The sequence below is a fragment of the Megalobrama amblycephala genome, linkage group LG19, assembly GCF_018812025.1.
Source record: "Megalobrama amblycephala isolate DHTTF-2021 linkage group LG19, ASM1881202v1, whole genome shotgun sequence".
NCBI classification, from domain to species: domain Eukaryota; kingdom Metazoa; phylum Chordata; class Actinopteri; order Cypriniformes; family Xenocyprididae; genus Megalobrama; species Megalobrama amblycephala.
This window is the reverse complement of record NC_063062.1, coordinates 17386963-17675320: the sequence shown is the minus strand read 5'-3', so window position 1 is coordinate 17675320 and position 288358 is coordinate 17386963. Positions and strand designations below refer to the sequence as shown.

Sequence of the window (288358 nt, the reverse complement as noted above, 5' to 3'; positions counted from 1 at the left end):
TTTCAGAGGAGTCAGTCTGGTTGTTCCCTGCAGGTCATCTGCTTCAGGGCACCAAACTGGCTACTCAAGTTGTGCCAGAGACCAGTCTCAAGAGGTTGGTACTCTTGGGTACAAAGTCTTCTAGAGTAAGATGGATCTTAGGGCCGTGATTACCTCCAAGAAGGCTGCATGAGGGCAGTCCCCTCTGGGGGGAAGTGGTCAACACCTCATTACACGGTGCCCATTTTCCCTTTGGTGCCCTCAGAGGGCCGTTCTGCCAACCCTGCCACCTTGCGTGCTTCAGGGCGCAGCAGTCTCCGGTGAGCACATATCTCAGTGTCCCCCCGGAAATGTAGCAGCGCAGGAGGGTCTCAGAGCTACCGTTTCATTCGTTCCCTGTCGGTGCGTCACTTCAGGGCACCAAAATGGTTACTCAGAAACTCTGGAGGCCAGACTCCAGAGACTGCTTTCCTTAGTAGATATTTGACAGCGTGGATGACTGCTAATATTTCTCAGTCGGTCCTGCACATGGGAGTTCCTGTCCTCAGTGGTAGGCCCTGAGCAGACTCTGGTTATGGAACAGGAGATAAAACTCTGCTGGGGAAGGAGACGATTAAAAACGATTAAGTCCTCCTGACAGAGAGTCTGGGTTTTAGAGCCAGTATTTTATCATTCTGAAAAAAACAGTTGAGGGACTGTTAGGTCTGATTGCAGCTGCATCCAACGGGATGCCTTTTGACCTGCTGTACATAAGACCTTTGCAGTGGTGGTTTAAGACCAAGGGGTTTCCTTGAGGGGCAACCCATTCTGCATGATCAAGGTTATGTGCAGGTGCTGCATACTTTGGTTACGTGAAAGAAGTCTTGGTTCTTGTTGAAGGGATGGATTCTGGAATGCACTGCCGCTTCAATATATATCTTTTAAGTTATTAATCAACATTTATATTTCTGTTAAATTATTTGAATGACTTCTTCAATGTATGTTAAAGCATCTATTTTCCTCTGTACCTCTCACTGAGAGAAAAGAACATGTTATCAGTATGATTTGGGGAAAGTTTCCTGCTCAGAGCATGGAAATGTGCTATGGAAACGCGGAGCAAAACTCAACTCCTACAAACTCCTTGTGAGACTTGAAGCTGTCTTCTGCTGATGAAACTGTAAACTATTCTTCATTAAATGTTTCTTCAATTTATTAATTTTTTTAAACTTTGAAACCAGATATGTTGAATAAAGACCCGGAGTCAAGGGTCCTAAACTGTTTATCCCCAACATTGTCCACGGTCCTGTGCTGGAAAGCTCCTTGTCATTGCATAACGTTTATGACAGATACTTCCCTCACAGGTTGGGGAGCAATCATGGATGGTCACTCAGCATCTGTGGATGGGTCATCATCTCTCCTGGCACCTGCCTGGTCATTATGGCTTAGGCTCTACTTCCTTGGGCACAAGATTCAGGGAGTAGACATCTTGTCGAGACAGGGGCTGAGGCCCGAGGAATGGAGACTCCACACTGAGGTGGTGGAGCTCATATGGAGGCTGTGTCTGTACACGGTTTCCCTGATCGTTCTACTCCCAGGAGTTCTGGAGAGCAGAGTTTTGAAAGTGTGGATTTGGCCTCTGAGAGGTCCAACTCATAGACTCAGGTCACCCAACTGAGGCTGTTGAGACCATGCGATTCTCTGCAGGGTTATCCCCCTCCACTCTAAAGGTTTACGTAGCAGCCTAGCTGCTTACCACGCAACTTGGGTGGTGTCTGGGGAAAAACCCATTGGTGATTCCTTCAAGATGCGTCAGATATGGCGTCACAGCGTCATTCTCGATGCAGCATGAGTTCCCTTGAAAGAGAATGTCTCGGTTATGACTGTAACCATGGTTCCCTGAAAAGGGAATGAGATGCTGCGTATCCCTCCCATACTTCGGGCGTACCTGTAATCGACTTGCTTCGGCCTATCAGAAGCTGACACAAATCTGTAATGGAAACGTGGCTATTGTTTGGTCTGGGTGCGCTTTATAGCTTCCTGGTCATGACATCACCTGTCTATGCCATTGGACTGATTTCACACGTGCTTCACGACACAATCACACAGATCGTTCCCACAGCGCCATTCTCAACACAGTCTCTCGTTCCCTTTTCAGAGAACCAAGGTTACAGTCGTAATCGGGACATATTATTTTAAAAGAAAATTAATATAACCACCATGTCTTTCAATGAGATAAAAAAAAAGATGAATTCTAGCTGTTCAAGCAAGTACAAATAGTATTGGTTTTGTTTTTATTAATGTTTATGCACCAAATATAAGGGCAGAGGGGCTAAGGATTAAAAGTTACATAAGATCTTAAAAAAATTGTGATGAAAATGTTTGCATTTTGGGTTGAGTGGAGGGGGAAAAAATATGATGACATCATTCAATGATAGGATGTGGGAAAGACACAAATTAGAATATTTTGTAAAATGCAAATAGTAGAATAAAAAAAATGTTTCAGAACCTGAAAAAGAAATAAAGCAGATTGAAAGGGAGTTCATTTTTGGAAATTCTGTGACAGTTGGAAAGCTGGAGGAAAAAAGAAGGCTTTAGCCTCGTTATTTCATGAGAAAGCAAAAGGAGCTTTAATCAAAGCTCGTTTTACATCTTTGAGAGAGATAGATGCACCAAGCTCCTTCTTTTTTTAATTTTGGACAGAAAGAATGAGAACATAAAATGATGTTGCATTTAAAATCTGTGGATGGAAATTTGACTTATGATCCTAATGAAATTTTGATAGCTTTTGGTTTTGATACGGACTTATTTGGAGAAGGACAATGCAATGTCAGATGCATGGAGGATTTACATAAAGACTTATCAAAACTTAATAATGAGCAGAGCAAACTGCTTGACTCTGACCTCCAGTTAAAAGAACTGACTGAAGCACACTGACTGAACTTTCAACTGGAAAAGCATCAAATTTTGGCAAAGTGTCTTTCAAACAGATTCAAGCCTTATCTTATACAATATATTGTTATTGAATATCAGATATATTGTATACCTAAAATACAAATAATGGACCATTTATTTCTTGTGAGAGATATAATGGATATTGTAAAGATGAATGGTGAAAATGTTTGATTTTTTTTTTTTTTTTTTTCTTTTTTTAATTGATCAAGAGATAGCATTTGATAGTGGAATTAGGATTAAATCTTTTAGGCTGTAGGTAGCATATTATATTCAACTGGAAATGTGCTGGACACCGCTATAGCCTTGTTATGTTTTGTTGATGTTTTTAAATACAATCTGCATTTGTTTTTTTAATAAATTTAGCAGAAATGGACTTGAAGGACACATCTGCTTTTTATAAATCAATGTTGAGAACATAGAGACTTGTCTTAATCTGGACCTTGGAAAAAAAGTGAACCTATTTTTAACAATCCTCTACTTCAAGCAAAAGTGTTTAATACAAAAAGAATTCAGAAATAAATGTCAAAAGCTGAATGCACAAAGACAATCAATTTAAAAAATGATGACGATGAAAAGTCCAGAGGAAATGTGTCTTTTGACAGGAATGAAGTCAATCAGATTCATGAATAATGGATAATATAACATGTATAATCTTGCTTCTGTTTTTCAACAAAAATCTATAGAAGACCATTTAAATAAAGAGACTGAGATACTTTTTTTTTCTTTTTTTTCTAAATATTGTTTTAGATTGAGAGGTGTATTTTAGATGTTTGAAAGATGGATTGAAGAACATGGTACAGAATTAAAAGAAAATGTTTTTATTTTGAGGTCAAATTATATTGCCTCAGAAAGGCAACTAATTGCCTTAATTATATAATAGGAGAAGCTAAACTGGCAATATAGGCAACAAGAAAAAAAAAAAGTTAAAGGAAGAAGTTTCAGTAGTTTCAAAGATGGCTTTAAGAGCTTTTGGAACTTTAAGGATCAAAGCAGATTTGTTTTTTAACTGACTGAATCTGGCTGGTTTTATGGAAATGTGGTTTGAGATAAGTTTTGTGTAGTATTGACCATGAAGAAAACATTTAAATTATATTGTGGTTGGTAATGTATTTTATTTTTATTATTTTTTTCCTCTTGTTACCCCTTGTTATAATGTCTTTTTTTTTTTTTTTTTTTGTAAAATTATGTTTTGAAAGGAGAAAAATAAATAAAGAGGTATAAATGTCAAATATCTCTCTCTCTCTCTCCCTCTCTCTCTCTCTTTTGATCTAAGAGTCTGTGTTGGCTGGTTATTAAATTTGTTTGCAAATCTCCAACCTATTCTTATCCCCTCTGTTTGTCTCTCTGTCCATTCTCATACCTTCTTTCTTTCATTTTCTCTCCTCATTTCCTCATCAGCATGCTTTCTTAATACACATGGTCTCACAGCGAATAACTCATCAGTGCATGCAATTTTAAAGAAAAAAAAGTGTTTGTTTTTGCAATCATTCATAAAAATGTAATAACTTTCTCTGCCTTAGAAAAGACCTTCATTTTCGGTTGGAGTTACCTAGGTTGTATGCAAGTGTTAAAGTACTGTAGCTCACCCGGAAATTACAATTCTTTATCATTTACTCACACTCATGTCATTTCAAATCTGAATTACTTTCTTTTTGCTGCAAAAGCGAAAACTTTGATGGCTGTTTCCCATGCTCTTCTCCATGCAATTACAGTGAGATCTTCAGAAAGGACATAATAGTGCCATAAAATGCTCCATACCAGCAATGCTTTATATTCTAGAGTTCTAAAGTCATACTTTGTAACAGACTGATATTTAAAGGTAGGGTAGGCATTTTTTTCCAGAAATATTTTTGTAATACTGGTTGAAAGTCTCTTCACAATTAAAGTGGTCTAAATGTCTTTCCATCTATCCATCCATCCATACACACACACACACACACACACATACACATATACATATACATAGAATGGAAGAATGGAAGGCAAACAGCAGCTACCTTACGTTCCCGCTGAACCAACAACACCTGATACAGGAAAAGGAAGTGAGAAAAGAAAGACAGTCTTAGAAACTGCTACAACGAAAAAACGTCTGGATCAAGAAAGAGCTAAAAGCAGAATTAACATTGGTGTTGCTTTTCCACACTGGAGGCAATTGCAGGACTCAAAGGGTCTGAAAAATGATGCCATGGTTGCAGTTTTTTCTTTTGGACAGGTAATTACATAGTTTTGTAGTTTTCATGAGTGAATTTTAGGGCTGTATATTGCCAAGAATCTGGCGATACAATATGTATCACGATACAGGGGTTACGATATGATATATCGTGATATATTGCAATATTGTAGAAAGGTGATATATTTTGCAATGTTTCTTGTTTTTGTTTTTAGGAAAAACATCCATAAAGAACACACAACCTTATGCATAAAATCTGACAAGCAACTTTATTTTATTTAATCAATACAGTATCATTTGCATCTATATCACTAATCTCTATTTTGTGCAATCTAAGTAAAGGGAAAATAGTAAAGTGACTGCAGGATTCTTTGTGTATATGTTTTAAAGGTTCACAGTATAGCAGTTTTTAATTTCTAACAGAAATTTTCAACAGAAAGTGCATAGTCCATTCCATGACTGTTTGTTTTATATTTAATACTGTAAAGCTGTTTGCTTTAAAGCAGTCTATAGTATAAAGTGCTATTTAAAGTACTGAACTGCAGAGCTGGTGCAACCATATTCACATCGCTATAATCAGATGCTTTCTTTCTGCTGCCACCACTGTCAATTTTGATGTGTGTTTATTTTGTTACTGAGAGGAAAACGTGCAGTACATTTCACATATTCTGTCGAAATGCTTCTCAGCAGTGCGGATGACGTCGGGATGTTAAGCGAGCTCTCAGATTCAATGCATTTCCCGAGTATTTGGATATTAACATGGCCTATTTTGCAAACAAAATAACTCTTGTCGATTTCCTTAGTGGCTTCTTTATAGCTGAAGCCAAAATGAGTCCACACTTCAGCTCTGTATACCGAGGGAACGGAATAATTATATCGTCTTGTGAGCTGGGTTTGCTAATGCTAACATTATCAATGCACGCACCTTCACCTTGCGCTTCTCCGGCTCTGCGTCAGTTTATGCTCTGAGATAACACTGCCATCTAGCGGTTGGGTTTTATACAGTCTGTGGTTTAAACCGAACACAAGGCCACAAATCTTGGATTTAAATAGATAAATATATACATATCGATAGTGTTTTTGAGAATCGATACAGTATCGCCAAACATAATATCACGATATTATCACGAGCGTGATCAGACCTCACTAAGCGAGTGCTGAACGCAGTTGGACGTAGTGGTGTATTAGAGGTAAAAAATGATATAAATACTGTTCGGTTTCTCGCACAAACCGATCGTTTCGTGTCTTAGGACATCAATGTGTCGTCACGAACCACAGGGTTTAATTTGGATTTGTCTGTGCATGTTTTTTCGACTCTTATTGATCCAGTTCCCATTCACTCCCATTATTTGACTGACAGACTGCAACGGTTGCAATTAAAAATCATCATTTGTGTTCTACTGAAGAAACAAAGTCACCTACATCTTGGATGCGCTGGGGGTAAGCAGATAAACATCAAATTTTAATTTTTGGGTGAACTATCCCTTTAAACTCTAATTTGTTCAGTTTATGTGAACTTTAAACAGTCTATGAATCATATTTTTCACATTTTAACACTCACACGTCAGATCAGATTTCACAGTCACTCTGCATCTCTCATCTGAACTGCGCAATGCGAGCCATCCGTAGGCAAAGGGGGTGGTGCTAACAATCCAATGCTCCGATTGGTTGTTACTCATTTTTTAACTTAATTCAGATATAAATATTTACATATATTTGTTTATTTATAAAGAATTTCTTACATATGGATATTCTATTCAAGCAATCTTATAATAAATAATAATATCCATAAACAATTATTTAACCAGGGTTACACCTGTCTTGTGTGCTTCATTGCTTAAAACTCCTGACAGATACCACAGATACCATTTTGTTATTGTAATGAAGTATTTAGTTTGTGTACCTTTACGAATTAGCTCAACATTAACAGCTATGATGTAAAATGGCCAATAACCGTAAATAAGTTGTTTACATTTGTTATTATTGTAATGTGTACACAGCAAAATCTCCAGAGTTGAATCAACTCTGCTCAGAGTACATATGGTCCCTCTCTAAATAGTTTTAAAATAACACTGAAGCAGAGTTAAAGTTAATGAGATAATTAAGCAATTAATTAAGTGATGATTGTGCATTAGTGATGAACACCTGCTGTTAACAAGCAGCATCACTGAAGAAAAGAGAAACACAAGAACTACATCTGACTTCAGTCACAGCCTTATTAATTGCTTAATTATCTCATTAACTTTAACTCTACCTTTAACTCTAACCCTACCTTTTTCTATACCACTTACAGTAACAAAGAGGATGGAGGAATAATTTACAAAACTACATAAATATGCTGTAATTTCTGAAAGGAAATAGCATGGAGAATATTATTAATCAAATGCATGGATCTTGTATTAACAATATTTGTTGTGTGGAAGGGAAAAAGGTTTGAACAGGAGCAGTGAGGACAGAAAAACAGTAATGAAGAGCAGCGGTCAAATCACATGAATCTTCAACATCTAATATACTCCAGAACCCAATGAATATTAATGGCACAGAGTGGGCCACTTCCACAGGCTTTGATTCTGCCTACAGCTGAGAATCAAAAAAGACATGTCATGGGGAAAAGGGGTCAAAAATAATAATCATCTATAGTTTAAATTAAAGGTTACTAAGCAAAATTAACTACTGACAGCTCATACAGCACAGCTATCATGCTCATGCCAATAATGTCACCAAAAAAAACTGTTGAAATGAGTTTAAATATATGTATATTATTATTAATATTATTATTTAGACCAGTATGTCACAGGGATGTGTTGATAGACATTAATTAAGGGGTTTTCATCTTTTTTCATCTCTTTTCATCATACCTAAATTGCTACGTTCTAATGAAATCACAAAATTAAATGTTTAAGGATTAAAACAATCATTTAAGGATTAGACTGACTAGGCAGAATAAGACTGAAATCCTAGAATCACCTCTGTCTTATTCTAAATGAAATAACCCAACTAAAATCACATAATTGAAAGAAACTTTAAAATAAATTATAATGTTGATTCTAATAATAATAATAAATTAAAATAAAAATCAAATTAAATTAATAATCATCAAAATCATGGAAATTAGACTGGAAATAAATTAGAGTAGACAAAATACAAAAGGTTTGCTCATGAATATTAATTGTGACATCAAACAGTTAACCCTTTGATGCACAACATGGGTCTAAAGTGACCAGACTGAGTTATTATTTTCTCTATCTTTGAAGAAATTAATTTCATCATTCAGTATTCCAGGTATTCCTCAATTAACTTGTTTTTGATTTTCATTTTTCCTTTCTTACTTTTTGAATAAAAGTCATTTTTGAATCACTACCCTTCTAATGCACAACATGGGTCTAAAAAGACCCGTATTCATTCCCTATGTTGTTTTAATCATGGATTTTCAGTGTTTCTTTGATGAATCTTTGAAAGAAATATATTTTATCATTTATTTATTTCAGGTATTCATTAAATATCTTGTTTTTTTTTAAATTTCTACAAATCATTATTTTTCCTTTCTCTACTTTATAAACAGTTTTTATATTTCTACATCAATTTTGCACACATGGGTTAAAAATGGCCCACATAGAAACCTTTGATATTTGCAAATTTTTTCAAGTAGAAACATATTTACTGCGGAAAACTATTCACCTGCCACACATTTTACAACTCAACATGACTGCTTTTGTATATTTGATGAATGAAAGTCTTATATTTATTTATTTATTTATTTATTATTTTTACCACAGAAAATTTTTGATATATTGTGAAAGATAACTGGACATAATATTTGAATGTTAGGCCAAGGTTACCTTGACCTTGAAATCCACTACTAGTGAGAAAGAGAAACATGTCCAATACTATTAGCTTGCTTGCTGTTGACATATTCTATTCTAGCTAGCTAATAAAATAAAAGTTGAAATATTACATGTTTATATTTATATTACATACAATATTGTATATATCATTGCTGTCAGGTGGAAACCTTGTATCTCCATATTGCCACACATTTCACAACTCAACATGGCTGCTTTTGTATATTTGATGCATTTAAGTCTTATTATATTTCATACAAAAGGCTACATATTATATTTCATCATTTATAGTTTTTGTCATAAATCAATGCTCTTGGTCACCCTTTACATCTGTCAGTGTTCCTGAAAAGTAACAGTTTTGGATATACACAACATTGGTCTAAAGTGACCTGACTGAGATTTTATTTTCTATATCACATATATTGCAATAAATTAATTTCATCATTCACTATTCCAGGTATTCCTCAGTGAATGTTTTTGTATCAGTACCATTCAAATGCACAACATATCCCTGGCATCCCTTGGTGAAATAGCTGTTGAACCAGATGCAGGTCCTGGGCAGCTCCTCGGGATGCTTCTTGTTCTGCCCTGAGTGGGGGAGGGATGCTCGCTCCAGGAAGACCCCTTTTTACTCAATTTATTGGACTGGGTCTGAGTTTCCTCTTCAGAGGATACATCAGACAAGTCTTCAATGTCATCAGAGGAGTTTTCATCTAGTAGAGCTGGATTTTCACCTATAACTCCAGACTGACCCTTTGGCACATAGTCTAGGTCATCAGCACCAGATATTTCAGACTCTAAATCAGGACTAAGAATTGCCTCATCCTGTACTTTATGCAGCATCTCTACACCCATTTCAGCCATTTTAGTATAAACCAGCCATAAAAACACTGTGGATAAAGAAAATCAAACCGTTAATCAAGTATAGACTTATTATATATATCGTCACTGTCGGACAGTAACATTGTATGTCCAAAAATGTTACTTTTCAGGAACACTGACAGATGCAAAGGGTGACCAATAGCATTGATTTATGACAAAAAATATAAATTATGAAATGTATTATTGTAACGTAGGGAGTCGTGACGACAAGGGGTAGATCCACACGCAGGCTTTACTAGAATGAGCGTAGTCGTACAGGCAAGGGTCAAACACCAGCAAACAGAAACATAAGGGCAAGGCAGAAGAGTAATCCAAGTCACAGGCAATGGTCAAGGCAGGCAGCAAACGATCATCAAACAAGGAATAAACAGTCCAGGGTCAAAAACAAGGCAAGGCTAGGAACTAGGAATAAGGAACATGGAACATGGAACATGGAACAAAGGCAAGGCTAGGAACTAGGAACAAAGATTAACACGGAAAACATATGACTAAACAATACTCAGCCCTGTGTGTGTGTCTGGGTGCAGCTTATAAAGGGTCCACTGATGGGAAACAGGTGCGAGTGTGTGACTGGTTCCTAGATGGGGAATTATGGGAAATGTAATCCAGAGTGATGCATGACTGTGTGTGCAATGAAATGATGAACCGGTGACCTCTGGTGGGGAGTAGCAGGAACCAGCAGGCGCCGGATACGTAACAATTATATAGCCTATTGTATGAAATATAATAAGACTTACATGCATCAAAGCCATATTGAGTTTTAAAATGTGTGGCAGGTGAATAGTTTTCTGCAGTAAATATGTTCTCACTTGCAAAAATGTGCAAATATCAAAGGTTTCTATATGGGTCATTTTTGACCCATGTTTGCAAAATGTATGTAGAAATACAAAAACTGTGTTTGTTTATAAATTAAGAAAGGAAAAATAAACAATGGTTTGTGGAAATCAAAAACAAGATATTTAATGAATTCCTGGAATAAATGATAAAATACATGTATTTCAAAGATTCAGCAAAGAAACACTCAGCCATGATTGAAATAAAAGGGAATGAATACGGGTCATTTTAGACCCATGTTGTGCAGTCCATTGTGGATTGAATGATTTTTTAAATTACACCTTTAACAGAGCTATACTATTACTTACTGTTACACACTGTTACATGCCATAAACCCCATGATTCTCTGAAGTCTTCCTCCTTATACTAATGCTCCTGTTCTCACACACAGAGACCCCAGATCCTGTTTGTCACAAATTGCTCTGAGACTTGGGTTGAAAATCCAAATGCAGCTTTATAGGGACCATGTAGAATCGTGATCGATATAACAGGCAAAAGTTCAAATGCACAAGCAAACCATCCAAATGAGCGACCAGGCAGAAATCACAGGCAAAAGGGGTAATCCAGAATACGGAAGCCAGAATAAAGCTCAGAAATGCAGCATAACAACATATGAGACTTTGTAAAGACTGACAGAAAATATAGGGCTTCCGTATTCTGGGCTTCAGTGACTTTGACTGTGGCATGGTTATTGGGGCCCATGCTGATCACCTGGGATTTTCATGCACAACCATCTCTAGGGTCAGAAAAATAGAAAATATCCAGTGAGCGGCAGTCCTATGGGCCTTGTTGATGCCAGAGGTACAGAGGAGAATGGTCAGACTGGTTAGAGCTGATAGAATGGCAACAGTACCTCAATAAGCACTTGTTACAACCGAGGAAATCAGAAGGGCATCTCTGAACACACAACACGTCGAACCTTGAAGTAGATGGGCTACAGCAGCAGAAGACCACACCGGGTGCTACTCCTGTCAGCTAAGAACAGGAAACTGAGGCTACAATTCGCACGGGCTCACCAAAATTTGACAATAGAAGATTGAGAAAATTTGGTCCGATGAGTCTCGATTTCTGCTGGAACATTCAGATGGTATAGGGTCAGAATTTGGCGTAAACAACATGAAAGCATGAATCCATTCTGCCTTGTATCAATGTTCAGACTGGTGCAATCTCGATCTCTGTGTGTGGGTGATGTGTGTGTTTCAGTGAAAGCAGCGCATTAATACACAATGGTGATTGAACTAACTGGAACTACCTGTGCATTAAGGTTTCAATCCTTCCAACTAATCAGAATAGAGTATTCAGACAGACCATGCTAACACTATAAAATAAAGTTCCATTAGTTAACATTAGTTATTGCCTTAAGTAAAGAATAACTGACGACAGGCCATTTAATTCTTAGAAAATAATGCACACCCGAGGTGGTAATGCAGCCACGACATGAAGTAGAGCATTATTTTCTAAGAATCCAACGGCCCGGAGTCAATTATTCCGCTTATATATGGTTACCACACCTCAAGACACTGTTCCGATGTTGTATTTCAAGATATTTGTCAGGTTTTTGTCCTTAAAACACTCTTGTGTGTGGGACTAATTTCTTACGAATCTCATCCCAAGCCTATGTTGCTAATTCCAAAACGTCATTTCAGAACTAGTTATGAAGGCTTGAGCCTTGATAGCAGAATAATACTGTTGATACAGTTATTAACGCAGTTGAGTGAGAGAGAATAAGCAGCATATGTGAATTAGCCTACCTGATCTGTGCATCTCTAACGGCAGCAGTGTCTCAAGTAATAGCGAAACTATAAGTTTACCTGAAGAACCGCAGAGTTATTACCTCGCTGGTGAGTCATGTATCTTAAGTTGCTAAACTATTTTACTCTGACTAATTCGTCAGAGCAGTGCTGACCAAACGTTTCTGTGCAAGTGTGTGTCTTTACGATACAGTACGTGTGTTTGTTTGAAAGAGAGAGAGAGAGAGTGAGAGCTTTCAGGACACAATAAAATGTATTTTGTGGCAAAAACCATGACAATAATTTGTCATTTTCATCCTATTGTTTACTATATTATATATAAGTTATATATTATATAAGTATTTCTCATTGTTAGTTTATGTTAACTAATGTAGTTAGTAATTAGTTGACAAATGGAACCTTATTGTAAAGTGTTACTGTCGCACAACAGGAGACAGACAGGTGAGCAAACTTTAACAGATCTTTATTGAAGCAGAGAACGGAGAGGTTGCGGGAATGAAGCAAGGGTGAGTCAATGGCAGTCGGAATATCAGATGGTGACTTAGCTGAATGGTAATCAATGATCTTGTCTTTGCAGAAGCAGATCGGGAAGTGAAGACTGGTGAACTGGAATCCAGACGGAGGATGAATGAAGACAGATAACAGAAGATGGAAGACAGGACTCTGCTATTCTCAGGTGAGGTTTCTCGGGTGAGTATAGCAGGTAGGTAGTCGGTGCATCTTTGTGGTAAGGATGAGACCAGACAATGAAGTAAAGGTGATGACGGTAGATATAGTGTGCGTTGATGAAGAAAGAAGTGCAGGTGCAGGTAATCAGTATTCAGGTAATTGTGAACGAGTGGGCGGAGTGTGACAATCTGGTGTTGTTTGATGGAAGGATGGTCTGGTTGACTCTGTAACAGTTACTAATACTTCTATTTAGCTTCAACTTTTTTTTAGTTAGTTGACAAGTCAGCATTTCTACTTTTCGATTAAGGTTTAATCTAATATTTACATTTTTTAAAACAATTTCTAATAGTTTTAGTTAATAATAACAACAACACTGGTTTAAATGTCACATGGTTGAATCATATGTATGCACTCCGTCTTGCAGTCAGCTTCAACACAGAGAAGAGTCCAGAAATAACATAATTCACACATATTTCACATACAGTATCTCACAGAAATGAGTACACCCCTCAGATTTTTGTAAATATTTTATTATATCTTTTAATGTGACAACACTGAAGAAATGACACTTTGCTATGATGTAAAGTAGTGAGTGTACAGCTTGTATAACAGTGTAAATTTGCTGTCCCCTCAAAATAACTCAACACACAGCCATTAATGTCTAAACCGCTGGCCACAAAAGTGAGTACACCCCTAAGCGAAAATGTCCAAATTGGGCCCAATTAGCCATTTTCTCTCCCCAGTGTCATGTAACTCATTAGTGTTACAAGGTCTCAGGTGTGAATGGGGAGCAGGTGTGTAAAAATTTGGTGTTATCGCTCTCACTCTCTCATACTGGACACTGGAAGTTCAACATGGCACCTCATGGCAAAGAACTCTCTGAGGATCTGAAAAAAAAGAATTGTTGCTCTAGATAAAGATGCTGTAGGCTATAAGAAGATTGCCAAGACCCTGAAACTGAGCTGCAGCACGGTGGCCAAGACGATACAGCAGTTTAACAGGACAGGTTCCACTCAGAACAGGCCTCGCGATGGTCGACCAAAGCAGTTGTGTGCACATGCTCAGCGTCATATCCAGAGGTTGTGTTTGGGAAATAGACGTATGAGTGATGCCAGAATTGCTGCAGATGTTGAAGGGGTGGGGGGTCAGCCTGTCAGTGCTCAGACCATACGCCGCATACACTGCATCAAATTGGTCTGCATGGCTGTCGTCCCAGAAGGAAGCCTCTTCTAAAGATGATGCACAAGAAAGCCCGCAAACAGTTTGCTGAAGACAAGCAGACTAAGGACATGGATTACTGGAACCTGTCTGATGAGACCAAGATAAACTTATTTGGTTCAGATGGTTTCAAGCGTGTGTGGCGGCAACCAGGTGAGGAGTACAAAGACAAGTGTGTCTTGCCTACAGTCAAGCATGGTGGTGGGAGTGTCATGGTCTGGGGCTGCATGAGTGCTGCCGGCACTGGGGAGCTACAGTTCATTGAGGGAATTATGAATGAGCAGAGCATGATCCCCTCCCTTTGGAGACTCGGCCACAGGGCAGTATTCCAAAATAATAATGACCCCAACCACACCTCCAAGATGACCACTGCCTTGCTAAAGAAGCTGAGGGTAAAGGTGATGGACTGGCCAAGCATGTCTCCAGACCTAAACCCTATTGAGCATCTGTGGAGCATCCTCAAATTGAAGGTGGAGGAGCACAAGGTCTATAACATCCACCAGTTCTGTAATGTCGTCATGGAGGAGTGGAAGAGGACTCCAGTGGCAACCTGTGAAGCTCTGGTGAACTCCATGCCCAAGAGGGTTAAGGCAGTGGTGGAAAATAATGGTGGCCACACAAAATATCGACACTTTGGGCCCAATTTGGACATTTTCACTTAGGGGTGTGCTCACTCTTGTGGCCAGCGGTTTAGACATTAATGGCTGTGTGTTGAGTTATTTTGAGGGAACAGCAAATTTACACTGTTATACAAGCTGTACACTCACTACTTTACATTGTAGCAAAGTGTCATTGCTTCAGTGTTGTCACATGAAAAGATATAATAAAATATTTACAGAAATGTGAGGGGTGTACTCACTTCTGTGAGATACTGTAGTTATAGCTCAAGCTACATTTAGTGTGGTTCATAATGTAGTATTGAGTAATTTATGCATGTATTAAATGTACATACTGTTGGCACAAAACAATTAGATTTGCCCAGTGTTAACCTAGATAAAGGATAGTGTTAATTAATCATTAAAATTCCTTTCCATGATCATGAATATCTTATCAGACAGAATGATTTCTCTCAGTTATTCATTTGCTGTTTCTGAGAATAATGCTGCCTTTTTCTGCAGCTATCTTTGTCTTGTTCTGGTATATGAAGACTAGGACGGGTCTGACCTATGCACGCTTGAGTTATTATTTTATTCATTTTTCTCAATTTATTATAATGGAATTGTATAGTGATATTTGTGCTTTATTATAACTCATTGTGTTCCCTGGCTCTAAAACTCAATTAAATGTGTGAACAAATTAAAACTTATTTAGCGTGAATTATTTTATTGAATTTTAATTAAATGGGATTAAGCTGTTATTTGAGTCTTTCAGAGCTCTGTTTCCCAAAAGGCTGCCGTGTCTCTCCATCTGTCCCACGTCTATTGCTTTTTTTTTCCTTTTCATCCAAAGATGTCAAACCATATTTCAGTTGGATATTAAATGATGGTTCTTGGAAAAAGGCAAACTGGGAATGCTTCAGATTAAAGCCTCATATCCGCACTGATCCCCTCTTTGTCTTGACCTTTCTGACTATTTTGAGAAGCAATAAAAACCAGTTTGCGCAACAGTTCACTCAGATTCATTCATCTACTGTGGCAAGAGTTGACATCATTACAAGCAGCAAAGACTCAAGGTAGTCTTTGCTCTGAGATTCACAGTTTGTCAAAACTGTAAAAGTAAAACTCTATAATAACAGAAGGAGCTAGTTATTGCTTCCAGTAGCACTACCTTTTGAATTATCAGTGAGTGAGTTAGAAGAGAGATTCAGCATCTCGCGTTTCATAAATGATTCAATAAGCCGTGGGAGTGATCTGAACACTTTAAGTGTTGAACCACACTCGATGTCCAGGGTTTTGCGCTTTCTATTATTAATAAAGTGAGTTTATTTCAATACTCTATACAGGAGGATTACTGGCCAAATACAGCACCCCCACTTTCTTTCTTGCTCTCTCTATTTTTATGGTGTTCAAGTCATGTTGGAATTTCAAAGTCATTATAGCACTTACGAAGTGAGCTACCACAATGCCATATATTTATCAGAAAAAAAGAATAGGAAAAAAACAGATAATAGTTGTCATTTTGCTGGTTTATGAACCGACAATGACTGTTTATGTTCAGAATACTAACTACATAATGATTGCATGTAATTCAGTTAAAGAATCATAGCGGAAGTTAATTGCAATTGGTTATTATTAAGTTATAGAGAAGCGTTTGCATGAAAATGCTCATTTAGCTGGTTTATGGGGCAATTTTCCATCATTCTCTGTAGGAGACAAAAAGAGAATAATTTTACACAACTGAATCACATCCTTTGCTTATTTTGTTGCACTAGTGCTGAAAAAGCTTCCTGTTGTTGTCAGGAAATAAAAAATAAAAAAAAAACAAGAAAAAAAACAAGCATGAAATAGCCCCAAACGATTATTTTACTCTGAATAAAATTACTTGAACACCTCAAATCTGATTACTGCTGCATTCAAGTTGTGGAAGTTCATATTTACAAGTTTGGAAGTTATAATTACAATATGGCATTTAGAAGTCAGAATTACAATATGGCATGTGTTTAAGTGATTTTGCTTGAGGGGGAAAGCATTTCTTTCTTTCTTTCTATAGTCACTTAAATGAAAGTTTAGTGCTACTACAACAAGTATGCAGATTAGGTGTTTTATTGATGCTTTAGTTTAGCTGTTAGCTATTTTAGATGCCATGCATGTACACTATCTATTCAAAAGTTTGGTCAGTATGATCTTTCTTTTTAAAGAAATTAATACTCTTATTTAATAAAAAACACATTAAATTGGTCAAAACATGAGAGTAAAGACATTTATACTGTTACAAAATATTTCTATTTCAAATAAATGCTGTTCTTTTGAACTTTCTATTTACAAGGAACCCTGAAAAATATATTAAGCAGCACAAATGTTTTTAGCATTGATAATAATAATAAGAAGAAATGTTTGTTGAGCATCAAATTAGCATATTAGAATGATTTCTGAAGGATCATATGACACAGAAAACTGGAGTAATGATTACATCACAGGAATAAATTACATATTCAAACAGAAAACAGTTCTTTTAAATAGTAATAATATTTCACAATATTACTGTTTTTACTGTATTTTTGATCAAATAAACGCAGCTCTGGGAGCATAAAAGACTTCTTAAAGACAAAAACATCCAAACCCCAAACTTTAGAAGTGTAGTTTTGTCAAGCAAGCCTGCTGCACGCTAAAACAGCTTTCATACAAAATAAGTACAGTACAGTCAACATTTCACTATTAAAACTTAACCATGACTAAAACAATTCACTTCCTCCATTGAAGGCAACACAAGGTCTTAAACCAAGGCATTAACCTGGCTAATGGTGAAAATAGCTCTCGTTTATTAAAAATGTGTTTTACTTTTACATTAAGAGGTGTAATCGCACCGTTTGCTATGTTAGGTGTTAGCATAAGCTCCACTGTAATACCTCATTCTTCACATTTCCGCAGCACTTCTCTCTCCTCAGCAGCAGTTGTAAATGTTCCCCTGATTAAATCTGACCCAGGGAATGCTGTCCTTAATTAGCTTTGCTAAACTTTGCATTACAGTCATAAATCAGCAGCACTGTTTTAGTCTTCCAGGGGGGAAATGTAAATTTCATTCTTTATCATATTCATCATCCCGCTAAAACAACAGCAGAGCTTGACACGTTATTTAAATCCAGGTTGGTCATATAACAATGTGGCTCGATCTGCATAGATGCAGAGGAGTGTTCATGCTATTCTCATTAAAAGGAAAGAAATATGAGCACTCAGGAATGACCTTATTATTCAATATACAGCCAAAATGAAGGTTGGATACAGGCAGAGATGCACAGGTAAAGTGAGTGCAAACAACACACACACAGGCTATATTCCAAATAGTATAAAAGCATTACTTCAGTATATACAGTCTTTAGCATAAATGAGTACAGCCCCTTTGAAAAGTCACATTTTAAACAATATCTCAATTAACACAAAAACTATTTCCAAAATGTTGACAAGACTAAGTTTAATATAACATCTGTTAACTTATAACATGAAAGCAAGGTTAATAATATAACTTAGATTACACATTTTTCAGTTTTACTCAAATTAGGATGATGCAAAAATGAGTACACCCCACAACAAAAACTATAGTACTTTGTATGGCCTCCATGATTTTTAATGACAGCATCAACTCTTCATGGAATGAACAAGTTGGCGACATTTTGCAACATCTATCTTTTTCCATTCTTCAAGAATGACCTCTTTTAGAGACCGGATGCTGGATGGAGAGTGATGCTCAACTTGTCTCTTCACAATTCCCCATAGGTGTTTGATTAGGTTCAGATCAGGAGCCAATGAATCACTTTCACCCTGTTCTTCTTCAGAAATCCAACAGTGGCCTTAGATGTGTGTTTAGGATCATTGCACGACGACCAAGGGCACAGAGTGATGGAAGCATCCTCTCTTTTAGTGTAGAGTAGTACATCTGTGAATTCATGATGCCATCAATGAAATGCAGCTCCCCGACACCAGCAGCACTCATGCAGCCCCACATTAGGACACTGCCACCACCATGTTTCACTGTAGGCACCATGCATTTTTCTTTGTATTCCTCACTTTTGCGACGCCATACAGTTTTGAAGCCATCAGTTCCAAAAACATTTATCTTGGTCTCATCACTCCAGAGTATAGAGTCCCAGTAGTCTTCATCTTTATCAGCATGGGCCCTAGGTGGGCTTTTTTGTCCCTGGGCTTTAGGAATGGCTTCTTTTGTGGATGGCACCCATGTATGCCATTCCTCTGCAGTGTACACCACATTGTGTCACAGGAAATAGTCACCCCAGTTTGGCTTTCTACTTCTTTACATAACTGAAGTGAACTTGTATGGCAATTTTCTTCAACCCCTCTCATCAGCAGACGCTCCTGTCGAGGTGTTAACTTCCATAGATGACCTGGACGACTCTGTGAGTTGGTTGCAGTTCCATTTTTTTACATTTTTGTACCACTTTTGCTACAGTATTCCGACTGATAAGTAAAGCTTTGCTGATCTTCTTGTAGCTTTCACCTTTCTGATGTAAAGAAATTATTTTCTTTCTCAGGCCTTGTGACATTTCTCTTCCATGTGGTGCCATTGCTGACAGCATGAAATGGAAAGGGGTTTTAACACCCTTTTATAGTCAACTGTCTGCTGGACACCTGTGTAATGAATAATTAGACTCACCTGTGGTTGAATTCTTGTTAAATTAGACATTTGTAATCTAAAATTTAGCTTTTTTATCTTTGCATCACACTAATTTGAGTAAAACTGAAATTTTTGTTCTCTAAGTTATATTATTAACCTTACTTTCATGTTATAAGTTAAACAGATGTTATATAAAACGTAGTCTTGCCAACATTTAGGAAATTGTTTTTGTGTTCATTGAGATATTTTTTAAAATGTTACTTTTCAAAGGGGGTGTACTCATTTACACTGAGCACTGTATTACTTCTCTAGTATGAAGAGCTCCTGATAAGAGTAAATGTATTTTTTAAAAAACAAAATTGGATTAAAAATGCAAAATGACCACTTTTATGTTTGAGATGATAACTGGATGCCACTCAATGAATTATGCAACATAATGAGGTAATGTGATGCAGGGCTCCAGAATGCGACTAAATAGGCATTTTGCGACCATTTTTCCTGCCATAGCGATCAAAATTTGTTAAGACTCGTGCTGCACAACCACCACAATGTTTCCCAACATCAAATAGCAAACGTAATGAAAGCAGAACGAAGCTGCACTACATTTGTGCTTCACGGGCCGTTTATCAGCAACTCACAAGCCGCTAATAAATCTTTTTCCAGCACTTCAAATCTCTAATATTATCATATTTAAAATGTTATTTTTAATGCGATGACCAAAACATTATTTGTTCATCCTTCATAGATTACCCCCATTTATAAAACTAAAAGTTTCAACATGTAGGAAAACACACTTAAATTAGCATTGTAACCAGTAGGTGGCTGCCATTTCTACTGGCAAATAAATATTTTCAATTGTTTTGCTTTTGAATTATTATTTAGACATTATGAATGATAATGCTGCCCTTACAAACTTAATAAAACTGCACATTGTAATTTCTGTAAGTTAAGTCTATTTATTACCAGGGCATTTGTAAGTAATACAGTCAAAAAGGGGGAAAATGTGAATAACTGTCTGCGCTGTAGATTGATTTAAGGTGTGCCGCTAAATTTTCTGCTTGTGCTCCTAAAATTTTCAGTAAGGGGCTACAGTGCTCCTAGTAAAAAAAGTTAGTCTGGAGACCTGTGATGTGCTGGTCACTGACTCAAAAAAGTCATATCTAGAGGCTCAGATATTCTGGCCTCTAGATATGACTTCGGGCCCCTCCTTCAGTGTAAGTCTATGGGATTTTTCTGCCCATTTTCTTGTTTGCCGGATCTTTTAACTTAGAACAGTAAAACTACAGATCTCCTTAAAGGGTTAGTTCACCCAAAAATGAAATTTCTGTCATTAAGTACTCAAAATAGCAAATTTATTCAACAATTTCTTCTCTCCCATGTCAGTCTCCTATACAGCTGACATAGTGAAGGCAGTGCAGCGCTTCCGTGTTCTACGTCAGAACGCTGACTCATTATTGGCCGGCTCCTGCGTCAGCATCACATACATGCATCGTGCTGCTCACTGCGTTCAGACATAAACATGGAAGTTGACATAGCGTTCACTATGTCAACTGTGTAGGAGACTGACATAGTAGAGAAGAAATTGTTGAATAAAGTCACTATTTTTGTTTTGTTTTTGCACACAAAAAAGTATTCTCAACGCTTCATAACATTAAGGTTGAACCACTGTAGTCGTATGGACTATTTTAACAATGTTTTTACTACCTTTCTGGACCTCAAGAGGTGCAATGACGTTGCTGCCTATATATGTGGTTCAGAAACCTTTAGATTTCAAATATCTTAATTTGTTTTACTGGTTTGGAACAACATGAGGGTGAGTAATTGATAACAGAAATTTGATTTTTGGGCGAACTAACCCTTTAAAAAGTGATAGCAAGCATCACTAAAAAGACTAGCCAGTACACAGTGTTTAATGCTCAGTATCCAATAAGCAGTAGCCGTGTATTATATTCCAAACACAGTCACACATTAATGGAAAGAAAAATACTTGCAGTTCATAATGTATGTTCAGACAAACACATAGCTGTCTCTATTTCCCCGTCAGTTTATTGATCAGACTAATTGACTTGAAAGTAATAGGGCACAATGCAAATTGAGCTTCAGAATGTAAACAAACACAGACAGGCTGTAATAATGGACTGCAGAGCTCAGGAAACAGACCAATTTATGTGACATTAAAGACAGATATTCACGCCTGTTGGTCACCCCCGTGCAAATGAGCTGTTATTAAGTCTGCAATATTTAGATGTTTGCAAAGTTTCCATGGCAGGTGGTACTAGGGTGAATTATAGAACACTGTAGCTAGGGGTCTGTGTTTTCAAGTGTGTTTCAAATCGTCTAACAACCTATGCATTTTTTTTTTTTTTTTTTCATTCTGACAAAAAAATATATCCAGGTCACATTTAGAAAATATTAAAATAACATTTTACAATAAAATTATTATTATTATTATTATTTAAATCAATATAGTATATTGTGCTATATTTACTTTTATTATCTTTAAACCAGCATAAATGCTGTAAAATAATGCTTCAATTTCTTTACATTAAAATATAACTTCATATTTCTTTCAATATGTGGTGCATATACAGCCTATTTATAGGCAACATGAGTGTATACTTGTGTGCCAACCGCTCCACTGAAACTGTTATTTTATAATTTCCTCAGACTCATGTCGTCATGGCAGAAGCTGTTAATGTAATTATTCAATTCAATTCAATTCAATTCACATTTATTTGTATAGCGCTTTTCACGATACATATCGTTTCAAAGCAGCTTTACAGAGAATGCATGTCAACATTACAATTTAGAGAATCTTGTATCGGAGGTGACTGTTTAATGTATGTGGTTTCAGAAATGTACATATAATCGTGCATTTAGCTAACAATGTAATAATTTAGGCAATTTAATTTACAATCACTGTTAGCAGTTAATTGAAGGTAGAAGCAATGAGCTCCTGGAAATAGTGAATTACATATTAAAGGGTTAGTTCACCCAAAAATGAAAACAATGTCACCCATCATTATTCAAAATTAGTGGACCAAACTATTGGGACATTGACTGCATGTACAGAGCTGCTCCATCTGGGGTGTCATACAAAATTATGAAACATCGGGCATTATACATCAATGCAAACAGCACGCACCTCAATGACCCCTGCTAGTATTTTTCAGCGTCATGGAGAGTGACGTCCTGTCAAAATAAACCACATGGGTGGAGGACGGAGACTTATGAAACTTGACTGGCAGTGACTGATCACGCAGTCTTTTCTGTCTGAGCCATGAGCCCCACTGCTGAAGACCCCTACAAGGTGCTTTAGATATACAGCTCATATTTCAGATATTTCATCTTGAGTGACAGACAGAGAAAAGGAAGCTTAAGGGGTAAACTGAGCCACCCAGACTTTGAATACTGGAATAGAACCTCAAGATTTAACACACAAACCACAATAAGAGTGAAAGATGAGCTCTGAATAATCACCACATGACAAAGAACTGAAGCTGACAAACAAGACGACAGCAGCACAAATAAAAAGCAGCAAACAGCAAAACAATAAATAGTAACACAGTGATCCATTTAATTTATTCATGCCAGCGCTGCATCACTGGAAACTCGAATACCATGTCTATCTTAGTTTTATCCACAGATTAAACTCCTTTCTCATGAATGTGTTTGAGTCTCTGGTGTTCTTACCATTTAATATTTAAAGCATTTTTGTATGACAGAAAGAGCGCCTGTCAAAGATGTGCCATGGTGCCTCAAGAATAATACGTGGTAGGAGCTCTGACACTGCTGACAAAATTAAAAGACATCAAACAGAGTGAAAATATGAGCAGTTAATCTGCAAACTAACCAAAGTAACCTGTCACGGGGGAAAAGAAAAAAATCTGATCATAGGCGGAGGATGAACCAACTCCAGGGTGAGGTTAAGGAGATGTACTTCCCCTTTAAAAACACATTTAAATAGAATTCTTTAAAATAGTTTCAAGTTACGTGTTAGTCCCTTGTGCCTTATGTGTGCACAAGTGCGGGCACAAGCAATAAGTTGTTGGCTGTACTTCCCTTAACGGTCACCGGTGTCACTAAAAACAAGGGTTTCTGAATTCTACATATAACCCCTTTAAATTAATTATGAAGTGTTTCATTATTTTACCTACTGTTTTATGACCTCGTAGTAATTAACCAAATAAATGTAATATTTGTATTTATAAAATTATTTTGTCAAACAGCAGATTAATTAAATGAATTTAAAAGAGGGATTAAAACAATGAAAATTATTCAGTATACACTTTAACCATTATATACACTTTAACCTTTAAAATTTGAATTGAAATGTTCAGTGATACACACAACCAAGCGCAGTGTGTGCTTTCTCATATAAGAAAGAAATCCCTTACATTTGCAGTAGGTCTAAGGATCTTTTTATGCTTATAGGGCCTATAATAATCCCCCATATTTCCAAAGTCAGTCTCTGATCACTACACCTTCAAAAACCTCTGTCAAGTAATGCAAGCCAACTCATAAACACATCACTGACCTATATAACATTACACACTATACTGCCCAAACATCTCAGGTTATGTAACCCAGTTCCCTGAGAGGGAAAGAAATACTGCGTTATGACATTTATGCTATAGAAATGCCTCTGCATGAGCAGGTATTTGAAGCACATGTGGAAAACAAGCCAACCACATTGGTCAAAGAACAGTCAGGTGACGCAACATCAGTGACATAAATAGACGCCTGAAAACATGTCATCAGATTCTAAATGTATGAAGGAAGACATTTCAAGGTTTGCTGAAGTATGGCAAGGCAACTCAGCATCTCGTTCCCTCTCAGGAAACTGGGTTACATGCATAAGAGGACCAACCAGCTGCAGCACAAACATTCTGCAAGGGAGTGCCCTTGGCTAAGGCTTCTAAAGAAGCCACGCTCTAGGTGGAATGGGCTCTAACACCTAGAGATGGAACCAATCCACGTGCCTCACAGGTAAAGGTAATAGCATCCACAATCTGATGGAATAGTCACTGCTTGGAGACAGGGGAACCCCTGCCCCAACCTCCAATGCAGATCAAAAGCCGATTAGATTTAGGACATAATCTTCAGGGCATAAAGTTTTCTGGTAGAGGGAGCTCTATTATTTAAAATGGTTTTAACAACCTCAGTTGAGAGACCATAATCTATTAGCTAGTACCCCTCAGGGGCCAGACGCAAAGTTTTCATATCTCGGGCCGGGGATGAATTTTTGTGCCCCGTGCCTGGGAGAAAAGGTCCCTCCTGGTTGCAATCTCCAGCAGGTCCATCCTTCAGCAGGTCAGCCTGGTATGCCTGAAGAATAACCATTGTGTGCAGGGACGCACCAAACTGACCTGCTGCCACACATGCTTTACCCATGAGGCTAGATGTAATTCTGCAGGGCCTCAAGAGTAATGAAGGCCTTTTCATGGACGATGCCGCTGCCAGGGAGAGATAACTAGCTAGCATCTCTTCAACCCATGGCTTTGCTGCATATCCATGCTATCCAAACCCCACAATAGTTGAGTAATTTGACGTTGAGGGAGTATGGATATGAGTATGGAACAGTATGGTCTGTTCCAGGACCTTGACACCTCTGGAAAGAATGGCAGATTTTTACAGGGCTGATGACCCCGACTAGTGAGAAAGTACTCATCTAGCTTCTTTTCGTTTGCATTTTCTCATCTGGCCATTCAATGCTAAGTTTCTCTACTGCTCGGTAACCACTTCTAAAAGCACCTCAAACGATTTAGATGACTGAGGGGCACTCGCGGCATCAGTGTTACCACCCAGCTCCTCAAAACCAGAGGTAGCAGACAGTGGGTCCTCGTCTGGATCGGAAGAAATCGCCAGGCGAGCTTCCAAATCCAGAAAGAGATCCCAGACAATGCATTCTGGCAATGCAGCAAGAGAAAGGGCAAAGCCCGTCTCAAACTCATCCACCAGATCCATCTGTGAACCCCATGATTCAAGTCCACCTGAAACACGGGGCACAGAGGCCTGACTCCCCGCTGTAACTTCACCTGCGGGTGTCGCTGTTTGACAGTGTTTCTTTAGAAAAACGAGTGACTTTTACCCTTTTTAATGACAAATTTTGTAACATTTGCGTTGTTTTACTTTTGTAATATCGATTATTTTCTCATTCAGTTTTTTTTTTTTTTTTTTTTTTTTTGAGGAGGCACTGCCTCCCTTGCATCCTTGGAGGAAATGCCCCTGACGCAGACCATGTTTGATATCCCTCATAAGAAAGTGAGGGCATGGAAGAAACACACAGCTTATATTGCTTGTCAAATGCCATAACTCATTCTTTCACAGCAAACATAGATTGTAGACAAATTTAGATTTTGTTTTTTGTTTTTTCACTCCTAACACACACAATGGACTTTCCACACACACGCAAACAAACTGCTTCCTGAAGACAAAGAAGCAGATGACATGTTTTTCAGGCATCTGTTTACGTCACCTGACAGTTCTTCAGCCAATGTGGTTGGCTTGTTTTCCACACATGCTTCAGACACCGGCTCATGCAGAGGCATTCCCATAGCATTAACCACCTTCCTTTTTTTCTTATCAGTATGAAAGAGACTCAAAATACTCTGTCAATTTTGCACATACAATTAGGAGTTATACACCATTTTAATCTGTGAAATATCTTCTTTTATTTGTGTACACTCAGAGTAAAAACAAAATGTTGTGTTTTTGGCAAAATAAAGAAAACAAACATGATGCGTGATTTGTCGTCTCCATCTGAACGAAGTCCAATCTGATAGTTCTCAGAAAATGAACTGTAACTTAGTGAATATTAATCACAAAAAAATGAGAACAAAAATTCTGTTTATGTAATCTGTATGAAAAGAGAGACATGTCAGACGTCCGTGAGTCAGCTCATTATCCACTAATGCGGCCACGGCCACAGAGCGAGCGCTATTCAGATGCAAATTCTGAGGCAATACATGTATACATCGCCTAAATTGTGTATTTATTATCTTCAAAAGTGTCCATCTACATGTTATAGCCATGGTTATAACGATCTCTGGAAGCCTCTGTTAGTTCCTGGAATGTCACATGGTATGCATGTCATTTGTGGACTAAATGTGCACAGAGCGCCCTCCGGCTGGAGGTTAGTTTTTCAACTAACCTCCAGCCGGTTAGTTTGTCAACTGCACATTAACATTTAGGCTATATAATATAACAAATATAATAGCCTACATGAAATGCCATAGAGGTAACATGAATGTTCAGATGCTTTGCATCACAGAAATGCATTATATTTTAAATTATATTAAAATAGAAAACCATTATTTGGTTAGAGACTTGAGACTTCTTTTAAAAACATTTTAATAGTAATGTGTCCAATCTTTTGACTGGTACTGTAATTTAAACTGTAATAGGCCTATACAGAATTTTCTTCACATGTGCAATAATACGTGCATGCATGACATCACAAAAATCATGTTTTTTTTTTGTCAAGAGTGGACATTATAATTACATTAATACAGCTGATAAGATCCTGTTATCAGAGGGTTTTTTTACATAGCCTACCTGACTGAAAGGGCTCATTATGCGGGTCATTATGCAGGTCTTTGTCTTCTCAGGTGTGAATCACAACATTATTCATGAAGATTCACGCCTCCACGCATACTGTGTTTCTTGACAAAAAGTGTCTTACAAAATTTAAATCAATATATTGTTTTATATGAACGAGTAGGCAGGATAATTTTTACATAATTTTGAAGCAAAAACTCTAGTCTACAACCTCCAACACCCAGAAGTCTTGTGAACACATATATAATATTAGTTTTGTGGCCTTATTTCAGAGACTTAAGTTTTTTGTTTTTTTCAATAACCACGCTCCTTCAAAAATACAAACATGTACATACATGTTGCTCACATATTATGGTAGCCAAGTTCGAGCTGAATACAGTGTAATGACACTTTTTCCATTAATATGTTTATGAACAACTGAAAAAAGCAAATGTCAGGGCATGTCAAAACTTCTCCAGGGCCCCAAAAATCCTCATACCCCAGAGGGTTAACATCATAGTGCTACATTGAGTTCCACTCGAAAGGAAACCCAGTTTACATGCTACATCACAGAAATCTCAAATTGACCTTATGAAAGGAGCCACGATCACACATTTTCAAAGAAATACACCTCAGCTGCGCCCTTAGACACTGTTTTACTTTAATTAAAAGACTGCGGGAGGAAGCACAGTTTTTTATTAGGGTCACAGAGGTTGCACAGCAGTTTAAAACAAATCCAAGTCATTTCTTAATAGACTCTACAGGGCCACTGCATGTTTACAGTAAATTAAGCTGGTCAGTTGATGGGGTGGTACACAAACAAAAACATCTATAAGTCATTTCCATGTGCTGTCTCTTGAGGATTCACAGAAGTCGGCTCATCAGTGCAGTGTTGTGCATATAATAAGTCACCGCAAATGAACTGCTATCATCTTTCTGACAAACTATAAACATTTAGATATGTGTTTACAGTTCCACTGGAACATATCAGAGGCACTTTGCAGTCTGCATCCAGCGGGCAACATATTAACAATGTTGACTGCGCTATTAACCAAATTTCTCTGTGGACCAATCCGTGATTTACAGTAAGAGAAGCCAATAAACATCAATTCCTACGAGGACCTCAATGCTTCTGTCAAATAGAGTATAATTTTTCCTTCGCCTTCATATGGTGCATAATATTCAAGGGTCTCTTTCTCTGCCTCTCATCTAAAGAGTTATTTTTATTCCCAACTTTTTTTTCTTTCCATGGCCGGTCATCCCTAACTGGGTCATTAAGGATCAGGTGGTTATTTTCTTAATAAAAACCTGTGTTCATTTAAAGTGCTTCATGCCTGCAATGCGGTAGAATTAAAGCTCCCTGGACATGGGATTGACTTTTTTATAGCTCAAGAACATAAAAGGAGAGCTTCATTGAAATGTATTACTTTAAAAAAAAAAGAAAAAAGAAAAAAAGAGTGTTTTAAATTATTCACTGCAGTACTCAATAAAAAAAGGTGGAGAGAACAGACTAATACTCAATAGGACAAAAGAAAAAAAAAAAGAAGTCAATAGGGCAGAACTGCTAAAAGAAACTCCCAAAGACAGTGAAAAACAGTTTTTAAAATGATTATCAATATGTTTCATAATACTTTGGTTCATGCATCATTTTAAACTTCTAAAAAAAACTAAGTACCAACCTGAAAATGTAAATTCTAAGTTGACAAAACTGCATGGATTTGATATTTGAATGAATGAATGAATGAATGAATGAATGAATGAATGAATGAATGAATGAATGAATGAATGAATGAAATGTTTGACAAGCAGTTCCTATACATCAGGTATGACTAAATAAATAAATTATTTTAAAATTAACAGACGTACTAAAGCAACAAAACATTTTTGACTTTGTGGGGTCTTTAAAAGCTGAATTTAAATGTTCTGATGGAAGCATTTAAGGTATTCTTAGCACGCAGCCACAAGCACAGATTGGCAGATTAACAGACCATAGACTGAAAAATCTGGAATGAAAATTGATGAAGAATGAATAATTATTCTGTAAAAGTATGGCATGTCAAGGAATGTCAAGTGCATTCATCTAAACCGCATGGTAAAAACAGTCATTTTGAGAAGAGAAAAAAATAAAATAAAATAAAATAAAAATAAATAAAAAGACAAAGCAAGCTATCTGTCCTCACTTTTGAGAGCAATTCTTCAAACCTCAATAAAATATCTACTTGTATTGGTCTGCTCTTTCAGAGGGCTTAAGACACCGTAGGAGGTCTGGGCCATGACCAGCTTCTTTAGAATAAAGACGTCAGTGTCTAGCTGAACGAGCGCCATCCCTGTTGCTTGGCTCGCTACATCCTGCCCAATCTCATTCTTGTAGAAATTGAGGTTTGTGAAGGTCGTTATTGAGAAGTGCTGTCTTATTACAGTCAGTGACCTTCACCTCAGTCTTTGGCTCTCTCCTCTGTGTTATTTAGTGAGGTCTGACACACGTGTCTGAGTGTGTGTGAGGCCATCTGAGAAGAGGAATAAACCTCATAGTACTTTTCCTTGCCTCTTTATTGCTAGATGGTAGTGTAACTGTCAGTCTTCCTTCCTCCCCATCGCCCAGGGACACACAACAACGAGATTGGCAGAATACTGCTTTTTCACCAGACAATGATACGACTATAAGAAATAGAGAGAATCTCAACAACACTGACTCAAAGCCTTTTACCACATGGAAACTCTAATGTAATATTAACAACACGTTCTCCAACCAATACGGCTATATAGGTCATTTGTCACTTCCCTGAAATACGACCCATAACAGCGTTTTCTAAAGTTGCGCCCCTATCAACAACAGGACACTTTCATTTTAATTCATGAAATACGACCCATAGGAGTGTATGCTAAAGTTGCGCCCCTATTGACAACAGGACACTTTCATTTTAATGCATTGTTCCCTTTTATCTGCGTCATATTTTGGGTTTTGTGTAGCTCAATTGGCAGAGCATTGCAATATATAACAATATGTGATCAGGGAACCCAGGGAACGCAAGTGTTCATAAAGTGTATGCACTATAAATCACCCCCGGGTGTAGTCGTTTAAAAAAAAAAAAAAAAAAAAAAAGTTTTGCTAAATGCAGATAGGACAAACGGTGTAAAAAGTCCACACATTGCATTTAAATGAACACATGACTTTAAAACGTAAATAAAGGTTGTAATAAGGTGCTTGAAAAACTACCTACAGGGTCGTTTTTTTTTTTTTTTTTTTTTTTTTGGAGGACAGTCTGAATATCAACAAATAGTTTGGTTACACTTTATTTTACAGTGCTGTTGTTACATTGTAATTACTTAAGTACTAAGTACTATTAATTAACTACATGTACTTACTATAGAGTTATAGTTAGGGTTTGGTTTAGGGTTTGTTACTTGTTATTACTTACTATAGTAAGTACATGTAGTAACGTGTAACTACGGCACTGTAAAATAAAGTGTTACCAATAGTTCAAATTGTTACACTAGTGTTCAAAAGTTTAAAGGTGCAGTAAGCAATTTCTGAGAAGCACTGCTGATATTTGACACCCAAACAAACACAGAACTCTCTTCATTGCTCCACCCCCAAAATAAAAAAACTCGCTATGCAACAAAGACAATCACCAGCTGGCACATCAGATCAGACAGCTCAGGCAAGTATGGATAAAACAGCTGTGATTCAACAAGAACAACAACAGCGTAACATAAAAAAAACAAAACAAACAAACAAAAAAAACAAGCTGAAGCAAAGTGTTGAAAACAACTGTTTTGCAATATGGAAACTATAAACAGAATAGCGTTACATCTAAACATGCTCATTTCCATTTTAAGCTCCATCCACATCTGATTCTATTCAAATACAGATACAGAAACACACTGGCCCTCATTTATCAAATGATCGTACACCAGAAAACTGTGCGTACGCTTATTTCCACGTAAAATTTGGCAGTTATCAATATGAGCTTGAGCGGTGGCTATGATCAAATTACCCCCAAGGAATAAAAAAAATAGGACTACATGAAATATCACTAAAATAATTAACAGATTAACAAAACAAAAGAGAAAAACTGTGCAGCAAGTATTCGTTTTCTTTATTTTATTAAAATATTTATCTTTTTTTTATTAAATTCAATTGATCGCGCAGGCGCCTCACTCGCAGACGCAACATATTGCTAACTTTACGTTGCTAACTTTACATTTATGCCATTTATCAGCAAACTAAATGCAGAGAAAGTTAACACTACTCAGTTTACATCTAGGAGTACATCTGTACCAGTCGTGCGTGCAACACCCATCTAAACACATTTTTGCGCATGTGAAGGATGATGTTTTACGTGGATATTGAAACAAGAGTGAAACAGAAAGCCTTAGTTTACATAATGAACAGTAGAACAGCAAGCAATAAATGTTACATCGCGAATATGGAAATGTTTGGATTCTTCCCGAATGAGAGAGGTAGGCTATGTCAGCCCAATTCAGTTTTGCTTTAAATAAATTTATTTCTGCTTTATAATGAATGCCACTATAGCCTAATTTGTGTTTCAATATATAGCTACTTATTTTTCATTCTTGTTCTGTTATAAATAAAATAAATTTAAAGGATTTTCTGTGGAGTGAGGTACTAAAATACTAAAATAACCATATATATATATATATATAACTAATAATGTTTGTAAGTATTTAGTTTTATTTACCAGTATTATTATTTAAATTAATTTTATTGTTTGAAATTACGAGGTTGAGGGGTGTTTTTGGAGTAAGATACATTTCTTTTTCATGCGGTTACTTCCTCTTCATGGCCAGGTTACGTTTCTCTGTGTCGTAAACTATAGGGCGAGGCTTCTAAAATTTGGGGCGTGATATTTAAATGACAAGAGTTTACAGCCGACACATTTATCAACACCCATTCTTTTGTGTGACGGAATTGGACGCATACCAAAGTTTAATGAATCACACGTGAGCGTTGTCGTAAGCTGATTTTTTCCATTCGAATGTACGCTGGTTTCTATGTTCGTTTGATAAATGAGGGCCATTATTTTGTCATTACAATAGATAAAGATACATATACAGATATTACGATAATAATTGTTATAATAATTAAAGCAATGCTCTAATAATTAAGTATTAGTGAATTCCCCCGTAAACGTGCAAATGTTTAGCTTTATTGTAGTGCTTTCTTCCTTGATGCTTCAGTAAAGAAACCCTCAAAAATAACACCTTTCTCTCACTCTTAGAACAGGAAACAAGTAAGATTGTTTGGCACAAATGTCAAAAGACTGTGTCTAAGTCGGTTAAGTCTGATTTTCGGTCACCAATGGCCCCTGATGGAGGAAAGGACTGTACTTGCCTTCTCCTACATTCTTTGTCATGTTTTCTTCCACACAGCTGCGGCCCTCCAAACGGTGAAAAGAACCCCTGTAGATTTATCCAGCACCTGAAAATTAGTTTCTGGGATGATGTATTATCCAGGTCTGCTCTTGAACGCCAATATTGGGTGTCTTTATCTTGCTGCCGTCTCTTTTGTAAGGAGAGTGTATGGATTGGTTAAATAACAAGAATGAGACGTCTGCTCTTAAAAGCCCAGCCGTTCTTGCTGAATCAAAAAGTTGCCAGAATTTTGCAGTGTGTTTACGTGTACCTGCTTGTGTGTGCGTGGAGATTTGTTTATCTCAAACACTTAACAGATAGCTAATATACGTGAGCGAGAGGCTTTTTTGTGCAGCTTGTGAGCAGGCCCTGGCCGCCTGTGATTTATCTTGGGTGCGGATACGGGACAGACTTTATCAGGGGAAACAGCCTGTATTTCAGCCACTGTGCCATGGCCTGTCTGCTTAACTCTATCTGCTCATCTTGTGTGGACATTATTGACTAGTTTTGAGACCCAAAATGTGTTTTCAAGCTCTGCTGACAGCTGCTTCTTATAGGTAAAAAGGCAAAAAGTGTCACACCGAAGCAGGGGAGAGAAATGGCAGTGAGATCTGTGAGGTAAACCTCATGTAACACCCGAACTGACCCCATTGACCTTTGATTCGCACCACTGAATGGATTCAATCTTTCAATCTGTCTGTGGCTCTCCCTGAGGAAACCTTGACCAATTCTGCTATCACTGTGGTATTACTGACTGGATCAAACTCGAAAAGTTGCGCGGCCAACACAGACAAACAATTCTTCAAAGGCAACTCTTGAACAGTTTCAAACTCCTCTTTAATTTCCCTCACGATGGCATCTGGCCTCACTCACAGCTGAACGAAACCCACCTAATTCTCTCATAAAGCTCTGAGATGAACCATCAGCCTGTCGACATCTGTTCTGGGCTGAATCTGACAGTACTTGATGCTTCTCTTCAGGCTAAACTCAACACCTGTCTTTTACCGAAGTCAAAGGACGCTGCTAAGTCTCTCTGCTCTCCATCTGTCGTGTGGCAACATCCTCAACAGGTGACCAAATCTGGTCAGATCACATCTCGTTTTGCTCCTTGGCTCCAGAAAACCTAGTCAGGCAGGTACAAGTCAGTCAGAGACCTCTCTCAGGTCAATATTGGAACTGATGCTGCAAGCAGGGTTTTGCACCATTTAAAAATTAATTGAGAATGTCTTTTAATTTGCATTTCAATCACTGGTTTAGAATTTAATTCCAATTGTGGTATCAAATAGGATGTATAATTGCATATAATTTTAAGTTTATTTGAATTAGAAAATAGGGAAATAGAATTCAAATTAATTGAAATTCATTTACATTTTCTTTTTAGCTAAAGTAAAAGACAAACTTCCAAGACAAAGTTTAAATGTTGGCTTACTGATAGACCAAAAGAACAACAGACACAGAACAAGAGAATGAACAAATGACTGATTGATAGATAGATAACACTGTTATTGTTAACAAACTATTAAATTAGTATTAAATTGTTTAAGTTACAGTTTTTCTCCATTGGTTTGGCTCATTTCTTGAAACAGAAATTATATTCTCAAAACAACATGGACAAACCTCCAAACCATTTGGCAGTTGTTCACAACAGAATTGATTTTTTCATTCATTTCATCAAATTGCAAATGTCTAAGTACATCTTTGCAAATGATTAAGTACAGGTAGCCTACAATGAACACAATTTCCAAGTGAACAGATCTTGTTGATCTAAACTGATTGTTGATTCTCAGTCTAATGGTTGTTTGCTCCAAAACGTGTCAGCATCATTTCATTGTATAAGCCATCACATGCACAATAGTCTGTTCAATTGTCAAAATTAGTCAAGAACATAATACCATGAATACCATATATGAATCCTTGGAACATTTGATAAATTTATTACAGCAATTGACAGTCAGGTGAAACTAGAACTTGACTAACGAAGGAGGAGTTTCACACATCTCAGATGATCAATCAAACAGTATGTTTATTTACCTGACAGCTGCAATTAGTGCCTCCCATGTAAATCTATCTAATACTGTGGGTTTTACTGTAATATTTCAGTAAGTCTAGTCATTTATGATTCCCCCCCCTTTGCCTTTCTGTCAAATACCCCCTGCAGTACCTCTGCATAGGGGTACATGTACCCCAGGTTTGGAACCACTGGAGTAGTGGCCAGTAGTTTACTGAACTTGTGGAGAACATAGAACATTCCTATGCAATTGTCTGTAACTGTAGTGTATGACTCTTCTGTAAGACTGATTTGATGTTTTCTTTTTTTACGCTATTGTAGAGAATAATGGCATTGGAAGGAAACGAGACCCCTCACATCCTCGTGTTTGTGGATGAAGCTGGCTTTAACCTGGCCAAGGGCCGAAGACGTGGCCGTAATATTATTGGCCACCGGACCATGGTGGATGTCCCAGGCCAGCGAGGGGGCAATATAACTATGTGTGCTGCCATATCTGAGAATGGTGTGGCCACTCACATCCCCAGTCTTGGCCCATACAATACACAGAAGCTCCTCATCTTCTTGGACCGCCTTCATTTTGATTTGATCCCTGAAAATGAGAGAGGTCTCGTAGGGCCTCACCTACCACAATATGTCATTGTATGGGACAATGTGAATTTCCACCGTGGCCCGCTCATCAGGGCCTGGTTCACTACTCATCCAAGGATGGTCATGGTGTTCCTACCACCTTACTCTCCTATCCTATTGAGGAGTTTTTCTCCACTTGGAGGTGGAGAGAGTATGAGCATCGGGCTCAAGATCAGAGGTCCCTGCTCCATGCAATGGACACTGCATGTGAGGATATTACAGGAGATCATTGTAGGGGATGGTTGCGACATGCACGCCGTTTCTTCCCTCGTTGCATCGCAAGGGAGAATATACGCTGTGATGTGAACTGTTATTTGTGAAACTCCAGCTTTATTTACAGCACTGTAGGCTGCATATAATTTTCATTGTTTTTTGTTTGTGTGTTTATATCACAGCATATTATGCTGTATACATTTTCTTTTTACTCGTATGGAATGTATGGAAGTTACTTTATGTGTGTGAATGATAATGGTTACAATTTCCTTGGCAGTATGAGTGCAATGTGTGATGTCAAACCTTGGAGGCTACTCTTACCCTAAAATCCTATTTCTTTTTTTCAGTATTATACACAATTGTATTCTGTTAGCTAGACAAAAAACAGTACAGTAACCATTGTCAATGAAGGACTGGGCTAAGACTGAAAGGTGGACATGAGGGATATTTCAATGGTCCTCAGCCATAGTGACAAAACATCTAAACATTTTGACTTGCAGTGCTTACACAATGCCAAAGGGACGAAGCATTTTGGGGGCACTGACTGTTTAAATGAGAAGGAAATTTAGTTTTGACACATGAATGAACTGTTTTGGGAGAGGTATGAGCTTTTGCAGGTGAACCATGGTGTTGTGCTGAACCATCCACGTTATTTTGGCAAAAGCACCAAGAGTATTGAGAATATCCGGTCTGTTTCAAGAAATGAGCCAAAGCAATTGAGAAGGATCTTTGCCATTTCCGTGGCACTGACTCTTTATATGGGAAAGGAATTTAGTTTTGAAGCATGAGTGAACAGTTTTGGGAGAGATATGAGCTTTTGCAAGTGAGCTATAGTGTTGTGCTGAACTGTAAGACTGTTTTTTCAAATGATCTTAGAGTTTTGAGAATGAAATTTCTGTTTCAAGAAATGAGCCAAACCAATGGAGAAAAACTGTAATTGAAAAAAAAAAAAAAATGAAATCAAATAAATCTTAGGCAAGAAACTTAAAAACAAACGAAAACTAGAAAGGTTGCTTTAACAACTGAAAAAAAGTACTAAAATTATTACATTAAAACTGAAAAAAAAAATAGCATAGAGCAAAAAACAATCTAAAATTAAAATGAAAACTGAAAATATTAAAAATAATAGCTAATACAAAATATTAAAATCAATAATAGTATAGAAATAATGCTAAAATAACTGATAGAATGATAGAACGATAGATAGAATGAACGATCGATATAGATAGATAGGATGATCGATAGATGGATAGGACAAACGATCAATAGATAGATAGGACAAATGATCAATCGATCGATAGATAGATAGAACAAACACTCGATAGTTAGAACAAACGCTTGATAGATAGAATGAACACTTGATAGATAGAACAAATGAATATAGAACGAATGAACAAACGATCGATAGATAGAATGAATGATAGATAAACAGAACAAATGATAGATAAATAGAACAAACAAATGAACGAACAAACGTATGATCGATAGAATGAACGAACGATCGATTGATCGATAGATAGAGTGAGTTGTGGTCAGAATTATTGGCACCCTTGGTAAACATGATCAAAGATGACTGTAAAAATAAATCTGCTGGCCCTCTTCGGTCATTTTTGACCGAAAAATGTTATATTTTGAAATGTTAAAAATCGTAGCTTCATCAGAATGAGATGACACTTGGTGCCTTTTGTCGCATTGGCGATATGAACACAAAAAAATCAAGGACACAATTTGGACATGTTAAAGGGTTGTAAAAAAATAGTCACACTTACCTTTATGCGGTCAAAGATGACCGACATAGGAAATGAATGGGAAATACGAAAAAATATGAAAACTCAGAGAATCTTTTGTTGGTACAAACTACAAATCTGCCTCTGTGCAGAAAGAAAAGTGCACAGCAATAAAGGGGTGACATTCCTAAATGCCAAGAGTGCAAAATAGACACAACCAACCCCCCACTCCCCTCACACATGTATATGAACTAGCCTGACTATAACATAGAACAAGTTTATACAAATGTGTGAAATAAAATCAATAATTCAGCCACAAAGCAGTAAAAAAAAAATGAACAGCAAGCAAGAGGTTGCACACAAAAACATCGAGAGTACAAAACAGAAACACCCACTCAAACACACACTCACACACACACACACACACACACACACACACACACACACACACACACACACACACACACACAAATGAACCAGTGTGGCTGTAACAATATGGTAAAATTGAGCCAAAACACAAATAAGAGGTTGAAATCAGATCAGACCCAGATTTATGTAATAAAACATACCTGTTCATTTTTTATATACTTTTTTATTGAATTTTGATGTTGTGTGTAACAAAATGCCCTCCTCTGTGTCAGGTTTAAAGGTCCCCTTCTTCGTGATCCCATGTTTCAAAGTTTAGTTAGTGTGTTATGTTGTTGTTAGAATATAAATAAAATCTGTAAAATTTTAAAGCTCAAAGTTCAATGCCAAGCGAGATATTTTATTTAACAGAAGTCGCCTACATCGAACGGCCAGTTTGGACTACATCCCTCTACTTCCTTCTTTAATGACGTCACTAAAACAGTTTTTTGACTAACCTCCGCCCACAGGAATACACAAGAGTTGCGTTTGTAGAGTGTGTTTGTCGCCATGTCGTCGAAACGCTGTTATTTTCATCCCGCAGTCCAATATCCGGGTCTGATTCCGGCTCAAATTGATAGGGTAAAATTAAAGACATGTTTACAATAACACTGAGCGCGTGCATCTCCACGTTATGGTAAGAGGCGTGACCTTTCCGGGCACGGTGCGCTCAGAGCTGTCGAATCACAACACAGGAACCGCTGGCACAATCAGAACTCGTTACGTATTTCTGAAGGAGGGACTTCATAGAACAAGGAAGTCATCAGCCCGTTTTTATGACAGTGGAAACAGCGGTATACAGATAAGTAAATTATGTGAAAAATACTGTGTTTTTTTACACGCGAAACATGAACACATGTTATATTGCATACTATAAACACAATCAAAGCTTCAAAAAACCACGAAAAACGGGACCTTTAAAGCAAAAACAGACACTTCAAATCAACGTAGTCTTTGAGAATGTCTAAGTATAAATCCAAATCCAAAACTTAATAAAAATAAGTATTTGTGTCTAAAAACCACTAGAGAATTTATAAGCCACTTTATATAGAACTATATAGGAATCTAGTGGTTACACCATGGCATTACAAAAGATTTTTTTTTTTTTTACTCCCACCAGATGGCACTAATCTACCTTAAAAAAAAAAGAAAAAGAAAAAAAAAAAAAAAAAAAGAAGGATTTTAAATGCCTTGTCTCTATTTTAACATGGAATACTGCTTTAATTGAAAAATAATTATTGAAAAATATTATTGAACAAAAATACATTACATTGGTTTTTCTGAAAAACAAAAAAAGTTACATTTCAAGGCTTTGGTCGCTTTTGACCTTAAAGAAGACAAGTGTGACTCCTAAACGAAGAGGGCCAGAGGGTTAATTCATAAAATTAGCAAAAATCTAACCTTTCATTCAAGTAAAATAATTGAAAGTGGGGGGAAAATCACATTATGAAATAAATGTTTTTCTCCAAAACACGTTGGTCACAAGTATTGGCACCCCTAGAATATTTTTATTTTTTTTTTTGTGAGTAAAATATCTCTGAAATATATTCCCATTCATATTTACATTTTTAGCACACCAGGGTGATCATGAACATTAAATTGTCCAGCCATGACGGAGTATAAATGAGGAAACACAAAGGCCAAATTCCCTTAGTCATTAAAGATCAAAAAGATAATCAATGCAGATTTATTTTTATAGTCATCTTTGATCTACCAAGAGTGCCAATAATTCTGACCACAATAGATAGATAGATAGATAGATCACTTATTTTAAGTAGCAAAATTACTAAATCTATTATTATGTACTACTATGCAATTACTATGTACTATAACATACAGTACATAGTAATAATAATAGTACATAAGTAATACAAAAATAGCAAAGGATAATAAATTTTTCAACTCTGAATTTTGCACTTTCCTGGCTTGTGGAAGGAGCCGGGACATTGTTCATCATGTTATGGACTGTGAAAAACCGAGCTGCACGTTTCATTTTTCAAGGGATGGCAGTGTGAGTGACATGAATTCTTCAGCACATTCCTCGTTGACAGAGACCATGAATCAGCTTCGACATGCAGGACCTGTGAGGAATATTTGTCAAGTTTCCAATACCTGGTGCACTCGGTGACAATGTTAATGGGACACGGTGAGCAAGCTGAGGCCACGGGCATTTCATCTCCTCAAAATGTCCTCGTGAGAGAACAGAGGGTGACACAAGTCAGCCGTATCAGGAAAAAGTGCCAATGTATCTCAACTGAAACGAAGGTTTGCCAATTTTAATAATACATGTGCATTGATCACCTAATGATCCATTATGAGGAGAAACAAGTTATTAATGATTTTAATAGCCCATTAGCGAGAATTCGATGAAGGACGGTAATTATAATGTCGATATTAGTGCAATGCTGGTAGTGCAGAGATAACATTGCTTGTTTTGAATGTTCTTTTTTTTCTTCCTCTCTGACCTGAGAAATAAATGACTAGCGCTTCAGTAAACACTGGCACAGTGCAAAGGGAAATGATGGCTTCCATGGGTAAATAGCACTGTCTCCTGTGTTTGTGTAGCATGATGACCTTATGAAAACATTACGCTAAATTGTGCTATGTCTCTATTAGTACCATAGGGACTCAGTTCATGAATTCCCTGTCTGAATCACCTCATGTGAGCTGAACTAAAATGTTGACATTTCTTGTGCTGACATAATCATATAAATTGAAATTTATGACATTTATTTTTTGGTCACTCATATGATACTTATGATACGGGTGGGAACCTTGTTACAAGACTTTTGACCAGCGAATATCAGACATATGTGTTTTGTCCATCATTAGAACAGTTGCATCTGTGGTAGTAAGTGTATCACATTACGTTTTCATCAACTTACAGGTGATAAGTGGGCGCTCAGTTTTTTCTTTCATTTAGACAAAATCTCATGTTATAAAATATTAAGTGCTAGTCACAGGCCATTTAATACAGTATTGGCTATAACTGGAGGACAAATGCTAGACTAAGATACTCTTCTCTGCTCCTCAAATACATAAAACATTAGCCTTTATATATGAGTCTGCCACGAAACCGGTACGATTTGAGTCCCTCTGACCTTTTTCAGTGTATTTTATCTATTGGGTCACCAAAATATGTTTTTAAAAGCTTTTTGTATTCATTAAATTGTCTCCTTTAATAATGTTTAAAAACATGACATACATTTTATCTTCATATTAGAAATTATTTTGTTTTTTCAGTTGACACCACCTATTTTGTCATGTCCCTCAAGGCCTTCTATGAAAGTATACTTGGGATATGAATAATAACATGAGAAAAAAGTCCATTCATTTTGCCATTCCCATATCTGTGCTTTTTTGCTGGTAATGTTTTTTTTTTTCCTAAGTAAATTCATGATTATTCATTAAAATCACATCATTTAGTTGCGAACCTCAGTAAACCCTCAACCCCGTTACACAAACCATTCTCCCCCATAAAAATAATGAACTGATACTTATATGACATCTTTAATAGGAAGTGACATCACATAGAAGTCTTCTGAACAACATTGTGAGCAGACACAGGCAAGTTACCACCTTCTTTAATTATTCTTTAATAATTAAATTTTGTGAAATTGTGTTTGCTAAGCTTAATGACTCAACCCTGTTACATCAATTAAAGTTAGAAAATTATTACTTGTGAAAATTATCTTTATTTCAACATTATTCATGATTTCTTAATATTATGTATGCCATGCGCTCTCCATTTATTCAAGATTTAGAGCAGTGGCCAATTTCCATCACACCTACATTTTTATTATTATTATTTTATTATTATTATTATTATTATTATTTTGTTAAGTTTATGAAAAAGTAATTTAAAGTTAGTTGAATTATGTCTGAAATGTTCAAAGCAATCATAATACTGATTTTAGTTCAAATTCTAAAGTTAAGTCTTTGATAAAAAATGATGAGGTTGCTGTCACAAAAAGTGCCCATTTCAGACTTTAGTATAGCAAAAGTGTGAGAATGTATGTAACTTTTATATTTGCAATTACTGAATTAGTGTGAGGGACATCTGATTAATAGGAAAATGTTGATTTTATCACAAATACATTTTATAATAATATTTAGAGAGCTCCCATAGTGTCCATAACTTAGAATAATGACCAATAATAATAGGCATTTGATGCGAAAATATGTTTTTCTGGAAGTTAAATATGTCATGAATGTTGTGGGGTGTTCAGAAAAGTAATACATTTTGGTAAAAAAATCTAAAAATATTTAAGTCCAAATTGTACCGGTTTCGTGGAATGACTCATAGTGTTTCTTGAGTAAAGAAAACACTGTACTTAAACTTTTTCCCTGGCATTGCAAACAAGCAGAGAAGGTCCAAAATGTGTGTGGCACTTCATTGACGATTGAGGCAGGGTGCAGTTTGAGGATCCAATGGAGTTATGAAGTTCACTAGATCACTATAAATAAATAAATAAATAAATAAAGTCATTGTTAACTCATTCTCATGTTGTTCTAAAAGCATGTGAGCTTCTATGGATTTCCCCTTTTTGGAGTTCAAAAGGAGCAACTTGAAGATCCTAAAAAGATTTTTCACATTTTTGCTGTTTCACAGATTAGTCATAGATTTGGAATAACGTGGCACTAGAGTAAATGACAAAATCATTTTATTTTATTATATATTTTTAGAAAAACTATTCATCTAACACCATTGTAAATGTTTAGTGTGAATAAAAATTCACGTCTCACGTTACGCATGTAACCATGGTTCCCTGAGAACAGGGAACGAGACTCTGCGCTTGACGCTATGGGGAACCGTCACTCGTGACAGGTATTAGAAATGCCAAGAATCACAACACTTCAATCTTATTGGCCGGCGACAACCTATGACGTCGAATGGCGCGAACCGTGACATATAAAGGGAGCACCTGAGGAAGCAGTCAACACCTTCTCGTCTTTGAGGGACTGTTCAGCAGGCATCCCGAAGCATGGCAGGGAAGCGCAGAGTCTCGTTCCCTGTTCTCAGGGAACCATGGTTACAAGCGTAACCTGAGACGTTCCCTTTCGAAAGGGAACTTCAACTCTGCGCTTGACGCTATGGGGAACGAAATACCCACACCGCCATGCTAGAGGAGAGTGCATGCCCAAATGTCTGGACAAACATCCGGCAGTTTCAGGGAAAAACCGGGAGCAACTTCTCCAAGGCTGTCAGTGACAGCATTCCCTATGGCCAGCAGCCCAAGCTGAGCCTAAAAGAGGCCTTCTGTGAAAGGCCTGCCAAGGCTGCTCAAGGCATCTGGGACCAACAACCCGTAGAAAGCGGTCCCTTAAAGGGAATGTGGCCAGGAGACCAGAAGGAATCCCGGCCAGTCACTAGAGGGTACAAAATCTCCCCTGACGCCACCAAGGAGGCCATACTAATCTAGCGAAAGCCAAACATAGCCTGGGCCAACCCTGTCTGTTACACAGAATCTCCAAGCTCAAATTCCAAAAGAGGAGAGCAGGTAAGAGTGACTGTGAAAAGGCAGTAAGCAACTCAAACCCACACGCAGAGATGGACATCCTTGAGAGTGGAACTCAGCTGAGCGTTATAAACCCTCGTACTGAGGGGAGTAAGACCACTCATCCTAGGATCTACTCAGCTTCTGATTAAAGCGCTGAGGAGGCTGTGCGCTAGAAAAACCCTGGTACAGGGGAGCACAAACCACCCTGGGGCCAGTCTGAACGGGAGACTTCACAGAAGTCTACAACCAATGACCAGCTTAGGGAGCTAAGCACAATTACGCAGTCAACCCAAAGGGAAGTACGAAGCTCAACCTAATGGATAGACCATACTGCAGGCACATAGCCATGGAGGCCGACCAGAAGGGGCCTACAACATAACTAAGAGTTCTTAAAATGAACTAATATCACAACATGAACCCAACACACAGGGTGACATTCAGGATGGCCCATAAGGCCATTCGACTGAAAACATAGCATGCTGAGCGCATAACCAACCAAGTAATTAGGTAGCTGCCCACAAAACAGCCCATCCAACACAATCCGATGAGCAGTGTACTCGGTAAAAGCACCCTTCTACTCTTTAAGCAAGAGGAGTACAACGTACGCCATCATGTGCTAAAGAAGGCCCCATGGGCCTATAACCTCAGCAGACACGTGGCATCAGCTTGTGGCAGTGTTATCGAGGTTCAGGCTAGACAGACAGACTACAACAAAGGGAGGTCATTAGCCAGCCCGAGCCCCAGCCAGCCAGTGACACAAGACCCTTTTATTGTTACAGTAAAATATAACTCAAAGGGAAAAAGCCAGCATGCTCCCAAAGGAGGCCCTTAAAGCCTACCCATCGCACGCGGTGTCAGCTAGCGGCCACTAAAGTTCTAGGAGCAAAATAGAACTGAGTAACAGACAGGGTAGCTATTTAGCTCGACTAGAGCTAAAGGAAACCAAGCTCAAGGAAGCAAATGCATAAAACCAGACAAGCAGTTGGTTTTAGTACAAGAACTCACCTCGTGAGGCAAGCCACTTCAGTACTCAGTAAAAGCACCTTTTACTCTCTAAGCAAGAGGAGTACGAAGCCAAATTCCAGCATGATACCTAGGAGGCCTATGGAAGCCTACAACTTATAAACACGCGGCATAAGCCAGTGGCAATCACGACTCATTCATGGTGATGAGTCACATAGAAGCTCACACAAAGCTGTGCCAACACGCAGACTGAAAGGAGGCCCTAATGGGGCCTACAACCTCCATGAATACATGGCAGCTTCATGACTAAAGCCAGCCAGCAGGCCAAATACTCGGGAAACCCCCGTAGGAGAAGAACGAGAGGCCTGACAGGGCCTAAAACACGGAGGTGGGCGTGGCCGATGGCAGCGTGAGTCATAAGACATGACTCAACCATGGAATGAGTCCAGATATGACCAACCCAGCTGGGCCAACACAGAGGCTACAAAGGAGGCCTAGCAAGGCCTACTACTTTTAGCACCATGTGGCGCCAGCCCGTGGTCATAACAGGGCCCAAGTTCAAAGGGGACCAGCTCTAGACCCTACACGATAACTGTGGGTAACTAGCTACACAACCTGAGCGTAAGCCTACACATTCCAACACGCAATGTACCTAGTACACAAAAATATGCTATCACAGTCTAAGGAAGGCCTACAAGGCCTACCACCTCAAACAACGTGAGCATAAGCATGAGGCAGTGCTAAAATACGTGAGCAAACTTGTGACCGTAAACCAACAGCGCCCAAAAAACAAGCTGCATTAAGAAAGAGGCTACAATAAAAAGCCAATAATCTAACAGCAAATGCTCACAGCCTGCTATCACAGAAACAGGTGTTAACCTGTGGAAGCACTAGAGTAAGCTCACATATGTATGTAGGGCTAAAGCTTAGAACCCCAAAGCAAAAGCAAATGCTTTGTAATACATGCCATCCAAACAGGATAAATGTTTCACAGAACAGATCTGAGATCTGTAATGAACCCTAGAGAACGAAAACTGAAATATTTAGCATCGTAATCTCAAACTTGAATAGAATTCAAGGGGCTCATGTGAAGACATTATAAGCATGACAAAGTTCTAAAAAGTGGGGCCTATATATATATATATATATATATATATATTTTTATATATGTTTATATATATATATATAGGAGGTGAAAGAAGAAGAGGAGAGGGTAGATATGAATCGCCCTTAAACTAGCTGGAGGATTGATTACAAACGCAACGGTGTTTACAATCGGTCATCCATTAATCTTGTTTCTTCCTCCTCCCGTCTGTCTAGCTCAGATCCAAATCTGAACGGCCAGGGGGAATTTCCATGCCCTCTTGATCTCAAACGCGGAGATCAGGAGAGAATGGAAAGTCTATGGGAGCTGCAACATTCATGGACAGAAAGGAATCGTTCGTCGAGCTGTCCGCGTGCGGCCCCTTTCTTAACGCGCTCTCACGGCAGCTGCAGCCCGCCGAAAAGCGTGTCCCAAAAACACAGCAGCTCCACATACCCCAGCAGCCAGAGGAGCGCTCGCTATCGGATGCGGTGACATCAAACACAGACGTCACCGTCATCTACTCATCCTCATAAGCCCCGGAGAAGTCGAGAGAGAATATAATTCTCTCAGACTTCCCAAAGAGCTCACCTGCGAGCCCTATGATTGCAGCCGACCGTACTGCCTCAGCACACACGGGGCTACAAACACCAGGCACAGATGCAGACACCTCCTCCCTCAGAAAGAGTGTCAAACGAGAACGGAGCGTCCCGACAGGAGAGACGCTCACAGTGAACAATAGGCAAACACACATAGACGGCGCCCTCAAGCACTGTCTATGCGTTCGCCCCTCTCCAGACAGAAAAACGCCAGAAACGTGTAAATCAAGTGTCAAACCCCATGGGACATGGATGAACACATTCTCCTTAACGTTTGCAGACATAAAAGGAGTAATTTCCTACCGGAGTTTGTGAAACAATGACACGAACAAGACAGTCCCGAAAAGATGAGAAGATGTTGACTGCTTCCTCAGGCACTCCCTTTATACGTCACGGTTCGCGCCATTCGACGTCATAGGCTGTCGCCGGCCAATAGGATTGGAGTGTTGTGATTCTTGGCATTTCGAACACCTGTCACGAGTGACAGTTCCCCATAGCGTCAAGCGCAGAGTTGAAGTTCCCTTTCGAAAGGGAACTGAGCATTTCTGGGAAAGACTTCATGTGCACTTCTATTAAAAGGTATAAATTAAGAAAAAAGGTGAAATGATTTTGACATTTAAAAAGGGAAAGGAAACTCACAGTGTGAGCGCATGGGCATCTTGAAGCACTTAAATTGATTTTTTATTTTTTTTTATTAAGCCTGTGACAATGTTAAACAGTCTAATGACACTCAAAGTCTGGATCTATAGAGAGAAGAAAAGTGGCGTGGAGGTATGTGGCCTCCTGGATTCTTTAGATGAATGTATAATCCAATTAAAAAGATACATCCAAGGCAGAATGTATTTAGGTTGTATGTATTTAGGTTGTATGTTTTGTAAATGTATGTTTAGGTTCAGTAATTTCACTTTAATGTCAATTAATAGTCCATTTTCATTGCCATTAAAGTGAATTAACTGAACATAAACATACAAGCTTGATAAAAATGCTAATTTAAGAAGAAAATTTCAGATGGCACTTAAAGGATTTTGCATCTGAACTTTTCATATATATATCGAGTGCAGCGTTAGTTCAGTCAGGCCACGTAGGCATAGTGCCGCGACCAGCTGACGCGGTCAGCTGTCAAATCGCTCCAATCATTACCATTCTCTTATTAGACACAGGACATATATACATGGCATCGCTGCTCGGTAAGTATGCTCAAACTGCTCGCAACCCTCCCTCCCTCCCCATTATAAGCATGAGCATATTACAGTGCACCTTCTGGTTGTCATCTTCTTTTGTTCAGATCACTACCTTTAAAGTCAGTAAGGCTTCAAGTCCCGGCCGGCATGGACCTCACTGCTGAGCGACACTCATCCTCATAACCAAGCTACAGTATAGACGTCCTACTGCCATATCTACATGATACCACGTTCGCTCTTAAAGACATTACTATTGTCTTAATTGTCTGTGTATTTCCAAGCTGATGGTTCCGGGGGTTAATGTTAAAGCTCTTGTATGTCCAATTAATTTTGGAGCAAGAACCCCCATAAGGAACCATACCGCCAAAGATAATTGTGTTCAATAAACTCAAGTAAAGTGGTCCTGTCTGAAATATACAGTATATATAAAAAATTTTGGCCACTAGTGAACAAAGGCTCACAGAACCTGTGGACCTGTATCTCTTCTTCTGGTGAGAGTTTCTAATGAGATGCCTGTCTGTCGCTGAAACTCTTTAAAGCGCCACACATTTTTTTCAGAATTCACTGGCATTTCCTCTATAGTGTCAAGAGTCCCGGGAGCCGTTCCTGAAGCCTGTGCTGTCCCTGGACACCACCGCTAACACATCAAGAGCAGCTCCAAGTGCCAGACAACACGCTTATATATAGATACAGGTAGAAGTACCTTTGGAAAAAAAAAAAAAAAAGCCTGCATGTGCAGTTTATTTTATGGTTGCAATCAAGGCTGCTGCACTTGCAGACGTGTAATTATTTCAGTGAACTTTACAGAGATGAACACACATTCCTAACTCACAAATCAGAGATCTGATGTCACATGGTTACATAATCTGTGATGGTGGTATAGCACATCATGTTCCATACATGATTTGAGCATTCTTGAGGGTTTTTTTTTTTTTTGTAAGGTGCATTCAAGGAGGTCTATAAAGTCTGAGCAATAAAAAAAGGCCACTAGAGCAACCCATTAGTATTCCTAATCATTCCATTCAACCTAGACTTGTTATGCAGCATCACACAAAAAAACAAAAAATTCTGTTACCAATGGCATTGTACAAATATCAGCAATCACACTGAATTTTTGCTAAGTTTGGGACATGAAATAATGAAAGAAAGAAAAAAAAATCATGAAAACTTTTATATTTTGTCTAAACCGTCATGGAACATGGATGTCCGAAGAATACTTTGGGCTTAATACTCCAATGTCTGGTAGTTGACATGTAGTTGCAAAGTTACTTATAGTTGGTAGAATGCTTAAAGTGGAACATCAAAATAAAGTGTTATCATCATAACTACCATTATTTGTACAAAATATCAATAATCTCCTTCAGTAAAGTACTGTCATCTCATGGATGGTGATTTAAAAAGTGTCAGGCAAGTTCATTTAATGAACTTTTGGGGATATTGACATTGAGGTGTCAGCAAAAAATCTTAATCACTTAATGAGCAAAAAAGGCAGGTGCCCCTTATGAGCCGTGGTCCCCTACAGCCCCTTGGCAGGGTGCTAAGACCTGTTTAAGGGTCTCTATGACTGCTGACACTTATACAGTCCTGAACTCAAGCCTGCTGATTCCCACAGCTGCTCTGCCATGCCCTGTATAATTACTGAACTAAAACTAGTTATGGTTGTACTTATAAATTGAATGTGTACGAAATGGAAAAGCATAAAACAAGAGCTGTTTTTTTTTTTTTTTTTTTTTTTTTTTTTTTATTGGAATTGGACAGTACACATTATTGCTTTAAAACTCCCATCAGTGTAAAGCATGTATGTGTCAACTAAAAAAGGTTTAGAGTTATGGAGAAATTATTTATAAAGAGAAAAAAAAAGGTGAAGCTCATGTTTGAGCGTTCAAGTGTGAAAAGAAGGAGAGAAAATCACAGTTTAAATATGACTAGATGCATACCTCTGGGAGACATGTTCAATTTTTCATGGCTTCAGTCCATGTCATAACACATCCACATCAAGAATAGGTTACATGCATCTTTACAGATCTGTTTAGCAGAGCTGTAAGTGGGTATGGAAATGCATTTATCCAAGGATAAATTAAAAAACGGGGCTATATATAGTATATTAAAAACTTTGACTATTTACTTTAATGCATGTTTCATACTGTATCTTTATTGCATGATTCATTACTATATGTTATTCTCGAAAAATCCCCATAATTCATTAATTTGCTCAGACAAACCTTTCCTCACCAAACTCACCAAGGCTACTTAAATTTCAACCAAAATCTTGGCTGTGTTTCAGAAGGACTGCAAAATCTCATGAGAAATGCCAAAGACTGTTTTCACGACACTGTTTTCCAAAAAAAAAAAAATTGTTTTTATGCATTTTGGCCGTTCATTTACATGACAACAGTGTTTTGGGGCCTGAAAACACAAACATTTGAAAACGGGTGTCAAAGTGCAAGTTTTTGAAAACGATATCATTATCATCTCTGTTTAAACAATAAAAATGCACATTTGTGAAAATGGTGATGTCATGCGTATACATATTACGTGTTCAGTTTGTAGTGACATCGGCAACTACTGACCTAGCACGCATAATACAGCATTTTTAATCATTTTTGCATATCCGTGTGAACAGGGATTTTGACAACATTGTCATCTATATGCGAAAAACACAAAGGGAAGACCTGTTTTCTGTTTTTAGTACATTGTTTTTGTGTAAACATACCTTAAATGAGTGAGAATAACAAGGGGCATGGGGGCACAATAGGTTGCTATGGTAACAAATAGACATACACTAAAGCTGTGTCTGAAATCGCCCCCTATACTATTAACTATCTGAGTCGAAAAAAAAGTGGACGTTATTCAGTGTACTCATTCAATCCCACAATGCACCGCAATAATGAGTGTCCAACAGATGTACGCTCAACAGCTAGAGAATACCCATCATTTATTGTGAGATATAAGCACCAAATGAATTCCCATGTCTGACCAAAAGATGGCGCACACAGCGGAATCATCCATCCATTTTCTAAATCACTGGTCCAATGTTGCTACCGTGCAATACCACGGTATAAATTACATACAAACAGGTATAAATTCCTTTTTAATTGATTATTAAATTGTTTAATTATGGTATAAACATCGTTTCCACACAGAGTTCAAGATAAATCTTTTCATTACTACAGGAGCTGCAAGTTTGCTAAGTTTCAAATAATGATTAAACAACAAGCACAAACTATGTAAAAGCGGCAGCGCTTCCGGCACACTCAGTGTCCAAATTCACTCACTCGTTTTCATTCACTCCCTCAAGTCAACTCTAATGTTACTCTATTAGTGTTACTGGATCTTAGTGCTGCATTTGACACTATCGATCACAACATTCTTTTAAACAGACTCAAAAATTATGTTGGCATTAGTGGAATTGCATTGTCATAGTTCAAATCATACTTATCTGACCGTTATCAGTTTGTAGTAGTAAACAAAGAGATGTCATATCGATCACAAGTTCAACATGGAGTACCGCAAGGCTCAGTACTAGGACCGTTGCTTTTCACTCTGTACATGCTACCCTTGGGAGATATCATGAGAAAGCATGGCGTTAGTTTTCACTGTTACGCTGATGATACTCAGCTCTATATTTCTTCGCGCCTTGACGAAACTTACCAATTCACAAAATTAACGGAATGCATAGCTGATATAAAAAATTGGATGACCAGTAATTTCCTACTACTAAATTCAGAAAAAACAGAGATTCTAATTTTTGGACCAAAAACTTCTTCACGTAACCTAGAATACTGTCTAACACTTGATGGCTGCTCTGTTAAGTCTTCGTAGTCAGTTAGGAACCTGGGTGTGCTCTTTGACACCAATCTTTCATTTGAAAGCCATGTTTCTAGCATCTGTAAAACCACATTCTTCCATCTTCAAAATATATCTGAACTACAACATATGCTCTCAATGATGCATGCAGAACAGTTAGTTCATGTGTTCATGACCTCAAGGCTAGATTATTGTAACGCTCTACTTGGTGGTTGTTCTGCTCGCTTGATAAATAAACTACAGCTTGTACAAAATGCAGCAGCTAGAGTTCTTACTAGAACTAGGAAGTATGACTATATTAGCCCAGTTCTGTCAACACTGCATTGGCTTCCTGTTAAACATTATATAGATTTTAAAATCTTGCTAATTACTTACAAAGCACTAAATGGTTTAGCTCCCCAGTATCTGAGCAAGCTCTTAGTGATTATAATCCTTCACGTCTATTGCGATCTCGGAATTCAGGCCAGCTAATACCTAGAATATCAAAATCAACTGCAGGCGGTAGATCCTTCTCCTATTTGGCACCTAAACTCTGGAACAATCTTCCTAGCATTGTTCAGGAAGCAGATACACTCTGTCAGTTTAAGTCTAGACTAAAAATGCATCTCTTTAACATGGCATACACATAACACATCATCAATTTATATTTTTATATTAGGTCAGCCGGAACCGGGAACACTTCCTATAACGCCAGATGTACTCGTTACATCAGAAGAAGAATGGCATCTACGCTAATATTAGTCTCTCTGTTTATCCCGAGGTTTACCGTAGTCAGCCAGATCCGGGCCGTATCCAGGTGAGATCGAGGACCTGCGCCTTGATAGACCATAACGCAGCCCTGAAGTATCAGCAGAGACTGAGTCAACTAGATCATCCACTGTGAAGGCCTCATCGACACGACAGCCAGTTGCACAGTTCCTCAACAAAGCGTCCTTACCGGCGTGATGAATACGATCCTCAACTGGATGGAACTGGAATAAATACTTTGACTGTTGCGATCCCATCAGACTTATGATAGGTGCCTGAATCATAATAAAGCACTGTTTCCCAGAGGAGAACTGGCCCCCCGACTAAGCCTGACTAACACCTGTTTGCCATCTGATGTCACCTATTGGAGTTTGGGTTCCTTACCGCTGTCGCCTTTGGCTTGCTTAGTTGGGGACACTTGACATTTGATATTCAACAGTGTTCTGATCTGCCTGCATTGACACCATTGTATGCAAACAGAACTGAGCTGGATGATGACATCACTGTTTACTCCAGTGCTGATATAGATAAATTAACTAAATTAATAATTATTGATTCTTACATCGGAATTAATCAATACTGAATTTACTTAAGATGGATACTGACACCATTTTCTTTAAGAGCTGCTGTGCAGCCAAAATTATATACCAGTTATCACTGTAAAGCTGCTTTGACACAATCTGCATTGTAAAAAGTGCTATATAAATAAAGGTGACTTGACTTAATGTAGTGAATAGTGAATAAGGGTATATGGGGGAAATTTTGGACACAGCCTAGGAAACTATAGCTGTGCCCGAAAGTTTAAAAATGCTGTTGTCGGAGGATGTAAGATGACCAAATCCAAAGTCAGCTTCACTTTCTGTCTCCTGAGATACCTTCATCTGATCAATTTTTGAAGGCAGCATAGATGTATCCTTAGTAATTAAAAATAGTAATTAAATATTTGCTTAGTTTCACCAAAGCTCTCTCTTTTGCTGTAGATCATTAAACAGTCACGCTGCCTCAGAAGTCTGTCAAAAATCAGTTTTATGAGGTATCTTTGTGCACTAACGCTGCCTACAAAGTCATTGCCTGTTAAGGCAACAAGTCAGCTGGCTAAGGTTTTGGATGCAGCCTAGGTCAACTAAGACAGGAAATAAACACTGGCAGAGGTTGTGTCCGAAATTGCCCCCTATACTCTCATTCACTATTCCCTACACTAGTCCACTAAAATATTTCATTTGAGGGAGTGAATGAAAACGACTGAGCGAATTCAGACATTGCATGCACCTGAAGGTCTGCCGCTTTTGTATAGTTTGTGCTTCCTATTTAATAATTATTTGAAACTAAGCAAACTGGCAGCTCCAGTAGTAATACAAAGATTTTTCTTGAACTCTGTCATGGAAACTATGTATAAACCTTAATTAAGCAATTTAATAATCAATTAAAAAGGAATCCATACCTGCACGAAATTACACTGTAGCCACAGCGGTTTGGAAAATGGATGGATGGATGATTCAGCTGTGGACGCCATCTTCTGGAATTCATTCGGCGCGCTATTCTCACAGTGCATTATGGGTATTCTCTAGCCACTGAGGGTACATCGGTTGTACACTTATTATTGCAGTGCATTCGTGGGATTGAACGAGTCCACTTGATAATGTCCACTATGGTTTCGGAAACCACTACAAATGGCTGTCCCCTTAAATAGTCCCCTATTTAGTGGTATAGGGGGTGATTTCGGACACAACAAGAGAACATAGAACTAAGCTAGAATCAAGAGTAGCGAAACAGAATATGTGACCCGCTCTGGTGAAATGAGTCGGAAGTCGCAACGTTCTATTTTAAGATATGGGCCGATAATGTGGAAAAACAATGAAAAAATTGTTTTTTTTTTTTAAAGCTAATTTCAAAGAACAGACTTTCAAAAATAATCTCCCAAAGTTTCGTAGTCCAGACAATTGAGTAAAGGTATTTAAATGGCTATTAAATTTGACATGGAACTCCTCTCGTCACGTTGTATAGAACCAATCAAAAAGCTTAGAAATGTAAACACACTGACATAAACGCTGATTTTTTATCAATGGGAAGCCCCGTTTCGACTGACAGGCACGCGATTGGTCCAGCCATCCTCCTGTCAGACTAGCGCTTCAGACTGAAGTTTTCGTGAGGATTTATTGTTTATGGACTGTTTTGATTTCGGTAATTACATCTAGAAAGGTAAATGCATTGATGGCATCTATAAAAGAGATACATGAAAACGAAACGAAAGTCCAGTGAGGAGGACGCACGAGAGGAGAACTGCGCGTTTAATTGGTATGTGTATACTGTAATACTGCATTTACAATGCTTATCAGTGGCATGCACTTTGATTGTGAAAGTGAAAGTGCCCTTTGCGGTCGCATCGCAGTGCCCCCGTGTTCCCATTTCTCCCGATGTGAGCTCCAGTCCATTACAATTTAGAGCGGTTAAGGCCCGGGTATACTTCATTTCCCGCGAGCCTTTTAAAGAAACTCCTTTGGCCATGAGCGCGGAAAGACGCGTTCGGCTCATGCACACGTGCATTGCCTGTGGTCATAACAATTCACCCCCAGCCTGGTTTAATAGCATTATATATATATATATATATATATATATATATATATATATATATATATATATATATATATATATATATATATATATATATGTAACGGGATAAATATCATAGTTCAAGGGTTCTTTAAATAAATCCTGCTGTAATGTGTTCACGCTTCCTATTGGTTGCGCTGGTGGCGCTATAGCCCACCGAGTTCGAACAATCTGCAGCAGAGTTAGAGAGAACTGCTGTGGGTGAGTCGTTTCTGCTGCAGCTCCGTAATAAAAGTTAAAAATATAAGTTTCATGTTGAATGTTAGACTATGTATGAAGGGGATTGCACACATTGAACACTAGTTGACTTATAGAGTGTGTTTTCTGTTCATATTTTTGTGTATTTGATAGTTTTATTTCCGTTTTTTAATGAACCGAATCTTTCCATGTGCGTCATTCCATGTGCTCCCGAACTAGTGAAATGTCTCGTACAGATGGAGCTGAAGCAACTTTACTCACTTGTTTCTCTTTCTTCTACCGCTCTGTGCAGGACAAATAAATACTGTGATCATCCGTATTCTGAGTTGCGTGTTAATGAAGGGTGAGACAAGACGGGCCAGAGAAAAAACCAAAGAGGGTCACATATATATATATATATATATATATATATATATATATATATATATATATATATATATATATATATAAATGTCTTTGGTCAAATTAAGCTGTAAAATAAATAGTTTATCCCTTTAAATGCAATGGATTTTGAAAGATATCAACAAAAAAACGGGCAAAAAACTTTAAAAGCGATTTTCTCAGGTTTTTAATTGGAAAAAGAGGGCAGACAACCATAATTCAAAAGGGTATATCTTTAAAACCATTCAAGGTATGACTTTGACTTTGATATCAATTTAAAGCTTACTGTCTCATCTTTCCATTGATACCAAAATCTCAATTTTGAAATTTGGGTCACTGTGACTCATTTTGCTGGATCTGGTCACATATAAACAAACATTGACATCTAATCTAATAATCCTTTGGTATTTGGGTAGGACAAAATGACAAAAACATGCTCATTGTACTGGACAGTATGAGGGAATATTTTTATTTGTTTTCTAAGTGCATGCATTCCAAGAATATGGTTGTTTCAACTTGTGTTACTTGCACCAGGTGTTACTTACAACTTCCAAAAGAGAAGCTTCCTGTACTCAAGGGAAGTCTAGCGAATCAATATCTTAAGCAGCACTGAAACAGCAGGATTGATGACAAGCAGATAAGAATGAATTTGGCACGTCTATGCGCATCCTCGTGATCCTTCTCTTACGTCACCCTCCAGAGGCCCAAATCTCATAGCAAACAGAACAAAACTGAATACAAAAGCAGCTATTTTGCTGGAAAGGCTGCTTTGCATACCAGTTGTGTCTTTCAATATCATGCTGAAATTAATCCATGTCAAGTGGCCCACAAAAGGCCGTCTCATATTTCAAAAGATTATCTTTCTCAAAAACTCCTTTTGTTTTCCACAGAAGGAAGAAAGTGATACAGGTTTGAAACAACTTAACAAGGGTAAGTAAATGATAACAAAATTCACATTTTGGTGGGAACTGGCAGAATGTTCATGAGCCACAGTACCTAACCTCCATATTTCATTGGCAGATATAACAGATTGCATTACATCCAGTGTAATTAGCTAATCCAGACCGCTGATTTCAGCAAAATGAAGCCATCTCATCACCTCTGTTCACGGCCCACAGCAGATAAGACAGAATGAGGCCGTTTTACAGGAGAATGACAAAGAGATCTTGTGCGGATTCATGCCACACTCTTAAAAATGAAGGCTCCATTTAGAACCAAAAGGGGTTTTACACTCTGATGTCATAGGAGAACCATGTTAAATCCACTAAGAACATTCTATGGGTTGAGTTTTTTTATAAATCCACTAAGAACATAAAAATATCTAAAAATTCTTAAAGATACATTTACAAGAGATGCATTTTGCTTAAAGGGGTGGTTGATTATGATTTAACTTTTTAACTTCAATTAGTGTGTAATGTTGCTGTTTGAGCATAAACAATGTCTGCATAGTTATGACGCTCAAAGTTCAATGCAAAGAGTTCAATGCAATTTAAAGAATTCTCTGTTTAAGGACTACAACAAATGGCTGGTAGGGACTACAACAAGCTTCTTCCCGGGTTATTGACATCACTAACCTTAAATTTTACATAAATCCTGCCTCCGAGAACACGCAACAAAGGGGGCAAGGCCATGTTGGGCTGCTTTAGAGAAGAGGAAAAGTTGTTGTAGTAGAGTGTTGATACCATGCCATCATTTTACGCCAAAAAAGGATTAATTCAACGCTGGATTTGCACAAAAGATTAACATGACGGCACATGCTAGTCGATGAGTTGAATTCCCTGTTCTGGAAAGTTGGCCGGGAGCAGAAGCTCATGTGCCTTTAAAGGGACACACAAAAACAGCATGTTTTTGCTCACACCCAAATAGGTGCAAATTTGACAAGCTATAATAAAGTATCTGTGGGGTGTTTTGAGCTGAAACTTCACAGACACATTCTGGGGGCACCAGAGACTTATATTACATCTTGTAAAAGGGGCATTATAGGTCCCCTTTAAAGGTGCCCTAGTCTGATGATTTGGTTGTGCACATCCAGACGTTAATACTGGCTGCCCTTGTCTAATGCCTTTTATAATGTTGGAAACGTGGGCTGGCATATGCAAATATTGGGGGCATACACCCCAACAGTTACGTAACAGTCGGTGTTATGTTGAGATTTGCCTGTTCTTCGGAGGTCTTTTAAACAAATGAGATTTATACAAGATGGAGGAAACAATGGAGTTTGAGACTCACTGTATGTCATTTCCATGTACTGAACTCTTGTTATTTAACAAGATAAAGATAAATTCAATTTTTCATTCGAGGGCACCTTTAAGATATTATGTCTTGTTTGCTGAAAAAAGGTAACCAAATTAAGTGAGTTTATGCTTAAAACAAGAAAAGATATCTGCAAACGGGGTCAGAAAAATTAACTTAATTCGAATGGCAAGCCAGTTAAACCATTGGAACAGATTTTTTCTTGTTAAACATAAAATCACTTTATTTTAATACATTTTTCACTAAACACAACTTATTGTCTTCAGTCATTTTGCTTCTCAAGTAAATGTATCTTGCTTTAAGAATGTTTCGATATTTGTACTATGTGGGGAAAAAGACAAAAATACTAAGAAAGAATATTTTCTGTGATCTTGCTAAGTGAATAAACATAAAAATTAAAAATGTATTCTTTTACAGGTCACCATGAAAAACCCTGCTTTTACTAGCAGCATATTACCATCTACACAAAATCTGACCTGAGTCACAAACAGCAGCTATCTTCAAAGTTAAGGTGGCAGTAATAGCCACAGGCTGTCTGTCTTTAGCCCTGGTTCATGCTCTCCTCTCTTCCTGTTCCTCACCCTATACACAAGACAACAGATCAGATGTGTCAGGAGCATGGCCCTGCTGCCCACACATCAATGAAAGAACACTGAATCAATGCCCAGGGGAAACAAATCCAACCCACTTTACCACTATTACATGTGAAGACAACAATATATATCTGTAATGCGAAGATGAAAGGCGATGAGTCACTTCTGTGTGTCTAGGCAGTGTAACGCAAATACCCAGTTACGATTTTCTGCTCAACTCTGTTATTTCTGTGAGGTTGTTCATATAACCTTTTTAAATGTGGCCCATATCAGACACTAGAAAATTGAGTCAGTGCTTTAACTAGAAGGTGATGTGCACCAAAGGATGACATCAAACACTGCACAAAAAATTAGCGGGCACAAAATCACTCTCACGGACCTTCTCAGGGTCTGTCCCTGGCTGGTGGAATGACCTGCCACGCTCTATCCGAGCAGCTGAGTCTCTAGCCATCTTCAAAAAAATGCTAAAGACGTATCTCTTTCGTCAGCACTTGACCCAGTAATAGTAGCACTTACCTTGATTTCTTTTCTTCTTCCATCTATTTGTGTGTTTATAAAAAAAAAAAAAAAAAAAAAAAAAATTCCTTGCTACAAGCATTTTACTAACATAACTGTGACGTCACACAGCACTTACATACTGTTGTTCTCATGTTGATTTGATTGATTCTACTATTCTCATTTGCAAGTCGCTTTGGATAAAAGCGTCTGCTAAATGACTAAATGTAAATGTAAATGAAAAGATCACAATGACATTGATGTTGGTTACAATGCACACTATGTAAAGTTTTTGAAATAAGTCTTTTATTCTCACCATGGCTGCATTAATTTGATCAAAAATATAGTAAAAGCACTAATATTATGAAATATGATCATTTTAAATAGTTGTTTCCTATTTCAATATATTTTAAAATGTAATTTATTCCTGTGATCAAAGCTGAATTTTCAGCATCATTACTCCAGTCTTTAGTTCCTTTTAAGAAACCATTCTAAAATGCTGATTTTCTGCACAAGCAATATTTCTTATAGCTGCACTTTATTTTACAGTATGTGCACTTATGTGTACTAACAGTGTAGTTACCTAAGAATGTACTGGTTAATAAAAGATAACTACATAGATTAAAGGGTTAGTTCACCCAAAAATGAAAATAATGTAATTTATTACTCACCCTCATGCCGTTCCACACCCGTAACACCTTTGTTCATCTTCGGAACGCAAATTAAGATATTTTTTATGAAATCCGATGGCTCAGTGAGGCCTGCATAGCCAGCAATGACATTTCCTCTCTCAAGTTCCATTAATGTACTAAAAACATATTTAAATCAGTTCATGTAAGTACAGTGGTTCAATATTAATATTATAAAGCAACGAGAATATTTTTGGTGCGCCAAAAAAACAAAATAACGACTTATATAGAGATGGCCGATTTCAAAACACGGCTTCATAAAGCATCGGAGCGTTATGAATCAGTTTTATTTATATCTTTTGCTGTAGTGTGTCAATAGGAAATATCCATTCACATTTCCAAACATTCATTTTGTAATATTTTTGAATACACAATAAGGGGCCGTTCACACAGAACGCGTTTTTCTATTCCAATGCGCTACTTTCCCATTGTTTTTCTATGTAAACACGCGCTTGACGGACGTGCATGACCGTTACGCTCGCGTCTCGTGTCTTTTGCAGCACCTCACACATGAGCGCCGCGTTTTTAAGACGCTGTGTCAACTTAAAAGAATTTCAACTTTTACACGCAGCGCCGCTCATCAATGTCAGTTTCAAAACAGTGGACCAATCAGAAGAACTTGGAGGCGGGGCAAGCGTTGCGAGTTGGCATGACAACTGTATTATATAATGGCAACATGGCGAAGGAGGCGCTCATTATTTTCTTTTTTTCTTTTTTTCATGTCAAAACTTCTATCTGTAAATTCTGCAGTTTGCCTATTTCTATTATTTCCGTTATTGTCGTTATTGCATCACATCTCAAAGGCGCGTCTCGAGACTCTCGTGTTCTATACTGCGCTTGCTGCGTCTCGCGTTTTTAGACGCAAAGACGCGTTCTGTGTGAACGGCTCCTAAGACTGATAACAGCCGGTGCTCCACATGGAGATCAGAGCTCACCATCATCAAATCCGTTTACATGAAGAAACATATGAAACTGAGACAAACCAAATCCAGAAGAACTGTGGCCGTGTCTCCAAGAGATTTTAAGAAACCTGCCTCCAAAGCTACCTGAAAAATTATGCCCAAGTGTACCTGAACAAGAGCTGTTTTCAATGCAAAGGGTGGTCACACAAAATATTGTTTTGATTTAGTTAATAAGTTAATTGATCAATAAAATCTATTTATAACAGTATTTTTTTTAAAAAAAACATCCTCACTTTACAGCATTTTTACACAAGTGCCTAAAACTCTTCACAGTACTGTATCTTTGCAGGCAGGTTTCTTCAAGCATCTTAGAGACACGGCCATAGTTCTCCTTGATTTAGTTTGTCTCAGTTTCATCTGTTTCTTCATGTAATCACAGACAGATTCAATGATGGTGAGATCACATCACTGTGTGGAGCACCGGCTGTTGTCAGACTCCTTGTGTATTCAAAAATCTCACTGGATTATTACAATTAATGGCAAAATGAATGTTTGGAAATGTGAACGGATATTTCCTATTGACACACTACAGCAAAAGATGTAAATAACTGGCTTAAAACCTTTTTTGGGGGGGTGAAAATTGTCACGATTCCTGTCAGTTCCTGGACTTCAACTCCCATAATCCTCCCTGCCAGTCACATGCACACATTCCACACCAATCATCAATTGCCTGATACAGCTGAATCACATTATCTGGACTATTTAAGACTCACTCACACACCACCTCATTGCGAATTCTTGATTCATTTCTGAGCATTTCCCTGTGTTGATTACCTGCCTGTTTCTGATCCTGTTTGCCTTTCATTTACGACGCTCTGCTGCCTGCCTTAGGACTGTGTATTGTTTCCTGACCTGTGAGTGATATCTGCCTGTCCTGACTCCTGCCTGTACTATGACCACGATTCTGCCTATCCCTTGCTATTCCTGTTTGCCCCTGCTTTGACCCTGCCTGTACGACCACGCTTATTTAATAAAGCTTGCAAATTTGCAAATGGAGTCCTGCCTCCTTACAAAAATACTGACGTGCCTAAGACTTTTGCACAGTACTGTATATATATATATATATATGTACACACAAGTATCTGATCTATTTCCACATATAAAGCCATATCAGAATAATAATAATAAAAAAATAAGTTAGATTAATTAAGCCGAGTAATTTTTCCTGTTCATGCCATCAACCAAAAAACATCTAGGCCGCATTACACTGCTGTCTGAATGCAACCTATGAGAGCTGTTGTAAACAAAAACATAAATGCATTAGACAAACTTGTCAAAAATTTAAACAGGCATATCTGAAATATCAAAATATCAGTGCACATCTCTATTGTTTGAATGAAGGAAAGAGATCAGCATAGCTAAACTAGAGGTGTAAATGAATCCAGCAGATGTCTAAATAACAAGATTTAACAAACAAAGACCTGAGAGGTACAGCAGCTGCGGTAACAAGATTAGAATAACTGACTGCCTCATCAGAAAGACACCCGCTCTAATCCTCTAATTACTTGTAGAGGAACATATGACACACCACCTACACAAACCCAGGTAGATTCATGAGGAATCATCTCGAAAGCGTGGGCATTTCCTTCACTATACAGTTGCCATTTCAAATATTGATTAAAACACAAACAGGATGTGATGACTTTAATTAGAATTTGTTTCATCTTCATCAATGCAAGGACTCTCAGAGTGAAATTTCACAAAGATAAATTAGCTTTTGCAGGACTAATATGCCTTATTTGTATTTGGCATTTTATATTCAGCTAATCAAGCAAACATGTCTTTGTTTGAAATATTTCTTGTTTGCATTCTTGTTGACCTTTTCCCCGTCTTTATGAGATTCACTACGAGTTCTCTCCTTGGGAAAATTTCCCTTTTTCTCCTCTCTCATGTTGGTATTCAGAAGAAGAATAGCGCCTGCTTCTAATCACCATTGCTGAGATTAACGCCTCTCAATCCATCCAAACAATGGCTGGGAGATTTCCGAAGGGCCCGATTCCACTGCACCGACCAAGTGGGACCGGGAAAACAAAGGCGAAAAGGATTTTTTTGTCAGCGTTTTGGGAAGCGTGTAAAGCTCCATCTATATGCTGGCAGACACATATTTCAAGCCTCAAATTTAATTGCAGAAAACACAAAGTGTTTGCATGTTCACGCAGTGAACCGGGAGGAACTGTGACTCTAGATAAACTGCTCAGTTTGTGGAGATGCCCATCTGTGTGGACAACAATGACAGCAGCTTGGCTTTGGACCCAGATTCGGTCCGATTCCCTTTCCATCACCCTGATTTATCAATCAACACAAACACATCACGCAGCAAAGAGCAGCAAACGGCACCTGTATGCAAAATAAAAAATAAACGTGCCTTTTAGACTGCGTACAAGTACAAGACAAAATGAGATCAGTGGAGGAAAAGATGAACATTCATCTTTATGACAGGGTCATCTAGTGTGTTTGAAGGAAATGAATCCGGCTGACAAAGACATATTGGAACATCGGGTTCACCACTTTGATTTCTCTAATGACTTTCTCTCCATATTGTGCACTGCATGTTGTTATCATGTTTCTGACTACATCACAGGAAACCTTGCCACCACGTTGAGGTGTTCATTTTTACACCATGTCATAGTTTTTTTTTTTCTTCTAATCCACCAGCAGACTTTCTACAGACTATAAGTAACTTTAAAGGTGCCCTCGAATGAAAAATTGAATTTATCTTGGCATAGTTAAATAACAAGAGTTCAGTACATGGAAATGACATACAGTGAGTCTCAAACTCCATTGTTTCCTCCTTCTTATATAAATCTCATTTGTTTAAAAGACCTCCGGAAAACAGGCGAATCTCAACATAACACTGACTGTTACGTAACAGTCGGGGTGTACGCCCCCAATATTTGCATATGCCAGCCCACGTTCCCAACATTATCATTATGAAAGGCATTAGACAAGGGCAGAATGTCTGGATGTGCATAGCTGAATCAACAAACTAGGTAAACAAGCAAGAACAATAGCGAAAAATGGCAGATGGAGCAATAATAACTGACATGATCCATGATATCATGATATTTTTAGTGATATTTGTAAATTGTCTTTCTAAATGTTTCGTTAACATGTTGCTAATGTACTGTTAAATGTGGTTAAAGTTACCATCGTTTCTTACTATTCACGGAGACAAGAGAGCCATCGCTATTTTCATTTTTAAACACTTGCAATCTGTATAATGCATAAACACAACTTCATTCTTTATAAATCTCTCCAACAGTGTGTAATGTTAGCTTTAGCCACGGAGCACAGCCTCAAACTCATTCAGAATCATTGTAAACAATATAACAGTATACAATACTCACATAATCCGACGCATGCATGCCACATGCATGACGAACACTTTGTAAAGATCCATTTTGAGGGTTATATTAGCTGTGTAAACTTTGTTAAAGCACTGTTTAAGGCAAGCGCGAGCTCTGTGGGCGGAGAGCACGCGATTTAAAGGGGCCACAGCATAAATCAGCGCGTTTATAATGATGCCTAAAAATAGGCAGTTAAAAAAATTAATAACAAAAAATATATGGGGTATTTTGAGCTGAAACTTCACAGACACATTCAGGGGACACCTTAGACTTAAATTACATCTTTTAAAAACATAATCTAGGGCACCTTTAACAAGTATGTCAACGGTAGCACTTTATTTTTGTACATAACTATGTACTTATTATAGTAATTGCAATAACTGGGTAATAACTAGGTACTAACCCTGAACCTACCCCTAAACCTAACCTTAACCCATTTAGTTGCTTTATATTACCCAGTACTTTCTTAGGTAAGTACACGGTAAGTACATATAAGTGCACGTACTGTAAAATAAAGCCACATCAACTTATTCTACTATCCGAACCCCAACACCTAACCCTAATCTATCAGTCTACTAATACTCTAATGTGAAATAAAAATAATAATTACGTATGTACATATGTACATATGATAAAAATTCGAAAACTTTTTTTGCACAATGAAAAGAACAATACAGAAACAAAACGGTCTATTAAATTTACACAGAACACCCACTGGAGAAAAAAATAAACAACCACAAAACGTCCAACAATTCCGAATAAAGGAACAGAATGAAACTCAGGACTTAAATATATGGGGAAAGGAATCAAGGTGGTCAGAAGCAACAGAAGCAGGTGTGTGGAAACTAATTAACAGCCAGGGAAACTAACTAGGAACTCAGGCAGGCAAAACAGAAACAGAACACAGCGAAATCTTGAAACCACAGCTACAGTGATAAGTAAACTGAAGCTTAAAGCTGCTGTCCATAACTGTTTTTGGTTAAAAATTAGCCCAAATCAATTTTTGAACAAGTACATAGCCAGCCAGTGTTCAAAACTATCTCCTTACCTTATTCACAACGTTAAGCTTGTAATAATAAGTAGATTTGAGCATGCAAGCCGTTCGTCTTTGCGTCATTACGTCACGTCTGTAAACAGAAAGAACGAGTCGCAGCTAGTTGGCTATATGTGAGGACGCTACTGGTAGCGGATCATTTATAGCATTTTCTCACAGCAGCTGGAATAATTAAACTTATCATTTTGATAGTGGATTGTAATCCAGAAAGGTCCAAATGACAATCATCAGTGACAACTGGAGATTCACCCGTAGTCAAAAGTAAAAGACTTCGGACTGCGGAGCGGCTACAGAAATTGAAATCTACAGGTAACGCAAATACACACTAAATACACATATTCACACAATACTGATGTTATTAACATTAACAATTTGAGAACAATGTAAAACAATAGCCTAATATTAATTTGCACAGTTTGACGTGATATGAGCTATGCGATCGTTAGATTTAATCACCATTGGCAGCGCGATTTATGCTTTTTTCTCAGTTGGTCAGAACAAAAGTGGCAGACATGTTACTTGTTTAGATGACATTTTCTGGTGAAAATTCTTATTTTGGTCATACTTCCAAGATGTAGAATCTGTGCTTCTGAAGTACATTATCACGGATGTGGTGACTGACAGCAAACATTAGGTTCATCCGCGCTGAGGAGCCGTGCCGATCTACAACCCATGTAAAAATGAAAATTCTGCAAATAACTGCAATTGCAGGTTTCAAACAGAGATGGTGCCAAAGAGGCAAAACTTACAGACTGCAGCTGCAGGATGTTCCAACCGAGGATGAAAATGTAAATTTACTCAATACACTGCCATGTCATTTTCATTCATTTTACCATTGTAGTTTTACAGAAATGGCATATTTTAATTGACAAAAAATAACTAAATAAATACAATATACATCTTATATACATACTACATGAATCTTTTTTTTTCTAGATTAAAAAAAAAAAAAAAGGATATATCATGCAGCACTTTTCTGTGTTTCTTAACATTTACAACAGTATGATTTAATTAAAATTGTTGGTAACACTTTAAAATAAGGTTCATCTGTTAACATTTGTTAATTTATTAACATGAAATAACCATGAGCAATTCATTTGTTACTGTATTTGTTAATCTTTGTTAAAGTTAGTCAATAAAAATACAACAGTTCACAGTGCATTAACTATGTTAAATGTTAAATACAACTCTTGATTTTAATAATGTATTAGTAAATGTTAAAATTAACATTAACACAGACTAATAAATACCGTAGAAGTACAGTTCACTATTAGTTCATATTAACTAATGTAGTTAACTAATGAACCTTACCAAATTTTTTAATTATCAACATGGTGCATCTTTTTTTAAACTAGATTCAGATTTACGCATTTGACAGATTGCATTCTAGGTATGTTTTTTATCAGTTCATGAATTCCCTGGTAATCAAACCCTTTCTCTACTGTTTGAGCTTCAGAAAAGGATTGCTTAGTCTTCTTCATCACTGATGATGAAAAAAAACCTTTTAAACCCACTTTGGGTATCAATTTAGTTTACATGATTAACACCGCTTCTAAAATACAAGGTATTTTCTACAAAATGCAGCTTACAAAATAACACCACTAAAGCAGACAATGAAAGAATCAATGGCAAATAGCAGAAAAAAAGCTAGTGAGCACATTTCCGAGTCAAAAATGACAACAATTGGACACCACCATTTTTCTGATATTGATTTGTGTTTATTAAGTCAAACTTCTCAATGATCCTGACAAAGACAAGTAATTCACGTTATCTTCCAGCTGAGGAATTCAAAACCTATGGCTCAAATAACACCTTAAATTGAAAAAAGTTAATTTATGTAACTCTCTTGTGTTGAGCTTGCATGTGTACTGGCTCTGCACTAGAACGTCAGGTTTGCCTGTAGATGCTGGTTCTGGTTGCATGGATGGATGAGGTAATTACACATCCTCCCTTATAACAAGATTGACAGTGACCTTAAACAGGCTGCCTGAGAGTGGAAGTGGGAATCGGGGAGGGAGAGCAAGAGGGAGACAAGGAAAAATGAAGGCTTAAAGGACGATGGACAGTTACAAAAGATGGATGGCATGAGAGAGGAAAGATGGATGGTTTAGTAGATGCTTAAATGGAAGCAGTAATGGAGTGGGTGTATGAATCCCAGTGCTGGTACCATTATAATATAATAATAAAAAAAATAAAAAAAGTCAAGTCAAACATAAATGCAAAAAGCAACAATGGAATATTTTAATATTGTGATATTGTTAGTAACAAAACCATAGATTTTATGTACAGTACTAGTAATTTGGAGCATGATTTTGGTAAAGTGAGATTTATGGGTGGAAACACAATTACTATAGGTAATTACTATAAAATTACACAATACTATAAAATACTATTAGTAACGTTGCAATTCAATGTCAACTATCAGTCATTAGAGTAGTAGACCACTTAATATCTGCTAACACTTTATTTTAATGGTCCCCAACAGACATTCTCCTGAATATAACTTATACATGTCCATCAATTTATTCTACTAACCCGAACCCTAACACCTGACCCTAACCTAACAGTCTACTAACAGTCTACTAATACTTTAATGAGAGTTAGTTGACATGTAGTTGCAAAGTTACTTTCAGTTGTTACAATGTCTAAAGTGAACAAAATAATCAAAATAAAGACAGTAAAGACAACAAAATGTTTGGTTTCCATGTTTTATGGGGAATTTCAATAGACTTATTTATTTTTATACTGTTCAAACTATACTATTATATGTCCTAACCCTTCTTCTAAGCCTTCCCATTACAGAAAACATTCTGCATTTTTACATTTTCAAAACATCAATGTTTTATAAGCTGTTTTCCTCATGGGGACCAAAAATTGTTCCCACAAGGACAAGGATTTTGGATATTGCCATCTTTATGGGGACATTTTGTTCCTGTAATGTAGGGTTTACTAGGACCACACACACACACATACACACACACACACACATACTTGTATATATGGTTTACATGGACTCTCTGTAGACGTAATGGTTTTTATACGGTATATTCTATCCCCCTACACTACCCCTACCCCTAAATCTACCCATCACAGGAAACTGTCTGCATTTTTTTGAATTTAAAAAAAAAACACAGTTTTGTATGTTTTTTAAGCCATTTGGTTTATGTTGTAATACCCATGTTATTATACACATTTGTGTCCTCATAAACCATATATACAAGAACACACACACACCAAAAAGAACCAAGCAATTGACAAAATGTATCATTTTGGGTCACTAGTGGTAGTTGTCGATGGACAAACAATAACACACCAAACATGAAATACCTATCACTTTGTTATTTCACAGCTGGATAGGAAACAGTGTAAAGCAACATTTTTCCATCATACTCCAGCTGTCATATTCCACAGAAGTCCTCAGATCCGTCCTTTTGATCAGAGGATGAGTCAGGAGCCAGCAGGACACTTGCAGGCTGGAGAGGCCATATGTGTGCGTTGATATAAAGTACCACTTTGCTCAAACCCAGACCACTGCAGGAGCTCTGATTTGAGCAGTGCACTTGAAATGGCTACAGGTGATGTTCCATTCGTGATGTAACATCCATACCTATTTCCCAACACTCTCGCCATTCTCCAGTAGAATGTCTACATCTTTCCATTCTATCTATTTCTTGTTGCCTGTCACCAAAATCTCCCTGCATTCTCAAATAAAAAAACAGGATATTAATGCTATGTATAATATTTGCACTGATCATTACATAACTGTCTCATTACAAACTATTTTGCTCCCTCACAATGATTTGAATTAAATTACGGTTCTCATTAAAGCAGACCAAACTCTCTTCAGATGGCACAGGCTTTTTTTACGCTTGGCATCCTCTATTGCCCTGTTGTTTTATGGGTCATTTGTTTAATTGAAGCAGCAGGGAACTGTAGTAGAATGGGTGGTTCTTGGGGGAAATAACTATCCATTAGGTTGGTTAATTTTGGACGCCACCCCAGTCAGGAGCAAAAGCACATATAGTGTTTTCTCATGAATGGACTTAACAGCCTTCTACATTAATATATAAACAGAGACTCACTGCAGTAAATGTAATACTAATACCAATACTGTAATCATATAAAAACTATAAAAGTATATCAACTTTAAAAGTTGTCTTAAAGCCTTGTTTGAATTTTTTAAAGACATTAAGTTTGAAAGACAGAACAATAGAATGATAAATAGATGTAAGCAAAATTCTCCATTTTCTTCTCCATTTAATCTCATTTCTTTGTAAGATAAACAACAGATATTTTGGTAAATTTCTAACAGTACATGCAAATTCAGTTTGGAAGAAAAAAGCTAAAAGAAAAAGCTAAAAGGGAGATCACTTGTGTCTTTTGAAATGTGCTAATTATCATTAGACAATATTGTAGAAACTGTAATCTCATTGAAAGCTCAGTGTATGCTATAAATCTAGAACTGAGCCTTGGGGAACATCATAAATAATATGTGCTCTCTTAAAGTGGCTGTCACCCAAAGGAGTGAAAAAACTAATTACATAAACTAATTTCATAAACAATAGATAACAATACCAAGAAGGACAAATCAGAACTAAATACTGTACATTAATCAGTTTAGATGTTACTGTGCTGTGTATCACTGGTGGACGAAGAACACAAATCAAGAACTTCAGTGAAAGATAAAATAAAATATTACTCCAGTATAAGTATCAAAGTACTCTGGGCCTTTTCAAATACCCAGATTTGTGATCTTTGCCACTTGAAAGCATGTGCATGCAGCAGGAAGTAAGTGTCCCAGGTCTTTAAAACACCAAAGTAAACCCACACTATTTCAAATACTGCTTCAGAGTGGTATTCTGACAACTAACCTATGCCACTCCCACACCATACACACATCAAAGTGGCTAGAGCAACTTTTCTCTATTTACAGATATGACAAGACACGCACGGGCGAGTGATGTATGTATGAACACCATACCGACAGGTCTAAAATTTAAACACTCATCATCAGTCTTGGGTAAAGTTACATTTAAAAGTTCTATTTTTGGCAAATGTAAAGACACTTTCACACCAAAAGTGAAATGAATCCAAGGAGGCAGACGTTCTTAGCATCAAAGCAGGGGATTTAGAGGACTCGCCACCTCTTTCCCACGCATATGAGGAGTTCCTGGAGGTTGTGACTCATGCTGTGGCCAAATTAAATATCGATTGACCATCAGAGAAGCAGGAAGCGCATAAGAAAAGTAAACTCGATGAGCGCTTCCTGAACAGCCGAGCACAGCCTCCATGTTGGGGCCTTACCTTCTTCCTGATCTCCACACTAAGATCTCGAGATCATGGAAAAGACCATTCTACTCATGTTTAACGAGCCCCACAGTACACAATAATTCCCAGAGGGGAAACACATGTATGATCAAGGTTACGCGCAGATGCCTTCGTTACCTTGTCATATGGAAGAAACCATGTTTCCCAAGGCCCAGTGTTGGGGGTGCCATGTCACTGGAAGATAGTGACAACAGATGCATCCCTCACGGGCTGGGCAGTGGTCATGGATGCCCGCTTCACAAGGGATCTGTGGAAAGAGCATCAAATGAGTGGGGGACTTACAGGCCCTTTCTGTCTCTCCCTCATGTATGGAGTTTGCACCTGGGAGGGTTAAAGCCATTCTCCACACTAGACTGGGCTATGTGCCTAAGGTGCCAACTAACGTGGCTCAGTCTACAGTCCTGCAGGCCTTCCACCTCATGTGTTGGTGAACCAAGAGAAGCTGCATCTGTTTTGCCCTGTTAGGGCTCTAGAGCAGTGTTTCCCAACCCTGTTCCTGGAGGCACACCAACACTGCACATTTTGCTTGTCTCCTTTGTCTGACACACCCATTTCAGGTCTTGGAGTCTCTACTACTGAGCTGATGACTTAAATCAGGTGTGTTTGATTAGAGAGACATGCAAAATGTGCAGTGTTGGTGTGCCTCCAGGAACAGGGTTGGGAAACACTGCTCTAGAGGTCTATGTGCATAGGTCCTCTCATTGGAGCAAGTCGGACTAGCTACTAGTGTGTTTTAGGTCACCTAGAAGGAGATCCCCAGCCTCAAAGCAAACAATTAGTAAATGAATTGTTGAGGCAATCTCTATGGCTTCCGATCACTCAAACCACTTCAGGAGGTGGTCTGGGATGCATTCCAGTCAAAACTGAAACTAAATGCATCTGGTTGTTGAAACCACATTTGTGAATTTTACTCCTTCCATAAATGCTAAAAAAAAATAAATGTGTGAGAGCATGTTATATGCTGAATAACACAGATACGACAGTGCTACTGCACCTCGTATCACCGCAAATTAGCAGCTGAGTATCTCTTCAGGAAGCCAACGGGCAAACTGCCGCAAATGAAACTGAAAGTAGCAGATGTTCAAAACACAATTATCTTCATTAAAAGTAATGAGAATAAATGATCTTCACAGTGCTGTTGCCACGCTCTCTACTATTGTGGTCTTTGATTTTGAAAGCTGATGATCAATAAAAATGCATCTCATATTTGTTGCTTTTGGTGATGGGAACTCCATTAAATCTGCATATAGTGCGGGAATTTAAGATTTATATCCATTTTGCAGAGACACAATTATGTGACCAAGTGTAAATGGAATCGTTTTGATGAATCAGATGTGACAGGCCCTGTCACATGCTACATCACGACACAGCACCAATCAAGAATGATCTAGTTTCACATGTGCTTCAGACGCTATCACGCAGAGGTGTTCCCCATAGAGTCGTCTTTGACGCAGTGTCTCATTTCCTTCTCAGGGAACAAGAGTTACAGTCATAACCCGAGATGTTTTATTTTGCTAGCAAAACTTGTCATACACTGATAACTAGCCTACTACTGATAATTCCTGATAATTCAAGAGTGCAAACAAACATGCCATATAGTATATAAAAAATGAGGAAAAACAAAATGTGTTGAAGAATATAAACATACAATATAATTTTTTTTTTTTTTTTAGGAAGAACACTATGCAAACATACTAGTTTTACATCATTTGAAACTGCTGTGACAGCAGGGAAGATGCATGAGCTTTAATTTGCATTATTTTTACGTTATGTTTTTTTGTTACCTAAAACCTACTCCGTTCAAACGGTAATACACAAATATGAACATGTCCACATTCAAGCATTTTATACAATGGGCTTAAACAGCTTGCCCTTTTACAGCAAATTTAGTTCACAGGTTGCTAACAGTCGTGACCTAAATATGATTTTCATTTACAATAAATCCTAAAATTAGAATTAGAATTGCATTAGAACTGCATTAGAAACTTACTTTTTGCGCCATCAGTTTCACGCAGTCATGCTCTGAGGATCTCCCGTTCTATAGGCTCACTGTGAGTCAGACTTTTTAACTGAAGACTGGCTCTGACCGGATCATTTAAATCAGTGAGTTGTTGACTTGAGAAAAGATACAATCGATCTAATTCACAATTTAATCATTCAGTGTGATTTGCCAACAAATGTATCAGGTTAGCTGAAAAGAATCAGCTCATTTGCAAATCAGACACTATTGCGTCTCAGAGCAGGTGACGATTTCTTCAGTTAAAAAAAAAAAAAAAAAAAAAAAGGTGGAATGGCATATGTTTTTATGAAATGTAGTAGAGTAAAAAGTACATTAAGCTTTGAAATGTAGTGAAGTAAAAGAAAAGATTTCCCAAAATAAAAATACTCCAATAAAGTACTTATTTGAAAAGTGTACTGAAGTACAGTAACAAAGTGAAAAAATACTTTGTTTGTACAGTGACTGATATATAAGCGTGGCAGCGGTTAGGACTGCTTCATAGTATTTAAAAGAGTACATTAATGCATATGTCTGCACATCAAAAGAACAAATGTACAGATTGTACAGAAATGTACGAACAGATTCTGAATCATAGCAGCACACAGTGGCATTCAAGCAAAAGACAGTCTTGCGTATTCCTCCTTCCTATTAACATCTCATTAACTTCACTAGGCTGTTTGTTATTAGTGAATATAATAGAGAGCACAGTACCGGCACTACTGATTGACTCGTAATTCAGGATCTTGCAAAGACATGGTTATATTATTATGACCAATACAAATTATTCATTAATCGTGTCCCTGGATGACTTCATCTTCAGGGTCTAAATTTATTCTACAAGTGTTAAATTACATCCTGACAACAACCACTAGAATGGGTCAATATAAAAGAACAGAATGATTAAGAGAATAACAATGTGCATTACCTGATAAATATATTTAGTTTGATCATGACTCTTAACTCTTAGAATAGTCTCAGCATGGTAACAGATATTAAATGATTTCTGAAGAGTCATGTGACTGGAGTAAGCATGTTTAATATTTCACTTTTTTTTTTTTTTTTTTTTTTTTTTTTAACTGTACTTTATTTGATCAAATAAATGCAGCCTTGAGCATAAAATACTTCCAAAAATGCATCTTCAAAAATTTTAATGTTCCCTTTCAGTCCGTCACTCTCGACATCTCGTCGAAGATGAACCGACAAACTGGGATCTCGCTAGAGAAGCCAATCTACTGGCATGCGATTATTGCATTCAGCTGCTCTGCCTTGCAGCACCGGGATAAATGAGCAGCAGGTGCAAGCGCATATCAGCTTTTCACTTTGGAGCCGAGCTGTTCGTTTCTTTGAATGCTCTGCAATCTACAGAATTGTGTATTCTTCAAGCCAGTTCTTCAGGAGGAAACATCTTTCTGCGTGTTGGTGAGACAGCACTTCTGTGGACTTTCCAGCTGATTCTAAACAAACAGCTGTTTTTACAGCTACAGAGAGTGAGCGCCTTCAATGAGCTGCTGATCATTCAGCTGTGAGTGAGCACACTGAACAGGCTGCACTTTTTCCCTGTCCCCTGTCAGTGTCATTTTGGCCGGCTCCCCTGTGTGCACTAAAAGAGAGCGTTTTTCCCTAAAAGAGCTTGCACAGGTCTGAGCTTGCGTCTTTTTAAAGATGACATTCAACACGTGTGTTTCTGGATGTGGTCACTTCCTGTACTCATTGACGGCCATGGTCACTGTCTCACATGCCCTGGTATAAGCATGCTGAGACGGTGTTCGGGTGGTTTATGTTTATGTAACCATGTCGGCATGCCAGTCGACGCTTCTTTCTCCGGAAAGCTTGACTCCCCTCTGCTGTTGGCCAGGCTCCGCGCTCGCACAGTGCTCTTTGTGCGTGGTCTAGACTCAAGTGCCTCAAATGAGGCGGAGTCCCCCTGCCTATTTTCCATTGTAGCACCCTCCCTGGTGACCACCAGGAGAGGTCTACTTCGGTGAAATAGCTTGGGTGACCTGAGGAGTATGGAGGGCTTCTCCTTCTGGGAACCAACACCCTAGCGCATCGCAAGCTGTGCAGCTTCCAGATGGGATTGATGGTCCTTCTCATGGGGCAACCTAGCATTTCATTTGGGGCTCCAGCTGAGGATCATGTCGATCGTTGCATCGGAGAGAGGACTGGTATGCTCTGGAAATGAGAATGATACTGAGCTTCCCACTGTAATGGTGTGTGCTTATGCTGACTCAGATTGAGAGTTGACAGCCATGCACAGTCTGCTCTACTGTGTCTGTCGCAGGAAGACAACGCCACCCATCTCAGCGGCTGTTAAATGGTCGGTAAAACATCACCCTTGAGACAGGTGACCTGGAGATGGGCGGGGCTGCTCTCCCTGGGGAAGGGCCGGGCAGAGAATCTTTGAAACTGTTCTGCACTGGTCCCACAGCCAGCGGCACCCAAATTCTTAACAAAAGAGCAGTTTCTCTATCTCTGGGTCCCAAGAGGGCAAAATCTCACCACTTTCATCCTCCTCTTCTGTCGCCAGTGGGCAGCAGTGAGCATAAACAAGTTTACTCATGCACCCTCTGCCCAACCTTGGAACCAGGTAGTGTTGCACCACACATGCAGACCCCGCTATGGGGCGCCTCTGAAAGTGAGTCCCCGGAGCTGGGTCCCTGTGTTCCACCTCGCTGCCCCACTGCGGGTATGTCTGTGGTTCCCTTGGTCCTGCTTGCATGGTCTCTGAAAGCCTGGTTAGCACTACCCAGTCCGTCTCGTTGGCCCCTTCAAACCATCAGACTTGGCTATGTGACTCAGTTTGTCCGGTGTCCCCCCAAGTTCAGAGACATCGAGTTCACATCAGTGAAGACTGACGATGCCCCTGTCTTGCGAGCAGAGATCGCAGTCCTACTGTCGAAGGATGCCACAGAGCCGGTCCCTCAAGATGATATGAAGGCAGGGTTTTACAGCCCCTACTTCATTGTACCCAAGAAAAGCGGTGGGTTACGACCCATCTTGGACCTGCAAGTTTTGAACCAAGCCTTACATAAGCTACCGTTCAAAGTGTTGATGCAGAAGCACATTTTCGAATGCATCCACCCCCGAGATTAAAGGACACGTGCTTTCATGTCTTGATTCTCCCTTGACACAGGCCGTTCCTGTGCTTTGCGTCCCTGTCACCCCATGTCTTCATGGAAGTCATGGAGGGGGGTCCTTGTTCCCATGAAAGAACGTGGTGTTCACACCCTCAACTATCTCAATGACTGGCTCATACTAGCACAGTCCCAAGATCAGTTATGCGAACACAGGGACTTGGTGCTCAGTCACCTCAGCCAGTTGGGTCCTTGGGTCAACTTGGGAAAGAGCTAACTCTTGCCAGTGCAGAGGATCTCTTTTGTCAGTATGGAGTTGGATTCAGTCAACTGGACAACACACCTCACAGAGGAACGTGCACAGTTGGTGCTGAACTGCTTGAACATGTTCAAAGGCAGGACGGCGGTCCCACTGAAATTTTTTCAGAGGCTCCTGGGGCATATGGGAGCCACAGCGGCAGTAACACCGTTCAGTTTGCTTCATATGAGTCCACACTGGCTTCACGGCTAAGTCCTGAGATGGCCGTGGCAATACAGAACTCACCGGGTGAAAGTCACACTGTCGCCAAACCTTCAGCCTGTTGTCGGACCCCTTGTTTCTGCAGGCAGGAGTACCCCTTGAACAGGTGTCCAGGCATGCTGTGGTTCATGGATGTGGTTCACGGATGCCTCTGCCAAAGGCTGGGGTGCCACATACAATGGGCATGCAGTCTCAGGGCTTTGGATGGGACCCCATCTGCAGTTGCTGGCAATAATCTTGCACTGAACCGCCTAAAAAAGTGCCTACAGTGCAAAGACGTGCTGGTCCATACAGACAATACTGCAGCTGTTGTGTACATCAACCATCAGGGTAGTCTACTCTCCCATCACATGTCGCAACTCTCCCGCCATCTCTTCCTCTGGAGTCAGAAGCATCTGAGGTCACTTCGTGCCATTCACATTCCTGGCACGCTCAACCGTGTGGCCGACAAGCTATCACGAGCTGCACTCCCAGGAGAACGGAGACTCCATCCTCAGGCAGTCCAGCTGATTTGGCGTCGTTTCGGAGCTGCACAGGTAATAATAATAAATTTATTTTATATAGCTTTCTCAGGGCGCTTTCCATAAAAGCTTACATAGAGGAAAAACAACAATATAAGACAATATATTACATACTCAACAAGAAATAAATCACAAAAAAAAAAAAAAAAAATTCAAATAAAAGCATTCCTGAAAAAGAATGTTTTGAGCAAAGTTTTAAAAACAGCTAAAGAATAAGCATCCCTAATATCAATTAGGAGAGAATTCCACAGTTTTGGAGCATACGTTGAAAAGGCCCTGTCCCCCCTGGATCGTAACCGTGTTTTGGGAACAACTACTGAAAGAGACCGTGCTGAGAAGATCGTAAAGTGCGAATTGGCGTGTAAGGTGTTAAAAGATCTACCAGATACTGTGGAGCGAGACCATGCAGAGCCTTGTATGTAAGCATTAGGATTTTAAAATCTATACGGTCTTTAACAGGGAGCCAGTGTAACATCTTCAAAACAGAACTTATATGCTCGCCAGCCATAGCCCCAGTTAAGATTCTAGCTGCTGAATTCTGCAGGTATTGCAAAATAATCCATTTGTGAGAAAACAAAAGAATGAATCAATTTGTCATCAACAGAAAAGGCCACAACATAGGCTGAATACATGCAATATTTATAAGATGAAAAAAGGAGGTCTTTACCATGTTCTGTACAAAATGCTCGAATGACAGGGTGGCGTCAAAGATGACACCAATATTTTTTAGTTTACTGTGTAGCTCTAGGGCAACACCATCAACTGATAGATCTATAGAAGCAGCATTTCACAGTTGGTGGGGAGAGCCAAGAAGCATAACTTCAGTTTTAGAGCTATTCAGACACAGAACATTTTTACATCCGCAACTTAATCTCAGAAATAGAGTTGGAAAGACGAGAGACATCCACAAATTGACCAGGTTGAGAATGTATATAAATCTGAGTATCATCAGCATAGAAGTGGTATCTGAGGTTAAGGGATCTTAACAGCTGTCCAAGAGGATAAATATAAATGCTGAAAAGCAGGGGACAGAGAACTGAGCCCTGTGGGACACCTGTACAAACATGATCCACATCAGATCTGAAACCATTGTAAGGACTTAGCCTATTTATTAGCTCAATTTAATTGTTACAGGGAATAAGAATTGAATCAACTGTAAATGATTCACTGTAAATGATTCAGAATTAATATTTAACACTTCATCAATTATTCGTCCAGCGAAAATTGAGGTTAGAGTATTTTACCAATTCTGGATAAAATATTATTCTGCGGCCAACAGTAACAATATTTTATTATGATTATTGTTATTATTGTAATTATTATATTATAAGCAAGAGGTAACTTGATCTTTTACGTTTAAGGCAGTAATTTGACACACAGCACAAGAAACTCGTATATGTGAAAATCAAAACAAGGTTTATTGACTACTTCTAATGATTACAAGAAACTAAGGCTAAACACACACACACATACATACATACATGCACACACATTCGCGGAGTTGATATGAGTCATGAAAAGTCCCAAGTTCAGTGCTAACTTAACTCATAACCTGAGGAAAATCACAAAAGCAGAGCTTTGGCTTGATTCTTTAGGTTTAAAGGAGTTTCACCAGTTTCCAGCAAGAGAGAGAGAAGTTTGCTTGTACCTGCGTTTGCTCTGACAGCGGAGGTAATCGGGTTGTTCCGTGACTCGTGTACAGCGGAATCCCGTTCTGGATTGGCTGTCTTTCAGGTGACGTCTTCTCGGGAAAGCCCTGTGGGTTGCGCGGAAGCTTTGAAGGATGTTGCTGGCTGGTGCAACTGTTCTGAGCGTCTGGCTTGAGCGGCTCTCTTCTTGGGAGACTTTGGTCAGATATTTCACGAAGTGTTTTGGAGTCTGGATGTGACGGCTGTTGAATGATCAGCGGCGCGGCTCGTGGTTGAGGAAATGGATGGAAAATCATCCCCGGTCAATCAGTTCTCAATGACCCATGCGACTTTTCCGCTGTGGTCAAAGTAGCGGTGCTTCGGCTACCGGGCTTCCACGACTGTGCTTCAGTCCGACTTCTGACCGATTTCTGACCGATTTCGAGCGCTTTCTGACCTATTTCCCACTTTAGCTTGTTCGGACAGCATAGTTTTAAAGGAGCAATTTTGGCTCCATCCTTCAGATGCGATCCTCCAATGAGACGTTGCTACGGAGATTAGACACGCCTCGTCTATTGTCTATTGATCACATCGCGTGATATCTGCAGAACATTCTCCTGTTTTATTAACAACTTTATAAAGTTTCTTAATATTTTCCTGATACTGAATTTCAATGTTTCATTCACACAGAATTACAGAGAATTATAAACTCTGTATTTAGAGCTCAAACATGACACACTTCTTCCACACATATTACTAGACTGACCTAATTAAAAACAATGATTACAAGAGAAAGAAAATGCATACGGGAATACAAACATATAATGCATTGACTCCAACATGTTAGTAATCCCATCATATCATGCGTTATTCTAGATATAGTTAATATTTTAACAAATAAACAATTGTCCCTTTTTGAGATTCAAGATTGAGTCCTTAAGCATAGTTTACACTTTGACCGGAGTCACGAGTGACTGGGTCAGGATGGATTGCTCAATACAAGGGAGGTATTGATAGGACAGATTCGTCTTTAAATCCGTTGATGGGTGTTTTCCTGTTCCGTCCGATAATACAAGAGGGTTTTGTGATAGAATCAATAGATTTAATGTGATTAGATCCACGTGATGGGTTCTGATTAGTTTATTGCTGATGAGCTAAGAAGTCCTTTAGACAGAGTCCTTTGTTAAAAGAAGTCACGTCATCACTTCTGTTAAGGCTAGGTGTTTCCTGTCAGGAAATGGATCTTTTGGACCAAATGAAGCTTTGTTCAATCATGTTGTTCATTGATAAAGTCATTGGTAAGTTCTGTCGAGCGATGCCCTACACCATCCATGAAAACAAATTGACTACAACCTGTAAAATATGACCTAAACCAATCTATGGTAGTCCTAGATACACCAAAGACAGTCGATTTAGTAAAAGCATGTGGTCAACAGTGTCGAAGGCTGAACTAAGATTGAGTGAGATGAGAATCGAGAGAGCACCAGAATCAGAAGCTAACATTAAGTTAACAACTTTAACCAGGGCTGTTTCAGTGCTGTGCAGTTTCCTAAACCCAGACTGAAGAGGCTCAAACAGATTATTGACCGTTAAATGATTGTGCAATTGAGACGAAACAACACCCTTTAAAATTTTAGCAATAAATAGAAGATGAGAAATCGGATGAAAGTTGAATGAGATTGTTCAATCACTATTGTAGGGACTCGTTCGACAGACGTTACCAAATGGCTTTATCAGCCAGAGGCATGATTGAACAAAGCTTCATTTGGTCCAAAAGATCCATTTCCTGACAGGAAAAACCTAGCCTTAACAGAAGTGATGACACGACTTCTTTTAACAAAGGACTCTGTCTAAAGGACTTCTTAGCTCATCAGCAATAAACTAATCAGAACCCATCACGTGGATTTGATCACATTAAATCTATTGATTCTCTCACAAAACCCTCTTGTATTATCGGACGGAACAGGAAAATACCCATCAACGGATTTAAAGACGAATCTGTCCTATCAATACCTCCCTTGTGTTGACCGTCCATCGTGACCCGGTCACTCGTGACTCCGGTCAAAGTTTAAACTATGCTTAAGGACTCAATCTTGAATCTCAAAAGGGACAATTGTCGATTACTTAAAGTATTAACTATATACAGAATAATACATGCCATGATGTAATTACTAACATGTCTATTCAATGTATTCAATATGTGGGTTTTCTTCAAATGCATTATTGTAATCATTGTTTTAATTAGGTCAGTCTAGTAATATGTGTGTAAGAAGTGTGTCATGTTTGAGTTCTAAATGCAGAATTTATAATTCTGTGTAATTCTGTGTGAATGAAACATTGAAATTCAGTATCAGGAAAATATTAAGAAACTTTATAAAGTTGTTAATAAAACAGGAGAATGTTCTGCAGATATCACGCGATGTGATCAATAGACAATAGACGAGGCGTGTCTAATCTCCGTAGCAACGTCTCATTGGAGGATCGCTCCCTTAAAACTATGCTGTCCGAACAAGCTAATGTCAGAAGCTGGAAGCCAGAAGTCGGTCAGAAATCGCTCGAAATCGGTCAGAAGCCGGTAGCCGAAACACCGCTACTTTGACCACGGCGGAAAAGTCGCATGGGTCATTGATAACTGATTGACCGGGGCTGATTTTCCATCTAACACCCGATTTCAACCACGAGCTGCGCCGCTGATCATTCGACAGCCGTCACATCCAGACTCCGCAACCCTCTGTGAAATATCTGACCAAAGTCTCCCAAGAAGAGAGCCGCTCAAGCCAGACGCTCAGAACAGCGCACCACACCAGCCAGCAGCATCCTTCAAAGCTTCCGCGCAACCCACAGGGCTTTCCCGAGAAGACGTCACCTGAAAGACAGCCAATCCAGAACGGGATTCCGCTGTACACGAGTCACGGAACAACCCGATTACCTCAGCTGTCACAGCAAACGCAGGTACAAGCAAACTTCTCTCTCTCTTGCTGGAAACTGGTGAAACTTTTGTGATTTTCCTCAGGTTATGAGTTAAGTTAGCACTGAACTTGGGACTTTTCATAACTCATCAACTCCACGAATGTGTGTGCATGTATGTATGTGTGTGTGTGTGTGTGTGTGTGTGTGTTTAGCCTTAGTTTCCTGTAATCATTAGAAGTAGTCAATAAATCTTGTTTTGATTTTCACATATACGAGTTTCTTGTGCTGTGTATCAAATTACTGTCTTAAACTCAAAGATCAAGTTACCTCTTGCTTATAATATAATAATTACAATAATAACAATAATCATAATAAAATATTGTTACTGTTGGCCGCAGAATAATATTTTATCCAGAATTGGTAAAATACTCTAACCTCAATTTTCGCTGGACGAATAATTGATGGAGTGTTAAATATTAATTCTGAATCATTTACAGTGAATCATTTACAGTTGATTCAATTCTTATTCCCTGTAACAATTAAATTGAGCTAATAAATAGGCTAAGTCCTTACACTATTTTGCTTTTTTTTTAATATGGGAGTGACAGCAGCAGTTTTAATTGATGTTGGCAAAATGCCAGTGGCCAAGGAGTCATTTATTATTGTAAGAACAACAGGGCACAAGTAACCAAAACAGGATGAAGGCAGGCAGGCAGGGGATCAAGAATGCAAGTAGAAGCTTTCATACGAGATACCTGTGCACAAAGAGACTCGGAGGTGACTAAGGAAAAATGAGAGAAGGGTGTACCAGAAAAACTTGATAGATTAAACATGAGGCCTAATAGAACTAAGAATATCTTTGCGAATGTTATCAATTTTTAAACTAAATAATTTAAGAATTAATCATTGTATGTCTGAACTGATGCATTTTGGGTATTCGCACCATCTACTTTCAATAGACTGTTAATAATGTGAAAAAAAGCTGCCTAGTGTTATTATGATTATTGTCAATGATCTGAGAAAAATATGAAGACCTTGCAGTGTCAATATCTGCTTTATATTGGCCCAAACAGGTTTTCCAAGCTTGATAAAAAACTGACAAGACAGAACCACGCCATTTATGCTCCAGTTTGAAACGTTCCACCTTCTTTGAATGCAAATTGTCATTATACCAGGGAGCGGTATGTACGAAAGAGACATTGCGTGTTTTAATAGGTGCAAACATGTCCAAATTGGCAGCAAGAGCATTATCAAGTAAAATAATTTTATGCTTAGAAGGGTCAGAAGACAAATCATCCAGGCATGCATTGATCGAATTAGCAAAAAACGGGGTCAATTGATTGCCATTTACGGAAAGAGATAGTTTGTGCAACAGGCCTTAAAGAATAGGTAGACCCATTTGCCTCTCCAGAAACCACCCACTGCCAGTTGTTTTATTCCCTGACCGGTGGAACACTCAGCACGGATGTACTAGCACACAGCTGATGCCTACGCAAATATGTGTTTTCCCCAGTGAGCCTTCTCACACAGACACTGTGCAGGGTCAGGGAGGACGAGGAGCAGGTCTTGCTAGTTGTGCCCTATTGGCCCAACCGGACATGGTTCCAGAACTGATGCTCCTCACAACAGCCCCTGCTTGGCCGGGAAGGATCTGCTTTCTCAGAGACGAGGCACCCTGTGGCACCTGTGCCCAGACCTCTGAAAACTCCATGTCTGGCCCCTGGATGGGATGCAGAGGTTCTAGGTGACTTACCCCAAGAAGTGCTAAACATCATCACTTCAGCACAAGCACCGTCTATGAGACAAGTTTATCCTCTGAAGTGGAACCCGTTCATCGAGTGGTGTTCTTCTCACCAAGAAGACCCCCAAAAATGTTTGATCAGTGTTGTGCTTTCCTTCCTGCAGCATGGGTTGGAGCAAAGGCTGTCTCCCTCCACCCTCAAAGTATATGCTGCTGCAAAATCTGCTTATTATGACCCCATAGGAGGCAAGTCAGTTGGGAAGCACGACCTGGTCACCTGGTTCACAGCAGATTGTCACATTTGAGCCCTTGCCGTCAGTTGATCTAAAGACTGTAACCATGAAGACTTTGCTTCTGGTGGTATTGGCCTCCATCAAGAGGCTAGGGGACCTGCAGGCATTTTCAGTCGGCGAATCGTGCCTATAGTTCGGGCCAGGTGACATTCATGTGATACTGAGACCCTGGCCTGGCAGGTAGTGAACCTGCAAGCACTGCCCCTGGAGGAGGCAGACCCAGCCCTAGCTTTGCTTTGTCCCGCCCGTGCATTACAAATGTATGTGGCCCAGACGCAAAGCTTTAGGACCTCAGACCAGCTCTCTGTCTGTTACAGAGGCCAGCAGAAGGGAAATGCTATCTTCAAGCAGAGGATGGCCCACTGCATAGTGGATGCCATCGCCTTGGCTTACTAAGCACAAGGTGTGCCCTGCCTGATCAGGCTGCGAGCTCACTCTAGGCTGGGCGACACCTAACATGTTAACTAGATTCTATAGCCGATGTGTGGAGCCGGTCTCCTCCTGTGTTCTCACCTTAACCAGTCAGAGGCCCGGAGAGGCCCCAGCTTAGTGTCAGCTTGCTGCTCTAATACTTGCGCTTAATTCTCCAGAAATTCTCTACGAGTCAGACCCTGATGAGTCCCCCAGTCACCCTCCGGCTGATGGACGTGGTAGCGTCTGGCGCCAGGCCTACGTCTGATGTATCCATGTCTTTCCCTTGGCAAAGTCCACTCTGCCGTCTCTGCCATGTGTTGTATCCTCCCAATCCAGGTGAAGTATGAAGTACGGCCCTACCGGGTTAGTCCATATGTGTATACTCTACTAGACCTCCTGCAGGATGTGGCCTCTGCAGAGTGCCTTTTCCTTCGAAAGGGTATGCTTTCCCAGGGTTATCCAAGTTCACTGAGTGGGCAGTGTTCATCTCTCTGAATAAGCTCTGTCCCATCTACAAGTGGGCCCAGCTGTCTTACGCAGGGCACTGGAAGGCAGCAGCACCTATGGTGCTTTAGTAGGGATCCCAATTCGTTGGTTCATCTCCAACGAGACATCAAGAGTGACCGACTGAAAGGGAACGTCTCCCTGAAGAAGATGTCTTGTTCCATTGCCACAGCTGCTGTACAGCTGCTGGGGTGCTGGGTCACCAACTTCGGCTTAGCTCCTCAGCAAAAGCTGATATGCGCTTGAACCTGCTGCTCATTTATACCTGAGCTGCGAGGCAGAGCAGCTGAATGCAATAATCGCATGCCAATGTGCATTGGCTCAAAGTAGATTGGCCTCTCTAGCGAGATCCCAATTCGTAAGTTCATCTCCAATGAGTTGTGTCCATTCCCTCCTTCAGGGAAAAGGATTATATATGTAACCGAGATGATTCCAAACTTATGAACAGTAGTATATGTACAAAATGATGATGATGCATCATCCAATATATTATTAGTAGAAAAAATGCTTATTTTTTTTACTTTAATTAAAATGTATCAATTAAACAGCCTGTGAACATACTTTATGAATGAATGAATGAATGAATGAATGAATAAATTAATTAAGTAATTAAATAAATAACACTTCAAAATTAACAGCATTATGCAATTATTTAAGACATTTCTCCTTATATAGAACCTTTTTGGAATAAAGGGTTCTTTAAAATTGGGTCAAGAACCCTAGAGATTCTATGTAGAAAGAGTGTAAAGAGTAAGGCCAATGTATTGACTAAAGGAAGAACAACTAAATTAGCTCCATAGGGCTCGTGTTCTAATCAGATTTGTCATTAGAGTTCCCAAAACTGCAGCATGTGATCAGTATCACCCTGTGACACCCAACGAAACAAACCAGCCCAAAGGCTCGAGAAATATCAACACATATCTTAAAATAAGCAATCTCATGCAATCTGACTTTATAATTATGATAAATGAGGCCAAAAATAAAACACAGTTAGGGCTCATTCTTTCTATCCCCTGCATACTGTTCATTCTTTCCCATAATTTATTTAATTTCAGTATGAAAATTAAAGGTGCCCAAGAATGCTTTTTCACAAGATGTAATATAAATCTAAGGTGTCTCATGAATGTGTCTGTGAAGTTTCAGCTCAAAATACCCCATAGATTTTTTTAAATTAATTTTTTTAACTGCCTATTTTGGGGCATCATTAACTATGCACTGATTTACACTCGACGCCGCCCCTTTAAATGCTCACGCTCCCTGCCAAACGAGCTGTCGACTATATTACAGTGCATTTACAAAGTTCACACAGCTAATATAACCCTCAAATGGATCTTTACAAGATGTTCGTCATGCATGCTGTATGCATGCTTCGAATTATGTGAGTAAAGTATTTTTTTGGATGTTAACGTTTTATTCTGAGTGAATTTGAGGCTATATGCTCCGTGGCTAACGGCTAATGCTACATTGTTGGAGAGATTTATAAAGAATGAAGTTGTGTTTATGTATTATACAGACTGCAGGTGTTTAAAAATGAAAATAGCGACGGCTCTTGTCTCCATGAATACAGTAATAAACGATGGTGACTTTAACCACATTTAACAGTACATTAGCAACATGCTAACGAAACATTTAGAAAGACAATTTACACATATCACTAAAAATATCATGTTATCATGGATCATGTCAGTTATTATTGCTCCATCTGCCATTTTTCTCTATTGTTCTTGCTTGCTTACCTAGTCTGATGCTTCATCTGTGCACAGATCCAGACGTTACTGGCTTGTGTAATCCCTTAAACATGGGCTGGCATTATGCAAATATTGGGGCGTACACCCCGACTGTTACATAACAGTCTGTGTTATGTTGAGATTCGCCTGTTTTTCGGAGGTCGTTTAAACAAATGAGATTTATATAAGAAGGAGGAAACAATGGAGTTTGAGACTCACTGTATGTCATTTCCATGTACTGAACTCTTGTTATTTAACTATGCCGAGGTAAATTCAATTTTTGAATCTAGGGCACCTTTAAAAGTTCTGATGCCTGACATCATACTCAGGACAAAGCAGTCTTTCTTCCCCTTACTTTTATTGAAAGATGATTCTCAACTATGCTATGAAAGATATAACAGAATGAATATATACCATTTTGCTTTATGCAATATGTGTAAAATGGCCATGAGTAGGTTTTCCCATTATATAAAATGTACCTGTACAAATGTATCTAATTTTCATATTAATGTGTTCTTGGGGCAACATATAATGAAAAAAGAAGTGTATTAATGGGAGTAATAATTGCCAAGATTTTCATAATAATATTTCATATTTCATTGGAATATTGAGATATAATTGCTTTACCTATTCACTTCCTGTGTCTCCCAAAAATACTTAATAAACACGCTTTAAGTCCTGGTGTCCTCTACAGTGGACATGTATGAAATCGATGTCCTGTTTTGTAACAGACCAATTTGATAAAAATTTAAATGATAATTACAAAATATTATCATATATTTCCATAAGAGTGTTAAACTCGGTCACTAAATTAAGCTCAGTCATATTTAAAGATCAAGGAGAGGCAGCTGTCACTGTGAAACTTCCAAACATTTGGTATCTCTGAAAAGCCCTGAATCTGCTCTTTACAGGACAGACTTAAATCTGTGACATCTAAGGTCTCAGAGAAATTCACTAAAATATAATTTCGACTACAGAGGGAAAAAAAAAAGTCTATTCCTGGGTTCCAGGAGAATATACATGTTTTATGCAAGTTTTCAAATTGTTTTCCCACATAATAAAATTATTTTATGCCAATTTATTCACATATTTGACAAGTAGTCATATAATACTCTGGATAATATGCAGTCAGCAGGTCATTATTGTAAAATAAACTCCTTTAGGGTGACACAAGACCCCTTCACCTTAAAGGTCCTGATCACCCTGACAGGGTTTATTTTACGATAATGACCGGCTGATTGTATATTATCTAATTCTTATTATAATTCAGCTGTCTAATTTGGATATGTGTTCCACAAAGAGAGCTGTCATGGGGAATCTGGTCATGTTAAATAACAAGTAAACATCGCAATTTATTCCTAACAATACTCGTGGTATTCAAGACGTCCAATTTGCTTTGCTAATTTGCCACCATAACCAGTTTGGAACTCCACTGTGGACAGTCGGACCGGCGGTTTAGCTCCGCTGTTCATTCCCAAAGTAGCAGGTCTGTTTTATGAAATGCATGGCGTCCTTCTCCATCTTTCTGCCTCTTTAATTGATATGACTTATTCATGAACACACTCACTCATTAGAGCATGGCAGATGCTTGTTGTATGTAAACTCTTTCTCTCTGGAGTTGTGGCCAATGACAGCAGTGCATCAAAATCCTACATCCGTTGTAAAAAATTAAACACAGACTTATAATTCTTTAATTGTTAACCGTTATGCTCTTCAAGACACTATGTTTAATAAGTGTTTCTTCTATAATAGACTATAGTCACTTTCACTATTTATGTTCCTAACTAAAAGGAATAGTTTACCAACAATTAATAACCTGAAAACCTAAAAAATTAAGATAGTAGCTGGACATTTCTAGCTGATCATTAGCTGGTTGACCAGTCACCATGGTCTAAAAAATACAGCTTTAAGCCAGTGTTATTTTGGTATTTTCTATATATGATTATAGCATTTATTAATATTTTGAATCAGATCTTAATTTTATATTTTTAGTTTCCATTTAAATTTCACTTTAAAATGTATGTGTTTTTCTCAGTTTTATTAGATTATGTTTTGTTTATTGTCAAAATCAAAGTTTTTGCTGAAAAAAAAAAAAAAAAAAAAAAACTGCCACTGAGGTAAGAAATCTCACTTAATTTTCCAGCATGGATTTTTTTCTTTACTAACTCTTTACTAACTTCAGAAGATTTAAACTATGTGTGTTTTGTCCTGTTTGGAGTTTGACAAACTTCTTTGTACAGAAAAATGCCTCAAAATTCAACTTTTGTTTTTTTTTTTGTGGAACAAAGAAAGTCATACTGGTTTGGAACAACAAAGGTGAGTAAAAAGAAATTTTTGGGTGAACTGCTCCTGCAGTCTGTTCATAGCACACCAAGTTTAATGCAAATCATCAATTTATAGGTAGTGCATATAAAATGGAGTCAGCAATTAATTTAAGATCTGCTCTCAGAATGAAACTCCACACAGACTGAAGTCATTCATATACAGTACAATACATGCATCAGACACCTGAAGAGTTAAACCCCTGTAGATGTCATTAGTCAGTGAGGAGGCATTGTGCCAATACCCAGAAGCATTTACTATAGCGCTGCAAGTTATTCCCCTCATTAAAATGGGCATTATTCAGTTTGGAGTTCTCTGAATAGGAGAGTTCAGTAGAATACCTCAGTCCTAGTTTAACATAATGAGCCAACAATTAGACACAAGGGTGATGAATCTCATTAATGCAAATTATATTGTTTTTATTTTTTAAACACCCATAATCTTTAATAGTTAACCACTAGTTCAAAAGTAGCTGCTGACTATCATGAGTTAGAAAGAAAATATCCTTCTAAAAATGCATCCCTGTAGCTCAAACAGTAGAGCATGGCACTAGCAACGCCAAGGTCAGGTTTTGATTCCCAGGAAATGCATGACTTGATAAAATATATACTGTATCATGAATGCATTAATGCAGTGTAAGTCATTTTGGATAAAAGTGTCTGAATGCATAAAATGTGATTTTGTATGTATTAATTTAAAAACAATAATAATAATGTGGTCATCAGTTAAGAAATAAATAGTGCATGCAAGAATATAATGCTCAAACCCATCATTTGTAATGGTAAAAACTTCAATTCAGTCAAATATACTAGCAAGCAATCAAAAAAGTCACCAGTGTACACCTCTGTACACTAGTGTGGAAGATGCTACAGGAGTGTACAATGTTGCATCAACGGACTCGGAAACTGGTTTTTCCCTTCAGGTGTCAATTTACTGAACTCAGACACTGAACTCAAGCCCCCCATCCTGACCCCCATGTTACTGTTTGCACTGTTGATTCCCTGCTATACTTGCATCTAGCACATTCCCCGTTACCATGGTAATTTGCAAATTACACCGCATCCTCAATCTTGCCTCTTTGCACATTTTTGACTGTTCATACTTGAATGAATTTGTTCTGTAATGGTCAACAGATATTCATTTATTTATACCACATCTTTGTACAATGCACTATCCTTAATTATACTCCTTGCCAGTGTTGGGAAAAGTTACTTTTAAAAGTAATGCATTACAATATTGCATTACTCCCTGAAAAAGTAACTAATTGTGTTTGCTTGGTTACTTTTTATGGAAAGTAATGTTACATTACTTTTGCATTACTTTTTCTCACCTGGGCTGGGCTTGCTTTTTTGTTTTGTTTTTTAATAACAACAAAAAAAGTTATATTTTTGGCAAATGTAAAGGCCCTTTCACATCAAAAGTGAAATGAATAATAAGCCTCAGGCTGAAGGAAATGCATATTTACACCTGTACAGTGAGGTCGCAGTTCAAACAAACCTTTCAGCTGTGCTGACATTCTGGATCAAAGAAGAATAGGATACAGGAGAAGGAAGTTCAACACCCTTATTTCTAAATCTAAAGTAATTTTTGCTTATAAGTATGCTTGAATTAGATCATTGAAGGTCAGCAGCAAAGACAATTTGTGCAATTTAATGTAGTTAATTATTACAGGTTTGCATACAATTCTGAGATTGTATTTCACTGTTTTTATTCAGTTTTCGTGCAAGTAAAAAGAGTAAATGCATGTTCACATATAGTGTAGAATTACAATAATCATCATGTTTACACAGCGCAGACAACACTTCTGGGACAGAAGAGCTGTCAGTCAATAAATGTGAAAAAGTAATTTGCATTACTTATTTGAAAAAGTAACTTTTGTAAGATATTTTGTTCTTTACTAGTTACTTGAAAAGTAATCTAATTACCAAACTCAAGAGACTTGTATTGAGTTACCCCCAACACTGCTCCTTGTTATTAGCAATAAACTGGTCTCCACGTACTATACCTCATAACTATGAAATAATAATACACTTTATAATAATAATAATAATAATAAAATAATAATTATTATTATTAGTAGTAGTAGTAATAGTATTAGTAACATCACATTCTTTTAAGTGTGGGGGTAAGTTTTTTTTTTGTTTTTTTGTTTTTAATTCTCTGATCAAAAATACAGTAAAACAGTAAAAATTGTGACATTTTTACAAATTAACTGATTTGTAAAATCAGAAATTCTTCATGATCCTTCAGAAATTATGATTTCTGCTGATTTGCTGCTCAAGAAACTTTTATCAATGTTGAAAACAGTTGTGCTGCTTAATATTGTTGTGATAAACCATGAACTTTTTTTTTTTTTCAGGATTCTTTGATTAATGGAAAGTTCAAAAGAACAACATTTATTTGAAACATAAATCTTTTGTTACAAGTCTTTACTGTCACTTTTAATCAATTTGATGCATCCATGCTTAATACAAGTATTAGTTTCTTTAAAAAAAAACATAGAGTGAAATCTTACTGACCCCCAGCTTTTGAATGGTATGTGTATATTGCTATTAGCACTTCTAGTTAGAATTTCATATTGTCATGGTCTCACAGAAGAGGTTCTATTTTCCCCACATCTGTGACCGAACTCAACATGTCTTCTACTGAGCAGTTCTAAAGAATATTTCACACAAATTATTCATTGTTAAACTTTCAGTCCAACTTTACAGACTTTTTTTTTCACTCACAAAACCTCCAAAAGGTCTTGTCTCCAACTTTTGTGTTTTTCAATGTAGTACTGAAACAGAAGGTTAAAAAAAGAAAATTTCTCGAGTCATTATTAAATGTTAAATTTAGATACTAAAACTCACTTTTCATTTCTTGTACATAGTGCTAAGCAACCTTGCAAAGACTTATGCATAAGTCTAAAAATTCCAAAACAAGTCTGGATTTTTACAAGCTACTGCATGTCTGTCTATATATTGCATGTAATTTGGACATACATGCAATATATATATAAAAAAAATTACATACAGTACATAATTTTATAATATCACATATACAGTTTATTTAAGTTTGTGACACATGCATTGAAGCCACGTGACCTTCTGTCATCCCAAAATACACTCCCAGATTAGTGAGATGATTTCAATCCCATTCGAATCAGTGAATGGAATGCTAGATTTCCTAATAATTCTAATTTAAAGGAAATACAAAATACTAATCCTGTTGGTTATACCGTACAAGTTAAAGCGTATGGATGTCTGCTGTACAAACTTGTGTTCTGCTTCTTTTTTTCCTTTTCTGTTTGCTCTCAGACACATGGGTCCAGCCAGCAAGTCTGTGCTTTAGGGGGGCTGGTACCACAGAGACATCAAGACAAACTACACAATCCTGCATTAAAGGCGATATAACATCAGTGAGCATCACGTCCTGGGACAAGTCGACTAGATAATATATGCACCTCAGAGGCTCATAAAAGTTATCACTTCATCAAAAAGTGAAAGAAAACTTTCTTACATGATCTTTAAGTTTTCTGTTTATATGCAACAGCATTGGAAGGTGAAACAGCATTGCCTTCAAAATTAATGCACTGACAAAGTCTCACTTTGTATTTCAACTTCTACCTCTCCTTTCCCTCATGGATCAAGAATCCCAGATCACATACCAACAAGTTTCTGTCGGACCACGACACAGAGTGAGATGAGCATTCTTGAAGGAGAGCTGAGAGAATTCAGATTTGTGGAGACAGAAATTATGATTATCATGAGGGGGGGAGAATTTACTGAATTATGGCAGTCTGTATGTGCATAAGATGTGCATCTTGCTGTGTTTTATAATTTCATTTTTTTTTTTTTTTTTTTTAAATCACTTACTCCAGTGGCTATGTGAAAAGAAAGTCAAAAAGAGCAGAAGGCTTCAGCAGTTTTATCAGAAAAACCTGTCTCGCTTTACAATTGGATTGGTATGTGCTAAATCTAAAGCTAAGATGCTTGTATTGCAGACATCTTACGTCATTCTTTTAACACTCTCTATCCTAGGAATTTTTCAGCTGTGGTTATGAATCAGATTCTTAAACAAATCCATTAACAATTATTTTTACTTTTTAAGGAAATACTATTTAAGTCAGGGATCTCAAACTCAAATTGTCGGGGGGACGTTTCTGTGATTGACACCTCATAGGAGGGCCATATTAACATTCAAGTGCAAGAAAGCGCAACATTTCAGAAAATTTACTTTCCTTTGCATTATTTCTCATTTACATCAAATTTGCTAACTAAAATATCTTTAGGCCTATACCTATACTATAAATATTTTATTTACCATACTAAATGTAAACAGCATTGTCTCTCTCATTGTTACAGAGTGTAATATAATTATATAATACTATTACTAATATAATACTACTAATATACTAATATAATACTACTAATACTACTATTAATTGCAATAGTCTGGTGCAACTTCTCACATCCAACAAGGTGCATGGAATAAAAAAAATTAGTAATTTAGGAACAAAACCAGCAACACTTGTGGCGTGGAGGGGTCAGAAATAAACAAAAAACTGGAGATATATATATATATATATATATATATATATATATATATATATATATATATATATATATATATCTCAATATTATTTTGCCAAAAAATAAAAATCTCTCATTGTTACATACATTATTAGCATTTAATATTTAGTGGAAGTCTTTTCCCTTACTTTATGTTAGCTTAAATAACATTAAAATTTTGCACTGACCAACACTGTACTGAACAAATACGTTACAGTCCCTGAATACATTTGTACACTCTTTTGTTTCTTGACAGACCCCTGGCAGCGCATTTGTCCAAGATGCCGTTTGAGCATCGGTAACGTTTAATGGTTGCATCCGACGCGTTTCGGTGGTTTAAATCGACGCTCGTGACTTAAAGTCAAGTGCTTTTACTGTAGGCTAATTTAGGCAAGCGCGGTCATAATAGAAGCGACGCGGTTGAGAGCGCGGCTCATGGTTGCATAGCAACGACAGACGCCACCGGAGCGAACGCGCATTGGAAAGAAGGAGAATGCGGCGCGGCCGCTTATGTGACGCGATATGTGAATGCCCCATAGAACGGCGACTTTTTCTTTGCATATCAGACAGGTAGCAACTAGAGAATAATCATAATAATAATTTAGCGGGCCGGATTATGTTTTATTTTTGAGATCAGTTGCGGGCCGGGTAGAGTGGGAGGGCGGGCCGTAAATGGCCCACGGGCCAGCAGTTTGAGACTGCTGATTTAAGTGTTAGGGTTAATGTTGACTATAACTATGATATTTCATAATACTATAAAGACATCATCTGACTGTTAGAAAACATGCTTGTTTGTTATGAAGATATAATTTAGAGATATTAAGAGATATCTGATGCAATGATATTAAAGTAATCAAAGCATCAAAGTTATCAAGGTATTAGCTGTTTTATAGCTTTATTATAGCCATCGTTATACAATTTGTCAGTTACAGAACATTAATTCGCAGAATCCTAAGAACATGTTGCTAACTCAACTTTGAAAATGAAATTTAAGTCATGCATAGTCTGTATGTATTTCTCCTTTTTTTCTTCGTTTTCAGATCTTGCATGACTGTTTTCAATTATATATATTATGTGAAAAGTTTGGTTCCAAAATGCGATAAACTGCATTTTAAAAAAAATTGAGTTTCCACCAAAATCACTATTGTATCTGGTCAGTATTGAAAAGTCATTTATTAATTTTGTTATTCTGTCATGTTTTCTCCCTTTCTTTCTGAAACGCGACAAACGCCAGTCTCCTTTTTTCTGCAGAACGCGATATATCCGCTCAAGCAATCACAGCGCACCATTCCATGCACTGTAAACATTGAAGGCTTTTTTAAAAAGCTGTTTTTAATAACAATGTATTCGGCAAATGTGTTTATTTAATCGTGCGGTGGTGCCAGATACTCTTTAATCGGTAATGACAAATAATTTATAACATTAACAAGATGACCCGTTGAATTCATTTTGGGAGCGACGGCTGAATGTATTTTTAGTAAAATGCCTGTATATAAGATAAATATTGGCAAAGTTTAGACTCTGTCATATATGTGAATCGACTTACTTTGTTGTGTATTATTATTGTGTATTGATGGATTAATTGCATTTTGAAAAAAAAAAGTGTCATGGATTTATTGCATTTGGGGGGAAAAATAATACGTTTTTATAATAAACTTTTTAAAATCAAAATGTAGAGTTTAATTTTTAATGTTTTTATAACCAAAAGATGCTATGTGAAAGTTTGAAACAGAAAATAGTGGTTTTCATCTTGCCACTTTCTTGGTAAAGAAAACACATTTTTACTCAAATTAATCAAAATGGAGTTATTGTGTTTTGGAAACAAACATTTCATATATACTTACCCCCAAACCAATCTCATATGAAACTAATGCAATCTCATCATGCGGTCTCTTTGCACTTCACAATGTTAACTGGTTTAGTTCAGTCTTTTGCATAGGCTGTACATTTTTGTTGACGGACATTGCAGCCCTGACCCTCACAGTCAGTAAAACGCATGAATCAGCACTTCAGCCAAGATAAGATTTTGAGTGAGCGCTTCAGTTCACAATAAGATCCATTTCCGAGAGAAAAATATCTCCACACCATTAGCCTTGCAGTCAAGCCTGAAAAGACTAGATATCATTGCGTTCGAAAGGGAAACGCGAGGCACCAAGATAGAGTGCGCCATCACGATCCTTTAAGCTAACGTCAAGGTATTTATAGCCGCCTGAAGCACTAATTCCACCCGCATCAGTGTCTCTGCATGTCTTTGTGAAACATGATGTATTGAAGTCTGAAGAGCAAGTGCTAGGTGTTCTTTCTGACTGTCTTTGTGCCTGTCACTGCACTTTCAAGACTTTGCATGAGGAAGGAAGTGAAAAGATTAGTTGTGGGGGAGGGCTCTCCCCTTCCTGCTTTTAAGACTAGATATAGCAGGCGGAAAACGTCTATTGACTCCCTGCAGTTTTCCTGAGCTCTTAGCATGATTACCTGAAGAAGTAGAAGGAGGAATGGCTCATTAGTCAGCTGGAGGATTTCAACCCAAAGACAAATCACTTCTCATGCATCCTCCACACTAGCAACACTTTGAACATCAGGGATCTCAACGCTCACGAGTCGCATGCCTAGCGGTCATTCATTTAAACTGAAAACTTACAAAAATAGCATTGATTCAAGTATTTTTCAATGCTTTTAACCTCAAGAGGCTTTCTTCAAGTTATCTTTTAAACTTTTAAATCTCCTTTAAAGGATACTTCCCGGTGTCATTTTACTGGAATGAAAAAGTAATGATTTCAATCCATTACTACGATGTAGTATCCTACTGTAATATTCAGATGGTCATGTGATCTCAAGACAATCTGATACATCTTAAAGCAGCTTGTATTGCTTATGTTTCTCAGCATCTGCTAAATGAATTAATGTGCATGTAAATTATTAAGCTATTCATATGACCACTGCGTCTTCATCACATGTGGGAATACATTAGTGATGCCCTAATATTAAAATTATATTAACTCAATTATTTTATGTCAAGGAGTGGTCCAGGACACGCCTGCCCCTGGATGGTCTTCGGGGAGATTTCACCGTATATGTGGAGCGGCTGCTGGTGAACAACAGATCAACGTTCACAATCTGTCCTGCTGAGGAGGACATGACCAGCCCACTCCGGACCCAGAGCCCAGCCAGCCGCCTCCTACACACTGCGTGGAACAAATGCTAGAGTCCATTTCAGACAGAGAGCCTGAGCCTGCGACGCAAGAGCCAGAGATGAAGACTAAGCCAACCATCGCTTCGGACCCCGAGCCCAAGGTCTGACCAGGTGCATGAGCCGGCAACACAATGCGTTCCAGTAGGTGTGTTCATGGAGTTTGAAGGCATTGAAACTAGCCATGCCTAACTTCTGTCACTGAAGGTGAGCTGCAGCAGGTCTCTGCAGAATAAAATGAGGAATTGGAGGAGGATATTTCCTTATGTCTCCTGTCACTGCTGGTCCCACCCAGCTCCAAGTCTCCTGTGTCTCTGCTGGTCCCACCCAGCTCCAAGTCTCCTGTGTCTCTGCTGGTCCCTCCCAGATCCAAGTCTCCTGTGTCTCCACTGGTCCTGTCCAGCTCCAAGTCTCCTGTGTCTCCAGTGTTTCCATCTGGCCTCCCTCTCCCAACTCCTCCCACCGTTATCACCACCTTGGTTTTGTCCACCACCATCTCCCCTTGTCTCCTGCCCTCTGCCGGCCCCTCATCTTCCTCCAGAGCCCCCACCTCCCTCATCAGTTTAGACTATCATTGGAGCAAGGATGCGCCTTCTAGGGGGGAGAGATACTGCAACAGTTATGTTCTGTTTAGTTCTGTTTTATTATCATGGGTTTTGGTCATTGGATGGGAGTTCTGCACTGCGTCAAAAGCAAAAAGAACCCATTATAATTAATGACACTGTCTACACTGGATACAGTATACAGATGCATGTTCAGTTGCTGACATACTCCATGCACTTGAGTCTGACGACAACAGGACAAATGGAAAAGTGAAAGAACATTCGCTTTGATGCGTCCAGTTTAAACTGCTTGTTTGCGTCTCTGCATATACAGTATCTCACAGAAGTGAGTACACCCCTCATATTTTTGTAAATATTTTATTATATCTTTTCACGTGACAAATCTGAAGAAATGACACTTTGCTGCAATGTAAAGTAGTGAGTGTACAGCTTGTATAACAGTGTAAATTTGCTGTCCCCTCAAAATAACTCAACACACAGCCATTAATGTCATAACCGCTGGCCACAAAAGTGAGTACACCCCTAAGTGAAAATGTCCAAATTGAGCCCAAAGTGTCAATATTTTGTGTGGCCACCATTATTTTCCAGCACTGCGTTAACCCTCTTAGGCATGGAGTTCACCAGAGCTTCACAGGTTGCCACTGGAGTCCTCTTCCACTCCTCCATGACAACATCACCGAGCTGGTGGATGTTAGAGACCTTGCGCTCCTCCACCTTCCATTTGAGGATGCCCCACAGATGCTCAATAGGGTTTAGATCTGGAAACATGCTTGGCCAGTCCATCGCCTTTACTCTCAGCTTCTTTAGCAAGGCAGTGGTCGTCTTGGAGGTGTGTTTGTGGTTGTCATCATGTTGGAATACTTGGTTATAATACTTGGTAATAATGTTGGCATTCATGGTTCCATCAATAAACTGTAGCTTCCCAGTGCCGGCAGCACTCATGATGCCCCAGACCATGACACTCCCACCACAATGCTTGACTGTAGGCAAGACACACTTGTCTTTGTACTCCTCACCTGGTTGCCGCCACACATGCTTGACACCATCTGAACCAAATAAGTTTATTTTGGACTCATCAGACCACAGGACATGGTTCCAGTAATCCATGTCCTTAGTCTCTTTGTCTTCAGCTAACTATTTGCAGGCTTTCTTGTGCATCATCTTTAAAAGAGGCTTCCTTCTGGGATGACAGCCATGCAGACCAATTTGATGCAGTGTGCAGCGTATGGTCTGAGCACTGACAGGCTGACTCCCAACCCCTTCAACCTCTGCAGCAATGCTGGCAGCACTCATACGTCTATTTCCCAAACACAACCTCTGGAAATGACGCTGAGCACGTGCACTCAACTTCTTTGGTCGACCATGGCAAGACCTGGTCTGAGTGGAACCTGTCCTGTTAAACCACTGTATGGTCTTGGCCACCGTGCTGCAGCTCAGTTTCAGGGTCTTGGCAATCTTCTAATAGCCTACGCCATCTTTATGTAGAGCAACAATTCTTTTTTCAGATCCTCAGAGAGTTCTTTGCCATGAGGTGCCATGTTGAAATTCCGGTGAAAAGTATGAGAGAATGAGAGCGATAACACCAAATTTAACACACTTGCTCCCCATTCACACCTGAGACCTTGTAACACTAACGAGTCACATGGCATCGGGGAGAGAAAATGGCTAATTGGGCCCAATTTGGACATTTTCACTTAGGGGTGTACTCACTTTTGTGGTCAGCAGTTTAGACATTAACAGCTGTGTGTTGAGTTATTTTGAGGGGACAGCAAATTTACACTGTAATACAAGCTGTACACTCACTACTTTACATTGTAGCAAAGTGTCATTTCTTCAGTGTTGTCACAAAAGATATAATAAAATATTTACAAAAATGTGAGGGGTGTACTCACTTCTGTGAGATACTGTACTTCAGAAGGATCCTAGCATCGAAAACAAGTGGATGTTTTTTTTTAATGGCTTCCCGGATCGTGTCAGTGGATTATATGTTTGTTCGGAGCATTTTGTTTTCTCAGCGAGGCACTTTGTAATGGAGAGTTCACAAAAAAAAAAAAAAAAAAAAAAAAACCTTTTGTTGAGAGATAAAGCAGCCAACTGTTTTGGATCTGACAGCAGCTGCATCACAAACCATAAGAAAATTATTTCATAATGCTTTGAATGACATTCATATTTGTGCAACAACAAAAAAAAAAACTAATTAACATTATAAGTAAGACTCAGGGAACATTAAAATAATAAATAATAAAACAATCTATGACCCCTTTAAAATAAAAAAAATAAAAATTCTTTGTCTAATCTCTCCCATTTTTTTTTCTCTTCATTGTGTTCCACCATCACGACACTTCTCCACAGCCCTACGTTGATGAAAGCTCACCATGGCTGGTCCTCTAACTCAATATGCATTTGCTCATGTTAGTCTTTCATCAGTGAGGCTCTGAGGCTCAGAGATGGAGAGGTAGAGTGGGTTTGGTTTGGGGCGGATTTGAGCAAACAGTCAAGGGAGGGCTGCTTTGGTCTTCAGTTTGGAGGAAGAGGAGGGATCTCTTTTTCTTTGAAGCAAACTTCATCCCCTTGATCAGCCTCGGCTCTATGATCAGAAGGTTTTTTTGTCATTGTTTTTTTGTTTTTTTCCCCTCCCAAATGTCTTTAATTATACTGCATCTTCTCTCCATCTCCTAGACACGTCCCCAATCTACAACTATGATTCAGAGGAACTCATTTTAGAAACTCATTTTAAACCAAACAAGCTAACAAATGTTTCCGTTACAAAGCAGAGCAGTACGTAATATGAGCTTCTAAGTGAACTTGCTAGAACATATTAGTGCTCTTGATATCATACATAATAATTTTAAATGTTTAATTATATGTGAGTGACTGCGTTAATAATTTCAGAAAATTTGCAATTTTCTTTGTAATTATTAAATTCAACATCACCTTCATGACTCTAACAGGAACATATTTAATGCTCTATTTCAAGTTTATACCCCGCAAATCACTTTTTTTTTTTCTTAGAAAAAAAGGCAGCTCAATTCTGACTATTTTCTCACTATTGTAAGTTAATATATCTCAGTTCTGAGAAAAAAGTCAGAATTGTCAGAGATAAACTTGCAATTCTGGCTTTTTTTCTTGCTATTGAGAGTTTATATTTAGCAATTCTGACTTTGTAGCTCATAATTGTGAGTTTACGTCTCACAACTGGCTTTATAACTCACTAATGCAACTTTATATCCTAGTATTTTTAATTTTTATTTTTTTATTCTGTGAAAGAAACAAACTTTGCATACAATTCATTCCCTTTCATGCTTCTATACTTTGATTGTGATGCAAAGATAAACACACTTAAACAAGGATAAAGACACTAAAACCTCATCTGCATCAGTTGTGTGTGCTTGCTGTCTGAAAAAAAGAAAAAAAAAAGAGCGAAAAGTCCTGGCAGCTAATAAGACTGACCTTTAACTGAACAGAAGCAAAGGCAAAGAGAGATATGAGGCCATGCTTACTGCCTTATTTGAGTTCTCAAAAGCAACAGAGAGTTGCAGCCATGGTTACGTTTATTATCAGCACCATATTCACTAAAGTAATTAGGCAAATAAAGTAACAGGGCAACCCCCCCGAAAATAAATAAATAAATAAAATTTGGAATGAAAAATAGCTTTGAGAATAAAGTGCAATCTACAATTAAATTAATTTACACAAAAAGAGTTGTGCTTGCACTGAAAAGAATGAAATTAGCTTATTTCAGTGGAGACCTAAGCCATATTTAGAGACCAGAATTTGAGAGCTGGCTCTTTTGATTGGGCCAGTAAGCAACCACCTAAAATACCTTTAAAAAACATTATAATTATAATTATGTAAATAAACACAATATATACTGATCACCATCAACAATGGTCATTTTACGCAGCTTTGTCTGTCTTAAACTGTGGCACTGGTGTTTCTGAATGATTTAGGCATCTGATCCAGTAATCAGCCATGAAAACTGAATATTAATGTCCATTCAGACCACAGTCTGGGGTGAATAAACATATTAGTTACTGCTCAGCACCAGCGTTCTATTTTTAATGCATTTACCCAAATGTCACAAACACCTGAGTATCAGCATGCAACTGAATCGTATCTGTGATAGACATCAAGCCTTCAAAAAAAGATGCCACAGTGGAACCTCATTGTAAACATGTAAACCCTTTAGTTCAAACATTAAAGCAATTAATTGCAAATGTCCTAAATGAATGCAACACAAAGAGAAAATGAGAAAGAAAGATACATTTTATCACCTAATCAATACAGACATGGTTCCTAAATGATATTCATAACTTAAACATCTGCTATAGTGGCTCACTCAATATGTTTTAATGCTTTTTGCAATTGCATCTCAAGTAATTTACTGGGTAATTAACAATATGAAATATTAATGGAAGCTTTCTGAAGCCTCTAGGCGTTCTTTGTCATTGGTTCTACGAAAATGACTTTACCGTTACTTCTGACTTATGTAAATACTTCAATAACAGGCAGAGCTCAAAGTGGAAAAGAAAATAAGCATCTGGTTAACACATTTATCTAATGGACATTAATTAAAAAACAACAACTCAATAAATATGAATAATCATCATAGTGAACAAAATATATATTAGTAACCAAATGTAAAGAATTGCAGAAAATATATTATTTTATACAGAATAATTATATTATATTATATTATATTATATTATATTATATTATATTATTATATTATATTATATTATATTATATTATATTATATTATATTATATTATATTATATTATTGTCACACTGCATGGTTTAGGGAAACACACGTAGGTGACAGAGATTCCAAGACAAGGCCTTTAATGACAAAAGCAGATGAATACATATAGCACAACACTGACGTAATACAATGACGAGATACATTGACGACAACCGACCCTGAGGGAGAACACAGGGAATATATCCATCTCAGACAAAGGGGCAAACAAGGCTAACTAACAAGAGACAGCTGGGACTAATAAACTCAAATCAGGGTAACCAAGGAAACAAGTGGCGGGAAAACTGAACAAAAATGTGACAGGGAAACATAAACACAGAACATTGACAATTATATTATATTATATTATATTATATTATATTATATTATATTATATTATATTATATTATATTATATTATATTATATTATATTATATTATATTATATTATATTATTATTCAGGGCTCTAAGCTGGTTCAAGGGATGATGAATGACAGGAACAAACAAATGAAAACAAAATCAGGCTTAATTGTTCTGAACAGAAATGCTTATTTTAACCAGTTAATAACATTATTTTATCGTTCTGTTTAATATTTTAATTTGGCAGTCAACCAATCATGAATTCAAATAGTACAGCCTATGCAAATGTGACACTGACGCATCCAACATGAGTGAAATGCCTCTGATCAGTTGTCAAGTCATCATAGGTAAGTCGCAGTTTCAATGCACTGGCATTAGCTTTTAGTTCTCAAGAGTTTCTGAGGATAAGTCACCAACTGCTAAAGTATTATATTTAAGTGAAAATGAATGCCAGATATCATCCAGAAACACACACCATGTGTGTTTTGAAATCAGACAAAATTGCAGGTTTGTGTGTAAAACCACTACTATTCAGGAAATTAATTACAAAAAACATTGGATTGATGCTACAGGGAATGTCATCAGCATGACTAGTGTCTGAAACACACATGTAAACACGACAATTTTATTGGCCGACGACAGTCCACGATGTCATTGTACGTCATCAACTTCTTTGTCTGGAGACGTGCTGGCAGGCCCAAGGCATGGCAATGAGACACAGTGTCTCGTTCCCCTTCTCATGGAACCATGGTTGCAGTCGTAACATGAGGCATTCACTTTCGAAGTGAAACTCAACACTGCAGCTTGGATTGATCTGATAATATTCCCTCAACCATTACCTAAGCTTCTATGCTCTGTGAAAAGAAAAGTCCTGGCCTTTACAACCTTCCTCCCTTCCTTGTGGGCCAGGCTTTAGCCATATGCAGCCCATTAGTAAAGCACTAATACTTAGCTATGGCAATCTCTTTTGTTTGACATAGCCCATAGGGAATAGTGGTACAGGAAGATCATTTTAGACTGCGACCTTGGCCCACCACTACCTCTAGGGGAAGCAAAACTGGGGAACTGCAAGAATAATTATCCACTATCTTAGTCATAAAATCTCAAACCCCTAGGGAGCCGCAAAGGAGCTTCAGCTCTACTAAACGAAAGAAATCGGGGAAAAGCATTCACGTCGTGCCTGGAATCGTCCAGGATCCAAAGACTCCAGCCCTCCCAAAGGTGCCCAATAACAAGAAGGAATGATATAAGACAAATTATCTACAAAATTATTAATGTAACAAAGTTCGTATATACGGAGGAGGAGGCAGGAACCGGCAAATGTTCAACACACTTTAATATATCAAAATAAACAACAAAACAGAAGTGAAATGGCACACAAACATAATAAAAACATAAGTCCTGGGCTGGTCCTCTCTTGTCCTTCACTGTTGTCGCTCCTCCCTTTATGCTTCTGGAGCTCCTCTGTGAGAGATACGAGACCGGTGCAGTCCGCAGGTGATGCTCCTTAGCGATCACGCCACCGCCCTTGCGCCGCTCTCTCACAGCTCTCGCCCCGCCTTACTTATCACAGTTAGGTTGTACATGGATCGTTAATGGACCCTACTTAAAAAAAAAACAACAGTGAGGGAGGGTTCCACTCTACATTCAACCCTGACTAACAGCTTACCAAAGGAAGCCTACTAAACACTAGCTACAGCCTTCAATGCTGCTGCCCTTCTATCAGGTTTTTTTCTTACCAGTGTGAAAGAGACTAAAAATACTCTGTATTTTGCTCATACAATTAAGAGTTATACACCATTTTAATCTGTGGAATATCTTCTTTTATTTGTGTACACTCAGAGTAAAAACAAAATGATGCGTGTTCTGTCGTCTCCCTCTGAACGAAGTCCAATCTGATAGTTTTCAGAAAATTAAGTGTAACTTAGTGAATACTAATCACAAAAAAATAGACTTATGTCTAAAGAAACGCTGAAAAGTCAGGTTTGAAATCATGTAAGTCAAATTGAAAACAAAAATTATCTGTTTATGTAATCTGTATGAAAAGAGAGCCATGTCAGACGCCCGTGATTCAGCTCATTATCCTCTAATGCGGCCACGCCCACGGAGCAAGCGCTATTCAGACACAAATTCTGAGGCAATACATGTATACATCATCGCAATCGTGTATTTATTATCTTCAAAAGTGTTTATCTGCATGTTATAGCCATGGTTAGCGATCTCTGGAAGCCTCTGTTAGTTCCTGGAATGTCACATGGTATGCCTGTTCTTCACTGAGACATATGTGGACTAAAGGCCCTTCGGCTGCAAGTATGAACTGAAAACACAGTTTCCAGCGCTCATAGTTATGACAATAAATATAGAATAAATATTACTCCTCTGTATAGAAAATTGACAAACATATGGGAATCCATCAATATTTCTCCAAATGTGCATGCTTTTAAGCATATTAAGAAATTACGGTCAATATAAGATTTTAAGAGTAAAACAGAGGTCAAAATGTGAAGCTTGAGTCTTAGATCTTTTTAATGATGTATAGTTTGTCAACTGCACATTAACATTTAGGCTACATAATATAACAAATATAGTAGCCTATATGAAATGCCATAGAGGTAGAGATAGAGATCACAGAAATACATTATATTTTAAAGTATATTAAAATAGAAAAACATTATTTGGTTAAAGACTTAAGACTTCTTTTAAAAACATTAGTACTGCGTCCAATCTTTTGACTGATACTGTAATTTAACATAGGCCTATACAAAATGTTCTTCACATGATGTGCAATAATACATGCATGAGATCACAAAAATCATGTTTTTTTGTTGTTGTTTTTTTTTTGTCAAGAGTGGACATTAATCCTGTTATCAGCATGATCACAGAGGGTTTTTCACATAGCCTACCTGACTGAAAGGGCTCATTATGCGGGTCATTATGCAGTTCATTATGCGGACCTTTTGTCTTCTCAGGTGTGAATCACAGCATTTTTCATGAAGATTCACGCCTCCACGCATACTGTGTTTCTTGAAAAAAAGTGTCTTACAAAATTTGAATTAATATATTGTTTTATATGAACGAGTAGGCAGGATCATTTTTACATAATTTTGAAGCAAAAACTCTAGTCTACAACCTCCAATACCCAGAAGTCTTGTTAATATGTTTATGATCAACTGAAAAAAGCACAAATGTCAGGGCATGTCAAAACTTCTCCAGGGCCCCAAAACAGCCTCAGACTCCAGAGGGTTAAAGGCCCCAGAGTCATGGGGAAGGCAGCTCAACCCTCTTAACACAATAATCTAGGACCAGCTACAGCCTAGCCTGTACTTGATTAAATTAGCACTAGCCATAGTCGGTGACAGAAAATAAAGAGGGGTGCGAGATTAAATGCAAATGAGCTGCTGCTCCCAAGAAGAGGGCGGAGTTTCAAGAGCTCATGTTAGCAGTTCCGATTACCTTAGGCAGACTCATTGAAAAAGTCAGAAACTGTTCAGCCTTTTATGTTCAAACCGAAGTCGGACAATGATGGAGAGACTCAAGAGGAAGTGACAATATGTAGAATGCAACAGGATGTTTCTGAAAGGTTAGTTAATGAATTTATGTAGCTGATGGGAGTTAACTATCTTAAAGCCATTGATTAGCATATTCTGTCATGATAATCTATAAATCGCTCATGTGGGAACTGTTGTAAGATGTCTACAGAGCTAGAGAATATATGCTGCATGAAGATAGAACAGGTATAGTTTAATTAGTAATATAGTATTTAAATATTAAATTAATTTAAGTAAGTTTAAATTAAGTATTTAAATTAAATATTTAATATAGTAATTAATTACAGTTATAACTTATATTGTCATCTTGCTTTTATGACATATTATTGCATTTGAGTTATGTACTGTATTGCAATAACATGGTTGCGTATTCTTGGGGGCAGGGTTCATGTAAATTTAAGTTTAGTGATGTCACTAACCCAGGGAGAAGCTTGTTGTAGTCCCTACCAACCATTTTTTGTAGTCCTTAAAAAAACAATTTGTTAAAAAGAAAATATCTCCCTTTGCTTTGAACTTTGAGCGTCCTAACTTTGCAGATGTTGTTTATGCTGAAACAGCAACATTACACACTAACTAAAGTTAAAAAAGTGAAATCATAATCAACCACTTCTTTAAGAAAATAAATATGCTTTCCATTGAGGCGAATGAAGTCTAGTTTCATGTTTAATGTCACGCGAATTGATAATGAGTCACTCCAGTCCAGAGACACGATAGCACAGAGCGGATCATATCCGTGAGTCGGCACAGACCACAAAATGTATTGGACCCATTTGAATTCTGCACAGAATGCTATATTTTAAAGCGATATGGAGGAGATGCCGTGTGTTCCAAGGCACTTCAGTGAGCCTTTAAGGATACAAGCTTATGGTCGCTTCCAGGAAATATTGAGAAATACATACTAGAGACAACAGAGAGTATAATAGAGAGTAATGGAGCAACAAAAACTCAGCCCAGATTCGTATTACCTGGTTCCCAACCCTAGGTGTTTCCTTACTTAAACACCCAATTCTAACTGGGAAGAAACTTAGCAGCTTTACCCTCAAAGCCCTGTCCCAGTCGGAGTGCAGATGTGTTTATCCATGATGATCACCTTTAACACATTCTAATACAAACAAACAACAAACATTGTCGTGTTTACACGTGCTTCAGACACCGGTCATGCTGATGACGTTCCCCATAGCATCAATCCAAGAAGCAGTGTTGAGTTCCACTTCAAAAAGCAACCCTGTATTTTATGTAGGGTCAGACACTTGCATGTGTCATTATATTATTAACATTTTAACAAAAATCAAGCTCCAAAAATCAAGCATGGAGTTACGAGGTTTTTCACCAGCAAATGTCTGAGATTTGTGTTTTGTCCATCATTAACAGCCGCATCTGAGGCAGTAACTTGCATTGTGGTTACAAAGTTTTTCCTGTCGTTTAACACATTTGGCAAAAATCTTGGATTATAAAAGATCAAGTGCCATGCACAGGCTGTATTGGCTATGACTAGACGCAAATACCAGACTCTTCTCTGCTCCTCAAATACATAAAACATTAACCTTTACAAACATTGTGTTTTTTGAGTAAAGAAAAAACTGAACTTATGCAAAGAACCAGTTCTTTATTTACCCTTGCACTTCAAAACAAGCAGAGACAGTCCAAAATGTGTGCAGCACTTCATTCACGATTGAGGCGGGTATGAGGTTTTGCCAACAGTTTGAGGATACACTGGAGTTACGAGATTTATTCAAGCTGTTGTATAAAGTTATAGGCAAAAAAAGGTAATGTGACAGACTTCAACTTCAAAGTCTTGAAATCTCCCCACATCAATTATAATGGGAGGTTTACAGAGTTCACTGATAACCTGGAGCATTTGCCACTGCAAACATGAGTGTTCAAAAAAACATGCCAATTAGCCTGTGGAACATGGACATGTTACTGCACTGTCGGTCACGTCCCTCTTTGTGTGTCTCTCATTATCTGTGTGATCTGTCTCCAGGTCTGTAATTGCAGGACATGCTACAGCACCATCCTGTTACAGTTATTTGAAGAAAGCTCAGAAAATATGCTGCAGGACCAATTTGAAACGTGCAAGTGCAACTATGGTTTCTGTTCAAGGCATTCACAAACACATGTACCACAGGGTGATCTTGAATGAAATATCTCTGGAGCATATCTGAAGGCTTCCATCCTGGCATGCATCATCATTATAGCTCTGTCATTGTACCTTTACTCTGTGGGAAGACTAAAGTCAAACCTCAGAAATTATTGTTTTACGCAACACTTCACTCAATCTGTATAAAACTGCTGTGATGCTTTCTGGGAAGTTGTCTTTTAGGTCACAAGTGCAATGACAATTTACAATCTGAAACAAATGCTATTGAGAGAAGCACAGTAGGGAATTTAATTCTCAAGTAAGGACCTGCTGAAAAAGAGTAAGTTAAAGAAAGAGGGAGAATAAAAAACTATTTATATGTAAATATAACTTATTCTAAAACAATTGGCTATGTGCTTTATAGAGCCTTTAAACTCAAGCATCACCTTGTTTTAAAAAGTGGTGACAGTTTGGGGGTTCTGGGTTCTATTCCAACCTAATATTATTTTTTTTCCATGCTAATTTTAGGTTTGATAAACTGAAAGTGCAGCTGTACTTTAATGGATGTACATTATAACACACAGTGATGAAATTAAACTTTCCATTCTAGAATTAGATGCTTCCTCTATACGTATTAGATGCACCCCTGTTGTAAGCGACATTTACATTACATTTAATCATTTGGCAGATGCTTTTACCCAAAGTGATTTACAAATGAGGAACATCACAATCAATTTACCAAAAAGAAACTAACAATATCCAGTATCGCAATGCCAGGTTTCACGCTAAAATTCAACAGTTAGAGAAGAAATAAAAATGCATTTTTGAAATGAATAGGAAGTGCTTTTTTGTGGATTAGGGTTATGTTAGTCTCTGCAGATTAGGGGAAGGTTATAAACTTGTTCACTTGTTGTGTCTGTGTTAATCACTTTTGACCTAGGTCATTCACAGCTTAATGGTCATGGGAAAATGTTGATCCCATGGCCAAACCAGTTAAGAACCACTACCATAGAGGACAGGAAAGAGCTTTGTTAAAATGTGGTATAGGAGCAAAAGTGGTGGGGAACGTACCCAGTCATGCTTATCTTAAATGGTGTCTATGTCTGGTCAGCTACAACATGATGCGTTCATGTGTTAGACTTGGTTCTTGCCCCCTGTATAGATGGTTCCACCATTTTTTTGGAGGCATATCATAATAACTATGTATTTATAGAGCTGATTCTGGTGGAGTATTGTGCTACAGGCCACCGCAGAGAAGCAATCAGACCCAGACAGCATGTCTGAACTTCCGGCTGCTTCAGAAATGGCAATACAATTGAGATTGGTTCATAGACAGAGCAAAGTTTGGAAACAGCGAAAGAGGCACCAAACAAATTAAGAAAATTATGTGATAAGTCAAATACAAAAATAAAATAATAAAATAAAACAAAGTAAAATAATATACAGGATCTATCATTGTTCTGCTTTTCCTCAATACATTCCATACACAATGAAAGGGGCGTTTCTAGAGCTTTATCACTACTGGGGGGCCTACTTGTAAATTTCTAGGGGCGTCCGGGGACATTTTATTTGATACTTGACCATACCAAATTTAAATCAAAATGTATTTAAATAAACAAAAAAATGAAAAACAGTTTGTTTTTTACAGACTTGTGCTCCGGAGTGGAGCACAGCAGAAACCCGCTAGTAAGTGGCAGCAATTTACGTCTTATTGAGTCATTGAATGGGCCAATCAGCACTCTTGCTCATGTGATGTTGCTTAACTATCATTATAAATATAAAAATCAGGATCTGATTATTTTTTGTCTTCATAACTTGAATTTTGGGGACATTTTTGTTCATTTTGATGGCATTTTTCCCACAAGCCCTCATTAATTTCAAAACCTGGTGTGCGTCAATTAAGAGTTTATAGACATAATATAATAATCCCATTTTGAGAAAGAAAACATTGTAAAATCACAACAATTTAATAAGAACAGTGGTTTGTAACACACAATTTAGAGTTAAATTAATGTAGCAAATTAGCTAAAAAGAAATATGAATAATTAATCCTAACTTGTTATAATTAATTATACATATTTGAATTAGTTAATCAAATTAACTTAATGTAGCTGAATTAATAGTACAATCAATAAATCTGTTCGGCCAGCGAACACTCAGTACTGATCGTCTATCAGCTTTTCCATGGCCACAGAAAAATATCACTTTTTTAGCACCTAGCTGTGATCGAATCATTATCAGGGACATTGGTTTATAAGCAGATCAGAATCAACTCGCAAGAATGTGCACACAAATTTTATCAAACTAAATCAAGAACACATAACTAAACTAACAAACACACACATACATAGGAAATGAGAGTGGAAATGAATTTGAACCGTATCATAACAGTGGAATGAAACAATGGAAAGAGTAAATTAACAATTGCTGGATGAACCATCAGTTTCAATACTATAAAGCACCTTTGTGAACAAAGGGGTTCAAAATCTTAATACTAAATCGCCGTTTTAGTGTTCAAACGATACTTGCAAATGCCTTTGCTGTCCGGATCTGCAGGCTCAGGAGAAATCCTTGATGGTTCGGTCTGCTGGCATGGAAGTTGTAATCAATATCTTCTGCGTTGAATGAAGAAAATGACGACAAACTTTGCGCTGTGAATTTAACTCTTTTGTGGTCGAGGCAGTTGTTCATGGCTTGAAAGGAAAAGAGGCCTACCAGTAGTAATCCGTAGTATCATCAGGAACAAACAGAAGAACCAGAAGGGAAAAACTGATCTGAGGTATTGAACTTCTACAGAAAGTTCACGCCCCTTCGTCTTGGCTTGACCAATGAGAAAGGTGCAATTCTCTGGCGGGAGATTCCTTTATTTGAAAGTGAGTTCATTTGCATGGGGGGGAGGTTAACTGGTAGGTTTGCATCCATTTATACTCTGATAAATATAACAAACATACAATGCATTCTATGATATTGTGATGTCCAACAAAATGTAAGTCATTAAACAAGGAGTAATTTGATATTAAACCACCTAGATGGACTACAATATCAAGAAGTATCATCACATGCATTTATAACACTTTACAATATACAAAAGAACAATATACAAACAGATATAATGCACAAAATGTACTGGGGAGATGCATGTTCAGACATTACGGAGCCTGCATGGGTGAAGGGTTGGAAGAGTAACTGCTTTGTTGAGCAATTGTGTGTTTGATCTATTCAGATGCTACATTAATTACTGAAGGTTTACTGATTTAAAAATTACTGATTTCTTATTAAAAACGTCTTGTGTTTATAAACCCGTGAAAATAGTTTCCGTGCCCCTGCCAAATTAGAAGAGAACAAATTCACATACTATTCATTTACACCAAGGATTCCGCGGCGAAAAGTGAAGGGAGGAGGAGGAGCACATCGAGGGGGCGGGCGTGAGAGGATGCCCAGGATTCAAATAATGTAAATAATGTTAAATGGATCAGAAAGACTATTTTCATATGAATCTACTGTAATCTACCTCATCGGGAAAACATTTATTAGGAAATGTTTACTGGGGCACAGTAATAAAAAGGGTCTAATGGTAAAAAATGCCAATGATAAAAAATTAAGTATCTAATGCACATGCTTTATTATTACACAGCTTCAAATAAGTTTGTGGCAAAACCTTTTACAGTTTCTATAGTTCTGTCTATTAAATGATAATTCATACTCAGAAAGTAGAACTGAAGTGCACATTCATTACTAGATGAACAGTACATTTTAAAATGCACCTGCATTGTTCTGCATTTTGTGACTTTCGAATAAAAGACTACTTTTCAAGTCATATATTTCGCCATTGAAGATTTCTTAAAAATAGTGTTAAATAAAATATCATATAATAAAATTATATAATTGTTAAATAAAATATCAAAATAAAAAGTGTTAAATAAAATCGTCTCATTCTTGTGAACCCAATATTGTGCATTGTCTTCTTCTCGTGAGCTAAGTGTATCGTCACACCCCTAGCTTTTACCCAACCCATTCATACAAAATGAAGGGCACTATAAGGCCGGTTTTATTTTTTTATGCAACCAGGAAGTCATCCCTGTTGACTCCTGTACAACATATAAATTAAACATGAGGTGGAAATCTAATTCTTTCCATTAGGACACTGCTATCGATGCCTGTCTAGACAATGTCAATATGTACTCCAAGATTCCAGGTGTTCTCAAATCTTGGCATGGCCCTTGTTTTCTGTGCCCTGATACTATAGTGCATAATAAAACTGTTTGTACTGAATCAAACAAAGGTGACTCCCTTTATATGCAGTCACTTAGTATTTTACTGCAGTACAAGAAAGTCAAAGAGAATATCAATTAATAATGTAAACAAATTCCTTCATTAGCACTTCTTTTTCATAATGATGCTAATTTAGCATGGATCATTAACTATCATTAATAAAACAGCCACCGTCATCTACATATTTATGGAACTTTTGCAGTTTTTTTTTTTAAAAAAAAAGTTTTTTTTGAGTACTTGAATATGAAGTGACCTGTCTGTCATACAGAGAAAGAAATATTCTGTCCAAATAATCTGACATGCATTTACATAGTGTTACATGTTTTTTTTATTATTTATTGTCATTTGAAGTAACTACATTTAAAGGGTTAGTTCACCCAAAAATGAAAATTCTGTCATTAATTACATTAATTACCATGTCGTTCCACACCCATAAGACATTTGTTCATAGTCGGAACACAAATTAAGATATTTTTGATTAAATCAGAGAGGTATATGACTCAACACTATCAAGGTCCAAAAAGGTGCATTAAAACGGTCAACGTGACTGCAGCGGTTCAACCTTAATTTTATGAAGTGACAAGAATACTTTTTGTGCGCAAAAACAAAACAAAAATAATGACTTTATTCAACAATCTCTTCTCTTCCCTGTCATTTTCCTTATGCAGGTGATGCAGTACGCACAGTGAAGGCTCCCTTGTTTATGTCCGAATGCCGCATCAGTACTGGTCAAAGCTGATCACGTGAGCAGCATGACGCATGCGTGTGATCCTGACTCCGGAGCTGGCCAATAATGAGTCGATGTTCTGACATAGAACGCTGGACACAAACGACGTATAAGAATGACACAGAAGAGAAGATATTGTTGAATAAAGTCGTTATTTTTGTTTTGTTTTTGCACAGAAAAATTATTCTCGTCGCTTCATAACATTAAGGTTGAACCACTGTAGACTGTTTTAACAATGTCTTTAGTACCTCTCTGGACCTTGAAAATGGTGATTATATTGCTGTCTGGACGAGTCATACTTCTTAATATATCTTAATTTGTGTTCTGAAGATGAACAAAGTTCTTACAGGTGTGGAATGACATGAGGGTGAGTAATTAATGGCAGAATTTTCATTTTTGTGTGAATTAACTTTTTAAAGCGTCATATTTGCCCCTAGATGGGGCTGTTTCAAATAGTAGTAAATTAGCATTACACTGCCTTCCTAAACACCTCATGTTTGCTATTTCTAAACCAGTACTGCAAGTATCTTTTACCAATAATGCAATCCCAGAATGCATTACAATACGCTCTGTAAATTGAATATAAAATGTCTGCAAAGATCAAAGTGCAGGAAAAATTTAATTATTGTCTCCCAAAAGAAAGAACCGATTCTAAACTGCCTGAAACAAGTCGTTAGTAATTACTTCCTGCACGAACCTACGTAGGTTTGTAACAGTTTTACATAATACTAGCCCATGGTCTTTACTGGCTGCCCCTGAACCACATCCACTTTTACCCACCCTCAAACACTGTAGTTGTAGCTGAGGCCTGGAAGAGTTTGTTTGGAGTTGTCGACATGTCGAGAAAATGCTGTTTTGTGCACCGCAAAATCAAATTGACTTTGCATGCACTTCAAAGGTTTAGGATTCGGGCTCAATTTGATACGGTAAAACTGACGCGATCATTATTGCTTGTATCACTGTGTATACAAGCGCTGAGGATGCCTCCGGAGCTGAAATTCAGGTATGGTAATGTATGTAAGCAATAGATTACGGGTGTCCAATCCTGTTCCTAGAGGGCCACCTTCCAGCAGTGTTTAGCTTCAGCCCTAATTACACACCCGGATCAATCAAGGATCACTAGAAACTTCCAAGCAAGCCAAACTCGGCAGGAAGGTGGCCCTCCAGGAGCAGAATTGGACACCCCTGCAGTAGACAAATCGCAACAGACTGGGCCATCTGGCCAATCAGAGCAGAGCAGGCTCTCGGAACGAGGGGTTTAGAGAGAGCGAATACTTGATAAAACATTTTCAGACACTGTGAAAAAAGAGGTGATGCTGCAATGTATATTATGAGAAAATATATATATATATATATTTTTTTTTTTGGACATTGGATGCATGTAAACCTATTGAAGAATACCTCCGAAAATTTAAATTAGGAACATTTAAGCATTTATTTCGTCGTCCAAATACCGTGAAATTATCAGACCTGCCACTGCTCTTCGAGATGCTCATAAAAAAATTAAAAACTAGTCAACCAGCATCACTAGACATTGCTGAATGCAATTTTCAGACCACAATTCTTCATTTTGCAGACACCATCGTTCTAAAATTCATACACTAGATGGCAAAGTACATAATGTATAGCACATAATTTGGCATGCAACTAATGACTATTTCAACACATTTTGCCAGTGGTTAGTAAATAAGATGCAGGTGGCACAGCTGTTTAGTAAACGGTTTCACCTCACAGTATTTACTGTAGCACATATGTGGCAGGTACTATAATGCACAAAGTGTGCCGTTTAGTCATCAAAACATAAACATCATGAAGCATGATGTCTCTCAAATGCCTGTCTGCTGATCTGAAAGAGCAAGACACCACTGCCATCTTCTGTCTTACTGTTTATTTAGCTCTATTGTCTTGTCTCTCTCTCAGGCTGCTCTCCTCATCTAACGATAGATCATACAGCCAAGAAGAGCAGCAGACTGAAACTTCAGCTCTGGAGACTCTGGGGAGAGAGAGAGGCTGCTTTATTGAGCAACATCTCTCTCTCTCTCAAACAATAGCCGTAAACAGAAGCCGTATTCACTGCTGCAGGGTCAGCCTGGCCCATTAAAACAAACATCTGGGGAAAAGCTGATCGCACAGCCTTCCAGTCAGCAAAGAGGAAAACTATGTTAGTTTACCTGTGCAACACAAAAGCATTTGTGTGCATCTCCGCTTCTAATCAGACTTTAAGCAAGCAACTTAGCCAGCAATGGCCTACATACTGATCTAAATGCTTTTGAAAAAGTGTGTTTGTTTTGTATGCATACTTTATATATTCCAACATTTACACTCACCGGCCTAGGGCTGCAAGAGTAATCGAAATCGAACTGAAATCGAATTTGGCTTAGTGTGATTATGATATCGCAAAGGCTGAGATTTTTTTTTCTATTTTTAATTATATAAATATGTACACAGCATGTTAGTGAAGAGCAACTTTGCGATCAGTAGTAATGCTCCATCTGAAAGCACTGTATTTGAAAAAGCAACACGCGTATGTGAAACAAACTTTACATGCATGAGAAGTGTTTATGAACCTCAACAAAAGACAACATTTAATAGCATGTTTTTACTTCAAACTCACTTCATAACGTCAGTCGAGTAATTAAAATAGCATTTTGATTATCATTGATTATATTAGTTTGATTAGCATTGCACTTTAATATACTGTATTAGGCCTATTATGAAAATAAACAAGAAGGCTTGAAAAACACAGATAAACCCTGTATTATAGTCGTGTGTTTGTTATATACATGTTTAATCAATCAAAGCGTTTCTATCTTCTTTTTATTCGGTTACAGCATAGTATGATGCCCACAGGGGATTTCCTGGAACAACATGCGTTATATTACTTCTGCGAGGCAAATTTGGAGTTTCTGCTCAAGGGCGCCCTCCGGTGTCCAGTATGAAACAGACGTGTTTGGCGCCAATGCTCACTCTATCCTATTCTAGGTAAAAATAGGAAAAATGATACTTCTCTCAAAAGAACTTTGAGGGAAACATGAAAAGTTTGGTTCCAAAACGCAATAAACGCCATTTAAAAAAAAAAAAATTAGTTCTTGCCAAAATCAATATTGTAACTGGTCGGTATTGAAAAGTGAAATTTTAATTTTACTCAAAATGTGATATCCGCCATGATATTCTGTCATGTTTTCTCCCTATTTTTCCAAACCGCGACAAACTCCAGTCTCCCTTCTCTGCAGAATGCGATATATCCGCTCAACCAATCACAGCGCACCATTCCACGCACTGTAAACAGTAATGGCGGAGCTCTGAATACACCCGGCATCCTAGTTTTCATTATCTACTTTGTATTATGTGATCAACAAAAACAGAAAAATGAATCATTTCGACGGCATTGACGAACATGTGGTGGTTTCTGCGGTGGGGAAGAAACGTAAGCCATCGAAATGTAATCATTTACATGAGGAGATTAAAAAGATGAGGCACTTGAGTCGGAAGGAGGAAAAATGCCGACTGTTGCTTGTTCCACGACAGCATCAAACGTCTGTCACGGTCCCCAAAACAGTATTTAAACGCCGTTTGACCAAGAATGATTCATTCTCGAATCGGGCATTGCTAGTTTTGATTCTAAACATCTGATAGAAAAAAAAAGTACAAAAAAATTAATAAATAACATGATTGGTATTTGAATGTTTGCAGTTTAGTGACGCCCCTGGGTAGTTGCAGTAAATTCCAATGTACTTGGCAAATGTGTTGTTTTTATTTTAACCGTGCGGTAGCGCCAGATACTCTTTAATCGGTAAATGACAAACAAAGACATATTAATTTATAGCATTAGCAAGATGACCCGTTGAATTCATTTTGGGAGTGATGACTGAATGAATTTTTTGTCCAGTGCCTGTATATAAGATTCGTATTGACCAAGTTCAGAAGCTGTCATATATGTGGATCAAGTTACTTTGTTGTGTATTTTCAACAGTTTCAATATGAAAAATGACTTTTATATTGATTCAATGGATTAATGTCACGGGTGTTTTGGTTTTGTTCACGTTTATGATTTCATGTCTCTTATTTTGTAGTTTGATTTATGTTGCTTGTTGTGTCATGCTTCCCTTGATCCTCATGTTCTCCCTTAGTCCATAGGCTTGTTCGACTTGATGCAGCGCCACAAAGACCGATCGGCGGTTGACTTGAAGCAGTGCATGCCGTCATGTGACTGTGACGTATGGCTTTAAAGTACCGTGAGAGCGATTCGAGATCAGCCGCCTGAGGCAGACAGCGCAGTTTCTCAAGAGCTGCACGAGCGCTGATGACGACACAGCTGTTTCATGATTGGCCGGATTCACTGCATGACAACGATCACGTGTGTTTCGTGTTTATTGTCATGCCTTCAGCTCCACTAATGCTCAAAAATCTGTGTTTTTATAACAGTTAAAGCTCTTTTCATGTAGTCGCGATGTTGTATTGTGTCATGTTTATCAAAATAAAACGGATAAAAAACAAAGACCCCACTACATTGTTATTTAAATAACATATGCTTATGTTGAACTTTATTCTTGTAAAAACAGACGCTGTAAGCAGTACATAAAGTCTTGAATGAAAAGGTCTCTGAAACATCAGTGTATTAGTCATATATTGCATTTATTTCACTTCAGCTGTGATAAAGTATGCAAACCGATGCAAACGCAGCGCGAGCGTCACTACGGGAAGCAGAAAGTGTCCGACTTCACGTCTCCGTTTTCAGCTCCTCCCCGCCTGCATGTGGCTAATCTCGCCGATCGGTCACATCCAGCCGCTGCCGATGTCGAACACACCTAATGTGTCATGTTCTGATTGGGTGTTTATGGTCATGTGGTTTCAGTCCTGTTCTTTCATTGGTTCTCTTGTTCCTTGTGTCACTTCCCCATTGGTTGTCCTAGTCATGTGTTCATTCAGTTCTTGTATTTATAGCCCTCATGTTCCATTGTTATCTTGTCTACCTTTTTGAATGTAACCCGTTGTTGAATGTAACCCGTTGTTGGTGAGCGTCAGGATCTTTAGTCAAGTCAAGTCTGTGTTCATGTTCCTGTTTGTATTTTGGATTTATGTTATTAAAAGCTGCACATGGGTTCTACCTACGCTCGCCTCCAGTGGACTCCCTCTTACATTACAATTAAATGCATTTTAATTGCATTTTGGAGAAAAAAAAACAAAAACAACAACAACAAAAAAAAAAAAAAAAAAAACGTATCATGGATTTATAGCTTTTTTGGGGGGGAAATAATTAGTTCTTTTAATAAATCTTTGAAAATCAAAATCTGGATTTGAATTTTTTATGTTATTATAACCTAAAGATGCTATGTGAAAGTTTGAAACAGATAGTGGTTTTCATCTTGCCACTTTCTTGGTAAAGAAAACACATTTTTACTCAAAATACTCAAAATGGATTTATAGCATTTTGGAACCAAACTCTTAATATAATCAATATGTTTTTCTCCGGTGTACAGAAGTGTACAGGAGTACACTATTATTATAAATATTATGTTATTCATAATAATTGTGTATAATATAATATGAATATTATTATTTTCTAATTATAGTTACACCGCCACTTTATTAGGTACATCTTGCTAGTACCAAGTTGGACAAAACTGCCTTAATTCATTTCATGTTGTTTACGCCAAATTCTGACCCTACCATCTGAACGTCAGAGCAGAAATCGAGACTCATCAGACAAGGCAAAGTTTTTTTTAAGTCTTTTATTGTCCAATTTTGGTGATCCAGTGCAAATTGCAGCCTCAGCTTCTTGTTCTTAGCTGACAGGAGTAGCACCCGGTGTGTTCTTCTGCTGCTGTAGCCCATCTGCTTCAAGGTTCGACGTGTTGTGCATTCAGAGATGCTCTTCTGATTACCTGTAACAAGTGGTTATTTGAGTTACTGTTGCCTTTTTATCAGCAGTCTGGCCATTTTCCTTTTATCTCTGGCACCAACAAGGCATTTTCATTCACAGACCTGCTGCTCATTGGGCATTTTATTTTTATTTTTATTTTTCGGACCATTCTACCCTAGTGATTGTTGTGTGAAAATCCCAGTAGATCAACAGTTTCTGAAATACTCAGACCAGTCCATCTGGCACCAACAACCACGCCACATTCAGTCACATAAATCACCTTTCTTCCCCATTCTGATGCTCAGTTTGAACTTCAACAGTTTGTCTTGACCATGTCTACATGCCTAAATGCATTAAGTTGCTACTATGTGATTGGCTGATTAGATATTTGCATTACCGAGAAGTTGAACTGGTTTACCTAATAAAATGGCCGGTGACTGTATGTGTGTGTGACAAAAGCCTGGCAGTGAATCTAGGTGGAATGGACTTGACGCTGTGTATTCTGGGTCAGTTGAAGATGCCCAGACGGGAACACAGTGAATGTTCCTCAGATGTCCTGAGAGAATGTTGCGCTCACATATAAATGAGTCTGACTGCTGAGTCCTGCACTCCAGGCGTCCCCATCTATGCCACGGTACTCACAGATGAGGAGAATAAAAATAAGGAAAAGGAAAAAAAAAGGATTGATGAGATGAGACGAGAAAACAAGCAAAACAAGATGACAAGAAGAGAAACAAAACTTGACAAAAAAGAGAAAAAAACTAGAGGAGAGGAGAGGAGAGGAGAGGAGAGGAGAGAGAGAGAAGAGAAGAGAAGAGAAGAGAAGAGAAGAGAAGAGAAGAGAAGAGAAGAGAAGAGAAGAGAAGAGAAGAGAAGAGAAGAGAAGAGAAGAGAAGAGACATTAAGGGGGAGAGGTGAGCAATTACAGTAGATGTGTAAAACGAGTGGTGGGGGAGGTTGGGGTGCAGACACTGTGTCAATTAAGGACCCTTGTGGGACCACTAAGAAATATCTCTCAGTTTCCTCCCTGATAATAACTCTGTCTAAAGCACAAATTAAAAGATCCATCAGACAGATAACTCTATTAAAACTGTTATTAAATCATCAAAACTATTTTTCAACATCCCTGCTTCATTCACTAGCAAAGCATGTTTAATTGAACCAACTAACAGAGGGCGGAGCGGGGGATTTACATGAGTGACAGCTAAATTACTCTCCTCTTCATGTTGTAGTATGAATCACTTTAGACATGCCAGTTATTATGCTGTAGTCCCATTTACAGCAAAATCGTGAAGAAGTGTTGGTAATTTATTATGGAAGCAGTTACTACAATGTTTCTGGAAACTTATACAAGAATAAAACAGATGGTCTATTTTGAAGACACAATCTCTGCTCAAATGTCAGGGCTCAAGATTAACATTTGAGAGTAGATTTTTTTTTAAATTATAATAAAGGTAATTTAAAGCTGCAGTCCGTAAGTTTTGCCTCTTTGTCGCCATCTCTGTTTGAAACCTGCAATTGCAGTTGCTTGCGGAATTATCATTTTGCGTGCGTTGCGCCTCGGCACGGCTCCTCAGTGCAAATGAATCTAATGTTTACTGTCAGTCACCACATCTGTGGAGAAAGTTTGGTAATGTACTTGCTAAAAAAATTTATTTCGGATCATTTTTAACCAAACAAAGTTACGGACTGCAGCTTTAATCATTTATTACTGTTCTACATTAATAAGTGCAGTTACTAATAATATTACATTTATTCATTGGAAATTTGACAGTAAAGCACTGAGCTTGAATTGAGATGCAGATTAACTTATTAACAGTAACATGCAAAAAAAAAAAAAAAATTATAGCAATGTACCATACTGAACTGACCAACTTCAGTGATTATAAAATTAGTGCTCTTTACTTTCTTTCTGTGTAATTCAGTCACAATTTGAAGAAGTTTTTGTTTTTCATGAGACTTTGTGACTTTTCCATATATTAGGGAGTCAATAACTGCTCCTCTGCCACCATCTAGTGGTAATTTCATGTCTTTTTTAAAAAGGATTTGCCTAGAAGAAATGTTAGTTTTCTTTCATCTTTAAACTTTTAGTTTTACAAATCATCACATTAAAAATAGCATTAAAATTTGATAATATTTAGAGCTTTGATGTGTAGGAAAAAGTGTGAAGCACTTTAAAAAAGTCCTTGAAAAGTTCTAAAATTTCACTTTCAAAAGTTTGCATGAACCCTGAAATGAATAATGTAAAAGCATTCGACTATTTCTGCCAAAAAAATTGTTTCAGTAAGCATTACTACATTAATTCCATGGTGATTTGTGGACTGAAGAGCCTTAACTTGTTCGTTCATGGCACAATGTTTCTCCTGGTTTCCACATCAGTGCTATTTGATCTGATATCTGTGGTTTAAAGCAGAGAATTCTGTGCTGAATTTGAAAGCTTCCCACTAGATCTTGCAGCAATGTTATTAATTCTGCGGCAAATTCAAATGCTTTCTCAATGGATCTCCCAGTGCTGTGAAGTAACGGTGTTACGTGCTTGAGAACGGCGCATGAGTAAGCCTGTTCTGAGCTCACAATGGGCTGTCTATTATTGCTGCGAACTGATAAACGATCTGCACTGCACAGCTCAAACGAGTAGCGCTGTTTTGTTTTACTTTCCGTTTGATGTATCTCATATGAAACAGAAATGGCAGCTCTTATCAGTTGTGCAATGTGGTGGTCGCACAAAATTTAGTCGCACAGGCCAGATAAACAGTGGGAAAATGTGACCATTTGGTCACAGTCTGGAGCCCTGAATGTGGTCCATTATCTTCTCTGGTAATGATGCCCTTTTATTGATCAGCATGGAAAAGCATAAGATAAGATTGTCATCTCAATATTCTAGGGTGCAGGTCCCTATGACCCATAATGAAGTATTAAACAACTTAACATGCTTTACATGCTTAACAGCTTTACATGTGCCATTATTTCCCATGCATTGTGTGTGATAGCTTACTATTACTGTATTACTGAGCGCACACATCAAGATTGTTTCTAATGTTTACTTCAATAACTTCTAATAACACCAATAATGTTTCTTAAAGGTGCCCTGTAATATAAGTCTAAGGTGTCCCCTGAATGTGTCTGTGAAGTTTCAGCTCAAAATACCCCATAGATTTTTTTTTAATTCATTTTTTTAACTGCCTATTTTGGGGCATAATTAGAAATGAGCTGATTCAGGGTGTGTGGCCCTTTAAATCTGGTGCTCCACGCCCCAAGAGCTCACGCTTGCCTTAAACAACATAAAAAAAAGTTCAAACAGCTAATATAACCCTCAAAATGGATCTTTACAAAGTGTTCGTCTTGCAGCATGTCTAATTGCGTAAGTACAGTGTTTATTTTGATGTTTACATTGATTCTGAATGAGTTTGAGGCTGTGCTCCGTGGCTAACGGCTAATGCTACACTGTTGGAGAGATTTATAAAGAATGAAGTTGTGTTTATGAATTATACAGACTGCAAGTGTTTAAAAATGAAAATAGCGACGGCTCTTGTCTCCGTGAATACAGTAAGAAACGATGGTAACTTTAACCACATTTAACAGTACGTTAGCAACATGCGAAACATTAGAAAGACAATTTACAAATATGGTTAGGTCTTTTAAACAAATGAGATTTATATAAGAAGGAGGAAACAATGGAGTTTGAGACTCATTGTATGTCATTTCCATGTACTGAACTCTTGTTATTTAACTATGCCGAGGTACATTCAATTTTTGAATCTAGGGCACCTTTAAATGTCAGAAGCATGTCATTATAGTGCATTGAATGTTTTTTTTAGTTATTAATAAGTTCTCTCTCTCTCTCTCTCTCTCTCTCTCTCTCTCTATTATATATTATATATATGTTTGTGTGTATGTGTGTAATTTAAATTATATATCTGCAACAAGTTTGAAAGATCTTTTAGACAAAAAAAATTGCATCCAGCTATTACATGTGCTGCCCCAGCGACACCAGTAAATATCTGAAGTTAAAAGACGGGAGGTTAGAGGTCAGTGCATTAGCATTGTTATTGGCTTGAAGTGTTAATTGCTCCAGTGTTGTTAGAGTGCTGGTCACGTTGAAACAGAGAAGCACCTCAGCAACACAGAGACTCCAAAAGAGCGCATGATTAGACATTTTTCTAATATTGCATGTTATTCACATAGCAATTAAAATTAGCATCAGAGCGTTGAGACGCATACCAAGAAAGCATTCATCAGTTGTCATTGTCAGTTGTAGCCTACAGAAAAATAAATAAAATAAATATTCAATTAAAAAAATAAAATAAACACTAAAAAATGCTTTTATTTTGCTACTTCTATTGAAAGAGGACTGGAAATAATGGGGTATACCATATGTTTAATATGATTAGGCTACAGCTTCAGCTCACAGCGCAGAAATAGTTTTTTTTTCTTTTTTTTTCTTTTTTTCTTTTTTTCTTGGAGGTAAAGTAGTAAGAGACTGCTGGGTTGAAGGGTGCTATTCTAAGTATCTGATAAATGTTGTAGTTCTCTGATCTATGGTGCATGTTCTCGTCACACCCATCTTTTATTCCTTACAATCACAATGCAGGTATTGATCTAGGTACTTCGGCATCATGTGAACATCTATTTAATATTCCACCTTCCTGTAGACATTCTCTCACATAACACAATGTCTAGGAAAGGCAGTTATCTCTTAGTTTCACATAGCGTTCAACTCATATTCACGCTTCTTAATATTCAGACTTTGCACGTTGCATTTGGTTACGAGATACACAAGAATGAATGGTGTTTGGCATCTTAAATGAGCAACTGCCAATGAGATTTAAAAAGTTTTTTGCAGACTTTACTTTAGCTTTTCAGTGAATAATGACATATTTCAGACTGCTCCTCACACAAAGCGTATAACTTCAGAAGACTTGGATCGTAGTGCAGGAATCATATGGACTACTTTTATGGTGTTTTTTTTTTTTTTTTTTTCATCTTTTAGGTAGCTTGACATGTTTGAAATGATATACGGGTGAGTAAATTATGTTAGTTTTAGACAGCTTGTACCACCATGGACTTGATTTTCAAGTCATTTTACGGGACCTAGTGGATACAACTAAAACAGGGTTAGATCAAAATTATTCCATGACCTCTTGAAAAGCCAGATCAAAACATTTACATCTCACCTTAACTGAAATATTTGAGTCCCGATTAGATCTCCACCTACGTCATTCCTCACAGAACTATAGGCCTTTCTTCTTGAAAACAAAAAGTTACAAAGAGTTCAGCAGTATGACAGCATTCCCTGAAGAACTGAAACTGTTTTGAAGGTGAAGTCTGACTTCTACTTGTAAGTGGCTTTAAAGAAATAAATAGTTCAACCCAAAACTGAACATTCAATTATTATTTACTCACCCTCATGTCATTCTAAACCTGTATAGCTTTCTTTTGTTTTGTTTTTTGTTTTTGACAAAGTTGGCTGCTCTTTTCCATGCAATTATAACGAATAGAGACTGATGCTTTCATGTTTAAAAAAAAGGATGCTAAAGAACCATGAAAGTAGTCAATTCAACTTGTGCACTTTGTGTGAGGAACAGATCGAAATAAGTAATGCAACTTGAAGCCCATATTAAAAGCTCCAGCATCCATTAGATAAAGTTGTGAGCAAAACTTCTGTGGAAGATGAAGGCGATGGGGAAAGAGCATCTCTTTAGGTCTGAAATGTCACGCAGTCACGCATGCATTTTAATCAGGAAGACCTGCGGGAAACTCTGTGTCTCTTTTGATCACTAAGACTGCTGGGGCGAAACCAGTGTTAACATTCAGAGATGAAGCCCATTTTTGACATTTCACAATCCCCAAAATACTATGAACATATGAAAGCCTAAACATTAATCCACACTGTATAAATGCTGAAAGACAGAAATGAAAATAATACCTCAATCCATATCCTCTATCCACTGATTTATGCTAGCAAAGGCCAACTTGAAGTCAGCATGAAGTCAAAATAGCACTTACTGGCTTTCTTAACACATGTTCCCAATATTGCTGTCCATGAATCATTGGTGCACATTTTTTCAAAGTACTGTAAAAAATTGTGCTGTAAAATAACAGTAATCTACTGGCAGTTGTGGTTGCCAGTAATGTACTGTTAATTTACAGCTCTCTACCGTAAATTTACAGCGCTCCTGTTTTTTACAGTATGTTACAGTAATACTACCATGGAAATTAACTTATTTCATTTGGAAAACCGATTACTTCAAACAGTTCACGTTTAAAAACTAGGTATTATATGGTGTTAGTACTGTGAACATTTCATTTGAGTCAACCGAAAAAGAATATTCATTAACATAAAACTGCAAACACGTAAAGTTTAATAACGAAATAATTAAAAACATGACTCTTACTCAAATCTTTGCAGCTCGTCATTAGCTAGCAATAGCACACATATGTGTGCTAAAGTACTTAGCAAACAGCTTATCACTGCATCAGCAACCAGTTACTGCCTTTAAATAAAGCAACATGCAGCATAACATCAGTGTTTCTCGGCTCATCATTGACTGAAGCGCAGGCTCTACTCTTCAACACAACGGTAACCCCCAAAATGAATCAATTAAACTAACAGATCTCTGCTATATTATCTTGTGCAAAAATACATAAAAAAAAAAAACAGTTACAGTTAATTTACTCATTATCAGTTATTGACTTCGCATAACTTCTTTCTATTAACTTTCACTAATATTTCAGTGAAATTAACTTGTTTCATTTAAAAAATCTGACTTTTACATTTTACAATATATTACTGTTTTTTCCTTGATTTTACAGTAATTTACTGGCAGCTGTGGTTGCCAGTGAATTGCTTTTTTTACAGTATGTTGCCGTAAATTAATTTACAGTTGATTACTGTTAAATTATGTTTCACTATGTTTTTTGTTTCATCTTACACTTTTAACCCTTTTAACCCCACAGAAAAATCTTCAGTTTTAAATGAACGCTTGTATGTGTCCACACTACAGCATGTACAGCATGAGTAACGCTGAAGCTGTGTTGAAGTTATTGAGACAATTCAGTGATTAATTAAGTGAAGATTGAGCATTAGTGATGAACACCTGCTGTTAACAAGCAGAATCAATGAAGGAAAAGAAACAACAAGAACAGAAAAAAAGACAAGCAGAAGCACAAGAACCACAACAGTCTCCCAGCTACAGCCTTAGATGAAATCAACTGAGGATAAAAGACATTAACCCTCTGGAGTCTAAGGCTGATTTGGGGCTTGGAGAAGTTTTGACATGCCCTGACATTTGTGCTTTTTTCAGTTGTTCATAAACATATAAATGACAAAAGTGTCATTACACTGTATTCAGCACAAACTAGGCTACAATAATATGTGAGGAACATGTATGTACATGTTTGTATTTTTGAAGGATTAATGTTTATGCGTGGTTACTGAAAAAACAAAAAACTTAAGTCACTGAAATAAGGCCAAAAAAAGTATATTAAATCTGTGTTCAAAAGACTTTTGGTATTGGAGGTTGTAGACTAGAGTTTTTGCTTCAGAATTATGTAAAAATTATGCTGCCTACTCCTTCATATAAAACAATATATTGATTTAGTTTTTGTAAGACACTTTTTGTCAAGAAACACAGTATGCGTGACGGCGTGAATCTGAGAAGACAAAAGAATCACATAATAATGACCTGAAATGACTTGCATATTAATGAGGCCTTTCAGTCAGGTAGGCTGTGAAAAAAACCCCTCTATAATAATGTCTCAGCTCATCATAAACAGCAATACTGTGAAATATTATTACAATTTAAAATAATGGTATTCTATTATATTCTTTAAAATAAAATGTATTTCTGTGATGCAAAGTGTCTGAACAATTATGTTACCTCTATGGCATTTCATATAGGCCATTATTTTTTAGAAATATTGATGGATTCTTATATATTTATGTCAATTTTCTATACTGAGAAGTAATATTTATTGTCATTTATTGTCATTTATTGAGTGCTGGATACTGTGTTTTCAATTCATACTTGCAGCCGGAGGGCGCTCTCTGTACACCTTTAGGCCACAAATTCATATAAAGAAGAAAAGGAACTAGGAACTAACGACATGTCTTCCAGAGATTGCTAACCATGGCTTTAACATCCAAATAAACACTTTTCAAGACAATAAATACACGATTGAGACGATGAATGCATGTATTGCCTCTGAATTTGCGTCTGAATAGCGCTCCCTCCGTGGGCGTGGCTGCATTAGCGGATAATGAGCTGAATCACAGACTTCTGACATGGCTCTCTTTTCATACAGATTACATAAACACAGAATGTTTGTTTTCGATTTGACTTGCACAGTTTAAAACCTGACATTTCAACGTTTCTTTAGACGTAAGTGTCATTTTTTTTGTCATTAGTATTTATAAGTTACAGTTCATTTTCTGAGAACTATCAGATTGGACTTCGTTCAGAGGGAGAGGAGAGATCACGCATCATGTTAGTTTTCTTTATTTTACAAAAAGCACAACATTGTGTTTTTACTCTGAGTGTACACAAATAAAAGAAGACATTCTATAGTTTCAATTGATATATTACTTATGTCTCTATGACAAGAAATGACAGAGTATTTTAAGTCTGTTTTGCTGCAATGTGAAAAAAAAATCCTGCAAAATGCTTTTAAGAAAAACTTTTAAGCTGGCTATTATTAAACCTCTTATTAAAAAAACCACAACTTGATCCTAGAGAATTAGTCAATTACAGGCCGATCTCAAATCTCACTTTTCTGTCAAAAATACTAGAAAAGGCAGTTTCATCACAACTATGTTCCTTTTTAGAAATAAATAGTATCTGTGAGGATTTCCAGTCAGGATTTAGGCCGTACCATAGTACTGAGACTGCTCTCATTAGAGTTACTAATGATTTGCTCTTATCATCAGATTGTGGTTGTATCTCTCTATTAGTGTTACTGGATCTTAGTGCTGCATTTGACACTATCAATCACAATATTCTTTTAAATAGACTTGAAAATTATGTTGGCATTAGTGGAATTGCATTGTCATGGTTCAAATCATACTTATCTGACCGTTATCAGTTTGCAGTAGTAAACGATGAGATGTCATAGTGATCACAAGTTCAATATGGAGTACCGCAAGGCTCATTACTAGGACTAGGACTGCTTTTCACTCTGTACATGCTACCCTTGGGAGATATCATTAGGAAGCATGGTGTTAGTTTTCACTGTTATGCTGATGATACTCAGCTCTATATTTCTTCGCGCCCTGACGAAACTTACCAATTCACAAAATTAACGGAATGCTTAGCTGTTATGAAAAACTGGATGACCAGTAATTTCCTTCTAGTAAATTCAGAAAAAAAGAAAAAAAAACAGAGATTCTAAATTTTGGACCAAAAACTTCCTCACGTAATAACCTAGAATACTGTCTAACACTTGATGGCTGCTCTGTTAAGTCTTCGTCATCAGTTAGGAACCTGGGTGTGCTCTTTGACACCAATCTTTCATTTGAAGGCCATGTTTCTAGCTTCTGTAAAACCGCATTCTTTCATCTTAAAAATATATCTGAACTACGACATATGATCTCAATGAAAAATGCAGAACAGTTAGTTCATGTGTTCATGACCTCAAGGCTAGATTACTGTAACGCTTTACTGGGTGGTTGTTCCGCTCACCTGATAAATAAACTACAGCTCGTACAAAATGCAGCAGCTAGAGTTCTTAATAGAACTAGGAAGTATGACCATATTAGCCCAGTTCAGTCAACACTGCATTGGCTTCCTGTTAAACATCGTATACATTTTAAAATCTTGCTAATTACTTACAAAGCACTAAATGGTTTAGCTCCCCAGTACCTGAGCGAGCTCTTAAAGCATTATAGTCCTTCACGTCTATTGCGATCTCAGAATTCAGGCCAGCTGATAATACCTAGAATACCAAAATCAACCGCAGGCGGTAGATCCTTCTCCTATTTGCCACCCAAACTCTGGAACAATCTTCCTAGCATTGTTCAGGAAGCAGACACACTCTGTCAGTTTAAATCTAGACTAAAAACGCATCTCTTTAACCTGGCATACACATAACACATTATCAATTTATATTTTCAAATCCGTTAAAGGATTATTAGGCTGCATAAATTAGGTCAGCCGGAACCGGGAACACTTCCTATAACACCAGATGTACTCGTTACATCAGAAGAAGAATGGCATCCACGCTAATATTAGTCTTTCTGTTTATCCCGAGGTGTACCGTAGTCAACCGGATCCAGGCCGTATCCAAGTGAGACCAAGGACCTGCACCTTGACACGACCACAACGCAGCCCTGAAGTGTCAGCAGAGATTGAGTCAACTAGATCATTCATCGTGAAGGCCTCATCAACACGACAACCAGTGGCACAGTTCCTCAACAACCATCCATACCGACGTGATGAATACGATCCTCAACTGGATTGAACTGAAATAAATACTTTGAATGTTGCGATCCTATTGATATGATAGCAACCTGAATCGTAACAAAACACTGTTTGCCAGAGGAGAACTGGCCCCCCGACTAAGCCTGGTTTCTCCCAAGGTTTTTATCTCCATTTTAACACCTATTTGCCACTTGTTTGCCACCTGATGTCACCTGTTGGAGTTTGGGTTCCTTGCCGCTGTCCCCTTTGGCTTGCTTAGTTGGGGACACTTGACATTTGACTGGACATTTGATAATCAACAGTGCTTTAATCTGCCTGCATTGACACTATTCTTTAAGAGCTGCTGGTACAAATTATGTACCAGTTATCAATGTAAAGCTGCTTTGACACAATCTACATTATAAAAAGTGCTATATAAATAAAGGTGAAAAGAGTATTACCAGATTCACTTTAAAGGTGAAAAGAGTATTACCAGATTCACTTATTACTAACCAGATTGACTATTTCTGTCAGACATCTACAGAAGTTCTTATTGATAATTAACATAGCTTCAGATGTTGTTTTATTGCTTCATTTGACGTTACCATGCAGTGTTTGCTTTAGTTAGCCTCTTAACCCTTGACTTTTTAACATTAGTTTTTCTCTGGCTCCTATAATTTATGACACATTTGTTGTAGCAAAAAAGCCAAGAAACGTTGTGCTCAGGTGTTGGTTGTGTTTTGATTATCATCATCATGTAATGCATGCTGGGAGTCATGGACGATTTTTGTACTATACTGGTATCCAGCATGCACTGCAGCATGAAGTTTTTGATTTTGACTATTGTTGAGATTCATATGCCAATTCTTGATGTCTGTGTGACTCTGAATGATATAGTGGTTTAAAATGTTTTACGCACAAACTGTTTTCAAAATCATATTTTCTGGTTGTCACAACACTGATGGATCTCATGTAGAATCACAGAGATACCATAATCAAGAACATAAAACAATCTAGATTAGACTCTGATGAGATCAATGAATTAGACCATTAGATGATGATTGTGACCATTAATAATTAGTTAACCTCATCTGATCACATTTTCTTTCAGTTTTTTGCCACAACAAATATGTTTTAAAAACAAAGTTATAGCAGCCAAAGAAAAAAAAAACTAATATTTACCAATCAAGGGTCAAGGGCCCAACTACAGTAAACACTGATCTCCATCATGGTAACGAAACGAAACAATAAAACAACATCTAAACCTCTGTTAATTCTCAATAAGAACTTCTGTAGACATATGACAGAAATAAAAACAATCTGGTTAGTAATAAGTGAAGCTGGTAATGCTGTTTGTGGAGTTGTTTAATCAGATCTTGAGAGATTTAATGTCTTTTATCTTCAGGTGATTTCATCTTTTTCTCTTCTTGTCGTTTCTCTTTCCTTCAGTGATTCTGCTTGTTAACAGCAGGTGTTAATCAGTGTCTGAATTAATGCACGTGTTTTCATTCACTATCCAGCAGACTTTAATAAACTAAGGGAATAGTGAATGAGGGTACAGGGTGTAATTTGGAACACAGCCTCTGAGTGCCGACTTTGAGCGCTGTTAATTCATGGTATATTGCTATAGACTACTTTCTCGAAAACGTCAAAAATTACAAATTATTTTTACAGCTTTTTTTTTTTTTTTTTTTTAAGGGAAGGAATGCTGATTTTCATAATCTTTATTCTGAAAATATAATAACTTGCCCCAACTCCGAAACACCTTTCCATTTTAGCTTCAGCAAGCCTTTCCCCCCAACCACAGAGTTCCATTTTGGTGCAAAACATCCACATCAACAATCCAATCAATTCTCTACACATAATCTCAAGTCCCACCCAACCTATCCCTTGCCTCCTTTATGGAAGCAAAACAGGTTGTATATCCCTTATCACGTTGACTAACTACAAGAAACTCTTATTTTATTTTAATTACGACAAGCTTCAAAGGGTGGCACAGGGTTGACCCTCAGGACAGGGCTTACCTGAGGGATGAGTCAGAAGCCTTTATATCCTCTTCCAGCTCAGAGAGACTTGCACCACTGAGGGAAGACAGACAGAGGATGTACAACACAATACCCTGGAGGGGAAAAGCTCACCACAATGAAAGACAACCTTGGGAATCTTTTGTTTCCCTTTGTTCCCTTATTTCAGTCTACTTTGCTTTAGTGCAAGTAGCCGAACTGCGTAGGAAATGTGCATGAACAGAAGTGAGGACTTTTTGTCAGGTCTACAGACTTAACGAGAGGAGGGAAATAGGAGGTACATTAAAGAGGAAAAGAAAACTAAAGTGTCCTTTGATCAGGAAATAGAAAGTGCAAGGAGACTTGTCATAAAGAGTTAAAAGCCGGAAGGCTGGTTGCCAAAGGCGTGAGAAGGGTCAAAGGTAGTGTGGGATTCAAAAGGGATAGCCTTATATCAAAAGACACTTGCTCACCCTCTAATGAGGGCCAGAAGCCCCAAAGTCCTTTGCAGAAGAGAGCAGAGTTGGCAGTCTCAGGACCGCAGGGTGCCACACACTGGGACGCCGGGCAGAGGCGCCGCAGCACAGCCTGAATCGCCCGCAGTGCGGCATGTTCTCAGCACGCCGTTGAACGCATGGCACAGCCTGTACAGTGCTGAGCACTGGTGCTGCCTCATTACTGAGCCACAGTTAAAGAGATGAGCAGCGCACACCTCCAGTCCTGCTCTTTCCTTTCTCACTCTGGCTCTCTGTCACATCCCTCCTTCAGCCTGCATGCAGAGGCCTGATCCCTGTTGAGAGGCAGTGCAGTCCTCTCCTTAACCACACACAAAATAGACCTACCACCTTTTTCATGGTTTCTTTTGTTTTCTTCCCTCTTTCTTTTCTGAGTTTAATTTATTTTCTTGCTTTTTTTCTTCCTTTTTTATACTGTAATGCCTACCTTTCAGTTCTCATTCTTCCTTCTTCTTCCCTTGTTCTTTTTACCTTCTCTTTTTTGATTTTCTCCCTCCTTCCTGCCCTTAATTTCCTTCCTTTGTTCTTTTATTCAGGTTTTCCTTCAATCTTCCCCTCATTTTGTCCTTCCCACTTTCTCCTTTCTTCATTCCATGCTTTCTTTCCTACTCTGTTTCTTTCCTTCCTCCTCTTTTTTCTTCATGCTTCCTTTCATGCCCTTCATTTCCTTTTCTTCCTCCCTTAACTTTGTTTCCTTCCTTTCGTCTTCTGCCCTTTGCTCCTACTTTTCTGCTTTCATTTGTGCCCTCCATTTCCTTCCTTTCATCCTGCCCTGTTTTCATTATCCTTTTTTGCCTTCCTTCTTTCCTTCTTTTTATGGTTTCCCTCCTTATTTTTCTTTCCTTCATTCCTTCCTTCTATGGTTTCCCTCCTTTTCTTCCTTCCTTCCTTCCTTCCTTCCTTCTCTGGTTTCCCTCCTTATTTTCCTTCCTTCCTTCTATGGTTTCCCTCCTTATTTTTCTTTCTTTCTTTCTTTCTTTCTTTCTTTCTTTCTTTCTTTCTTAATGCCTTGTCTCTTTCTGTCTACCTCTTTCCTTCCTGACTTCCTTCACTCTCTTTTCCCCAACACCTCAGATTTACTTTGTGGAAGTTTACAGCCCATAAGAATCACTAATAATCCAATTAAGGCCAGCAAGTTCTGCATTCACTGCAGAATTCTAGCTCCTCATGTCCCTCTATAACTCTTCAAACATACACCATCAGGGAGGAACAGGTGAGTAATATATGATTTTATGCTGTATACACGTGTACCCTGTGGCAAGACACTGACTGTGCAGTTTTTATCACAAAATGAGCCCTGCTGTCACATATCAAACCCTGACAAAATCCCCAAGCTCAGTCTATGTCTTTTCAGCATACAGTATAACATTAGATTTACTGAGCACAATCTTTCTGAGCAAAACCTGCTCATGACATTACAAAATAGATAGACGTTTAATAAGATTACAGTAGATTTATCTTCTCCCTAAATGGATGCATTTTAGTCACTGTCATTTATTACTGGAAAGCAAAATTAAGTACTCAAATGTTGTTGCTTTTTGAAAAATGACCTGACATGATCCAAAAAGCAGCATTTTGTTAATGGATCGTGTGTGAAAATGCCTGCTCTGAACTTTTTAGAAGGTCTTCATATCTGAAGAATGTTTGAAGTCTTTTCGGAACTGAAATTAACATGAAATTAACTATGTTAAGATTATTAATTTGTTAAGATTTAGTATTTCTCTGTCTCAAGGATAAACGAAACATTACTGAAGAAAAGTTCATGAAGTTACAAGTAGATTTTAACAAGTTTATTTTTTTTAACAATGCAGTGCATTCAGTATTCTCAAAAGAATTTTAAAGATATGCTTCATTTACATCTGCTTTTAACATGGTCTTGTATTAACATATGAAGCTGGACAGCATTTGCCTTAATTCCAATGCATGTCTAATGTGAAAGTACTGAGAATCCATCCTTGACCACCTAACATGGTTGAGTGTTATCCGATCAATTCACTGAAAATGCATGTTAATGCAAGTTGGAAATCTAATGTTTGAGCTCCAGAGAAGCCCTGATACAAGCATTCCATTCATATGGTAATACCAACTGTGATAGAATATATCTTCGGTTGTTAAAACACAAGTCATTAATTACACAGATCATATACATACCCAATAATGGTAGATGTTCATTACACTACTGGGCATCATTAAACTATGCCTTCTGTTGCCGAAACGTTGATTCAATGAGCTATACAATGACTAGCGCAGTTCAATAATCACGGCTTAAAAAAAAAAAAAATGGGAATGACTAACTCTTTTATTGCTGCGACAGCACATTATAGTAGAGCCAAATTGTACTCAAAAAAATATGACAGAGCAAAATGCCTGGTTCAGTTTGCATATACCACAAAGGGTGAATTCTGCTTGTGAATATATAGTTTATGTGTTATAAAGTGCCTCAAACAAAACAGAGTATCTTTGATGTCACTAACCTGGAAAACCAGTTACTAGTTCTCTCTCAAGGGCGCTTACTGCATCGAATGGTACTTTGTAAAAGTAATGCAATGTTGTTTGTGCTGGTTATAGAGTCAGTGTAATGTAGTGTAATGTAATAAGTCAGGTCCTAGTGTCCTCTATTGCATCCTATTGTGCTGTGCACAGAAACAATGTAAGAAAAAAAGCACTTAGATGCATAGATGTGAATGCTAGAGGGGAATTTTTGTTTCAGTGTTTAATTCCCTGAGAATTTTCTCTTCTAAAGTACTGGAACTAGATGTCATTGCCACACATGCAAAACTTACAAACACTTACCTTTGTGGAATTTGATATGATTTTCATGGTAACAGCAACTTCTCTGATGGTTGATCTCACTACTTTGATGGTTGATCTCTCTTTAGGCTGGTGTAGATCCTTTAAAAAAAAAGTTGAAATTATACTTCTATGGAAGCACAAACCATCATTTAACAATCTTAAAGGTGCTAAAGAGGTTCTTTTTGTCGACTGAGTTTTTGAAATGAGCGGATGGGTAAGAACCCCCCTCCTTCACAGCTCATTTAGAGGGAACGCCTCCCAAAACTCGTGCACGAGAATCGGAACACGAGTGTTTACCACCGGCATTCGCTGTGTTATTAAGCCGGGCACACATTTAACGACTAGCTAAAACATTCTAACTATGCTCAACATACAGCGATTGTTTCCTGTTCCTGAAGCAGATTTATATACTTTCACATGGAATTTGAACACCGACTGTAATCGCAGACTGAAAGTAACTGGCTCTGACTGGACGCTTTTGAGCGCGATCAGTCATAAGTATCAATTTACATTCATACTCGACCTTACAATCGTTAAGTGTGTGCGCGACTTAAAGCCGTGGATTCATTATGGATTCATCGGACTCACCGCAGGTGACTCATAATCTGCAGTTGTTACTCCTGTCTCCTGACAAAAACATTGCATGCAGCGCCTGTGGAGTGTGGAAAGTTACTGGAGCGCGCAGCCGCGCGTATCTCACATGGATCGTCATGGCAGTGATTGACAAGCCAGAGGGCCAATCGTTTACGCGATGATCGCGTAAACGATTGGCTGATGTTTTTAAGGCCCTACCTCGTGCACAGATGATGTATATTAATATTATTACTTTCAGTGCACCTAATAAATAGTCTTTTATCAGTTAGTAAAGACAGTTTCAAGTAATATTGCAAAAATGTATAAAACAAAACATCCTCTTTAGCACCTTTAAGAGTTCATCACAGGTCTGTCTTAAATGGTTTATGTGTTATAACTAAAATTAAATTATACTATGGAGATTTTAGATTTTCTGAGCCCTACTGTTACTGAAAAAGAATAATGATTTATCATTTATGTTTTGTTTTACCTCAACCACAAATTCAAAAAGAATACTATTAAAGCTCAGCAGATGTTTAATGAAGGGTGTAAGGAACATTATTGAGCACCAAACATACAAACTCTTGCGCACACACAAGACTGCACAGCACGAAGAAGAGTCTGTAGAATAAGAATTAATGGAAGTCATTTAGAGGGGTTGCTCTGTGTCTTTCCCCCCTCTTGCCCAGGGATGTTATTCATTATTTTAATATATCTCCATGACATTCCAGTACATCCCCTCTCTGCTTCCAAACCGGAACCACAGACAGACCACTGAGGCATATATTACTCTCATTTACAACAAACACAGGCTACACAGATAAACAAGTATATAAATTCAAAGGAGCTTTTATTGTGAACTGCACATTTTAAAAGATGTCATTTTGAATTGCAAATTTATTCATTTTTATAGTTAAAATAGCCCATTGGCAAAGTTATATGGACAGCAGTACATAAAATGAATTATTTTTTTTAAAAATTAATTATAAAAATGAATTAAAAATGTTGTTGCCATAGTCAAAAACATTATTGTCCTAGCCCACATGATCTCAATGACATCAGCTTGAGGGTTAGTTCACCCAAAAATGAAAATAATGTCATCAATTACTCACCCTCATGTCGTTCTACACCTGTAAGACCTTTGTTCATCTTCAGATCACAAATTAAGATATTTTTGATAAAATCCGATGGCTCAGTGAGGCCTTTATTGCCAGCAAGTTAATTTACACTTTCAGTGCCCAGAAAGATACTAAAGACATATTTAAAACAGTTCATGTGAGTGAATAGAGGCCTTACTGAGCCATTGGATTTCATCAAAAATATCTTAATTTGTGTTCCGAAGATGAACAAAGGTCTTACGCGTGTAGAACGGCATGAGGGTGAGTAATAAATGACATAATTTTCATTTTTGGGTGAACTAACCCTTTAAAAAGGAGAGTAATTTACATTTTAATGAAAGATTACAAATAAATGATTGAATTTTATTTTATAAATAAATAAATTCACAATAACACCAGAAATATGCATTAGGCAAGTATATAGGCCTAGAGTTAATTTTGATTTTATGTTATGTTAGCCATGGTAAAATCACCATGATGTAATGCTTTATTAAATTGATCTCCTAGAAAATCAAAAATATATTCAGTTTTGTTTCATTCAAACACATGTATAAGGATAAAAATAGTTGCGAACTGCCTGTCATTAAATGACACAAAAAAACATGTCATTCCAGTTATCAGGCAGATCTAGGCTCGCATTTTCACACCTCTTTGCAAACATTCAAGGAAAGGGTATAATCTATTTTGAAAAAAGGCAAAATAAAAGAAATAGTGAGAAGCGTAGGTAAATAACTCGTTTAGCGCGTCCAGGCTGGGCGAGTTCTGCGCGTCAGAGGTGCAAGATGATGAATGGCCAGTGTGAATGAGTTCTAACACAGTTCTAACGAAGCCATTCAGTCTCAGAGACAGGTGTGAAGTGAGGGGTGGGACCTGAGCCAAGCGGAGCGTTTGTCGAGAGCAAAGCCCATTTTTGGCTGAGCCTCCCTAGTCCATCAAGCCATTAAGATCAAAAGAGTGTCAGCTGAATGAACATGATTTGGTTGCTTTATAAGATGAGATGCTGATAGCTGAATGTAGAAATGCCATTAACACCCTCCCGGCCCCCTTTTTGGCGCCGTGTGCTGGGTTTGTGAGTGTGTTTTCGCTGTCTATCAAGCTGATAGGATCAACAGAGTGCTGCCGGCATCCTTGATTCACCTCCTCTGGCTTGTCAAGTCTCTGAGGTGTGTGTGCATGTGTGTGACTCGGGACACGACCTGAACAAGTTTAAGGCCATAAACAAACACTTGCAACCTGGACATTCCCAGTAAATGCTGACAAACACTGAAAAAAAGAAAACCTTTAGGTTTCAGACACATCAGAAAGTCGGGTCATTTTTAGCATGCTTATTTTTTGAGGATGTCTGCATTGGTCCAAGTAAGACTGGACAAGACTTTTAGTTCAGCTACTATTCCTGAGTGGCATGAGGATATAATGCACACCTTAAAATAAGCTCTCATGATATCATCTGTCATGACTAATGGGTTCTGGGACCATTAGAAATCCCGGGATGAGTCTACAACCTGGGTTTCATGGGGTGGATACAATGGAGGGAGATAATGAGGGCATGTATCTCCATGTTCTATCATACTCTCCCCAGAATATTTCTACTGGACACCTAGGAAGAATGCTTCCTTATAAAGTTTCTGATCAGGTTGGATATGAAAACATAACGTTTACAAACTTTGAAACCAACCACTTTCCAAGAACAACAACTTGTAATTGTTTTACAATATGCTGGTTCTGTGTGTACAGTATAATGTTTCACTTCAGTGCTGCTGGACCTGTAATATACCATGTTTTTATGTTCTCAACTCAAAGTGATGCTATATTGAGAAATTATTATGCTTCATGTTGTCCCTTTCACTGTTCTACAAATATTTCAGACAGACTTTCAAAATTAAAGACATTAAACACTCCATTAACTCTGCTTCCCAATGCGTTCACTTCAAATGGCTTGAGGAAGAGGGGGGAAAATCATTACAACATTTGCACTTTTCTGCAACAATACTTCCTTCCATGAGAACTGCACTCAAGCCAAGTTTATTATCAACATGAAAACATGTCCAGGTCACATATAGCTTCCAAATCGCAAAATTAAAAAAAAATCTATTATATATTTTATATTTATAAGAATATAGAATATAAGAATATAGAATATAAGAATATTATATTATAAGAATTAAATATATATATATATATATATATATATATTAGAGCCCGACCGATATGGATTTTTGGGGGCCGATGCCGATGCCGATATTAACTCGAAAAGAGCCGATTTATAAGCCGATATTTTGATTTTGAAAATAAACTGGATATTAGACCCATTTCCTATAAACTACACTTACACAACATTCAATAGCAAAATATCTGCCTGTTCTATGTATGTGGGCTGTATAAACCATTTTCCAGAAGGGATTATGTTAAAAAAAGCCTTAGATTACAGTTTCAATGACTAAACAATTGCACATCAAAAGTATATATTTTTTAATGATCAAAAAACAGTCTGGTTTTAAACATTTAACAGTTTTACTTATTTCCAGTTGAAGCTGGTTTTAACAGTCTGTGTGTGTACTGTAAATAAATTATAATACTAAAGTTAAAGTAAAAGAGCTATACCAAACAAATTCAATATTCCACAAAACCATGTCAATGAACTGAAAATAAAATTAAAATAAGTTAAATGGGAAACACTGCAGATATATTTAGAATAAGTTAAACGCTAACGTTATAGTTTGACCTCTTATTAACGTTCGCGCTCTTCCACTGATAAACATGGTATTAGCTTTGTGGCTAATCTAATATAGCAATGCATTAGCGGCTGTAAGTGATGTTACAGAATATTTAGACGTGATAATGATAGGACCGTTTGCTAGAACTACCACACTCTTTTTATATACAGTGTACGAACTAAATCTACAATCATTTCACATGACGAACGACAGACTCACCGTCAAAAGAGTACAACAATACTTTCTTCTGTAGTGGATTTCTGGCGCTGTTGTCAACTGGGGAGTTGCAGAGCTCCCTCTGGTGGGCAAACTATGCAACACTCATAACATGAGTGAAGCATGAGACTCTGTTTCTCATGTTTCATCGGCCGTTATAAACGCCGATGCCGATTTAAATGCAATTAGCTCATATCGGCCGATAATATCGGCCGGCCGATATATCGGTCGGGCTCTAATATATATATATATATATATATATATATATATATAAAATTCTATATTTGCATAAAGAAAACGAAGTACATTTTAAGGACCATTAAAGGGTTAGTTCACCCAAAAATGAAAATTCTGTCATTTATTACTTACCCACACCCGTAAAACCTTCGTTAATCTTCGGAACACAAATTAAGATATTTTAGTAGAAATAATGTCCCACCGACACTACACCTAAACCTAACCGATGGCGTTAACAAAAGCAAACGTGACATAAGAAGTGTCCGCGATCGTACCCTTTTACTGCTCGTTTAGATCTCTTTTTTTGCCGTCAGTCGCCTTTCACGGGATTCGTACCCAGGTGGGGGTGGGGGTAATCGACTCCTCGTCATAAGTCCAACTCCGTATTGGCTGAGCTACCGGGCAAGCTTGGTTATGGCCAAAAAAAGCGAAACGTATAGAGCCGGAAAGTCTAAAGTACGTTCGTTTACAAATTGGGCACTCCAGTAAGAAGTGTTTTGAAGTCGTAACATCATATTGCACGAAGAGATGCGAAAACGAGTCTTTATGAATCCATAATCCGACCCTGGCCGTCATCGAAACCATGTGTGAAAATGAGCCAAAGCACCTATTGACGTTTTACCGGCCTCTAGCGTTCGTTTCTGTCGGAAACTGCTGCGAGACGTACGCGCCGGTATGTAATTTTGTGTCTCGCCAAAACGTGCCCACGGGTACGTCTCTCCCATGAGACCAGGTTGGAATCTGCTGTTCGAAGCGCCAAAGTCATGTGATTTCAGCCGTTGGCAGTTTGACACGCGATCTGAATCATGATTCGATACACTGATTCATAACGCTCCGAATCTTCCTGAAGCAGTGTTTTGAAATCGGTCATCACTAAATAAGTCGTTATTTTGGGGGGTTTTTTGGTGCACCAAAAATATTCTCGTCTTTTTGTAATATTAATATTGAGCCACTGTACTCACATGAACTGATTTAAAGGTCCCGTTTTTCGTGGTTTTTTGAAGCTTTGATTGTGTTTATAGTGTGCAATATAACATGTGTTCATGTTTCGCTTTTAAAAAAAACACTGTATTTTTCACATAATTTACTTATCTGTATACCGCTGTTTCCACTGTCATAAAAACGGGCTGATGACTTCCTTGTTCTATGAAGTCCCTCCTTCAGAAATACGTAACAAGTTCTGATTGTGCCAGCGGTTCCTGTGTTGTGATTCGACAGCAGCTTAGCGCTCCTTGCCCGGAAAGGTCACGCCTCTTACCATAACGTGGAGATGCACGCGCTCAGTGTTATTGTAAACATGTCTTTAATTTTACCCTATCAATTTGAGCCGGAATCAGACCCGGTGATTGGACTGCGGGATGAAAATAACAGCGTTTCGACGACATGGCGACAAACACACTCTACAAACGCAACTCTTGTGTATTCCTGTGGGCGGAGGTTAGTCAAAAGTGACGTCATTAAAGAAGGAAGTAGAGGGATGTAGTCCAAACTGGCCGTTCGATGTAGGCGACTTCTGTTAAATAAAATATCTCGCTTGGCATTGAACTTTGAGCTTTAAAATTTTACAGATTTTATTTATACTCTAACAACAACATTACACACTAACTAAAGTTTGAAACATGGGATCACAAAGAACAGGACCTTTAAATATGTTTTTAGTACCTTATCAGTTCAAATAGGTGAAAATGAGTATGGTTGTAAATTGTAATCAGATGAGTATGGTTGTCGTAATGAGTATGGCCGTATATTGTAATCAGCATGACTTTAGGCCAAGTTATTCCAAAGTTAAAATGATTTTGCCTGTGTTTTATGCAGCTTGACCGAAAGGGATAAACAAATTAATATACTAAACACAGGGCAATAGCACTGACACACATCAAGTTTTATGTCAATAAGTCAAAGCGTTGTTGTAAAGATACAGCCTCACATCCTGTGTTGAAATAGTCAACACAGGATGTTGGTGGACTAGTGACTATTAGTTCACTTTCAAATAAAAATTACCCTAAGCTTTACTCACCCTTAAGCCATCTTAGGTGTATATGACTTTCTTTTTTCTTATGAACTCAATCTGAGATATATTAATAAATATCCTGATGCATCCAAGCCTTTTAATGACAGTGAGCGATACAAATGAGTATGAGCTGAAGAAAGTGCCTCCATCCACATCCATCCATCATAAATGTACTCCACACGGCTCTGGGGAGTTAACAAGGGTCTTCTGAAGCGAATTCGATGCAGTTGTGTAGAACAAAACAAGTTATGAAGTAAAATAGCTTCTGGCAGACCACCTTCTGTATTCAAGTTAGGAAAAAAAACGGAACTGGCATGTCAGTTAAGCTTCTTCCGTAAGTTGAATAGGGAAGGCGTAGGGCGTAGCGTAAGCTTTCTGAACTGCGAGAGGCATTGCGATTTCTTCCTAAGTTGAATACGGAAGGCTGTCTGGCAGAAGCTAGGTATTTTACTTAACTTCTTAAATATGGATATTTTATATACACAAATGCATCGCTTTGCTTCAGAAGACCTTTAGTAACCCCCAGAGCCATGTGGTGTACACGTTTATGATGGATGGATGTGGTTGGAGGCACTTTCTTCAGCTCATACTCGTTGGATATATATTAATATATCTCTGATTGTGTTCATCAGAAAAAGAACAACGCCATATACACCAAGGATGGCTTGAGGGTGAGTAAAGCTTGGGGAAACTTTCATTTGAAAGTGAACTTAAGATCATCTGCACCAAATCTGATGATGATTTGAAGAAAACTAAATGTATGTATGTATCCAAAATGTATGTTTTTGACAAAATACAAAGTAGCATAAAATTTAGTTTGGTGGTATACAACAGGTGAATATGCTAAGATAAGTTCATTTCAAAATAGACTAAAATTACGAGAAAATGACTAAAATGAATAAAAAAAACATGATCTAGAACTTTTTAATCACCCTTTCGTAACACTTTACTTAAAGCCTTTATGTATAATGTATTATAAAGGTTTTCATAATGTATGCTAGAATGCACTATATCCTCTTATAAATAATTGTAACCAACGTTAAAATGATTTATAATATTTGCAGATGCCTTGATACATCTGTAATTGGTTGTTTGTGTGTTTTAATGCATTATACTGTCTAAAGGTGTATTAAAACTGTGGTTACAATCTTTTATAATGCATTATGTATAAAGGCTTTAAGTAAAGTGTTACCAAACTTTCTACTGGGTAAGAAGACAGACTTTCTTTAGCGTCTAAACCACTTTTTATAGGTAATTAAAAAAAAAAAAAAAAAAAATCCATGGTCCATGGAGTGCACATCACATGTTAGCATGTCAGAATCTCTTTTTCCCCCAGTGACGCAGTTTGAAAATGGTGCATCTGTATCTGCGAGTCTGTAGTGTAACTCGCTGCATTGCTAAAAGCCTCCATCTGCACTCGCCTCGAGGAAGAGCACATTGCTCGGTGGTCTCATCTATAAAATATCGTCAGAAGGTCAGGAGAGTCGATCGGTGTTGCCTGACCATTTTTCTCTAGCTGGAAGATTAGCTGCAGGTACAGCTATTAGCACAGGATCTGCATTATAAACCAACAAAATCCTTCAGGAATCCTAACCTAAAATCTGACAGCTCTGAAGTGACTCCTGGAGAAAAAAAAAAAAAGACAACATGCAATGGGAGATTTGCTCCGATTATGTGTCCAGATCTGAGAGGTTCATCTCAAATTGTGTCGATCTTATACCGCGGAGTTCTCGTGTTTTATTCAGGGTTGTATCTCAGTGTTCAGTGGGTAATTATGGGACGCCGCTGAGGTTTACACATGGAGCTGTGCTAGAATAAGAAAATCAAAGAGCAAGTCATTGACCTTTCATCCCTGGTGGCGTCACACGATGGGAGAACTACTGTGATGTTCAAATGGAGTCAAACCATTCAAGTCTAAGCTAAATATATGCATACAGAAGCAGTGTTCACATTCTCAATGCCACTGACCAAAACGACATCTTCAGGAACAACTAATTGCGAATAGCTAATTATAAGGGGGGACTAGTGGTAGTTGAGGTGAGATAATAGATGCACACACACACACACACACAAAACTAATGCACCGTACCCATTAGGAAATATGGTTTATGCATCTCCAAATGCCTTATTTTCAGTGATTTGGGTCACTAAACAAAACTAAACTCTAAACAGAATATTTATAATTTAAAAGGGGATGTAAAAGGGTGATTTATTAATATTATTGAAATAATTTATGTAATGTCTATACATTTTTAAAACATTTTGTTAAATAAATGAAGGCAGTGAAAAAATATAGGCCTACAGTATCTCACAGAAGTGAGCACAACCCTCACATTTTTGTAAATACTGTATTATATCTTTTCATGTGACAACAAATGTACACTGTTATACAAGCTGTACACTCACTACTTTACATTGTAGCAAAGTGTCATTTTTTCAGTGTTGTCACATGAAAAGATATAATAAAATATTTACAAAAATGTTGGGGCTGTGCTCACTTTTGTGAGATACTGTATATACTTTTTTAAAATTCCATCCACATTTCATCACAACTGCTTCTTCTCAAAGTATTAAGTTCAAAAGTTTAATGGCAACTTTTGTTCTTTCAAACTTTTTATCAAAAAAAAAAAAAAAAAAATGGATCACAGATTCCACAAAAATATTAAGCAGCACAACAGTTTTCATGATGGATAATAATAATAAGAAATGTTTCAGCATGATTTCTGAAGGATCATGTGACTCGCTTTGCCAACACAGAAATAAATTACAATTTAAAATATATCAAATAAAATGGCTACAAATCATCATTAAATGTAAAATAAATAAATAAATAAATAAAATGAATGTATTCCAATGTCTCCTCATACTCTACTCTAGTAAGCTAGTCACATCAGTTGGCCTACTATTTGTATACCAGAAGTGCTTAGGTGCTGTTGTCTAAACTCATTACATCTTCACTTCAACTACTATAGCACCCTCACTAATTTGAGAAGCACAATCATTGATTTTTTTTTCTGGAATGGATGCATTGCTCTTATTCGCATCTCTGGTGAGTGTGATGATGAACCCTCATGATGTTTACTAGTTACCAGTGTGTCTTAATGATCTTTGACGGTGACAACAGAACTGTTCATATCTGCTGTGACATTCCACAAAATACAAATCTAATTGTGCACCCCTAATAGCGGCGTACAAATTATTTACTGAACCAAAACCGTGATGCAAACCAAACTGTGAGAAATGTGAACTGCTGCACCCTGACTAATTATTCACTTCAACTCCACACAACAGCTTCACCAAGGGGACTAATATCCTCATTCCCAACACCATCTATCAAAGCACCACCACAGCCCTCTGATTCAGTAAAAGCTTGACTGCAGGTGGGTTAGACAGGTCAGATCCCCTCTGTCCAGCATTATAGCTGATCCCCTTCAATGCACGGTCACCTTGATCTGGATGTCAACAGAGGGAAATTTTTCTTCATCATTCCATGTGTGCAGCTGATGTTATTTGGGCATCTGGCCATGAAGAGAGCAGGTATCCGCCTGCCCATCACTTCTATGAAAACGATGTGTCATTCATTCACTCAAACTCCCAGAGAACGTTCTGTGTCTCAGACCACTTAGCGGTAGATTGTCGAAGCGCTCATCAGTCAAGACACAGGACTGACCTTCTTTATTACTCACATTAACCCATGCAGGTGAGGAATAGGTTAGACGATATCCCTTATTTAGGCTTCAGTCTGATACTAAATACTATCAAGGCCAAAATCACCAATGTAAATACCAATACATGCAAATAAAACAATTTGGCCTATAGCCATTTAACATATGTTTTGTTTTTTGTTTTCTTAATGGAAGTTTATTGAAACTTTTGACAAAAAGATGCAATTCTGATCACTTGTAATGTAAATCAATAAGATCTTTATAACAGTATAGCACTACTTATATAAAATGTATATAATTATCAGTTGTCAATCTATATCTCCAAAAAATATGTATTAGGCCCCGTCCACACGGAGATGCATTTTTGTGAATACGTACAAATTTTGTATCGGATAGGCATTTCGTCCACACGGATCCAGTGTTTTCGGAAGGTGAAACCGCTTTTTTTTTTTTAAAGGTGCCCTTGATTCAAAAATGTAATTTACCTTGGCATAGGTAAATAACAAGAGTTCAGTACATGGAAAAGACATACAGTGAGTCTCAAACCCCATTGTTTCCTCCTTCTTATATAAATCTCATTTGTTTAAAAGACCTCCGAAGAACAGGCGAATCTCAACATAACACCGACTGTTACGTAACAGTCAGGGTGTACGCCACAATATTTGCATAATGCCAGCCCATGATGTTCCCAACATTATAAAAGGCATTAGACAAGGGCAGCCAGTTAACGTCTGGAGCTGTGCACAGCCGAATCATCAGACTAGGTAAGCAAGAACAACAGCGAAAAATGGCAGATGGAGCAATAACAACTGACATAATCCATGATAGCATGATATTTTTACTGATATTTGTAAATTGTCTTTCTAAAAGTTTTGTTAGCATGTTGCTAATGTACTGTTAAATGAGGTTAAAGTTACCATCGTTTCTTACTGTATTCACGGAGACAAGAGCCGTCGCTATTTTCATTTTTTAAACACTTGCAGTCTGTATAATGCATAAACACAACTTCATTCTTTATAAATCTCTCCAACAGTGTAGCATTAGCCGTTAGCCACGGAGGACAGCCTCAAATTCACTCAGAATAAAACTTTAACATCCAAATAAATACTTTACTCACATAATTCGAAGCATGCATGCAGCATGCATGACGAACATCTTGTAAAGATCCATTTGAGGGTTATATTAGCTGTGTGAACTTTGTAAATGCGCTGTAATATAGTCGACAGCTGGTGTGGCAGGGAGCACGCGATTTAAGGGGGCGGCGCCGAGTGTAAATCAGTGCATTGTTAATGATGCCCCAAAATAGGCAGTTAAAAAATTTATTTAAAAAAATCTATGGGGTATTTTGAGCTGAAACTTCACAGACACATTCAGGAGACACCTTAGACTTATATTACATCTTGTGAAAGAATGTTCTTAGGCACCTTTAAACCGGGTCCCAGAGTGGATAAATGTGAAAACGCCGCCTTTGCATTTTCGTGTGGACAGCCTATCCGTATATATTTTGTGAAACGATGATGACATCGCCCCACGTGTCGACCCTAGTCAGACGCCGCTAACAGCACAAAACAGCAACAACAACAATAATAGCAGACTTTAGATGCTTGTGTTTGTGCTGCAGAAGCTACTGAGCCGAAAGAAAGCGTTATTTCTAAGCTTTACTATAGTTTGTATATGGCGCGCAAGGTTTATGCGCATGCTCCAAGTCTTATTCGCTGTTTTAAGTTATCTCTGTGGCAGAATTACAGCGCCACATACTGGTCTGGCATGTATACTACATCATTTTGAGTCATTTCAGTGGTTTCGTGTGGACGCAGATATTTCTTGAGATAAGGAAAAAAAAAAAAAAAAGATTGGATAGGGTAAGCTCCGGCTTCATGTGGACGTAGCCTTAGTAAGACAATATTTGAATTCTTAGTTTTAAGATCAAGGCTATCTTAGGGAGTAGGAAGCTACGGGCAAACAAATGAATTATGGATATTCACCTATCTTCATTGTCTTAGCCTGGAGTTAACCCTCATTTATAATACCACCATGACTTATGCCTGCCTGATTAGCTTCTCTAAGTGTATCTCTTAATCAAATAATCAATGGGGAGACCCTGAAGACTCCAGCTAGATTAATTCTTAATAGACTGCACACTTATGTTTGTTCTACAAAATGTCTTTAGGATATACCGCTTTCCAATGACCTCTTTCGTGTGCAATTACTCCAAAAAAAAAAAAAAAAAAAAAAAAAAAAAAAAAAAAAAAACTACTGACCCCAAATTTTTGAACAGTAGTTTAGACATTTTCTCTTTTTTTGAGCCAGATGGTGTGCTGACAGCATCTACCAGCAGGGGCAGCCAAACCTTGACTGTTTGGTGGTGTTGTTATTAGGGGTGTAAATCGGACAGTTCATCACGATTCGATACAATATCGATTCTCATAGCCAGCGATTCGATATTTTCCGATACATCAAAAAGTTCTGCGATACGATTACGATACGATACGATTCGATTCGATTAATATTTCGATATTTTGAGCCTATTTTACACAACCAGTTAAATTTATATTAACTCAACCAAAATATATAACAAACATTTATTTCAAAATTTCACATCCTGAACCCTGATTGGGACATCCACAAATAAAAATTCACACAGTAACTTAATGACACCTTATGACATGACAACAGTCAAGAAAGTATTTTAGTTCTGTGCTAAAATGTGTAATGTCAAAAAACTGATAAACAAGGAATACACACACACACACACACACACACACACACACACACACGCGCATAATTAAAAGACATTTCTTTTAAATGTATAGTGCAGGTTTTTAATGAAGCAACAACATATTATAGGTAGGACAAAACAAGATAGGCTATTAATATTCTTTCATTGTGCAAATTTATTATAAAGGCTCCAATACAGAGCGGCACAAAGCACTTATGCCCATCCCGTGTGCAGAATGATGTGCTTGAAGCAACACAGAGTAACAGCGCTCTTATGCGGCAGTTTATTGACCATATTCTTTGAACAGTTTTCAATTTAAGTTACTGTGTCTGTGAAGAATGATTCATAGCACTCTATTCTCCAGTGTTGTGATGTAACGGACACTGTTTGAGATGTGTGCGCACTGCTTGCAAGGCTTTAAACACAAGCAAATTATAAACTTTCGTGAAGATTCAGCACTGGCCCGATCGGCCAGTGACAGTTCCATCTACTGTCCCGAGTGTCTTTCACAAGTTCTGAAAGTTAGTTTAAACGAGAATGCACGCGTTAATGCATAGACTGATATTGTGTGAAAATGTGGAGAATGTTAAAACAAAGGTGCCTCTATAAATAGCCCACAGGTATCGATTTTTTACGCATTGCATCGTTGCATCGGATCGTTAGACATTAGATCGATGTATCGATATATATCGATGTATTGTTACACCCCTAGTTGTTATGCAGTTGCTAGTCTCAGCCTCAGAAGTCATGCCTATAGCTGCATCTGAAAACCTAGGCAGCTGACTTGCTGCCTCGCTGCTCTTTCAGGCAATGACTTTTAAGGTAGCGTTTGTGCTTGAAGGCACCTCACGAAACTGATTTCAGACAGACTTTTGAGGCAGCGTAACAGTTTAATGATCTACCGCAAATTAGCGCAAGCTTTGGTGAGAACTAAACAAATATTTAATTACTACAATACTAATTTCTTGCTGGAAATGACATAAAAAGTGGAAAATGTTGGTCAAAAACATACATTTACTCACAAACTGACCAGCAAATGCAACTTTCGGACGCCATCTTTATTTTTCTAGCTGAACTGTCACAGAATGGAAAGCACAGGATTGTGGGATATCAAAGGCAGCAAAGGATTCATCTACTGTATGCTGCCTTCAAAAAAATCGATCAGATGAAGGTATCTCAGGAAACAGGAAGTGAAGCTAACATTGGATTTGGACGTTCCTTGATCCCTTCCTACCTTGAAATGCGTCCTCTGAAGGCAGCATTTTCCAGTTTTCAGATGCAGCCCATGAACCGTGGGCTGAACATCTGGGGCCGTATTCACAAAACATTTTATCTTACCACTAAGAGTTCTTCTAAATAGCAGTAAAAGTTTTTAGCTAAGAGTTTTCTCTTAAAACCTATTCACAAAGCTGCTGAGACCAACTTTTACTAAGGAAAAGACTGAAGTCTTAAGCTAAGAGTAAGGGCGGGGTTGACCTCGTTGCCATGCAGTATGCACACAGTGATTGGCTGTTGGGGGAGGAGTCAGCGATTTAATCATAGAAATATTGTAGAATGTTGCCATATGCAAATAAAGGTTTTAAAATACAAATGTTGCCCTATTCAAATAAATATTTTTAATAAAAATGTTGCCATATTCAAATAAAGGTTTTAAAATGTAGGCTAAGTGTCACTAATTAAACTAGTATATACAGTGAATTGTGGACCGCCTCTTGGATGTCTGCATCTTGGAGCCCTCGATCCCCTTGGACAGCACACCAAATACGCTTATTTTTTATTTTGTTTTACTCTATTCAATCATTTGTAAGTGTGAACTCATGAAAACCACTGGCACAGGTAATCGGACAATATTTATTTATTTGTTAAAGATTTATTTTTGGCATCTCATTGTAGATTTAAATCTATAAATCAAAATGTAATGCATTTACGAAGAAAAGGTTCAGCACCCAAGGCTCTATCGCTACTGCCTCAATGGTGTAGGCTACAGTGTCTCTGGGATTAGGACTGTTTGTGATTTCGTCTTAGTGACTTAGGAGCTAGTTTTAGTGCTAAAATGCTTTGTGAAATACTCTTAGAGCAAAAATTTAGGACTCCTAAAATTAGGACTGATACGCCCATTATTTTTAAGAATTTCTCCTAAATGGGCAATTTAGGGGCTACTTTTAGCCTTAGACTTTTAGTTTAGCCTGTTTTGTGAATACGGCCCCTGATGCATAAGGCACATGAAATGGGAACACTTCGGGAATTTCAAAGTCGTCATCTGATTGGTTGAATTTCCGGGAGATGTGTGTGTTGTAGTTCTTTATTGGTCCAGCTGGAAATAGAGCGGTCATGATGCCAAACCCCCTCAAAGAAGAAAGCCTTCGTGTTTACAACTGTGTAAAAAATGAGTGCTTATCAGGATCAACTAAACAATGGATTTTCAAAATGTGAAGTGCCCAACACCATTGTTGCAGAAAACTTGTACAACATTCTTACATTGAATAATTTATTTGATGCACGCTGGTCTGATATCATAGAGACATCGACTTTACATTTTCATACCCCTAAACATGACGTGGAACAAAACCGTGATTGGTTGCTTTACATGTCAGTCAGTCATTGGTCCTTGGCTAATGAAATCTGTAATGGAGTCCAGACCTTCTGCAGTCAGTCTAAAAGTTTGGCTGCGTGAGACTTTGCATTTGCTAATATATTTTCAATGGTTTTAGCGCATTGCTATGCAATTTCTAAGGTTTTCTGGTTTCTAGGGCAGTGTTTCCCAAACTTTTTTCAGTCACAGCACCCTTTGAAAATTTTCAAAAATTTGTGGCACCCCACACTAGTGTTGTTACGATACTTTAATACAATACCTTGAAAATTTTTGATTTTCAATACCATAGGGAAGAACCACCATATATAGGCCTACTGTCATATAGATATTTTTAATATTATCACATTTTTTTGTTCATCCATTTGTAACCCCTCACCCAGGTCCTACTCGCCCGCTCTGCGCAGGCCTCGAACCTGGGTCTCCGGCGTGGGTGACGGACACTAACGAGGAATCTAAAGGCTGCAACCTCTAGCGTCAGTTGCTAGAGCGTCTCTTGAGATCAGAGGAGTGAGGTTTACTCGCACAGCTGACCTCCGTTACACATTGAAAGTCTAGGAAATCAGTAATTTCTTCTGAAGAGATCACTTTGATGACAGATTTTAAATAAGGCTTTTATTCATGTTTAAACATTGCTCAATTAACATTACAACTATCTCCTGTTTTTATAATTCTGTTGCAATAGCACAAGACAGCTTGTTTTTAATTTAAGTTAATATATTTTATAATGTAATAATTTCACATTTAATCTCCAAATTAATGTAGAAACAACATAAAGGCATTTAATTTTTTTTAATGGCATCTTTTTATGAACGCAGGCCAGTATCACTGATACTGATGTCTTTATGAAATAGATTTTTTTTTAATTGTTAACAATTGTAATTTGATTAACATTAAAGACAGACAGCATTAGTGTCTGCTGACAATTTAAGATCTGACGCTGCTGCACATGACTCGTATTTGACACGCGTCCCATTTTCTCAAAACTCTTTACATTAATTTAATGCTTATGAGGATGCTAGACAAAATGGACATTTTCTGCATAATTTTGCGTGTTACTCGTTCAAGCGAGAAAGAAAACTCAATTCTGGCACACGTATTTCTGTGTGTCGTGTGTCTGTCAGCGCTTTCTCCTTTGTCTTGACACGCTTGAATGGTTTAAAAGCATTTGCATGAAGAAGAGTGTGATCATATAGTAATGTAACGCTAGCCAAAGTATGACACCAAAAACGCGGATGCTGCGTTAAATATTTTTAATGCGTTAAACAGGAAAAAAATCAATCACATTAACATTGAAAGCACTACTTAGGTTAAAACTGATGTGTTTATGTGAATACGAGGCAAGACGGACATCGTGATAATATTTTAGTGTGTATTTGACTGTAAGCACAACAAGCCATGAAGAGGAGGCGGCTTTATGTGGGAATGAATCTTTCTTACAATTCGCATTTTTATTATAAATTCGTGTGGGTTATTTGTTATTGGAGACATCAGAGATTGATAGTACATAAATTATTTTTTACACATTTTAGCAATTTAAAAATGTTTGAAGGAGTTTTTACACAGCACCCATGCTCTCGCCAGATGGCAAACTCTGTTCTAGGGCATTGCTTACTGGCCAAGTCAAAAGAGCCCATCCATAAATTTCTATGATATTGTGGTCAAATGATATGTCCCTCCATAAGTGCAAGTCTACAGCAGTTTTTCCACTACTTTATCATGTGCATCTTTATAACACTTAAAAAAAAGTAGTACGACATCACAACAATTTGGAGGTTTGTGCTTTGGACAATGAAAGATACCTCAGAGTACACACTGACATCTGTTTGAACAAAAAATTCAGTTATACAACTGGTTGTCAACACTGGGTTTTCAATGTTTTGTGCAATCAATAAACAGTCTAGAGCGTCTCATGCCTCTCTGTATTCTTTTGGCTCTAAGCTAAAGCCTATTCATCAGTTCCATGAACCAATTCAAATTTCATTTTACAATATTAATGCATGAAAAGTGTGTGACGTTGTCGTCAGAGGTCAGGGCCATCATAGTCAAGAGTGTGCATACTCCAGTCAAAGCTAATTGACAACATCAACCCAAAAATCAGTGATTTGAATCACAGTGGAAAAATACTGATGCATTTTGTTGCAAATTTTTGATGTATTGTTAGGATAGAGTGGTGAGCACTACTACACTGAATTGCTCAGCGATCAAGGTGCATTATTGTCAAGGCCAGTTTTAATACAGTTACAATAAAATAAAGCAAAGCTATTCTGAAGATGGTTCTGCAATTGTACAACAACGGCCTTAGTTGTTGCACAACAAGACAAACAAGTAGGCATGCTCGTAGGCCTGCATCATAAATAGAGGCTTGTTGGGAACTACAAGAAACTAATTATTTGACATTAAGTATTGCTATAGGATAACTACTGTATCAGAACTTTGTAAAAGTTGGAACAAATGCTAATACACTCACAGTCCTGAGGATGGATGTGTGTAGGATGTGGCATCTGACCTGAGTGCAGTGACCTCTCCTTCTGCCCCTGGGTTGTGCGGTGAAAGTCACTGTCTATTAAACAACTTGCACTTTTTGGCTCTTCAACAATGTTTTACGTTTTGGGAACTGAACTCGAGTTCAGACCTGCCTACCACAGTGCTTTTACGGTCCATAAGTGCAGCTCTGAGGTCTACAGTGCACTTTCTCCATCTCTAAATGACTGTAGGGGACATACTGCTAACCTGTGAAAATATTCCAGAGAGGAAGGTAAACCTGAGGAAATTATACAGCTCTCAAATATTACCATCGTAATTCTCTACACTCCTTATACTTACATAAACGTCTTTTTACATGCCCAAGAACACACTATTTTTTCTGTAATTGGTAACGCTATAGAATACTGTTCCATCATTTAAGGGTTAGTTCACCCAAAAATGAAAATTCTATCATTAATTACTCACCATCATGTCGTTCCAAACCCATAAGACTTTCGTTCATCTTTGGAACACAAATGAAGATCTTTTTGATGAAATCTCAGAGCTTCTGTCCCTCTACAGGTGCTGGTCATATAATTAGAATATCATCAAAAAGTTGCTTTATTTCACTAATTCCATTCAAAAAGTGAAACTTGTATACAGGGAGTGCAGAATTATTAGGCAAGTTGATTTTCTGATCATATTTTTTTTCCCAAGCACATTTTACCAATTCCAATCCACATCAATCTTAATAACTACTATTAATATTGTTTTTAATCATTTATAAGTGATATATAATTGTTCATGAAGGCTGGAAATGAAAAATGCCTTATATTCAGGTGTGCAGAATTATTAGGCAAGTTTTCTTTTACAGGCAAAATGAGCCAAAAAAGAGATTTAACTCAGACTGAAAAGTCAAAAATTATTAAATACTCATGAGAAGGACGCAATACTAATGCACAGTGTTGGGGGTAACGCATTACAAGTAACTTGAGTTACGTAATCAGATTACTTTTTCAAGTAACTAGTAAAGTAACGCATTACTTTTTCAATTTACAACAAAATATCTAAGTTACTTTTTCAAATGAGTAACGCAAGTTACTTTTTCACATTTATTGACTGACATGTTGTCCCCATGTTGTGAGAAATAAAGTGCAGAGATATTGTGTACGCTGTGTAAGCATGATGGTTATTGTAGTTCTAGACTAAATGTGAACATGCATTTACTCATCTCACTTGCACAAAAACATTCAGTATTCCTCAAAATGAATAAAAACAGTGAAATGCAATCTCAGAATTTTTGCAAACCTGTAATAATTCACTATATTAAATTACACAAATATACCTTTTGTATTTAATCTCAATTATTAACCAATGTCTCTGCTGCTGACCTTCAATATATCTAATTCAGCCATACTAATAAGCAGAAATACTTTAGATTAGATTTAGAAATAAGAACTAGAACTTCCTTCTCCTGTATCCTATTCTTCTTAAATCCAGAACGGCAGCACATCTGAAAGGTTTGTTTGAGCTGCGCCCTCTACTGTACAGGTGTAAATATGCTTTTCCTTCAGCCTGAGGCTTATTGATTTCACTTTTGGTGTGAAAGGGCCTTTTTTGCCAAAAATAGAACTTTTTTGTTGTTATTAAAAAACAAACAAACAAGCAAGCCCAGCCCCGGTGAGAAAAAGTAACGCAAAAGTAAAGTAACGCATTACTTTTCATAAAAAGTAACGAAGTAACGTAATTAGTTACTTTTTTAGGGAGTAACGCAATATTGTAATGCATTACTTTTAAAAGTAACTTTCCCCAACACTGCTAATGCAATACTAGAAATTGCAAAGTTAAAGCATGACCAAGGGACAGCAAAATGCTCATTGGGTCAGCGGGGTCAGACAAAAACAAGTGGAAAAGAAAAGACACGTTAACTGCAAAATAATTAAGAATTATGTGTGAAACCATCAGGAACCCTTTAGTCTCCAGCGCCACCATTTTAAAAAAGAACTGCAACCTACCTGGAGTCTCCAGAAGTGCAAGGTCTCAGGATCTCAGAGACTTAGGTTAGCTAAAGAATCCTAAAAAATGACCCGCACTTGATAAGAATCACAAGCTGAAGTGTTATAAAATACATGAAGACTGGGTTTTAATAGGGCTTATAGACAGACAGCTTGAGAATGACTCCTGATGGACCAGCACCACATCCTCTTGTACCACTGTTTGAAGAATTTATCCAGAATCTGGCAGTAAGGTGTTTGAGTTCACTTTTAGTCCATCTCTTATCCTGAAATGTCTGTCTTGCAGAGATGGACTAAAAATGATCTTCCAAAACTTACTGCCAGATTCTGGAAGATAAATTCTTCAAACAGTGATACAAGAGGATGTGGTGCTGGTCCTTCAGGAGTCACTCTCAAGCTGTCTGTTTATAAGGCCTATAAAAACCCAGTCTTCATGTATTTTATAACACTTCAGCTTGTGATTCTTATCAAGTGCGGGTCATTTTTTAGGATTCTTTAGCTAACCTAAGTCTCTGAGATCCTGAGACCTTGCACTTCTGGAGACTCCAGGTAGGTTGCAGTTCTTTTTTAAAATGGTGGCGCTGGAGACTAAAGGGTTCCTGATGGTTTCACACATAATTCTTAATTATTTTGCAGTTAACGTGTCTTTTCTTTTCCACTTGTTTTTGTCTGACCCCGCTGACCCAATGAGCATTTTGCTGTCCCTTGGTCATGCTTTAACTTTGCAATTTCTAGTATTGCATTAGTATTGCGTCCTTCTCATGAGTATTTAATAATTTTTGACTTTTCAGTCTGAGTTAAATCTCTTTTTTGGCTCATTTTGCCTGTAAAAGAAAACTTGCCTAATAATTCTGCACACCTGAATATAAGGCATTTTTCATTTCCAGCCTTCATGAACAATTATATATCACTTATAAATGATTAAAAACAATATTAATAGTAGTTATTAAGATTGATGTGGATTGGAACTGGTAAAATGTGCTTGGGAAAAAAATATGATCAGAAAATCAACTTGCCTAATAATTCTGCACTCCCTGTATTATATTCATTCATTACACACAGACTGATATATTTCAAATGTTTATTTCTTTTAATTTTGATGATTATAACTGACAACTAAGGAAAATCCCAAATTCAGTATCTCAGAAAATTAGAATATTACTTAAGACCAATACAAAGAAAGGATTTTTTAGAAATCTTGGCCAACTGAAAAGTATGAACATGAAAAGTATGAGCATGTACAGCACTCAATACTTAGTTGGGGCTCCTTTTGCATGAATTACTGCAGCAATGCGGCATGGCATGGAGTCGATCAGTCTGTGACACTGCTCAGGTGTTATGAGAGCCCAGGTTGCTCTGATAGTGGCCTTCAGCTCTTCTGCATTGTTGGGTCTGGCATATCGCATCTTCCTCTTCACAATACCCCATAGATTTTCTATGGGGTTAAGGTCAGGTGAGTTTGCTGGCCAATTAAGAACAGGGATACCATGGTCCTTAAACCAGGTACTGGTGGCTTTGGCACTGTGTGCAGGTGCCAAGTCCTGTTGGAAAATGAAATCTGCATCTCCATAAAGTCAGCAGCAGGAAGCATGAAGTGCTCTAAAACTTCCTGGTATACAGCTGCGTTGACCTTGGACCTCAGAAAACACAGTGGACCAACACCAGCAGATGACATGGCACCCCAAACCATCACTGACTGTGGAAACTTTACACTAGACCTCAAGCAATGCAAAATTGACTTTCATCAGAGAACATAACTTTGGACCACTCAGCAACAGTCCAGTCCTTTTTGTCTTTAGCCCAGGCGAGACGCTTCTGACGCTGTCTGTTGTTCAAGAGTGGCTTGACACAAGGAATGTGACAGCTGAAACCCATGTCTTGCATACGTCTGTGTGTAGTGGTTCTTGAAGCACTGACTCCAGCTGCAGTCCACTCTTTGTGAATCTCCCCCACATTTTTGAATGGGTTTTGTTTCACAATCCTCTCCAGTGTGCGGTTATCCCTATTGCTTGGACACTTTTTTCTACCACATCTTTTCCTTCCCTTTGCCTCTCTATTAATGTGCTTGGACACAGAGCTCTGTGAACAGCCAGCCTCTTTTGCAATGATCTTTTGTGTCTTGCCCTCCCTGTGCAAGGTGTCAATGGTCATCTTTTGGACAACTGTCAAGCCAGCAGTCTTCCCCATGATTGTGTAGCCTACAGAACTAGACTGAGAGACCATTTAAAGGCCTTTGCAGGTATTTTGAGTTAATTAGCTGATTAGAGTGTGGCACCAGGTGTCTTCAATATTGAACCTTTTCACAATATTCTAATTGTCTGAGATACTGAATTTGGGATTTTCCTTAGTTGTCAGTTATCATCAAAATTAAAATAAATAAACATTTGAAATATATCAGTCTGTGTGGAATGAATGAATATAATATACAAGTTTCACTTTTTGAATGGAATTCGTGAAATAAATCAACTTTTTGATGATATTCTAATTATATGACCAGCACCTGTATAGACAGCTATGCAATGACCATTTTGACACTTCAAAAAGTTCATAAATATATAGGAAAACTAATCCATATGAATCGAGTGGTTTAGTAAATTTTCTGAAGAGACACGGTCACTTTATATGATGAACAGATTGAATTTAGGCTTTTATTCACATATAAACATTCATCAACTCACACATCAGTTGTGGTAAACGGAAGCTCAAGAGTTTTGTTCTCGCGCATCAAGCAGGTTCGGTTGAGCTTCTGTTTATGTTCCTTGATCAATGTTTATATGTGAATAAAAGCCTAAATTAAATCTGGTTTTGCATCAGATGCTTGTCACCGCGGCTCCATCTTCAGCGCCGGTTCCATCTCCAGTGCCAGCGGTGTCACTCTGTTCCAGCGGCTCTCTGTTTGCAACCTGGCATCCCCTAACAATGGTTTCATCTCTGTCAGTCGTCCCCCGGATGTCACCTGCCAAGTTTACATCGTGGTTCCTCCCTCCTTCGGCTCCGCCGTGGGCTGTCGTCTTTGCTGCGCTCTGGGTCTTGCCTATCTGGCCACTCCTCCCGTCATCTCCTACATGGATGCTACCACCATCTGCTCCTTCCTGGTCTTCTCTGCCTGTCTGTCTGCCTGCTCTCACCATCCCTTTGCCATCTCTATTATATCTATTAAGTTACTGTTTTTGTAAAGCGTCCTTGAGCTTGGGAAAAGCGCTATATAAATGAAACATATTATTATTATTATTTATCTCCTAGTCCACCTCCAAAGCTCTCACCTTCCCTTCCTCATCTCGTCTTTTACTGCACAAAGTTGCATCATCCGGGAGGTGGCGTAATGTCACAGTTCTGCTCAATTACTTTCATTTTCATGGACTCTTAGATTGTATTCATTAGTTCCAGTTTTCTTTTGTTTAGTTTCCCGCCACTTATGAGTTACTATGGAGATTCATTAATCAGCACAGGTGTTTGTCATTATTTTCCTCGTTTAGCCTATATTTAAGTTTCTCTGTGTTCACCTCTCGTTTTCCCAGTATTGTTTGTGTTTCAGTTGCGCACTGTCTCAAGTGTTAGCTTCTTGTTTAAATAAACCCTGTTATTGTTTTTATTAACCTGCCTTCATCTTCATCTGTGGACTGTTCGTGACAGTATGCATTTCTTCTGTGGAACAAAAAAGAAGACATTGCTGAGACTCAAACAACTTTGGACCCCATGGACTTTCATTATTTGAACAGACACAACATCACAACATCTTGTTTTGTGTTCCATAGAAGAAAGTAAGTCATACTGGTTTGGAACAACAAGCCCCTTAATGACATTGAAAACTATCTTTAAAAAAAAGAAAAATGATACAGAATGTTTTAATAAGGTCTGTGTACTTTTGCATCCATTTCTTTTTCGTTTTTTAACCACGTCAAAAAAAACAAAAAAACGAACGGCTGTCGTATTTTTAAATGCTATGGTGAATTTAAAACCAAATACACAAATTTCATGTGCACAAAATAAATATTGACTTATTTTCAGGTTTGTTTATTACTTTTTGCATCTTTATAAACCAAAATTAAAAAAGGACAGATGAAAGTTGAAAAAAATGTCAATTTACAAGTTTTCTTTTGTAAAATTGCCGTTTCTCCCACACTATCGAGATCCATGTCTCTGAAACATGATAATAATTGACTTTTCCACCCCATTCTCACTCACGAGGGGTCCGAAATGGCCGCATGTCCAAGAGAATGCTATACTGGTGGCAAACCAGTATGTTCTGCTTCGTCCAGCAATAGTGATATTGGAGGAGCAAATTCACTACTTATAAGCAGCCCACTATGAACACAATTAACACATTAAGCTTTTTCCTTGAAAATAAAACACAGTTATGAAGAAAACGCTTAATGCATTAAGACACTGATATTAAATGACCGATGAAGGTCAGGCCGAATATGAAGGCAACGTGCTTTCAACGTTTAGCGTTATAGAAAACCGTTATAAACACTTAACATAAAAAATATTGTCCTTCTAATTTGTTTACGTTGCCATTGTTTTAGCCGTAGATGCTGTTGATGACAAGAAAATGTGCGAGAAAATAGTTTCTCCCTGGTTGTTGTTGTTTGAGTAGCATTAAGCCAAGTAAAGCATTAATGTCCACTGAGGTAAAGGGCATGGGAATTTTGTCTTCATGAAAATCACATATTCAGGTATAATTTTGTCATCATAAATGTTAGTATATTTTCAATTTGAACAGCATGCTATAAAATGACTCCTAACCCTAAACAATTTCTCAATATAAAACTATATAAAACACCTAACAAGAGCCAGATGAAAAAGTCACAGTAATTTAGATGTGGTTTTGGCCTTTATTCATAAAAAAAAAAAAAAAAAAAAAAAAAAAAAAAAAAAAAAAAAGAGTAAAAAGCAAAATGACGGGATTGAGATCACAAGCGTGAACTCGATAATGTTAGAGCGCTAAACAAGAGGCTATAAGATTTAGAAATGTAATGTTTAGGTTAAAATATAAATGTAAAAATAATAAGAATAGTAATTTAATGAATGAAAATTAATCAATGTCATTTAGGCTGGCTCTTGAAGCAAGTCATTGACGCCAGAGGAAAAGGCACTAGAGGACGCTTTAGCGCCTGTGTGTATGACGCAAAACACTGGAATTTTTTTTTACATATTAAAAAACAAGTTGTATATCATTTATATTATTTTTAACAAAAGAATAATCTTGCATAAGGAAAATTAGCTTGTATCTGCTAATTCTATTTATCATTGTTAAAATAAATAAAGAAACCACATTTTCCATATTTCATTTCTGGTTTAAAAAAGGAAAAATGAATGGACGCAAAAGTACACAGACCTAATAATTAGGGTATCTTCTGTTCATTAGTTTTTTGGTTTGATATTTGATAGATTTTATGTTGGTCTCAGCATTGAAAGTATGTGGACTGAGGCTCCTTTTTTTTTTCCTCTGTCAAAGTTGTATACTATGTTTCAAACATATGGTTTTCTATGTACCAGAACCATTTCCATATAAGGCTCTACTAGGAGTAAATGTGAAACAGGGAATGGTCCCTGCTTAGGAGAAGGTCCTTGGGATGCTAAGGGACCTCATGGGTACCTGACCAATAGATGACCATATTTAGACTTGTTTTTCTATATGTATCACATTCCTATAACATGATCTATATGATGTATTCTCTTTCTCATTGGCTGAAACTATACTACACCCCTTGTACTCTTTCTATATATTCTCTCTTTTCTTATCAATAAAATGAGACTATATTCTCCCTCAGCGCTGAGTGATTGCTCATTCAATTGCCAAATAAGAGGTCTGGGATGAGGCACGAATTAGGAGCAAAAACCTAACAATTTGGGGGCTCGTCCGGGATTTCTCCAGACAGGTAAGAAATAAAATGCTTAAGTGCATCTTACTGTCTGTTGAGAAATTGATCCTTGTATTTTTGTGCCGCACTTTTTTCATATTTGTTAAAAGTGGATATCCTCGTATTTAGATAAATGCGGGAAGAGTGAAAGAGGATTGATCACCCTTTCATTTTTTGGTGTTATCCTCACGGATTATATACGTGGGAAGGGAATAGATGAGTTTGAGTTGAAAATTTTTCTCTCTCTCTTAGTCCATTTCATGATGATATCCTCAGGTCCTTGTTGGCAGTTGAATGAATAATACTGAATTTAAAATTTTTCTTTTTGCTAAAAATACTAAAAAGTTAATATAAAGCTGCAGACTTTAATTTGTATTTTGTCTGAAATTGTAAGGCTTTTCTTTAAGCAAAGGAGAGATCTTTGTTGGCTGTTTTAAATGGGTGAAACGATTAGTCGACCGTTGATGGGGGAAACCCCGAGGGATTTCATGAATCGCAATAATAAAGCGTTTTTTACAGAACCCTATCTCTCTAATCTCGCGGGATGGTCAGAAGGGAAAATACAATTAGATCCGTTTCCCCGCGATGGTTCTTTTAAAGATGAAGATATGCGTGCTGCAAAAGATATGATCTTTGGTTCTTGGGGTGACCCAGGATGGCCAATTGATTATATGAAAGATGCGTATAAAGTTTGGATGAAGATGAAAACTTATTGGGATAAGGGTCCAGAGTTGAAAAAACAAGACAGCTCTCTCTCTCAGTCTCAGTTGAAACCTGATACGTCTCTTCCCCCATATGAATGTGTTGTTTCTGCTGAAATTCCAAAGCCCTTGACCAATCGATTGTATCCGCAGTTGCCGTCCACAACTGAAGTTTTTCCGTTTGTACAGCTTCCAGATGGTTACAAAATTACTCCTCTGAGTGTTACGGAGGCAGTGGCTATTTGCAAAGATCTTCCTGATCCGGCTAAGTCACCACATCAATTTGTGGCAGTGCTGCAACGGTTAACTGCCTACAGTCAATTGACGGGACGAGATTATCGTTTTATTTTGACTAAAACACTGCCTGCGGAAATCACAGAGGAGGAAATGATTGAAGAAGTTTATTATTTAAACCCCATCTACGATACACCGCCTGTTCGTCGTGTTGTATCTCAGAAAGCGGGAGATTCGAAGCCCCTTGATTTGTCTAAACCTTCACGAGTGCTTCTAATTACTGATTCGGAGGATGAAGAAGAGGAATGTGATTGGATTTGGGCCAGCTCAGGTAAACTTAAAGATTTTTTCAAACAATTGACTGCCTTTTTGTTAAAAGTGTCTTCTGCTAAACAAGACATCTCGCATGCAGCCAATACCAAACAGAGAACTGGTGAAAGCCCTGTTGCATTCTTTAACAGATTTAAACATGCATGGGTTGAGGAATCTGCGATTCCTATTGAACAAAATTGTCCATTGTTCTTAAATACGTTCCTAAATAATATGAACAAAGACACTGCGCAGTTAATTCGTATAACAACTCCGAATATTACTACCATTTCTGTTGATGAATTAGGACGACGCTTGCGTGAGCTTTCCTCTGCTGGAGCTTTTGATGTCTCCAGGGGCAAAACTCCTGCAATGCTTCAAGTGAATGCTGCTGTGAATCCTCGTCCACAACAATTTGGAAATGTGAGACGCTGTTTTTATTGTGGCAAGCCAGGACATCTGGAACGTGACTGTAGGAAAAAGGCTTGGGATTTGAGGCAGAGGTCAGAAAAGCAGAAGAAGAAGGGCTCTGGTGGTGGCTTGAAGCAAAAGCCCCCACTTGCGCTCCCTTCTGCAAAGACTGACAGACAAAATCCAGTGTATCCCATTTCCTGGCAACAATGACTGAGTTCGACTGAGCCCTCTTCTGATAATTTTTCATTGATTTCTTTGAGTTATCCGAATGTGTCAACTGTTTTGCCATTTATTGAATTAAATGTTGACCATAAACCCTATGTTTTTCTCATAGATACGGGGGCGTCGATGTCATCGTTATCCTCTCTTGTCTATGAGGGCTCGATTACAGGAAAACATGTAAACTCTGTGGGAATCAATGGTGTACCTGTGAGATGTGAAATGACACCAACATTTCCAGTTACTTCTAATGATATCCCATCACTGTTTAAAATGCATGCTTTTGCGATAATACCGAGTTCACCATTTTCTCTTCTGGGACGCGATCTCTTACATAAATTAGGTATTCAACTTAATTTTAATGCTGACTCTCTACAACTTATTTTTCCTGCAGCCTTTTCTCTCACTGTTGATACAGGAAATGCTCTCCTTGAGGATGATTCTGCAACTGAGCTCAAACAGGAAATTGAGGGCGTCAACCCCAAGTTGTGGGCGGCCCATAAGGATGACGCAGGATTCATTGATGTCCAGCCCTATGTTGCTAAACTAATAACAGACAAGCCTGTGTATCAGAAACAGTACCCCCTCTCAAAAGAAAAGGTGGAGGGTATTCTTCCTGTTATTGATAAATTACTGGCTCAAGGCATCCTGGTGCACACTCATTCACCTTATAATACACCAATTAATCCAATTAAGAAAGCAAATGGTTCTTGGCGTTTAACTCAAGATTTGAGAAAAGTTAATGAGTTGGTAACACCATTGTCTCCTATTGTACCTGATGTGCAAACTATAATTAATTCTATTCCTTCTGAACATTCATTTTTTACAGTTCTGGATATTTCCAGTGCCTTCTTCAGCATTCCTGTTGATCGCCAAACACAGCCATTGTTTGCTTTTACCTTGGAAAATTCACAATTAACGTGGACAAGACTCCCACAAGGGTTCAGGGATTCTCCGGCTGTTTTCTCTGCTGTAGTGCACGCAACGCTGAAAAATGCCAAACTTCCTCCAAACACCTGTCTGCTTCAATATGCAGATGACATCCTCATCACTGGTGCAACTGAGGACATGTGTGCTGCTGCCTCTAAAATTGTCTGCAATATTTTGGCAGAGGCTGGTTTCAAAGCATCAAGAGAGAAACTACAGTGGGTACAGAGGAGGGTCGAGTACCTTGGACATGAACTGTCACAGGGCAAAGTGCAATTGTCTGCTGACAGAGTGAAAGCTATTGCTACTTTCAAGCACCCATCGACACGGAAGCAGATGCAAAGCTTCCTGGGACTGGTTAATTATTGCCGAATATGGGTGCCCAACTGTTCCATGTATGATAAAATCCTACGAACTGCTACTCTGGGGGACACAGAGGACATTACATGGACAGCTGAGATGGATCAAGCATTCAGACATTTGAAATCCTCCCTCATGAAACCTCCTGCACTCGGCCTCCCAAATTACTCTCAAGACTTTCACTTATACGTGCATGAAAGTGGGGGTACAGCCGCCGCAATCCTGGCCCAGGAACATGGGGGTACTTTTCGTCCCATAGCTTATTTGTCTAAAACTCTTGATTCAGTAGCCAGGGGACTTCCTGCTTGTTTGCGTGCAGTGGCTGCCACGGCGATCATGGTGCAAGATGCTGAAAAAATTGTGTTATCACATAAATTGATAGTGCATACCTCTCATCAGGTAGGAGTCATTATGAGTAATATTTCTACTCAACATATGACTGCTCAACGCCGCTCTGGCTATGAGGCTATATTATTAGCTACTGCTAATTTGATTTTGAAGCCAACTTCTGTTATTCATGGCCCTACTGTACATTTGCACAGGTTGCTGACGCAAGGTGAATTTGAGAGTGATGACCACGAGTGCCTGGACAGAATCCAGATTTCGACTGCCTGCAGGCCAGATGTTTCTGCATCTGTCCTGGAGGAGGGGAAGAATTGGTATATTGATGGATCCTGTTTCAAGCCAAATGATAATGTATACTTGTGTGGGTATGCTATTGTTGAATTACCTGATCGTGTAATTGAGGCATACTCTTTGCCATATAAGTCAGCGCAAGTTGCAGAATTAATTGCTTTAACGAGAGCTTGTCAATTGGCAAAAGATCAGTGTGTTAATATATACACTGACTCTAAATATGCGTATAGCATAGTACATGATTTTGCTAAATTGTGGGAAGAAAGAAATTTTAAAACCTCAGATGGAAAGCCAATTGCTCACCATAGTATTGTAGCGGAGCTCATTAATGCAGCACAACAACCATCAAAACTCGCTGTTATTAAAGTAGCAGGACATACGTCAGGAGAAACAGATGAAGCCAAAGGAAACAGATTTGTAGATGAAGTAGCGAAATGGGCTGCTAAAGAAGTAATGTTAAGTCCACATGTAAGCGAAAGGGGCACAGATGTGCCTATGATGAATTCATTATTGACTAATGATTTGGACATTAAAATATTACAAGCTAACCCTACGCAAGCTGATTTGACTTACTGGTCAGTTGGAATCTTGAGAGACAAACAGGGTAGACTTGCATTACCTGCATCTGCGATTGTTATGCTATGTAGACATTATCATGGTGTATCACATGTGTCAAAAAAGAAAGTGATACAAATGTTGAATCGATCTTATTGCATAGCAAATATTCAAAGAAATACTCTGTTGATATTGGATGCTTGTCTGGTGTGTGCTCAAACTAACAAGCACAAGGCAACTAAACATGACGCTTTACCACATCCTGAGCTACCATTCCAACACTTGCAAATTGATTTTACGCATATGCCTCCTTGCGGAAATAATAAATATTTGCTTGTGATTGTTGACAGATTTTCTAAATGGCCTGAAGCTTTTCCGTGTGGAAAAGAAAATGCACAGACGGTAGTTAAAGTTCTGGCTAAGGACATTATACCGCGTTTTGGTATACCAATGGTTATCGATAGTGATAATGGAACACCGTTCACTTCCAAAGTCACACAATTGTTAGCCAAGGAGCTTAATATTACCTGGAGTTTACATATCCCATTTCATGCTCCATCTAGTGGACAAGTTGAGAACATGAATAGGGTTATCAAAGATCGTCTTAATAAAGCGTGTCTTGATACAGGCAGAAATTGGGTTGATCTGCTGCCTGCCGTATTGACAGAAATTAGAATGTCACCATCAGCAACAACAAAGATGTCTCCGTTTGAAATCCTTATGGGTAGACCTTTCCCGACCCCATGGGTCAGAGGTCACGCTGGCAATTTTTCCACAGGTGACACGGAGGTGATCATCACGGATTATGTGGATTCCCTAATTAAAACTTTGAATAGCATCAATGGTGATGTGTCTCTCTCTCTCCCTCTTCCTGCAGAAAAACCCACTCATCCTTTCGTTCCAGGACAACAGGTGCTGATAAAGTGTCTGAAGCCCACAAAACTGGGTGAGCCGAAATATCTGGGGCCCGCCACGGTGATTGCTGTGACGAGAACAGGAGTGCTGACTGACTTCCAGCCGCAGTGGATCCATGCCAGTCGACTGAAAGCAGCTCCATCCCAGGGGAACGTTCTGGTCAATGAGGAGAAGGAAGCCAGTGAGCCAAGGAAAGATCCGAAGGAAGGTGAACCAAGACGTTCAACGAGGAGAAGAAGAAAGAGATTGCTAGAGATCTAAAACCAGCAATAATTATCATTGAAGCTCTCTAGCCATGATTGCTAAATTGACATTTTACCTGGTTGTGCTGACAAATGTGTTTATTCACATACAAGCTGCTGTTAGCACTGGTAATGAAACTTGGGTACATTATGAAGAAGAACCACATGCCTTCGCAGCTAACATGTGGTGGAGATTAGCCAACTACACTGCCAAATCTGAAGGAAAAACAGGTGACTGTTATGTTTGCACCAAAATGCCACATAGTGCTTCTGGACCACATGTAGAGGTTAAATCACCAAGGACAGAAGAAGAATTAGAATGCCCTATTTTTGTTAGCATTACTGGAATGATGGCTCCAAATAGAAGTGCAATATGGAGTTGTGGAAAAAGTAGAATAATGATGCTTGCAACGCAAGTACATGCTAAAGTGACAACCATTGGCTCTATTCCAGACTCACTGTTATGTATGGAAAGAGAAACTGGAACAGTGAGACTGGGGGTAATTCCTAAAAGTAAATGTAATCGAACATACCATCATTGTGAGATAGAAAATATGTCTTGTTGTATGAGGTGTATTTTGCATTATCCAAAAGCTAATATGACTGAGTGTTCTAAAGGAACACCACATCCTATATCTACTATGATTGCTTATGGATGGGCTAATCCTTTTATTCAAGATGTGTGTTCTAAATATTGTGCGCTTGTGCCAGGTCAAAATTGCTACAGATATGCTCCTGCTTCACGGGGAACTAGAGCTGTAAAAGATTGGTTTTGGCTGTGTGGACATAGAGTCTACACTACTCTTCCAGAAGATTGGAGTGGAAGATGTGCTCTAGTAACTTTGGAAGAATATTCCATGGTTATTAGACCACACAAACCTCACGTTATGACAAAACAAAAACAGAAAAAGAAACGCTCCCTCTCTAGTCGCGGTTCAACTAGTAGTTTGAGTAGAGATAATCCAGTACCAAAGCAACATCGACTCTGGACTGGTACTGAAAGATTCTTTGAAGCAGTGTTTCCAGGAATAGGTGTCTCTAGTCTTCAAATTGAAGTTGAGGTTACAAGATATGAGCTAATTTCATTTATCAATACTACAAGAGACACATTGGCTGGTGTTCAACAGGAACTCCGAGGGCTCCGTTTAACTGCCCTGCAAAACAGGCTAGTTTTAGATCAATTAACCGCGGCAGGAGGAGGAGTTTGTGTTATTGTTGGTACCTCTTGTTGTACTTATATCCCTGAGAATGATGCAGATGGTCATTTAATTTCAGAGGGTTTAAAAAATATGACTAGAATTGCTCAAGAATTACAAGAACGAGAAGTTACTGATAATCAAAGTGGGTTCTTAGCATGGCTCACAGGATGGCAACAAATGCTTGTATCTGCTTTAATTCCTATAGGTGTGATCCTATTAATTATGGCATTTATTATCTGTTGTATCATTCCATTTATTAGAGCTTTGATTAATCGTGCCATGAACAACTTTGTATCCTCTCAATATGCTTTGATGAATAGACCTGTTAAATGTTAATAATTTTGAAGGAAAATGAAGGAAATGTTTGCTGAAGAATGTTATGATTTTGAAAGTAAAGAAAGTGATTATATTTGGATATGAAAAAAGTAATGCTGAGACTTGGGTGTGGCAATTTTATTGCCAAAAGGGGCAATTGATAGATTTTATGTTGGTCTCAGCATTGAAAGTATGTGGACTGAGGCTCCTTTTTTTTTTTCCTCTGTCAAAGTTGTATACTATGTTTCAAACATATGGTTTTCTATGTACCAGAACCATTTCCATATAAGGCTCTACTAGGAGTAAATGTGAAACAGGGAATGGTCCCTGCTTAGGAGAAGGTCCTTGGGATGCTAAGGGACCTCATGGGTACCTGACCAATAGATGACCATATTTAGACTTGTTTTTCTATATGTATCACATTCCTATAACATGATCTATATGATGTATTCTCTTTCTCATTGGCTGAAACTATACTACACCCCTTGTACTCTTTCTATATATTCTCTCTTTTCTTATCAATAAAATGAGACTATATTCTCCCTCAGCGCTGAGTGATTGCTCATTCAATTGCCAAATAAGAGGTCTGGGATGAGGCACGAATTAGGAGCAAAAACCTAACAATATTGAAATCAGAAAAATGGGAATATGGCACTTTTTTCGTTTTTCATTTTTAAAAAGAAAACGAAAAAAACAAAAAAATGGCTTGATTTTGCGTTTTTTTTGTTCTGGGGTTGGAAACGAATTATCAGCTTAAATATTTGATCTTTACATGTGGGAGGGACTGAAACGACTCTTTCTGCTGATTGGTTAACCAGACGTCAAACCATGTCGTCATCAGTTGTTCATCGGTTCCGTTCAACAGAATAAAAGTCCCTCGCTCTACTGTACGGATTCTTAACGTTTATTCTACATTTCATCTCTTTCTCATAAATATTAATTTACTTTGCAGCTGCACACAATTACCACTAGACTAGAACTTTGGCACACTGCCTGTATTATTTACCTGACCAACTCTTTGTGGCAAAGCTGAATGTACAATACATTGAAGTAAAGCGCAAATCAGTACCCTATAGAATTAAGTGTAAATATGCAGCAGTCATAACTTGTGTTTTAGACAACACCCTGAGTTTTGGACATGGGATGGATATGAAATATGACAGATATGAAAAGATATTACATGTTACTAGTTTCTTAAAGCGGTGCAAATAGTTCAGAGATGGACTTTATTGTAATGGGAATTGAACGTCATGATTTGATGACAGAGGTGAACCCGTTTGAGATGCCAATTTTAAATGGGCTATCACACATATATATATATATATATATATATATATATATATATATATATATATATATATATATATATATATATATATATATATATATATATATATACACACACACATATACATATATATACTGTATATATATATATATATATATATATATATATATATATATATATATATATATATATATATATATATATATACACACACACACACACAGAGGTGTCAAAGAAACAGCATATGAAGCTGCTTTTAGATCTATTTAATGAGATGTTAGATAGTGTTGCTCAGAGAGGGCAGTAAATGTGTATAGCAAATACAATTGCATAATGTAATGAGATTAATGTTTAAACAACATTTTGAATACAGAAATATTAAATGAATGACAAAATGAAACGATATTTGGATTATGAAATAAATGTCGCCAGAGAATCTTATTTCTCACCATCTTGGAGTCCTTCAGGTGTTTTTTAGCAAACTCCATGCGGGCTTTCATGTGTCTTGCACTGAGGAGAGGCTTCCGTCGGGCCACTCTGCCATAAAGCCCTGACTGGTGGAGGGCTGCGGTGATGGTTGACTTTCTACAACTTTCTCCCATCTCCCAGCTGCATCTCTGGAGCTCAGCCACAGTGATCTTTGGGTTCTTCTTTACCTCCCTCACCAAGGCTCTTCTCCCCCGATAGCTCAGTTTGGCCAGACGGACAGCTCTAGGAAGGGTTCTGGTCATCCCAAACGTCTTCCATTTAAGGATTATGGAGGCCACTGTGCTCTTAGGAACCTTAAGTGCAGCAGAAATTTTTTTGTCTCTGAGCTCTTCAGGCAGTTCCTTTGACCTCATGATTCTCATTTGCTCTGACATGCACTGTGAGCTGTAAGGTCTTATATAGACAGGTGTGTGGCTTTCCTAATCAAGTCCAATCAGTATAATCAAACACAGCTGGACTCAAATGATGGTGTAGAACCATCTCAAGGATGATCAGAAGAAATGGACAGCACATGAGTTAAATATATGAGTGTCACCGCAAAGGATCTGAATACTTAGGACCATGTGATATTTCAGTTTTCTTTTTTAATAAATCTGCAAAAATGTCAACAATTCTGTGTGTTTCTGTCAATATGGGGTGCTGTGTGTACATTAATGAGGGAAAAAAAATGAACTTAAATGATTTTAGCAAATGGCTGCAATATAACAAAGAGTGAAAAATTTAAGGGGGTCTGAATACTTTCCGTACCCACTGTGTGTGTGTGTGTGTGTGTGTGTGTGTGTGTGTGTGTGTGTGTGTGTGTGTGTGTGTGTGTGTGTGTGTGTGTGTGTGTGTGTGTGTGTGTGTGTGTGTGTGTGTGTGTGTGTGTATATATATATATATATATATATATATATATATATATATATATATATATATATATATATATATATATATATATATATATAACCCTGGCTCAACTTCGCATTTATGCAAGTTCTCCTCAACAAATGTAAACTGAAAAGCTTGTGCTCATGTCTGTGAATATTTACTTTATAAAATAAGAAGGGTGCAATATTTGTGTTGAAAATACAAACAAACCGATTTGCTTCCTCTTGCTTCTTTTTCTTTACATTGCATCTGCATGCATTGTTGGTTATTGGGGTCGTTTCCACATATTGTGCAGATTCAGTTCCCCCCAGGCATTTTGTACTTCCAAGAAAAGAATGGCATTGCTGTGTTTAGCAATGTACTTTGGCAACATACTGCAAAAGTAGGTTAACAACAACAGGAACTCAAAAGTTGCACCAAAGGGACTTCTCATTTAGGATTTAGAGGAAATGGAAAAACAAATCAAAATGAAAATAGAAAAAACAAATGTAATGATGTGCTCCAATGATTCCAATACATTGTAAATCATAAACATCACAAATCCTTCTGCTAAATGTCATTGTAATATCCAACAGGGACCTTTTAGAGAGTACTGCATATAAACAAATACTCTAATAACTGCATCCTCCTGATAAAAAACACACATCAAACAGGCGTATCTGCAATGTACACTGCCGTTCAAAATTGAAAAGAATGAAATGAATACTTTAACTCAGCAAGGATGTATTAAATTGATCAAAACTGACAGTAAAGACATTTAGAATGTTACAAAATATTACTTTCAAATAAATGCTGTTCTTTTGAACTTTCTATTCATCAAAGAATCAAAAAGCATACGCTGTATGTCCTACGCCTTCCCTATTCTACTTACGGAATGAATGCAGCGCCAGTTCCATTTTTTCCGTAAGTAGAATAAGGAAGGCGTAGGACATACAGCGCAAGCTTTTTGAAGAATACGAAAGTGCGGTTTTGGCAGAACCACTTGAAAGGTGATCATTTGTTTATATAAAGCATATACATTTACATTTTTTTTTCGTCCAAAATGGCCGATCATTTCGCTAGATAAGACCCTTATTCCTCGTCTGGTATCGTTTAAGGCCCTTTGAAGCTGCACTGAAAATTAAGCGTCAGCGTTAGTTCAGACAGGCCTCGTAGTCAAGCTCCGCTATCAGCTGATTCACAAATTCCAACCCCACCCATATCAGCTGATCCAATTTCTATGGACTCCATTGGCAACTCTAAAATAAGGCGCATTACTTAAACGCAGCTTCCGTCTCTCTGCCTGCTTGGCTGCTTCCACTGCACGCTGCTTGCAACCCACCTACTCCCCAGCTCCTCCTCAAACTTGTGTTCAACTTAATCAGTGTCATTCTGTTGTCATTGATGCATGCTCTGTTCTCACTAGGGGGATTTTCTGCTGCTCTCCCAGTTAAGAAATGGGAGGTTGTCCCCAGAAGCTGCTGCTGTTCCCGGTCTTGGCTTTCATGGAGCTCATGAAAGGACGGGGAATTTAGAACAGAGCCATACCGCCAAATTGTAACTTTAGCAAAATATGCCAATAAAAAATTGACTAAATTTTGTCTCTTGTAATTTTTGACTTAAGTGGTCCTGACTGAACTGTAATTTTGACCTTCAACCGTTTATTTAAGTCCACTATAAGGAGAATAATCCTGGAATGTTTTCATCAAAAACCTTAATTTCTTTTCGACTGAAGAAAGAAGGACATGGACATCTTGGATGACATGGTGGTGAGTAAATTATCAGAAAAAATTTTATTTGAAAGTGAACTAATCCTTTAAGCAGCAAATTAAGAATAATAGAACCATGTATTATTACAATAATTTCCGAAAGATCAGGTGACACTGAAGAGAGTAATGATGCTGAATATCCAGCTTTGCATCACAGGAATAAATTACATTTTAAAATATATTCAATTAGAAAACAGTTACACAATATCTCACAATATTACAATATTTTTACTGTATTTTTGGCCAAATAAATGCAGCCTTGGTGAGCATAAGAGACGTCTTTCAAAAACATTTAAAAGATCTTACTGAACACATATCCACTCACAAAAATACATTTTTGATATATTTACTGTATGAAATTTACAAAATATCTTCATGGAACATAAATCTTTACTTAATATCCTAAAGACTTTTGGCATAAAAGAAAAATCGATAATCTTGACCCATACAATGTATTGTTGGCTATTGCTACAAATACACCTGTGTGACTTATGACTGGTTTTGTGGTCCAGGGTCACAATTTGCATGCTGTTATTGTTTGCAAACTAAAATTCTGCAAACTAAAATTAGCATTCTGGATGCATTTGTCAAATCAGACTGAAAATTTTACTTGCTGTTGAAAACAAGATAAATATTCATAAATGAATATAAAAGGCATGTCTACAGAACATTTGTGAAAAGGCTGATAAATAAAAACATCACTGTGGTGCCACGGGTCTCGTCATGGCTCAAGAAAGCCGACCGATTTCACCAGAAACCCTGAAAAGACGACTAATGGGGCATCCTTGGTTTGCCAAGGTTTTGAGCGTTGGTTTCTCTCTTTTCAAGGCTTTCGCTCGTGCTGTTCTTTACCTGAGTGCATTCAAGCCTCAGGGTCTCCAGCGTGTTGTGTCAGCCTCCATTATTAACTACCCTACCGGCTTCATGTTTTATCACTAACACAGTTACCACACTTTTTCTGTGCATCATATTTATTGTTCCCTCTTGAATTTCATAACCCTAAAATATTTGCCCTCGCTCTCCGCACAAGCTCCAGTTTGTACGTCTTCTAACAAGCTGTAGGCGGTGGTGAGCACGGTGCCATGGGACTGCTCTCTCTGATAGCCTGGAGTGAGCGCAAGAGAGTTTGTGTGTGTTCCCTCTGCCCGGCCGATGTTGCTGTCAGCTTGTATTGTGCACTGCGGTGACTAATTGACTCCCAGGCCACTGCTGGCTACCCTGTATTACCCCACCGCGTCCTCCTCCACAAAGAGGTTACAAATCCCAACAGCTTGAAGAATTATCATCCCTCTGGACTTCACACCTCGCAGAATGAGAGAGTCTGACCTGAGTTTCAAATGCTGTCTGAGAGATATCAGATTAAAGTATTCGCTTTGAATGAATCACAAAGGAGGCACACAGTCACTCCTCTTGCACTTCTCACCTCTGTGAACCACATTTGTGTAGAATTCGTAACACATTTGCACTCCACTGTGCAATAATGTGTTTGTGTCAAAACACCAAGTTACAAGGGTTGCAATCCACATCTATTGTATTTTCTATGTAAGATAGAAGAACAAGACAGCATAATAGTTCAATTCCACTGCCTTTGCAGGTTTCTTTCTCTTTCTCACTGTATTATCTGGCTGTGAACCGCAGTACAATTACATCCTCAACAAGTGCTGAGGTGAATACTAGTGGCAGTGTGACATGGAGAAGATGCCATTTTATAGTATTGTGCATGTATTGCAATGTGAGCTGCTGGATGAAGGGATTTTTTGCACAGGCAAGAATAAATTAAAAATGCATTATACTTTCATTGGCAAATTATATGTCATCAATAGCAGTTGACTTTTACAAATTGCTTTCAGACCTGTACAGTCTACATGAATTGTACGTCTGTCCACTGTTTAAAGGTGCCCTCGAATGAAAAATTGAATTTATCTTGGCATAGTTAAATAACAAGAGTTCAGTACATGGAAATGACATACAGTGAGTCTCAAACTCCATTGTTTCCTCCTTCTTATATAAATCTCATTTGTTTAAAAGACCTCTGAAGAACAGGCGAATCTCAACATAACACTGACTGTTACGTAACAGTCGGAGTGTACGCCCCCAATATTTGCATATGCCAGCCCACGTTCCCAACATTATGAAAGGCATTAGACAAGGGTAGCCAGTAACGTCTGGATCTGCACAGGTGAATCAACAGACTAGGTAAGCAAGCAAGAACAATAGTGAAAAATGGCAGATGGAGCAATAATAACTGACATGATTCATGATAACATGATATTTTTTGTGATATTTGTAAATTGTCTTTCTAAATGTTTTGTTACTAATGTACTGTTAAATGTGGTTAAAGTTACCATCGTTTCTTACTGTATTCACGGAGACAAGAGCCGTCACTTGCACTCTGTATAATGCACAAACACAACTTCATTCTTTATAAATCTCTCCAACAGTGTAGCATTAGCCGTTAGCCACGGAGCACAGCCTCAAATTCATTCAGAATCAGAAGTAAACAATATAACAGTATACAATACTCACATAATCCGACGCATGCATGCCGCATAAATGACGAACACTTTGTAAAGATCCATTTGAGGGTTATATTAGCTGTGTAAACTTTGTTTATGCACTGTTCAAGGCAAGTGCGAGCTCTGTGGGCGTGGAGCACGAGAATTAAAGGGCCCGTAGCCCTGAATCGGCTCATTTATAATGATGCCCCAAAATAGGCAGTTAAAAAAATGAATAAAAAAAAATCTATGGGGTATTTTGAGCTGAAACTTCACAGACACATTCAGGGGACACCTTAGACTTATATTACATCTTTTTAAAAAAAGTTCTAGTGCACCTTTAACAGTTTATATGCCAGCCAACCAACCAAACAACATGCATTTTTTTCTGCACCAAAACCTATGTGACAAAATCATAAATTTGATCAAGTAACAACTGATCAAAACAAAAATACAGTAAAAACAGAAATATTATAAATACATTAATACGTTTTAAAATATATTAAAATATAAAAGTTAAAGATTTCACTTTTTTTTCAAACTTTAGTTAGTGTGTAATGTTGCTGTTTGAGCATAAACAACATCTGCAAAGTTACAATGCTCAAATTTGCTCAAAGGGAGATACAGTGCTCAGCGTAAATGAGTACACCCCCTTTGAAAAGTAACATTTTAAACAATATCTCAATGAACACAAACACAATTTCCAAAAAGCTGACAAGACTAAGTTTGATATAACATCTGTTTAACTTATAACATGAAAGTATGGTTAATAATAATATAACTTGGAGAACAAAATTCTCAGTTTTACTCAAATTAGGGTGAAGCAAAAATGAGTACACCCCACTGAAAGTCTCTGGAGCAAAGCTAAATTGTAGACTACAAATGTCTAATTTAACAAGAATTCAACCACAGGTGAGTCTAATTATTCATTACACAGGTGTCCAGCAGATAGATCATAACAGGGTATTAAAACCCCTTCCCATTTCATGCTGTCAGCAATGGCACCACATGCAAGAGAAATGTCACAAGACCTGAGAAAGAAAATAATTTCTTTACACCAGAAAGGTGAAGGCAAACGAGGGTCAATTCAACAATGGCTTTGCACAAAAGATTAACATGATGGCACATGCTAGTAAATGAGTTGAATCAACTCCAGAACAACTACATAAATTTATCCACTAACCATTCAGAAACGTCCAGATGCATTCTAAAAATAACTTCTTCCTGAGTCTCTCCATCAGTGTCCGACTCCGGTTTGAACAACGTAAGGCTGAACACCATTGCTGACAATGGTCATTTTGGCTGTGTGAGACTCCCCAGCTTTGTTGTTGTTGAGCAACCGAAGCGCAGGCTGCTAAAGCTCCACCCTCTTCTGGAAAGGGTGCCGGGAGCAGCAGCTCATTTGCATTTAAAGCGACACAAAAAAATGATACGTTTTTGCTCACACCAAAATAGGGGCAAAATTGATAAGCTATAATAAAGTATCTGTGGGGTATTTTGAGCTGAAAATTCACAGACACATTCTGGGGACACTAGAGACTTAAATTATATCTTGTAAAAGGAGCATTATAGGTCCCCTTTAATGTATTTGTGTGATGGCAAAATTTTCAGCATCAGTCTTCAGTGTCACATGATCCTTCAGAAATAACTAATATGCTGAAAGGTGTTGTAAATACAGTATATACACTGACATTGAAAGATTACATTTAACAATGCTATGAAATCATCAGCATTTTTAATGATATATGTAAGCATAGATGAAGACAATCTAAATGGAAAAAATAAACAGAAACACGCATGAACAAATAAATATTCAATATTGACAGATACCAATATATTAAAATTGTACATCCCAAAAAAGGCCAAAATTCACCTCAACTTAAATTTCAGTTTGTTCTTCACATTATGCACTCATATTACTTCAGAAGACCTGAAATATTATATACAAGCCAGGTGGACTAATGTTATGTTCTTTTATGTTTTGTATTTGAAGCGTAACAGCCTCAGTCTCCATTCATTGTAACTGCATGGAAAACAGTGACCAGCACAGTCTTCAAAACATCTCCTTTACACAGAGTTAAGATAATAACTTTAATTCAATCTCAAATGGATAGTTATTACTCCACCACCTGTGTGACATCATTAACCAACGTAGTTGAAAGACAAATTTGCGACAATACGGTTTCGGGAAACAGTCGTGACAAGCTAGTTGATTTCTTCAACAATGCATCATACTATGGCAGTTAAGCAGCGAGCTGTTGTACGGGAAACGCACCCTATGTTTGGAACAACACGAGGATGAGTAAATTATGACAAATATTCATTTTAGGGAGAACTATTGCTTTAATGAACAAGTGAGAGTGTGTTCACCACTGATGAAGAAACATCAATACTATGAATAGCAACAAGCCTTGAAAATGCATTGCCCAATTAAAATGTTTTCCTTGGTTAAACTTGTGTTCATTTAGACTTGCGTTCATGTTATTCAAATTATTAAACAGAAACTGTTTTAAAAGTGTGTTAACATGCACATTGTTCTAAATGTCTTGCTCTTATATAATAGTTACGTAATGTTTCATGGTGCAAGCAAAGCATAGAATCACTATACTATCTGAAAATGAACTTTATATTTCTTAAAGTCTGCATTGTTATACAAGCAGCAGTCACTTCACATGCAAAACCATGTGTCATAATTTGTACATCAGCTATCAATTTTCATTTACGTATTTCCAGCCTGGTGTAATTTAGTGCACACATTATGTTAAGTACACACTCACATACACACAAGCGCTCTCACACACAAATCGGTTTTCAGTCACCCTAAAGAATCTCGATAGGCACATGATTAATGTCCTGTCGGGCTGAATTAGCCCCGCAGCCATCAGCGGGCGCTTGGAGCCGGGCCCAAAGAGACTCACCCCCGCACAGAACACAGCACAAAAGGGCCAGAGGAAGAAAGGAGAGAACAAGGAAATGAGAGAGGTGAGGAGAGAACAACTGATGCAGGAGGAATATGAAGGAAGCCAGCAAAATAACTTATGATGGCTGCCGTGGAGAGAATGTGGGAAAGGCTGAGAGATGAGCTCGAAAAACTAATTTACAATGGGTTTAAAACCTAAAATTAATGGCAGAGAAAAGGGAGCTGTGCCTGCTGATGACAGCCGTACCTTTCCTGTAATCCAGTCCCAAAAATGGCTCATTCCATCTGTTTCGCAATTGCTTTTGGTCCTTCTGAAAAAGACAACCAGTTTTCATGAAGTGTAGCTGATTTGGCACGCTATTTGTGGTTAACTCCTTCCTGTGACAATCAATACACATTTTTGCCTGACGGACCGGACGAAAATTCCTACAGACATTGAAGGAAGGGCCCAAGCCATAGAGTTCTGAATATTTACACCTGAAATAAACATGCATTTAATGAAGGTGCAAATGCATTTTTGTTATTTACATTCAGCTATGTATATTCAGTAATATATAATATGCTTCAAATCATCATATACATCACTGTGCTGTGGAATATTGTGTTTTTCTTTCCTGCTTTTGTTAAAGCATTTGAAAGCATTTTTTGAATTTCGTAAATAATATAAATGTTTCTGTTAAAAGTAACAGTTGGTTGTTTTTTGTTGTTTTTTTTTATCCGATCACATTAGAGAAACATTGGAATGAAGGTGTAAGTGCAGTTTGGCTTTAAAAAAAACAACAACACCTAGCAACTACCCATATAGCATAGCAACAACCTTGCAAACTCCCATAACCATCAAGCAACCCCTAGAACACCACAGCAATGTCCCGGAAACCTTATATAACCATCCTAGCAACCACTCAAAACACCCCAGCAACTGCAAAAAAAATTAAATAAAATAAAATAAAATAAATAGTTCTGGCTAACACACAGCAACCCCCCAGAACAGCTTAGCAACCCATAACAGCATAGCAACGTCCTGGAAACCACCTTTAACCATCCTAGCAACCACTCAAAACACACCGGCAACTGCAAAGAAATGTTCTGGAAAACACATAGCAACCCCCCATATCACCTTAGTAACCCAACCTTAGTAACCCATAACAGCACAGCAACATCATGAAAACCATCGATAACCATCCTATCAACCAATCAAAACACCCCAGCAACTGCAAAATAAAAATAAAAAAAAATAAATAAATTTTATGGCAAACACACATCAACCCCCAAGAACAGCCTAGTAACCCATTACAGCTTAGCAACATCCTGGCAACCAGCCATAACCACCTGGCAACCAGCCATAACCACCCAGCAACCCCCCAGAACACCCTACCAACCCATAACAGCATAGCAATGTCCTGGAGACCACCTATAACCATTCTAGCAACCACTCAAAACACACCGGCAACTGCAAAGAAATGTTCTGGCAAACACATAGCAACCCCCCATATCACCTTAGTAACCCATAACAGCACAACATCATCCTGGAAACCTCCTATAACCATCCTAGTAACCACTCAAAACACCCCAGTAACTGCAAAAAAAAAAAAAAAAAGTTCTGGCTAACACACAGCAACCCCCCAGAACAGCCTAGTAACCCATTACAGCTTAGCAATATCCTGTTAACTAGCCATAACCACCTAGCATCCACCCAGAACACCCAAACATCCAACCATAACACTCTAGCAACGTCCTGGCAACCCTCCCAGAAAACCCTAGAAACCAATTACAGCATAGCAACATCCTGGCAACCCCCCTTAACCATCTAGCATCCACCCAGAACACCCAGAACATTCTAGCAATGGCCTGGCAACTGCCTATAACCATCCTAGCAACCACTCAAAACACACCGGCAATTCCAAAGAAATGTTCTGACAAACACATAGCAACCCCCCGATCACCTTAGTAACCAATTACAGCATAGCAACATCCCGGAAACCACCTAGCATCCACCCAGAACACCCATACCCAGCCATATCACTCTAGAAATGACCTGGCAACCAAACATAAACCACCTAGCAACCCCCCAGAAAACCCTAGTAACCCATAACAGCATAGCAACATCCTGGCAACCACCAATACCCACCTAGCAACTATTCATAACATCCTAGAAACAGCATAGCAATGACCTGGCAAGCACCCAAAACATTGTGGCAGTGGGTTTTGTATATTTTCTTCAAATAACATAAAAATATAGTTTTAAATAAAGGCTTTTGTTTGGAGACCCCAACACGAATCACATTATCTATATAAAAATGGAAGTTTTGTTAGTAGGACATCAGTCAGTCTGCAGTGATATGTAACCAGTAAATCTGTGTCTCCGGCTGTTTCCTCCGAATGAGAGTAAATATTTCACTTCCCGTTTCCTATCATTAATTTCCATATCTTATTTATTTATTTTCAACTCATTTATTCATTCAGTTTGCTTTTCCACTCCTGTCTTTGCATCTCTGTGGTCTGTTTCTAACAGTCCCTGCTCCATTAATCTATCTGTGGGACCATATGGGCGTCATTAGTGTTTATTCTCTGCTGTCCTCGTCTCTACCCAAACCAGGCTGGCACTCTCCTGGCATAGGACGGCACTGCCAGGGAGGCCCACTGCTCACGCTCGGTTTAAAGCCACGCAACACGAAAGGGATGGAAAGGCGGAGTTTGCTGTCTACTTGGCTCCTGCACTGTTGTTTTTTAACCAACAGCAACCACCTGTGTTCAGATAAATGCTATTTTGGTGTTTGCCATTTTGCTGCCCCATCAGAGACACGCTCATACACACACACACACACACACACACACAAACTCAGCCCACCCATCTTCAAAAACACCCTCGAAATCACAGCATGCTGCTGGTAATTGCCTTCACTTTTAAGTTTGTTTGTGGGAGTGGAGACGCTAATGACTCCAGCCACAACTTAATTGCTTGAGCGGAAGAGACTGAAAAGCGAAATCTTTCTTCTAAATGCTTTTATATTCTAAGGAGTATTTATAGAGACAGATTACACAGATAAACTTTCCAACATTTTACACCTGCTCTGGGAATGTCTTGCTCTTTTATCGTCCCTTTACACACCTGCCCGGCTTGCCAAGCCGCGTGTAGGTGTGTTGGCAGGATGGGAGGTAATTAAAATATATGCAGGTAGCGTCTGTATAATGAGGTTAGCTGAGTGTTGTTTATTGCAGTCTGTCTGTGCAGATCTGAACGGTTGTGAACTGCACTGACTTGTTCTATCAAGGCGATTTTTCACATTATTAAAACTCGTTTATGAATACAACCGATCACAGTATTGCTTGTGAGAACATTAATATAGGTGTCTAATGAAAAATGGCCTGTTAATGAAAAAAGCAAGATGTTGACCTTGAATGTAAAAAGTAAAATTAAAAAAAATGTAATTAAAATAAAATAAAAGTTGAAAAGTTTGGGGTCGGTAAGATTAAGATTTTTTTTTTTTTTTTTTTTTGATGTCTCTTTTTTTCTTAAAATACAGTAAAAACAGAAATATTGTAAAACATTACAATTTCAAATAATTATTTTCTAAATTAATATATTTTAAAATGTAATTTATTCCTGTGATGCAAAGCTGAATTTCCAGCATCATTACTCCAGTTTTCAGTGTCACATGACATTCAGAAATCATTCTAATATGCTGATTTGTTGCTCAAGAAACATTTCTTATTATTATCAATGTTAAAAACAGTTGAGCTGCTAATATTTTTGTGTAAACCATAATACATTTTTTTTTTTTTTTTTTTTTTTTTTTTTTTTAACAAAGTCCTGGTTCAACGGGTAACAGTCTTCTAATCTAATCGCTTTTCTGTGCCATACACTCTTAAAAATATAGGTTCTTCATTGGTATCTATCGGTTCCACAGAATTATTAACATCCATGAAAACTATTCAATGAACAAACAGTTCTTTATACTGTAAAAGTGTTCTTTAGATTATAAAATGTTCTTCATGAAGAAAAAAGTTATTTTAAGGAGTGTTCACTGAAAGATACTTTGGGGAACCAAAAATGGCTTTTCTATGGCATCACTGTAAAAACATCCTTTTGGAACCTTTATTTTTAAGAGTATAGGTTGTTACCAACCCTCTCCTTTTTCTGGCTATTTCTCTTAATATTATTGCAATTTTCTTTATTGTTTTTTTTTTTTTAATTTATTTACCTGTCTGGCTGTCTATTTATTAGGGGTGTAACGGTACAGGTATTTGTCCCGAACCGTACAGTACGGATGACATGGTTCGGTTCATGCAGTTACACGACGAATACAGTCAGTCACAGGCGATACACACTACAATCCAGAAGGGGGGCGCACACGGTAATGCATCATAGCCTAACCATGTTTTAACCAACATTAACCAGCAATAATCCCAAATGGGCTCTGTGTTTTGTTACTTTCGATAAGAAACTAAGACATTTTTTCAAATTCTGTCGATTTTTTCACAAAATTCAAACAATAAATGCCGTTTTGACGCTTTTTGATGTGGCGTAACAGACACTGTATAGCTCAGTTCAAACTGTGAATGAACGCAATCATCTCTTCCTCTTCACTACTAGTTACAGAATGAACTTGAATGAACATCTGTACACAGGTATGTTGAAAGATACAGTACAACTTACCGAAAGTGTCAAGTCAGTATTTCAACCGCGGAAAACGTCAATAAAACAGCTTGTAAACAATGTCACACATTTACCTAGGAAAAGCCAAGTGTCCACAGCTTGTTAGTTCGCTAGAGAAATTAACTCTTTCGCTAAATATATGCACTATATTAGCCTATATTATATATATATTAGGGCTGGGTAAAAAATATTGATTTCTCGATTTTAATCGATTCTCATTTTTACGAACCGATATCGATTCTTAAATCCCAGGAATCGATTAGTCTGTTCTGTTTTCAGTTGATGAATGAACAGAATGTAGCTTTTAAATGGTTATATTTAAATAAAAAACGAATTGGAGTAGAAATATGATTATGTAATTCTAAACTTTGTTTATAATAAAAAAATCAATGAGTGTTATTTAAGTGTTTGTATATAAATAAGTTAATTTAACCTTATATTTAAATACCAAAAAAACGAATTGGAGTAGAAATATGATTATGTAATTCTAAACTTTGCCCTATATATATATATATATATATATATATATATATATATATATATATATATATATATATATATATATATATATATATATATATATATATATTTATAATCTCGTGTCACGAGATCTCGCGAACTAAAGTGTGACAATTTCTCGTCGAGGCGAAAAGTGTCGTATGTTACCATGACAAGTGTAGGTGATTAGGAAAGAATATGCCACCGCTACGTTTAATACGCCTCCACTGTCCTTTTGCTTTGTGTTAAAAAAAATTTAACAGTTGGATAACTCGCCGCCGCTCAATATTACGCGCGATCGCTGAAAGTATACGCGCGCGCGCATTAGATTTCAATACCATTTTGAAAGCGGCTCCTTGATTAATGCAAATATCTCTCTCTATTTTAGGCTGGGCAGTGTGTGTAACCATCTCTTAGCTCTGTATCAAAGAAAAAGTTGGTCTTATTTGCACTTTGAATATTGAGAGAGTGTGATTATGGTTTCAACTTGTAAAGTGTTACAATAAAAATGAATAACAGTTTTCTCTTAATCTTATTAGCACAAACAATAAGGTTTCATTTGTTAACATTAGTTAATGCACTGTGAACTTTCATCAACTAACAACGAATGACTATTTTTATTAACTAACATACCGGTAAACAAAGATTAATAAATACTGTAGCAAATATATTGCTCATTGTTAGTTGATGTTGGTTAATACATTAATGTTAATAAATGAGACCTTATTGTAAAGTGTTACCATTTTTATTTATACTGTTTTTATTTCTATGATCAGTTTGTGGAAAGGAGTTCAGTTAGGAGGTCAAAGGTTGTAGAAGCTCATTAATCATGTACAGTAAATCTGAAGAGACTGAAATCATACAGAAGAGACGAAATCATCAGAAGAGAAGTCAGTCAGTTGAGTTAGTGGCAAAACCTTTTACAGTGCTTGAGTATTGTTGTCTTTTACTGCATATGATAATTCATACTCAGAAAGTAGAACTGAATGACATTCATTATAAGATGATTAGTTAAAACATTTCAAATACACCTGCAGAATATTTTTTCTAGTCATGTATTTCGCCATTGAGGATTTCGTAAAATAGTGTGTAAAAATCTTGTCTCGTCTCGTGAACTCAATCTCGAGTCTCGTCTCGTCTCGTGAGATACCCGTCTCGTCACACCCCTATATATATATATATATATATATATATATATATATATATATATATATATAGTTATATATATTTTTTTTTAATATGTTTAAATAAATCCGTCATGAAAACAAGTTATGAAAACAAGTCTATATCTGTCTCTCTATCTATCCATTTATGTTGTAATGAGCTATAATGAAGATTCAAAGTTGCCATCTTCCTTCATTTCTAGCTCATTCTCTCTCTCCTCCTTTATGACAGCATGAGGCTGCATCGTGTGCAGTTTGACTCTAATAACCAATTACAGGACCTGAGCACAAACACTCATCTCATCTGTGGATGCCCGGGCTTCCAGCGGGTCAGACAACCATCTGCACCACCGGCTCATTGTCTCCACTGTTTTTCTCTCTTTCTCTTCTCCATAATAAGTCTGACACTCATAAGGATGAAGCAGTACAGAACAAGTGTTCAAACCGAGCTAATCAGTTTAGATGCAGCCAAGTTATCAAGTGCCACAGTCAAGGAAAAGGAACAGCTGGTGCACTACCTAGGAGACAAATTTATCACACATCCCTGTTTCCCACCCTCCAATGTTTTCATTTTCTGCTGAAAAAGACAGGAAAAAAAAAAAAAAAAAACCTGTAACTGCTTGTTCATTTACCTCAAATGTCAAAAAAAAAACCTGGAGCCTGATACGTCACCATCCAGTGACTCAAATGTGCAAACAAGTGGTCATTTCCTTTGCCATAGGAAGTATGAACAATCACTTGACTCATTCTTTTCAAATCTTTTGACTGACAACACCTGGACTCAATACTAGGTATACTAACTTCTATATTCTTGGGTACAGAACTGTAATCAAGGAGATTTTTTTTTTTTTTCAAGAGCCAAAACAATAATGGTAATGCAGCAAATAAATAAATAAATAAGCCCTTCAGGATTTAATTTACAGATGTTTTCAGACAGACGTTTTGAAAAGAATAATGGGCCAAGTCATTGTTTATACTGTGTTCACAAGATAATGTGATCATAGATAGCTGAGCTAAATTTGAATCTACAGTACAGTACATGAGTGCAATATAGTTGGATATTGTTAGCATCAAGGCAGGAGATGTTGAGGACTCGCCACTTCACACTCCTCCTTATGAGGAGCTTAAGAGAACCTCAGGCTGTGCCACAGATTTATCTCTTTGGGCAATCAAGGAGATGGCCAAATCAATCGTCCGGTCTATGGCAGCCCTGGTGGCCTCAGAGAGGCATTTATGGTTGAATTTGTCCAGTATTAAAGAGAAGCAAGCTTTCCCCTTATGGCCTCTTCGGGGACATTGTCACCTCAGTCGTTGAAAGGTTTCAGGAGGCAAAAAAGCAGGCAGTGGTGTTCCAGCAACATCTCTTTAGCCGGACTCAGGTCTCGTGGACTACCAGACAAACAGAGTGTCACTTCTCGAGCAACTTCACACAAAGAATGGGGTTCGGGCAACGCGCTCAGCCGAAGACTTCTAGGAGTAAGACGGATCTGAGGACCGTCTCGAGGAAGGCTTTGGCGAAGAGGGCCTGACACCAGAAGGTTCAGGCCTTTGAGGGCAGACCCCTCTGGGGGGAAATGGATAACATCATCAATGCCCATCTCCCTACCTCGGTTGCTTCGGCGCACAGTGGTCTCCATTGTCCTAGAAGGCATGTCTACGGCTCCCTTTAGGCCTACTGAATCTGTTCCAGAGAAATTTCTCACATTGAAAACTGTGTTTCTTCTGGCTATAATGTCTCTTAAGAGAATAGGATATCTTCAGGCCCTGTCGGTTACCCCTTTGTGTTTAGAGTTTGCACCAGATATGATGAAAGCTTTTCTACACCCTAGACCGGGGTATGATCCTAAGGTCCCCACCAATGTGGCATGATCTATAGTGTTGCAAGCATTCAATCCTGCAACACTATAGATGGGGGAGGGGGGTCAAAACCATCGGCACAGGCAATCTTTGCGAGTATTCAGATAAACAGTCAATTTTGAATCGTTAAATAGCTAAGAAAGTGAACCCATGTTGTGTGTAACAATATTGGGTCCGTTGAACACTGTTCATAAACTCTTAAAGGGACAGCAGTCCAGTATTCCTGCTGCTGTCTGTCATGTTAATCAAAGAATAAAAGACAAAGAAAATCAATTTCAGCTCTTGACTGTAAGAATTGATCTGTATTAATATTTACAATAAAGACTACAGAAATTAAGGTAACCAATGTAAAATAACACTGAATGTGTCATTTTACATTTGATTACTTTAATTTCTGTAGTATTTCTTACCTGAATAGAAACCCAGTTAACCCAAAAATCTTTATTCTATTGCATTTAACTGTTTATATTTTATTATTGACTTTTACTAGTTTTTTATGAAAATAAAACTTTGCATTGAAGAAAAATAGATTTTTGTTTGTATATGTTGTCAATTATAGTTCTTACAAAGAAAATCGGAATTGGCAAAAATTGGTATCGGCTGATCTCACTAACAAAAAAAAAAATCGGAAATCGGCCAAGAAAATTACAATCAGTGCATCTCTACATAAGATGTGCAATATGTCTGGAGAAATGGAGTGGGTCAGACATGATTTTGTCCACTTCATTAAGTTTTCATTTTGTAGAAAGCCTTTCTTTAAAGTGAATTAAATTGTATTTATACAAATGCCTGGATTTAATAAATAAGAAGAAAACCAAGAATGTTAGATGTGGAATGGATTGAAATGCATATAACAAATTAATACTAGTTAATACTAATACGTTTTTCTGCTTTTAATAAATTTCTTGAATACATGTCGTAATAACAGTAGGCCTATATATAGTTCTGATATGTATGGCTTTGAAGCAATAGGCTATGCTATATTGTATAAAGTGGTATAAAGAAATGTAACGTGACTTCACTGGAGTGCTGAATCGTAGAGCTGGCGCAAACATATCCATATCGATATGATCATATCAGACGCTTTCTTACTATTTTTTCACCGCTGTCATATTTGTTTATTTTGTTACTGAGAGAAAAGCATGCAGCACATATTCATCTTAACGTCACTTTTAGCAGTGTGGACTGCATCAAGACACATCAACAGTACAACGCTGCAAAGGTATTTCAAAGTTCTTTTTACCCCAAAGCAAAATACGAACAAGAACTTAACAGCGTGTGTGAGTGTGTGTTGGAGAGAGACGCACACAAAGAGAACTGTTCAATTTAAACTGATTTTAGTTGGTCTAAATTAAGTAAGTTGGGTACACAACTTTGCTTATATAGGGTTCCCTTCTATTATTCTTACTATTCATACTTATCTTTCAATAACTTTACAACAACCAGCTCTTATATCTCAGAAGATCAAAGAAAACTGATTGAGAAATGACTCTAAGTTATTAACCAACAACCTATAAATATTTTTACATTCAGCCCACTTGAGGTAAATTGTATTAATGACTTGTTTTTGGCCTGTGAAAGAGAACATTTTGTATGGAATATCTACACAGGATGTCTTTTGAAAGTAGATATTATACAGTATATTCAATCAATTCTGTACAGTTCATTCTTCAGTTGCGCCCTAACAGGCCGATACATCATTAAACTGGTGACTCTGTGCTCCCCGTAATGAGAAAAGATCAAATATAGACAACCAGGCAGGATCAAAGGAAACGATAACCCATGAAATTACCAGCCTTAGCAAGGTGCGATTGGTGCAGCCAGTGTAGATGCTTTCTCAGACACTGTCTACTTCTGAATTTCAGTTCATCAGGAATCTATTAAGAGTGGCAATTCAAACGACAGTCTACCAAAAAAAAGTCCACAGAAAAATACAGATAGTTGCATAGCTCTCTGCTTCCCTTCCAATTCCTGCTTATAAAGTACAAGCTGCAAAGGGATAAATGCTCTGATTATGCGGTTCTTTATAGACAGCCACATTCTCACTAACCCTTTTGCAATGTCTTTATTTGAATTAATGCAATTAGGGAGATGATGTTGAGTGCTGGGATATTCATGCATCTTTTTTTTTTTCTTTCTTGTGGCTATTCAGCAAGAGAATTTCACCAAGACAATGCAAACTATTCTTTGTGGTAATGGAACTTTCTAAATGCAATGATTTATACAATGCAATTATCAGACAAAAGTCCAAACACAAACTTGAGCTTGTTGTTCTTTTGTATCCCAGTGACTCTCTCCTCTTTTGCCTTCAGCTCTGTTGATAGATTTTCTCTCTGCTGTCTAGAAATGATCCTTAAAGTCTCTCTGATGTAGAATGAAGACTTTATGATTGTGTTTATCTTTTGAATAAAGATTGCACAAGCTAGTCCAGATCCTTTAGACCTGTTACCACTGATGCTGCTTTTAAGTTCATCAAAAACGGAATAAATAGGCCACTGTATATTTTTTAACAAGTTTTGCTATTCTTTATCAACCCCAGCAAACATTGGTCCGACGGCAACGTCGTGTCCCTGGCCAAAAATAGTTGTGGTAGGACGGCATAAACCGCTAAAAATATGTGTAACAGAACATTTCCTAAAAATGCATTCAGACATGTTTGTACATGTCTACAATTCTCTGGGGTTGCATGTATACTTGTTACTTTGACTTTTAGCCATGTGTAGTTCAATATATAATAATTAATTGAATAATTAATTAATAACCTAACGTCAAAGACGTCCGTTCAAATTTCATGTTGGAACTATTTTTCAATCATGATGGGAGGGACATGTTGGAGGGACGTCTTTTCAATGGTCATTAAACATTCAAATGTTTGCTGGGACACAAACTTTTCATACAAACTTTGTACAGTAAACAATCACAAATAAAACTTAAATAGAGTGGTTTGTTGAGTGAGCATGTTCTGTTTGCAGTTGGACTAACGATTTTTGTCTAGTTGAAAAAAACAAGTGACAAAATCAAAGACATACATTCAAGAAGGGACCTAATACCTAAGAGTAAACTTTTGTGACTTGAGCTGTAAGCAATCATCTAGCAACCACCCAGAACACCATAGCAACCACCTAGCAAAAAACTAGCAAACACTGATGAATATAAAATTTCAAAAGAACAGCATTTATTTGACATAGAAATCTTTTGTAACATTATTATAAATGTCTTCACTGTCACTTTTGATCAACTTAATGCATGATGCATAATAAATAAATAAATCAAAATGTACCCCAAACTTTTTTAACAGTATAGTGTAGGGCTGGGCGATATATCGCATGCAATTGTCACGCGCATTTCGTCAGTAAAGCCGGTTCCCTGATTACCGCTAAATCGCCATCACCTGCTTTCAAATGGAGCGGCATTTAATAGACAGAGCCGTAGATCACTGATAAGCTACGCAATATCGCGTTCATTATCGAAGGCGATTCATCTGCGATAATGAAGGCGATATTGCGTAGCTTATCAGTGATCTACGGCTCTGTCTATTAAATGCCGCTCCATTTGAAAGCAGGTGATGGCGATTTAGCGGTAATCAGGGAACCGGCTTTACTGACGAAATGCGCGTGACAATCGCATGCGATATATCGCCCAGCCCTAGTATAGTGCAGAAAAAAAAACTAGTTCTTTCGTGTTATTTTTCTCTCTCCTCTTTTTGCATGTGACTACAATGCATTTTGGAGCCAGCTATTTTTCCTCCAATTAGCGCTGTGAAACTTTTATCCAGCATGTTCACACTTCTCTCAGGCCTGTATAAAAGGTTTGAATTACAAACCTGTGAAACTCTGGTCATCTGGTCCGAAAGGTCACAATTTCTCTACCCCATCACGGTCCAGCAGAGTTTCTGATCACTTTGCATACACCAATTAATACAGATGCAAAAAGGTTCTTCCACACATTTCCCTTGCAGCACCTCACATTAAAACGGAGAAAACATGTTAAACTAACAACTTTGCATTACAGCCAAGTGTGTTGACTCATGTGCTGGCAATATAGAAAGGTGGGACCAGATTAGGTTGGTCTAAAATGGAACGAATACTTTGAAAAATGATTGCTGAAGAACACAGTAGCAAGTAGAAGCCATTGTCTTGTGGTTGCCAACCAACATATTTTGCCTGTGTGGTCATTTTCTGATTTGTTTTCCCCCGTTTTATTTTAAAGGTCCCATTTTTCGTGGTTTTTTGAAGCTTTGATTGTGTTTATAGTGTGCAATATAACGTGTTCATGTTTCGCGTGTAAAAAAACACAGTATTTTTCACATAATTTACTTATCTGTATACCGCTGTTTCCACTGTCATAAAAACGGGCTGATGACTTCCTTGTTCTATGAAGTCCCTCCTTCAGAAAAACGTAATGAGTTCTGATTGTGCCAGCGGTTCCTGTGTTGTGATTCGACAGCAGCTTAGCGAACCTTGCCCGGAAAGGTCACGCCTCTTACCATAACGTGGAGATGCATGCGCTCAGTGTTATTGTAAACATGTCTTTAATTTTACCCTATCAATTTGAGCCGGAATCAGACCCGGTGATTGGACTGCGGGATGAAAATAACAGCGTTTCGACGACATGGCGACAAACACACTCTACAAACACAACTCTTGTGTATTCCTGTGGGCGGAGGTTAGTCAAAAAACTGTTTTAGTGACGTCATTAAAGAAGGAAGTAGAGGGATGTAGTCCAAACTGGCCATTCGATGTAGGCGACTTCTGTTAAATAAAATATCTCGCTTGGCATTGAACTTTGAGCTTTAAAATTTTACAGATTTTATTTATACTCTAACAACAACATATTACACACTAACTAAAGTTTGAAACATGGGATCACGAAGAACGGGACCTTTAAGAAACATTTGCTTAGGGTTGCCACCTTCAGTGTGGCAAAATAAGGAGCACCCGTTCCAGTGGTGTAAAGAGTACCTGAAAACCAAACTTAAGTAAAAGTACAGATACTTTACAGCTAAAATGACTCAATGTGAACAGCTAATATGAACAAGTTACCAATTCCAATACAACTTGAGTAAAAGTCTTAGACTGCATTTACATTACATGGTTCAAGTGACCCAACGCCAATTTTTTCCTCCCATTTGGCACAGATTGGATATGACTCACGAACATGTAAGCAGAAAAAGGCACATGGATTCCAATATTCTCTGATAGGTTTCAGGCCTCATTCATATGTGGAAATAAATCTTATATGAATCTGGATACGTGCATTTGCATGTAAGGGGTGTAGATCGGATATTCCTGTCAATGCGAGTGGTACGTTAATGAAAAAGCAATGATGGCGAATGATGACAGCTCAGGTTGACACCAACCGTAATCACATGACTCTTTTCAGTGGAGCAATGGTGGATGAGTCTCAACCCAATGTTTTGCTGACCTTTAAAGATGGTGTGGAAAGCAAAAGCTTTTTGCCTGCATCAATTGCAAATCATGCCGTTGTTTCTTCCTTTTTAGCCTAAGCTTTTCCGGGTCACGTCTACCTTGGGTTGTTTCGCCAAGTGTATAAGAGTAAATGCAGCATATAGTCAACAAATCGGAATTGGGCATCAAGACCTGCAGTGTAAATGCAGTCTTTGAGTAACTGATTTTAACAGTACTTATACTGAATGTAGTCTCAAAGATGCACTAGTCCTCAACACCTAAGAGACATGCCAGTGAAAAACAAGAAACAGTTGATTTATGAGGAGAGCATGATAATCACATGATTATTTTCTAAGATCAAAATAAAACTAAACACCTCAAAATTGCAAGGTTGACACAACCTCTTAAATGTCTTCAAGCACTCAAGTCTTAAGCTCAAGTGCTCAAGAATGCACAAGTAAACAAATATCTCTCAAAAAGTACACTTCAGTATAACAGATAAATACAATAATGCAAGTAAAATTAAACATTCAAAGCCTACTTGCACTTAGTCTCAGCCTCAGACGTCATGCCCACGGACCTTAGGCTGAATGTCTGATGCACATGGCAGGAATATCAGGAGTTTCGAAGTCGTCATTTGATTGGTTGAATACTACAGTCTACCGTCAGTCTGAAGGTTTGGCCACGTGAGATTAGCTTGCACTGGATGTGCTGGCTTCGGCCTCATCACCAGCTGCAATAATGTCTTTAATCTTATATATGAAACGCTTGTGATTCAGCAACTACCTGCTAATGCACTCACATTCATGTCAAGTAGCCTTGTTGACAAGTTTGATTGAGTAAGGGCAAAGCGCACAAGATATAGTACCGTCGGTAGCACTTTATTTTACAGTCCTGTTTCCCATGTACATACAGTATATGTATGTATTTATAATAGTAATTACAATTGCTGGGTAATAACTAGGTACTAACACTGAATCTACTCCTAAACCTAACCTTAACCCATGTAGTTACCTTATATTACCCAGGACTTTCTTAGGTATGTACACTGTAAGTACACGTAAGTGCACATACTGTAAAATAAAGTGCAACCGTACAGTCAATGTCGATGTTGTTTCTTTAGAAATAAGAAAAAGTTAGTATCCATGCAATATAATACAATATAACGAGTAATTGCATTACTCATCACAAATGCATTGGAGTAAAGAGTGCATATACTTATTAAAAAATGTAGTCAAGTAGACAGTAAAAGTTTCTAAAATCTTTGATAGTCAAAGTACAAAGTAACCAAAAAGATACTTAAGTGCAGTAACTAATTAAAATTACACCAATTTTTACTGATGGTTTTTAAAAAAAGTGCAAGTTAATTGAAATAAAACCTTAAAAATGTAAATTATAAATGTTGGCTTGGACAATAATTGAAATAAAATAAGCTGAAGTTGAAGTACTAAAATAACAAAAACTGCAATAATATGCATATAACATTAAATTAAACTTTAAATTAAAATAGAATTAAAATAAATAAAAGCTGAATTAAAATATTAATAAACACTGTCCATAATAGTATATAAATATTACTACCCCAGCATTCCCCTTACTATGGGTTCAAGACACTAAATAATGATTTCTAAAATAATGTTTTCATCTTCTCTATGGAATAATACATCTTATTTTTGATGGACTGAACGGCACATTCACTAAAGGACTTTAGTCTTTCAAATCTCCTTGTTCAATGATGCATTGTGCAACATTTTGATTGGTAAAACATCATTCACATCACCTCTGTCTGAAGCAATGGTTAATCACCTTCTCTGATTCATACAAAATGTGCCTGTGGTGCTGCTTTAATGAATGTTATTCACATGCCTGCAAGTGAAGAGTCTTTGATGAGGAGCAGCTGTAAAGCAGCAGGAGATCCTCACGTGAGCTGCAGAAGTCTATAGCTTCTGTCATTCCTCTAGTGGCCATTTGTGTCCTAGGTCTTCATCTATCCACCACAACATCCAGATGTGAAATGTGTGTGCAGAGGTGAGAGCACTTCAGTTTACTTTCAGAGAAGCTCAAAGCTATTGCATTGCTTCAGTGAAGTGCACCAGAAAGAACTTCATCCAAATAAGATGATGTTCTGTTTGTTGTTGTTATTTACATGTTTTCTCAGATCTCTCGCTCTCTCAAGGTTGAAATGGGCATCATTTAGATTCTGCTTCTTCTTGCAGGCATGTAAACGCAGCCTCCAGGCATCTAATTCCTGGCAGTTTTTTCCATTAATGTGTAAGGTGAAAAAGCCTATTAGGATCTCATTAGAAGAAACATGGCAAGAAGTTACTCTGAGTAAGTACGTATACTGAATCTTCGGGTGTTATCGGAGAAGAAAATCTCCTTGAAAATGTTTCAGATCTCTGCATTCATCAAAGCTCAATTTGTCATCTCAACTTTTCAACTCTGAAACAAAGAGCCAACTTTTCAACATCTTTGGTTGTAGTTACTTTACAGAACGGTTTTCCCCCCAAAAAGGATCAATCCAAAATCTAAATTTAAAAAAAAAATTCTAAGGGTCACAAGACTGTAACGGCAGCGGCCCATCCAAATAATCTCTTCAAATTTTTTGTTTTTAACCAAATAAAATTCAGGCGCCAGGTATAAAATATACTACCAATTACATGGAATAAAAAAAATAAATAAATAAAAAAACACTTTAAATCATGAGACATAAACTGGAATGCAGTTCAGTTGAATATATTTTTCCCAGTCAAGCAATCAGAAACTGCAAAGCAATTTTACCAACAAAGATCACGTTCAACCAAAAACAACAACAAAAATAGTATGAGAAAAAAAATTTATATATTCACGTCAGTCCTGGAATGCCTGGTAATAACGGCAGTTTCACTGTTTCAAGTGTCTATTTCACATTATCATACCAAAAGGAACCACAAAAAAAAAAAAAGAGAGAAAAAAAAAAAAAAAGAGCGAAGCAAACAATTGATTAAATAAACTCAACAGTTCCCAAGTTCATCAAAAATAAAACAATATGCCAATAGGCGATAACGAAAGCAAGGACGTGAATGCGTGACTTGGTATTGTATGTGTGTGTGTGTGTGTGTTGTTGTGGTGAGTGTGTGCGTGTGGGTTGTTTTTGGTGAGGCCTTCAAGAGAGTTGGAGAGTTTCAGAGGACTTGCATGGAAATGGAATACCTGAGCACTTTCTTCTGCAGGGAAACAGCTCTTCAGCTACTGTTAAGAGTAAGGCTTTGCTTTGTTCGCACTCGGCTCGTTAGCCACGGCAGATGCGAGTCGTGTCGCACGGAAGAGCTGGAACTGAATTTTATTCACTCTTCTGCAGGAAAACTGCACGATCTTGCTCTGTAGCCAGTAGTAGCAATACACCGGACTTCCGCACTGTCACAAGACACAAAAATATTTGAACCCTTTCAAAAAATGTCAATATCTATAAAAATAAATAAATTATCCTATTTGGCTTAAATGAGAGGTTGAAAAAATGAATATGCCCTTGATTAAATTCATGTGTAATATTCTAGTACATAAAACGTCTTCCATAACTTTAAGTATACTACTGACCCTGAGTGTACTGTCATATTTATTCTGCTTAACTCTTGGATGATGACCTCCTGGAGCACCCTGATGTTTGATAAGGAGTGTTGACCAACTTGTCTCTACAAAACCCCCCAAAGGTGCCCAGTTGTGTTAAGATCAACTGAAATATTTGTTCACTGAAAGATTTTTACCCTGGGAGAATGTATAGAGTCATTAGATATGTTTCCATCCACCTATTTTAAGCACATTTTGGGATATTGCATAAAAAACAGATGGAAGCGCCAAGATAAGGATAAATTCTAAAAATGTGCATAAAAAAATTTATGAGCTCAATTGAAATGTGTGCATAAACTACAATGGAAACACATTTACCAAATAAATCCCTTGATGCAAAAAAAAAAAAAAAACTCACGTTACTTTGCCTCAACCAGGGCCGTGCACAGACCTTTTAAGGGGCATGTACTGAAACTGAAAAAGGGCAAAACGACGGTATCACATTAGGCTACGTCATCATCAGAGGTTAACTTATGAGCACTCAGTTTTTCCGTTTGTAAAATACGTTTGGCCAAAATCTCAATTTATAAAAGATGTAGTACTACTGTATGCACAGTCTATTTAAGGCTATTTGTAGGCTATTGGCTATGACTAACTTAGATGGCAAATGCTAGCCCCCTCCCTCTCTTTCCGCCGCCAGTCTCAGGCCTCAAAATTATAGACATACTAGTGTTTCTTTCGTAAAGACAACGTTGCACTTATTCAAAAAAAAAGATATTTATTTACCATTGGAAGACGTTCAGCTGCTCTGCTGTGGAAGTTCAGTTCGCTGCATTCAGGGGGTGGAGTTAAGAGGTTTGACTGACAGTTTGAGGGGAACCAAAACGATTTTGTCACAAGCTCTTTTTAATACCTTTATTAGGCTAAATATATTTATAAATCAAACAGACGGACGTAAAGGGTGACCGACAGCATTGATTTATTGAAGAAAATAAAAAATAAAATAAAACGCCTCCAAAAAAGGGCACTTCAGAGTGTAAGGACAAAAAGTGCATGTGCTCTGCACAGGTTGAGCCCTACCTGTGCACGTGCCTGGCCTCAACGGTGAATGTGATTGGATGACTAACCAGTGGACCAATTTCATTGCACAGCATCTCAAATATTGGTTCATTCTGAAATGCCTGAGCCAAAGTCTGTCATCAGAATGATTTGATTTAATTCCCTCCTAGAACCGTCTCAAATGATTGTGAAACACCAGGCATCTGAACACAAGATAACATGACTGCGTTTATTGCATTTCGTCTGCATGCTCTGAGACGCAAGTCATTTATGATGTATGGAAAAAAAGAGCCACAATGGCTTCCCTACTTGCAGCAACTTCCATTTTTATTACAGATATTTGTGCCAATTTTGATTTTGTGGCAATTTTGTTCTCTTGAAAAAGTTACTTCATTCACAAATGTTTTATGCGGCATTACAATTTTGAGCACAAGTTAAATTTACAACTCTGGATGGAAACATAGCTAGTGTCATGTTGAAAAAGTGCCCAACAATGCAGGAGAAGGTAACATCAAGATTTCAAGATTTTGTATTACATCAGACAATGGTGTATGAATTCATGACAGATTGATAAAGCACAAATCCCTCACTTCTTCAGCACTCATTCATCCATATATAAGAACTTTACTATCACCAAACTTCACTGTAGGACCAGACACTTCAACACTGTTCTCCTCCCCCTTGCAATGCCATACATTTTGGATACAAATGAAAATAAAAGCTTAAATTGAAGGCCTTATTGTCACAAGTCAATTCCTTTTGAGTTTCTGTATTACTTTTGCTATATTTTTACATTTAAAACATTGCTTTGGTGATCCTCTTGTACCATTGTCCTCTTTTGTTCAAAGAAATAAGTCTTCTGGCAATTCTCTCCTATGTAAGCATTACATCAGAGAATGATTCAATAGGCTACAGAAATTACTCTTATTTAAATGTTTTGGTTCGATATACTTCTTTAAAAAAAAAAGCCTTTAACTGGCACTAGAAAATGTAATTAGTTTTATTTTGTAGCTTTCAGGAGCATGTCCTTTTTTTTTTGCAACACAACATTTTATCACTTTGATAAGAAAATCTTATTTTCCTGATTAATATTGACATTCATTTTCTACAATATTTACTAAAAATAACAACTTGAAGGAATTTTAAAATAGGACATTAGACTATGAAGTTATTAACTTCTGTTATCAGATGATGCTGATAATCTCAAATTGATCTTACATATTGAACACTCTCATATCTACAGAGCCCAGGACATGACATGCAGGAAAAAAAAAATAGGCTAAATTGTGTGCACGATTTACTAATTAGTTCACTCGATTTACTAAAACATGCGCACGATTTACTTTTTTGTTCCCTCGATTTACTAAAATGTGCATACGATTTGCTATTTAGTTCCTTCAAATTATAAATCATGTGCATGATTTATAAATCAAGGGAATGAAATAGTTAATTGTGCACACGTTTTAGTAAATCGAGGGAACCAAATAGTAAATCGTGCGCACAATTTAATTTTTTTTCTTGCATGTCATGTGCGGGGTTCCGTACATATCTACTGTATCTACAACTTAAAATATATCCAGCTTCAGGTAGATGTACAGTTGGATCCATAGGCAGAAGGTGAATCAATTCTAGGCTAGATGCCATTCCTCCATAAAAACACATTTAAACAGAATGTCATGAAATAGTCACGTGTCTCCTATCAGCAACCTACACATCCCAGCATAAACGCTCTTGTTATTGAAGTGGTTATGTTCAAAAACCACTATAATTTGAACAGGCAAGCATACTGTATGCGTGATTTGGCATGACAGCCAGTTCGAAAAATAAATATACTAACCATTGCCTTACCTAATGCAGCAAAAAATAGGTTATCTTCTAAGTCTGAATGAATTATATATTGCCTAGAAAGCGTGCATAAAAGTGCTCCGTTTATAATCACTAAGCTGTTACTCTTAATTCATCACGATCTCACAAAGTTCTGCTAATGGATTAAGCTGACTGTACAATGATTTAGCCTACATAATACACTGTAAAAAATGACCGTGATTTTAACAGTAAAAGACTGTAAAAATGCTGCGGTGAAAAACTGTCAATTGGTTTACAGAAAGTTTCCGTACTATATACGGTGAATAACTGTAATAGATCTAACGGTACATTTAATGTAATTTTACGGTAAAATACCGTTAAATTCAGTTTTTGGAAGTGAAAAATAACAATTCATTGTAAAATTTAGAGTGAAAAACTGTAAATTGACATTCCCACAATTCCCTGTGTGACACTTCACATTTGATATATTTTCGTTGAAATAACCCTGTTTCTTCTTAGTTTTTCTCATTTTTTTCTAATCAGTTATGTACATTAGGGTTTTATGTTACATCTAATGTTGTTAAATTAATGTTTATTGCATTTTTAAAATTTCATGCATGTGACCACGATGGTGTTTAGTGTGTGTGTGAATGACACTGTGTGCACCTTCTATATATTTGTATTGTCCTTCTCAGCTTGTGGAAAATCTGCTTGTGATGAACTTTGATTCATCATGTGACTCGCATCACTACTGTGTTTGGTGACTGTCAGTGTATTATAAAGGTACAAAACAGATATTAGTACTTCATTAGGTTGGTAAATTAACATTATATCAGTTAATGAAATACGTTATTTTACCGTAAATTTAACAGATTTTTTTTTACGTTGCTACTGTATTTTTTACGGTAAATTTTACTGGGATTTTTTTACAGTGTATGTATACTTTTTTGTTAAAAGTTCAATTATAACGAGAGGATTTGAGTGTGCAGATCTCAGCACTGGACAAAAGTGTTTCAATGCGTTCAAGAAATCCTCAGATATGTTTGTGATTGGCTACATTGCTCAACGGTGCAAAAATACGTTGCAAATAGAAAAACCTGTTTATATTAGTTTTGACGCTCTCAAGAGCAAAAACACCAAATCTGTTTATATTTATCAGTTTATGATGAGACAGTGAATTCAGTCAGAATTCCGAGTTCAATTCGCGCACTGAACAAAACTTTGGCGTTTCAGCGATGACTATGCAATTATAAGCTCAACAGAATCATGTGTGATTGGTTATAGTGCGCAACGCTGTAAAATGCTTAAAAAGTATAACGCAACATTAGCAGATCTATATTTAATGCCACAATCTACATTTTATTACTAGATTTACGATTATGATTTATTTGTGAAAAATGTCACATCAATGTCACAAATACATTTGACTCTCAATAGTGACATAGAAATAGTGTAAAAGCATCATCTTATTCATTACATCATAACTTTGTTTTAAAAATGTTAAAAAATCTTAGTTTATTTCAAGGTTTAAATCTATTTGTCATGAGACTTTTGGCCCCCACTGTATATGTACATTTTGGGAACTGAAAACATGCTTCATTTTGTCTCAAAACAATGGCATCCTCAGTGTCAGAATGAACTGAGAACTAACCAAAGACCACTCACAGTATTATAATGTTCTGAACCGAGAAACTACAGTCGGCGTTCCCCACAGGACGAGGCGTCCTGATGCCAATCACAAAGTAAACTCAAAGCCTCTTTAAAGTGAGTGCAGAGAGTCTCTCCTCTTCTCTCTCATCTCTCCATCCTTAGCACTTCTCCTTCCTCATTAACACGTTTATTTCATCTCTCTGTATCTGCTCGAGTCTAAGAGGCATTTTTCTAATCAGCAGAAGCTGTACACGGGCACACCAGCTGGTCATGCATCACTCTGCATTAGGAAGTGGAGCTAAGAGAGGCCGGAGAAAGAGGATCTGCTCCCTGCCTCATTAGGATGACCTCAGACACAGGCAGAGTGAGAGAGGCAAGGACTTCGGCCAATAAGAGGACTGATGAGGAGCCAGCCAATTAGCTGGAGGGATCCAGGAAAGAAAGTAAACGTGAAGGGCAAACATTTGTCTGAATCGTAAGTTGTGTATTATGAGTTTCAAAACAGATATATTATCCAGGAAAGGGTTTCCTCAACCAGTGGACGATGATGGAACTGCAGGGGATTTATGAGACTATAATAAATTCCAAATAAAAATTTGAGAAAAAAAAAAAAATCATAAAAGAAAAATACTTTAATATATGTGGCATGTGATATATTGATAGACCGGTAGCAGTGTTTTTCATTTCCAAGTTCTAAGAAATAATGATTAGATACCTGGAAAAATCTTTTAAATAGGCACTTCAGCAGCACATAAGAAACTCCAAAGCTGCTCATTACAAAACACTCAAAATGAAAACTACACTGTAATTTTAATTAACATACAATTAAGCTTTCTTTAGCACACGTCTTTATCATGGCTAATTGCATTTAATTACTCTTTTTAACATCAAGCACATCCCATGTTTTATTTTCTTATTCGTGAACGTTTCTTTGTTGCTCTAACGAATAAATAACTTACGGTACTGTGCTGAGTAGATATTTTACCGCGACAATAGACACTTTGTCGTAATATTTCATTATATTGCCCAGCCCATGAGTAAAAACTTAAAGGGTTAGTTCACCCAAAAATGAAAATTATGCCATTAATTACTCACCCTCATGTCTTTCCACACCCATAAGACCTTTGTTCATCTTCAGAACACAAATTAAGATATTTTTGATAAAATCTGATGGCTCAGTGAGGCCTGCATCGCCAGCAATAACACTACCTTTTTCAATAAAGCTACTAAAAACACATTTAAAACAGTTCATGTGACTGCAGTGATTCATGCTTAATATTATAAAGTGACGAGAATACTTTTTGTGTGCCAAAAATAACAAAATAGTGACTTTATTCCACAATATCTAGTGATGGGCGATTTCAAAACACTGCTTCATGAAGCTTCGAAGCTTTACGAATCATTTGTTTCGAATCAGTGGTTCAGAGCGCCAAAATCCCTTGATTTCAGTAAACGAGGCTTCGTTACGTCATAAGTGTTTTGAAACTTCAATAGTTCACATGACTCTAGCAGTTTGATACGCGCTTCGAATCACTGATTCGAAACAAATGATTCGTTAACCCTCTGGAGTCTGAGGCTGATTTGGGGCCTGGAGAAGTTTTGACATGCCCTGACATTTGTGCTTTTTTCAGTTGTTCATAAACATATTAATGGAAAAAGTGTCATTACACTGTATTCAGCACAAACTAGGCTACCATAATATGTGAGGAACATGTATGTACATGTTTGTGTTTTTGAAGGAATAACGTTTATGCGTGGTTATTGAAAAAACAAAAAACTTAAGTCACTGAAATAAGGCCAAAAAAATAATATTATATATGTGTTCATAAGACTTCTGGGTATTGGAGATTGTAGACTAGAGTTTTTGCTTCAAAATGAGGTAAAAAATTATGTGGCCTGCTTGTTCATATAAAACAATAGAGAGATTTAAATTTTCTAAAACATCTTTGGTCAAGAAACACAGTATGCGTGGAGGCGTGAATCATCATGAATAATGGGTCATTCTCACCTGTGAAGGCAAAAGAATCGCATAAAGAGCTCTAATGACCTGCATAAATAATGAGCTCTTTCACACAGGTAGGCTGTGGAAAAAACCCTCTGTGATCATGATTCAAAGCTCATCATGGTGTAAATCAAACATACAGAAAAAACAGCAATACTGTGAAATATTATTACAATTTAAAATAATGGTATTCTATTATATACTTTAAAATATAATGTATTTCTGTGATGCAAAGTGTCTGAACAATTATGTTACCTCTATGGCATTTCATATAGGCTTTTAGCTTAAAAGCATGCACATTTGGAGAAATATTGATTCTCATATGTTTGTCAATTTTCTATACAGAGGAGTAATAGCTATTTATTCAGGATTTATTGTCATTACTATGAGTGCTGGATACTGTGTTTTAAATTCAAACTTGCAGCCGGAGGGCGCTCTGTACACCTTTAGTCCACAAATGCCTGCTAAAGAAGAATAGGCAATCCAGGAACTAACTGAACTAACAGAGGCCAGAGATCGCTAACTATGGCTATTCAAAACACTTTTCAAGACAATAAATACACGATTGAGACAATGTATGCATTTATTGCCTCAGTATTTGCGTCTGAATAGCGCTCGCTCCGTGGGTGTGGCCGCATTAGCAGATAATGAGCTGAATCAAGGACTTCTGACATGGCTCTCTTTTCATACAGATTACATAAACAGAGAATGTTTGTTTTCGAATTGATTTACACGATTTAAAACCTGACATTTCAACGTGTTTTTAGACAGAAGTCTCATTTTTTTGTGATTAGTATTCACTAAGTTACAGTTAATTTTCTGAGAACTATCAGATTGGACTTCGTTCAGAAGGAGACGAGAGATCACGCATCATGTTAGTTTTCTTTATTTTACAAAAAGCACAACATTTTGTTTTTACTCTGAGTGTACACAAATAAAAGAAGATATTCCACAGATTAAAAATGGTGTATAACTCTTAATTGTATGTGCAACATTGACAGAGTATTTTGAGTCTCTTTCACACTTGTAAGAAAAAAAACCGCGGTGGTATCGCCGGCGATACCTCAGACCTCAGAGTGTTAAGCTTTTAAGCTTCATGAAGCAGTGTTTTGAAATCGCCCATCACTAGATATTGTTGAATATATTTTTTGTTATTATTTTGTTATTTTTGGCACACAAAAAGTATTCTAGTCGCTTTATAATATGAAGGTCGAACCACTGTAGTCACATGAACTGTTTTAAATTTTTTAGCAGCTTTCTGGGCATTGAAAAAGGGAGTGTTATTTCTGGCGATGCAGGCCTTACTGAGCCACTGGATTTTATCAAAAATGTCTTAATTTGTGTTCCGAAGATGAACGAAGGTCTTACGGGTGTGGAACAACATGAGGGTGAGTAATTAATGACAGAATTTTAATTTTTGGGTGAACTAACCATTTAAGCTTCTAACACAAAGCAACATGCATCCAACAAAGATCAGAAATGTAATGATAATTATAACAAACATTAAAAACAGAAAATTACATTAAAAGAGACTGCTTTGAATTTGCAGAAGGAGAATCTGCATTCAACGTCTCTGAATTCTCCTTAGCTCATGTTTTTTTTTTTTTTTTGTCTCTTATGCTCACCAAGGTTGCCTTTATTTGTTCAATAAATACAGTAACGTTGTGAAATATTATTATAAAAAAACATCTATTTTAGTATATTTTTAAAATGTATTCCTGTGATGCAAAGCTAAATTTTCATCATCATTACTCCAGTCATCAGTGTCACATGATCATTCAGAAATCATTCTATGTTAATTTGCTGCCTAAGTAACATTTTATAATTATTATTATCAATATTGAAAACAACTGTGCTGCTTCATATTTTGTGTAAACCGTGAAAAAAATTACTCACGCCTTAAAATAGCTTGAATGTAACTCTTCACCCTTGCCTCATTTAGTATACGGGATATATGAATATGCTAATTAGCAATGCCTCCACTCACTCGCACGAGCTCAGAGATCCACTTGGTCAACTTACTGAGGTAAATGCTGCACAATGGTATCGCTCTTCACAACGTCGGACACATAACGGTAATTAACCCTCTGGAGTCTGAGGCTGATTTGGGGCCTGGAGAAGTTTTGACATGCCCTGACATTTGTGCTTTTTTCAGTTGTTCATAAACATATTAATGACACAAGTGTCATTACACTGTATTCAGCACAAACTAGGCTACCATAATATGTGAGGAACATGTGTGTACATGTTTGTGTTTTTGAAGGAATAACGTTTATGCGTGGTTACTGAAAAAACAAAAAACTTAAGTCACTGATATAAGGCCAATAAAAGTATATTAAATCTGTGTTCACAAGACTTTTGGGTATTGAAGGTTGTAGACTAGAGTTTTTGCTTCAAAATTATGTAAAAATTATGCTGACTACTCTTTCATTTATAACAATATACTGATTTAGTTTTTGTAAGACACTTTTTGCCAAGAAACACGGTATGCGAGGAGGCGTGAATCTCCATGAATAATGGCTCATTCTCACCTGTGAAGACAAAAGAATTGAATAGTAATGACCTGAAAAGACTTGCATATTAATGAGGCATTTCAGTCAGGTAGGCTGTGAAAAAAAACTTCTGTGATGTCTCAAGCTCATCATGGTATATGAAACATACAGAAAAATTTTATTACAATATAAAATAATGGTTTTATATTATACTTTAAAATATAATGTATTTCTGTGATGCAAAGAGTCTGAATATAGGCTTTTAGTTTAAAAGCATGCACATTTGGAGAAATATAGAATTCTCATATGTTTATGTCAATTTTCTATACAGAGGAGTTATTTTTTATTTAATATTCATTGTTATCTCTATGAGCGCTGGTGTTTGCAATTCATACTGCAGCCGGAGGGCGCTCTGTGCATTTTAGTCCACAAATTCACCTAAGAAGAAGACGATATTCCATGAATGGTGTTTACCAATTCATACTACAGCCGGAGGGCGCTAAAGAAACAAAAACTCACTTAAAACTTATCAATAGAAGAAAACAAACAGGAATTTACTGCATGTCTTCCAGAGATCGCTAACCATGGCTTTTTCATCCAGATAAACAATTTTCAAGGCAATAAATACACGATTGAGATGATGAATGCATGTGTTGTCTCTGAATTTGCCTGTGAATAGCGCTGGCTCCGTGGGCGTGGCCGCATTAGTGGGTAATGAGCTGAATCACGGACTTCTGACATGGCTCTCTTTTCATACAGATTACATAAACACAGAATGTTTGTTTTCGATTTGACTTGCACGATTTAAAACCTGACATTTCAACGTTTTGTTAGACATAAGTATGAATTTTTTGTGATTAGTATTCACTAAGTTACACTTCATTTTCTGAGAACTATCAGATTGGACTTCGTTCAGAGGGAGACGAGAGATCACGCATCATGTTAGTTTTCTTTATTTTACAAAAAGCACAACATTTTGTTTTTACTCTGAGTGTATACAAATAAAAGGAGATATTCTATAGTTTCAATTGATGTATTACTTATGTTTCTATGACAAAAAATGACGGAGTATTTTAAGTCTGTTTTGCTGCAATGTGAAAAAAAACCTGCAAAACGCGCCGGCGCGTTTTTAGACCTCAGAGTGTTAATATGATTAGCCTTTTGCTTGACTGTTATCAAACAGCTAATAGTGTGTTGCTAATGTTACACAAACCATGTTCCCGTTCGCCATGTCAGAGTCAGAGAGCTGCCTTCTAACAATCAGTATCCTTACAAACACTTTGAACAACTCAGAACGTCGGTGGAGAAAGGAATATAGTTCATCATAACATCGTAATATACATCATACACTCGCCATATTGCTAAATCTACACAATTTTTCATGTCAACAGAAAAATATACCGGGATAACCTGGCTTCTCTCGAGACTCCCCTGCTAGTTTACTGTTAATGATATGCTAAAGTCCGACAGCAGGTTGAAGAGATTGGCTGCAAGGTAGTTTGTGATGTCACAGAAACCAGTGATTTCAAACCGCGGGTTTGAGACTGTCTTTTTTTCTCTGCAGTTTTAAGGAGAAAATACTCAGCAATGGTGTTGACAGCAGTTTGCACATAGTTTGTCATATTAAAACCACCACATAGACATATAAATAAAATTAAAAACTTGATTTTCACCACAGGGGGTCTTTTAAAAGTTTAACTGTTTTAGTTAACTAAATTTAAAAAAAAAAAGTGTTTGCCGCAATCTGTCTCTATATGCCTGCAAACTTTACCTCAGTGTTTCACATTCAATAACCCTGAGGAACAAGAGCAGTGAATTTATTAGATTGCTACTATAACATCCAAAACTTGCCATGTGGTCACCGTTTGAGTTAATAAACGTGTACAGAGCCACTTTATAACCGACAGGGTCATTGCAACCGAAGGTCATTGCAACGGTACCACCATTACCCTCATCTTTCACAAAACAGCAGGATGGCAAATGTCATAGCAAGTTTTAATTGCTCACGCTCAGCTGCAGGACTCGGGTTGGGTGAGCACACAGAGGCTTATCTTTAATGGAAAAATAATTTAGTTTCATTAATGGCCTACATTGTTAGAGTGGCAAAGCCAAAACCACCACAAGCAAAACCCTCCCCATAAGTCTGCGCTTTTGAGTCCTGCAGTTGGTTACCATTCATTTCCTCTGAAATCTTTAAATACTTTAAACTGCTCATCATAGGGTAGTTCGAGGAATTGCAGGGAAAGAGGTGAAGTATGCTGTTAAAATGTGGCAAGGAGAGGAGGAGGGTGTTTTTAAAATGTTGAAAATCTTCAAGGTTATGCAGGTTTAATGCTAATGTCCTCATTTCATACTGCCAGCACAAATGAATGAAGTTACATAACTTAAATAAGATCTAACCCTGACATTCAGGAGGAAAGTTTTTTTTTGTGCTCTGAAAGTTTTTTTTTTTTTTTTCCAAATTCAAAATCCTTTATCCTTCTGCTTCCACTTACTCCGTTTATTTTTGTCTCTAGTTTGTTAGTTAAAATATTATCATGATTAATGAGTGATTATTTTACCACACTAAGATTTTACCAAGGCTGTGAGGTCAGAAGCAATTGTAAGATATATAAATCTTAAAAAAAAAAAAAAAAAAGTAAAAAAATCCATGGATTTTTAATCTCTTTAAAACTAACAAGCTAAAGGATGTACATGACTCATCAGTTGATTAGTATATTTGTATAACACTTTACAATAAGGTCCCATTAGTTAATGCATTAAAGGCTTAGTTTACCCAAAAATGAAAATTCTGTCATTAATTACTCATTCTCAAGTCATTCCACACCTGTAAGACCTTTGTTCATCTTCGGAACACAAATTAAAGGGTTAGTTCACCCAAAAATGAAAATTCTGTCATTAATTACTCACCCTCATGCCGTTCCACACCCATAAGACCTTCATTGATCTTCGGAACGCAAATTAAGATATTTTGGTTGAAATCCGATGACTCAGTGAGGCCTTCATAGCCAGCAATGACATTTCATCTCTCAAGATCCATTAATGTACTGAAAACATATTTAAATCAGTTCATGTGAGTACAGTGGCTCAATATTAATATTATAAAGCGATGAGAATACTTTTGGTGCACCAAAAAAACAAAATAACGAATTATTTGGCTCTTTCACTCTCTCTCCTCTCCACCTTCAGCTGGTGTGTGGTGAGCGCACTGGCGCCGTTGTACTGTGGCTGCCGTCGCATCATCCAAGTGGATGTTGCACACTGGTGGTGGATGAGGAGAGACCCCTGATATGATTGTAAAGCGCTTTGGGTGTACAGTAGTACATATGAAAGCGCTATATAAATGCCTCATTCATTCATTCATTCATTCATAGTGATGGCCGATTTCAAAAACACTGCTTCTGGAAGCTTCGAAGCGTTATGAATCAGTGTGTTCCGAAGATGAACAAAGGTCTTACAGGTGTGGAACGGCATGAGGGTGAGTAATAAATGACATTATTTTCATTTTGGGGTAAACTACCACTTTAAGATATTTTTGATAAAAAAAAAAAAAAAAATCAGATGGCTCAGTGACGCCTGAATGTTAATTTACACTTTCAAACGCCCAGAAAGGTACTAAAAACATATTTAAAACAGTTCATGTGACTACAGTGGTTCAACCACTGTATGAAGTGTATGTTATGAAGTGACGGGAAAACTTTTTGTGTGCCAAAAAAAAAACAAAATAACAAAATAAAACTATATTCAACAATATCTAGTGATGGGCGATTTCAAAACACTGCTTCACAAAGCTTTACGAAACTTTTGTTTCGAATCAGCAAGTACGAAGCACTTATCAAACTGCCTACGTCACGTGAACAATTGAAATTTTGAAACACTTATGACGTAACGAAGCCTCGTTTACTGAAATCAAGTGACTTTGGCGCTCTGAACCACTGATTCGAAACAAAAGATTTGTAAAGCTCATAACATTAAGGTTGAACCACTGTAGTCACATGAATTGTTTTAAATATAATGTAATAACTGGCAGTTATTCTGAAGAACGTGGGGGCTGACCGGAGCTAAGCTAAGCTATTAAACTTTTACTAAGCTAATTGCTAGCGGAAAATACAAGCACTCGTGTCCCATACACCCCACAACCATGAGTGTCTCTGAGAGAAGAAGCACAGGCAGAACAGACCAACAGGAGGCAGTACCATCTTCTTTCTCCTTTTTTTCTGAACACAGAATAAGAATTACTCAGGCAAGGCCATATCGCCAAGTCCCTCCCCTACACATCTCTCTGCATGATGGCGAGAGCCACACTTTTTTAAATAACAAGTCAGTAAATTAACATAAACACATATAACTTTGCTAATGCTGCTAGTGCTGATTCCAGGATCATTACAATAACTTTAATACCTTTCTGTGAGTTTGAAAGTGTAAATTAACTCACTTTCAATGCAGGCCTCAATGAGCCATTGGATTTCATCAACAATATCTTAATTTGTGCTCGAATGAAGGTCTTACGGGTGTGAAACGACATGAGGGCGATAAATCACATTTAGCTTCAGTAAACATACAGCCACATATCAAACCAAGTTGCTCATGTTAGTAAGCTGTGTTTCTTCTCAAACACAACCTTGACCATGACACAGTGACAAATCTTAGTTTGCCATTTTCCAATTTCTGAAATAAACAAAGCCTTTGCCCTTCACAGCAAACACACGCATGGTAAACACAGAGTGATAAATAACTGCAAACACAAACCACAGGTAACAGTGTGTGTGTGTGTGTGTGTGTGTGTTGGGGGTGTTCCCCTCAAAACTCTCTCACTCCATCTGTGAAAAAAATATATATATATCATATTAAAACATATCTGAAATAGCCATGTTAAATCAATCAATCATTTAAAATTAATTAAATACGATCCCTTGAAGTTTTCATGATGTCTCATCATAAATTAGACAAATGCTTGTTTTTTTTAGTGATTTTTTTTTTTGTTTTTCAAAAATTTAAATATTAACATTTTTGTATTATCTGTTAGATAACAAAAAAAAAAAAAAAAAACCACAATAAAATGATCCTGACATACATTTTTATTGGGGTAAGTTGTCATATGCATTTTAGATTTTATTAATTTATTCAGTTTACTAAATTGTAGTATTTGTTGACCAAAACAATAGTTTGATATTTTTATATTTTAATTTTTAGTATTTTTTTTTTATTTTTTTTGTTTCATGATTTGTTTTGTTTCATATTTGTTTTACAATTTAAAAGGAACACTCCTCTTTTTTGAAAATAGGCTCATTTTCCAACTCCCCTAGAGTTAAAGAGTTGAGTTTTACCGTTTTCGAATCCATCGACCCGATCTCCGGGTCTGGCGGTACCACTTTTAGCATAGCTTAGCATAGTTCGTTGAATCTGATGAGACCAATAGCATCTCGCTCAAAAAAATTACCAAAGAGTTTCGATATGTTTCCTATTTAAAACTTGACTCTTCTGTAGTTACATTGTGTACTAAGACCGACAGAAAAGTTGCGATTTTCTAGGCTGATATGGCTTGAAACTATACTCTCATTCCAACGTAATAATCAAGGAACTTTGCTGCCGTACTATGGGTGCAGCAGGCGCAATGATATTACGCAGCGCCTCTCACAAATGTCTCCATGGTTGCAAGGCACGCTCCCTGTGCAAACAGGGGGTCACAGCCGCTGCATAATATCATTGCGCCTGCTGCACCCATGGTAAGGCAACAAAGTTCCTTGATTATGAATGAGAGTATAGTTCCTAGCCATATCGGCCTAGAAAATCGCAACTTTTCATTTTCCGTCGGTCTTAGAACACGATCTAACTACAGAAGAGTCAAGTTACATAGAGCACCTTTAAATTTAGCTGATACACCTATAATTGGCTGTTTAACAGTGAATTCCATTTGTGACAACTTCAGTGTTGTTAAAAAACTAAAACTATTAAAAATGTTTTATTAATTGAAATAAAGTAGAACAACGAACAGAGGAAACTAAAGGTTTAAATACAAAAGACAGAGTAATCAACAAAACTAAGAACAGGTGACAAACTAATAAGTAACTATGGAAACTAATATTGACCAGGAACGAAACGGAAATGTGAAAAACGAAACAAAAACACAATGAAACTAAACAGACTTAAGCATATCCCTGATACCCCCATCTGTTTTGCCCCAAATTGGCAAACTATAAAAAGGTTAACAAAGAATGAACTGTACCCTGTTTTTTTCTTTAACAATAACAATGTAAATGTTCATTAGCTTTTTGTAGCCAAGATTTTAATATACGTAGAATTTGAGAAATATTTCCTGGAGTAAATAGTGTGATAATTAGACATTTCTCCCATGTCCTCACAACAGCATAAGCTGGATAATGCCTTGGTTGCACAAAATATGCATTGCACCATGGGAGCAGAAACTGATTATAGCAAAGCATTCTTCATACTCCTGTGGCAGAATGATCCTATTCATAGCTGTAGCCCCTCCACAGTGGCAGTCACCCTCATCTCACAGCCTTACTTTATCTCCTCATGAATGAGTGTAGCTCAGTGACCTCTTAGCAAAGCTCCCCGTTCCTCACCCCAGAGAGTGTTCGGCCACAACGAGCCTCAGAAATCATCCCTGGAACAAGATCCTGACTATGAGCGATAGACGATCAGCACATTATTGGCTGAAAAACTGCTGTTAACATTTTCAAACGTCATGCCTCACAGATCACATACGGTTTTGGCGTTCTCATAATCTTCGGTGTCAAGGTCTCTGAGAAGTTCAGAGTTGGTGATTCATTTCACAAATCAATACACAGCAGTCAAGCAGAATGCAAAATAATTAATATCATGCAAGCTATCTAGCTGCTATCTTCTACAGTCACCTCTCCATTCATTTCTTAGCCTGGACACATTTTGACACTTTCTCACCATTCAGTTCATGTCTGCACCAAAGCGTAAACCATGCCTGAGGACTGAGATTTGTTTTTCAGAATAAGCTAAGCCACTTGGGTGTTTCGGAAAAGAGAATCAAACCGGGTCACGCTGAAAATAGAGTGAGAATACGCTATTGCAAACTGCTGTCCATGAGACACAAATGGCTGCATTCTTGACAGTTTCAGTCACAGTGTATTTCGAGTACCATATGACATCTAATTTATTGCATTTTGTGAGCAAAGTCAGACAGAATTTTTTTTCTTGATCCAGAGAGATTTGCAAATGTAGGCCTGACTCTGGATCCTGATGGTTGGTTTACAGGCCTCCAGACACGCAATAAACCCTGTCCTACATTAAATTACACTATAATTGATGATTCTGCCCTAAAAATCATTTTTAGGCTTAGGCCTGGGCTTAAACTGGTGTTATCTATTATCCAAGCAGATTTGCAATGTGTGAATAATACATTTGCTCACTGAGGATTTTCTGCTGAACAACCCAAAGTGGAACAGGGAACGAAGGACTTTCTTATGAAAAGCACATGCAAGAACACAAGTGGCAGACATATGAAGCAAAAGAACTCTTATTATTAATATAAAAAAGTTCAGTCATTGCAATTTGTAATAAAATACAAACCAAAAGATGACAGTTTATATGTACGTGTGTTTTTGTAATGTTTATATACAAGGGTGAATCACATGAAAATATGTCCAGGTCATAATTTCAACCCAAAAACTAACGACAATTTTAAAAAGATTTTTTTGAATTTACAAATGTTCTCCATTAAAATAAAATTTAAAAGATGTACAACAAATAATACCGATTGATTTATACTTGCAAATAACCAATATAAACAACATTCTTAGGCTTCATTTTTTTAATGAAAAAAAAAATTATATATTTTATATTATATATATATATATATATATATATATATATATATATATATATAGAGAGAGAGAGAGAGAGAGAGAGAGAGAGAGAGAGAGAGAGAGAGAGAGAGAGAGATGACATATCAAATGTTTAAACTGAGAAAATGCATAATTTTAAGGGAAAAATAAGTTGATTTTAAATTTCATGGCATCAACAAATCTCAAAAAAGTTGGGACAAGGCCATGTTTACCACTGTGTGGCATCCCCTCTTCTTTTTATAACAGTCTGCAAATGAAGACAAGTTGCTCAAGTTTAGGAATAGGAATGTTGTCCCATTCTTGTCTAATACAGGCTTCTAGTTGTTCAACTGTCTTAGGTCTTCTTTGTCGCATCTTCATCTTTATGATGCGGCAAATGTTTTCTATGGGTGAAAGATCTAGACTGCAGGCTAGCCATTTCAGTACCCAGATCCTCCTTCTACGCAGCCATGATGTTGTAATTGATGCAGTATGTGGTCTGGCATTGTCATGTTGGAAAATGCAAAGTCTTCCCTGAAAGAGACGACGTCTGGATGGAAGCATATGTTGTTCTAGAACTTGGATATACCTTTCAGCATTGATGGTGCCTTTCCAGATGTGTAAACTGCCCATGCCACATGCACTCATGCAACCCCATACCATCAGAGATGCAGACTTCTGAACTGAGCGCTGATAACAACTTGGGTTGTCCTTGTCCTCTTTAGTCCGGATGACATGGCGTCCCAGTTTTCCAAAAAGAACTTCAAATTGTGAATCGCCTGACCACAGAACAGTTTTCCACTTTGCCACAGTCCATTTTAAATGAGCCTTGGCCCAGAGAAAACGCCTGCGCTTCTGGATCATATATATAGATATGGCTTCTTTTTTGCCCTATAGAGTTTTAGCTGGCAACGGCAAATGGCAATGTGTTTTCTGGAAGTATTCCTGAGCCCATGTTGTGATTTCCATTACAGTAGCATTCCTGTATGTGATGCAGTGCCGTATAAGGGCCCAAAGATCACGGGCATCCAGTATGGTTTTCCGGCCTTGACCCTTACGCACAGAGATTGTTCCAGATTCTCTGAATCTTTGGATGATATTATGCACTGTAGATGATGATAACTTGTTACAGTAGTTCTCTAGGGAAGACGAGGAAGGCAGGTTCAAGGAAGATAACGTAGTTTAATCTCACAGAATAAGTAGGTAACATAAAACACAGGTAACATGCAACAATACCGGACGCTAGACTGAAGACAGGGAGGAACTTAAATACTTAATACTAATGACAAACAGCTGTGAGTGTGTGTGTGTGTTTAATATTATATATATATATATATATATATATATATATATATATATATATATATATATATATATATATATATATATATATATTACACACAAACCCGATTCCAAAAAAGTTGGGACACATTGTACAAGTTGTGAATAAGAAAAGGAATGCAATAATTTACAAATCGCATAAACTTAAATTTTATTCACAGTAGAATATAGATAACATATCAAATGTTGAAAGTGAGACATTTTGAAATGTCATGCCAAATATTGGCTCATTTTGGATTTCATGAGAGCTACACATTCCAAAAAAGTTGGGACAGGTAGCAATAAGAGGCCGGAAAAGTTAAAATGTACATATAAGGAACAGCTGGAGGACTAATTTGCAACTTATTAGGTCAATTGGCAACATAATTGGGTATAAAGAAAGAGCCTCTCAGAGTGGCAGTGTCTCTCAGAAGTCAAGATGGGCAGAGGATCACCAATTCCCCCAATGCTGCGGCGAAAAATAGTGGAGCAATATCAGTATCCATATCTAAACATGATCCAGAAGCGCAGGCGTTTTCTCTGGGCCAAATTTGAAACTTCCACATCATTGTATTCTGTTTTTATTCACAATTTGTACAGTGTCCCAACTTTTTTGGAATCGGGTTTGTATATATATATATATATATATATATATATATATATATATATATATATATATATATATATATATATATATATATATATATATATATTTTTTTTTTTTTTTTTTTTTTTTTTCCCTCTTGATTTTGGTGTAAAATATGACACAGACATGTTCAACCAAGAGATTCACCCTTACATATAATCCTGTTTTCTTTGTATGAGAATAATTGTCATGTAATTGTCATGTATAACTGTCAGTAGTGTTGTCAAAAGTACCGACCACGATACCAAGTCGGTACTGAAATTTAAAAAATGTGATGCTTTGAGCGCTCTTGAGCGGATTCGTAAACACCTCTGACTGGCCTTTGTGTTCACGCACTTATCAGATATGTCTGTGATTGGCTACAATAATCAACGTGTGGGAGCGTTTGAAAGCACACGGAAGTGTTTGAATTTTAGAAAGTTTTGAAAGCAGGAGTAGGAGCAATTTAAAACCAGGTGTCTAACAGCAGACTGGTGCACTGATAGACGCCTGCTTTCAATAGCTCCCGTGCATATCTGTGTAAGCATTGATCGTTGTAGCCAATCACAGGCATATTTGATGGGTGCGTCAACATAATTGCCAATCAGAGGTGTTTACAAATCCGCTCAACAATGCTCAAAGCGTCACATTTTCAAAATTTCAGTACCGACTTGGTATCGCGGTCAGCACTTTTGAAAACACTAATTGTCAGGTATAATTTTAAATATCATTGTAATCAAAAATTATTCAAATAATAATTTCAAATAAAAAAAAAAATTGGGAACAAATACAATTTTTTTATATATATATATATATATGTTACAATAATATATGTTCAAGTATTAAGAAAATCAGTTAATCCAAAATTATCTTGAGAAAATGTAACTATTTACATTTCGTAGGAATTTGTATAATGTGATTTGTATAGTTATGATTTTTAGAAGAAAAACAAAAGTAACAGTATGTCCATCCCTAACCCTACCTCTAAACCTAACAGTCAGTAGGATGTAAACAGATCCAGGGCTCCAGACAAAAAATAAAATAAAAATTAATAAATTAAGAAGCCATTGGCTCCTATAAAGGAAAAAAAAAAATAGGCACCAAACTATTATTTTTTAAGTGCCACAAAAGAATAAATGTGTTTTAATTTTGTCATGCGTTATCACATGTGCCCTCCTTTTACAGCATCAGCATTTTATCCATCTTGTGGATGTCCTGGGAATTAAGACTCACTTAAAGCAGGAACTGAATTGCTTTTCCAACTTGCATTCAGTCACAAAGAACTGTTCTTTACACAGAATCTGAACCAGTGTCACAGACCATAATCATGTCAGCAAGCATCACTCGGCAAATGAGAATAGTTTGGCCTCCTCCTAATGCATCCTATAAACATATAAACACTAGGGGTGGGAAGGTTCAGATTTCTCATGGTTCGGTTTGTACCACGGTTTTAGTCTCACGGTTTCAGTACAGTTCAGTATGTGCTATATTCAGTAAAAAAAAAAAAAAAAAAAAAAAAAAAAAAATAGGACAATTGTCAAGTAAAGATAAAGAAAATAAAAAATAATCCAAATACAACAAACAGCAAAAAATAAATACATGAGAGCTAAGATACAAATAAAATAAACAATGCCGAATCCGTCTGTCTGTTTTGCACATTTTTTTCAACAAACCATATTATAGATGCGTCGTCAGATTTGGGATGAACCACGGTCCAAGCACGTGCTGAACCGTGGGTGGAGAACCGAATGGTTCGATTTTTTACAGCTAACCGTCCCACCCCTAATACACATCCAATCTATTTTTCACACCACAAATCGTATACACACCCAATCTATTTTTCTTCATTAGTAATATCTGAGAGGTAAATTTGATGAAAGGCAGCTCTTCACATGCAATTATATGGGCGATGTTGAATTTAATTTTTAGCTCCTTCCATTCTTTCTCATGTAGACAAAAATATAAGAATCAAGTAATATATACAGGGTAGCACATATATTTAGCAAAATGCCCCTTTCCTATAATTATTTTTCTAGCTGATTAAAGAGTTGATGAGCATCGAACGGATTTTCTTAAATTAGACGGTACGTGACATTATTGTTCTTAAGCTGTTTTATACAAGCTTCTTCCAAGGTCAAAAAGCTGATTGAGTGATCTGTCAGACCACATTAAAGAGCATCAAAACGACACTTAAGTACAAGTACAAATCTTACTGCGATTATGGATGGCTGCTCTACAAATAATGTGAAGTTCAGGCATTAGCCTAATAGAAAACGGCAAAGATGAAAAGATATTAAAAATAAGAATCTTTATAAGTATCAATTAAAAATGAGAATTGATAAAGATTAGTTCATGTCCACACAGCTGACCTTTTTCTGTTGACTGTTGTAGTTCATCCACATTGTGTGCACGAAATAGACACTGCCTTGCTGCACTTTTACAGTACATGGATGTTCATTCATTGACAGGTCTCCGTTGTTTTCCATCTCTCTCATGCTGGCACAGCCGTCGGCGTTGTTGCTTGATAGAGATAAGGGCTTTGAAAAACCCTGATATTTTTCGTTTTGACATGCATTTCTGACGCGGAAAGCTGATCCTCACTGTTCCCGTGCGTATTTTGCCGCTCAAACTCCGTGAGCTGCCTTTCCCAGAGTGTCTATTTACTAGGGATGCACCGACACCAATACTAGTATCGTTATCGGGCCCGATACCAAGCTCATGTGCTTGTATTCGTACTCGTAAAAATACCCCCGATACCAAAGACCGATACCTCACGTGACGTTACTGACAAAATTTCCCATGCAAAGAGACACTGACAGCAACAGCAGAAACAATGTCAGCCTCAGAGGTGTGGAAATACTTCCAAATTAATGATGACAACACAGACATTGTGAACTGCATGCTTTCAATCACTATTCGTTATCGATTAGTAAAGGCGGGATAGGCAGAATCGCGCTGAATGACAGAGACCAGAAGCGCACTCTCTCTCACGCTCTGTCTCTTTCTCTCTTTCTTCTTGCGCGATCCCAATTCTCTCAGGCAGCGCGCGATCAGTTCTACTTGCACCTGAATGGACAAATGCACACGTAGTTGTCAAAATGTCCATCGTGTGGAGTATCTCGCGTAAATACAGTCAGTTATGGCTTAAGGACGTAAACATTTGTGTGAAAACAGGATGTGTGTCAGTATCCATGGATTCGGTCTTAAAGGGTCCGTAGCCTATATTTATCATTAATGTTAATAAAACAACAAAATATGTTAAATAAATGTATACATGGTAAATAAACCTACTGTATCTGAAAAACAAGTTTATTTAATTTTTATCTCTATGGTATTTGTTGTATTGTTTGTAATTTGTAAATTTCTTTTTTATATAACAACAATTACATATATTGTTAATTATGCCCTTTGAAGGTTATTGTACACTGTGAAATTTTTGTTCAACACTCTGGAGACTTATGCACCATTTTAATCTGTTGAATATCTTTTATTTGTGTACACTCGGAGTAAAAGCAAAATGTTGTGCTTTTTGTTGTCACGATCACCAGTGAGAGTGCCCTATCAGCCACTAGAGGGCACTCCATCCCGGACTCTCATTTCCACCCATTGCATTCACTACATTACCCATAACGCACTCCCCGGACTCATTATCACCATGTCATTGCACCCAGCTGTTTTGAGTTCTCTCATCAGTGTCTGTCTATTTATACCCTGTTTGTTTCTGCTTTTGTCATGGAGTTTTCAGTTCTGGTCACCCGTTTCTTTGTTTGTTGTCTGGTTTTCTGTTTTTGACTGCTTTGTGGATTTTGACCCCTGCCTGTTTCTGGATACGACTTTGGATTACCCATTAAACTCTACTGCACTTGGATCTGTCTGTTGTCTCCGTGATTCGAACGTGACATTTGTAAAATAAAGAAAACTAACATGATGTGTGATCTCTCGTCTCCCTCTGAACGAAGTCCAATCTGATAGTTCTCAGAAAATGAACTAACTTAGTGAATACGAATCACAAAAAAATTAGACTTATGTCTAAAGAAACGTTGAAATGTCAGGTTTCAAATCGCTTAAGTCAAATCAAAAACAAATATTCTGTGTTTATGTAATCTGTATGAAAATAGACGCCCGTGATTCAGCTCATTATCCGCTAATGCGGCCACGCCCACAGAGCAAGCACTATTTAGGCACAAATTCTGAGGCAATACATGTATACATCGTCTCAATCGTGTATTTATTGTCTTAAAAAGTGTTTATCTGCATATTATAGCGATCTCTGGAAGCCTCTGTTAGTTCCTGGAATGTCACATGGCCTGTTCTTCTTTAGGAGGCATTTGTGGACTAAAGGTGTACAGAGCGCCCTCCAGCTGCAAGTATATGGAATAAATATTACTCCTCTGTATAGAAAATCGACAAACATATGAGAATCCATCAATATTTCTCCAAATGTGCATGCTTTTAAGCATATTAAGAAATTACGGTCAACATAAGATTTTAAGATTCAAAATGTGAAGCTTGAGTCTTAGATCTTTTTAATGATGTATAGTTTGTCAACTGCACATTAACATTTAGACTATATAATATAACAAATATATTAGCCTACATGAAATGCCATAGAGGTAGGAATGTTCAGACGTTATCATACATTATATACATTATATTTTAAAGTATATTAAAATAGAAAACCATTATTTGGTTGGAGACTTGAGACTTCTTTTAAAAAAATGAGTCCAATCTTTTGACTGTAATTGGTACCGTTTTTGGTACTGTAATTTAACATAGGCCTATACAAAATGTTCTTCACATGATGTGCAATAATACGTGCATGCATGAGATCACAAAAATCATGTTTTTTTTTTTTTTTTGTCAAGAGTGGACATTAATCCTCTAATCAGCATGATCACAGAAGGCTTTTTCACAGCCTACCTGACTGAAAGAGCTCATTAATATGCAGGTCATTAGAGGTCATTATGCAAATCTTTTGTCTTCTCAGGTGTGAATCACAGGATTATTCATGATGATTCACACCTCCACGCATACTGTGTTTCTTGACAAAAAGTGTCTTAGAAAATTTAAATCTCTCTATTGTTTTATATGAACGAGTAGGCAGGATAATTTTTACATACTTTTGAAGCAAAAACTCTAGTCTACAACCTCTAATACCCAGAAGTCTTGTGAACACAGATTTAATTTAATTATTTTTTTTTTGGCCGTATTTCAGTGACTTAAGTTTTTTTGTTTTTTCAATAACAACGCATAAAAGTTATTCCTTCAAAAACACAAACATGTACATACATGTTCCTCACATATTATTGTAGCCTAGTTTGTGCTGAATACAGTGTAATGACACTTTTGTCATTTATATGTTTATGAACAACTGAAAAAAGCACAAATGTCAGGACATGTCAAAACTTCTCCAGGCCCCAAATCAGCCTCAGACTCCAGAGGGTTAATAATATTAAAAGTGTTTATTAGGGAGGGTTTGGGGAAGGTGTAGGGAGGGTTTTTATTCTCCCAGTAAGACAGCATCCATTTAATAATTGTAATAAATATAATAATTTACACTCTATGATAATATTGAATCATGCTAATGTACAAAAATACTGAGGTGCAAATAGTATCTGCCAATATAAAGTATAGATAGCATCTAATTACTATTTACTCATATTGCACAGAACTGATACTGGTGTAAATAGAATCTATCCCTATTTTCACCTAGTGTAAATAGCATATTGCTAAGAAAATGCTGCTATTGTCACTTAGTGTAAATAGCATCTAATTGCTATTTACACAGTGCAAATAGCCGCTGCCTTTTTTTCCCCCAGTGTAACCACTGCTTGTCGTCTCATTTTATTACATCAACATTAAAGCAGAACATGCAGGTAAAAAAGCATTCAATTTTTAATCTTAACATAAATTTATATTGTCGCCATGGCAGTGGCAATTTTAGCAAAAATATCACTTGCAAATTTATATTTTAGGTACAAAAATGTATACAAATCAGATTGTACAAATTCAAAAGAATCAGCCACCAATTTATATGTAACATTGTTATGAATTGCCATGAGAGTGTATTGATAGTTCAGAAGGGACAAAGTGCAAATGAAGGGTTGAACTTCAACAAAGTCTGAGCTTTGAAACATATACAAAATGAAATTATTCAATAAACCCTGAACATTTTTATCATCACTTCATCTCTTGCTGTCTGATCTTTCATGGCCTCTCAGGCTGACAGAAGACTTTTAGTTAATAGGGTCTAGACAAAATAGACCTACTGATTTTGGGTATCAGACAAAACTGGATATGCTGAAACAAAACGGATATCTTCTGATGGAATCTGGTAAAGAGACTTGATCCAACATCACAGCATGTGTAGCTTTTATTCCTTCACAATGCAAACACCAGCTACAGTATAATTCAATCATTTCCATCCATCTTTCTACATACATTTGACTTGTGCATGCCACTCAAAAGAAGCATTATGGATTCCTGCAGGACTACATAATGTAAATACAACCCAAACCATTTGTCACCTTACAGTTGTTTCTGGATTTGTTTTTGTCACCTTGCACCTGTCAGTTTCCATTTGCTTTGTAGAAACATGTAGTTTTTGGAGCATTTGCACCGACATTCCCATGCGTGTTGTCATGTCCCAATACTCATAGCGCTCTATAATAGTCTATTAATAGCCTTTCACTGTGCCATTGTTGTTTGCCATATCGCATTAACCAACAGCAATTACTGGATTCAGTAATCTGTGCATCCTCATTTGACATGCCCTCCTTGATGCTTTTAAACTGACATTGGCTCCTGATCAGTGACATCGGTATGGTAATTTGCACACATGCTGCGTTTGTGCAAACGTTTGCCCTTTCTCACATGTGCCTCTAAACATGGCTTCAAACCGAGCACAGTCAATTATGACCATATCACACGCAGCATGAGCAAATTTAAGAAAAAAACCTAGCTTCAAAAGTCACATGTATATGATTTGAAATACACCTCTGAAAAGCACCATGAACTTCTCATGTGTGGTTTAAACATAAACACTATTATTTCCAACAATCCTGTTAACAGCTATCTCGCATTCTGATGGGAAAGTGTTGTCTATATTCTTCTTTATGAGTGGCATTTAATAACTCCTTGTTTAAAGAGAAGTGCGTTATTACTTTTCTAACTGATCAGTATTGTGCTTTTTAACTTGTGGACAATAAAATAGAAGGGGAAAAAAAATCCCAGACATATCAAGAAACCACATCCTAACAACCACTTAGCAACCGCCCAGAACACCCTAGCAACCACATAGCACCCTGTAGTGAACAGCACATTCCAGGGCCCAGTTTATGGCCGGGCCCCTCTCTGTCCGTAACAGCGGACAAAGGTTTGCTACATTTTGATTGGATCTTGGTGGATTAACACAAACAAACTGTCCAACGCCATCAGATAAAGATGTAAGGACAACATCCAGACACCTCTTAGAGGGCAAGAAGAAAACCTCTTGTACCAAGCCTGACAAGGACAGGACTTCTCATTGGTCCACAGGCAGTTTCTGCCCTTCACCCATCTAGAGACTACTTCCTATGGTTGACTACAGAACCGCCATAAAAAATCCTCGGGACCTTAGCAGCAATTGGTGAAACAAAGAGAGATCACAAAGATCCATCCAAATCCATTCAAAACTATGTTTGAAAACCTTAGAACTGATGCAAACTACACATCCATTTCATACTTATTCACAGAAATAAGTATTCTCAGTGACAGCCATTTGTAGTGCAACATCTGATACAAATGCAGCTGTTAATGTACAATTGAATGACAGTTCAATCTTTTTCCATCATGTTTAGTCTCTATTTGTTTAGAATATTGCCAAAGGTATTCTGGTGGTGGTTTGGAAAGTGAGAAATGCATTGGTAAACTTTAAAGACACTGTAAAGACTTCCAACTTTGTGCTTTATGCAAATGAGTTCCACCGGCGAAAGAAGGGTGGGCCACACTGTGTGTGTCCCCTCTGATGCCAGCAGCCAATCACAGCACTCGAATGGAGAAGCGCCAAAATGCAATATCCTCCTCATCGGAAAGGGATAAAGGTACCCTTTCAACAGACATTCCTTGTTCTGAGTCTGCCCTTCAAAGGGGGAAGACATAACAGATATTGTTCCGAGTCCCAGCTTGCGAAGCTGAGACACAACAGATACACCGTTCTGAGTCTCCCATCGGGTGAGACACAACAGATATACCGTTCTGAGTCTGTCCTGTAGAGGGATAGACATTAACAGATACAACACCGTTCTGAGCCTCTGGTCCATCCAGAGAGACAACAACATATCCCATGATCTGACTCTACAGCTTGTGAGGCAGCAACAGAGACGACCAAGCCACCAGCTTGTGAGGAAAGAGATATCAACAAACACTACATTCAGAGTCAGCGAGACAGTGACGACATCTGCAACAAGGTTAAGCTCAGGAGCGCAAACCTTCACTCCAAGGTACCTTCGTCTGCGTGTTCCAGATTGTTAAGGACCTTCTGCACCTACGCCAGGGCCTCATCTGCGTGTTCCAGATTTTAGGACCCTTTGGTGCTCCAGGAGATCAGCATCCCACAGAGCTTCGTCTTCAAGACTGTTGAAACAGATTCTGGCTCCTCTCCCCACTGCACTGTCACCCAGCACAACCAGTGGAAGACGTCACAGTCATCGGACTCAACCACGTGGAAAGTAAATATCACTTAACCAAACCTCTTTCCAGAGACCTTGGCATTGTTGTATATTATCAGTATATAATTTTCCCATTAGATGTCATATAGCTGATGTTAGTTAACAACAAATAATCTCTCGTTTATTTGTTTGGTGCATAATAAGGTTCTCCACCTTATTATTTTCAGAGAAACAGTTTATCTTTCCATAAGATAACAAAACTCTTTCATAGCCACACTCAACTTAATCACTTGTATTCTATGTATCTTATGCACTTTATTCCTTTATCATTCATGGTATTCATTTAGTAGTTGTGTTAGTTATTCTTGTTTATCTTTTTGTTAATAAAATTTATTTTATTACACTTGTGTCTTCCTTGTGCTGATAATACAGAAGAGGCTCTACAAGTTAGCAATCTCACCAATCTTTCAAATAAATCAGCTGACCACTTTACATTAATTCTAAATGAATGAAAAGCCCCTGTTGAGAGTGTTCTCATACTGCCAAGGTAAAAGACCTTGACTGGTGCCCTGAACTAGGGAAAAAGGGGAAAGTGGTCATCTGATGTACTCATAACCACACCCTAAGAGACGTGTGATCCTAAAATCACAACGTCAGCAGTGACTTGAGTACCAATCCCTATTTTATTTCACGTCCTTGGATGGACAAAGTAAAAATCACTACAACCCAGAGCCTTTGAAAAACAGTTGCGACATGCCATGCTGCCACGTGGTCTTGTGGTTCATGGAGCACTCAATAGTTCCAAACATGCAGTCAATCTGTTTAAATGGGTTTAAACAGGATAGACAGCAGTTTTACTATAATTGCAGCAATTTCTCGTAAATATTAACACATAATGTGCATTGATTACTACAACATTTACAATAGCATTTTATTCTGGAGGGTGAGACAACATTAGGCTAATATGTTTTTCTTGAGTTTAACCTTCAGGTATTCCTTAGTGGATCACACTCATACTCCTTGGCGAAAGAACATTGTAAACTCTTATTATAAATATAGAAAGTTCAGTCTTTGTAATTAGTACTAAAATATTAACCAAATAATGACATGGATTTGTATGGGAGTGTTTTTCTTTTTTTTCTTTCTTTCTTTTTTTGTGAACTATTTTCAAGTCATAATTTCACACTTTAAACTAAATTGAAAAATATAAAATTATTTTTCTTCAATGATTTGTTTTTGTAAAAAAAAAAAAAAAAAAAAATATCAATTAAAAAAATTAAATAAAAAAATTTAATAAATTAATAATTAACTTAATAATAGTTATATTATAATGGTAATGGTCCTAAAATAAATCATAAATTATCTTAGTGGAAAATAGAATTTCAGATTTTTTTTTTCCTCTTAATTTTGGGAAAAAATAGAGATCACCAAGATATTAGTCCTCATATATAATAATTTTTATTTGAGATAATTGTATTAAAGGTGCCCTCGAATGAAAAATTGAATTTATCTTGGCATAGTTAAATAACAAGAGTTCAGTACATGGCAAAGACATACAGTGAGTCTCAAACTCCATTGTTTCCTCCTTCTTATATAAATCTCATTTGTTTAAAAGACCTCAGAAGAACAGGCGAATCTCAACATAACACAGACTGTTACGTAACAGTCGGGGTGTACGCCCCCAATATTTGCATATGCCAGCCCACGTTTCCAACATTATAAAAGGCATTAGACAAGGGCAGCCAGTATTAACATCTGGATGTGCACAACCAAATCATCAGACTAGGTAAGCAAGCAAGAACAATAGCGAAAAATGGCAGATGGAGCAATAATAACAGACATGATCCATGATAACATGATATTTTTAGTGATATTTGTAAACTGTCTTTCTAAATGTTTCGTTAGCATGTTGCTAATGTACTGTTAAATGTGGTTAAAGTTACCATCGGTTATTACTGTATTCATGGAGACAAGAGAGCCGTTGCTATTTTCATTTTTAAACACTTGCAGTCTGTATAATGCATAAACACAACTTCATTCTTTATAAATCTCTCCAACAGAGTAGCATTAGCCGTTAGCCACGGAGCACTATCAAACTCATTCAAAATCAGAAGTAAACAATATAACAGTATACAATACTCACATAATCCGACGCATGCATGCCGCATGCATGACGAACACTTTGTAAAGATCCATTTTGAGGGTTATATTAGCTGTGTAAACTTTGTTAAGGCACTGTTCAAGGCAAGCGCAAGCTCTGTGGGCGTGGACCACTGGATTTAAAGGGGCCGCAGCATAAAATCGGCGCATTTATAATGATGCCCCAAAATAGGCAGTTAAAAAAATTAATAAAAAAAAAAATCTATGGGGTATTTTGATCTGAAACTTCACAGACACATTCAGGGGACACCTTAGACTTATATTACATCTTTTAAAAACATAATCTAGGGCACCTTTAAGATAATTGTGATGTTTTGTTATTAATTTAAAAATCATTATAGAGACTTGCCAAGCATGATATTTGCTTGGTTAAACAAACAAACCAACATACAAACACACCTATCATTCAAAGATATAAACATTATATCATTGTACTATAAAACAATTATCCTATTATACTCACTATAAAATGTAATACACTATATCTACTCCACAAAATTTTGGCAATGGATTACAAGCAATATTATTAATTAAACTCAACAAATAGAATTGAGTTAGAATTAATCCAATTAATTCCTTAAATGTCAACCATTTAAAACTAGTAAAATTTAAGTAAAATCTAAACAAAAAAATATCTGAATAACAGACGTCAGAGATGAATTAAAGTGATAGTTCACCCAAAAATGAAAATTTGATGTTTATCTGCTTACCCCCACGGCATCCACGGCATTTTTTGACTCTTATAGATTGTGTAGCCATTGACATGCATTATGCGACTAACTGACGGCAACAGTTGGAGTTAAAAATCATCATGTGTTCTACTGAAAAAACAAAGTCACCTACATCTTGAATGCCCTGGGGGTAAGCAGATAAACATCAAATTTTCATGTTTGGGTGAACTATTCCTTTAAGAACTCTTTATTTTTTATTGCCAACATTGAAGACACCTGATGATAGCAAGCAGAATCACTGAAGGAGAGAGAAACAAGAATTAACAGAGGTTTAGATATTGATGTTTATTTTATTGAAAATGTTTGGTCACCATTATGGTGATCAGTTTCTCATTTAGTTTGTGGTTTTTGTAATGGCGTTTGCTAATTTTACACATTTTAAATGGTTGACTAAAGGAATTAATTTGGTTAATTGTAACTCAATTCTTATATGATGAATTTAATTAATAATATTGCTTGTAATCTATTGCCGCAATTTTATTATGTAGATAGAGCGTATTACTTTTTACAGTATATATATTATACTAAACATTATACTATAAACATTCTAGATCTAGTAACACTACTACCTTAATGTGATCAAGTAATAAGGAAATCATTTAATCAGTATGTATAATTTATACATACTGATTAATATATATTTTTTAATTATCCTCAATAAATTATTCAGATTTACAGGAACTTTTTGGATAATATCTATGAACAAGCAGTGGCGGAACTAGAGCGTTATCCTTGAATTAGTGTGTAACCCTAACCTGGCAGCAAAAAGGCATGAATAAATCCTGTGATTGCTGATTACTTAACATTACCCCACATTAGCTGAACATTTCTATACTGTACTACCTTATGACACTGTGTCTGCTGCACTGCGTGTATTACTACACTGCACAGATGTAAACATAATGTGGAACTCTCTTATCACGTAAATAACTGCCTGGTAACAGGGCAAAATGTTTAATGTTAACCTACACAGTGACTTTCATAAAAGCTGTTCAAGAAACCCAAACCGATGATAAACCTTAAACAAGCTATGATGCACACTGGACGTGAAGTGCCATGCCACACACCAGATGTGTTGCGTTCTCAAATTCAAGATGGCAGTCCAAAACAGTGACTCTAATCACCATACAGGAAAAAAAAAAATTATGTGTTTTGCTGTAAAAACAGCAAAAATGTAAAGACAGTCTATATTACATTTCTCAGCGTACTTTATTCAGTTCACTCAGAGAAATACAAATACTGAAAAAAGTCTATACACACTCTTCCAGCCTAGAGTAAAGTCATACATAATGTAATTTAATAGAAAACAATGTAAGTGGCATGGCATGATTTCGAACATATCTTCACTTTATTGTATAGTGTGCGATCACCTTTATTCCTAATCTTCTGCAACTAATGGTAATGTTCTACTAATAAATATTTAATGTTAATGTACATTAAAGATGTGCCGCACATCAAAATAAATGTTTCTTTCAACAAGAGGTGAAATGAAATTTCGATCAGCATCAAACTGATTGCGTATTGCAACAAGTAACACCCCTCTGGCTCCGTCACAGTGAACAAGGAGGCTAAACACAAACCTTAATAACAGACTGAGTCAGTAGTCAAATAGCTTAATGAATTTTAAAAGGCAGCTTCAAAACATCAGGTTATAAATTTTCATTTAGCCTTGAACAAGGTAACCTTAGGAAAACAGCTCGCCATACGCTCAAGTAAATCAGACCCATTTAGCAACACACAATAACTTGAAGAGAAACCCATTAAAAGTCTCAACGTGAAAAGTTGGAAATGGTTTCCGATGGCGGCGTACCAAACATCTGCTACAAATATCACACATGGGATGGCAGGAAAATAATACAAACGGCGCCAACCATAATCATTTCATTTGCATAATTTAAAAGCATTCACAATGGAAGACTAATCGCTTGTTTGTGTGTTTTGTCTAATCACTCTCACAGTCTGTCTCACTGATGCACAGCAAATGCGACGTTGAGTTTGAGGTGACAACTTTCATGACTTGATGGATGCCATCTTATTCTCAGCCAATATGGACGTTAAATTGTTCTCAGGAAGTCCATAATGAATTAGTACTTTTCTGCCCTTAATTCTGTGATCATAAGCAAAAGAACTGTGAAACGCATTCAATAAAATGCATGTACAGTATGTGAACACGGTATGTGAATTGCAGCTACAGTAAATGCGGATCTCTCCATTGTGCCGCCATGAAATGGAGATGGATTCTGCTAGGAAGTGTCATCGAACAGTAGCATCGACCCCGAGCGCTCTCCGTCACCATCAGGCCTCAAATAGGTCACTTCCAATTATTCAGGTGACATGTCCATTGTGGAGGAGAGAGCAGGTCGGTTTTCAGAGTGTAAGCTTATGTGGGCATTATGTTTTCACTTCAAGCAGATATAGCAAAAATTGATTTTCGGCATCATCAGCGAGTAAGAATGTGTGCACACACCGTGAGCCAAAATATCAGAGTTAAAGGCATATGTGGGGTCTGTAAGATTGTTTTATTGTTTTTTTGTAAGTTATAAATAATCTTTGCATATTATTTAGAATTAAACACCTTCCCAAATATCTTGTATAAACCAAAATGAAGACAAAAAAGCATTAAAAACAAGAGAGGATTACAGATTTGAAAGCTGCACAAATCTGGGAAGGACACAAGACCATTTCAAGGGTCATATGAACAAACCTTGGAGCTCATTGTAGTCCATCATACAGAAGCGGAAGAAATATGGAACTACAGCCACACTGCCGATGGCAGGCCATCCCCCTAAATTTAGTTGTCCAACAACAACAACAACAACAACTCTGGTCAGACAGACGACTGTGATGCTAACTGTCACTGAGCGACCCAAGTCAGCGTCTGCCACTGAAAATGACGTCCATGGGTCAAAAACCTTCAAGCTACTGTGCACAAAAAACCCCTTTATGGAGTTTGGCCAACAAGAACTGATTTAAGACTCTTTTTTTTAAACTGCTGACATTTCAGTTCTTTTGTTTTTTCTTTTTCTTTTATGGTTTATAGTTTTATTTATTTTTGAGCTGCACACACAAATAAAACTGCACTGTCCACCTGTATTCTGGATACATGCTGGTTATGACTAGAGAAACACCAATTATCAATTTGACCAATATTCTTTTACCGATTTTTGCACTTTTCTAATTAATCATATCGCTGCTTCTATACTGGGACTACTAATAAATGGCATCTAGTAGGTGTCTAAAGAACATCTCTATTATAACACTGCATTACACAGGAAAGTGCACACATACACACACACACACACACACACACACACAATATTCAATTATAGTTTGTAAATATGAGCATGCAGCTCTTTGTGATGGCCTGAGTTAACCTCCTTTAGCAGCTCTGTTCTGCACAGTCTTCATAAATCAGCTTCTTCATTTTAGGAGGCCTTCTGCCTTTACAACTTTACTGCATTCCATAAAGTTTAACCCCACAACTCCAAATTCCTTTGTAAAAATATTTTGTTTTGTTAGTTCACCCAAAAATGAAAATTCTGTCATTAATTACTCACCCTTGTGTCGTTCCACACCCGTAAGACCTTTGTTCATCTTCAGAACACAAATGAAAATATTTTTGATGAAATCCGATGGCTCAGTGAGGCCTGCATTGCCAGCAAGATAATTAACACTTTCAATGCCCAAAAAGCAACTAAAGACATATTTAAAACAGTTCATGTGACAGCAGTGGTTCAACCTTAATGTTAAGAAGCGACAAGAATACTTTTGTGCGGCCAAAAAAAAAAAAAAAAACGACTTTATTCAACATTTCATGAAGCTTTTGAATCTTTTGTTTCAAATCAGTGGTTCGAAGCACTAACAAACTGCCAAAGTCACGTGATATCAGTAAACGAGGCTTCGTTAAGTCGTAAGCGTTTCGAAATTTCAATGGTTCACCACTGGAGGGCGTGACTTTGGCAGTTTGATACGCGCTCCGAACCACTGATTTGAAACAAAAGATTCATAAAGCTTTTAAGGTTCATAAAGCGGCGTGACAAGCAATGACACATCACCATGGAAACAATAAAGTTATACGTTCCAAATAATGGTCACTTTGAAAACCTCAGGCTGGGGGCTCAGCCATAATAGTTCAAACTTCTGTGTGAAAGGGTTCAGGTTGAACCACTGTAGTCACATGAACTGTTTTAAATATGTCTTTAGTACCTTTCTGGGCATTGAAAGTGTCAACTGTCTTGCTGGCAATGCAGGCCTCACTAAACCATCGGATTTTATGAAAAAATACCTTAATTTGTGTTCCGAAGATGAACGAAGGTCTTACGGGTCTGAAACAACATGAGGGTGAGTAATTAATGACAGAATTTTCATTTTTGGGTGAACTAATCCTTTAAAGGTAATGTGTGTCATTCCTACTCCACTAAATGGTAAAGCAAAAACAATGACTGTTTTCCAACAGGTTTCTGGCTGAGTGAAACCATCGGACAAACAATCAGACAAAATTTGTCATTGGACAAATAATGTTTCCTCAACCTTGCCTTACAGGAAAATTGACCTACAAAAAAAAAAAAAAAAAAAAAAATCAATCTACAAAAAGCTAATTACTCATATTAAAATGAGACAGAAAATATTTAACATATTATCTAAACTGATTTGTAAGAATGACAGTCTGATTCTCTCTGAGATCAATGAAAAATGACTCAAAAGATATATGTGTGACCAGTGCTGGCAAAATGTAGCCTGACTACGTCAGACTTCCTACTTCCGCTCAATTTCATTTCGCTTCTGTACTCAGTCTGATACAGCGTCAGAGCTTTCTGTTTGCCACCGGTCTGGAAACAGCCGGGCCAATCAACGAACAGAGGGCGGGCTGAGAGCCGTGACGGAGATGCTAAGCGCCGAGTTTTACATTGTAGGTTAGAGAAATCGAAAACCGAAACGACCGCGGAAATGGGAAACGAGACACGGGATGCAATTCGCTCTGTTATGGAGAACATTCAACTCTTTTTCAAACGGTATTTCGCTCACATCATCATGTGTTTACAACAGGTTTACAGTGGAAGTTCTATCATAGATTTGAGTTCGATGCATGATGTCTGTGCTTCGATGCGGCATAACATACGTCATAACTAAACGTATCTGATTGGCTTACGGGTAACCAATGATTTTAAACTTCAGACAAGCGCGACCTAGCGAGAGAGAAAACACTTCTCTATTATGCCATTCCAGACTCTGTCTACGAAGCAAAGTGAAGTAGCAGAGTCTGGTATTACCAGGCTAGGCAAAATGAGTAGCAATGAGCAAATTTTCACAAATGAGTTATTGAAAATTTGCTATGAATATTCACAAAGTTGTAATGCTGCACTTTACAATGATATCAAACTTGCTGAGTGGAAGCATCATTCGTCGAGAAGCGAGCAGAGAAAAAAAATACATTTTTCATGGACAAAGGAAAAGTACTCCTGTCAAATAAACATACTTTTAGATGTTTTGTTGCCATTTGGAACATTGGGATCATTAGACGAGGGCTTATTTTTTGTCAAAACCTCAATTTCGACCAAAATTGACATTTTTCACTTGTTTTGCTTGTAGCTCGTAATTAGCCTGTACGCATTCCGAGTCGACTTATTTTGCCAGCACGGGTCACACACATCAGACCTCAAACCACAGAGAGGAAAAAGGAAAGCACAGAACATATTCGTCTAAACATTCAACTCCCTTGATTACCATAATGCCCGGAAAAACGTATCCCTCCCATATTTCCCACAAATCCGGCACAGCATGCCTCGCACTCTACTTCCATGGCAACAACAGGTGAGCATGAGCCAGACTTGGTTACTTGTTATGTAAAAGAAGCCTTTATCCAAAGTGATGCATTGTATTCTAAACAGGTGAGCAGGCCCCACAGGATCAACCAGAGGTTACGGGCTTCGCTCATGATGGCGACATCTCAGTAATGTTTCAGTTCACAGCTTACACATCACGGGATCGAACCTGTGACCTCAGCGTCACTGGCTCTGATCCACCACACTACCTCCTCTATCATGCTAATAAAGACAAACGCATTCCCCTGTCACCATTAAGATATGATGCACAGACTCCGCTGCACAGCTTTTTAATTTGATGAACAGCTCATTTGCGTATTAATAAAGAATAACGCATTAGCCACTCAACAGTCTGAGTGTTCAAGTTTTAGTGCTAAGGTTTTAATTGTTCCGTGATGCACGACATCATCTATTCTAAGTGCTTAGCTAAAGTACTGATACTCTTAAATGGTTAATGTGCTTGATTATGAAAAAGCACAAATGGATTCCTAAAAGTACTGTAAAAGCTGTCAGGAGGTTTGTGTTTTTTTTTTAACAGCAGCAGCAGCAGCAAATGAGATCTTGAAGAATTTTTCTTCTGAAAATGTGAGTGGCGCTTGCCTCTTAAAGTCTCCTCCACGATGCTAATTTGTTGTGGGTAGTTGCCAGGGTGTTGCTATGCATTTGCTAAGATGTTCTAAGTCAGTGATTCTCATGCTGCGGCCCAATTCGCATACTATCCATCCTAAATAGTAGGGCTGGGCGATATACTGACAAGCCACGCAATATCGCGTTCATTATCGAAGGCGATTCATCTGCGATAATGAACGCGATATTGCGTAGCTTGTCAGTGAACTACGGCTCTGTCTATTAAATGCCGCTCCATTTGAAAGCAGGTGATGGCGATTTAGCGGTAATCAGGGAACCAGCTTTACTGACGAAATGCGCGTGACAGTCGCATGCGATATATCGCCCAGCCCTACTAAATAGTATATAAAAAATTAAATTTGTATGTCCTAAATCGTAGTATATTGAAATGAGTATTCCCAAAATTCCCGTCTACTTTTTCCAGTTAGAATCCGAAGTGCAGATCCATGCACACTTTTAATGGCTAATATTGCCCACAACCCATTGCGCTGTGGACAAGGTTTTGATTAGAACTACAAACATGAATAAAAAAAAATGTTAAAAAACTACAAACATGACCGAGACTGACGGTTAAGGTCTTTGCACAGTGAGTCCGAAATTCGTGTCCGAAACTTTCGCAAGTTAAAAAATAAATACGACCTCACGTTGTGTCAATCACATTTAAACACTGCCTCGGAAACTTTCGTCCGTCATAAAGATATTCGGATCAGGTTCGATTTTCTGCCTTTTTTCGCATTTGTGGCATGCATTTTGAGAGACATTTTGACAATTCAGAGCCACCGTACAAGCGAACGGCAAAATTCCAAATGCCATCTGACAAGTTGATCCACCGTTGTCTACAGCACAAAGCAATAGCACTGAATGACAAACAAAGTGCGGTATACAAAGAGACAGAATATAAAGACAGATTGTGCCAGTATCGCTAGCAAAGCATCAAACTGAGCCACTGACATCCTGAAGTAAACTTTGAAACGCTCAGGATCACACAGCTCCTTGATGAGGTGGACCTCTCCTTCCACTCTACGCAATCTCAGGATTGGATGGACCCAATATTTCCTCTTTCTTTTTCTCTTTTTCAGAAGAGGACTCCGTGTGCAAGGTCTCTGTGAATGACGAATTTCTAGGATCACGAATACGAAAAAACACATACGAAAATTTCGGACTGTTTGAGTGATTAATAATCAGCAGCTAACCTGACGGAAAAAAATTATGAAATGTTATCTATATTATATTTCATGCAACAGCATTGTGAACTTTTTTAATGATGCGTTTGGTCATTAACTTTTAAATGCATCATTATGCAAACATGAGGAGAGTTCTCCATATGAAAGACCCGTTTCTCCGAAACGGTAGAAAATTAAATTTAATTGAATGTGGAGAATTTTAACTGTGACAAGATGACTGACAGGGAAGTTTAAACGGTTACTGGTTGCATGTAACTAAGCGACAGAGAGTCTGTTATAGGGATAGTTCACCCAAAAATTAAAGTTATCCCATGATTTACTCACCCTCAAGCCATCCTAGGCGTATGTGACGATCTTCATTCAGACAAACACAATCAGAGATATATTCAAAAATATCCTTAGTCCTCCAAAGTTTATAATGGTTGTAAACGGCTGCCCACATTTTGAAGACCAAAAAAAAAAAATGCATCCATCCATAAAAAAAATGAATCCATATGACTCCAGGGGGTTAATAAAGGCCTTCTGAAGCAAATTGATGCGTTTGTGTTAGACAAATATCCTTATTTAAAACTTTATGAAGTAAAATAACGAGCTTCCGGCACGACAGCCATGCGCATTCAACGTACGTCCAAAAAAACGTTAACTTCTTCAATGTAGTACACAATGACATGACATATTACGTGTTATAGTGTAGGATATAGTAGAACATCATGGCATTGTGTACTAGAAGGCCTTTATTAACCCCCTGGAGTCGTATGGATTCATTTTTTTATGAATGGATGCATTTGTTTTGTCTTCAAAATCTGGGAAGCGATTCACAACCATTATAAACCTTGGAGGACTAAGGATGTTTTTAAATATATCTCCGATTGTGTTCCGAAAGAAGATAGTCATATACACCTAGGATGGTTTGAGGGTGGGTAAATCATTGAATAATTTTCATTTTTGGGTGAACTATCCCTTTAAAAGATGCAATTACAATGAAGTAGTATGTTCCAAAATTTGCATACTCTTCTGCTACACACTCAAAAGTATGTACTTTTTCTTCACAAAAACAGTACATACTTTTAAAGGATTAGTCCACTTTTAAATGAAATTTTCCTGATAATTTCCTCACCCCCATGTCATCCAAGATGTTCATGTCTTTCTTTCGTCAGTCGAAAAGAAATTAAGTTTTTTGATGAAAATATTCCAGGATTATTCTCCTTATAGTGGACTTCAATGGCCTCCAGACGGTTGATGGTCAAAATTTCAGTTTCAGTGCAGCTTCAAAGGGCTTTAAACGATACCAGATGAGGAATAAGGGTCTTATCTAGCGAAACGAACTGTACATGATTTGTAAACACAAAATATCACCTTGCATGTACTTCCGCTTTCCGCATTCTTCAAAACACTTACGCTGTATGTCCTACGCCTTTCCTATTCTACTTACGGAACGAACACGGCGCCAGTTTCGTTTTTTTCCGTAAGTTGAATAGGGAAGGCGTAGGACATACAGTGTAAGCGTTTTGAAGAATGCAGAAAGCGAAAGTACGTGCAAGGTGATATTTTGTGTTTATAAAGCATATACACATGTATTTTTTTTGAAAATGGCCGATCGTTTTGCTAGATAAGACCCTTATTCCTCATCTGGTATTGTTTAAAGCCCTTTGAAGCTGCACTGAAACTGTAATTTTGACCTTTAACAGTTTGGAGGCCACTGAAGTCCACTATAAGGAGAATAATCCTGGAATGTTTTCATCAAAAACCTTAATTTCTTTTCGACTGATGAAAGAAAGGCATGAACATCTTGGATGACATGAGGGTGAGTAAATTATCAGGAAAATTGTATTTAAAAGTGGACTAATCTTTTAAGACAAATAAGTAGGCGAACTGGGAAGCAGCATCTTTTTAACTCTAGGGATCCTCATTAAAATGGAAATAAGAAAAATTTAAATGGAATTCAGCAAAATTAAAACAGAAAAATTAAAACAGATTTCATAGGGCCATGTTTTGTTTTGTTTTGTTTTTTCAATACAGTGGGAACCTTCTTCAAAGAAAAACATTTTGATTTTTAGTGAGTTTTAACATATTTTAATGTCTGTTTTGTCATATTTTAATCTCGAGGCCTCCGTAGAAGTTTACAGAAGCTGATTGATAACCATTGATCTAAGTGATTGACCCTCAAATTCTAAGGACATTCTGGTCTATGAATTTTTTTCTAGCTAAACTACAGCATTGTGCTAGCAACAGCAATGTCATGGGTTCAATTCCATTTTGACATAACACCAAACACCTTCGATTCCCTGTAAGTCACTTTATTTAAAACTGTCTGCCAAATTAATAAATGTAAAACCCTATTTTAATTAACTGCAACAAGCAAATCTTAAGTCTAACTGCTTAGAAAGTAGCACATCTCTCTTTAACAAGCCACATGATTTGAGGAATCATCTTTAGCCTAGACAGTGCAGAATGAGTTATGCACCTCAATTTAATAAGGGCCTTGTTTAAATCCCAAATCTCTAACCCTAAATATGAGCAATAGCAATAGAGATGCTTACCTTAGCAAACAGCGCTAATAATGCAATGACATTAACTTCGATTTCCCCTCTCAACCGAAGTACAGATTGCCACTTAGCTCACGGTTGTCGCTGTCAAAACAGCTGCCACACTGAAGTATACAGTACATATTTCATTTCATAACGTTAATGCATAAGAATGCCTGGTGCCTGGACTTGTTTCAAGGCACAAAATAACTGCATATGAGAGACTTGGTGTTGTTATCGTTAACTAAAACTATTGAAAATATGTTTTCGTTAATTGAAATAAAGCTGAAATAAAATAAAATTTTAATTAATATTAGACGAAAAATTGAACCTTAATTTTAAAAGAAAATTATATGGCTATGTGGCTCGAGCCCCTTCTTCAATGTAAACTGATCACTAAGAAAAGCAACAGCACATCTCTCCTTAACAAGCCACATGATTTGAGATATCATTCATGTCTGTAGCTCAAACAATGAAGGAATTACTCGCCATAAAATTTAAACTTTACTGTAATGGGTTTGTTATAATCAATACTAGTACTGATGCCTGCATTAGCAAACAGCTTTAAATAGATTTCACAGCAGCTTGTTTTATGTTTCTTCTCAAGCAAAAGATCTACAGTATCATCCAACTTTTAAGCTCCCAGCATGCAATGCAACCACAATGAGTTGAACATCACAACACACAATGACAAGTGCCTTAGGACATTTAAAAATCTCTCTCACACATATACTTTCACACTCTCTTTGACACACACACACACACACAAACACATGCTGCAGACCTTGGTCGTTTCCAGTAGTTGTATGTTGTTGGCAGCACACTTTGGAAGAAAGCTGTTAATTATTCACATGACTGAAGGTTTACATTGGCTGTATAGAGGCACGCCGAGAATGGATTTTACACCCATGACCAGCAAGAAATATGTTTCAGTCATGGGCTGACGCATTTGGGAAGGTCTTATATGTGTGTGTGTTTGTGTGTTTCTGTTTATATACAGTTCAATCCTCAAAACTCTTTTCAGCATCTCCTTGTTTCTTTCTCCCTTCATCCTACATTCAAAACGTTCAAGGTACAGACACCAGAGATGCAAACCATATCAATGCAAGCCATTTTCTGCCATGCTGTACTGTTCACAAACACTGGTTTTCTTCTATTTATGAGTGAACAGCGCTCTATACTACTGACTCAGTGGTACTGAATACCAAACTACTCCAGGGTTTTGAACTTCTGGTTAATATCACATCTTGTGTTGGTATTTCTAGATACATGCTTCTTTCAGCTCCCTGATTCTTATGAATTTTAATATTTGTATTATTGACAAATGAGGGGGTTGACAACAGAAGGAATGAGGGAAAGATACCTCGCAGTGCAGCATTGTAATATGCAAAGTTGCTCCTTCTACAGAGTCAAAGCAAGAGCAGAAATCAAAAGCTCTTGATCCTCGTGGAGCAACATCACCCCCCTCAGGCGTTCAGTGCAATTGCAGGAGGAATTGTCCCTCTTTCAGATGATGTAACCCACTGTGATGAATTATGAAATATGTCACACTCAATCAAACTTTCTTCTCTGTCTTTCTTTCTCCTTCAACTCTTTTCTCTGTACCTATATTGAACTGAGTTGAAGAGAGAAGAGAGAGGGAGATCTAATGGACTTCAGGACTGTGGGTGGGTCATTTCTGTATGCAGTACATTTTAAACTGAAAATTAACAAGCTTTTGTTGGTATTTCAGGAAGAATGTCTTCTGAATTATAACTTCATCATTTGCACCATGTCAAGATAATTAATAGGATCCCAAACAGAATAAAAATAAAGAGCTAAAGTTAGTGAGGGACTGACAGTTCAATAACATGAGAACGTCAAATTAAATTAAGCATTTTGATTGGAGGAGGGGGGGGGGGGGGGGGGGGGGAGTTTAAGAGACACCTGGAATATTTATTAATAAATTGCCAGTTTTTCACATTAGAAGCAGCATCTAGGGACAGGACAAAAATGGTAACATCTGCTCAAATAAAAGTAACTAACTAATATGATTTATCTTTTATATTTTATCTAAATGGATTTAGATGCATTTGATGGAGATACGAAAATGTACTGCATAATGGGAATGACATTTCTTGAGATAAACATCAACGTAAAAGTCTATGGAGGACCAAATTCTTACAACATATTTAACACCTAAAGGGAGATGAATATCATTTTTGATCATGTAGACTAAACTAAAACATGTTAGAGATGAAAAAAAAAGAAAAAAAAAAGGATTAGTTGACTTTCAAATGAAAATTAGCCCAAGCTTTACTCGCCCTCAAGCCATCCTAGGTGTATATGACTTTCTTCTTTCTGATAAACACAATCAAATATATTTTAATAAATATCCCGACACATCCAAGCTTTATAATGGCAGTGAACAGGGGTCACGAGTATGAGCTGAAGAAAGTGCTTCCATCTACATCCATCCATCATAAACTTACTTCACATGGCTCCGGAGGGTTAATAAAAGCCTTCTGAAGCAAAGCGATGCATTTGTGTAATAAAAATAAAAAATAAAAAAAAAATCCATATTTAACAAGTTATGAAGTAAAATTTCTAGCTTCCACCAGACCACCTTCCATATTCAAGTTACGAAGAAAGTGTAAACTGTATAATTCTGACAATATACATTTTAAACTAAAATGTTATGTTTTCTGATTGTTTGAGGACATATTTAGTAGGGCTGGTACAATGAATCATTGAAACGCGAATCGATAAATGACTCTGGATTGATTCTGAGATTTTCTGAATGCATTGCGATTCTCTCTCAAATCAATTCAATGGCACTGAGTGCTTTAAAAACAGACATACTCTGCTTCCTTCCAACTCCTTACACCACTTGAACCTTCTATAAAATAATCATTCATAAAATTCGAAAAGGTTGAAGCGAATTACAAGGGTGTTTGCAGTGGGCAGTTTACATTAATCTCGCATCACACAAGCATTCTGAGGTGCAAGTACATAGCCGAACACACGAGCGCTCTTCTTCGTTAAAAACTAGCCTAGAGCGGCATCTGCTGTTAAAAACTAAGCTCAGAATTGATTCAAGAAAGAATCGTTCATTCAGAGAATCTCAGAATCAATCTACCAATTGAGATGAATCGATTTATTGTCCCAGCCCTAATATTTAGCAAGCTAAGCAAATTACACTTGTGATTCTTATTAGATGTTTGCTTTTGATCCTGTTATACTTGATAGTCTTCTGTTCTGTAGACTGCATCTTTAGGACATTCAATGTGAAAGTATGCAAAAATGTTCCCTTTGAAAAGTGGGCTTTACATCTTTAATGGTTATTTGTGCAAAACGCAAAAGCAATGGATAATAAACAACAGCATGCACTATTTGAATAAAGGAGTCAGTTTTAGAAAGTAACAGATTAAATTGCTCTTGGGAGGTTATTGTGAAGATGTCTCATTTGGTCTATAGTTTCTGTTCTGCATTGTGTTGATGACCTCAGCAGATGTTTTGGTCTTTAGTCAGCCAAATACTTTATAAACAATACTTTCCTGGTGCTTACACTGGATTTTGAAACCTTTTTTTGGGGTAAAATAGTTACGCTTAAAGTCAAGATTGAAAACACATCACATCGTAATTTTGAGAGTTTATAAGAAAGTAGAAATTGCTTGAGGAAAGAAGGAATTGACAATTTAGGAAAAGACCACCAAGGACAAGCTGCCAGTAATCGACTTGGAGCAAAGATTTCAGAATGTAATTTCATTAACTCCTGTTTGTTCCTGTGAAAACAAAAGCAGTAAAATAACCTTAAAAAGTCCTGGAGGGGATTTACTCCAGATGCTCAAGCATGTCTGCAGTAAGATGCAGTGAGTGGTGAGATTCATTCCACATAATAAATGTTAATTAGCACATCATTAAATAAGAACCATTCACTCATATGTGGAAAGAGCAAGAACACGATGGCACTTTCAGATATATATGACGCTACTTTGAGCATCCTGGCTGGGGTTAACATTCAAATTAAACATCAAACAGATCACTACATAAACCAGGTTTGATGATGGCAATATTACATGCCTGCTTTAGAGATGCTGCTACATTATTACACATTATAAAACAGAGTTCCAGCTCTTAAATCTGATTGGATGAGCCATGTTCAGATATACACATATGACAGAACATCAACTGAAGTCTATATTATTGCATATATCAGTCCCTCCAGTTTTTCGCGATTCCACGATCGCCGAATACAACGCAAAATCAACAAAATGGCGCATTTTTTTGCAATCCTGCATAATTCATCATTTCACTGCAAAATAATAGCAAAAAATCATTTTATTCACAAAAATAAATATCTAATTGAATTATCCCTAATTCCTAATCCTTAAAAGCTGCAATGCATTATTTTCACGAGGATAGACTACAGACCGTTGTGCAATGTGCATGCACAGTAGGCTGTGGTCTGCGCGTCTGTGAAAGCAAATATTTTGTGAATAAAATGATTTTTTGCTATTATTTTGCAGTGAAATGACGAATTATGCAGGATCGCAAAAAATGCGACATTTTGTTGATTTTGTGTTGTATTCAGCGATCGCGGAATCGCGAAAAACTGGAGGGACTGATATATGCAATTAATATAGACTTCAACTGATGTTCTGTCATATGTGTATATCTGAACATCCAATCAGATTTAAGAGCTGGAACTCTGTTTTATAATATGTCGTCTCACATCCATGCCAAGAAGCGGGTGAAGCGATTACGCGACATGGATGAATGACAAATAAAAAGTATGATATGCCTGATAGCTCTAAAAAAAAGAGTTGATAAAAGCGCTGTATAGGCTGCACGAACTCAATTCGGCTCTGACACACTGACCGACTGGCTGCGGAGTCTGTGCATGCGTTTGCCGCCTGTCAGCACTCGCGCTTGCATACCGAAATGTTATATTTCTAGGCTTATCGGCCTTGAACGGTCAAATACACATAATTATGCCTGAATGTCCATCTTGGTGGTTATGTCTTGAGTGAACAAATTTGGGACGTGTCAGTGTTGGATTCGCTCATTACAGTAGGTCTCAAAGTGAAAGCTCCTGTCTGTGTCCTTAATATTAATTGAACAACAACAACAACAGCAAAAACAAACAGTACTTAAACTTAAAGCACTGTTTGTAACTCTGTCTTTATGTTGTATTTATTTGTCATTTGTTTATTTTATTGCTGACTGTTTACTTGATTCTTAATAACTTGATAACTTTTTATAATTAGGCATTTGCTTATTGTTGTGGCTTACCTGTAAGATTTTGGTCACATTTCCCACCGTAAGTGATCATGTTATTAAAGCTAGATACAGCACTGGACTAGCCTTTTTTGGCAAGACACCACAATAAACAAGATTTGTGCATTTTGTTTGTTCTGTTGCCATGTGTGACTGTGCATCTAACATAATAAAGGTAAATGTTTTATTCTAAAAAAATCCAATTGCAAAAAAAAAATTGCAAATTTTTCCTCACATTTCTGGAAATTACCACCACAAAATCAGTCATTTTGATAGCAAAAATCAAAAAAAAATATTGCGAAATCCTGAAGGGACTGATATATATCAGTTGGTCTTAAGTTGGCCTCCATAAAAAGCTCACCATTACATTAAATGCTTGCTACACTTAAAGGAGACCTATTATGCATAATTCATTGTTACATGTGATTTTTGAACACTGATGTGTGTCCACAGTGTAATGCTTCACAAACGAGGGTCAGTTCAATGCTGGATTTGTACAAAAGTTGAATCTGAAAGATTGGTTGATACCAACATCCTATTACAGTTCCCACATGAGCATAATTCGCTTCAACCTTTTCGAATTTTATGAATGATTATTTTATAAAAGCTTCAAGTGGTGTATGTAAGGAATTGGAAGGAAGCAGAGTATGTCTGTTTCTAAAGCATGCAGTGCCATCTGCTGTTGAAAACTAAGCTAGAGAGAATCGATCGAGAAAGAATCACGATACATACGGAAAATATCAGAATCGATCCAGAATCATTTCTCGATTTGCGATGCATTGATGTATTGTCCCAGCCCTGCAATTTATAGATGATCATGACAGAACATGCTAATCATGGTTGAGAGTCAGTTATTTTGATACATGTACTGTGGTAAGCAACATGTACAAAGAAGGAATACTCTTTAAATAGTCTTTAATAATAAACTGCTCTCCAAAGAATGTTTCTGCAGATAAATGATTTCTAGCCCTTGAGTTTTCTCGAGATATATTAGGAGAACACTGTACAGCTATGATAGCTTTTGATGTTTTGTTAGAAACCACACTTTTGACACCTGCGGTGCGCTTGCGGCATTCTGAGAAGTTGGGAATTGCATGCGCGTCGCGACCGCGTTCCAATTATAGCGCGCCTGCCGCCCAACATTTGAAAATAATAACTGATGCACGCGGAAAAGACGGTGAACGGGCCCACAGAACTTCTTAAAGCAAAGCTAAGCGTCTTTTTGCTTTTCTGTGAGCACAGCTGTTGCTTGCACTGCGGTGAAAGAAAGCCAGACTTTTTTACACACTTGGCTTTTCTATGCTAGAAAGCTAAGACAACACCATCGTTCTACTTAATTGTGGTTAAAAAATATCTTATTGCTGTCACAAGATATTAGTAAAGAATCAAGTAGTAATAAGTGCTAGATGATGAAATCATAGGATTTGGGGGATTTTTATAAAAAAAAAAAAAAAAAAAAAAAAAAAATCATTACAAGAAAGAAAAAAAAAAAATACAACCCAAAAATGATTTTCTTGTGTCACATACCAAACCTCCATCTAAATCAGGGATGAGCTGATTCCAATTACCCTCTTCTGGATGAATAATGTATAGAGATCTTACCATCTCAGCAAACTCAACTGAGGAGAAGAAGGGGCAGCCCTCCATTATCCTCCACATAAATCCATCACTTCCTGCCTTTCTGTCTCAGTCTATATCGCTGTCAGTCTCTCCTCCATTTCCCTTTTTAGCTTGAGAAGAATAATGATTATTATTGTCTGCTTTGGAACTTTTCATGTCTGTCTGCCTGCCTCCCCCCAACCCTTTATATCATATGTGCTCTGCCTGAAAGTATATTTTCAATTGCTTTGGTCTCTCTCACCATTCTCACGACAAAGGGATATTCTTTCATGTATTCTACGAGTTTGTTTGCCTTTTGTGTCTGTGAAACTCACGTACGCATCAGACAGGTCATTGGCGGGGCGTCTGATGATAAATCTCATGAAAAGTATAATATTTACTGAACGGTTTCGAGATTATTTGAGATAAAAACATTCCCTTTCATACATAACCAAATGATGGACTATACATGCATAATGGAAATTCACTGAAGTTGAGTTCCCATGAATGTTTCAAGAGAACCATCGGAGAGCTCTCTGGTGGAAACTTCACACTGTCACAAAGGAGAAGAATCGTGATCAATCATTCATTCATCTCTCAGACATGCCAACCAAAGAAAAGCATTGCAATTCCACAGTCACCAAGAACTACAGCTCACATCTCTCTCAATTATACAATTCATTATAATTCAATATTTCCTAAGCTAAATACAAGTGAACATGCTTCAGCCAAACATGAATATAATCTTGAGAAACTCATCCGTGTCCGACTACTAGGCTTCAATACCGAAACGTCTAGAATAGGCAGACCAAAAAGTTTTGCTTAAGCTGTTATCTGAAGTAATTTAATAGCTAATGGAAACCAAAATGCACACTTTTGGAAATTTCACAAATCATATTTAATTATCAGTAATGAAATTCAGCCAAGATCGAGGAGAGGTGTTTTAATTTTATCTATACTAATATAACGTTTATTAATATTTTAAATTGGCTTTTATTTTTTACATTTTCAGTTTTTTAATTTTAATGTTAGTTTAAGTTATTAATTTTATGTGCTTTTGTCATCTATTTAGCTTTAATGTATTTTCATTTCAGATTTCGTTTACAATAACACCACTCAGATAGAGGATACGTTAAAGGGGTCATGACATTTTTTTTTATTGTACAGGTACATCTCAAAAAATCAGAATACCATGTAAAAGTTTTTTTTTTTTTTTTCTGTAATTTAATTCAAAATGTGAAACTTAAATATATTCTAGATTTATTAGACAAAGTAAAATAGTTCCAGACTTTTTTGTTTTCATTTTGATGATTAAAGCTTGCTGCTCATCAAAATCAAAAAATTAGTATCTCAAATTATTAGAATATTTCATTTCAAGTTCTTTTAAATTATCATTCTCAGTGTATAAATACTGGGTTTAGGGCAGTAATCCCAACAGCAGTCATGGGGAAGTCTGCTGACTTGACAGTTGTCCAGAAGACGATCATCAAGACCCTCTACAGTGAGGGTAAGCCACGGAGGGTCATTGCTGAAAGAGCTGGCTGTTCGCAGAGTGCTGTGCCAAAGCATATTCATGGAAAGTTTACTGGAAGGAAAAAGTGTGGTATTAAAAGGTGTACAAGTGAAAGAAATGACAGCAGGCTTGAGAAGATTGTCAGGCGAAGCCAATTTAAGAATTTAGGAGAGCTTCAAAAGCAGTGGACTGAAGCTGGAGTCAGTGCATCAAGAGCCACCGCACACAGACGTTTTCAGGAAATGGGCTGCAACTGTCACATTCCACGTACCAAGCCACTTCTGAACCAAAGACAATGTCAGAAGCGTCTTACCTGGGCTAAGGAGAAAAAGAACTGGACTGTTGCTCCGTGGTCCAAAGTGCTCTTTTCAGATTAAAGTAAATTTTGCATTTAATTTGGAAATCAAGGTCCCAGAGTCTGGAGGAAGAGTGGAGAGGCACAGAATCCAACTTGCTTGAAGTCCAGTGTGAAGTCCATACCCCGCCCCGGAGCCTGAGCCTAACGACATATCTAACCAGGTGCGCGAGTCAGCAACAATGCCCATCACCAAAGGAGTGCTTGTGGAATTCGAGGGCAGGGAAGGAAGCTCCGCCAACACCCCCGCCACTGTAGCTGAGTTATGCTTGGCCTCTGGACATTTTTTAGTGAAATTTGAGGAGGATATACCTCTGGATCTTCTGTTTCTGCTGGTCCAACCCAGCTTCAAGTCTCCTCAATCTCCTGTCTTTCCAGAGTTCCCACCCAGCCTCCCTCTCCCACCTCTACTGAAACCAGCCAGTTTGCCAGCCCTGCCACCGCTGGTTTCTGTCTGTCCCTCGGCTCATCCTCAGTTGGTTCCATATGGTGATGTGGATCCCCCTTGGGCCTTCCAGTCCCCAGCTCCATCTTGTTGTGAGGATCCCATCACCACCTTCAGCAACTGAGCCCTGGACTCAACCTCAGCCCTCCGACCCTTCAGTTTCACCTTGGCTCCAAGCTCCCTCATCTCCACCATGGTTTTAGACTCAACCTCAGCCCTCCGACCCTTCAGTTCCACCTTGGTTCCATGCTGCCTCGTCTCCACTGTGGTCTGTCATCCCACCAGCTCCAGCGAGCTCCCACATCCCTCTGTCTGCACCCTGGTCAGGTGTAACCCTGGTTCTACCACAGGATTCCTGTGATGCCAGCTGCGCCTCTGCCTTCCATCCCTTCGGCTCCGCCATTATCCTCGGTCACTCCGTCTCATCAGCACGTCAGCATGTCTCCTCGGCTCCGTCACAGGAGATCACATCCCTATTTTACACTGTATTTGCACATTCTATATATACCTTAATGCGTAGAAGATCACATGGTTATCTTAGCAAAATGCTAATGTCAAATTCTATTGAAATTAGTAGAAAGTCAAATCTCCAGTGCGTCACAACAGACGTATTTTTTACCAACCTGAGATATTGACATTGCCATGATCTCTCTACTTTTGCAAAAAAAACACATACACCTATTCACAGATGCATTAACAGGAATAATTCTCCAGGATTATCAGGCGGGTTGATCTGTGCCTGTCAAAAAGCGGTGGCCGGCGCTTGCTCAAAGTGGATTACCCGGTGAGGAACTGATTGGCTGAGGGATTTAAGGATGTTTGTGCGCTTCGTTTCTGTTTATTTTCTCTTTTTTTATCTACTCAGGGTCAGAGTAATTCCTTTAGCAAGGTCTCCAAACTCCATAATCTCCTCAAGATATACCGCCAACACAAGGTCAAAACTCGCATACAAGACCCTGTGGACGGGATGCATAAAAATGAGAAAATCCACAGACTAACAGAATACATCATGCTTTCATATCATAATGCTGTCAATGTACTTATACATGACCCTTAAAGTTAAACAGCCTGTACATAGTTGTGCACAGCTCATTTCATTCATGAACAGGTTAAGTTGCTAAATACTGAAAAGGAGCTGATATGTAAATGTAGTCGGTTATATATGCTATTATGCTCATGGTTCTAAAGAGGTTTTTTTGTGCAGCACAGCTAAATGGATTTGCATTTGAGTATTAAATCAAAGTATTTCAAGTGAGCAAAAAGTAGTGTTTTAACATTTAGGCACAATTTTGATTGAGCGCTATTACTTACTAATTAATACTTACTAATTAGTTTCTTGTTAGTTCATAGTAGTTACTAGAATGTTAATATTGTGTTACTCATTTGTTCCTGTGTAGTTTATTAATGACAGAAAAATTTCTAAAGTGCTTCAAAAAAGGTTTAGTGGGCTACTATACCTTTAGGGCAACAGCCCTCAAAAGTACTTTAAAACATTCTCCACTCTTTATGATTATCAAGTGCCACCCTAAAGATAAGACATAATGATCTGCCATCTCTGTTACAGTCACAGTAACATATAGTGAGTATATAACAACATTGTTCACAGCCGACATCTATTGATCCAACAGCACAGCCTTTGAGGAACTGGGGATTACGAGTCGTGTTTGGTCTACGAGCAGCGATTGATTTTCATTCCCCTTCCCATAACACCTCAAGGAAGAAACTATCATATGTCCTTTTTTTGTCTTCTGCAGTATGGCAGTGGTCACTGCTGAATTTCATCTGTCACCGAGCAGCCAATTTTGCTTTCACAGTCGAAATGTCCACTGGAGCATTAATTTCCCCTCACACTCCTCTTCAAAGGTGTTATTCTTAGAAAGCATACTGTACCTGTGACCGCATGTTAAGTCTGCAATGAGAAAACGGCCTACAGCTCAAATTTACACAAATTCTACAAAATTATACAATACTACTTTACAGAAAAGTTTGCAATCGGAAGTAATACATTTTTATCATATTGACTTTAAAGACGTGGCAATAGCACTCAACACCCTATTGTAATGTATATATCTGAGTAAAATGGCTTCTGGAACAAGAAAAAATGTTGGGCAGGACTTGATTTCGTCCATGGGGAATTGACTGAATGGTTGGACGGTGGTTTGCTATTGGTCAATCTCATGTGAGTGACAGGCTGCCCTGCTCTTGCGCCAGTAAACGTGTCATCAGAGAAGAGAAAAGATGTCGCTGCAACAGGGAGTGGAAGTTATTTTGATTGTCAGTTTTGATTTCATGGTGACTTTAATTAAAACTATAATTAAAATTTTAAATGCAACACACTACAGTGATTTTACCATGGTTAAAGGGGTTTTACGTTTGTGTAGTGCCTAAAACTGACCTAAAAATGATATTTCTGTAATAATCATTTTCATGATGAAAGAAACAATAGCATTACACAATGTACACTCCTTTGTGATGGCCAAAGCCAAAAATGCCAAAATATTTAGTGGTCTTTTAAAGGTCTTAATCATTTTAATCACAAATTACTGGTCAGGAAATTAGCAAGAATTGCACAAATAGTTAGTGCACATCCTAGTTAGTATGACCAGGCCAAAACATGAGCCTGATGGACTGGTTCTATACATTTATACATTTTGTTGACGCTTTAATCCTAAGCGAATTTCAAGTGAGGAATACAAGTGATTCATCGTGAAGAGGCAAATAGACACAAGAAGTGCTTCACAATACAAGTTTCAGACATTGCTTAGAGTAGCATAAGCTAGAAATGGGAGGGTGCTCTCGAAAGAGATGAGTTTTCAGCTGGGTTTTTTTTTGAGTACTGCCAGGGATTCTGCATTTCAGATCGGAGATCATTCCACCAGCAAGGAACAGTGAATGAAAATGTTCTGGTTCTGCCACTTCTTGGTTGTCTTTGGAATTTGGGCAATTTGCAATTAAGCTCATAACCACAGTAACCATAATCGCATTAAACTAGGTGGTGTACGCCAATTTTAATTGCAATTAACAGGCATGTAAACACCTAAATCGCATTATTTCCACTCTGACCAAAGTGCGCATGTGCTCAGACGTACACAGATGCCATGTGTTGTTCACACAACTTCATGAATGAACTCCGTGACATTATTCTAAAGTTTCTTGTTCTCCAAATTGCTAAACTCTGTCAACACAACTCGCTGCGTAATCTCTGGTCTGTATCTTCATCCAGATGGCCCGAAGAACAACAGCATAGGCAAACCCGACACTGCGATGTTCATCACTGCGCCAAATAATATCCAGTATGTCCATAAATCGAGTTACCCCTCCCACTTCTGCTAGTTTTACTGAGATTTCTTGTCCCGTGCGAATTGGCCAATTAATATTACAGACATCTTGAGGTAAAATTACTCCTGAGGTACTCTACTCCACCTCCCCACGTAAAACTAATCCAGTCCAAATAGGGCTTATGGCAGTTCATCGACTTTCCAACTGACCATCAAACCATGCGGCAAAAGAAAGCTACTTTTATGCTGACTGTGGGCCTCCCTGGAGTTGTTGGAGCCGTTGATGAACTCATGACACATCACTGCACTAACTGTAAATGAGGAGACATTTATCAATAGAAAAAGATTCCACACCATCAATACTAATGTGTGATAATTTTGCACAATGCAAAGTTATTACTTTTAAATAAATTTAAATATTAAAACATTTGTGTTTTTCTTATGATTGTTATTGTGCTGCTGTGACTTCACCCTTCCAGGCTCGCTATTGGCTGATTCAGAGGTTAAGGGCGGCCATTTTGAGCTGACATCATTGTAGTCCTTAGCTCACAACACTTAAGTCAGCCCTTAAGAATCTGTCTTATACTTTAATAAACGTTGCTTTTAGCTTCTTTATAAAAGTCTCCTACTCTAAACTTCTACTCTTTACTAAGAATTTTTTGACACTTAAGTCAAAACTTAAGACTATCCTTAAGAGCATTTCTAAGAAGTTTTATACATATGGGCCCTGATCATTAGATAAAAAAAAAACATTTCATTTGTGGGAAGCAAGCCATTCTGCAATATTCTCCTGTACTCCAAAGCAAAATTACTCAAATGACTTTTCACAGTGAAGTAGTTCACTTATACCAGCAGCTAAAAAAGGCTTCCTACACAATGACACTTCTTCCTCCATGCTTCACTGTGGTGAATCCAGATAAACTATTCAAAGCACAAAAGTATATAAAATCAATTCAACTCATGACCAATCACTGCAAAGAACCATCCTTGTGATTGATAATTGATGGTTCTTTGCAGTGATTGGTCATGAGCCGAGTTAATTTTATATATTTTTGTGCTTTGAATAGTCTATCTGGATATGCCTGATGAAGGTCATGGGACCGAAACCTTGTGATAAATAAAAGATTTTGATACTTTTGTTTTGATAGTGTGCAGGACTTTCTTTTGATTTAGATTTTTGACTATTTTGGTCCTTTCCCTTATGCACCTATCACCTGCAAGATGTGCAAGGGTAATTGCTAATTAATGGTTAAGACAATTAAAAGCTAGTGTTTATCCATTCTGGGAAGGAGTGTACCTTCACACACCATATTTAAACAATCTCTCAAATGTGAATGGAAAAAAAAAGAAACATTCTGCCTTTTGGATCTGTTAACGAGGCTAGAATAAAACCATCCTCAGCATTACTTCATGTCAAAAAAGACTATGTGTACGTGAGTGTTCAGACTGTTCCATGTACATCTGCCAACAGAAACAGTGTTATGTATCTTTATCTTTATCTCTTGGCTTTTCGTGCACATAAGAATTACACGTGTCATAAGAATTACAGCATGAGATTGCATTTGCCTTACAACCTGTTGCATCACAAGCAGCTTTTAATAAACTGTATGTGTGAAATGGAGGCATTTCTTTTTGTAGTTCACCGTGAGAGGCACCGTTTGAGTACATATGACTAATGACTGTAAAGAGTTTCAATCTACAAACAGAGTCAATATGACAAAAAAAGGAGAGATATTAATATAAACTAATTTATTATCAAAATCAGGTGTCTTAGACTTTAAACTGTGATCTGGGTTTGGAACGACAGCCCAGACTGCCCAGAAATGGCAATGAGATTTGAGACAACCACTCAACCCTATGACAAACAACCTACAAGGGTACAAACATGACTTCATGACAAACAGATGAATCATTATTGCACATTTTATGGTCTTTGCAGTGACATGACCAAGCAGCAGCATAGCCCATTTCATTATTTATTAATTAGAAAAATGTACTTCACAGCAGAACCAGAAAACAATTGCAGGTATTATTTCTTAATCATTTGATCTATGTGTTGGGTCAACTTACAAACGACAACATTTTCATCATGAGAGAGAGAGAAATTATGTATTCAACAGAGGGGTTTAAAGAAGGTTACTTTCAAGTATAGGAAAACAGGAGCTGTGTGCAAATTATGTTCCCACAAAACTAGATAAGAGCCAGTTAATGGAGTCAGATATTATATAAATCTTGCACATAGGTCATATCAGGAGGAAACAAATCTTCCTCGATGTTTTCAGATAAAAGAGCTTGACTGACTATGGCAACTTATTGAAACTTTCAAAACTCCCCAGTCCAAGAAGACAATTTATTCAAACTAAACTTCAGCAGAAACTTTTCCTGTCCAATCACAGAGAGACAGTCTGTTTTATTCTAAGCCCCATAAAGAGGGTGAAAATGGTCATTAAAAATAATGTTTAAAAAATGTACATCAAGTTTTTATTTAGGCCCTATTTATTTTAACAAAATCAGAAAAAAAGACCTCACCAAAAAATAATACATAAAATAAATTAATAAATACAATATTGTTTGCTGACCATATTATTATTCACAAATTTTACATCTTGAATAATTCCTGAAAATGTTTAATAAAAGCATGAATCAAAGTAGCCTACAACAGAAGTGCTAAACTACAGACTCAATTTTATCATGTTTTATCATTTTGTCTTATGCACACAGATAAATATGACTTGTACATGGACCAAAAATAATAATAATAATAATAATAATAAAAATGAACTCAGTAATAAGCAAATTCAATTGCAAATTCAATTGAATTGATGTCTTTAAAACTATATACAGTCATGTGAAAAAGGTAAGACACCCTATTGAATTCCATGGTTTTCTGTATCAGGGAATAATAAAAAATCATCTGGTCCTTGGCAGGTCTTAAAATTTGGAAAATAAAACCTCAGATGAACAACAACACCTAACATATCACATCGTGTTATTATTTGTTTAGCAAAAATAAAGCCAAAATGGAAAAGCCATGGGTGACAAATTTAGGACACCCTTACTGTTAACATAGGAATTAAGAGGGTAAGTAATGGTCAGGCACTGCTGATCAAATGTTTTTGATTAACTGATCATCAGCAAATGTAATCACCTCTATAAAAACTGAAGTTCTGGCAGTTTGAGCGTCTGGAGCCTTCCGATGTGTATGATAAGGAGGAAAGACATCAGCAATTATCTTAGAGAAGCAATTTTTGCTGCCATCAATCTGGGAAGGGTTATATTTCCAAACAATTTGAAGTACATCAATCTAAAGTGAGTGGAAGACATTCAAAACAGACACCAGTCTTCCCAGGAGTGGACGTCCCAGTAAATTCAGCCCAAGATCAGACGCTGTAATGCTTAGAGAAATTGCAGACAACCCAAGAACTACACCTCAGGATCTATAGGCCTCAATTAACATTTTAAACAATAAAGCTCAAAACAGTACAATTAGAAAAAGATGGGTCTAGTATGGCGTGTTCAGAAGGGTTTCCAGGAGAAAGCCTCTTCTATCTAAAAAAAAAACAAGGCAGCATGACTTAGGTTTGCAAAGTTGCTTCTGAACAAACCATAAAGGCTGATTTATACTCAAGTGTACGACGTAGCCTGACTTACACCTCTTCAAAAATGTAACAACGTGTCAATTCTACACGGAACGCAAGCTCTGTGATCGGTCTGCTAGAACCCCTCCCTTGGGTCAAAAAACTGACATAGAACACTCGGAGAAGAGCGAGCATTTTCAACTTCCATAGGAATGAAAAAATGTTCTGTTTCAGGGGACACATGCAGTCATACTGCAACAAAAGTCGTTACCTATTTGTTGCTTCTCAGCCGCTTCTATTTGTAAGCTTCTCTGACAACATACATGACAAGCTGCTTCTTCGGCTTATGCCTTGATACGCAACATGACTGCGGACACTGCCTACTAGTGGTCTGCATGCACGTCGACAGGGACAACGACGCAGAAGTATAAATGAAAACAGACGCATAGCCTATGGTGCAGAGGCTCTGGTGTAGGTGCAACGCAGAAGAATAAATCAGCCTCAAGACTTCTAGAACAATGTCCTTTGGACAGATGAGACCAAGTAAAAACCAAATAAGCATATCAGAGCAAACACCTCATACCAAAACTCAAGCATGCTGGTGGAGGGGTGATGATTTTGGGCTTGTTTTGTTGCCACAGGACCTGGGCATCTCAGTCATTGAGTCGACCATGAACTCCTCTGTATACCAAAGTATTCTAGAGTCAAATGTGAGACCATCCGTCTGACAGCTAAAACGGAAAAAAAAAATTTTTGTTTGTTTTAAATATCACTCCAGACAGCACATCTCCACTGCTCTTGAGTCCAGTGCTTTACACCACTGCATCTGACGCTTTGCATTGTACTTGGTGATGTAAAGCTTGGTTGCAGCTGCTCAACCATGGAAACCCATTCCATGCAGCTCTCTAAGCACTGTTCTTAAGCTAATCTTAAGGCCACACGAAGTTTGGAGATCTGTAGCTATTGACTCTGCAGAAAGTTGGCGACTTCTGTGCACTGTGCGCCTCATCATGCGCTGACCCCGCTCTGTGATTTTATGTGGCCTACCACTTCGTGGCTGAGTTGCTGTTGTTCCGAATTGCTTCCACTTTGTTATGATACCACTAACAGTTGACCGTGGAATATTTAGTAGTGAGGAAATTTCACGAATGGACTTATTGCACAGGTGGCAACCTATCACTTTACCACGCTTGAATTCACTGAGCTCCTGAGGGCGACCCATTCTTTCACAAATGTTTTTAGAATATTTGTATTATTATAGGGAGATAAGAGGGTGTGGATCTCTTACCATTGGAGAAAGCGTAACGGCTAACTTAATCACGTGTGGCACCTCTCAGCCTATCGTGTAATGGCAGTGACATCAGTCGCAACATTCCCTAGTCTGACTTCTCTTAAAAAAATACATTTTTAATCAAGCTAAAATCTACATATAGTTCCCAACGAAAGTATTGTTTAGTGTAAAACATGCTGAAGATTAGCAAACAGGCTGTCGATTAATTAAATGATTAGCTATTTCCCCACAAAAGCTGTTTAATCAGCATAGTGAAGCATCTAATCCATTGACATCCATTCAAAAAACAGCCTCTGGTCTCCTTCCCTGCATGGTTTGGCTAGTTAGCATGGGTAGTTAGGCCCTACTGGTAAATAGTATAACTACACCATTGACAGCAACTTCAAAGTAGACATTTATAATGAAGACATATATATATATATATATATATATATATATATATATATATATATATATATATATATATATATATATATATATATATATATATATGTGACCCGATCTGGCGAAATGAGTCGGAAGTCGCAACGTTCTATTTTAAGATATGGGCCGATAATGTGGAAAAACAATGAAAAAATCGTTTGTTTTTTTTTAAGCTAATTTCAAAGAACAGACTTTCAAAAATAATCTCCCAAAGTTTCGTAGTCCAGATAATTGAGTAAAGGTATTTAAATGGCTATTAAATTTGACATGGTTTTACTAAATTCGCTGGAAATGAACTTCTCAACTCCTCTGAATCCCCTGAGTAATATGCGTTTACAAAAAAAACAGCACAGCCGCTAACTGAATACAAGTATATTTCACATGCTCATAACTTCATGAAAAATGCACAGATCATAAAAAAAAAAAAAAAAAAAAAAAAAAAAAAAAAAAAAAAAAAAAAAAAATCGCACAACAATATTTAAAGCAGATTCTCAAGATTAAAATGAATCCGAAATCAATATAATATATTGCGTTGATCACAAGATATTACTCACGGAATGATTTAACATACTTGGCTAAAAACATGTCTCTCATCTCTCCGGGATGCAGTGTGTATCCAATGTTCCCGGACCCATCCATGTTCGTTTTCCAACGTGGAATAACACAAAATAGATATCATTTTAAAGCTTAGAATCTCGTCTTTTTAATGCATCTAACCATTTTGAAAAACTCCTCTAACGAGTGCTGAGAAGCACCTCTAAACCGGAGTTTACCGCCCGTTGGCGCCACCTAGCTGCGGAAAAAATGAACAACAATTTTTCAAACTATTCTTTATAATATCACCACGAAATTTGAACCAGATGCAGCTCACATATAGGAGAGCATCACCAAAAAAGAATTTTTTAGCGATCTTATTGTGTTCCTGAGTTATTCCATGTCAAAAAAAAAAAAGAAAAATTATTTTAAAAAATTATATATATTTTTGTCTTTTATCAGCTGTTTCTCAGCAAGAAAATGTCCAAATGTAATGTAATTTATTTTTCTTAAAATGTAAAATGTTTTCTATCAAATGACCTTTTGACTCTCCTTGCTAGAGTTTTGGAGTTATGAGTTTTTATTTTTGTGTGTGTCGCTCAGAAAAAAAAAAAAAAAAAAGAAGAATTCTAAAAAAGCCTTCAGGTCTTAAAGGGTTAATTCAGATAAATACTTCAAAATAATTTGAGCTTCAGCCTGGTTTAATAGCATTTATATATATATATATATATATATATATATATATATATATATATATATATATATATATATATATATATATATATAATGTCTTTGGTCAAATTAAGCTGTAAAATAAATAGTTTATCCCTTTAAATGCAATGGATTTTGAAAGATAACAAAAAAACGGGCAAAAAACTTTAAAAGCGATTTTCTCAGGTTTTCAATTGGAAAAAGAGGGCAGACGACCATAATTAAAATGGGTATATCTTTAAAACCATTCAAGGTATGACTTTGACTAGGGTATCATTTTAAAGCTTATTGTATCATCTTTCCATTGATACCAAAATCTCAATTTTGAAATTTGGGTCACTGTGACTCATTTTGCTGGATCAGGTCACATATATATATATATATATATATATATATATATGTGTGTGTGTGTGTGTGTGTGTGTGTGTGTGTGTTTGTGTTTTTAAGTAGTAAATTTATTTATTTATTTATACATTTTTGAGGCTCTTGAAAGTGTGACTAGAACTTTGTTGTCATAGCTCAGGATAGTGAAAGTTATGGGACTGTTTGTGCTCTTGTGCTGCCATAAGCTAATCAGTGTTATCATGGGTCCTTTTTACATGTTTCCAGAGTGATCAGTCATATGACATTTACAGCTCAGGCAATTGGCTGAAAAAAAAAGTGTGTTCCTAGAACTGGGTGCCCTGAGCAAAGATGGCAGCAAACAGGTGGTGTTCTTCCAAGGAATCCTGTGCCAGACGACTAATTGCCATAGAGATGAATGGGGATGTTAATGGATACCTCTCTCTAGGTATATTATTTTTGGCTTAATTTTTTGGCTTAGTCAGCATGCCAATTAGCCAGCTAAGCTAACATATATCAGGAAAATAACATATCAAAATATTGACTATTGTGCTGTATGATAAAATGCTATTTTGAATATTTCCGGGTATATATGTTTTATTTTTTAGGCACCAAATGAGAAAGAGTCTTTATATTGAATGTAAATCCACAAAACAACATCATATGAAATTTACTATATGAAATACTGTTTGTGAAAGTATGTGGGTTTTTCTAAAAAAAAAAAAAAAAAAAAAAATCACTTTTGTCTAGCTCAGGGGTTCCCAACCACATTCCTGTCCCCCCCAACACTGCATGTTTTCCATGTCTCCTTAATCAAACACATCTGATTCAGATCATCATCTCATAAGTAGAGACTCCAAGACCTCAATTGGGTGTGTCAGACAAAGGAGAGATACAAAATATGCAGTGTTGGGGGGCCTCCAGGATTGTGGTTGGGAACCACAGGTCTAGCTTAAGATCTTTCTGAGGTCTTCTGTCCACACGAAGCCAGAGTTTACCCTATCCGATCTTTTTCCCCCTTGTCTCAAGAAATATCTGCGTACACACGAAACCACTGAAACGACTCAAAACGATGTAGTATACATGCCAGATCAGTATGTGGTGCTGCAATTCTGCAATAGAGATACACTAAAAACAAAGAATAAGACTTGAAGCATGTGCATAAACCTTGCGCGCTGTAAAGCTTTGAAATAAAGCTTTGAAATAAAGCTTTGAAATAAAGCTTTATATTTATAAAGCTTTAGGCTCGGTAGCTTCTGCAGCATGAACACAAGCATGTAGTATGCTATTATTGTTGTTGTTGTTGTTGCTGTTTTGTGCTGTTAGTGGTGTCTGACTAGGGTCGACACGTGGGGTGATGACGACATCATTTCACAAAATTTCAAAGTTTGGTTTACAATGTTTTTTTGTTTTGTTTTTGACTGTTTTAATGTTTAACCTTAAATGTCATGTCATTTCCATCTAAAATCACCATTTATCCAGAGACGGAAATGACATTTTTAAAAATACAATGATTCCAAAAGTATCTTTAAGGATAATTTCATAACTAGCTATTTATGTATCCTAAATAAACAAATATAAATATTATCATAGTTTTTATCAACTGTTTGTTTTGCAGTTAATATCCTTATAATGGAAGCCTAGTGGCAGAAACATATAGCCATGACTTGATAGAATCGATCACCAACTCTGTGCCAAGTTATTACCACAATATAATATCTAAAGGTTGGTTTGTTTGTTTGTTTGTTTATTCAACTTGTGTCATGACCGTGGTACTTTTGACTGGTATCTGTGCAAGGATACCAGAAAAAGGCATGATGTAACTATCCTTAGAGCACTATTTACATTGAGCTGAGTTCAAGTTGAGTTCCCCAAACTTTAAGGACGAAGGACGTGTTGAAATATTCTGTGGTAAAATCAACAGAATGCAACAGATGAGTAAATATTAAGTCAGAATATCAGAGCCAGAATATTTCTTCAAGGTCAAATTTAAGGGGTCAGTTTTTAAAGTCAGTTTTAAAGCCTACAGCATATCTCATACTGCCAAACATGGAACTGATCAAATAAATACATAAAGCTGCAGTGTTAGTGGATGATTTTGTGATTCACAGCTCAGCTGAAATGTCAAGTCACAACAGTTTCAGCTCAAACTGAAATGCGGATGTTTGCCACACTCTTCTGTTTCCTTATTTAACCGGAGGCTCATTATCACCATCCACCACATTAGCTGTAAGGCACTTTCTATGAATATGGCCTAAAAAATTAAAGGTTTTATTATTCTGATCCTGACATACACTGCAAAAAAACATTATTTTCCAACTCAGTATTTTTGTCTTGTTTTCCAGTACAAATATCTAAACATTCTTAAATCAGGATCCATTTGCTTGAGAAGCAAAATGACAACATATATACCCGATTTCACAGACAAAGCTTAAGCATAGTCCCAGACTAAAAGTCATGCTTGAGCTGACTATTTTAACAATGGCTTTACTACTTTTCTGGACCTTGAATGTGGTAATTACGTTGCTTTCAATGGGGGGATAAAAAAACCTCTCAGATTTCATCACAAATATCTTAATTTGTGTTTCAAAGATGAATGAAGGTCTTATGGGTTTGGAACGACATGAGGGTGAGTTCTTAATGACAGAAATTTGGGTGAACTAACCCTTTAATCCAAGCGCTGTTTGTGAAACAGGTAATTAAATCTTAAAAGGTATTAAACCTTAAAAAAAAATGTTTATCAAATTTAAGTGAGTTGCTTAATACAAGAAAAAATAATCTGCCAATGGGGTCAAGAAGCAAGAAAATCTTTTTTTTTTTTTTCAGTGTAATTTATGAGTTAAGAATTTTTTTCTTACATTAACTTGAGTAAAAATGTTGAATGTTTTGAGCTTGATAAATGCAGTCAACACTAGAATTAGCACAAAGACTGGGGAAATGGAGTGAGGTGTCAATGTAATTCACTGGATATTAATTGCATGAAAAAAAAAAAAAAAAAAAAAAAAAACACACACTTCAGTGCTTCCCACAGGTTTGAAATATACTTGCGGTGGTAGCCGGGCAAAAAATCCTCCTATTACCCACGGCACAAAAATGGTCTACTACATGTGACAAACAAATAATGTGTGATTTTTAACAGTATTTTTTTTTTTTATTGAAATTAATTTTAATTAATAACATATTACATTTAATTACATACTAATATTATGCATTATTATGCATTGTAAATTATGTAAAATTACAGCATTTAAATGGTTCACCTTTTCCTATGTTCTCCTTGCTGTCATATAGTGTCTCTCTCAGTGAATGGGACACAGATTTTACTAGTAAAATTTATAAAATGAATAATATATGTGTCAAATAATGTTCTTAGTGTTTTCTTCCTGTGGTGGAGACTACAATAATTTACTATGAATTAAATGGAAATCAAATTAAATACAATTTATTGTGTAATCAAAATACCAATAATGCCCAAAAGAAAAAGAAAAAACTTAACGTGTGACTTTTAATTATAAACAAGCCCGAAATACACCAGGACTCTTATTTTGAAATGTCTGTACTATTGCAGGCTGATCCTTCAGATTCTTACAATCGTCTAAAACATTTTATATGAAGGCCATAAAGTAGACATTGTAATAATTCATCAACTTGAGTTCATTAGCAATTGCTTGGCATAAATCTGCACTTTTCATTGATTGAGAATCACTTTGAAGCAGTCTGAAGCGCTGTTGCGTGAGCTTGTAGAACTCGCAACAGCGCCCCCTTGTGACTTGGCAAAATGCAGCGCTCGTTTGAATGTTAGCGGGAGTAAACAGTTCTGATGCACACATAACGAGCAGGTTCGAAACGACTAGTTAATCGATCGCGGATGGTTTCAATATCTTGCGCGGATATAAAAGTATAAGTGAATAAAAATAATAAAAGCAAAAATGTGTCTCTGAATATACTTGGGCGGCCGTTATTATATGTGGGCGGCCCGCCCAAGTAAAGGCTATGTGTGGGAAGCACTGCGCTTTGTCTCTAATGCTTATAAGTCATAGGACATCAAACAGCCACAAGCAAATCTACACCCCTCGGCCACACGCTCTTACACAAACACACACTCGTGCACAACTGCGTAGTTTAGAGCTGCAATGTCTTTCCACTGTCAAAACATCTGCTTTGGAACCGTCTTCAGGCTTTCCCTCAGATAGCTGACTGTTCTGTGTGCTGGTTGCCCAAAGGCATCGAACAAAGCACACAAAGGCAGGCTGACGAAACCGTGGCACATACAGTATCAAGCTCTGGGAAGTTAAATTTGCCCAGTGGTGCTGGGTTTCATATCAGCCTCTTATTCTAACATATTCAGTTCAAGTTGGGTCACACCACTTAAGCATATTTATTAATAATATAATTAGCCTTCATTTTTCATCTGGCAGTATAGTATCGGCATCTTTAGTATGGCTTTAAATTCAAGTTGACAGGAATTTGCTGCACTGACGCCGATGGCACTTACTTATAATGTCTTCAGAGTTTCAATATAAAGTCTTTGTAGTATTGTAGTCACTTGTAGCTTTAAGTGCTGTTTCAGGTTACTGAATCTGTCCTGATTTTTAGAGCTGTGTAGGATGAAAATGGGGAGAAAAAAACCTATCAAGGTCAACTTCAGAGAATTGTCTTTGTAATTTTCTCTAAAAAGAGCATTATGCAAATTAAATTCAGCATTCTTCAAATTCAGCTTTGCCATCTGCCTCGTAATTTTCTCAAACATTTCATCTGATGCGAGACAGCTGGAGTAGCTTATTATAGGGACGTTCCAATTACATTTTTACCATTTTCTGTCTACCAGCATTGCTGTTGATCCTCGCAGGTCTTTTAAAAACCTAAATGCACAATAATTGCAGATTTTGGAATGCGTCTGGTAAACTAGCATAGCTCAATGCATTGTCACCTTATTACAGTTTCCATCTCATGTTATGTCTGCTCTGATTGCTTGTTCTACATTTGAGGAATGTTGTAGATTCTTTATTTGTACTGCATTGAAGTTATTTATCTTTTAATGGATTTGAGCACAAATATGCAAAACACAGTAGTCTGCATTTCCCTGTCGTACTTCTACATAAAAAGTTACTGCCAAATTCATCAAAGGTTTGAAGTTGCCTATATGCATATATATACAGTCGTGCTCAAAATTATTCATACCCTTGGTAAATATGACCAAAGAAGGCTGTGAAAATAAATCTGCATCGTTAATACTTTTGATCTTTTATTTTAAAAATCTACAAAAATCCAACCTTTCATTGGAGAATAATAATTTTAAATGGGGGGGAAATCTCATTATGAAATAAATGTTTTTCTCTAATACACACTGCTCACAATTAATCATATCCTTTTATTCAATACTTTTTGCAACCTCCTTTTGCCAAGATAACAGCTCTGAGTGTTCACCTATAATGCCTGATGAGTTTGGAGAACACCTGACAAGAGATCAGAGACCATTCCTTCATGCAGAATCTCTCCAAATCCTTCAGATTCCCAGCTCCATGCTGGTACTTCTTCTCTTCAGTTCACTCCTCTCATTTTCTTTAGGGTTCAGGTCAGGGGACTGGGATGGTCATGGCAGAAGCTTCATTTTGTGCTCAGTGACCCATTTTTGTGTTGGTTTTGATGTTTGTTTTGGATCATTGTCCTGATGGAAGATCCAACCACAGCCCATTATAAGACTTCTAACAGGGACAGTCAGGTTTTGATTTTTTATCTGTTGGTATTTGCTAGAAACCATGATACTATGTATCTGAACAAGATGTCCAGGACCTCCAGCGGAAAAATAGGCCCACAACATTAAAGATACAGCAGTATATTTCATTGTACACATGGGGTACTTTTTATTCCTTTGTGCACTAAACCCATCTTGAGTGTTTGCTGCTAAAAAAAGCTAATTTTTTTGCTTCATCTGACTATTTTAAAATTAATTGTGAGCAATGCGTATTAGAGAAAGTATTAACGATGCAGATTTATTTTCACAGCCTTCTTTGGACAGCGACATAGAAGTGTATGTGCACACTTATCAGGTAGAAGTGCCTATACAAGGAATTCCGCTCTCTTTTGAAGTCATACAGGACACACCCAAAAAAAAACTCTCCGAATCCTGTACCGAAACCAGAAGTAGTGGATTTGGCACAGAATTAGCGTGAGAATACAACTCTTTAACAGTGTAAGTAAGTCAGAATGCATGACTTATTTACATGCATGACTGATGGTAACTTTAACCACATTTAACAGTACATTAGCAACATGCTAACGAAACATTTAGAAAGACAGTTTACAAATATCACTAAAAACATCATGTTATCATGGATCATGTCAGTTATTATTGCTCCATCTGCCATTTTTCGCTATTGTTCTTGCTTGCTTACCTAGTCTGATGATTTGGTTGTGCACATCCAGACGTTAATACTGGCTGCCCTTGTCTAATGCCTTTTATAATGTTGGAAACGTGGGCTGGCATATGCAAATATTGGGGGCGTACATATTAATGATCCCGACCGTTACGTAACAGTCGGTATTATGTTGAGATTCGCCTGTTCTTCGGAGGTCTTTTAAACAAATGAGATTTATATAAAAAGGAGGAAACAATGGAGTTTGAGACTCACTGTATGTCATTTCCATGTACTGAACTCTTGTTATTTAACAATGCCAAAATAAATTCAATTTTTCATTCGAGGGCACCTTTAAACTCTAGTGTTTGCAATATTGCAATACTCTCAGTGTGTTGTGAATTAAATAAAAATAAAAAAAACTTTTAGTCCAGTTTTATTTATCTGTGTGAACTTTTGTCAGTCACTGCTGATATTACAGTGCTTCTGGTTTGTTCATTACAATACAAATGGAAGGTTTAGTAGGTTAATGTTACAAAGGCATGTATTCAAATCTCCCACATGATCACAATGGTTCAAAGTGTCTGGATAGGATTTTAGCGTGCGTTTTGGGGTCCACGCTCAAAATGATAGCTATGGAGTATAGTCAGAGGATAGAACAAGAACAGAACATTTTTGATGGAGAAAAGTGCTCCATTTGAAGCTTTATGAAAGAAAGAAAGAAAGAAAGAAAGAAAGAAAGAAAGAAAGAAAGAAAGAAAGAAAGAAAGAAAGAAAGAAAGAAAGAAAGAAAGAAAGGGGAGTAACAAAAGTCAAAGAGAACATTATTTAGTATCTTTTCATACCTCATTACTTCTGCTTCAGAGGTGAGTCTGTTCCGCCGTGGCTCTGATAATGAGTGAGATTTTAATTACCCACTGATCCTGTGCATCTGCTGTGACAGAGAGAATCATTAGAGATGCGATTTCTGGAGTATTACAGATGGATGAGAAATGTTTGTTTGGTTACTTCAAACAAGCTAAGCTCAATAATAGTAGTGCGTAGATATTTAGGGGACTTTGTAAGGAAATTACAAATAACACGAGTTATAAATTTAATACAAACCAAAGCTGGTCCCTAGTAAGCATGGCGCTCATGCGGTGCAAATCCAAAATCTGTTGTGCTTTGATCCATTTCTCCCTAAAACTTCCTGCACTTCTAAGGGCAGCTGCATGAACTTGAGCTGCTTGTGCTTGTTATTTTGCATTTTAGGCTTATTTTAAGCAGTAAGTATGTGTGTATTCTGCATATGTGTTTGTTGCAAGTGTATTTGTTTAGTTTTTTTATATAACGTTAGGCTAGTAAAATAAAACGTGGAAATTACTGCGTTGTTGTGACTGCGGAATTGACGTTTAAAATTGTGCAAAACAATCCCGCACCCTGTTGAGGCCCATAGTATTACTTTAATTTAACACGAATAGTTAGTATGTTACTACCTTGAAAGCGATAACGATGTTTCTTTTGATTTTTGACGATAACGGCGCTCTGCTTTCGACGGCTAACTTACGTTCTTCTTCATGAAGTAATGGCGCGCGCGCGACCAAGTAAAATCAGTGTAGCTCGCAGCGCCATCTGATGGTGAATATAATATCTACACGATCGCTCCTATAACCATAGACATATGTCTATGCCTATAACCAGCAGGCTGCTGTATGTTGGTCGGGTTTTTTTTTTTTTTTTTTTTGCAATGTATTTCGGGAACGAGCAGTAAAACGGGGACATTTCTGGGGACAATATAAGTCTTTACTAACACTTTTTTATCATTTCAACACATCCTTGCTGAATAGAATAAACGTATTAACTTCCTTCACAAAAAAAGAAAGACAAAAATAGGCTACTGACCCCTAACTTTTGTTACTTTTCAACTATACTGTTACAAAATATTTCTATTTTAAATAAATTCTGTTATTTTTTAACCTTTTTATTCATCAAAGAATCCTGGAAAAAGTATCACAGGTTATAGGCTAAAAAATATTAAGCAGCACAACTGCTTCCAACATTGATAATAAATCAGCATATTAGAATGATTTCTGAAGGATCATGTGACACTGAAGACTGGAGTAATGGCTGAATAAAATTCAGCTTTGCATCACAGAAATAAATTATATTTTAAAGTATATTAAAATACAAAACCATTATTTTTTTAAATTGTAATAATAATTCACAGTATTACTGTTTCCTTATTTTTGATCAAATGTAGGCTCAATGAGTATAAGAGACTTCTTTCAAAAACATTACTAATAGTAATGCGTCCAAACTTTTGACCGGTAGGCTACTCTCATTATGCGTGGCATGTCGTGAATACGCTCTGGACCGTTTGCAGAGGCTGTGGATTACAGGTAATAATGCTGTAAATAATGTTCAGTTTCTTGCACAGATTTTGCTTCATAAGACCTCAATGTATCGTCAGCAGCCACGGGTATTAATTTTGTTTTGCCAGTATTTTTTTTTTTTTTTTTTTTGGACCCTCAAAGTGACATTAGTCGTTGACTTGCATTATACAAATCACCAAGGACTATAGATTTTAGCTCAAAATCTTCTGTACTGTTCAACTGAAGAAAAAAGTGACCTGCATCTTGGATGGCCTGAGGATGAGTAAATTAACAGCAAATTTTCATTTTTTGGTGAACTATCCCTTTAATTCACATAAGTATAAACTTGGAGACACAAATAGGAAGTCTAAAAACATCTGTAATGGACATGGACTGAAACAAATAGTGTCTGGAGCGACAAGAAAGGCCAGTCAGCTTGATTCAATCTTTACCAACATTGCTCCTATGTTTGAGTCTCCAGAGCATTTGCTCCCTGTTGGCTCCTCTGACCATCAGACTATCATGTTGAATGCTGGTAAATGGACCTCCAAGCCTATTCAGCACATTTTCTGCAAAAAATGTACCCTTGAGGCTATAGTCCCTTTACTTCCACTATCAGGCTATTTTGGACAAAACTGTTTCATTAAAGAAAGTTTCTGGAATAGCATTCCTTCTGTGATGACGTCAGTTTGATGGCTCGGGTTGAAAACGTTTAAACCACTCCCCTCCAACCATTAGTCTGCTATGAGTGAGAGATGGAGAGGAGGAGCACTAAGGTAAAACCCTGCCCTCTATTCAATATTCCGTTTCACTTGGAAATACGTCACAACACTGGAGAAATGTCATTTGCAACTTCCGGTTCACGGGGACTTTAAAGATCTGATAAAAGAGAGGCAGCATCCATTTCGATCTGGTGATAAAACTCGATTCTATAGGAATCTAAAACGAAAAAAAAAAAGAAAAGAAAGCAAAGAAACACTACTACAAGAACAAAGTGGAAGAACTTGCTCTGTACTAAGCCAAAACAGAGGTTTTAAGGTCCGATGTGTATTAATTAATCCTTTGCGAATAAATTCGCAAAACAATACAAAATTGAGTCTTCAAGCAGAGAGGATGATTTTGTTGTCCTCTCTCTTGTTAAAAGGTGAAAAAGAAAGGAAATATTGGGTCCATCCAATTCTGAGATTGCGTAGAGAGGAAGGAGAGTTGCACCTCCTTTTCAAGGAGCTGCGGGATTATCCCAAAATCATCACTATAGGTTTAGGAAATACTGATGTAATACATAGTCATAAAATCTTTTATATTCCGCACTTTATCATACAGTTCTTTGTGCTGTGAGAAGAAGTGAATCAACTTGTGTGCCGTTCGCTTGTACGGTGGAAAAGTTGTGTCTCAGGATTATAACATCTTGCAACATGAGTGTGATACCTTGGTTAAGCATTTTGCTTCCGTGTGGGATCAAGTGATCAACACTTCTCCCTCTGAAGATGATGTTATTCACAAGCTGTCAAATGGTGGTACTGGGCAAGTTAAAGCTAGACTTTGCAAAATGAATGCAGTGAAGGTTGCTGGTCCTCACTGTATTCCTCCTTGGGTCTTTCATGAAGACCTTGTGTGAAGAACTGGCACGTGTTATGCAGTATCTTTACCACATGCATTCAACGTAATATCTTTCCAAAACAATGGAAGGAGGCTATGGTCAAAGCTGTTCATAAAAAGTGAAGCCATGTTTTCCAGCAGATTACTGCCAGATTTCATTAATCAGTTGGGTTGGTAAAGTGTATGAAAGAATCTTCAGAGATGCCAACGTTCAACGAATTGGGTTACTTTTTCACTGTTGCCGTGGGTTGTTTTGCAACTCCGTGGGTTGAAGCGGCTGCACTAACGTGATATTTAACTCCTGGAAAGCGTTTTTTTTTTACAGCGATACCCCATGGAACGCGATTGGGATAGTTTTGGACTAGTTTTGAGAAGCAATTGAGTGGATTTTGTGGTAAAAACCTGCACTGTAAAACCTAATAAGTTCAGAATACTCAAAACATTTGAGGAAACTTATTACCTCAAAACATTTATGTAAACTAGCTCATTTTTTTAAAGTTGGTAGAACTTAAAATTTTTGTGACAAGTGGGGCGGGGCTGAGAGCCATGGAAGCGGATCAAGGCCAGTGTGGTGCACAGGTGTCTCTCACTAACAATCCCGTCACCAGCATCCCTTTCCCAACTCATCATAATGTTAATTACATACAGTTAATTTACATTAACATCACATTCAGATCTTGGTTAAATGTTACATAGCAAATAACACATGCTATTATAACTATCAGAGAGACTGTCATTACATACTTGCATATATGTAATCAAACAATGTGTATGTGGCCTTAAATGTTTTGCAGCTCATCCTCAACCTAACCACAGGCTCTACTCTTCACCACAGTGGTAACCCTACAAAACTAACATAACAGAACCCCCCTGAATCCCAGCATAACACAACATTAAACATTAACTTATATCTCCATATGTTAATCTTGTGCAAAAACACACAAAATAACACTTCATTTCAACAGTTATTTATATGGTCTGACGCAAAGCATGCTGGGAATTAGAAATCTGCTGCAGCTCAACTCAATCATATTAAGTTCAGCTTACTACAATGAAATTTTGAGTTCATGCAACTTTTTTCTATTAAGTACAATGAACTTTCATTATTATTTGAGTGAAACAAACTCATTTAATTTAATTAATTTCACTGTTCGGTTTTATAGTGTGGCAACCCCATTTGTATCGTTCTTTTTTGCATGTAGGTCAGTTCAGAAACATGATATGTTCACACTAGAAATCTGATATTGGCTGATAATAATGAGCATTAAGGCTCGCAGTATGAACGTAGATTGTGCCATTGCAACATCCTCCCTTTTAGTATTTCCTATGCTGATGATCTAACTGAGCTTCTAATGTGATCCCTACCTGGCCCACCAGGCCAATAGTTGGCAAGGTCACTTTTTAAAGAAAAACTAACACGTAACACGTGTATGACATCACCGTTTTCACAAATTCACATTTTTGTAGTTTACACAGAGACAATAACAGTATCGTTTTCTAAAACTTGTACTTGAACCCGTTTTCAAAAGTTTGTGTTTTCAGATCCCCAAAACACAATTGTCGTGTAAATGAACGGTAAACCCCGCCTTCTTTGATTTTATTGGCCATCTCAGTCACTTAAACATTGATGAGCGCTGAAGCAGGTAATCCTAAAAAAAAAAAAAAATTAAAAAATACTTTTAGAAATTTGGTCATTCTAACAACAAACAGGTGCGAATTGGAGAACAGCAGAGCAGCATCGTCAATATCAAATATTGGGATGACAATTTGGCCATACCTTATTATTGCAATAAACAGTAGCTAGCCTATGCTAGTGTAATATTCTAAATGCAGAAAACAGCTGACTGCTGAGAGTAAAAATAGATATATTCACACTTTAGATATGATAAAGGCTACATGCATGGAACTAGTGCAATGAAGAAATTTGCTAGTGTAGCATCATTTTCGTAGGTGGTGAGTGCACGAAACTGCTGTTTTCTGAATTCTGTTGGTCTCACTCTGTCCCCCACTGGCTCCATTCATCCTCACTCCAGCAGAGAAGTGCAGACTTAGCAGGACACACCATCTGAAAGTTTTCTCCTTAATAAACAGGGAGCTGAGACTCACAGTTTACCCATTTCGCCGTTTGTAACAGAAATGGTGGTGCACACTGAGAGGAGCAATACTCTTTGATACCATGACTAGAACATCCACTGAAAGCTCTTTCTCATCAATCTCTCCCTCTAAAAAAAGACCAACCAAAAGTTGCAGTGTTTTCTTCCAGGTACTTATGAGACCATCACCTCCATGTTTTCTCTCTGTGTAATGACTTCTCTCAGGACAATGAAGATACTGCAGCTAAATTTGGTTTCTCTTCTGAGAGCTTAATCTCGTTCTGTACACACAGAGTTCGGTCATTTACGGGAGTGATGTGTGTATTGAACACAATTCATTCCCCAAAAATTTTGGTAGTGTTTATTCACTGAAAATTCCTGTGCTGTAGCTCTCAAATCAAACATGGAAATTGAAATCGAAGTATAAACATTGTTAATGAAAGAATATAAATGCACACTCAAAGCAAAGGGTGAAGTCAGCGTATTAAATAAAAGCTAAATTTAAAGATATATTGACACAGAGAAGAAAGTTGAGGAAAGAAAAATGAATCTACAGGAAGTTCTCTGTATTATATAGCTGTGACTGCGGTCGTTGTCTGCTGTGAATACAAATGGAAACAGCTGGAAAGCTCAGGGGAAGACATCTCCACCGAGCTTTGCTTCAAAGTCACATCAAACTAAGCGTGTGTGTGTGTTTGTGTGTGTTGGTAAAGAAACGTCAACATAATCTAAAGTGATTACTTGTACTTGCTTAGTATCTATCTATCTATCTATCTACAGTATCTCACAGAAGTGAGTACACCCCTCACATTTTTGTAAATTTGTACATTTTTGTTTTATTATATCTTTTCATGTGACAACAACGAAGAAATGACACTTTGCTACAATTTAAAGTTTTGAGCTGTGGTGCATGGTTAAGATATCTCCAGAAGGGGGATTAGGGCTGTGTGTATGGAGTTTCTTTTGTGTCTTTTTTATTCAAACAAACATATTGTGTTTGAGAGTAAAACTAATTATTTTGTAATTAAAAAATATATATATATATTGCAAAAAAAGTCTTCTTAAGGCTCAAAAATAAAGAAGTTGATAACAGAATTATTTGCAGTGCGTGTAAATCTTTGAAAACCTTTATTTTTCCTTGTGCACTTCGAGAACTTTTCATCCCAAACCCACACATTTTGCTCTCTTTTCTGCTGTCTTTTTTGCGGGTCAAAATATTTTGCTTGCGAGGTGAATAGGTTTGCAAGCTGAAAAGTTTTGCAAGTTGAAAAGTTTTGCGAATTGAAAAGTTTTGTTTGCACGTGAAGCTGTAGCTCAGTGGGCGGTCTCTACCAACCAGGATGAAAGGCATTTTTCTATTGGTCACCCTCGATTGAAGTGACAAGTTGGCCACGCCCATTACGGTTTCCAGCCTCTGCTGCTGCCACCGAGAAGATAAGAGAAGCGAGAATGGCGAGCAACAGGTCGTTTACTGGGTAAGATAAATAATTTAATATCATAAACACAGTGACAAGTGAACTGAATGATTCTCTCTTTTTATGCTGTCCCATTTAAATACTTAACGTTGGCTAGACCAGTCTGTAGTTAGTGTTACCGTTGACTAGATTTTATTAACGTTAGCCAACACTAGCAGCCAGAGCCACCATTAGTAACGTTTGCCGTGTGGTCGATGTCCAGTGTTGCTAACTGAGTTGACATTCATAATCACATTTGGATTTTCTCAGCGTAAAGGTTGAGAGGCACTATTTTCGATGTTCGTAGAGTTGGGCCTAGGTTCTGGGGTAAAAATATCGGCTTGTTAACTCGTGACGTAAGGAACGCCGTTTCTGGGTCCAAGCCCCGGCTAGTTTGACTTGAGAATGCCATCTCCGCGGCCGTTTATGAGCGCTATTTATTCATAATAAACATTTATCATTTTAAAGTTACACGTTTAAAATACTTACAGTCCATACAACAGTCTCCATGGTCACAGCGTCACAGACATTAATATTTTAACGATTTATAAAAGATGAATCACTGTCTGGCCATCTGGGATTTTGGTATGGAGATAAAGGTTATGATTATAATTTTTTTTTGTAGTATTACACCACATTATGTCAACCTTTACGCTGAGAAAATCCAAATGTGATTATGAATGTCAGCTCAGCTAGCAACACTGGACATCGACCACACGGCAAACGTTACTATTGGTGGCTCTGGCTGCTAGTGTTGGCTAACGTTAATAAAATCTAGTCAACGGTAACACGAACTACAGACTGGTCTAGCCAACGTTAAGTATTTAAATGGGACAGCATAAGAAGAGAGAATCATTCAGTTCACTTGTCACTGCGTTTATGATATTAAATTATTTATCTTACCCAGTAAACGACCTGTTGCTCGCCATTCTCGCTTCTCTTATCTTCTCGGTGGCAGCAGCAGAGGCTGGAAACCATAGTGGGCGTGGCCAACTTGTCACTTCAATCGAGGGTGACCAATAGAAAAATGCCTTTCATCCTGGTTGGTAGAGACCGCCCACTGAGCTACAGCTTCACGTGCAAACAAAACTTTTCAATTCGCAAAACTTTTCAACTTGCAAAACTTTTCAGCTTGCAAACCTATTCACCTCGCAAGCAAAATATTTTGACCCGCAAAAAAGACAGCAAAATGTGTGGGTTTGGGATGAAAATTTCTCGAAGTGCACAAGGAAAAATAAAGGTTTTCAAAGATTTACACGCACTGCAAATAATTCTGTTATCAACTTCTTTATTTTCGAGCCTTAAGAAGACTTTTTTTGCAATATATATTTTTTTTAATTACAAAATAATTAGTTTTACTCTCAAACACAATATGTTTGTTTGAGTAAAAAAGACAAAGAAACTCCATAGCAGTCCTGTCGTTTGAGGAAGATCCGTTTAGATCCACTCTGACGGACAACAACAACAACAACAAAAAACTCCCTAAGACTTCCTAGCTCATCCATCCAGATAGCAAAATTCTCTGTTTTTACTGTTATTTCTATTTCTTATGTTCTATTTTTATTATTCCTCTTTATGTAAAGCACTTTGAATTACCATTGTGTATGAAATGTGCTATACAAATAAAATTGCCTTGCCTAAAGTAGTGAGTGTACAGCTTGTGTAACAGTGTAAATTTGCTGTTCCCTCAAAATAACTCAACACACAGCCATTAATGTCTAAACCACTGGCCACAAAAGTGAGTACACCACTAAGTGAAAATGTGTCAATATTTTGTGTGGCCACCATTGTTTTCCAGCACTGCCTTAACCCTCTTGGGCATGGAGTTCACCAGAGCTTCACAGGTTGCCACTGGAGTCCTCTTCCACTCCTCCATGACAACATCACAGAGTTGGTGGATGTTAGAGACCTTGCGCTCCTCCACCTTCAATTTGAGGATGCCCCACAGATGCTCAATAGGGTTTAGGTCTGGAGACATGCTTGGCCAGTCCATCACCTTTACCCTCAGCTTCTTTAGCAAGGCAGTGGTCATCTTGGAGGTGTGTTTGGGGTCGTTATCATGTTGTAATGCTGCCCTGCGGCCCAGTCTCCAAAGGGAGGGGATCATGCTCTGCTCATTCATGGTTCCCTCAATGAACTGTAGCTCCCCAGTGCCGGCAGCACTCATGCAGCCCCTGACCATGACACTCCCATCACCATGCTTGATTCTAGGCACGACACACTTGTCTTTGTACTCCTCACCTGGTTGCCGCCACACACGCTTGACACCATCTGAACCAAATAAGTGTATCTTGGTCTCATCAGACCACAGGACATGGTTCCAGTAATTCATGTCCTTAGTCTGCTTGTCTTCAGCAAACTGTTTGTGGGCTTTGTTGTGTATCATCTTTAGAAGAGGCTTCCTTCTGGGACGACAGCCATGCAGACCAATTTGATGCAGTGATCGGCGTATGGTCTGAGCACTGACAGGCTGACCCCCAACCCCTTCAATCTCTGCAGCAATGTTGGCAGCACTCATACATCTATTTCCCAAACACAACCTCTGGATATGACGCTGAGCATGTGCACTCAACTTCTTTGGTCGACCATGGCGAGGCCTGTTCTGAGTGGAACCTGTCCTGTTAAACCGCTGTATGGTCTTGGCCACCGTGCTTCAGCTCAGTTTCAGGGTCTTGGCAATCTTCTTATAGCCTACGCCATCTTTATGTAGAGCAACAATTTTTTTTTTTTTTAGATCCTCAGCGAGTCCTTTGCCATGAGGTGCCATGTTGAACTTCCAGTGACCAGTATGAGATAGTGAGAGCGATAACACCTAATTTAACACACCTGCTCCCCATTCACACCTGAGACCTTGTAACACTAACAAGTCACATGACACCGGGGAGAGAAAATGGCTAATTGGCCCCAATTTGGACATTTTTACTTAGGGGTGTACTCACTTTTGTGGCCAGCGTTTTAGACGTTAATGGCTGTGTGTTGAGTTATTTTGAGGGGACAGCAAATATACACTGTTATACAAGCTGTTGTCACAGACACGCCAGGCTCTACACTCACCCAATCACAGTGCACTCCCTCACCAGAATACTAACAAGCCACACCTGACACTCATCACAGACACCATCAACAGCACTACAAAGGACACTCCAGAACACTCAGTCACTGTCCGGTCTCGTTAATGCATACCAACCTGTTATGCTTACCTCAAGGACTCCTCCAGCGAATACTTACCCGTCTCCAGCGTTCTCCACGACTCCTAGTGTTCTCCGTGTCTCTGTGTCTCGTCAGCTCCTCCTCATCTGCCTGCCATCCACGATCCCTGGGAATACAAGATAAGCATCAGCTCCACGATCATCATAAGTCATGGAATAAACCTGCATTCACTCACCTGCACTCTCTGGTTGTTCAATAAACATCTACTTGCACTTTACCTGTGTCTCCGTCACCTTCTGTATGTAACAGCTGTACACTCACTACTTTACATTGTAGCAAAGTGTCATTTCTTCAGTGTTGTCACATGAAAAGATATAATAAAATATTTACAAAAATGTGAGGGGTGTACTCACTTCTGTGAGATACTGTATCTATCTATCTATCTATCTATCTGTAAGGTCTATAATCCTTCAAACTTCAAAGGCTTTTTTTTTTTAATCTGTCAAACATGTTTGTCAAGCCGTCATTCAAAGTTTGTCTTTGCTTTTCTAGTTAATAATAGTTATTTGAATTTCTTTGCTATTTCAAATTCAGTTTGCAGTTGTGCATTCTGTTTGCTGCCTAAAATGAAAATCAGCAAAGGTATTTTCAACTCAATTCTGAATGGTGCAGAACCCTGCATATAGACACCCCAACCATAAATCAGGTTTTAGTGTTATTTTTTACATTTCCAAGAACATTTGCTCTAAAATGATTGTTTTCTTCTTTGATTTCCTCCATTCTTCTTTTCTCCATGGCCCTTTGATGAGAGGTCAGTGGCGAGGTGCTCATAGAGATGTGCATAAGAGCTCTGGTGCTGAACATAATGGGCTGTTAATGGATAGACAGACGCACCTTCAGAAGTCCAATGAGAAGTGCGGTCTGGCACGGCTGTTTCATGCATAGCCCCTCGTATCAGTCAGTGGGTGTTTGTGTTTTCTGTTTCATCTTTAATGAAGCCAAACTGGAAGCCCTCATCGCTGCTGCCTCTTTAGCGCCGGTGCTGTTGTGAGACCCCGGGGGTCACCGCAGCGTTATAATGAGAGAGAGAGTCTGCAATTACAAGTCAGAGCAAAAGTACCTTATTCACTTTACTTTAACTGATTTGTCTTGATTAGACAACACACTCTCACTGATGTCTTAAGGTTTTTTAAAAGCTCAAGGGTCTTCAACAGGGGTCAGCGGCGATACCGCAGGGGATCTGCTGATTTTGTTTGATCTCAAAATATTTTTTGTAAAAAAAAAATAAGTAAAAAAAAAAATGAATCAAACCTGAAGTTAAGAACCTGAAGTTTATTTAAGTTTTACTGTCACTCTCACATTAAAATATATTTAGTGAAAATGAATCCTTTTTAATTTGTGATAATTTTGCACTGATAAGGGACTACACAAACTACGAAAACGTTTTATTATATAAATAGTTTATACATAGGAAAAAAAACTTACATTTTCGATTCATCAAAATATCCACCATTAGCAGCTATCTGACCTAAACTGGGTTCTAATTGGTTCATTGTGTTCTAAACTTAATTGGCAATCAATTGTTGAAGCTATTAAGGTGTGCTGACCCAAAAATCTTTTACAAACCAGGGCCTAGTTTAAACCAGTAACCAGGCATCACAGCTGGCAAAGGGGCATGTCTGACTTTGACATGTATTGCAATTATTATGTAATCAAAATGAAAATTATTATTGCTGGTCTTCACTGATAATGTCAAGTTACTGTATTTGCACAAAAAAAAATAAGGATTTATGCTGATATTGTCCAAAACCACACTTTGCCAGGGGTGTTTCCAAACTTTTGGAGGGCAGTGTGTATACATATATATATGGTGAACTTTAAAAATGCAGCGTAGGATCCAATTGCAGCAATAACATTTATTAACAAAACAACCAAAAATACAAGGAACAGAACAAGGAACTTGGGAAACAGAATTAAAGCGCACCTAAATACAGCCATGGAAGGACAAGACCTGACAACGACCATGGAAAAAGCACTGTTGTTTTATATACAAGATAACAGGGGGCTGATGAGGGACAGGTGAAGGTGATTAGTTGTCATGGAATCTAACAAGGGTGGCATGGGAACAAACAAGAGCCGTTTCTCAATATGCGTTCTTCTCTGGATTTGTGTTCTTGTGGACTTGTGAAACGTCATCAGTCGATGCCCAAGTACTGTTCCAATTCAAAGTTCACATCTAACCAAGTACAGTTCAAGTCCCTGGATGTGTTCTTGATCCGCGCCTTTTATCGAGGATGCATCGAGAGGTGACTTGTGTGGACTTGAGACTGCCAGGTATCCCAGAATGCATCTCGCACTAACCAGCAAGCATCAATAGTAAAGGAGAAAACCCGCATAATTTAAACATATTACTGTTATTATGTCATGATATGTAGTTTTAAGAGTTTTTCAGGCGAGAATGTATTGGTTTAAAGCTCAAATTTATGGCTTATTGATAAAGATAGCGCCTTTTTGAAAATTTGATCTGACGTTGTCGGAGTTGTGAGATTCAGGCGTTCACCGGGCGCTCTGCGCCCAGTGTGCCCAGCCGAGAGCAGCCTTACCTCAGCTAGTCCTTCGGACGTTTGCTGCTGACTCTGATGTTAAACATGAGATAATTCGTCTTTTGTATATCTAACAGGCGATCTTTGGTCTCACGAATCTATCATTTGTTCTGTGGCAAATCGTTTTGAGGGCAAAGTGACGTTTCATAACTTTATATATTTAGGCTATTTAACTTTACCGTTGTAGCCTACTAAAGCACTGATTTTGTACAAACCCAATTCCAAAAAAGTTGGGACACTGTACAAATTGTGAATAAAAACAGAGTGCAATGATGTGGAAGTTTCAAATTTCAATATTTTATTCAGAATACAACATAGATGACATATCAAATGTTTAAACTGAGAAAATGTATCATTTTAAGGGAAAAATAAGTTGATTTTAAATTTCATGGCATCAACACATCTCAAAAAAGTTGGGACAAAGCCACTGTGTGACTGAGAACTGTCTGAGAACTAAGGAGACAAGTTGCTCGAGTTTAGGAATAGGAATGTTGTCCCATTCTTGTCTAATACAGGCTTCTAGTTGCTCAACTGTCTTAGGTCTTCTTTCTCACATCTTCCTCTTTATGATGCGCCAAATGTTTTCTATGGGTGAAAGATCTGGACTGCAGGCTGGCCATTTCAATACCCGGATTCTTCTTCTACGCAGCCATGATGTTGTAATTGATGCAGTATGTGGTCTGGCATTGTCATGTTGGAAAATGCAAGGTCTTCCCTGAAAGAGACGTCTGGATGGGAGAATATGTTGTTCTAGAACTTGGCTATACCTTTCGGCATTGATGGTGCCTTTCCAGATGTGTAAGCTGCCCATGCCACACGCACTCATGCAACCCCATACCATCAGAGATGCAGGCTTCTGAACTGAGCGCTGATAACAACTTGGGTTGTCCTTGTCCTCTTTAGTCCGGATGACATGGCATCCCAGTTTTCCAAAAAGAACTTCAAATTTTGATTCGTTTGACCACAGAACCGTTTTCCACTTTGTCACAGTCCATTTTAAATGAGCCTTGGCCCAGAGAAAACGCCTGCGCTTCTGGATCATGTTTAGATACAGTATGGCTTATTTTTTGACCTATAGAGTTTTAGCTGGCAACGGCGAATGGCACGGTGGATTGTGTTCACCGACAATGTTTTCTGGATTTCCATTACAGTAGCATTCCTATATGTGATGCAGTGCCGTCTAAGAGCCTGAAGATCACGGGCATCCAGTATGGTTTTACGGCCTTGACCCTTACGCACAGAGATTGTTCCAGATTCTCTGAATCTTTGGATGATATTATGCACTGTAGATGATGATAACTTCAAACTCTTTGCAATTTTTCTCTGAGAAACTCCTTTCTGATATTGCTTCACTATTTTTCGCCGCAGCATTGGGGGAATTGGTGATCCTCTGCCCATCTTGACTTCTGAGAGACACTGCCACTGTGAGAGGCTCTTTTTATACCCAATCATGTTGCCAATTGACCTAATAAGTTGCAAATTGGTCCTCCAGCTGTTCCTTATATGTACATTTAACTTTTCCGGCCTCTTATTGCTACCTGTCCCAACTTTTTTGGAATGTGTAGCTCTCATGAAATCCAAAATGAGCCAATATTTGGCATGGCATTTCAAAATGTCTCACTTTCCACATTTGATATGTTATCTATATTCTATTGTTTATGAGATTTGTAAATTATTGCATTCATTTTTTATTCACAATTTGTACAGTGTCCCAACATTTTTGGAATCGAGTTTGTACGCTTGACTGAATTGTTTGCTTTATTTCTTATTGTATATTCTTATACCTTTTTATAATGGCTATTATTGATCATTAAAACTGACATTTAACAAAAAGAGACAGGGTTGTGTTTTATGTTATATTTCATTTTATTACAATTATTTAATATTTTTGAAATGTAAACGAAAAGAGGCAAGGTTGTTTAATATTTTGTTTGGTTAAATACTATATATGCAGACATTGAAGATAATCAATGAACGCATTGCCTGAACCACATTTGTGAAGCTATTAATATGTTTTTTTGTTTGTTTTTTAAATAAAATGAAAAGAGGCAGAATGGTGTTTTATAACACATTTCGTTTTATTGTTGCCTAAAATATACAGAGATAACCAAAGCCAGAGCGAGCTGAGTGACGTTATCAAGTACGCTGCTGTGCCATTTGCAGAATCACCGGACTTGTGTTCTCCCATTCATGGGAGTTTGTTCTCCTGAGTCGAACTTGCCAAGTCCTATCTACCAAGGACGCAAGTCCGAACTTTGCGAACTTGGTATTGAGACATGCCTAAGGTAAGGAGGCAAACAGGAACTAAACACAAGAACAAAGGGGACAGAAAACACTTCAACTTAAAAGTCCTTTACAAAACAGGGAAACCCAGGCAAGGATCGTGATGAAAACAAAAATTAGTGGAATACTTTTTACAAGAAAATACTATTTCAGTTTTTCTACTTCAAATAATTTTGTGTTTAATGTGTTACTTGCCATTTTGCAAGTGTTTGTGAAATGTACTCGCAGTTTCTGAGTGAAAATTGTTTATACTCATTTTTGGAGACAAAACGGAGTAATACATTTTAACACCGGAGTGTCTATTTATACTAAGTCCCTTGTTGGCAAACGCTATTTACACTAGATCCGCCCACCAATGTCTTGTTGGGCCACTCAAGTTTTAAGAAAGACGCACAGAATTCAGCTTCTTCAGTGAGTAAGGCTTGCAGACCTGGCTTTTAACATGATCGACACAGGTTCGAATCTGCCTTTTGCGGAGCTCGCATTTAAAAATGAAAATAATGTTCTAAAAGTGGAAATAAAAACTGCGAACAAGTTATAATAATATTAAAAGTGTTTATTAGGTAGGGTTAGGGGAAGGTGTAGGGAGGGTTTTTATTCTCCCAGTAAGGCAGCATCCATTTAATAATTTTAATAAATATAATTATTTACCCTCTATGACATATTGCATCATGCTGCAATGTACAAAAATACTGAGGTGCAAATAGTATCTGCCAATATAAAATATAGATAGCATCGAATTACTATTTACTCATATTGCAAAGAACTGATACTTTTATATGGTGTAAATAGAATCGCTATTTTCACCTAGTGTGAACAGCATATCGCTAAGAAATTGCTGCTATTGTTACTTAACATCTGTAAATAACATCTATCGCTAAGAAAGTATGTGTAAATAGCATCTATTGATATTTGCACTTAGTGCAAATAGCTGCTGCCTTTTAATACATTGTTTTGCATTTTTTAAATAGGCCTGAAATAAAAGAAAATTATATATTGTTTTTTAATAGTTATGCTCAGTGTTATTTTAGTTTTTTATTAACTTTTTTCAGTTTTAATTTTATTACTTAAACTTACTTTATTTCAGATTCAAGTTTTAGTTCAAGTTTTAGTTTTTTAATCTAATATTTTTATTTTTATTTCAGCTTTATTTCAAAAGATTTAGTTTTAGTTTACTAACAATGCTGGTTCTAATACTGATTTCATTTAATAGATATTGCTCTTGTTTTGGGCAAAACTTGCTTACAAGCCATAATAATGCCGGATTTATGAGTAAATTGGTTCCTTTTAATCGGTCACCTGATTCAAAAGTTGGCCTGAATGATTCATTAGCAAATCAGTCTCATTTTCAATGATATTTGAAAATTTAAATGACAGGAACGGTGATGGAAAAAGTCATAGAAATTCTAATTGCTTCATAAGCACTCATCACGTGTATATAAATCACATGCCGCATTTATCAATTCATTTCCATGTTTTTATTGCCAGATTTGCGTGACCTTTTCTAATATGGTTGACATGGCTGCTAGTTGCTAATGTGGTATTGATGTCAGCATTGCAGAATGAGTCTCCTGATTTTTGCTGGTTTGCATAGCCATGCTGTTCTCCAGCAAAACTTAATTGGTGAAGGTGGTTGACCAAAGAAGTCTTGCTGGTTTATGTCTCGCTCAACATAATCCAGTCACCTTCTTTTTGCAGGGTAACAGCAGGTCTCACCGAGTTAAAACAATCACCGCTATCAGTAATAAAACAACATTCACCTTTTCAGCTGTTTGAAATTCTCGCCTCAAGGCATTCGGATACTTTATTTGATGTAAAACACACTCAGATGGTAGATGTTTGCTTGTCCTTGGCAAAACAGTCATTGACCGCAGTTACCTCTCCATGGTGCAGTTTGGAACCGTGAACGCGGCTCTGACAACAAACAGATGACTCGAAAATTTTCTGACAAGAGTCTCTCTGAAATATGTTCTTATCTTCTTGATGGCTGTCATGTGTTGTCCTTGTTCCTGCCAAACGTACGTCTCAAGACTGTTGCTCTCTCTCTGTCTGTCTCGCACTCTGTCCCGTTTCAACTCGGCGGTGTTCAACGGCTACAAAATCAAGGCTCTCTGGGCTTGTTGTAGGACTTTTTAGAAGTCATACGAGATTGTAGCGTCTCTTGAGGCCTACCAACATCAACGCTAAGCCCTCAGGTTCTTCATTCAAAGTCACATCAGTTTCTCTGTGGGACCTGGAGGGAAAAAAAGGAGAAGAAATACAAAGAGAAAAAGCACAAGTCAGTCCCTGAATTTTTTTTTTTTTTTTCTTACTCTATGCAGAATTTCAAACAAAATAAGATCAAACAGTCTGTAATATCTGAGGGATTGAAACCAGACAGACGTGTAGAGAAGCAACAATGAGCTGGACTACATATATCAGGATGCCTTCATGATGTTTATGAGAATAAAAGTTGACCTGTTCATGAAGTTTTACTCACTTTGTTGACTTTAGGTTACTTGGTTTTCATTATCCAAAACACTAGTGTGTGTATGAATGAGTATGTAATGTCTAAGATAGAAAGATCTAGAATAGAGTGCTACAGAAATGAAGTCCATCCTGAAGTTAGTGGGTTTTTGGTTAACACAAGCTATTTTCACGTTTTATTCTCTGACATAAAGTACATCAGTAAAGCCCCACTTGTGATTTTTTTTTTTAAGCTTTTACATGTCTTGATAAAGCAAACAAGTGGCTGAACGGGACTTCAGAGGTTGTCGAGGAAATTAAACTCCATCACTCCAAGCTGAGAAACTCATCTACATTTTCATGCAATCTATTCTAACTCGAACTTCCCAACTTGTAGCTTTTACATAAAAATGTATTTGTTGGAAGCGCAGCGATGATGACATTGAAGTCATGTGACCATGGTGTATTTCCTTTATAGTCTACTTTAGCATTTTACTTATCGTGATTGTATTTAGGCTTCACATTTTTTGTGTTCATTTGTGAAGATTATCTCGATGAACAAAACATGTAAGAATCATAAACTTTTGTTTATCTTTTTTGGAAATAATCCATCATATTGGCATTTTGTCAAGTGTGATGCTAACTTTCAAAAATACATCATCCCTGCAGCACTCTATTACAAGGTGGAAGGTCCAAGATCTCAAAGTCCACAAGGTCGTCTTCAGAATGACCAGATGGAATATGTGCTGATTCTCTGGTGGAAAATCAGTGGAATGGTGATATGAGAAATTGAAAGAAATGCACTGCAAAAAATGAATTTTTGACTTTTTTTCAAATTATCAAAATATCGATGTACCCCTTTGGCAGATTGTTTTAAGCATAAACTCACTTTTTCTTTTTTTAGAAAAGAAGAATTAAATACAAAGTTCTGTCACAAAACTCTAGATGGCACTGATAGGTCCTTAAAGGGATAGCTCAGCCAAAAATGAAAATTCTGTCATCATTTACTCCACATCAAGTTGTTCCAAACCTGTTTAAATTTCTTTCTTCTGCTGTACACAAAGGAAGATATTTGGAAGAATGTTTGTAACCAAGCAGATCTCGCCCCCCCATTGACCACCATAGTATTTTTCCCCTACTTTGGTAGTCAATGGGGGGCAAGATTTGCTTAGTTACAAACATTCTTCCAAATATCTTCCTTTGTGTACAGCAGAAGAAAGAAATTTAAACAGATTTGGAACAACTTGATGGGGAGTAAATGAAATGCTGTTTTGGTCATTTTGTAATGCCTGAGCAAAGACTGTCCTTAAAGTGGTTCAGTATAGTTCCCTCCCAAAAGTGCATCACATGATTGCGTTCACATACACCAGGTATCTGAATGCATAATAACATAAAAGCATTTATTGGGTTTCATCTGCGTGCTCTGAGGCTCAAGTAATTTATTATATACAAAAATTATTATATACAGTGGCTTCTACTGCTGCAACTTTCATTTTTCATTAGTGATATTTAGTGCCAGTTTATCAGGAAGTGATGATTTTGTTCTCTTCGACTCACTGGATTGAAACAGTGCTTTATTCGCAAATGTTTTATGCGATATGGAAACATAGCTGTTCTCTACAGGGCACAGCTGATTGGCTACTGATACACAGGGTATCTGCAGATATGAACAAGTTAAATGTAAGACTTTTTAAGACCTTTTTAATACCACCTTTCATGAAATTTAAGACCAAACCTGCGATGGAAACACTGATCAGCTAGAGATAAAAAAAAGCAGGAAAGTCTGACCCTGCACCCAAGCCACGCCCGGCACCTTTTTTTTTTAAATAATATATATTTATCACATTAAAAGATATGTCATATATTGTAATAATGCATATTATTGTTCTGTAAAATTAAAAAGCAGCATTTAATAATCATGATAATAATTAATATAATATAATATATCAAATGTATTAATAGAATTGTTATTATTAAAGTACCTGCGAAAAGTTTGTAAACAATTATTGATTTTAAAAATCAAAAAGTCCCTTCTGCTCACCAGGGCTGCATTTATTTGATCAAAAATACAGTACAAATAGCAACATTGTGAAATATTCTTACAAATAAAAAAAAGTTTTCTATATTTTATAAAAATATGTATTTTATAAAATGTGATTTATTCCTGTGATCATTTTCAGCATCATTACTCCAGTCTTCGGTGTCACATGATCCTTCAGAAATCGTTACAATTTGATTTGATGCTCAAGAAACATTTCTAATTATTATCAATGTTGAAAACAGTTGTGCTGCTTCATATTTTTGTGGAAATGGTGATTTGTTAGTTTTCTTTGAAAAACAGAAAGTTCGATGAACAGCATTTATTTGAAATTATTACATGTATTTATCAAATATATTATTTATTAAAGCATTTATTAAATAGAAATATTCTGTAACATTTTTAATGTCTTCACTCACTTTATCACTTTAAAGTATGACGAATTAAAGTAGGGTAGAGTGGGGGAAAACGCCCCCCTTAAGGAAAATGTGACATTACAGTGAAACAAAACATAAATGTGACTAGAATTGCCATCCCGGTTTTGAGTGACTATGGCAGTGTCACAGAACCCTTGTTTCCCTGGACTTCAATTCCCATGTTCCTCCTGTTCTCCACACCTGCACTCACTTCCCTCGTCAGTTCCTCATCATCACGGATCACCTGCACCTGGACTCTATTATCTGCACTCCCTTTATAATGCACTCACTCCCTTCACTCCTTGTCCGTTCTGAATGTTGTTTATATGTGTATGTTGGCGTTCCTTGCCCTTGTTTGATTAAAGTGTTATATTATTGTGGAAATCCGCATCTGCCTCATCTCTTGACCAGCTACACGTAACAGAAGAACGGACCCAAAACGACCGGATTTTCCACAAAAAAAAAAAAAAAAAAGATGGAGACTTTCCCTGGCTTCCTGGCTCGTGCTCCTCCTATGCCTCTCATCCATCTGTCGGCCGGCGATCGCCTCATCGGGCTCCTGCAGGTTGGTCGTTCGCTGGAGAGGTATGTGGAGGAGTTCGTTGAGCTCGCTTATGTGTCTGACTGGCCTGAAGCAGTTTTGATCTCCCTGTTTCTGGATGGACTAGATGATGACACCATCCGTTTTAGTGAACCCGATTATCGTTTCTCCTTAAGCGAAACCATAAATTCCATTTTATGGTTAAATGATTCCAAATTTATCGTTGATTGGGTTCAGGATGGGTGTCTGTCTCTAGTCCATCCAGAGACACGGTTGGCCGGGCCAGTCAGTCAACCTCCGGCTTCCTCCGCATACCCCTCCAGCGAACTCCCTGCCTGCCCCACACGGAACCCACAATCCTCAACTGGGTCCCGTAAGCGGAGGAGGAGGAAGCAAGCCGCTCCAGTATCTCCAGAGCCCGCTCCAGTATCTCCAGAGCCCGCTCCAGTGTCTCCAGAGCCCGCTCCAGTGTCTCCAGAGCCCGCTCCAGTGTCTCCAGAGCCCGCTCCAGTGTCTCCAGAGCCCGCTCCAGTGTCTCCAGAGCCCGCTCCAGTGTCTCCAGAGCCCGCTCCAGTGTCTCCAGAGCCCGCTCCAGTGTCTCCAGAGCCCGCTCCAGTGTCTCCAGAGCCCGCTCCAGTGTCTCCAGAGCCCGCTCCAGTGTCTCCAGAGCCCGCTCCAGTCTCTCCAGAGCCCGCTCCAGTCTCTCCAGAGCCCGCTCCAGTCTCTCCAGAGCCCGCTCCAGTCCCCACAGAGCCAGCTCCAGTGCCTGTGGGGATTTTAATTGTATTTGAGGGGATGAACGAGCCCGCTCCAGCCCTTTCCGAGCCTGCAGCTCCAACCCTGTGCGAGCCACCAAGTGAGGTGGCCTGGCTTATAGACTTTTGGACAGAGCCAAGTGCTCCAGTCTCCGCCGAGCCAAGTTCTCCAGTCTCCGCCGAGCCAAGTTCTCCAGTCTCCGCCGAGCCAAGTTCTCCAGTCTCCGCCGAGCCAAGTTCTCCAGTCTCCGCCGAGCCAAGTTCTCCAGTCTCCGCCGAGCCAAGTTCTCCAGTCTCCGCCGAGCCAAGTTCTCCAGTCTCCGCCGAGCCAAGTTCTCCAGTCTCCGCCGAGCCAAGTTCTCCAGTCTCCGCCGAGCCAAGTTCTCCAGTCTCCGCCGAGCCAAGTTCTCCAGTCTCCGCCGAGCCAAGTTCTCCAGTCTCCGCCGAGCCAAGTTCTCCAGTCTCCGCCGAGCCAAGTTCTCCAGTCTCCGCCGAGCCAAGTTCTCCAGTCTCCGCCGAGCCAAGTTCTCCAGTCTCCGCCGAGCCAAGTTCTCCAGTCTCCGCCGAGCCAAGTTCTCCAGTCTCCGCCGAGCCAAGTTCTCCAGTCTCCGCCGAGCCAAGTTCTCCAGTCTCCGCCGAGCCAAGTTCTCCAGTCTCCGCCGAGCCAAGTTCTCCAGTCTCCGCCGAGCCAAGTTCTCCAGTCTCCGCCGAGCCAAGTTCTCCAGTCTCCGCCGAGCCAAGTTCTCCAGTCTCCGCCGAGCCAAGTTCTCCAGTCTCCGCCGAGCCAAGTTCTCCAGTCTCCGCAGAGCCAAGTTCTCCAGTCTCCGCAGAGCCAAGTTCTCCAGTCTCCGCAGAGCCAAGTTCTCCAGTCTCCGCAGAGCCAAGTTCTCCAGTCTCCGCAGAGCCAAGTTCTCCAGTCTCCGCAGAGCCAAGTTCTCCAGTCTCCGCAGAGCCAAGTTCTCCAGTCTCCGCAGAGCCAAGTTCTCCAGTCTCCGCAGAGCAAGTTCTCCAGTCTCCGCCTCCGAGCAAGCAGCGCCAGTCTCCGCCTCCGAGCAAGCAGCGCCAGTCTCCGCCTCCGAGCAAGCAGCGCCAGTCTCCGCCTCCGAGCAAGCAGCGCCAGTCTCCGCCTCCGAGCAAGCAGCGCCAGTCTCCGCCTCCGAGCAAGCAGCGCCAGTCTCCGCCTCCGAGCAAGCAGCGCCAGTCTCCGCCTCCGAGCAAGCAGCGCCAGTCTCCGCCTCCGAGCAAGCAGCGCCAGTCTCCGCCTCCGAGCAAGCAGCGCCAGTCTCCGCCTCCGAGCAAGCAGCGCCAGTCTCCGCCTCCGAGCAAGCAGCGCCAGTCTCCGCCTCCGAGCAAGCAGCGCCAGTCTCCGCCTCCGAGCAAGCAGCGCCAGTCTCCGCCTCCGAGCAAGCAGCGCCAGTCTCCGCCTCCGAGCAAGCAGCGCCAGTCAGCTCCAGCCGCCGCCGAGCCCTCTGCTCCAATTATGAACTTTGCAAAGACTATTTTCCCTCCCTGCCTCCCTCTCCCGCCTCCTCCCACTAATACTACTAAGTACTCACTGCACCTCCACCTCAAGCCCCTTCGCCCAGATCTCCACCTCAGACCTCTGGGCGATTACCTTCACCCTGGCTCCAACCTCCCTCGTCTCCACCGTTGTCCATCAGTCCTCCAGCCTCACAAGTCTCCATCCTGCCCCCGTTCACACCTTGGTCCCTCGTCAGCCTGCCCTCCCCTCTGGACTGCACTCCTCCGTCTCCGTCTCCGCTCCGTCCCTCCGTCCCTCGTTTCCAGTTGGCTTCCTCACTCCCCCTGGTGTTCACTCTGTTGTCTGTCGTCTGTGTTCAACTGCGGCCTTCTGGAGCCCCGGCTGCGCTTTGGTCGGCGGAGCCGCTGGTTCCGCCATCTCCCGCCGGTCGGTCAGCGCCGCCTGGGCTCGGCGACAATTCGGCTTCGGCTCCTGACCCGCCATGGCTGCCCGCTGCACCTGACCCGCCATGGCTGCCCGCTGCACCTGACCCGCCATGTATGCCCGCTGCATGTCTGCCCGCTGCACCTGACCCGCCATGGCTGCCCGCTGCACCTGACCCGCCATGGCTGCCTTCAGCCCCTGACCCGCCATGGCTGCCTTCAGCCCCTGACCCGCCATGGCTGCCTTCAGCCCCTGACCCGCCATGGCTGCCTTCAGCCCCTGACCCGCCATGGCTGCCTTCAGCCCCTGACCCGCCATGGCTGCCTTCAGCCCCTGACCCGCCATGGCTGCCTTCAGCCCCCGACCCGCCATGGCTGCCTTCAGCCCCTGACCTGCCATGGCTTTTGAACCTGCCCTGGAGACCTCCACTCCAGTTTGCTCCTCCCCCTGCACCAGCTTGAGGTCTCCAGGGCGCCCGCCCCCCCTCCCGGTTGTTTCATCTACGGCGCGAGGACGCGCCTACCGGGAGGGGGGGGTAATGTCACAGAACCCTTGTTTCCCTGGACTTCAATTCCCATGTTCCTCCTGTTCTCCACACCTGCACTCACTTCCCTCGTCAGTTCCTCATCATCACGGATCACCTGCACCTGGACTCTATTATCTGCACTCCCTTTATAATGCACTCACTCCCTTCACTCCTTGTCCGTTCTGAATGTTGTTTATATGTGTATGTTGGCGTTCCTTGCCCTTGTTTGATTAAAGTGTTATATTATTGTGGAAATCCGCATCTGCCTCATCTCTTGACCAGCTACACGTAACAGGCAGGAGTTATTCACCAAATATTAAAATTGCTCAGCCTTCATAATTAATTAGTATTTTGACTGAAAATATTTTTGTACAAAGGGGGCGTTTTGCCCCAGCGGTGGGGTAAAACGCCCCCCAAGGTGGGGTAAAATGCCCCCTTTTCTTTACCAACCAGTTTGCTTCATAGATCAACAGCAAAATGAACAGACTAGTTTTTAATCTCTAAAAGTAAAAGGCAAGTAATGTATCAACATGTATAGGCCTATATATTTAATATTTTTAATATTTATTTGAGGAATATCCAACATATCAAAATTTTTAACATTTGATAATTGATGTATTTGTTCACCACTATCACCAAGACAAACAGAAAACCCTAAATAAATATTAAACTTATAAATTTGTATATTTATGTAGTAAAATATATCCAATAAATGCATTAAAAGCCACCCAATTTCATTGGGTCACCTAACCACCTTCCATCAGTGAGCCAACTGTGCTATCAAGCAGCCTAATGCTCACTTGAGGTAATTTTTATTTTATTTTCTTTAATTTTGTTTAAATATTTTGATTTTACCACCTAGTTATACTGCATTAAGTGTAAAACAAAGGATTTGATAGACAGAAATATGTTATTGTAGTAATTATGATAGAAAGAAACTGCCCTCTGGGGGGCGTTTTACCCCTCAGCGTAGGGGGCGTTTTACCCCACAAGCTACGACTTTTTAAAAAAAAAATTTAATTTTTAAAATATAATTATATTCCTTATAAATAACATATCCTCTCAAACTACAGACTTCACTATTCATCTATCATACATCACTGTGATATCCTGCAGAACAATATTCTCTTGAACACTTGTTTACTAATATCTGAAAATTATAGCGCTTATCATGTAATCCTCTTCTCTTCAAATACGTCGCTGGTGTCAGCTTCTCCAAGAAGATTTGTTTACCCCCGTTGTCAAACGTAGTGCATAGCAACAGTGAAAATGTATATTGACTACCTCTAGTGCTTATTTTGCACTTTTTCCCCCCGTTTTCCCCCACTCTACAATTTTTCTATTTTTTAAATCCTGCCACAAATGTTTAAATTGGATTTCCACAAAAGTTAAGCAGCAAAAACTGCATTTTAACACTGATAATATAAATAGTGAATGTTTCTTGAGCAGCAAATCAACATTTCTGAAGAATCATGTGACACTGAAACTTCTCTTTGTAAACAACAACAGTATTATAAACAATTCTAATGACGAACGTTGCATTCCCAAATCCAAATTTAAACGTCACAAACAAAGTAGCATTTACAGTGAATCGAAAATGAAAACACACCACTGTCTGTTACAGCAAACATGCAGCGCGTCAGACGCGTCATTTTTTATATAATTACATCACAGCCGTTGCAAATTATATATTAAATTCTCACCACCATTCATAAAAAAGTTACCGAACGAGTAACACGTTTCAGCGCTGATTCTACTCGCATTTGGCGCGTTGACCCATTTGAACTCTTTTAGGGACCGTTCATATGTCGCGTCTAAAAACGCATGGAAAACGCGTCGGCGCCACTTTCTCCTTTCCAAAGCGCTCGGGCGCTGCGGTAGCGTCTGCCGTTACTAAGCAACCATGAGCTGAGCTCTCCATGACGAGTTTGTTTCAGCAAAGGATATATGGATTTCCAGCACCGAAAATCACTTGCAGTCGCTTTGACACACAAGAGATTTATTTAAAAATGTGTATCCGTGTACAGCTCTGAGCAGATATTCCTACATCTTTGCTGACCTTTGTCCTGCAGATGGCGCCGCGCGGCGCTGGACCATTCCGTCGTTGACGTATTAAAACATAAAACATAACATGCATAAAACATATAAAACATCTTACTGACCTGCATGATTCACATGCTTCATGATTTTAGACCTAAAAAAACGGAATTCCGTATATATTCCGTCGCATTACCGCAAAAGATCCATTAGATGCTCAGCGTAATAACAGCAGCAGCAGCGTAGCAGATATATTCCGCCATGACCAAACATATCAACATTGTCATATCCATTACCATGCCAAACACAGAGTTGTAATGACAGAAATATCTTAAATTATTTTCCTTCTCAAGTAAATGCTTGTAAGAATTTGCAAGTATTTGCATTAGAAAACAAGCAAAAATACTAAGAACATCTTTTTGTGTGTGTAGCATAGCCAAAATTAGTCTTATGGATCCTTGAGCCGACCTGAAACGCACCAATCTGATTTTGTCACCTGCAAATGAAAGTGCAGTCAGTCAGTTGTAAAGATTGTGTCGAAACAAATTCCTGGACACTTTTGTGAGGTGCATGTCATCGTAGCAGGCATGAAAATTATACTGTTCACTGGCTGCTTCAACTAGTTCTTTTGATCTTGCTGTTTCATAAATGACTTTTGTCACACGCAGTGGTGGTGAGTATGTTGCGCTTTGCCTCTTCAGATGGCACCTGATGCATTAACACTTTTGATTAGCATACTGCAGTGTCCTCTGCTCTCCACACCTGTGTTGCATTCATTCACCTGTTAAACACGGTTTTGCTCAGTGTTGTTTGTGTTAGGATAATGAATAAGGAGTGTTTTGGCACCTTGTCATGTTTGATTTCATCAGACCTTGTTATTTATACTTCAGAAAACTTGAGAGGTGCACAGTTCTGTAAGAGAAACATGTTTTTTTCTGTTGTCAGGGTGAGAAGATGTGGAATTAACCACTCAAACATAAGCAATTATATCTTTAGTAGCCCTTATCTTAAAGGGATAGTTCACCCAAAAAATTAAGATTCTGTTATCATTTACTCACCCTTAAGTTGTTCCAAACCTGTATTCATTTATTTCTTCAGCTGAACACAAAAGAAGATATTTTTGAAGAATATAGGTAACTAGTTATTGGACCTCATTGACTTCCATAGTATAGAATATATATATATATACATCAACTGTTTGGCTACCGACATTCTTCAAAATATCTTTTTTGTGACAGAATTTTCATTTTTGGTTGAACTATCCCATTAACTACCCTGCTGGGGGTGGGGAACAGGTCACACCAGCTTAAAGGTGCAATATGTAAGACTAGAGGTCGCTAGAGGCCTATTCAAAACAAAGGCATAGCCTGATAACGCCAAGTTTGAGCGCGGAATCTTGAGACATGTGGTCTCCACCTCAAGAAGAAAAGAATTGGGATAGGATTCGGGAAGAAATCATGTGCATGGATGCGATTATTAACGTTACTGTTGTATTGTCATGATTATTACTGGGAGTGCCCTTGTCTGCCACTAGAGGGCACTCCAACCTGGACTTTTGGTTTTCATAACTTGGACTTCATTTCCCATAACACACTTCCCGGACTCATTATCCTGTCATTGCACCCAGCTGTTTTGTGTTTGATCATTAGTTCTGTCTATTTATATCTGTTTGTTTCTGCTTTTTGTTATCGAGGTTTTGTTTTATGTCACTGCCGTTTGTTTATTTTTCCCTGTTTCTGTTATGGACTGTTCGATGGATTTATGACCTTTGCTTGGACGACTATGATCTTGGATTTGTTTATTAAAAGCTGCACTTGGATCTACTTGCCATTTGCCGTGTTTGTTCGTGACATGTATGAAGCAGAGCAGGACCGAGTGTTGTGGGAGCTGAACGAGGCCACTGGAGCGATTGCGCAACACACGCGTCACGAGCAGCGGAACTTTTATTATGCCACAGTCGGCAGCGCTGCTCCCGCTTTTCCAGTCATTCCAGGTAACGCAGCTCTGTTTATCATATTAGATACATTTGAGTGTGTTGAAAATGTTATAACGTTACTCTGTGCATTCGTTCGGCGGCTGCTGTGAGACACTTTTGCACACTGCAGTAAGCTGATCGATTTTAGAATATCATATTAAATGCTGAATTGAATGCTTGTGTTGATAAATGGCATGAAATTAATTTTAAAACGTATTGTATGATGGAGAAAATTCTGTATTACTGTTACTAAAAATAAAGCTGCATCTGATTATGCTATGTTAGCTATTTGACAAAATAGTGTTTTTCTCGGAGGCATGGTAAAGCGTGGTACTCGCAAAAAAAACAAGAAAATTAGATTTAAACAATAAGACTAAAAGTGTTGAGCTATATAACAATAATTAGTTTTCTGTCTATAAATATATCAAAACAGTTGTTCCCTTGCCTATTAAAACATGTAATGTATTAAAGCGTCTTTGGTGTTTCCATGGTTTCTACAAAATAAAACCGTAAACCGAGGGTTAACGCGGGTATGACGCAATTGACAGGCGACTCCTCACACGTCCCGGAGCCTTGGTTAAAACGGCAATTTTCTCACAATTTACAAATAGTTGCAAACATTTGGGATATTGTAAGTTCTCAAGTGAACAAAATATATAACACTGGCCTAGTGGTTTTTGGATATTTTACTGCTAAATTCTTACATATTGCACCTTTAACATTAGTACCTTGTTTTTGGATATTTGGCAAAGTACCATGGTATTTTTGGAAATTTTTTGGAGCCCCATGGTAGGCATACATGAAATTTGTGCACCATGGTATTTGCATGAATTTAATCTACGAACGTCATGGTACCTCGTCTAAAAAAACATGGTAGTACCATGGTATTTTTTGTGAGTGATACTGATGAATAAAGTTCCATAGTATTAGCATCTGATACCGTTTTGGGGCAGCAAAGAAAACATTTGACAAAGAGATATCCATTGACTGCATAAACAAATTTCACAAAAAATTAATATGAAATTGGGTTACACTTTTATTTTAAGGTGTCCTTGTTACACTGTAATTATACATTTACATACTGAGTAATCTCAGTTAACAGCACTTGACGCTGTAAAATAAAGTGTTACCAGAAATTGCAAGTAACACAGTGATATTGAATGAAACAACATGGATTCAATTATCTTTGCTTTATTTTACACATTCACACCATGTACCAGAACATTCTCAAATAATGCTGTTTGGGAAGCCATTTCCTGAATTAGGATTACATATATCAAAAGAAAGTTTCATTAGCCTCATTAAAAGCTCCTTAAATGCTCAGTTATGTCACTTTTGGTACTTATTCAAAACAAGTGAGACTTGAAATAGTTCTCAAGCTAAGGACACACAGTACTTTGGGTGGAGCCCACCAGATGTTCTGGCCCAGTGAGAATAGA

At 37.7% G+C, this 288358-nt stretch overlaps 1 protein-coding gene and 1 long non-coding RNA gene across 7 annotated transcripts; one reads left to right on the top strand and one right to left on the bottom strand.

The window, feature by feature from the left end:
* Positions 1 to 116461: 116461 nt before the first annotated feature.
* On the bottom strand, positions 116462 to 260386 carry LOC125254155. Of its 4 annotated transcripts, none has more exons than XR_007181609.1 (5): positions 260223 to 260386; positions 259593 to 259681; positions 175711 to 175774; positions 132440 to 132538; positions 116462 to 116756 (listed from the first exon to the last, which is right to left on the bottom strand). It is a non-coding gene; the product is annotated as an uncharacterized LOC125254155 (long non-coding RNA). The 4 variants fall into 4 exon arrangements; XR_007181610.1 differs by having other exon boundaries at positions 259593 to 259678; positions 260223 to 260385; XR_007181608.1 differs by lacking the exon at positions 175711 to 175774 and having other exon boundaries at positions 260223 to 260372.
* LOC125254154 (ERV-BabFcenv provirus ancestral Env polyprotein-like) lies at positions 159015 to 166200 on the top strand. 3 transcript variants are annotated; one of them, XM_048168617.1, is made up of 2 exons: positions 159015 to 159893; positions 163860 to 166200. In XM_048168617.1, exons 1-2 carry the CDS (start codon positions 159065 to 159067, stop codon positions 164156 to 164158), a joined length of 1128 nt encoding a protein of 375 aa, XP_048024574.1. In that variant the 5' UTR covers positions 159015 to 159064; the 3' UTR covers positions 164159 to 166200. The 3 variants fall into 3 exon arrangements, 2 of the variants coding, with proteins under 2 accessions (XP_048024574.1, XP_048024573.1); XM_048168616.1 differs by having other exon boundaries at positions 159017 to 159893; XR_007181606.1 differs by lacking the exon at positions 159015 to 159893 and having other exon boundaries at positions 163523 to 165729; positions 165764 to 166200.
* Positions 260387 to 288358: the final 27972 nt, after the last annotated feature.

Coding starts and splice junctions, on each gene's coding strand:
- LOC125254154 (XM_048168616.1), top strand. CDS start 164,193: ATGATTGCTAAATTGACATTTTACCTGGTTGTGCTGACAAATGTGTTT.